The 248,395-nt window shown below is 45.5% G+C and overlaps 2 protein-coding genes, 2 long non-coding RNA genes and 2 pseudogenes across 29 annotated transcripts; 3 read left to right on the top strand and 3 right to left on the bottom strand.

Moving 5' to 3' along the window:
- Positions 1–18,509: 18,509 nt before the first annotated feature.
- Positions 18,510–103,517, bottom strand: Gm14051. 11 transcript variants are annotated; one of them, XR_001783478.2, is made up of 4 exons: positions 103,113–103,517; positions 81,008–81,127; positions 66,812–66,942; positions 66,032–66,146 (listed from the first exon to the last, which is right to left on the bottom strand). It is a non-coding gene; the product is annotated as a predicted gene 14051 (long non-coding RNA). The 11 variants fall into 11 exon arrangements; XR_003953906.1 differs by lacking the exon at positions 103,113–103,517 and adding an exon at positions 94,177–95,183; XR_001783479.1 differs by lacking the exon at positions 103,113–103,517 and adding an exon at positions 86,113–86,191.
- Positions 23,433–23,809, top strand: Gm29720 (annotated as a pseudogene). Its single transcript, XR_004691329.1, has one exon. The product of XR_004691329.1 is annotated as a predicted gene, 29720 (transcript).
- On the top strand, positions 93,442–186,266 carry Slc23a2 (solute carrier family 23 (nucleobase transporters), member 2). 8 transcript variants are annotated; one of them, NM_001355430.1, is made up of 16 exons: positions 93,442–93,520; positions 137,036–137,290; positions 144,522–144,620; positions 147,433–147,549; positions 149,509–149,666; positions 160,261–160,349; positions 161,269–161,333; positions 163,082–163,263; positions 166,725–166,845; positions 167,295–167,451; positions 171,897–172,044; positions 173,293–173,398; positions 176,574–176,703; positions 177,962–178,099; positions 180,467–180,562; positions 181,861–186,266. In NM_001355430.1, the coding sequence occupies exons 2-16, from the start codon at positions 137,183–137,185 to the stop codon at positions 182,091–182,093; spliced, it is 1,947 nt and encodes a 648-aa protein (NP_001342359.1). In that variant the 5' UTR covers positions 93,442–93,520; positions 137,036–137,182; the 3' UTR covers positions 182,094–186,266. The 8 variants fall into 8 exon arrangements, with proteins under 8 accessions (NP_001342359.1, XP_030107743.1, NP_061294.2 ...); NM_018824.2 differs by lacking the exon at positions 93,442–93,520 and adding an exon at positions 93,654–93,750; XM_011239698.3 differs by lacking the exon at positions 93,442–93,520 and adding an exon at positions 120,234–120,525.
- On the bottom strand, positions 137,847–138,936 carry Gm14052 (predicted gene 14052; annotated as a pseudogene).
- Positions 186,267–198,430: 12,164 nt separating the features above from the next.
- On the bottom strand, positions 198,431–208,311 carry Gm31179. 2 transcript variants are annotated; one of them, XR_374996.3, is made up of 3 exons: positions 207,711–208,311; positions 199,461–199,565; positions 198,431–199,088 (listed from the first exon to the last, which is right to left on the bottom strand). It is a non-coding gene; the product is annotated as a predicted gene, 31179 (long non-coding RNA). The 2 variants fall into 2 exon arrangements; XR_374997.3 differs by lacking the exon at positions 207,711–208,311 and adding an exon at positions 203,197–203,255.
- A 34-nt stretch (positions 208,312–208,345) lies between these two features.
- Rassf2 (Ras association (RalGDS/AF-6) domain family member 2) lies at positions 208,346–245,912 on the top strand. Of its 7 annotated transcripts, none has more exons than XM_006499140.4 (12): positions 208,346–208,603; positions 208,886–209,011; positions 226,110–226,200; positions 229,001–229,076; positions 231,245–231,396; positions 233,366–233,454; positions 234,303–234,463; positions 235,779–235,880; positions 237,025–237,076; positions 238,208–238,329; positions 240,420–240,517; positions 242,309–245,912. In XM_006499140.4, exons 3-12 carry the CDS (start codon positions 226,142–226,144, stop codon positions 242,376–242,378), a joined length of 981 nt encoding a protein of 326 aa, XP_006499203.1. In that variant the 5' UTR covers positions 208,346–208,603; positions 208,886–209,011; positions 226,110–226,141; the 3' UTR covers positions 242,379–245,912. The 7 variants fall into 7 exon arrangements, with proteins under 7 accessions (XP_006499203.1, NP_001349795.1, XP_006499202.1 ...); XM_006499139.4 differs by having other exon boundaries at positions 208,512–208,603; positions 208,886–209,070; NM_001362866.1 differs by lacking the exon at positions 208,886–209,011 and having other exon boundaries at positions 208,438–208,603.
- The last annotated feature ends 2,483 nt before the right edge of the window (positions 245,913–248,395 follow it).

Genomic DNA, 248,395 nt, shown 5'->3' with positions numbered 1-248,395 from the left:
CTGAGCAGCTCTAAAACCTTGCTGCTGAGGGTGTGTGGCAGAGGATGGCAGAGGGTCCACAGCTCCCTCTGGGGCTTTGCTTGCAAAGCTAGAGCTAGATTGGTTCAGCCAAAGCAAAGAGCTGGGTGGCAATTATATTACAGAAGGGGTGATGCCACAAAGGAGGGGAAATGCCAATATCACAGAAGGGTGCAAAATGCCGAGGCAACCTCTGTTCCAGGTCACCTCAATGCCATTTATTGATTTACAGACAGCTGGGAACATATAAACACAAGCTCCTGCTGGATGTGGTAGTATGGCACAGACCTTTAATCCCAGCACTCTGGAGGCAGAGGCAGCTGGATCTCAGAGTTTGAGGTCAGCCTGGTCTACAGAGTGAGTCCTAGTAGATCCAAGACACAGACCCTTCTCAGACAGACAAACAAAAACCAAGCCCAGTTGTGTGGTCCTGTGATCCCTTTTTTTTCTGCTTTATTACACATAGCTCTGTGTATCCAAGGAAGTCAGCCACATTTTCTCCAGTGTCCAATTTGGAGGCCTCACTGTGGCTAGCACTCCACATCAGCTATACCCTCAACTGTACCTGCCTCATTTATCACATCATAAGTGGACTCTTCTACCTCAACTCTACCTGCCTTGTTTATCACATCATAGACGGACTCTTCTATCCTGTGCAGGTCCACAGAGCATCCCAAGACTCCTGCCTGGGCTAGAATCCCTCTCTAATAGCCCTTGAGGAATGACCCTAATCACACTAGTAATCTGATCTAGGTGGCTAATTCGGATACACAAAATACCTCTTATCAAGCCAAAATCAGACTTGCATGCATTGACTATAATTGTATTCTTTGGTGCTTTACAAAAAGGTCTAAATCTCCATAGTGATGGGGAACTTTTTTAAGATAAAAAACCTTATGCATACATGTGAGTATATGGCACATAGGCATGGGTGTGCACAGAGCCCAGATGCCCAGGAGCTGGAAGTACCAGCTATTGAGCTTCTCACATGGGTACTGGGAACCAGACTCAAGTGTTCTGAAGAGTGGTACATGCTCTTATCCTCTGAGCTATCTCTCCAGCCCCTGCTAACGATTTCTTTTTCTAAGACCTTGTGCACAGAACTCTCATGAATTCTATATTATTTTAATCTCTGCAAAAGTCCTGTGTTAGGAAAAAAAAATTCCAAAGCTTAAATTAATGCCTTAGGGGTTGAACAAGGAAAGAAATGGGGGCAGGCATGTGTATAGTAGAAGCAGTAGAAACCAAGCCCCCTATCAAATGAGTATTTGCCTAAAAGCAGCCTGTTCTCTTTTCTGTTAGATAAACTAGTTGACACAGTAATTGTCACTTTCCAGGAAAATTACACTATTACACTTTCCAGGAAATCCAAAGCAGAAACTACCTCTGTCGCTTTTGGTGGTGTTCATGTGATGAAGAGTCCAGACCCATTCCCTGGCATTGTGGTCGAAAGTACCACCTGTGGCCAGTTGACCACTTCCATTCTTTCTGGAGGTACAACAAGAAAAGATGGCATGGTCACTGAGGAGCAGAGGTTGCAAACTAATGGTCACTGGTTGCCTTGCATTTAAGAAAAAGACTTAAGTGGTGTTGGTGTTTGACTTTTCTTTAAAAGGAGATTAGCCAGGCAGTGGTGGTGCACCCCTTTAATCCCAGCACTGGGGGTGGGGGGGGGGGCAGAGGCAGGTGGATTTCTGAGTTCAAGGCCAGCTTGAACAGAGTGAGTTCCAGGACAGCCAGGGCTACACAGAGAAACCCTGTCTCGAAAAAGAAAACAAAACAAAAAACAAACAAAAAAAAGATTGCCAGGCCTCTTGAAGCAGGTTGTAAAGGTGGCTTTACCTGAGCAAGGATCCCCAATTCACTGTAGTCCCAGGTCAGCTGGCCATTTATTATTTCTTTATACAGCCTACAAATATCCCTCTAACAACCGTTCATCAAATGGAGAGTATGACATTTTCCTTTCAGTATGAACAGGTGGGCAGTTCTCTGAGTTGAGGCTTCCCTGTGTGGCCTTCCACCGATTGCCATGACAGCCAACTACCCTTCAAACCATCGGATCTATCTGAAGAGTCAGGTCTCTGCTGGGACCGTGTGCTTCATCCCGTGGGTCCAGACCTGGGCTGGGCAGCAAGCCCAGGGGAGCTTCTTGGTGTAATACAAAGGAACCGGAACTAGAAGAGCATAGCGTGGCTTCTGGCCTTACATGTCACTTGCCAATCATCGTTAATTACCCTTTAGCTTTTGACCTGTCATCTTAATCTTATCCTTTCTTGTTCCAAAGGTGTGTGGTTTATGGTTTAATGCCTTGGGAGAAAAGGGCAGATTCTTAATTATGAGGGGTTGGACAAATTACCTGAGTGTCACTTGCTTTAGAAAGTGGGGTAAACTAATTCCTCCATTAAAGGGACATTGGCAGGGTTCATTGAGCCAGTTTGGGGGTGGCGTGGCAGGGCTATTGCACGTACCTAGACCGTCATCATTCAGGAAGTGAAACTGCTGCTGGAAAAGTGAAGGTCGATCCTTTAGGGGTGGGGCCTGGAGTAGGGCCAAGGATGCTGGACAGCTCACCTGCCATCCCTGCCCTCCTGAGGAACGTGTTCTATTACAGAGTCACCCCAGAGACAGGGCCTCTTTCCTAGATGGGACAGGAGGGTGTAAGGTAGTCCTTTGCCTGTATCTGACTGGACTGGGCCTTCATGTGACCCAGACTGAGACAGGACCTTGCAGAGAAAACCGTGGAGATGAGGTGTGCCTCGGCAGCACATCTGACCTCTCCGGAAACTAGTCCTTTATGTTTCCACCCCTCTGCTTTACCCTCTCTTGTCCCTTGCTACTTGAAAGTTGTCTTAGTTTTCTGTGGCTGTGAAGAGATACTGAGACCAAGGCAACTTGTAGAAGAAAAAGTTTATCCGGGGCTTGGAGCTTGCTTAATTTCAGAGGGTTAGAGTTTATGACCATCATGGCGGCAAGCAGGCGTGGCAGGACACTCGAGCAGTAACTGAGAGCTTACATCTAAGCCCCCAGCTCAAGGCAGAGAAAAAGAGAGCTAACTAGGAATGTTATGACCTAGTGATAGACCTCCTAGTCCTTCCTAACCAACTGTATGTAGACTGGTCTCAATAACTAGTCTATATAAGCCTATGGGCCATTCTCATTCAAACCACCAAGGAAGCTGTGTTCTGAATCAACAGCGTGGCAGACTCCCCTTGGGAGCTTGTGAGGACAGCAGCATTGTCACAGGACCCAGAGGTTTTCATTATCCCTAAGCGTTCTGCACCTCATAGTCCATTTCCTGTCCTTGGGGCTAGACCCCCTTCCAGCAATGCTAATGGTGGGGGAGGAGAGAATTCAGGAACTCTACTCCTTGTGAGCTATCATTGCTCTAAAATGAATGGTGGAGCAGAGGTGGGGAAGCTTCACAGACAGAAACAAGGAAGGAAAGGCTCTGGGAAAGCTTTAATGAGCAGTGAGAAACCGAGACAGAGTCCCAGAGTAGGAACTGAGCAGGGTGTGCAATTTCTCATCCAAGGGAGGCAGGAACAGCTCTCGTGAGATAGCAGGAGTTCGTCCTGATTTTTGGAGGCTTTGGCTGTCCTCATCTGTAAGTCTGACAGCCCCATTCTTCCATCCCTTGCAGGAACTTGAGAAAAAGCTGTCTAGAAAATGCTCCAGCCTGAGGTAAATCCTTGGAGAAGGTTCCCTCTGGAGTTAATAGAATCTGCAGCTTGCCCTGAGTCTACCCTCCACCCCCCTCGGGACTACTGTCTCCTAAAGCTGAGAATGGGAGCAGCCAAATCCCCAGCAGCCTAGGAGCGTTCATGGCCTGGCCGAAGTACACAGGTGCTGGGTGTGACCAGAGGACAAGCAGCCAGATGACAAGCCAGGCCACCTGCCCTTGTGTCTGTGACTTTTATTTCTGCAGAGTTGATGGGACCCAGGGTCTCACATAGATTAGACAATTGCTCCACCACAGGCCCCAGCCTTGAGTGTTAGTTTTGTATCCTGAAATTTGACTTTGTTGATTCTAGTAGCTTCGGGGAGTAGCTTTTGTATTGACGTCTATATTGAGGTCATGACATCTGCAAATTGACTGCCTTGCCTCTGTTGTGATGGGCACCTCTTTCCATTCCTTTTTCTTGCCTAACTGCTCTAAGACTCCCTGCTACACGGTATAGAAGTGGGGAAATGAGCACGCTTGTTCTTACGAGGAGAGCCTTCCAACTTTTCCTCATTGAGTGAAATATTAACATTGTGTCATGTGTGAATGAAAGTTTGCGGGAGGAAGCTGACCTTCTGTTGAACCTTCTGCCAGGCTCATTAACTAATTAGAGCCTTAAGCATTGTAGACGAGTCTGGAATGTTGCAGGTTCAGAGTCTAATTACAATTTATCTAAATAAGCATTCCTTGCCCACTTCTGTGTCTGACCTAACATCCTATGGCTAACAGATAAAACCCTTGGGAACCTATTGACAGACTCCCGTTTCCACCAACCAAGAAACGCTAAGCGTGTCATCCGAGGAGAGCGCCTGAGACCTACGGCAAGGCTCCCTGCTTGGCCAAAGCCCAACTTTCCTGTTGCTTCCATCAATGTTTGAATAGTGCCTCGACTGAAGACTCTTATGCTCCTATAAAAACTCCCAAGCCAGGCACACGCCTTTAATTCCAGCACTCAGAGGCAGGTGGATCTCTGTGAGATCGATGTCATCCAGATCTACATAGTTCCTGGACAGCCAGAGATTACACAGAGAAGCCCTGTGGCAGGCAGGGTGGGCGTGGGAAGATGAGGGGGATGAGACCTCCTAAAATCACCTCCACGTTGGAACATGGAATTTGGGGTTATCTAAACCTGTGTTCCTGGGCCATGGTCACTCATTTTTGGCTCGAGAATAAATTCTCTTGAGGCTGGAGAGATGGCTCAGCAGTAAAGAGCACCGGCTGCTCACCTAGACGACCTGGGTGTGATTGGTGACTTGCCACTGTCTAACTCCAGGCTCAAGACATGTGACACCTTCTTCTGCCCTCTGGGCACCAGGTACAGATGTGGTGCACAGACATATAGGCAAAACACCTAGGCATATTAAAAAAAAAATTAAATTTTTAGAAAGTAAAAACTATCTCCTATACCTTTTGAGATAAAAGGATTCTGAGGGGTTTTGGTTGGTTTTTTCTTTTTCTTTCTTTTTTTTTTCTTTTTCATTCTTTTTGTTTTGTTTTGTTTTTGTTTTTTGTTTTTCAAGACGGGGTTTCTCTGTGTAGCCCTGGCTGTCCTGGAACTCACTCTGTAGACCAAGCTGGCCTCAAACTCAGAAATCCGCCTTCTTCTGCCTCCCAAGTGCTGGGATCAAAGGCGTACACCACATTGGTATTTTCCTATGCGTATGTCTGTGTGAGGGTGTCAGATCCCCTGGAACTGGAGTTACAGACAATTGTGAGATGCTGTGTGTGTGCTGGGAATTGAATCCTGGTCCTCTGGGAGAGCAGCCAGTGCACTTAACTGCTGAGTCATCTCTCCAGCCCCTCAAGAATACTTAGTTTTGTTTTGTTTTTGTTTTGTTTTGTTTTGTTTTGTTTTGTTTTGTTTTGTTTTGTTTTGTTGTGGTGGTGGTTTTCATGTAAAAGAGTACATTGTAGTTGTCTTCAGACACTCCAGAAGAGGGCATCGGATCCCATTACAGATGGTTGTGAGCCACTTTGTGGTTACTGGGAATTGAACTCAGGACCTCTGGAAGAGCAGTCGGTGCTTTTAACCACTGAGCCACCTCTCCGGCCCCTGGGACACTGGATTTTACTAGCTGCTTTTCTACAATTCTCTAGTGATAGATACTTTTTGTTCTTTATTTTGTTAATGTGGTCTATTATTGATTGTCCTATGCTGAACTGGGAACATCAGAAAATGGTAAGAACATTCCCTCATTTAATGGGGAATTCACACAGAGAGCCATGGAATAGTTCTGGCCTAAGGCCGGAACTCCCGCTTGTTCTGAACATTGATCCACAAGGCCTCCTGCTGTGTTGTGCTGGTGTTTCTGTATCGCTCTTCCAGCAAGGGGCAAAAAAGTCTTCCCTCTCCCACAGTCTTATCAGATTGGCAGTAAAGAAGTGAACCTCTCACTGTGCAGAGATTGTGATTTTGCAATCTAGACAACCCAAGGAGACAGATTATGGAGTCTATAAAGGCATATCAAGTATTGACAGAGTGGACTTGCATTTGCCTACCCACCCCCAGATCACAAGCTAGGCCCCAGAGGGTACTTTCAGAGCAAATATCTCTTTGTGAAAACAATTCAACTTAAATATTAACCAACAAAGTAGATCAGGAACTTTGAAGTCTACTCTATCATTCAATTAGATCCTTTACATATTTTAACTATAATCAGTCCTGGCATTAATCTAACCTTGGTTTTTTATTTCCAGACTTTGATTTAAAATTACATATGAATTCACCTTGAATCCTATCATTTTCCATGAATGAATATATATTCATATATATAATTATATGAATAATATATAAATTGTAAATAGATACATTTATAATTTGAGCACCTCCTATTGACATAGCACTTTACTTGGGCATCAAAAAGAGGATTCATTTGCAGCTAGGTGTGGCAGTTCACACCTGTCATCCTGACACTTGAGAGGCTGGAGGACCAGGAGAGTAAGGCCAATCACATCTGTATAACAAGTTCAAGGCCATCCTGGACTACATGAAAGCCTGCCTCAAATGGCAACAAAATAACCCCCTTGACAACAAAAAGCTCACGAAGGGACCCTTTCTTACATCTACTTCCGAAGGCTTGCAAACTGAGAAGACCCATAGTCAAGCTTGCTGGGCAAATAAAAACCATATGAGCCATCTGAGTGTCTTGACCGTGCTTTTAGTCCCAGCACTCGGGAGGCAGAGGCAGGCGGCGCTCAGAGTTCTGGGCCAGCCTGGTCTACAAACTGAGTTCCAGGACAGCCAGGGCTATACAGAGAAACCCTGTATCAATAAAACAAGAAGGGGGGTGGGGGGGAGGAAGGGAGAGAGGGGAGGGGAGAGAAGAAGAGAAGGGGGAAGAAGAGGAGGGAGGTGGGGGAGGAAGAACACAAAAGAAGCACGAGTCAGTAACACATATTTCATGTGAAAAGGTGAAAATTAATGCTAATAGATTGAGCTGGAAGTGCTGGGTGCCTCTGAGGGAGGAGGGCTTGTGGGTGATTACTGACTTTCAGGATTCGTCCTGTGAAAATTCAGGAAGAATTACTATTAGTGTGCACAGATGCTGTGTCAGTGTAGGCACGCACCTGCTCCAGCACGTGCATGGAGATCAGAAGACAACTTTGTGAAGATAGTTCTCTCCTTCCACCTGAGCAGAGATCAAGTTCAGGGCACCAGGCTTGCCTGGCATGGGCTGGCGTGACTGGCTCCCTTCTTGTGTAACTTTAAAAAGCATGTATGAAGCTGGGTGTGGTGGTGCACGCCTTTAATTCCAGCACTTGGGAGGCAGAGGCAGGCAGATTTCTGAGTTCGAGGCCAGCCTGGTCTACAGAGTGAGTTCCAGGACAGCCAGGGCTATACAGAGAAACCCTGTCTTGAAAAGAATAAAAAATAAAAATTAAAAAAATAAATAAAAAGCTTGTATGTACCTTGATAACTTGAAGAAAAATAGCATCATACCCTAGCAGGTCACAACTTTACTTTTTTTTTTTTTCCTTTGAGACAGGGTTTCTCTGTGTAACCCTGGCTGTCCTGGAACTCACTCTGTAGAGCAGGCTGGCCTCAAACTCAGAAATCCGCCTGCCTCTGCCTCCCAAGAGCTGGGATTAAAGGTGTGTGCCACCACTGCCCTATGGCTTTGGTTTTCTGAGACAGGGTTTTTCTGTGCTACCACTGCCTGGCCAACAACTTTTTTAAAAAAATACAACTTTTGCTTATCTCAGGGGATTAACAATTCTCTTTTCCTATGTATTTATCACTAACTAAGCTCAAAATAACTCCCACCTGTTTGTGGACCTAGTATTGCTTGCTTGCTTGCTTGCTTGCTTGCTTGCTTGCTTTCTTTCTTTCTTTCTTTCTTTCTTTCTTTCTTTCTTTCTTTCTTTCTTCTTAGTCAAAATCCCACTCTGGCCCAGTCTGGCCTTGCACTTCTAAAACTACCTCAGCCTCTGAGTGCTGGGACGATTGGCATGAGTCACCACGCCCAGCTAACCCATAGAACTCTCCATAAAAGATGAACCACCTTGCCGTTCACCACACGTACACAGCTCACCTCAGTCCCGCCTACTGTAGAGAATCTGGCAGCACCGTTTCCCAGCATCTGGGGAGAATCTGATATAAAGCACGGTCTTTGCTCTCGGGAGCCAATGTTACTGAGGTTGGGAAGGTCAGTTGGTCTGCCCAGTCTGCGAGACACGAGCAGATGACTCTCCTTCTTGGACTGCCCGCCATCTTGCCTGGGTCCTGGTTTGCAGCTGCTACCACATCAAAACAGTGCACTAACCTGTCCTCTGTTTCCTGTGCCACAAATGGGAGGAAAAGTGACTTGAGACTCAAGTGGTGGAGCCCTGACCCTGGACCCACTTCCCTCTCTGGTCTCGTGGTTTGGTCCAGTTCTTAGTCTGCCTTTCTGCCTTCCTGTCTGAGGTCCCAGCACAATCTCCTTGGTCACAGGCTCCCTTCTCACCAGGAGCCTTCAGTTTTGCCCAGTTACCAACAACCACTCACGACGTGCCCGGATGAGCTTGGGGTCATCAGCTTTGTCATTTCATGCTGCTTAGACTGTCTGTCCCAGTGCAGACACCACACCTGCACCTATTAGACCTTTGCCGATAGCTTTATCTGCTGGAATACATGCGTAGGCTCACTTTCTCTTTCCAGACCCTCTCTGTGGAAGATGCTGCTGCTTCTGCTTTCCCACCTCTCTCTCTTCTTCCTCCTTTTCTTCTTTTAAAGAAAAATTATGCAACAAAGAAAAATTGTGTCACAACTAATTGAGTCTGAGTTTTGGATTTATGTTGTTGCTTGTTTAGTTGTTTTGTTTGTTTGTTTGTTTGTTTGTGATTAAGGTCTCTCTATATAGCCTTAACTATCCTGGACATCACTATGAAGACCAGGCTGGCCTCGAACTCAGAAAAACCCACCTGCCTCTACCTCTGCCTCTTGAGTGCTGTGATTAAGGCCATACACTACTACAAAAGGCAAAAGTAACTGAGTTTGAAGGCATATTTTAAAAGAATATCCTTGATTCCTGAGCTCTTTGCCTCCTGGAATGTGCAAAGCTAGGCCTGGCAAGGATTAGGTCTTAAGGCTCAAAGCCTGTGAGTAATGTAGAGTCTCCCCTGAGGGTACCGTGAGGGTAGAGTGTGTGGCTGTCTGCTGTCCAGAAAAGATACAGCTGGGTTATGAGGTATCTCTGGATGGCTCTGGTCATCTGCAGTCAACTGGCTTTCTTGATACTCTTGATGTTTTTCCAACTTTTGACATAACTAACTTACATAGGAAATTGTACTGGCAAAATACTAAAGGTCTCTTTTAAACAGTCTCTCTCTTTTTTTTGACAAAAATGCATGAAGATACTCTTAAAAACTCTTTTCCTTGTGAAATGTATTACACAGAGAAAGGTATACAAAATGTTAAGTACATAGTCTAAACAGGCATCAAGTCTGAAACTCCAGGATATACTGCCCAGATGAAGAACGTACTATAGGGGACTGGGGCAGACAGCAACACCAGCAGGATGGTGGCAGATGATATCACAAGGGAGCCCTGAGCACTACCTGTCTTCATCGTGCCTGAGAGGTTATCACAGGAGAGGCCTTGGTGTCAAGGACAGGTCCTAGCCTCTGCTCTGACAGGGAGCCACTCCTTCTCCTTTAGTTCACACCTAAACCTACCACGTAAGACCAGAATCAACACAGCTTTCCTTCTTAGTTTTGTGACTTGGGAGAGAAATCCCTATCTCAGCTCTTGACTTTAGGTAAAAACAGGCTGCTTGGAGAAGAGGCACTCAGGAGATTCCAGAGCACAAAAGGAAGAAGAGAATTAATGGAGAGTTGCCACCCAAAACATTAAGTTCATACAAAGAAGATAACATTTGTAGGAGAGAAGGCACTGGCAGGGGCAATCTGGAATCCAGGAATACTGCTGTCAGATAAAAACAAAACAAAACAAAACAACCAAAGACATTTCAAAAACAACACATTAAAGTTTAGACACTGGAATTAATGTGTTTGGCAATGCTAGAGGTTAACCCTGGGGCTTTATAAAATAGTATCAATTACTAAAATTCCCTCCAAGGGACTGGAGAATTGGCTCAGTAGTTAAGAATTCTTGCTCTTGCAGAGGACCCAGGCCCTGTTGCCAGCACCCACATGTTAGCTCACAACAGTCCTTTACCCCAACTGCAGGGAACCCGATGTCCTTTACTGACCAGTGTAGGCACCAGGCACACACATGGTGCACAACATACATCTAAGCAAAGCACTCATGAGTGTTTAAGAGTTGACACAGGGAGAAGTGGAAGTCTGAACAGATCAGTCATTGAGGAAAATAAATTCTAGTGGATTGAAAAAGGTGATCAAAAACAAAAAAAAAAAAAAAAAACCAACAAAAAAAGTAGCCGGGTGGTGGTGGTCCACGCCTTTAATCCCAGCATTTGGGAGACAAAGGCAGGCGGATTTCTGAGTTTGAGCCAGCCTGGTCTACAGAGTGAGTTCCAGGACAGCCAGGGCTACACAGAGAAACCCTTTCTATAAACAAACAAACAAGCAAAAGTTTTTCCAAGGAGCTGGAGAAAAGCCTCATCACTTAAGAGCACTGTCTATTCTTCCAGAGGACTGAGGTTCTATACCCAGGACCCTCACAGAGGCTCCACTACCACCTGAAACTCCAGTTTCAGGAAATCCCAATGTCTTTTCTAGTCTCCGTGAGTTCTGCTTGCATGTGGTACTGAAAGAACCTAGTGGGGAAACCCCCACTCAATTCCCGATTCGGCGTGCACCCAAGAATCAAGAACAGTACAGAATGCCTTGATGTAAAAACGTGAGATAGTTTAATGGCCGAGCTCCAGGTAGAAACGTATCTCACGCAGGAGACAGTGGATTCGACCACGAGGTTTGGAAGCTAGGGGTTTTTATAGAAAAGGGGCTGGGGCTGGGGTAGGAATTGGCATGGTTTCACATGATTGGTCCATTTAAACATCAGCAGACTGTACATGCAGATAACATTTAACTTAGGTTAGAAGGGCAGGAGATAGGGAGGCGCTGGGCAGTCATTCTCTTTATCTTTATGGCTAAGCAGCCTCAGGAATGTCTATATAACAACGGGCCTGCCAGGGCATGTCCTGGCCTGATCTGCTATGTTCTCAGCACCAGGTTTCAAAGTTCACAAACAACTCTTTGGGCTATTTGACATAAATTACATGAATCACAGGTCTCAAGTTTTATTTTCTTTCAGTACGCAGGTATACAACCTAGCCAAGCACCCTTACACATAAAAATAATAAAACCTTCACCCCTCAAAAAAATATTACATAGTGGTGCATACCTTTAATCCCAGCACTCAAGAGGTGGAACAATCACTCACTAAGTTCAAGGCCAGCTTGTAACCTATTGAGTTACAGGACAACCAAAGCTGCACAGAGAAACCCTGTCTCTAAAAAACAAGTCTTACTGCAGGGCTGAGGAGAAGGCTCAGTGGGTAACATGCAGTTTAAGCTTGTGGACCTGAGTCTGATCTCCCCAGAATCCAGGTAAAGTCAGGCTGGGTAGCGCACATCTCAAACAAGGTGGAGGGCAAGGGCTTGCGGCTTGCTGAGATTCTCCTATGACCTCCACATCTGACCTTTCACCCTTATATGCGCACACGCATACACTTTTAAAGTCTTCCCTAAGTTTTCAGACCTAGTTGCTAATGTTGTACAAAATGTCCAGTAAACCTTGAGACTGTGGGAAGTCTGAGAGTCTAGACTGTAAGGAACGCTTTGATACATCACCGTTTACTTTACAAACGTAATATAACCCTCAAATAAAATCTTACCCAAACTCATTTTCAAGTGTTGATTTTAAGATTGTAAATAAATTGTGAAAGATAAAGCCTAGCTTTTGATTATAACAAGTAGGCAAAGTCAAGGGTGTTGTGTTCTATATTTCCCTGCCTTAATAAGTTAAGGAGAAAAATCGTACGGCCATTTTGATGGATACCAAAACCTGCAGCAGATGAATACCTGTCTTGATGCAGCAGATTAAGCCGCCTCCCCATCTTGACTTAGTATTGACAAAGTAAACTCTACCCAACTTCCAACAGACAATGGTGCCTAACCTCATTAAATATGAATAACAACAGACATCACGACTAATGAAATGTCAGATGCATTGCCCTTAAAATCAGAAACAAGGTGAGCGTGCCTACAGATGCTTCTCATCCTGGCTAAAGGCCAAAGCGGGTGTGAATCTTACACAACAGATAACTTCCAAAGAAATAAGGCTCCCCACCCCTTCTTTTTTTAATTTAAAAAATTCCACTGGATTTGACTTCCCATCATGAGTCACCGTCCTTCCAGGTGATGGAAATTCACTGATGGGAGTAGTCCCCCTTCTCAGCAGCTCTGGGAACAAGGACCTCACACAGTGTCGGGAGCCCCAGGGAGGAGAAGCCTCCGACACACGAGTGTCCACACTAGTATTTGGTTTGTTTGGCCTGTTTTTTTGTTTTTGTTTTTTTTTTTAAGATATTTTGTTTTATGTAAGTACACTGTCACTGTCTTCAGACACACCAGAAGAGGGCATCAGATCTCTTTACAGATGGTTGTGAGACACCATGTGGTTGCTGGGAATTGAACTCAGGACCTCTAGAAGAGCAGTCAGTGCTCTTAACCACTGAGCCAGGACCTGGTCTGTTGGTTTTAATTTTAAATTTTTATTTGTGTGTGTGTGTGTGTGTGTGTGTGTGTGTGTGTGTGTGTGTGTGTGTGGCCTGTGCACCCGTATGAACACACAGAGTCCAAACTTTGTGTGTGGATTCAGAGGACAATTTGGGGGAGTTGGTCCTTGCCTTCCACCTTGGTGAGGATTTCCCCCTTGTCCTTCTACTGTGGTACGTAGCTCAGGCTAGCCAACCTGAAGCTAGTTCTGGGTGGTTCTTCTGTTTCTGCCTCTCATCTCCCCGCCGGACCGGTAAGATGACAGATGCACACACTATGTCCTGCATACTCAGATCGTCACTTGTAAAATGACAGGCAGATGTGCAAGCTGTGTCCTGCACTCTCTGATCTTGTGTGGGCAGGGCTTTTACCCACTGAGCCATCTCCTTGCCCCTGAGTTTTGGTTGGTTGATTTGTTTGATTTTTGAAGCAGGCTGTATAGCCCAGGTTAACCTTGAACTTTGCCCTGCCTTTCAAGTGCTAGGACCCACACATGTACAAGGCTACTGTTTGCTAAAATGTAACTTGTCTAGAGTGTAAATGGCTTAACCTTAGCTCCCTGTTCTCCCATTGAGAATCTTCGTTAGGTCTGGGTCTCTCAGATGCTTCTGCCCTTCAACTGGACATGGAGGAGCATTTGTGCCTACTTGGTGGGAGTGTCCAAGGATTTCCCAGTTCCTGGTATCCTTCTAGAACTGTGTCAGATCATTCTGCTGACCCGAGAACTGTGCTCTTAGGGCTACCCAAGTGCACCCACAGTTTTTAAATTCTTGATGAATTGATACATTTGTTCCCCCTTGGACACTACTGAGGGAAAAGGCTGTGGATCTCTCGAGATTCCAGTTGCTTGGTCTGTCTGGGTGGGGTCTCTTAGTGTTCTGACAGCTATATCAACCTATCCCTCACTGTCTATTTATGTCAATGTCTGGGCTTCCAGAGATGAGGACAGAGTACAGAAACATTTTTCAGTGTTGAACATTGGCTTCTAACTCATTTTTTTTCTTCTGAATCTAGAGACATTTCATTCATCTTAAGAGGCACTTCTCAAGCCACCTATGGTGGGAAGCCATTCTGTTTTAATTCCATTGGTCCAGATGTCAGTCTGGAAATTGTGCCCTTTGATTAGTTATGGAATCTCTGAAAGCTCATAGGGGCTTCTCCTTATCCATAACAACCCAGCCCAGGGACTTGGGTCAGAATCAAGGAAGCTGGCATATGGTCTCTACTTCATGTGCTGTTCCAAATCGGACAGAGACTTGGCAAGTTGACTTCCTTTTCCTGCATTCTGCTGTATCACCCCTCCCTAAGCCAGCGGGCAGAGAACACCCTCAGCACTACCAGCTAGAAAGAGTGGGTCATGAGGTTCCGAAAATAGTGGAAATGAAAATTGTATCCTCTAACTCGGCAAGTTTCATTCTTGCTACAGAAATGAGAAGTACTAAGGAAAGAAAATGTGAAAACCCAATCACAATTTGTAAGTAAGCCCATTATGACCCTCAAAAGACAAGAGCCAAACATAGTGATCCAACACCTTTAATCCCAGCACTCCGGAGGCAGAGGCAGGCAAATTTCAGTGAGTTTGAGACCAGCCTGGTTTAATGAGTGAGTTCTAGTACAGCTAGAACTACACAGTGAGATCCCATCTGAAAGGAGGAGGAGGAAGAGGAGGAGGAGGGGGAAAAAGAAAGGAAGGACGGAAAGAAGGAAGGAAGGAAGGAAGGAAGGAAGGAAGGAAGGAAGGAAGGAAAGAAGGAAGGAAAGAAGGAAGGAAAGAAGGAAGGAAGAAGAAATCGATCAACACTAATAAAGAGAATTTAGCAAAACAGATGCTCGCTGAGAATATCACAATTGAGGGCGGTGCCACTACATCATGGTAACATGTAACTAATACTTATCTTACTTATTTCTAAGCAGGACAACAAAGTCTCATTCACAAAAAGCTGAAACAAAACACTTGAAGATTAAACTAATGGGAAGTTACTTAAACCCATTTGATGAAAATCATGGAACCTTACTGAGATGCATAAAAATTATTTTGTTAACTTAGACTCAATTTTCTAAAGCATACATTTATCTACAATTGCAATTCTATCCTAATTAGAAACCCACAGGAAGAGTAAGGAGTGGGGGGGGGGTCACATAATTATCTTAAAGACTATCTAAAAATCAAAGCTATGACATAAATCAGAAAGAATCCCAGAGGGACTTGAAGAAATGCTGCCCTATGACAATGCAATATCATTCTAAAATGGCCATTTATACAGAAGTTAGAATGGTGATTTTGTATAGACATCTACATAAAAATCAATAGAAAAGAAACGTGGACAAGAAGCAGTCCAGGACAAAGGTGATGGCTGTCAGGTAAGTGTGTGCTACCCAAGTGTAAGAAGTTTTTATCTCTAGCACCTAGATCAGATTAAATAAATAAAAATCTACCAATAAACAAAAATTCTGGATAGTGGTAGAACATTAAGACCTTCTGAGCATAGGTTCCTACGCGACCACACAAGCCACATATTAACAGCACTGATCCTAGCTATAATTAATGTACTGGTATCCTCCTTTCCCCCTTAAGTACGATTCCCTACTAACCTGCCTGAGATCACACTGCCCTCGGTTAGCTGGGCTAGCGTGTGTGTGTATATGTGTATGTGTGTGTATGTGTGTGTGTGTGTGTGTGTGTGTATGTGTGTGTGTGTGTGTGTGTGTGTATGTGGTCCATTTGTGAAGTAGTCAGTCAGCTTTCATCCTTGGTGCTCCTGATCCCTGAATCTGATTTGTTTTCCTTCTAAATCCTTACTACCAGCTGTCATACTACATACTACACTATATACTACACTATATATGTATATATGTACACACAGACACATATATGTATATACACACACATTTACTGTGTGTCCCCCTTGCTAGCATGCAATGCACAGAACTGCAGACTTATTTAGTTTGTATCACTTCCAATTTCCAAGCCAGCCGCTGTTACCTATGCTTGCTGAGAGAAGCAAATGAATCAGAGAATATACATAATATGCATCTGGTAGGCCCATCCACTCAGCCAGCTCATGCCTGTCCAGTCTTTGCATCACACAACCCCTAGAGCATAAAACAAGCCCACAGCCTCTGCCTCAGAGCACCCCCTGTCCCTGAGGGAACAGATGTTTGGGGTGTGCTTGGGATCACGATGGAGTTCTAAAGTACCACCACACAGAATACCATGAGGTCGTGTGCTGTGGGGAAAGAATTCTTTTTTAAAATCGCCTTTACTAGTTGGGTGTTAGTTGGGTGTTGGTAGCACACACCTTCAATTTCCACACTGGTGAGGCAGAGGCAAGTGATCTCTTCAAGTTCCAGCCTGGCCAACAGGCAGAGTTTCAAGATAGCCAAGACTACATATAAAAGGATTCTGTCTTGAAAAAACAAAAACAAAAATCAGTTGGGTAGCGGTGGTGTACTCTGGAGGCAGAGGCAAGCGGGTCTCTATAAGTTCAAAGCCCAGCTTGGTCTTCAGAGTGAGTTCCAGGGTAGCCAGGAGTACACAGTGAAACCCTGTCTCGAAAAACAAACAAATAAAACAATAAACAACAACAACAAACAGTTTTCCTAGGGCACAATTGCCATAAAATAGACTCAACCCTAACTTCACAGCTAGAGGAATGCAGATATATGTGTATATGTGTATATGTGTATATTAGCATTCTACAGAACTTTAAAATTATGCTTTAAAAGCATACTGTTGCACTTCCTAAATCACTCACATTTATTTATCCATTTATTTATTACCTCTTTATTTACAGTGTGCGTGTGTGCGTGCAGCTGCACACTGTGGCCTGTGTGTGTGGCAAAGACAGCTGGGGGAGTCTGCTCGTCTCCTCCCGTGTGGGATGAGGGGAAGCTAGCACAGACTGTCATGTCTGAGCCATGACGCTGGTCCGACATTAGCACTTCAAGTCGCAGGTCTGTAGTGTTAACAAGCACACTGCTGTGCACTTTGCCTCTAGAACCCTTTCATCCTGCAGAGCAAGCTTGTGCACAGTCAACTCGGTCAACGCCAGTTCCCTTTTCCCCCTCCCTGGGGAGAAGATTCTTTTTGAGTCACCCTTGTAAGTAGAGCGTTCAGGATATTTAAAGAACTCCTGAAAATGATCTCAAAATACAGCTGCTTCCAAAAAGAGCCAGTGAATCATTCCGGGCTCATGAGAGTGCAAAATTTAAAAACACCACTCAAGTTGACAAAAATGGAGAAGGGATATTCAGGAACTGCTGTGTTGAATACTCCTCTGCCCAGGGTTTGAATGGTACGGCCAGGCCTGCATCCCATTCTTTCTGCGTCAGCATGGTCTCCAGTGTTCTCTCCCTTCTCCAGCAGGCTGCAAGCACCAGTGATTATGAGCTGGGTCGTTTTTTTTTCTTTCACAGTCTTTTTCCTGGCCTCCCCAAACTGGCTGACCTAGAAACCCAAGAGAGGGCTCCTCAGGTCTCTAGTGAGTCTGTTTGAGTCTGCTGGCCACAATAGCCAGAGGAATAAACCTGTTTCTCGGGAGTGAACTTCAGTTACAAGGCTACTTGACTTCTTTCTTAGATCATCAAACAGCCCAGGGAGGTGGGAGCCAAATTCTCAAGAGGCTTCAAGCTCATGTTCATGCCCCATTCTTCTCTAAGAGCCCCCATGTAGAAGCATCCCAGGGTCTGTTCTTTTTGGCCACCGTGAATCATGTGGGCTTTCCTGGAAGGATCTCCATGGTCAGAGAGAACTGCTCTAAACGCCATAATTACAAAGTGGAAAGAAGTTGGTTAGTTTTACTCAATGGGGACTAACATGAGAGATAACAGGCCCTCCTGGCAGGTTTTTGATCAGGGATATGAGGTAGCTTAAATTTGTAGCATGGTAGGATATGGAGCCCATGGCTAAGCAAATAGATGTCCCTGCCACCTAACAACCCAGAGTTTGATCCCTGGAACACACAGGGTGGAAGAACAAAACTGACCCCCACAATTTGTCTTCATACCTCCATTTATATACTATATAACACACACACATTAGACACCATCAAACATCTACTAGTAATAAAACATTTATTTCTACAAATTTTTGATACATATAATTTTTAACATTTATTAAACACAAAAGCAAAATTGCATATTAATGGCACTAGTGCTATTCTGTCTGTATAAGGAAGTGTTGGCTGAATGTCCAACACTGCAGACAGAGAGGGGGCTCCAGGGTTTTTCAGAGGTGATTGACATTTCACTTTTACAGTGCTGAGATGCCATTTGCATAACTTAGTAACATAAAATGACCAGAACATGTTTAGGGCCATTTCAGAAACTGTTGGGAATTCTCTCCAAATCACAAGTCAAATTAATTTAATTTTTTTACTCTCTTTTTAAAGATTTATCATCTTAACCATGTGTAGGTGTTTGTGTCTGTGTCTGTGTATGTATGTGTTTGTGTCTATGTGAGGGTGTTAGAAGTAAGTTTGAGGTCACAAAAGAAAGGGCCCACCGTTCCAACTGAAGTGTCTGGACAGGCGAACATTGCTCTTGATCAAGAGGGTGCTCTCAGAAAATCAAACACACGGAGACAGGAAGTGTATCTAGTTTTTATTCTAATTTCAGGTGGTGGCTGTGTCTCTTCCCCATTGGCTGGGGTCTGACCTCACAATCTTATTCAGTTGGTTGGCTAGTCCGAAGAGAATTGGCACACAAGGGAGTTGGATGAAGGGGAAAGGAGGTGCTGCTCCAAGAAGGGGGTCACTGCTCCAAGAAGGGGGACACTGCTCCAGGACATAAATTCCTAGAATAGAGCAAAGGTTTTCCTGGGTCACAGTAAGTAAAACACTTGTGTGAACATCTTATAATGTGTGGGAGATAAAAATATTTTAATTCACTGGGCAGTGGTGGCACACGTCTTTAATCCCAGCACTTGGAAGGCAGAGGCAGGTGGATTTCTGAGTTCGAGGCCAGCCTGGTCTACAGTGTGAGTTCCAGGACAGCCAGGGCTACACAGAGAAACCCTGTCTTGAAAGAAAAAAAAATTTTTTTTAATTCCTTGTCCTTGTTTTATAGTATTTGACAAAAAGACTGGTATTTGATATTTCTTACAGATGTATGTGCCGGTGCCCTTGGAGGTCAGAATCATCAGATTCCCCCGGGTCCCAGGTGAGTGTGAGCTGCCCAGTGCGAGTGCTGGGAACAGATCTAAGGTCTTCTGTAAGAGCAATTCGTACTCTTAGTCACAGAGCCATCTCTCCAGTCTTCTGTATAAACAATTTAAAAACCAGTAATAAAGCCTAAGTCAGCAACTCAAGCCATGGATTTAAAGCCTTTGTTTCCTATGATTAAGTGTTCATGTTTCTCTAAGAGCAGATGACTATGTGTGCTCATTTAGACCTCTGCAGTGCAAAGCATGCAGGGAATCTACCTCATAGTGTTTCAGACCATGTGCGGCTGTGGCTTCAGACCCAAGTCTGCAGTGAAGTTACAAGCACAGCCGGGGTGAGCATCGTCAGCAGTCACTCCATGTGTTAGGTCTTCTATTCTCTGGCCATTGTGCATTCAGAAACCTTTTACCGTTGCTGAATTTCCAGTGAACCTCAACAGTCCGGCTCTATGTAGAAGATCCTAACACAGACAGTAGATGCCCTAGGCAAGTCGCCTTCTGAAGGCCCAAACAGGGGGCTCTCTGGCCTCCAAGGAGGCAATGGGAGACAAATGAATCATCACGCTCCCATTTTTGCTTTCTGACACTTTTCATTTCTGACCGTTTAGTGATTTCTTGTTTTTAATGTCTGGCCTGATTTCTTATAGAAGAGTCAGTGCCTGCCTGTCATTCTGCTGTTAACTTAGAGGCAAGACCTAGTGTCTCCTAAAGGCTTCAGACACTCACGGCCTCCAAAGCGAGTGCTGCTCCAGATCTTAACTTTTGTTTTTGGAGACAGGGCTTCACTATGCAGCCTGTGCTGTCTTTGATTAGACAGTTCTTTTTGCCTCAGCCTCCTGAGAGCTGGGGTTACAGGAGTTTACCACCAGGTCCAAAATGAAAGTTTTTAGACATTTGTGCTAGTTTTCTGTCAGCTCAATACAAGCTAGAGTCCCGTGGGAAGAGAAAGCCTCAATTGAGAGAAGGCCTCCATCACACTGGCCTGTGGGGTCAATCTCCGCCTCCCCCTCCCCCTCTCTACAAGAGTTTTGGGTGGTTTTGTAGTTGTTGTTCTTGTTTTTGGTTAATATTGTCCTAGCTGACTCTGACCTCCTGGGCTCAAGTGTCCTTCCTGCTTAGGGACCCCTCCCCACCTCCACCCCAGTAGCTGGGACTACAGGTTCTCACCCTTACTCCCAGCTATTCAACTTTTATTTATTTATTTTTTAAGATTTATTTACTTATTTTATGTAGGAGTACAATTATAGCTGTCTTCAGACACACCAAAAGAGGGCATCAGATCTCATTATAGATGGCTGTGAGCCACCATGTGGTTGCTGGCAATTGAACTCAGGACCTCTGGAAGAGCAGTCAGTGCTCTTAGCCACTGAACCATCTCCTCAGCCCCCAACTTTTACTTTTTAATTGTGTTTATGGAAAAATACTGTAAAACAGTTTTCAATGTGAAATAAAAGTGAACACACACTCCATTTCTCCTAACTGTGTTTGTGTATCACACTCTAAGCTTTGTCAGGAAGACATTTTTATGTATATGAATGTTTTGCCTATGGATAGATAGACAGATAGGTAGACAGACAGACAGACAGGTGTAGATATAAGTATAGATGTAGCATGGGCGTGGCTGGTGCTCTCGGATGTCAGAAGGGGGCATTGGATCCCCTAGAACTGGAGTTATGGGTGTTTGTGAACTACTACCTGAGTACTGGAAATTGAACCCAGGTCCTTTGCTTGAGTAACAAGTGCTCTTTACTACAGAGTATCAATGGCACACATTCTTGAACATTTTTTGGGGAGTGGGGGTGGTTTTTGAGACAGGGTTTCTCTGTGTAGCCCTGGCTGTCCTGAAACTCACTTTGTAGACCAGGCTGTCCTCGAACTCAGAAATCCACCTGCCTCTGTCTCCCAAGTGCTGTGATTAAAGGTGTGCACCACCACCGCCCGGCTTGAACATTTTTATAATCATACTTGTAGTACACATGTTATTCTTCATGCCAATTTTATAAACGTATTTCCATAAAAAATTTTTTAAAAATATTTCTAAGCTGGATAGTAGTAGCTCAGGCCTTTAGTCCCAGCACTCCGGAGGCACAGCAGGCGAATCTCTGCATTACACAAAGAAACCATGTCTCAAAACAAATAACAAACAAACAAACAAACAAACAAAACGAATGAACAAACAAACGTGTGTATATGCTTCAGGAGTCTATATTTTTTTCTCTACGTGCAGATAGTGATATCTACATGCATTCTGCTATGATGTATCTTTCACTGTACTTAAAAATCCATACTCAAATCTCACCTGTCTCCAGCTCCGTAGAGCCACACCCATTGCTACATCTGTTCTGTTTTGTGCTGTTAGACTGTGTACAGGTCAGTGGTGCACACTTCCTCAACTGAGACAGTCACTCAGGACAAAGGTCAAATGATCCCACTGTCACATTTCCCCATCCTTTCTGAGGCTCCTAGGACATGGTCATCTGAGTTTGTGTGCTTCCTCAGAAACACTCCACTGCTTTTCACCTAGAGATGGGGCCCCAACAGCTTCTCGAAGGCAAAAACAACAAACAGGATTGCCCAGGCATCTTCTGAAAAGGCTCTGATCTTCTGCCACATTTGCTCCAAAGCAACAGCACAAACAGAAACAAAACACAGCACGGAGGGACGGGGCAGGAGTGAGGTGGGAGTGGAACTTGTCAGGTTATTCACTGGGAACGAACAAAAATCTTTTTATGCAAATATCTATTGTCTTCACCCACTCCATAATTAAACCCTGCTTTCCGCTTACATCTCCATGAGCAGGATCACCAGCTGCCGTCTGCCAGCCGTTAGCTAGCACACCTGGAGCAGGAGGTGGGCAGACAGGGGAAGCTGGCATTCCTAGGTGATTAAGACAGATTTCAGTTCCTGGCTTCGGCGCTCTTCTGGTTGCCTATTACTGTATTGCAATACTAACAGTTGCTGAATGCTGGGGTTGTGTGTTACATTTGGTGGAGATGATGGGGCTCAGTTCAGTTCTCTCTTGGATTACTACAGGGTTGGGTTTGGGTGTTGGTTAGGGTAGCAGTTATCTGAAGATGGGCTCTAAAATTCAGGATGGCTCATTATATGACTGGTCGTTGATGCTAAATGCTAAGACCTGGTGCAATCTGAGAGGCCCATGATGGACTTCCAAGGTGACTTGAGAATCCTCAGGAAAGAGCGGTTGGAGACTGAGGAGTATCTCAAAAGCAAATCCTTGAAGATGGCCAGATGAGAACCATGTGGCCTCTTAGGACTGAGTCCTGAGCTACTCTAATATCTCACCACTCCCAATCCAAAGAAAGAATTAGACCTATGTAAGGAAGTAACTGGACCAGAGACCCTTCAGGGGTAATTTATTCTTGTCATTCAATCAATGACAGTTCAGAACCGAGCACTGGACAAGCAGACCTCAAGCTCCTGACTCAGGAGCAAAGCTTCCCTGTGACTAGGATTCCTTGTGGTTTTCAGAGATTAGTGACATGGGGGAACCTTCATGACAGGATTCGTGAGACTGAGACAGGGTGTCTCTAAGGGTGTCAAGGTCACATCTTAGGGGGACCGCAGCACAGTAGCCACACTGCGTACAAGCAGCCAAAGAAGTCCCAGGAAACGACTCAGCTCAAGGCTTCTTAGAAGGAAGATGGCTGATAGGGTGCCTTCAATTTGGGACGGGTGTTAAAAGGACACACGTGCTAAAGTCCTGGGCCTGAGTATTTGAACACAAAACAAGTGGTTATAAGAGGTAGCATAGAACCTGGGCAGTGGTGGTGCACACCTTTGATCCCAGTGCTCGGGAGGCAGAGGCAGGCAGATCTCTGTGAGTCTCTGAGTTTGAGGTCAGTCTGCTCTACAGTGAGAGTACCAGGACATCCAGGGCTACACAGTGAAGCCTTGTCTCGGGGGTGGGGATGGGTGTGGGGAAATGATAGCAGAAGCTTCCTGAGCCAAGATCAGGATCTGTTGAGTGAATGGCACAGACACCCAGGAAACAAGGGGTCCTGCTGTTCTCTACCTCCCCCAATGCTTCTCCTCTGAGTGACAGGAATATCCCCAGGACCTCTGGCTCCACTCTGGGTGGTGTCTTCTCCTTCTAGCTCTCTTTGGTATTGAGAGCAATGTTTTAGAAGATGGGATGTTCCTATTCTTCCAAAAGGACTGCCTTGTGGCCTGCAAGGCAGGAGGCAGAGCCCTCCATCCTGCCCCAGATGGTTGGAGGCTGCTGCCTTACACTTGTTTTGTAGCAACAGAATGATAAAATCTTGACTAGGTAAATAACTCAACCACTAGATGGCCTGAATCAGGCCACCAACATAAAAACTGTTTCTCGGTCTTTCTGGATCTGGCCGAGCAGGAGGCGCCATCATGGGTGTTGACATTTGCCACAACAAGGACCAAAAGGTTCGGCGCAAGGAGCCCAAGAGCCAGGACATCTACCTGCGGCTGCTTGTGAAGCTGTACAGGTTTCTGGCCAGACGGACCAGCTCCACCTTCAATCAGGTTGTGCTGAAGAGGTCGTTCATGAGCCGAACCAACCGGCCACCTCTGTCCCTGTCCCGCATGATCCGAAAGATGAAGCTTCCTGGCCGGGAGAACAAGACTATTGTGGGGGTGGGGACGGTCAGAGATGATGTGCGGATTCTGCAGGTTCCCAAGCTGAAGGCCCTATGTCCGTTCCAAGGGCTGGAAGTTTGAGCGCGCCAGAGGCTGAAGGGCCAGCGGAGACTACAAAAACTAACCCTGGATCTTACTGTTAATAAAAAAAGCTTTGGATGTTGAAAATAAATGAATAAATAAAAACTGTTTCTCAGAATTACATCTGGCCAATAGAAGGTAGGTGGAAGTCACTGGTGGAAATACTGTGTAAAAAGGAAGCATTAGGGGCTGCAGAGATGGATCAGTGAGTGAGGCACTTGCTGCTTAAGCATGAGGACGTAGGTTCGAAACCCAGATCCCACATAAAGTCAGGCACCGTGTGTGTGAGCCTGTAACTGCAGTTCTGGGGAGGACAGAGATAAGAGGATGGTTGGCTTGCTGGCTACAGGTCAGGTTCAGTGAGAGACCCTACCTTAAAGGAATAAGGTTGCCTCCTGGTTAGCGCCAGCTGTCAATCTGACACAGTGCAGACTTATCTGGGGAACTCTTTTTTTTTTTTTTTAAATTAGATGTATGCATTTTCTTTTATGTGTATTTTGGCTGCAAATATGCTGTGCATCCCGTGCATGGTTGGTGTCCGAGGTCAGCACTGGAGCTGAGGATGCTTGTGAAGCCCACGTGCATGCTGGGAATCCAGGTCCTCTGTAAGAACACCAAGTGCTCTTAACCACTAAGCCATCTCCCCAGCCCCTCTGAGGGAATCTTAACCAAAGGACTTCGGGCATGTCTGTGGGCCTTTTTCTTGATTGCTCATTGATGTGGGAGGCAGGCACACCGTGGGCATGTATCATCTCTAGGCAGTGGATACCGGACTGAATAAGAACGCTCGCTGGGCTGAAGCTAGGGATGGAGGCAGTAAGCAGAGCTCCTCCATGGATTTTGGTGAGGATGTTTTATCACAGCAACAAAAAGAGGAAACTAGAATGGGAGTGCTAGGTCAGGTCTCTGGATGCCCTCTTCTGGCCTCTGTATATATGCACATACATGTGCACATACACACACAAAGGGGGTTGGGGAGAGAGAGAGAGGGAGAGAGAAAGATAGAGAAAGAGAGAGGGAAAGAGAAGGATAGAGAGAGAGGGGAAGGGAGAGAGAGAGACGAAGGGAGAGGGAGAGAGAGAGGAAGGAAGAGGGAGAGAGAGAGAGAATATGTTACGATTTTCTACCTGTCTGGAAAACAGATGTGGTTGCTTGGCTTTATAACCATGAAGAAATCTTGACGGTGGATGGAACAAGAAATACACTGGTCTGACACCACTGATACACCTGACATATGCCCACTCCAAAGCCTCAGAATTTTCTCCCACACATCAACATCCCTCAAGCCCGGTTACAGTGGTAGCCTGGACGTACTGGTTGTTTTGGAACCCAAGGACACCTCTCAACCAAGTGCCAGGCATCCGTTACCTTTATCAGACCAGGCTGAATCACCATCCACAGGACCACTCAGAGAGACCCAACAGGACCCAAGCTTGTGTCCCACGGTGGTAACCCACACTTTAAGAGGCCATTCTTCTGCCTCACTGTCCCACTTCTCGGAACTTCCAAACAACCTGTACACAAAATTCAGAGATGGGTGCAGCGTCTGTATCACTTAGAACTCAGGGAGAGCCTTAGATGATTAAACAGGGCCTCATGTGAGTATAGGTGGGCAGTAGGGGACTGTAGAGGTGGAGGCAGGGGACTGGAAACAAAGAAGTTAGCAGGGCCGGGCAGTGGTGGTGCATGACTTTAATCCCAGCACTTGGGAGGCAGAGGCAGGCAGATTTCTGAGTTCGAGGCCAGCCTGGTCTACAGAGTGAGTTCCAGGACAGCCAGGACTACACAGAGAAACCCTGTCTCAAAAAAACAAAAAACAGAAAAGAAAGAAAGAAAGAAAGGAAGGAAGAAAGAAAGGAAGGAAGGAAGGAAGGAAGGAAGGAAGGAAGGAAGGAAGGAAGAAAGAAAGAAAGAAAGAAAGAAAGAAAGAAAGAAAGAAAGAAAGAAAGAAAGAAAGGAAATAAGAAGTTAGCAGGGAGATGAACATACTTTTGTTCACAAGGGGTAAGGAGGGCTGACCCACGAGAGTGGAATTCAAGGTATGAACCTCTTCAGCTATGTGATGCGACAACACACTCCCCTGGGTGTGTTCAAGTTTTGACATTTTCTGTTGGTTTGGTTGGTTTTTTATTTTGATTTGTTTTTATTTTTTGTTGTTTTGTTTTTATTTTTTTTTAAGACAGCCTAGGTTGACCTTGAACTAGCTATGTAGTCTAGGCTATCCTCAAACTCATAGCTCACCACTGTGCCCAGCAACACTTCTATTTTTAAAGAAACGCTCTTTGCTCCTCCCCATTGCCTTTTCCAGAATATTCACAACCTCTAGGAGGAGAAAGAAACAGTTCACCTCCATCAGAAGAGGACAGTGACTTCTAAAGAATGACTCACCCTGCTTGACTGGCTGAGTGGCCTGAGGCCAGAGCCTGCAACTTGGCTGGCCAATCCCAGCCCCATCCAGGAAGCAAGACAGTGTGGCAATGATGTGTCGCCTACTTGGTTTACTGGACTTGGCTGGCCTGACCATGACTAAGCAAGGCTGTGTGAGATTTCCGCAGTGCGTGACAGCGTGGAAATGGGGACCACTCAATGATGATGCCTGAGCAGAGCTCGAGTTCAGGGCTTTGGAGCAGCTCCCTTTGCCTGGCACTTTCTGATCCAGCCTCAGCTGTATCCACCCCTGCTTCTCCAATCTCCTCTGCCTCCACTCCATTATGGCATTGATCATCCCCAGAGGAGCCCTGGTCTCACCCACACTATGGTCTCTGGCAAGGCAAGGGTGTGGTCAGTGCCCCATATAACCAGTGAGTCAGAGTCTGTCTGTGGAGTGGTCACTTCCTGTCCTTGATGTGCCCCAGGGCCAGAGCATGCCCTGGGGCCCTCATTTTGCTTTTTAATAGTCTTTTTTTTTAAAATAAGGATTTATTTATTTTATGCATATAAATATACTATAGCTGTCTTCAGAGGGCATCAGATACCATTACGGATGGTTGTGAGCCATGTGGTTGTTGGGAATTGAATTCAGGATTCTGGAAGAGCAGTCAGTGCTCTTAACCACTGAACCATCTCTCCAGCCCGCCTTTTAATAGTCTTTTTTTTTTTTTTTTTTCGGTTTTTCAAGACAGGGTTTTTCTGTATAGCCCTGGCTGTCCTGGAACTCACTTTGTAGACTAGGCTGGCCTCGAACTCAGAAATCTGCCTGCTTCTGCCTCCCGAGTGCTGGGATTAAAGGCATGCATCACCATGCCCGGCTAATATTCTTTTTTTTTTTTTTAAGATTTATTTATTTTATGTATATGAGTACACTGTAGCTGTACAGATGGTTGTGGTTGTGAGCCTTCATGTGGTTGTTGGTAATTTAGTATCTCTGCTCGCTCTGGTCGGCCCCGCTCACTCTGGCCCAAAGATTTATTTATTATTATAAATAAGTACATTGTTGCTGTCTTCAGACACACCAGAAGAGGGCATCTGATCTTATTACGGATGGTTGTGAGCCACCATGTGGTTGCTGGGATTTGAACTCAGGACCTTCAGAGGAACAGTCAGTGCTCTTACTTACTGAGCCATCTCGCCAGTCCTCCGGCTAATATTCTTATTCTTTGAGATGTTCATACAATGTATTTTGATAATCGTCACCCCCACCTCTCCAAACTCTGCTAAGATCCACCCCACCTCCTTACACCCCTCCAAATTCATGTCCTGTTGGAAAAAAAAAAAAAAAACCCTTAATGTAACCCCTTGTGTTCAACCTGAGCTGAGTGTGGAGACATCCTAGTAGTAGAGTGTGGTTGACCTACTAAGGTCCACACCGACAACGAACACTGACTCTCCCTCCCCTTGAGCCCATCAGCTCCCCACAGTTCCTTATTTGGAAGTGTGGTTCGAGAGCCCCCTCCCTTTCCGTGCTAGAATATTGACTGCCCTGCATGATCTTGTGTGGGTAAGAACAGCTGCTCTGGGTTTGTGAACGCAGAATGCAGCAACTCAGCCACACCCGGAAGACACTGCTCTAGTCCTCTCTGACCTCTGTCTGTCACACGCCTTCTGGCTATTCTTCCAGGATGGTCCCTGAGCCTTTGGGAAGGGGGTGACACAGATGTATCATGGGATCTGAACACTCGACAGACAATCTCTGCACATTGACCGGTTGTGAATTTCTATGTTAATGATGGTCCATTACACAAAGAAACTCCTTTAAATACATTTTTAAATAGATTTGCTTATTTTTTACATATGAGTTTACTATAGCTGCCTTCAGACATACCAGAAGAGGGCATCAGATCCCATTACAGATGGCTGTGAGCCACCATGTAGTTACTGGGAATTGAACTCCGGACCTCTGGAAGAGCAGTCAGTGCTCTTAACCGCTGAGCCATCTCTCCAGCCCACAAAGAAACTTCTTTAGTAAGGTCTGAGGGGCTCTGGTTTTAATCTAATTATTCTTCACTTGATTTTGGTATGAGAAGCTGGTGGGAATGAGCAGTAAGGAGTGGTAAGGGCCTCTGGGGCCCATGCTCAAGCAACCAGTCTGTGCGCTACTGTTTCCCCACTGCTGGCTAGTCTCACAAGAGCCCTGGAACAATTTTTCTGCCCATAAGAAGCTAGGGACATAGTCCCAGTTCTACAAGAGAATATCCTTATTGGAAAGGCAATCAGCTAGAGGAGGTAAACCATGGAAATCCAGGGCACTCCTGTCTTAGGGTTTTACTGCGGTGAACAGACACCACAACAAAGGCAACTCTTATAAGGACAACATTTAATTGGGGCTGGCTTACAGGTTCAGAGGTTCAGTCCATTATCATCAAGATGGGAGCATGACAGTGTCCAGGCAGGCATGGTGCAGGAGGGGCTGAGAGCTCTGAATCGTCATCTGTAGGTAGCTAGGAGAAGACTGTCTTCCAGCCAGCTAGGAGGAGGGTCTCAAAGCCCACCCCAACAGTGACACAAACTACTCCAACAAGGCCACACCTACTCCAACAACCATATTAAAACTGCCACAACTCCTCATTCCCCCATGCCCCTATCCCCCCTCCCACCCACCCTCAAACCACCAGCAGAACCCATGCCCTCCACTCCTGGCCAGTGCTCACCTCTTAGCCAACTCCGTACCCTTTCTCGTGACAGCATCTGTGTGGAGCGTTCTGGTGTGCTAGGGAATCACTGTTAGAGTGAGTTCAAAGCTGCTTGGCTATTGGATGTGTGTGTGTTTTCCTTAGGCCATATTGTCCCCAAGCTGCCGTAGAAGGGGATTCCTTCATCCCAGCAGCTGAAAGACCCTAAAACCACAGGTTCAGACCAGCGAGGGCAGCATTGTTTTAAACACACACAACAAAATCCAGCTTCTTTTTCAGCATCTAACTTCCAAAAATTACAGTTATAAAGTTGTACCCATAATTTTTTTTCTGAAAAAAAAATCTGTTCAAAGTTCTGTATTTTGTTTTCTTTCTTATTACATGTCATTTTCCCTTTTATTCTTTGGTCACAGTTTTCTTTCTTATTTCTGATCTATGTTTATTTTATTCTTTACAGATTTTACTTAACTTTATACAAAACATTATTAAAGTATGATTTACCTTTCTTTTTAATAATATTTTTATTTATTCTTTGAAATTGAACAGATTTATATACAGTGTATTTTGATCATACCCATCCATCACTACCTTGATGCCCCTTCCATGTCTCCCTCCCAACTTCATGTCGTTGTTATTGTTGTTAATAACCCTGAGTACAGCTAGCACTGCTCATACTGTTCAAGGGCGTAGGGCCAGCCAATGGGGCACGGGCAGCCTACCAGTGGCCACATCTACAAAGGAGAGTGACTTGCCCTCTCAGCAGTGACCAACTGCCAACAGCTTGTACACCTTGGAGCCCCTCATCTGTCCATGCTGGGATTTTGCCTGGCTTGATCCTGTGCAGGTCGTATGTAGGTATCCACAGCTGCTGTGAGTTAACACGAACAATAACCAAGCCATGTTTAGAAGTCAGCATTTCACAGCTCTACTCTCCTAGCTCTTACATCTTTTCTGGACCTCTCTTCTATGAGGTTTCCCAAGTTCCAGATGTGGGGATGTTAATACAGATGATTCTGCTACAACTGAACATTCACAGTTACTTACAACCAACTCTTTGCCAAATTACAAGTTTCTGCATCATCCTCTAGCCACTAAAAAAAGGAGTTTCTCTTACCAAAGTTGAAATCCACCTATGGATATTTAGAGAGCAGTTAACTGCTTGTCTCCTTATCAGAGCAACAGTAAGTGTCTCTCACCCATCCACCCAGGGCCTAGGATCTCCTCAGTCATGGATGTTCGGCCACATTTAAAGTACCATGCATGAAATCCCTCCAAAGCACTTGGCTACCCCATAATTGTAATGCCACTATTGCAACCGTGGGCACATCTAGCCAGACACATTGATATTGTAGTGTGTGGGGACAAGCGCTGGACGAGATCGCTGCTGTTTTGTTTTCCCCAGGTAACATGCACAGCCCTTGCTGGCACAAAGTCAGCTAATCAGAGGGAGGGCGTGTCCTGGGCGGTCAAGGTTGAATTTGCTGTGTCATCCAAAGTGGCTTTCTTTTATTTTCGTGTGTGTGTGTGTGTGTGTGTGTGTGTGTGTGTGTGTGTGTGTGTGAGAGAGAGAGAGACAGAGACAGAGACAGAGACAGAGACAGAGAGATAGGGTCTCATATATCTCCAGACTGTCCTCAGATTTACTATGTGGCTAAGGATGACCTTGAACATCTGCTCTTTTAGGTTCAACCCTTCAGTGCTGGCACAGGTATGTGTCACAGTATCCAGCTTTATGAAGAGCTGGAGATTGAGCCCAGGGCATTGTGCAATGCAGGGTGGGCACTGCTACAGCCTGAGCTATACCTCTAGTCCCTGTTCATGGTTTTCACAAACATTTATTTATTTATTTTGTATTTCTGTCAGTGAATTAGTATTTGGTTTGATTTGTTTCATTGACTTCTGCTTTACTTTCAGTAGTTTCTGGCTGTACTTTTGTTGGTTTGTTTTCTTGTAATTCGCTTCCTAGCTTCATGGATAGAGTCCTTTACTCACGAAAGGGCCACAGCTCTTAGTGCCCCCATGGACATGCATTCGCCTGAAATCCACTGTGAGTGCACAGCCCAGGTTTCTGACTCTCCAGTTATGCTTATTCTAGAAGAGCTCATTCTTTGTGCAGTTTCTCTGCAAAGCTGAGAAGGAGCGTCAGTCTCCTCTGGAGGAGCCCCTAATTGTTTATATGGCAAGCCATCAGCCCTGAACTCATAGAAACAGGAGCATCACTGAAGGGGCTCAGTGGGTTGGATTTATATACTCATGCACATACATGTAACCACAATAATGAGAGAAAAAGAGGCCATGAATTTGGGAAAGAGAGAGAAGAGATATGGGAGACATTGGAGGGAGGAAAGGGAAAGAGAACTGTAATCATATTTTAACTTTTAAAAATTGCAACAACAAAAAAATAAATATCAGGTCTCCAAATGTGCTGAGTTGGAAATTTTTGTAGGTTCTAGATGATTCTGTTTTTTTGAAGCAAGTTGAATTATTTATTTAACTGGTATAATGTAGCTATTGATTTAAATGAAATAACAATGAAAGTATGTCTTTTCATATTTAACTTTTCTTAGAAGGTGTACTTTACACATGGGTCCAATCCTAAAATATTATATCTGCTTTTAGATTAGCAAATGTTTGGATACATAAGAGTGATATAGTGTACTTAAATTTTTTTCTCATCCAACTTATTTTTACTTTTTGCAATTTGTTTTGTTTTGTTTTTTGAGGCAGGGTTTCACTGTGTAGCCTTGGCTGTCCTGTAACTCACTCTGTAGACCAGGCTAGCCTTGAACTCACAGAGATCACCTGCTTCTGCCTCCTGAGTACTGTGATTAAAGGTGTGTGCTAACACCACCAGGCAAGAAACTGGTTTCTTTAGTGAATATTCAGAAACTATAGTTTCTCGTATGTTAACTCGGTTACTAAGAAGAGAAACAGCACAGAGTGTTTCTCAAACCAGTCTGGAATAGAATCTTGTAGAACACTAACTAGTACATATTCCAGAACAGACGCTATGCTGCCTGGGACACTATTTGCGAAAGGATATTTTCGTTTTGTTTTGTTTTCTGTCTCAATCAACCTTCATTCTCCGCGGCTGTTAGTCTTTCTCATCTCACCCTTTCAGTGTGTCTGCTCCTGATTCTACAACGCTGGACGTCAAGAACACCTCTGGCATTGATTTTGTCTGCAAATCAAAGCAGCCTGGGTCCTCACGTGATGCACCGATAATCGTTTGTCCTGAACCTCTGAATAGGGAGGGCATCCATTTCATCTCACAGAATGACTCTTAGGTAGGGGCTGCCTAAGTGGCACTTGTTGTACTCTTTTGCAGAGATGAGTCACCTGCGAGCTGATATCCATGTGATTAAAGCGGTTCAGGGTGGGGCCTGAGGTTTGGCCTTGCTCTCAGACTCCCTGGTGATGCTGACACAGTGCGCTTTGGAACTTTCCAGATAGCGAGGTACAAGTGTACTGTGTTGACATGGAATCAGGCCTACCTCCTTGCTGGGGGAAGGAATGCCATGATTAACTCGTGCTGCCTATGAGGAGCAAAATGCTGAGGTGTGAGGAGCGGCTGTCGCTATATTTACCCTAGTAGTGTCTCTCTTTTTTTTAATTAGGTATTTTCCTCATTTACATTTCCAATGCTATCCCAAAAGTCCCCCATACCCTCCCCCCAACTCCCCTACCCACCCACTCCCACTTTTTGGGCCTGGCGTTCCCCTGTACTGGTGCATATAAAGTTTGCAAGTCCAATGGGCCTCTCTTTCCAGTGATGGCCAACTAGGCCATCTTTTGATACATATGCAGCTAGAGTCAAGAGCTCCGGGGTACTGGTTAGTTCATAATGTTGTTCCACCTATAGGGTATGTCTCTCTTTTTTAAAATGACATATTCCACAGAAGATTTTTTTTAAAGTAGGTTATTCATAGCATCAAATGTTATGCAGTCATGGGATTAGTGTTCTTTGTTATGGCTTGAATCTGAAATGTCATTCTTAGACCCGTGTTCTGAATGTTTGTTCCCTGGCTGGTGGAACTGTGGAATGTGGGAATCCATGGAACCTTCAGGAGGCAGGACCTGACTGGCAGGCAGCACTAGTGCACTGGCATTTAAGGTTATGAGCGCCTCTAGATTCACCCTTGCTCTCTGCTCTTTGGTCCACTGTGATGGGACACTCCCACCATAAACATGATCTCTGCCTGCCTTCTCTACCATGTGGAAATGAGAGTGCAGTTAACCCACCAAACTAGACTACTCCACGGGGGAAGGAAAGTTTACTGTGGGAACAAACTGGGCGCTGCCTCTGAGAGTAGAGGACATCAGCTTGGTGGGAAAGCAAACAGACATTACGTGATGGTCAGCAGGGGGTGGGGGTCTTTGAGCTGATCCAGGCTGTTTGGAACTAGATGTCCTTTCATGAAGTAGTTGATTATTGGGACAGATAAGGTAAGCAGTGGTTTTCCTGGTAAACAAAACAAAGCAAAACCCCTTACAAGATTCCCGAGGAATACTGAGTTTGTGTTTCTGTTTACCTAATAACAACTCTGTCTACTTGGTCAGATGATTTTTGTCCTAGCGGCATACTTCTGGCAGCTTAGACTCACTTTCTAAATGTTCTACAGTCTCCCAAAGTTGGGCCACAAGCTGGGGAATAGTGTTCAAAAAGAAATTTGTAAGAAACATCTATCTCGCCGGGTGTGGTGGCACACGCCTTTAATCCCAGCACTTGGGAGGCAGAGGCAGGTAGATTTCTGTGTTCGAGGCCAGCCTGGTCTACAAAGTGAGTTCCAGGACAGCCAGGGCTATACAGAGAAACCCTGTCTCGAAAAAGAGAGAGAGAGAGAGAGAGAGAGAGATATCTATTTCAATTTCAAAGCATAATATTGTGCCCTGACCCTCAAAGCGTTATGGTCATCACATAATGCATATGTGTTTAATCTGATTTAAACTTTTCTAAAGCTTTTACCAGTCCTGACTTTATTCAGTCCTCAGCTGAGAAATAATGAGATGGTTCGGTAGGTAAAAGATGTTCTACCAAGCCTGATGGCCTGACTTTGACCCCAGGGACCTACACGGTAGAAGGAGAGAATAAACTCTTACAAATTGTCATCTGATCTATATACAGACACCATGACATATATACTGCAGCATGCATGAACCCAACCTTTGCTGCATATACACATATATAAAATGCATATTAAAAAGTCTAAAGTTTGGGGCTGGAGAGGTGGTTCAGTGGTTAAGAGTACTGACCGCTCTTCCAAAGGACCTAGGTTCAATTCCCAGCAACCACATGACAGCTCACAACCATCTGTAACTCCAGTTCCAGGGGATCTGACTCCCTTACACAGATGTACACGCAGGCAAAACACCAATATATATAAAATAAAAAGAAATCGATCATTAAACAAAAAAGTCTAAAGTTCAAAGTTTCTTTTGAGAATCAAAAGCAAAAAGCAGGGGCTGGAGAGATGGCTTAGTGGTTAAGAGCACTGACTGCTCTTCTGAAGGTCCTGAGTTCAAATCCCAGCAACCACATGGTGGCTCACAACCATCTGTAATGAGATCTGATGCTCTTTTCTGGAGTGTCTGAAGTAAGCTACAGTGTATTTATGTATAATAAATAAATCTTTAAAAAAAAAGACTGTTCATGTGGTTAAATCATGTTATCTTTTAAAAAAAGCAAAAAGCAAGTAAACAAAAATACCAAAACCAAACAAACAAAATGTCCTTTGAATCTCTGTAAGTTCACAAAGAAAATTATATAGTTCCAACATTCAATAGTAGAGAATGACCATCCCAGTTCCAAAACAGGAACTGGAGAATCATGAGAGACTGGACCACAGTAAGATCAAAGCCTGACAGAGCAAGCATTAAACCCTAGAGTGCCACATTTGGCAGCTGACAGGTGGTGGCGCAATGCAATGTGTGTCACCAGGCTTAGCAACCCCACCCTCCCCACATCCTCACCAACATGAGCTGTACTTTGTTTTATTATCTTGGCCGTTATGACTGGGGTAATAGGAAATCTCAATGTAAGATTGCTGGGGGGGGGGGGTTGTTCTTATTTTGAGACAACGTCCCTCTATATAGTCTTGGCTATCTCAGAACTCACTATGTAGACCAGGCTAGCTTGAAACTCATGAAGATCTGCTAGCCTTTGCCTCCTCAAGTGCTAAGATGAAAGATGTGTGCCACCATGCCAGGCTTCAAAGCGTTTTAATTTGCATATCTCAGATGTTCTTAGCCTGATAAAAGTCCAGTTTGAATTTTTCATAATCCTTTAATTTCTGTAATCTCTTAAAACCAACATAAGGGGTAAACACCAAGTTTTGCCGATAACTCAAGTACTAGCTGGGCCTCCTTGAACTACAACCAGAGAGGCTGCTAAGTTAGATACCTGAACCTAGGAAAATACTTCCAATATGGCCCTTTCCACCTGCATGCCCGGGAGACTCTTTTAAAGGAATGTCTTCTAAGTGAGTGTTTAGTTTTACACACCCTGGGGTGTGGTCGTGTCAAAACCATTTTCTATTGTCTCAGGGCAAAGTTCACAGCTTTTTAGCAGCACTAATTTCTGTCACACTGTAACAGCTGTGTCTACACTGGTTGTCTATGACTTTAAACTCACCTTCCATGGCCAAACTGCACAGTCTTCAAATCTTTTTTTTTTTTGATTTATGTATTTATTTCATATATATATATATATGAGTACACTGTAGCTGTCTTCACACACACCAGAAGAAGGCATCAGATCCTATTACAGATGGTTGTGAGCCACTATGTGGTTGCTGGGAATTGAATTCAGGACCTCTGGAAGAGCAGTCAGGGCTCTTAACATCCCCTTTTCAAATCTTTTTGTTCTACTTTCTGCTCCGAGTTCTCACTGTAACTCTGGCTAAAAGCAGCCAACAAAAACTATTCAATAGTCTGACTGCTATGCTGCCTTGAAATTACTCTGCCAAAGTAATTAATGAAGCCTCATTTCAAAATGTTCAGAGACAAATTATCTCCTAGAATATTATACAAGTGGCCTCTACTTGAAGTTCCAAAAGTCTTTCTCCTCATATGAAACTTCATGACCTCGGTCTCTTGTCTATGTTTTATTATTATTCCATGTGTGTGCCTGATGGTGCTACAGAACACATAGTGTGGAACCCAGAGGACAACTTGACAGAGCCTGTTCTCTTCATCTACCTTTATGTGGGTTCTGAGGATTAAACCTGGGCCTTTAGGCTTGCATCATGGCACATGCCTTAATCCACCAAACCTTGTCTTTGACCCAAAGCTTTTCTTTCTTTTTCTTTTTTTTCTTTTTTGAAACAGGGTTTCTCTGTATAGCCCTGGCTGTCCTGGAGCTCACTTTGTACACCAGGCTGGCCTCGAACTCAGAAATCCGCCTGCCTCTGCCTCTGCCTCTCGAGTGCTTTTCATTTTTTGCTTTTCTTTTTTTTTTTTTTTTTTTTAAGATTTATTTATTTATTATATGTAAAGTACACTGTAGCTGTCTTCAGACACTCCAGAAGAGGGTGTCAGATCTCGTTACAGATGGTTGTGAGCCACCATGTGGTTGCTGGGATTTGAACTCTGGACCTTCGGAAGAGCAGTCGGGTACTCTTACCAACTGAGCCATCTCACCAGCCCATTTTTTGCTTTTCTTAAAAATATATTTATTCTTAATTTTGTGTATGTTTATCTGCTTGCATTAGTTAATGTGGACCACATGCATGTAGGTGCCCATGGTAACCAGAAGGGGGTTTTGTATCCCTTAGAACTAGTTATAAGCAGTTGTGGAATACCTAGTGTGGGTACTAGAAACTGAAACCAGGTCCTTTGGAGAAACTACTCTTAAAGCCAATCCATCTCTCTGGCCCTTCAATTCTTTGTATGATATGATATAATATGATATGAATGATATGATATGATATAATTTTATTAGAGAGTATATGTTTGTATGTATACACATGTGCACATGCACACCTCATAGCATACATGTGAAGGTCAAAGAACAACATTTGGGAGTCAGTTGCTGTCCACATTTCTAGTGATGTTCTGAATTTTTAGCTCCCACTGAGTTGCCCATTGATGTGTAGTTACAGCATTCGGAGGCACTTCTTGCCCACACCTGCAAACTCTTCCACATTCCTCCTGAAAAAAACATTGCAAAGGCTTAAAAGCCACCTAGCCAGGTTTTCTCACAGCAACAGCTCACTCTTCATGCCAGTTTTCTATAACAGTTCATTTGCATTCCTTTCATCAAAATACTTGAGAGAAATAACTTTGTCATCTAAGTACTAGGGAGGCTGAGGCAGGAGAATTTTGAGTTAAAGGGCCATTTCGGTCTACATAGCAAGATCTAGCTGACCTAGTACAGATCAAGCATATGATCCAGAAAGATCAGTCTCAAAACATATTTCGGTAAGATTGGAGTTTCTGAGGATGAGGTCAGTAGTGCAGTGTATGTTTAGAACATAAAAAGGCCTGGCTCCAACCTCCATCCTTTAACATATCAAAATGGACCTGGCTACCTGGTTCTCCCAGCATTCCTCAGTCCCAGCATACCTGTTACTTGGTATGGCTGGCATACCTGCCCTCTACTCCTAAACTCTCCAGCCCAGGCATTGGGTTACCCATTCCCCACAGGCTCTTCTTTTCAGCCATTTTGGTTACCTACCCCTTTTATGCCTTTGCCCTCTGGGCTGCTGCACCTGGTTCCCCTCTCTCCTATCTCCTTTCCCTCCTACTCTCCCGTACGGTCCAGCTCAGCCTGGTCATGTCCAGTTTGGACTTCCCAGACTTCTCTACCTCTGACTCTGCTCTCCCTTTTATCTACAATGAGTTTTCTCCTCCACCACACCTAGTTGTCATATCTTTTTTTTTTTTTTAACTGAGAAGGACTTCATTCCTCTCCATTTCCTTTTCCATTTCCTGAAGATCCTCTTGCCCAGCTTGTCTTGCCCTGGGGTAGATCTGGAGGAAAAGTCAGAATGGGTCATTAGCAACTCAAAAGAGAAATTAAAAGAAAGAGGGAGTCAGGACTGATAGAGATACACAGGAAGTAGAGGGTGGGACATTGAGTTGGAAGGAGGGGTTTTGTTCTGTTTTGATTTGATTTTTGAGAAGTTGTGAGAGAAGAGGATTGCTTCTGGGATGTCAGCTGAGGAGGAAGGTCAACTGGGTACTTTCTCTGCCTGTCTGAGCTAGCAGATTTTCACCCAAGCATCTGGCTCTCTAGTCTTCATTGGTAAAATCGAACGATTGAGATTTTGTTTAAAAAAACAAACAAACAGACAAATAAAGTGTCTCTGAGTATAAGCTCTAGGGAGCAGGGGAAGTCCTAGGTGCATTGTGTTGCTGACATGAACACAGCCATGTCAGGAACTCCATGTCCCAGGTCCACGGGAATGGCAAAGCCTTCTGGTCTATATGTGTTAACTGTTGGTCCATGCAGATGGTAACTGTGTGTGTAGAAAATGTGGACCTCAGCTTCTTCCTCCCAGATGTTTACAGCCTAAGAAGGGTGCCTACAGAGTCCTCCTACTAAGCTAACCCACCTCCTTCTACTAAACATAATAGCTGCTTAGTTTGCAGGCTGCATAGTAGGAGGTGCCCTCCACCAGAGCAGGTACAGCCCCCACCCCCACCCCAACCCCAGCTTTTCTGTATGCACACCAGTCTTTCCTTCATTCCCAAGTCCCTCCAGCCAGGTTTCCTGGTCCAATCACTGAGCATGACAGTAAGCCATTCCATGTTTGATTTGATTTATTCTATCCCAGAAATCCCTAAGACATGGTGAGATAATCTAGTATATTAATACTTCCTCCAAGCTTTGAGTCTTTTATAGGTTGATAAATATTATTTTTATTCCTTCATTCCAAATCACTGATAAATATATTAACTAATATATTTATCTAATTAAATTATATCTAACTAAATATATTAACTAAGCACAGGCTCTCATGGAACACTTTTAAAGATTATGTAAGCTACACTTGAGAGTGTGTGCCTGTGATCCCAGCTGAGACAAGAGAATTATTGTGAGTTCAAGGCTAGCCTGTACTACAAAGCAATTACTAGGACAGCTAAAACTGCAGTGTGATACTGTCTCAAAAACACAAACATAATTAATAAGAGCACATTAACAACACACACATTATATTAAGTATGTGCATGAAGATGTCTCAAAATCAGACATTTATTATTGTACAAAGATGTTGGGATTTGTCATGGATGCTGGAGATAGTGTGTAAGGCTCTGGGGCTTTTAGCCTAGGAATGCATTGAATTGTTTTGAGTAGACTATTTTATTTTGTGTTATTGTAGTGCTGGAGATTGGATCCAGGGCACTGCGTATACTAGACAGGTGCTCTACCATTGAATTGTTCTCCCAAGTATGAAATGGTTTTAAATAAGTTATATTATTGATTAAGTCACAATGGATGGATGCTGATGGATCTGAAATTTCTTCTTCTTTTTGGTATGAATTAAGGATTTCCAAAATTGAAGGTCTTAAAGGAAATCTTTCAAGGCATCATTGAGCAGATGCACATAATCCTAACACTGGAGAAGCTGGGGCAGGAGTTTGAGGAATGGTGAAACCCTGGTTCAAAAGAAAAGGCACATGCCCAAACATACACACAAACACACATATACATGCATATATACACATGTACACAAACACATACATGTATACATATACAAACACATGAACATACACATACATACATATACACATACACAGAAATGCACATACATACACATGCATACGTACACACACATATATACACAGCACACAAATACATGTACACACACACACACACACACACACACACACACACACACAGCATAACATAAGACCTCCTAATCTGATTATTTTGGGTTAGGCCATTTACTATACTAAAATAGTATACTTTCTCTTTCCCTGTCCCCCTCCCCTCCCCCTCTCCCTCTCCCCCTCCCCCCCTTCTCCCCCTCTCTCTAAGTTTATAGAAACAGGAATCTCTTTGTATTGTCAAAGCTGGTCTCAAAACACCCAAACTCAAATAATCCTTTGCCTCAGACTCTTTTAAATGTTTGTTTGGAGGCATACATCCCCATGCTTGGCTCCTTTTGTCTCCATCATGATGTAGTTCTATAGAAAGCTACACATTATATACAAGTACACATCTGTTGCCACAGCTTAGATGCAGAGACAGAGACAGAGGCAGAGACAAAGAGGATTGCTAGGAGATCAAGACCAGCTTGGGAAGCATAGGGAAACTCCCATCTCAATAAATAAATTAATGAAAGAGAGAGAGAGAGAGGAAGGAAAAAACAGGGGTGGCCCATTGTGGCCCTGTCACAGTATTCACAGCCTGTGTAGCCAGCCTCTGTTTGAAGCAAGGCTGCTCTGTGTGATCTGTGATCAATAGCAATGCTTTATCTTCCGCAGCCAGGTCATAAAGACATTTATGCTCCTCTCTGGCTCTCTTGAAGTCCTCACTCTAGACAAAGCCAGCCTCTATGCTATGTGGCCACTCAAGCAGTCTCTGAAGATCAGAAGCCCAGATGGGGAGGAACCAACCTGACAGTTATGGAGTGAAGCCTTGGCGGAACCTCTAGAAAGCTAGATAACCGGAGCCCTGGGTGACATCTAACTATGACATCAAACAAAATCCTGACTCATAAACTTTCAGCCAAACTACTTCCAGGATGCCAGACTATGGAAGATGATAAGTGTTTATGATCATTCTGAGCAACTTATTACGTGACAAGAGCGGCTAACGCGTAAGTGCTTGAGCCTGTGGCATTAGTCAGCATGGTCAGAAGTAAAGCTTTGATCAGGTTTATTGAAGTAGATGAGAAGGTTGGTTGGAACAAGCCTTGCTTAGATGCACGTAAACGAAATTGCTCTCAACACTTTGTCTGGCCAAGAGACTTCCCTAAACCATGTGAAATCGCAGTGCTTTCCCACACGAAGGAGAATGGGTTCTTTTTGTCTCTAAGCCTGTGTAGTTCAGTTCATCAGATTATTAGTGAGAACTATAATATATTAGACCCATGTGGAGTTGTGAGGTTTAAGGGAGGACACACTTGCTTTTCTTTTAATAGCCCATGCTTTAGCAAAGAAGGCATCTCACATGCAACAAAGGACAGGGTAGTAAAGCAGGCCCGCTTGCTGTGTTGTGATAGCTGTAGGAGCGAGGAGGCAGATGGTGAGGATAGAATGCACAGCCTAGGATTTGGGAACATAGATTTTTCCAGTGGAGTGGGAATGCAGGTATTAAAAAGGATAAGAGCGAGGATAACCAGTTCTGGGTCTGATCAGGGTAGAGACTGGGAACGTGGGGTGAGCCATCCTGGGCAGGCCTTGGGAGGACATGTTTAAGCATTGAAGTGTCTCCTTGCAGGCTGGATAGCAAAATGATGGAAGGTGGCACTGGGAGCAGATGCGTAAGTGTCATGGTTTGGATATGTGTCCTCTGATTCACATGCTGGCAGCTCTGTCCATGGTATGGCAACATGAGAAGATGGCAGAAATGCTGAGAGGTGAAGCCCAAAGGACCTGACAACAAAAGAAGTGGAGCCTTCTGGAAAGTGATCAGATCATAGGAACAGTGCCTTCAGAAGGGGTCGGTGTTCATCTTCTGGGACCAAGATTGATTCACCTCACTTAAGTGAGTCTCAAGACTTCACCTAAGTGAGTTGTTATAAAAAGAGGAAGCATTAAGCCGGGCACAGGTGTATTCCCAGCACTTGAGAGGGGAGGCAGAAGAATCAGGGTCCCTACACTGTCATGTGGTCTCTCCAGCTCTTAGCTCCTATGCAACTGTAATGCCTTTGCTACCATAAGGCCCTCACCTGAGCCCACAGGTGGTAACCAATCTTGAACTTCCAGCCTGGAAGAACTGGAAACTCAATAAGACTCTTTTCTTTATCAAGTACCAAACTGTCTTAGTTTTCCTTCTTTTTTTGCCCTGATTAAATACACTAACAAAGTAACCTAAGGAAGAATGGTTTATTTTGGTTCATAGTTAGGAATACAGCCCATCAGGACAGGGGATCCACAGCAGAGCAGGAGCTTGAGGCAGTGGGTTAATATCACACCCAGTCAAGAAGCAGAATGATTAACGCTCATGTTTGGCTCACTCTTTTTATTTAGTCTAGGATCCAAGCCCACGGAATGGTCTCACCATGTTTAGGATGTGTCTTCCCGCCTCAATCAACTTAATCTACACAGTCCCTCATCAGCATCCTCTTGTCTTCTCGGTGATTCTAGGTCAGTGGTCCTCAACCTGTGAATCATGCATGACTCCTTTGTGGGGTTGAACAACTCTTTTACTAGGGTCACCCAAGACCATCCTGCTTATCAGATATTTACATTATAAGTCATATTATTACATAGCAAAATTACAGTTATGAAGTAGCAATGTAAATAATTTTATGATTGGGGGTCACCACAACATGAAGAACCGTATTAAAGGGTTGTAGCATTAGGAAGACTGAGAACCACTCTTCTAGGTCCTGTCCGGTTGACAGTATTAACCATCACATAAGTCTTTTGTTACAGAAATAGAAAATAGAGTAATATAGTAAGTGGGTTTTTTGTTTTGTTTTGTTTTGGCTTTGTTTTTTTTCAAGACAGGATTTCTCTGCGTAGCCCTGGCTGTCCTGGAACTCACTTTGTAGACCAGGCTGGCCTCGAACTTAGAAATCCACCTGCCTCTGCCTCCCAAGTGCTGGGATTAAAGGCATGCGCCACCATGCCTGGCTTAGTAAATGTTTTAAGCCAGAACAAAATATATTCTTGACAACACTACAAAAAGGCACTCTTGAGAAACTGAGGCAAAAGAAAGAGTTCTGTGATGAACTTTTGCCTAGGAGAAAGTTGTTGATGCCCTGAGACCCGGGATGTAGGAACAGATGAAGGGACAGATTCAAGGACCATTTACAGATTCAAGGACCATTTCAAAGACGGAGTGTAACGTGCACTAGCTTGGTAAATTGCCATGTGCTATTTGAGAGCACTGAAAAGATCACTCTGGAAGCAAGGCTGTGCTGTGTCTCATTTCAGACCCAAGCAAATTTGTCTCAAAGTGTGCCCCATGATCTTTCAGCTGCAGGTAGGGTAACCTTGCCAACTGTGACAAAGGGAAAGGAACAGCAAGACAGCCTAAGAGTAAAAACATCAAGTCCTTGAGAATAGCTAGAGAGCAAGCCATTTCCAGCAGACAGTACTGTTGTTTACCCTGTGGTCTGAAAGCCTGCTGTGTGAATGGGAATCTCAGCCTGGGGGAGAGAGTTTGATAGGGAATTGCAGCTGACTGTGTCAGTTTTCCTGGTAGGTTTTAACTAGATGTTGTGAGCACCCAATTTGATGATGTCATCTCTATCTCTTGCTATTTATTCTTTTACTCATAAGCCTCAGCTGAGAGGATACAAGGCTTCTGAGACAAGGTTCTACCAGGACTCTCTTGATCAGGAACTCTAGCTGATAGCCCAGGCAGGGCTTCCACAGGTTAATTCTGCTGGATAAATATCGGGAACACCTGATTTGGTGATGTTTGGCTATTTATCTATCTACCTATCATCTATAACATGCTATTTATTCTTTTACTTTAGCTTGCTATATGCATAATAAACTGACTCATTCAAAACCAAATGGATGGCTACCATAGTCATTCTCTGCAGCATACAGAACATAAGAGGAAAAAATGTGATCATAGTATAACTTTTCACTCTCCATCTCTAGATTCAGGGTTGAAAATAGAATAATCTCATTCATAATAGCTCCCAGAAAAGTACTAGGAATAATTCTAACCAAAACAAGGAGGCCTCTCTGATGGCCGATTATATCTGGAATGAACTACAACCCAGAAATGGAGGGTATACCTGGGAAAGATTTTCTCCTTGGTTTAAAGTGGGTGGATCCACTTCTAATACAAACCATGGAGGTAGGACAGCACACCGTTGACCCAGATCTTGAGGCAAGGAGACATATGCCTTTGATCCTGTTCTGGATCTTGAGGTGGGAAGGCATGCTTTTAATCTGGGCCACATCTTTTGCTGGAAGCCTGTATAAGAACATGGAAGAAGGAAGCTGGTCTTTTCCAGCTTGGCCTCCCCTTGCTAGCCCATCCATTCCTTCACTGACATTGGAGCCTATGTCTTCATAAGACTGAGACACCCAGATGAGAGAGCTACCCTTGTGGGACCGAGCTACTACTAGATTCTTGAACTTTCTGTTCACAGATAGTCATTGTTGTGTTAGCTGGACTGCAGTCCGTAAGTCATTACACTAACTTAGATCTGTGAAATTTGACATTGGAATTTTGATGGTTGTTTCATAAAATCTGTATATTAATTTTGAATACACACACACACACACACAGAGAGAGAGAGAGAGAGAGAGAGAGAGAGAGAGAGAGAGAGAGAGAGAGAGATACAGAGATGCATTCCATTAGTTCTGTGACTCTGGCAAACCCTGACTAACACAAGTGAAAACTTGAAAACACTAAAAAAAGGAAGTCATAAGGACACTACATGATAGAAAGACCTTCAATGTTCCTGATTTTGCAGAATTAACATTTGGAAATGGCCATATTACCAGAGTTAATTCCAATGTCATTTTCCATAGATTAAAAAAAATACAGTAGTTCATATGGAACCATAAAAGACCACGAATAGCCAAAGCAATCTTTGTGGGGTTTTTTGTTTTTTGTTTTTTTGTTTTTTTTTTTTTTTCCAGACAGGATTTCTCTGTGTAGCCCTGGCTGTCCTGGAATTCACTCTGTAGACCAGGCTGGCCTCAAACTCAGAAATCCACCTGCCTCTGCCTCCCGAGTGCTGGGACTAAAGTGTGCACCACCACTGCCCGGCTTCTTTTTTTTCTATTTCTATGAGGACTACTGTGAATATTTTGATTGGGATTGCACTGAATATGTAAATTGCCTTTGAAATGGTGGACATTTTTTTGCAATATTAATTCTACTGATCCATGAATGTGGGATGTCTTTTCATTTTCTAGTGTCCTTCTCCATTTCTCTCTTCAGATATTTGAATTTTTCATTGTAGGTGTCTTTCACCTTCTTGCATAGGTCTTATCTCAAGTTATTTCATTTTCTTTGGTGCTATTATAATTGGGAGTGTGACAATCATCTCTTTCTCAGTGTTTGTTGTTCATCTATAGAAAGGCTACTGATCTGAGCGTTGATATTATGCCCTGCCATTTTGCTAAATTTGCTGATAGGTTCTAGGAGTTTCCTGGTGGAGCTTTTGGGATCTCTGACGTGTACTGTCAAATCGTCTGCAAACACATCTTCTTTTCCCATTCGGATGGATGCCCTCACTTCCCTTCTCCTGCCATATTGCTCTAGCTAGGGCTTCCCGGGCTTCCTGAAAGGCATGGGGACAGCGGGCAGCCCCGTCTCATTCCTGATGTCAGTGGTTGCCTCAAGTTTTTCTCCATTTAGGATGATGCTGACTAGATCCTTTGCCCTGTTTCCGTGTGTTCCCTCCAGTTCTACTGCCTCCAGGACTTTCATCATGAAAGCATGTTGGAATTTCTCAGAGGCTTTTTCTAAATCTACTGAGATGATCATGAGAATTTGTCTTAAGGTCCATTAATATGATGTATTATGTTTATTAACTTATATATGTTAAATTAACCCTGCATTTCCCAGATAAAGCCAATTTGATAATGGTGAATGATCTTGTAATGTGTCTGTATTCAGTATGCTAGTATATTATTAAGGCTCTTTGCATCTTTCTTCATCAGGGATATTGATCTATAGTTTAGGGTTTTTTGATGTGTATTTACTTGGTTTCAGTGTTTGCAAGGAATGTGTGAAATCAATTAATAATCCTACCCAGCTGCAACACTTATAAACTACAACAAGGACCAGCATGGCAAGATATTTGTAAGGGGGCAGTAAGTGACACTCCTGTGATGGGGGTAACAAAAATCTATCTAATTAGACTTGAGCACAGCCAACAGGAGGGAAGTCATGAAACCTAGTACTAAAAACAGCCACACTTCCTGGAGCTAGTGATGTCATGGATCTTATAGATAATCTCTTACCACCACGTTGCCACACCAGCATAACTCCTTGCTATATCCTAAACCTTATTCTAACACCACAGATAAATAGCTACCACCTCTCATAAAAGATATCTTGTCAAGATGGCCTAGTCGGCCATCACTGGAAAGAGAGGCCCATTGGACACGCAAACTTTATATGCCCCAGTACAGGGGAACGCCAGGGCCAAAAAGTGGGAATGGGTGGGTAGGGGAGTGGGGGGGAGGGTATGGGGGACTTTTGGGATAGCATTGGAAATGTAATTGAGGAAAATGTGTAATAAAAAAATATTAAAAAAAAAGAAATCTTGTCTAAAAAAATAAAAGAAAGAAAGAAAAAGAAATTTGACAAGTGGTGGAGAGAATGTGGGGGAAAAGGAACCCTTATTAGTTGCTGGTTGGTATACAGCAAATATTATTCATAAATATCCATATATTAAATAGATATTTAATATATCTATTACAGAACTCTATTTAGAGGATCCTATATATATGTATGTGTGTGTGTGTGTGTGTGTATATATACACACATATGTGTGTTGTATATACTCATAAATAAAGATAAATAACATATTTTTTTAATTTTTAAAGGGAGCTGGAGAGATGGCTAGGCTGTTATGAGTATTTGTTCTTGCTGAAGCTTCAGCTTTGATTTCCAGCCCCGATTTTGTGGTGCACAGCTGTCCATAACTCCAATTCCAGAGGAGCCAACATTTCCAAGGGCACCAGGCACACACATGATACACAGGTATTCATGTAACATAAAACACTTATACACATAAAATAAATAAGCTAGCCAAAAACCAAAAAACAAAAAAAATCTTTAAATGATGTTTGCATCCTAAGCAAGTTGTTCAGTCTGAGTATGAAATCTCTTTGAATTCCAGGCAGGCCTTGAACTCATGATCCTTCTGTCTTAACTTTCCAAGTACTGGGATTACAGGCCTATACCACCAGGCCAGGCAATGACACCTAGGCTGAGGTAGGATGTAGGTGTGCACAATTTCATTTATGGAGCTAGTACCTCAATAATGGAGAGAAGAAGGGAAGAGAGGGAAACAGGAGGTGGCAGAGGAAGAGGCTGAACAAAGATATGCTTTTCATCTAAGAGCTGTTCTTAGTCCAATCCCACAGTGAGCTCCAGAGCTTGGAGAATATCTAAGGGACTGGCTCGTCTGGAGACAAGATCATTGTACCAGGCAGCATTGTTTGAGAGCCACTAGAGGGTGGATAACCTCCCAAGCAAGATAACCCTGGCTGGCCAAGAACATTGAGGATAAGGACAGCAGAGTCACCAACGGTCAATTGTTCTAGCAGCTGAAGGAGGAATGTACTGTGGATTGGGTTTTTATCCCTTGAAAATTCCCTGGGAGCCCTAACCAAACCCAATATTACTGTATTGGGACTTCAAGGACAGTACATTAAAATGAATTTCTTAAGATGCCTCCTTACAGCAGTCTGACTGGAGCTCTTATAACAAAAGCGTATCCAGAACACACACAAAGACATCAGAGACTCAGGCACACAGAGACATCAAGAATGCAGGCACACAAAGACATCACAGACTCAGGCACACAGAGAAAGACCATGTGAGGACATTGCAAGACGATGACCATCCACAAACTGAAGAGAGCCACCACACAAGGTACCAATCCTGCTGACACTGGAACCTTTAGACTTCTAGAATGCTGAGGAAAGTTTATTACTGTTCATGAAGCCATGTGGTCCATGAGCATAGCAGGTCATATCAGTGTCCCTTCATCACAATGGAGGCTCTTCAAACCGTTTTCTTTTTCCCCTCCACACTTCCAGACTAGCTCATTTAAGTCTGCCATTCTCTCTTTGCTGCCAACTATAAGAACTAGCTAATTTTCTTGATGGAATACCAGCTGCCTTCCACGGATCGAAGCCAACTGGCTTTCCCAACTTCTCTTCACAGCTTTGACATCTTGATGGAAACAGTGCAATTGCTTAGAGATTTATAATCCTTTAGCAATAAACTGCAGGTAATTGCATGTGTTGCTATAGTTCAGCCCTTAGTGTTAGCATCTATATCCAGGTCTAATGACCTGGGTGATTTGTGCAGTCTTGCCCAAGTCTATAAAGAGCTTAAGAATTGTTTCCATGAGAGGCAGGTCATTTGGGAAGGAAAGGAGGGAGAAGTGACTAGACTTTCTGAGATGAAATTTTAACTTACATTACCATCATTAAGGTTAATATTTATTGGTGGCCAATTTTCCTTCCAACACTAGACTTATCTTGAAGCGGTAACTCTGTTGATCCAGTTTCCATGTCAACATGGGAATTCTGTAATCTTCCAATTTACTGGAACAATGACTCTCCAAGCAGTGGACACCAAGTCTGTTAAATCTGCTGTTCAGAGATTTGTAGGGATAGTGATGGAATGTGGCTTGTTTTCTGAATCAGGATGAGTGTACTGGTTTTTTAGAGGGGCCATAACAAGCACATAGTGTCTAAAACAATAGCAACTTATCCCACCCCCCACTGCTGGGGGGCTAGAAATCTGAGCCCAAGGGATCCACAAGGCTCCTTTCTCCTGAGACCTCTTTCTCTCTCTCTCTCTCTCTCTCTCTCTCTCTCTCTCTCTCTCTCTCTCTCTCTCTCCTCTCTTTCTGTGTGTGTGTGTGTTCATTGGATCTCCACTGTATGCATCTCCTCAAATGTCCTTGTTAGGAGCTCAGCAATCCTATTGTATTAGGCTCCTTCCTTCCTGCTTGCCTCTTTAAAGTCTTGGCCTCCAAGTACTGTCACTTTTTAAGTCACTAGAAGTTAGGACTTCTCAAAACAAAAGAATAGACTTGAATCCATTTTGGAGAGTGACACTTATTAAGTTTGCTTTGGATGCAGCCACAAGAAGATCAGAGAGGTAAGAGCATAGAGGTCGTTAGAGGACAGAGGTGCACAGGTGTGCCAGGCCTTTCCCTTGCTGACAGCATTGTAGTGTTGTTGGAGATCACATTAAACAGCGTGCTGTGTTCTCTTATCCAAGGATGAATCTGCCCAGTGAGAGAGAAGCTGCTGCCTTTGGGCGATTTTTGAGACGCTTTACCTTCTCATAGGTGCCATCCCCCCTCCTTTGCAATGTCTTTCTTTTTCCTTCCCTTTGTTTGAATGGCGGATGCAGTGGCTGGAGCTAGTGATGCTTTATTTTGAGTGAGAGAAAAGGCAAAGGGAGTCAGAATTTTAGAATACCTCCAGGGTAGGTGCCTTTCCTTTAAATGGATCTTTACAAGGGCAGCCCTAGCTGGAGATGGTTTTGCCCTGGAGACCCCTGGCTGTTGCCCAGTGATGATCTTCAGCGATGCTGGTCTCTTTAACAACTGCAGCTACTTTCTCAACACCAGGCAGAATGTTCTCTTGTCCTGAAATTTTTCCCTCTGCCAAATGAAACCTTATATTTAACTTCAACTTTGAGCTGCAGTCAAGTTCTCAGGACATGTGCAGAATGAAGCCGGATTCCTGGCCAACATGGCACATAAAGGGCCCCAGGCTAGTTCCTGATAAAAGTCCCTGCTCCCTACTGAAATCTCATAATCTGAGCTTCCACTGTCCGAACTCCTATGAGAATGGCCCACTAGGCTCTGCTTTCATTATTTGTTTTTTTTTTCTAGCCCCAAGTGCTAAATTTTTCTACATTATGCATTATACCTGCCAGATAGTTCCCCAGGCCTAAGAACTCATAGACTATCGCTGCAATAAGAAAAGGAATTAAGGGCCTAAAGAGATGATGAATCAGCAGTACCCGCTGCTCTTGCAGAGGACTTAGATTGATTCCCAGCACCTACATAGTGACTAACAAAGTCTGTAACTCCAGTTCCAGGGACTCCAATATCCTCTCTGGCCCATGGGGGCATCAAGCATTCACACGCTGCACATATTTACCATGCAGACAAAATACCCACACACAGTTAAAAAAAAATTTTTTTTTAAAGAGCCCAATGTGGTGGTGCATGCTTTTAATCTCAGCACTCAGGAGGTAGAGGCAGGTGGATCTCTATGAGTTGGAGGCCAGCCTGGTCTACATAGTGAGCTGTAGGCTAGACAAAACTAAATGGTAAGACCCTGTTTCCAAAATAAATCAAACAAAACAAAACAGCAAACAAACAAATAAATAAGAAAAAAGGGTCTGGCAAGATGGCTGTGTGGGTAAAAGTGGCTACCTCCAAGCCTGATGACCTGAGTTTGCTCCCAAGCACGCAAGTTGTGAGAGGAGAGAACTGTCCCCAGTAAATTATCCTTTGACCTACAAGCACACACTGTAGCTCATTGTGCCTCCCACCCACAAAATAAATATGCAATAAATTAAAAAGAATGAAAGAGACAGGAGAGATGGTTCCCTGGTTAAGAGCTCAGATTGTTCTTGAAGGGAGCTTGTTTGGTTCCCAGTGCCCACATCGGATGCCTTACATCTTCAAGTCCAGCTCAAAGGCATCTGACACTCTCCTCTGGCCTCTTCAAGCATCTACATTAAGTGCATAAATTCCTGTGCAGATACACACAAATACAAGTAATTAAAAAGTAAAATAAGTTGGATGATGGGGCCCATGCCTTTAAGCCTAGCACTTAGAAGGCAGAGACAGGCAGATCTTTGTGAGTTCAAGGCACACTTGGTCTACAGAGTGAGTTTCAGGACAGCCAGGGCTACACAGTGAAACCTTGTATTGAAAACAAAACAAAATAGTAAATCTTGAAAGAAATAAGGGAAGGAAGGAAGAAAGAGAGAGAGAGAGAGAGAGAGAGAGAGAGTAAGCAATATCTAGGGAGAGTGAGCTGTGGTGTCCCTCCTCACAGATCACAGTTTTAGTGTGGCTGTAGGGTCTGCTTAGCCTAGAGTCTGGTAAAAGATCTACAGACAAAAATGGGTAGACCCTAAGAGATACCAGCATTATCTTGCTTGGTATCTCCTTCTGGGGAGAGCACTGCCAGTTCCAGCCAATTGCAGGATTCCCTCAGGGAAGGGTAGAGAGCATAACACTGAAGGGCAGGGTTGGGATACACCCCCCACCCCACCCCCAACCATCCCATGGGTTAAGAATAAAGAGATTTCCTCAAGCAAAATAAACGCACCAGAATCTGAGAGTTTGGTGTCCTTAGGCTCCTCGGGGTCCTCCGACACATTTCCAGTTACAAGATCCCCCTCTTTTCTAATCAGTGCACTCACTTCAATTGATGACACTGTGGAGGTTTGAAAGAACAAAAACCAAACAATCATCTCAATAGCAATAGACGCAGAAAGGCACTTTGACAAAAGTCAAAGTCTTTCCTGATAAACACCCAAAGAGGCTAAGGATGGAGGAAATGGAATCCAGCATAGTCAGAGCTACATACCACAGACTGTTTAGCCAGCCTCACACTAACAGGAAAAACTCTAAGCATTCTCCCTAAAGTAAAGAACATAGCAGGGTGTCCACTCTCCCTGCTCCAACTAAACATAGTGCTTAAAGTCTTAGCTAGAGCAATAAGTCAAGAGAAGGAAATGAAAGTGATAGGAATAGGAAAAGTCAAAATATCCTGATGTACAGATCACATGATTCTATACATAAAAGACTCCAAGAGAATTACCAGAGCTGATGAACTTGGAGTGTTCATAAATAACTCCTAATGGGCTGGAGCACCGACTGCTCTTCTGGAGGTCCTGAGTTCAAATCCCAGCACCCACTTGGTGGATCACAACCATCCGTAATGAGATCTGACACCTTCTTCTGGTGTGTCTGAAGACAGCTACAGTGTACTTACATATAATAATAAATAAATGTTTAATAAATAAATAAATAAATAGCTCCTAAAAGTCAGTTGTCTTTCCATATGCCAATCACAAACATACTGAGAAAAACTTAGGGAGACAATCCCATTCTCAAGACCTCAATAAAATACCTTAGAGGAAGGCTAACCAAAGAAGTGAAAGACTTCTACAATAAAAACTTTAAAACATTGAAGGAAGAAATTGAATAGATGCTAAAAGATGAGAAGAGCTCCATGCTTGTGCATCAGAAGAGGCAAGGTTGTGAAAGTCACCGTCCTTCTGCTGGGGATCTACAGATTCCATGTATTCCCAACCCAAAGTCCAGGCCACTCTTCACAGAACTAGAAAGAACAATCGTGAAAGTCCTATGGTCGTGAAAAAGACCCCGGGAAGCCAACTTATTCCTGTGTAAAAAGACCAATGCCGGAGGCATTCCCATTGCTGTTTTGTTGTTTTGGCTCTAGAGTATAACGTCAATTCAGGCTTGGTAATACCAAACAGCGATGGGGATAGCACAGAAACAGATGCATAGATCAATGGAATAGAATTAAGAACCCAGCTGTAAGTCCACACCATCCAGCTACTTGATTTTAACAGAAATGCCAGGTGATGATGATGATGGTGATGGTGATGGTGATGGTGATGATGATGATGGTGGTGGTGATGGTGATGATGACGAAGACAACGACAACAACAGCATAAGATAAAAGACAGCTGCTTCAACAAATGGTGCCAGGAAAGCCAGATATGGGCATGTGGAGGAATGCAACTAGATAATTACCTCTCAAGCTGCACAAAAATCATCTCCAAATAGATCTCAGACAACATAAAAACCTAAAACTCTGAAAATGCTAGCAGACAAGTTAGAGAATGCATTGCAAGAAATAGACATAGGGAAGGACTTTGTAACTAGGACTCTGGTTGCTCAGGAATAGAGAGAAAACACAATGAAATAAAAGGACAAAACATCCAGAAGCATTCGACTTCAAAAAATGGGAGGTGCTCATGGCTGGGTGTGGTGGCTTTAATCCCGAAACTCAGTATGCAGAGAAAAGTAGATCTCTAGAAAGTTGAGGCTAGTCTGGTCTACACAGCAAGTTCCAGGCTGGCCAGTGAGATCTTATTGTTTTGTTGTTGTTTAAAAAGAAAGAAAGGAAGAGAGAGAGAGAGAGAGAGAGAGAGAGGGAGGGAGAGGGAGAGGGAAGGAGGGAGGGAGGGAGGGAGGGGGAGAGAGAGAGAGAGAGAGAGAGAGAGAGAGAGAGAGAGAGAGAGAGAAAGGAAGAAAGAAAGAAAGAAAGAAAGAAAAGAAGGAAAGGAAGAAAGAGAAAGAAAAGGAAAGGGGAAAAAAAAGCTAGGCTTTGAATTGAACACAGAGCCCACAAAACAAGGACTGCAAATGATGAACAGATATTTTTAAAGTGCTCCACATTGTTAGCCAATAGGGAAATTCAAATTAAAACTCTTTTGAGATTCCTTCTCATTCTATCAGAACGGCTGCCAAGAAAATGGAGGCAAGGCATGTATAATCCTAACACCTGGGAGGCAGAGGCTAGCCTGGTCTCCATAGAGTTTCAGGACATCCTTGGCTACATAGAGAGATTTTCATCTGAATAAATAGCACCCAATGATTCTATGGGTGTGGTTTGAGGAAAAACCCTGTTCACTGCCAATCTACCCCTGGACATGTACATAAAGGTTAGTTTTTGCTAACTGGGCACAAACCCAGATATGTCTGGGAAGAAAGATGGAGTCTCAGTTGAGAAATCAACACAGATTGACTGTGGGCATATCTGTGGAACATTTTCTTGATTGCAACTGATGTGAGTCCAGGCAGCTGTGGGCTCCATCATCCTTAGGTTGGTGCTGTGAATAAGACAGTGGAGTATGGCAGAGGGAAGCAAGCCAGTGTGCAGTGTTTCTCCATGGTTTCAGCTTCTGCCTTGGGCTGCTGCTGCTCTGACTTCTCTCAAGGGCGAACTGCAATTTGTAAGCTAAAATAAACCCTTGTCTACCCAGGCTGGTTTGGGTTAGGGTTTTATCATAGCAACAGAGAACCAGACTAGATCAGACTCCATGACCCACAACGGAGATACCTGCACATCCCCATTCATTGCTGTTCCATGTACAGGAGCTGGGAACTGGGATGTGGGACAGGGAATCCAGAGGCTCCTGAAACAATACAAGCTACCACCAATGTTCATGGTTGTCCACTAGAACTAGACGATAAGGAAAATTGCTGAAGACACCACTGGCTTTAGCTGCAAGACACAGAGAAACGAAGCTGGAACTGAGCTGGAAGGTTCCTCCCGGTGGGCTAGTATTCTTTGTTTTTGTTTTTGTTTTTTAAAGATTTATTTTTTTACATATTTTACATATAATATATGTAAGTACACTGTAGCTGTCTTCAGACACACCAGAATAGGGCATCAGATTTCATTATGGATGGATGGTTGTGAGCCACCATGTGGTTTCTGGGATTTGAACTCAGGACCTTTGGAAAAGCAGTCAGTGCTCTTGACCACTGAGCCATCTCTCCAGCCCCCATGGGCTAGTATTCTTAATGCCAGAAAGTGCTGGGAGATAAAAGGCATTGGTGGTCCTCTTTAGTGCTAAATCCTGCATGCTTTTATACTGACCCAGGAAGCAAGACGTGTGCACTGTACAATAATAATAGGACTACTTAGGAGGTTAGGGTTTTTAAAATTTTAATTCTTTGTGTGTATGGATACTTTACATGCTTGTACCTGTGCCACACATCTGCCTGTTAAGACAAGAAGAAGGCGTTAGATCACCGGAAACTACAGTTATGAATAATCGTGAGCTGCCTTCTAGGTGCTGAGAACCGAAGTGGGTCCTCTGCAAGAGCAACAAGTGCTCTTAGCCACCGAGCCATGTCTCTGGACCTGCATTTCCATTGCCAACCTCATACAGCCTAAAGATTGAGAAGGGGGTATTTCGATAAGGAATATATAAGTCAGGTTGGCTTGTGGGTGTGTCTGACAGGGGTTGTTGTTGTTAACTGAGATGGAAAAACCCACCCTCAGCAGGTGACAACCATGTCACGAGCTGGCTCCTCCTGAACTGGTGAAGAAATCTGAGAAGCCACAAAGGGAGCAAGCAGTCCCGTGATTCATTGGGTGTGACAAGCTGCTTTAGCCCTGACCTCCCCTCCATGATAGACTATAACCTGGAATTATAAACAAAATAAACTCCTTCCTCCCTTCAGTTATCAGGATATCTTACTATAGCAACAGAAATGAAAATGTAAGAGAGGGTAATCATCTACTTTCTGGCTGGATTTGGGGCCAGCTTGAAGGGAGGGCTATCTTGTTTGTAAGCCTAGTCGTAAGCCTGTGGCTGGGGAGGTCAGAGGCCTTAAAGGAGATCTGCTACTGCTATTTGCTAGATGGGCATATGAAATGTTAAGTCTTTAAACCTCTTTGAGCTCCCAGCAGGTTGTCCCATGCTTCATGCTGCCTGCCCCAGATGCTCTGGAACTCAGACAGAAACACACACACACACACAGAGCCTTTATATTTAAATATGCCTTAGCTAGCTCAATGGCTGGGCCACTCCTGAACTTCCACGCAGCTAACACACTCTCCCCTCCCACATCTCTGAATTAATACTTAGTAAAATCTATACGTAATCTCTGCCACTCTAGACCCAAACAGGGGAGTGGTCCCTGGGGCCGCTTTTCCCGGCTTCTTACATGGTTGCTTCCACAGCTCTCACGTTTGCATCCTCTTCCTTCCTTCTGCCCTGCCCATTCTTCTCCTCCCTCTCCTGAGGTTCCTATCTGAGAATCCTCAAAGGCCCGCCTCTGTCCCCCTGCCCAGCCAGTGACCACTGGCTCTTTGTTAACCAGTCAAAACCAGGCAGGGACCCACAGTGGATGTGAATTCCCATGTAAGCATAAATCAAATCCCCAATGGGCTTATAGCAAAGATGCACTCTAAATAGTTAATTTTAGAGCTGGTGAGATGGCTCAGTGGCAAAGGTGCTTGGTGCAGAAGCCCATTGACCTGAGTTGCATCCCTGGAAGCCATGAGAAGATGGAAGGGCAGAATTGACTCTGTAGAGTTGTCCTTTGACATCTACATGCACACTGTGGATTGGGCACTGTGAGAAAGAAGTTGGGGACTACAAAGAATGAGACCACCGTTCTAACTGAAGTGTCTGGACGTGCGGACCTTACTTTGAATCAAGAGGGCTTGCTTGAAGAGTGAACACATGGCGACAAGAAGTGCATCTGGCATTTATTCTAACTCAGGTGGTGGCTGTGTCTCTTCCCCATTGACTGGGGTCTGCCCTTACAATCTTAGTCATTGGCCAGTCAGAAAAGAATTGGTGGTTGGGGAATGGAGGAAGGGAAAAGGATGGCTGCTACTCTAGGACGTTAAATTCCTGGAACAGAACAGTGGGCCTTTGTGTAAACCACAGTTTTACTGGCTGAGGGGGATGAAATCATTTGCATAAACGTTTTACAAGGTGGGTGAGATAAAAAGATTTTAATTTATTGTCCTAAACTCAATTTTTATAGTATCTGACCAAAAAAAAAAAGACTCATATTTGATATTTTTATAACCATTCACATGGACACCACACTCACACTTGCCTGACTGCGCACACACACTAAAAATAAAATTCAACTTAAATATTTTATGATTACGTTTTAAAAACTTTATGTGTATGGGGGTTTTGCTTGCATGTGTGTCTGTGTTCCATGCGTGTGTCTGGCACCCGTAGAGGCTAGAAAAGGGCATCTGATTCCCTAGACCCGGAATTTTAAGCAGTTATGAAATACCATGTGGGTGCTGAGATCTAAATGTGAGTCCTCTGAAAAAGCAGTCATCTCTCCAGCCCCTAAATATTTAACGTCCATAGACCAGTGCAGTGCTCAGCCTCTGTCAGAAAAGCTTCTTTTTTACAATGAACAATAGTTGGTAGAAAGACTGGTCAAAGTGCTGAGAAATAAGCAGCTGTTGAGTGTTTGTCTCTAAAGATAACTTCTGTACCACCCTCTCCAAGGAGGGAACATAGGTAAGGGGGCAGAAAGAGCCATAGAACCAGGAGGGCTATGAAACTTTTGCCTGTGATGTGACCGCTGTAATCGTGAACATATAACAGCTATGGCTATATGTACAAGACATGCATGGCATCCCATCACTGATGGGGGAAGGGCTCATGAGGTCTCACTCTTCCCTGTGGTTGTTAGAAGAGGGGAAGTCATCTTCCCCAGTGCCACAGTCACTGCTAAATGGCTCTTGTAAATAACCCCCTATCCAAGATCATGCAAGCAATCCTAATTAAAACAGTGAGTTGCAAAAGTAAAATAAGAGGAAGACTAGCTGGGGAGAAGAAAGGGAAAGTAGGAATAGGAGGGAGATGGGAGGACTCATGGGGTGGGTGGGTAGCATCATATGTTATATACATATATGGAATCGCCAGCATTTTTAAAAAGTCAGAAAGGGTCTCATTGTAGAGACTAGGGTGGCTTTGAGCTCGATGATCAACCTGCCTCTGATTCCTGAGTACTGGGATTAAAGGCCTGTGCCAGCATGCCTGGCTCTCACTTTTTAATATATATCTTATTTATTAAAAAAAAAACTTTAATTAGGCATGCCTGGCTCTCACTTTTTAATATATATCTTATTTATTTTAAAAAAAAAACTTTAATTAGGCATGGTGGCATAAGCCTTTAATCCCAGTACTAGAGAGACAGAGACAGTTGGATCTCTGTAAAGTCAAGGCCAGCCTGGTATACATATACATAGAAAATTCTAGGCCAGCTAGGACTAGTAAGACTCTGTCTCAAAAACAGCAAAACAAAACAAAACAAAATAAAACAAGATGTTGTCTTATCAGGACAGCCATTACTCACTCTCTCTCTATGATGCAGCCTAGCTCAAGGACAGCAAGGAGGACCAGCTGCTCAGCTTCTGGGACTCTATACTCTGGGACCATAGAGTATGCCTTTAAGAACAAAATGATCTATGCTATACCAGCTCCAAGGATTCTATCAGCAAGAAGCAAGGATCAAGGATGAATTATGAGCAAACTTCTAGGAAGAGGCCAAGGACCACTGCACAATGGCAGAAAAATTAGGTGATGTACTGTCATCTCCCTGAAGGGCAAGCCTTTGTGAGCCACTTCCTGCTCTTGCCTGAATCATTTAGTACTCCAGTCTTCCTTTTTGGTGTTGCAAGTTGCCCACTTCCTCCACACTAGATAGGCTGATGGAATCTTAGCAGGGGACAGACAATCCCTTTACCTTAGTTGCAAGACATCACTCCCACATCACAAACTACTCCCCTCCCACCATCTCTGAAGGTTCTGGCCCTCCCAAACTGCTTTTGATCTTTCTGTTGTTCTTAGGTTGAAGCAGAACCAACTCCCTTCAGCCACCCAGTTTGTGGGAGGGGTTTAACACCACTCCTACTCCACATCAGCCGTTCTCCATCCTGTGCTGTCAACATCTAATTGCAAAAGTAACTATGAGCTTTTCTGTTTTATGTGTAAATGGAATGTTGTGGAAATGACCCTCTTGGAGCCAGCTAGTTCTGCTTCCTCTTTCCTTGGTCTTAGCTACTCACAGAGACAGGACCAGTAAGGGACCTATGATAAAAAAGAAAAAATATATAATAAAAATAAAATAAAAAGGCTAACAAACACATAGGGAAGACAAATGGGTCAGATAAAGAATCAACTTATAACTAGTAGGATACGATAGATTTTCGGTAGATAGATGGTAGACAGATTTTTGATTGGCTGATTGACTGATCAGTTGGTTGATTTTGTTGGGGTGGGGAACACAGCAGCATCCTGGGTAAGTTTATGTGTACCATGTGCATGAAGGTATCTGAGGAGGTCAGAAGAGCATGAGATCCTCTGGGACTGGAGGGAACCAACTGATATGGGCACCATGAAGTGAATCCAATTTTCTGGAAGAGTAGCAAGCACTCTTAACTGTTAAGCCATCTCTCAAGCCCTAGTTTCTATATTTTAAAGAATTCTTGCTGGGCAGTGATGATGTATACCTTTAATTACAGTACTTGGGAGGCAGAGACAGGAGGATCTCTGTGAGCTTGAGGCCAGGCTAGTATACAAAGGGAGTTCCAGGACAGACACACTGTCTGGAAAACCAAACAAACAGACAAAACAAACAAACAAACAAACGAATTCTCCTTTCCCATTGTTCATCTCAGACCCAGCTGACCTGTGGGCTTTCAGACCATCGCCAACCTTGAGCGCATCTTTCTTAAGGTGAAGCCAGATGGCGGGCAGCGCAGTCTGAGGGGCCAGATTATCAAGTGCTTTGAGCAGAAGGGATTTTGCCTAGTGGCCATGAAGTTCCTTCATACTTCCGAAAAATACCTGAAGCAGCATTGCACTGACGTGAAAGACTGCGCACCCTCCCCGTCTGGTGAAGTACATGAACTGTGGCAGCCATGGATGGGAGGGGCTCAGTATGGTGAAGACAGGTGAGTCTTGCTGCATGATGCTGGAAGCAACCAATCCAGCTGATTCTAGGCCAGGCACCACGCCCACTAAAGTAGCACCTCTCAGTGAGTATACTTAGATCCTGATCTTGTTAGAAGGCAGATGTTGGCTTGAGACCAGGGTGGGACGGGAGGTTCTGCAGTCTTATTAAACAAGAGGAGTGGGGCTGTAGCTTCCAGTGGCCCGTTCCTAGAAGCAGTGATCTAGAAAACTCTGTCCAGGCCCCCAAAAGTAGAAGAAGTGTGCCCTGCTCACTGAGTGTGAGACACAGATATGGAGTTACACAGGCCAGCGCCTGTGGTTTTCCTGCCTATTTTAGGACTTGTTAGAAGCCTGACCTGGCCTAAAAACCTTCTTTCATCTCTCCCCAGCTGCTGCTAGTGGAGATTTTTAAAAATCTCCCCTTTTTAAACCTCCCCCCTGACTACCTTTTTATCACCCAGGTTGACTTTCAGTTTTTATCTTTTCAGCCTTTGTAAAGTTCACTCTTCTGCCTCCCATGCTCGTCTTAAAAATTCTTCGCCTGCTTTGGAAATGTTTAAGCTCTAGTTTTACCCTGCCTTTTCCCTCTCCTGCCTTCTCTGCCTCCCGTGTGCATGACCGTTGTTTGCCCTCTTAATTTTACAGACCCAGAACTGTTTCCAATCTGTTTCCATAATCTCCCCCCATTCCTCCCCCTCATCTATTTTTGTGTTATTTTCTTTCCAAATCTTTATAATCCTGGATGGCCTGGAACTCACTATGCAGATTAGGCTAACCAGCCCCCACCTGCCTCTGCCTCCCAAGTGCTGGGATTATACCACCCAACAAGGCCTATTTCCCAACACTCTTGATATGACCCTCATTAGTTTAATTCACTGACTAAGTGACTCCCAAAGTCACAGTGTGACTGAGGTAGTTGAATAGGTATGGCCCCCATAGACTCATGTGTTTGAATGCTTGGCCACAGGAAAAGGCACTATTAGGAGCCATGGCCTTGGTGGAGGAAGTGTGTCACTGTGGAGGTAGGTTTTGGGGTCACATGTGCTCAGACTATACCCAATGTAGACACAGTCTCTTCTGCTGCCTGAGGGTCAAGATGTACAACTCTCAGCTGTAAAACTTAAGCATGGGCTCTTCTCCCATCCCTGTGCTCCCAGAAATTAGACTCAGACTCAAAATATATTTACAAATACCTTGGCCATATAGCTAGGCTCTTCTCTGACTGGAACCATAATTTAACCTATGTTTTGTTTTAACCTATATATTATTTTAACCTGTATTTTGCCACGTGGTTGGTTACCTCTGTTCAAGTACCATGAATCCGTCTCCTCACATCATTCCAGGCAGATCTCCTGCCTATCACTTAATCCTAGAATGTTTTTAGCCTCCCTGTTGTTCCACCTTCTATTTCCTGCCTAAGCTATAGGCTGTAGACTTTTAATTGACAGGTGATGCATCTATACAATACACAAGAGATTCTCTCTACACTCAACTCCTTCTCCGGCACCATGACTGCCTGTACATGGCCATGTTTTCCTCCATGATGATAATGGACTAAACCTCTGAACCTGTAATCCAGCCCTAATGTTACATGTTTTCCTTTATAAGAGTTGTTATGGTCACAGTATTTCTTCACAGTAATAAAAACCTTAACTAGAACAGCAGCCTCCTACAAGCCTGTCTTGTCCTCAGAGAAGATACAGGAATGAGCAATGAACACATGAAACATGAAGCAATGCTGTCTCAGTTGGGCCTTACTGCTGTGAAACAGACCAAGCAACACTTGTAAGGACAACATTTGATTGGGGCTGGCTTTCAGGTTCAGAGGTTCAGTCCATTATCATCAAGGCAGACTCGTGGCAGCATCCAGGCAGGCATGGCGCTGGAAGAGCTGAAAGTTCTACATCTTCATCTGAAGGCAGCTAGGACAAGTGTATTAAAGCCACGCCCACAGTGACTTGCTTCCTCCAACAAGGCTACACCTGCTAATTGTGCCACTCCCTGGGCCAAGCATATTCAAACTACCACAAATGCTAACGCCACTCATCACGCAGGGAGTACGCGTTAACGCCACCAACCACGTCCTATGCCTGTTAGGATGACAGAAAGAAGAAAAGGAAAACACACAAGCAAGTGCCAGTGTGACTGGGGAAGCTGATGTCTGATGTCTGGTGGTGGCAAGACATGGTGTAGCCGGTGTGGAAAGTGTGGAAGCACCTCAAAAACTTCAGAGCATATTTCTCTGACTGAGCAAGGCAGGTATCTTCATTCAGAACTCTATGGTGCAAGCTGAGCACACACAGGGGCATTTCCATCCATCTCTTTCACTGTTTACACATGGGCTTCATGACTTTGAGCTAAGAGTACCCAAACAGCTGTCTGCTGTCTTCATTTTAAATTGTGACCGTGCGGCTTGAGAGATGGCTCAGCATTTAAGACTACTGTCTCCTCTTCCAGAGGACTTGTGTTCAAGTCCCAGGACTCACATGGTGGTTTCCAACTTCTAGTAACTTCAGTGCCAAGGGATTCCTTCGGCCCTCCCTGAGCATGGTATACACAAATATACCTGCAGACAAAACACTCATGTACATAAAAAGAAATAAAATCTCCTTTAAAAAGAATGAGTACAGATGCAATCCAAAGTTTATGTATTGAAATGTTGAAGGAGTTATTCAAAGAAACTCTTAAATTCAAAGAGAAAATTAAAAGTTTCTGTAAATTAATACAGAAGAATAGGGAAACATTACTCAATAGCCCATACTCCAATAGCTGATTAATAAGTGGGGGAAGAACTATTGAAATAATTAATCAAAAATCAACTTTGAAGTTAACTTTGAAGGCGTGGAGGCACTGGCCTTTAATCCTAGCAGAGCAGGCAGATCTAGGTCAACCTGGCTTACGTAGGAAATTCCAAGCCAGCCAGGGCTGTGTAATGAAACTCTGTCTCAAAAGAAAAATGGAGTAAGCTATATATTCTCTCTAGGATAGATTTCTAGAACTGTAAAATGTTTAAACATGGCTAAGTACACACTACATAAATTACCACCTTATCTGCTCTAAAATGTAGCTTGTTGCTATTAAGTCCTTCTGTGCTGTTACTCTTCTGTCTCTCCAACCCTGTGCACTTGCAAAGCTGGACCTGCACCAGCTGCTGGATGCTCTCCATCTACAGCTGCCTTGGCCCTTGGAAACCTCACTCATTGTGAATATGAACGTAACACTCTGTCTTAGTTAGAGTTTCTATTGCTATGATGAAACAGCATGACCAAAACACAAGCTGGAGAGGCAAGGGTTTATTTGGCTTATGCTTCCACGTCATGGTCCATCACTGAAGGAAGCCAGAACGTGAACTCGAGCAGGGCTGGAACCTGGAGGTAAGAACTGAAGCAGAGGACACGGAGGGTGTTGTTTACTGCCTTGCTCCCCATGGCTCAATCACTCTGGTTTCTTAAGGAAGTCAGGATCACCAGCCCAGGGGTGCACTGCCCACAGTGAGTTAGGAAAATGTCCCATAGGCTTTTGTACAATTCATCTTATGGAGGCATTTCTCAAATGAGACTCTCTCCTCTTTGATAACTATATCTTGTGGCAAGTTGAGATAAAACTAGCCAGTACACTGTCTTAAATACATCAAACAAGTGTATTCATCTCTGTCTTAGGGGTGTATCACTGTGAAGAGACATCATGACCAAGGCAACTCTTAGAAAGGAAAACATTTAATTGGGGCTGGCTTACAGTTCAGAGGTTTAGTCCATTATCATCCAGGGAGGAAAACATGGCAGACATGATGCTGGAGAAGGAACTGAGCGGTCTACATCTTGATCTGGAGGTAAGAGAAGGAGACAGCCACACTGGGCTCAACTTGAGCATTTGAGCAAAATCCACCTCCACTCATTTTTTGTTTGCTTGATTATGGTTTTGGTTTGTCAAGACAGGGACTCTCTGTGTAGCATTGGCTGTCCTGGAACTTGCCCTGTACACCAGGGTGGCCTTGAACTCAGAGATCAGCCTGCCTCTGCCTCCCAAGTGCTGGAACTAAAAGTGTGCGCTTCCATGCTGGGCTGCAACAAGCACTCTTTAAGGTTTGAATGGCCATTCCAAAGCATGGAGCTTAGCTTGGGGTTTTATACTTTTACTATCAATTATTGCTTTTATACACGTTTTATTTACTTCAGTAATTAGATGACATCTGTGTTTACTTTAATAACTGAATTATTTTGTTATTTATCTTAGTAATAATTTACTTCTTGCTATTTCAACACTTAGAAAGTTGAATTCACTTATCAATTAAAAACAAGGAAAAAAGGGCTGGAGAGATGGCTCAGCGGTTAAGAGCCCTGACTGCTCTTCCGAAGGTCCTGATTTCAAATCCCAGCAACCACATGGTGGCTCACAACCATATGTAACAAGATCTGACATCCTCTTCTGGTGTGTCTGAAGACAGCTACAGTGTACTTAGATATAATAATAAATAAATCTTAAAAAAAAAAACAAGGAAAAAGCAATGACACAGCTGCTCTGTGACCTGTTCTAGTTTGCTCTCTGTTACTGTAGTACAACACGGGCCAAAAGCAACTAGGGGAACAAAGGGTTTTTTTTTTCTTAGAGATCACAGTCCATCATCAAGGGAAGCAAGTCAGAGGCTCAAGTCAGGACCCTGGAGGCAGGAGGTGAAGGACAGATATGACAGTTACTGGTTTCCTCCCAGGTTCATGTCTTCCTAACTTTCTTATATAGCCCAGACCCACCTGCTTAGGGATGGCACTGCCCACAGTGAGCTGGGCTCTCCTATGTCAAACAGCAATTAAGAAAATGTCCCACAGCATTTCTCAGGTCAATCTAATGGAGGCAATTTCTCACCGGAGGTCTCTCTTCCCAGGTCCATCAAGTTGACAGTGTAGATTCGCCATCACATAACCTCTTCTATGTCTTATATGTTCCTTTGCCTGCACTGTTTCCCCTTGTCTTCCAATATGACTCCCTCTTGGTCTCCTTTCTAAATTGTAGACTACATTTGTAGTCTTTATTAGTCATGGTTCTCTAGAGGAACAGAATGATAGAATGAATGTATATAGTTAAAGGGATACTGTTTGAGCAGTCCTACAATGCCCAGATGGAGTAGGAGAGGCTGAGATCTAGTAGTTGCTCAGTCCACAAGGCTGGCTGTCTCAGCAGCCCCAATCTGGCGCTGAAGGCCTAGAGCTTTCCTGGAGACCTACTTGTCTTCAGTGTGTGCTGGAAATCCAAAAAAACTAGTCCTAATAGCAGTGAACTAGTAGCGCAGCAACAGGATAGATGACCTTGCCAACAAGAGTGAAGGCAAGCAGGCAAAGAGCACAGTTTCCTCCTTCCGTGTTGTTTTATCTGGGCTGCCACCAGAAGGTACCTCCCACATTTACAGTGAGCCTTCTTACTTCAAATAATCTGAAGTTCCCATTGGTTTGTCTTTCAGTTAGTTCAAGATCCAGTCAAGTTGACAAGCAAAGATTAGATATCACACTTTACACTTATGCCTGTTTATGTATGTACAAAGATACATTGCAGCCTATATATGTAGATGATAGATAGATAGATAGATAGATAGATAGATAGATAGATAGATAGACAGACAGACAGACAGATAGATAGATACAGACAGACAGATGTACATATATATGCCAAAGGGAAAATATTCAACTTATTTCTTTCTGTTTGGTTACCTCACTTAATATTATAATTCCCAAGACCACATTTTCATGATTACATTTTGTATACATGCCATATTTTGGTTATCTATTCATGTGTTGATGGACATCTAGGGTGGTTCTATTTCCTTGCCATTGTAAATAAAACAGGAACAAACATGCTTGTACACATATTTTTGTGGCAGAATATTCTTTCGGTGTGTGTCCAAGAGTAGTATAGCTAGATCATATTGTAGTTCTACTGTTAATTTTCGAGCAGTCTCTAAACAGATTTCTATAATGGATATATTAATTTGCACTCCAACCAGCAACTAATAAGGGTTCCTTCCTGCCCCCCACCATCCTCTCCAACATTTGTCAAATTTCTTTTTCTTTTTTCTTTTCTCTCCTCTCCTCTTCTCTCCTCTCCTCTCCTCTCCTCTCCTCTCCTCTCCTCTCCTCTCCTCTCCTCTCCTCTCCTCTCCTCTCCTCTCCTCTCCTCTCCTCTCCTCTTCTCTCCTCTCCTCTCCTCTCCTCTCCTCTTCTCTTCTCTTCCTCTATTTCTTTCTTTCTCTCTCTCTCTCTTTATGAGACAAGATTTCTTTTATGAGGGGTGGTAGCTATTTATCTGTGGATTTAGGATATGATTTAGAATGTAGCAAGGACTTTCACTGGTGTGGCAAAGTAGTGGTAGTACGTTATCTTCTAAGATCCACGACATCACTAGCTCCAGGAAGTGTGGCTAGGTTTCTAGTGCGAGGTTTCATGACTTCTCTCCTGTTGACTGTGCTTAAGTCTAATTAGATAGATTTTTGTTACCAACAACATGTGAGTGTCACTTACGGCCCCCTCCCAAATACCTTGCCATGCTGGTCCTTGTAGTTTATAAGTGTTGCAGCTGGGTAGGATTGTTAATTGATTCCATGCCTTGGCAGCTTGCAAACACCACAATCAGGTAAATGTACAACAAAAAAACCCCTAAACTATAGACCAATATTCCTGATGAACTTAGATGCAAAAATCCTTAATAATATACCAGCATACTGAATATAGACAGATACATTACACAATTTTTAAGTTGGCTTTACTGGGAAATGCAGGGTTAGTTCAATACACATAAGTCAATAAGCGTAATAAATAACATTAACATAACTGAAGACAAAAATCACATGACCATCTCAATAGATTTAGAAAAGGCCTCTGGGAAAAAAAAATCCAACATGCTTTCATGATAAAAGTCCTGGAGGCAGTAGGACTGGAGGGAACACATGGAAACACGGCAAAGGTCATATGTGATAGATCCAATCAACATCATCCTAAATGGAGAAAAACGTGAAGCATCCACTGAAATCAGGAATGAGACAGGGTTGCTCACCATCCCCACTCCTTTCAGTATAGCCCAGGAGGCACTAGCTAGAGCTATATGGCAGGAGAAGGGAAGTGAAGTGATGTGAATGGGAAAAGAAGTCTTCACAGAGGATCTGATAGTACACCTCAGAGATCCCAAAAACTCCACCAGGAAACTTCTAGAACCCATCAACAATTTCAGCAATGTGATAGGGTATTAAATCAATGCTCAAATCAATAGCCTTTCTATAGACGAACAACAAACACTGAGAGAGAGAGATGATGGCCAACTCCCAGTTACAGCATCAGAGAAAATAGGGGAGCTTGGAATAAACCCAAGAAGAAGGCCTGTGCACTCACTGTTAATGGTACTGTTTTCAGAACTGTCGAATAACGGCTTATCACTGGATGGTTCCCGTGACAACTGATAGGGTTCATAGGGTTATAATCGGTAAGGAGAAAGGGATCAGGAAGCCAGGTTATCTTTATTGCATAAGCAGTTTTGCTTGAGATTCCCAGGGCAATGTCTGGGGAAAGGAACAAAGTCCTAACAAACCAAGGTCAAGTTCAGTCGCCTTAACCTGGGTCATTGCTATTCTGATATAAAATATCTATACAGAAAAAGAAGATTAACCTCGAATGGGCGAACGTCAGTACAAACGTTCCTTTTGCTGCACTTCTTCCTCCTCAGCTGGCAGAGGCTCCGACCAGACTCCAGGATGATGGATGGCACTGTTCCTGTTCATGCCTCCATAATTTCCTTGTCTATTAAAAACATTTTATTTTAGATATAACTTATTATTTTATGTGTGTAAATAAGTTATGTATCCACATATGTACATGCCACCACATATATGCCTAGTGCCCAGGGAGGCCAGAAGAGATGGGATCCCCTGGACCTGGAGTTACAGATGGTCATAACCCTCCTTATATGGGTGACGGCGATTGAACTCAAGTCCTCTGGAAGAGCAATAAATACTCTTAAGCGCAAAATCAGCTCTCTGGCCCACCTCATCCTCCAGGTTTCTTGCCTGGTACTTCTTGGGTTCTCTTGAAACAATTTTTTTATGCTGTAGCTTAGCATGGCAGTGAACTCATTATGTAGTTCAGACTGGCCTTTAACTTGTGGCAATGGGACCTCATGTGCTTCATGATACAGCAAGAAATGTTCTTTGTTTAGACAGAATCTCACTGTGTATGTCTGGCTGGCCCAGAACTCACTATAAAAGTCAGGCTGGCCTTGAATTTGCAGAGATCCACCTGCCTCTGCTTCCTGAGTGCTGGGATTACATGTGTGCCCCACCACATCTAGAGGAATATTTTTAATGTGTAACTGAGTAAAAATTGGTCTGTAAATTTTGTGGTTGTTGTTTGTTTTGTTTCTCAAGACAGGGTTTATCTGTTTAGTAGCCTGGGCTGTCCTGAACTCACTTTGGCCTCAAACTCACAGAGATCAGCCCGTCTCTGTCTCTGAACTGCTGGGATTAAATACGTGTGCCACCATGCCCAGCTCCTCAAAGGTTTCTTTCTTTTTTTTTTTTTTTTTTTTTTTTTTTTTGGTTTTTCGAGACAGGGTTTCTCTGTATAGTCCTGGCTGTCCTGGAACTCACTCTGTAGACCAGGCTGGCCTCGAACTCAGAGATCCGCCTGCCTCTGCCTCCCGAGTGCTGGGATTAAAGGCGTGCGCCACCACCGCCCGGCTCTCAAAGGTTTCTTATGTGAGAAAAAGAACTTGCCAGGGTGGGGTGGTGGGGTAGTAGGGTTGTGGGGTGGCAGTGGTGGTGCATGCCTTTAATCCTAGCACTTGGGAAGCAGGGGCAGCTTGGTCCACACAGTGAGTTCAAGGACAGCCAGGGCTTTCTGGAGAAGCCCTGTCTCAAAAGAAAAAACAAAAACAAAACAAAACAAACAAAAAATAGACTATTAATCAATAAGAACTTAGTGATTGATGGGCAAAAGATACTATCTCACTGTGAATTTGTTTTGGCTTTTGAGACAAGGTCTCACTATGTAATCCAAGTTAAGCCTTACATTTAAGTTTCTTCTCTCTCAACATCCCAGGTACTAGGATCACAGGCATCTTCCACATGTATAAAATATTTTACATGGGGCCAGGTGTGTTAGCACATGACTTTTTTTTTTTTTTTTTTTTTTTGGTTTTTCGAAACAGGGTTTCTCTGTATAGCCCTGGCTGTCCTGGAGCTCACTTTGTACACCAGGCTGGCCTCGAACTCAGAAATCTGCCTGCCTCTGCCTCCCGAGTGCTGGGATTAAAGGCGTGCGCCACCACGCCCAGCAGCACATGACTTTCATCCCAGAACTCCTGAGATGGAGGCAGGTGGGTCTCTGTGAGTTTGAGGCCAGCCTGTTCTACAGAGTGACTTCCAGGACAGCCAGGATTTACAGATAGACTCTGTCTTAGAAAACCAAAAAATTTCCTGATCTGTAACTTTCCACTTTCCTTGGCTGTGCAAGAGTTTTCAGTCAATGTACGTGAATAGACAATGACGAATCTTTTTTTGGTTTTGTTATTTTTGGTCTTTTGAGACAGAGTTGCTCCATTATGCAGGCCAGACTGGTCTCAGACTCTCGTAGCTCTCCCTGCCTCTGGCTTCCAGTGCTGCCACTACAGATATGAGGTACTACACCCAACGACAATGATTACGATTCCCCCCCCCCCCCCCAGTTAAAACGTGTAAAGATATTTCAATATTTTCATCTAGATTTTTGTTGGTGGTGGTTTTATTTTGAGGCATGGTCTCACCCTGCATCCCTGGCTGGCCTCAAACCCACAGAGATTCCCCCTGCCTCTGCTTCCTGGCACTTTTTGATGCATTTTCGCTTCCTGGAAAGCTTAGCATCCCATCCTATTTACCATGAGTCCACTCCTCATACATGTGTGCCTCCACCCAGAGATCGTGCATTTGAGGAAGGCAGAGCATTGCTACGGAACAGTAAAATAAAATAAGGTGGAAGCAGGGGAGGTTTTTAAAGCCAAAGTAAGGAACAAATGTTTGGGTTTTGACTCAGCACCTCAATCATGCCTAGGCAAGCACTCTACTGCTAACTGTATTCCCTGTGCTGAATTCTTGAGAAAGAGGCTCACTCTACCCCTGCTGTCTTGTACTCTCAAGGGGGAAGGAAGTTAGGTCACTGAAACGTGTTCTTGAAAAATATTAAACCCTCGGCTCTTTCTCTTTTATTTTCTGCTTCCATGTCATGCGCAGCTCTGCCCCAGCATCTTCCTCCCATCCGCGCCCACACTCTGTGTCATCCTGCCTTGTCATAGGTCCAGAAAAAGCAGAACCAAGTGAGTGACCGTGGACTGAGACCTTGGAAACTGTGAACCCAGACTGCAGTTTCTGTTTCTCTTCCCGTTTTAAATGGTGGTGATTAAACCTAGAGGGACTCAGGCATGCCAGTCTACTGTTCTACCCCAAGGCATGACCCCCTCCTATCTCTTCACTTTCTTAGCTCTCTCTCCAGGGAGACCTTCTGTCATAATGCCACAAGGCATAAAAATGTATATGCGTAGGCCCATGTGAAGAACCAAAGCCAGGCAAGAGCCACAGGAGCAGGAATGCAAGTGGGCCCCCCTCCTGGCACACGATGGCTGCCTTCTCAATAACTTGCCTTCAGCTTCCTGGGAGCCTTGGCAACCCTGCCACCCTGTGATCCTCACTTTCAGAAAGTGCAGTAAATGTTTGTTTGCAGTTGCTTACATTGGGATTACTTCTTACCCAGCATTAGCTAACTGATAGGCCTCGCAGTTCTGACCTTTCTGTGGCAACCACAAGGCCTGCAAACTGTGGCAAGCTTGTCTGTTGCTTCTTCTCCAGATCTTCACTTGTCTTCCTTTTCACCAACTACTCTTTATCAGGAATAAAAGTACTGCAAGAAGGTAACCCCGTCTCTTCAAGAAAGAGGCTGACATTTCTTCAGTGAGAATGAGTGGGGAGAGACGCTGTGCAAACCCGACAATCTAGTGCCTAGTTCTCACAGTGGAAGGAGAGCACCGAATCCCGAGAGGTGACCTCTGATCTCCATGTGTGCACATGGCAAGCACTTATCTGCATCCCATACACAATAATAAATTAATTTTAAAGAGCCCATTTGAGAATAATGAAACGCAAGTAAAGGCCATTCTATTACTGGCATGTGAGGTGTGGCAAATGCTCTCTGGCCCCAGTCACCTCAGACCTTTCTGGTGCCAAGCATCTATTAAAATGTTAGCATTGGCCAGGTATGGTGGCGCACACCTTTAGTCCTAGCACTTGGGAGGCAGAGGCAGGAGGACTTTGTGAGTTCTAGGCCAGCCTAGTATACATAATGAGCTTCAGGATAGCCAAGACTACTTAGAAAGATCCTGTCTCAAAAAAAAAAAAAAAAATTGCTGGCATCATCTTCTATGGGCTGTGGTTTTCCCTATGCCTTTCAAACAACCTATAGATTTGCCCAGGGACAAAGGCTGAATGTGTTGAGGAGTTGATAGCCCCAAGCTCCATTCTAAGCCACCCATGTCTCTTGGGAGCTAGAATTGTCTAACCCTCACCTCCCACTCTTGTCAGATAGGATAAATGGCAGGTATGTACTTTGCAGTTTCTCAGAAATCCCTGTGGGGGCTGAAACCCACTCCTCTGGGCAGCATCTCTTTCCTGTCTTACCTCCTCATCCCCCAAGATGGGTGCTTCACCTGGCAAACATACCACCCATTTTACCTGTTAGTGCTTGAGCCTCGTCTTAGGGTCGGCTTCTAGGGGACCACACAGAGACTAGATGCACCCACAAAAGCCTGATAGGATACTTTTTGATTGTCTCCTTTGAATCTACTGAGATGATCAGTTCTTGCCTCTTTAGTCTGAAGCAGTGAAAGTCACATTGGCGATTCAAGACAGGAAAACAGCATTCTTGTCATCCTGGAATCAACAGGGTGGCCCTTCTGTCTGTCATGCCTCAAGGGAGTCTGCCCCACTGCCACAAATTGTGTATTCCTGTTTCCCACACTGGGAGAAAATCACAGGGTCAGCACATCTGGACTACAATGGCTCACGGTATCCCGACCACGACATTCATGCCCCTCCCCTCAAGAAACATAGTTAATGCTGATCCATAATTGTCAAATTGTGGAAAATTATGATCGAAGCAGAGCCACCACCACTTTCTTTCCACTGCCCTTTCTAGTTTGACGACAGATCTGCTGGGAATGACTAGGTCCTGTTTCTTAGCTGTGGCACCGCAGAAGGTTCTTGTTCCTCTGTGGTTATGAAAAATTGCTCGTGCACACTTGGTTTGGTGAAGTGTTTAGTGGCTAGAATTTTTAATTTAGATTCAGTGTCAGTATTAAACAAGTATTTTTGTTTGCTTGTTTCCTCTTGAACAACTTTTAGTAGTTGGTATTTTTCAGTAAAGTTTTCTTTTTTTTTTATTAGGTATTTTCTTCGTTTACATTTTCAATGCTATCCCAAAGGTCCCCCATACCCATCCCCCCAATCCCCTACCCACCCACTCCCCCTTTTTGGCCCTGGCGTTCCCCTGTACTGGGGCATATAAAGTTTGCAAGTCCAATGGGCCTCTCTTTGCAGTGATGGCCGACTAGGCCATCTTTTGATACATATGCAGCTAGAGACAAGAGCTCTGGGGTACTGGTTAGTTCATATTGTTGTTCCACCTATAGGGTTGCAGTTCCCATTAGCTCCTTGGGTAATTTCTCTAGCTCCTCCATTGGGGGCCGTGTGACCCATCCAATAGCTGACTGTGATCATCCACTTCTGTGTTTGCTAGGCCCCGGCATAGTCTCACAAGAGAGAGCTATATCTGGGTCCTTTCAGCAAAATCTTGCTAATGTATGCAATGGTGTCAGCATTTGGAAGCTGATTATGGGATGGATCCCCGCATATGGCAATCCCTAGATGGTCCATCCTTTCGTCACAGCTCCAAATTTTGTCTCTGTAACTCCTTCCATGGGTGTTTTGTTCCCATTTCTAAGAAAGGGTAAAGTGTCCACACTTTGGTCTTCGTTCTTCTTGAATTTCATGCGTTTGGCAAGTTGTATCTTACATCTTGGGTATCCTAAGTTTCTGGGCTAATATCCACTTATCAGTGAGTACATATTGTGCGAGTTCCTTTGTGATTGGGTTACCTCACTCAGGATGATACCCTCCAGGTCCATCCATTTGCCTAGGAATTTCATAAATTCATTTTTTTTAATAGCTGAGTAGTATTCCATTGTGTAAATGTACCACATTTTCTGTATCCATTCCTCTGTTGAGGGGCATCTGGGTTCTTTCCAGCTTCTGGCTATTATAAACAAGGCTGCTATGAACATAGTGGAGCATGTGTTCTTCTTACCGGTTGGGACATCTTCTGGATATATGCCCAGGAGAGGTATTGCGGGATCCTCTGGTAGTACTATGTCCAATTTTCTGAGGAACTGCCAGACTGATTTCCAGAGTGCATGTACAAGCCTGCAATCCCACCAACAATGGAGGAGTGTTCCTCTTTCTCCACATCCTCGCCAGCATCTGCTGTCACCTGAGTTTTTGATCTTAGCCATTCTGACTGGAGTGAAGTGGAATCTCAGGGTTGTTTTGATTTGCATTTCCCTGATGATTAAGGATGTTGATCAGTAAAGTTTTCAAATGGTTAGTCTGATGTACATAGTCAGCCAGGGAACAGAGAAAATTGATGAACTACAGCCTCAAAAAAAGACACAGGGAAGAGGTCATTTGTTTTTCAAATACCCTATTCCATCCCTCAAACCCTAAGACTCTAACTAAAGGCTTAGTGGTACGCACTTGCCCAGCATGTGAGGCCAAGCTGGATCCCTTGTACCACTCAGTGAAGCAGGAACAACTTTTATCAAATAACAGGCACATCCTGAGTGAACAAGAGCCCAGAAAAGCTAGGAAAAACAAAGGTGGTTCCAGTTGAAGGTGAGCCCAGCACAGAGAAGACATCTGCTTCCTGAGTCAGGCAAGGTTACGAGGCAGGAGGCTGACCTAACAGTGATAGAGACCTTGAGACCAACATTCAAGGATCACCAAGCCACCTGGTCGTCAGCTCTTGGCTAAATGCTTCATCTTCAGGAATTGCCCTGGAAAAAGTTGGACAATCAAAGCTGACTTCCAGTGGTGATCCCCAACATGGGTAAGAGAGAGGGAAAGATGCAAAATGGCTTTTCTTTTTAAGTTTAATTAATTTATTTGAAACAGTCATACCATGTAGCTGACCTAGAACTCACTATGTTGACTAGGCTGGCCTTGAACTAACAGAGATCTGTCTGCCTCTGCCTCCAAACTAGCAGCCCCCTTGGTGTTCTCAATCTCTCTCTCTCTCTCTCTCTCTCTCTCTCTCTCTCTCTCTCTCTCTCTCTCTCTCTCTCTCTTTCTTTTCCTGAGACAGGGTTTCTCTGTGTAGGTCTGGCTGGCCTGGAATTTGCGCTGTACACCAGGCTGGCCCCAAACTCATCTGCCTCTTCCTCGTGAGTGCTGGGATTAAATGTGTGCACCACCACCACCAGCACCACCACCACCACCACCACCACCCAGCTCCTTGCTTTTCTTAAAAAAATAATAATAATTTTAGAATTATATTTACCTATCATGTGTGTGTGTGTGTGTGTGTGTGTCTGTGTCTGTGGGTGTATGTCTGTGTGTGTGTGTATGTCTGTGTGTCTGTGTGTCTGTCTGTCTGTGTGTCTGTGTGTCAGTGTGTCTGTGTGTGTATATCTGTGTGTCTGTGTGTCTGTCTGTCTGTGTGTCAGTGTGTCTGTGTATGTATATCTGTGTGTCTGTGTGTCTGTCTGTCTGTGTGCCTGTCTGTCTGTCTGTCTGTCTGTGTGTCAGTGTGTCTGTGTGTGTTGGGGGATGTGCTTGTACAACAGCTTTAATGAAGTCACAGAACAAATTTCAGGAGTTGGTTCTTCTCTGACACTAGGAGCTACTGCAAGCGTGTGGAGGTCAGAGGACAACTTGTGGGAGTGGGTCTCTCCTAATGTATTGCTCATAGGGTTCTCTGGCTGGGCAGGAAGAGCCTTTACCCTCTGCGCCATCTCCCCTGCCCAAGTTTGCTGTTCTTACACCCTCTATAAACCATTTTCAAAGACAGTTTGAGTAGTCTCTTCAGCACAAACATACTAACGTTCGAATAATACAAAGAACCTTAGCATGCCCATAACACAGCACATACAGCCAATGGGTTGTGTTGGTAAAGTGATGACCTTGTAAGCATGAGGATCAGAGTCCAGTCCCCCCAGAATCCATATAAAAATCTGCATGTGGTGGCATTTGCCTGTGATCCCCATCCTGCAGGGGCAGAGAACGGATCTTTGAAGCTCACTGATCAGCCAGCCTAATTAGCCCCATGTCCTAGACACACGCACGCATACTGCACTTTGAAGTCAGAAGATGTTAGGATGAGGATGCTGGGCTGGATGAGGGGAGCAGAGACTGAATATGCCCTTGGATTAGAGATGCAGAGGGTCCAATGTGGTGGTGTATGGCTTTCCTCTTAACACTTGGGGAACAGAAGCTAGTGGATCAATCACTGTGAGTTCAAGAGTAACCCTGTCTCCTGTTCTACATAGCAAATTCTAGGCCAGGCAAGTCTGTGTAGTGAGAAATTGTTTTTAAAAGAAAAAAAAAAAAATCAAGAGGTTTGGGACATCCAGGGGTTTGCAGAAGTTTGACCTTGAAACAGTGACTCCCAGACTCTTGGACTGTGGGAAAGAGTCCTTGATTCTTAGCTAAAGTAGTTTTGAATTCCTGTGGGTTAGCCTCAGGGATGTGGTCATCAAAGAGGATGGGAATGGCAAAGTTTTATTTTCAAGGTCTCTTCTTCAACTTGGCTTAGCATTTGCGCTATATCTGATTCATATACTGTGCACAGGGATGGGAGTCATGATACTCAGGAGGAAGCCCCCACCCCCACCCCCACTCCCACCCCTACCCCTGGCAATCTTGCTAAACCTAGTGCCACCCGCCTGGTGGTCCCAGTACTCAGAGCACTTGGGAAGGAGGCCAGCCTGGGTTACATCCCTTTCAAAGTGATATAAAACAAAGCAAAAGCAAGAAGTAGTGAAAAGTAGCTGCCCTGGTCACTCACCAATAACAGTGGTGTTTTAGACTGTGGAACACAGCCCTGAGCAGAATGGACTGGGGAGCGGGGAGGCTGGTACTCCATCCCAGACTGTGCTCCTCAGAGAACCAACATCACCTGAAGCTTGGAGGACGGAAGCATCCCAAACTAGCCTCAGTTCAACTGACTCAGAACCTAACTTAGCAATGTTTCAAGCCTATACCAGATGGCCCAAGCCAAGGCTTTCAAATCCAGTCACCAGCTGAACCAGAAAGGTACAGAAATGCGCAAGGAGCCTGTGTATAGAGCCTGGGAAATGACAACAGGATGTTCCTCAGCCTCCTGGGCACAGGACACTTCATCTCAGTCACAGGCCATGCCAGCCAGGCCTTTAGATTCTTTTCAAAAGGAGTAGGAAGTACAGATTGCTGTGTGGAATCTTCAGACTTCTAAATGCTGGCCACCAATGCTAAAACTTAGGTTTAACTTTGAGAAATTATGTACAGAGGAACACAAAGGCCTAAACATAAGACACTTACAGGTCAGTGAAAGGATTCAGTGGGCAAAGACACCTGCCACCAAGACAGACCTCATTTGAGCTTGGTCCCTGGGGTCCACATGGCAGAAGCCATAGAACTGAGCCCTTCAAGTTGTCCTGCGATGTCTGCACATGCAATGTGACATGAGTGCACCCATCTCCCTCCACAAATATAAATGAATAAATAAATAAAATGAAATTTTAAAAAAATTAAAGATACAAGGAAACAGAGGAAAATCTTCATGGTACTGGATGTGACAACCAAGAAGAGTAGTAATTCATACTCAAAATCCCAGTAGTCAGGAGGCTGAGCAAGTAGGATTGCTGCATCTATAAAGCCATCCTGGACTACAGAGGAAGTTCTGTGCTAGCCTAGGCTACAGTATGAGACCTTGCCAAAAAAAAAAAAAAAAGACAAGTTGGATTTCGTCAAAACTTCAAATTTTATGTCTCAAAGGAGGGTGAAAAACCAGCTCCCAGGATGGGACATAATACTTGCAAAGTGTGTGGGGTTTTTTGTTTTTTTGGGGGTAGGGGGACAGGGTTTATTTGTGTAGTCCTGGTTGTCCTAGAACTCACTCTGTAGACCAGGCTGGCCTCGAACTCAGAAATTCGCCTGCCTCTGCATCCCAAGTGCTGGGATTAAAGGCGTGCGCCACCACCGCCCAGCTGCAAAGTGTGTGTTTGATAAGGGCTAAGACTGAATATTAAAAGAATGTGCCAAACCCACAATAATAATATTCAATGCATGGCATCTTCTTTGTGATTCTGGTCAAGAGTGGGTGAGCTAGGCCAGGTGTGGTAGTGCACACACCTCAATCCCAGCCTTCCGGGGCCAGTCAGACAGATCTCTGTGAGTTCAGGGCTAGCCTCATCTATATAGTGAGACCTTGTCTCAGGAAACAAAACAAAACAAATGAGTTACCTAAATCCAACCGTGAGAAGACACCAACAAACACAGAGGGACTGAGGGATGCTCTGCCAAACCTGAGACCTGGACTCGTCCAAGACACAGGCATCTCCAAAGGCAAAGAAAGGGCAGAAACAGCTTCAGATGAAAAGATTGAGAGGCCCGACGCGGTCAAGGACCACATCGGCCCTGAGTAGATTCGGGATCGAGAGGAAAAGTCTGTTATTATTCGTTAGTTCTTCTTGCTGCAGGGGGAGGGAACGTGAGTGATACAGACCCAAGAAGACAGGGCCCACCTCTAAATTTTCCTTCTGAAGGTACTGTGGTCCGATCCCAGAAGACACCCCAAGGGCCACCAAACACCGCAAATCAAGTGAACTGTAAGGGGGGGGGACAGATCCTCAACTGCCCGGGCTCTTGGCTGGCACCTGGCAGCAGGCCTCAACCAGAGGGTCCTGGAAATGTGTGAGGAGCGGGTGTGGCGGCAGTCCCAAGAAGGCGCCAGGGACTGCAGCTAAGTCATATGACTTGCACCTGACTTCCTCACCTGAATATAAGCCACAACCATCGTGAGAGCTGCGCAGGTGTACCAGGATACTGGCGAATCCATTTTGGTGGAGATATGCCCCTGCTGTCCTGATTAGCTGAAGCTGCGTACCTGGTGAGGTGACGTGGCCTGCTGTGAGTGGATGGGGGCTGAGAGTATATAAGAGTGAGAGGCCCGGGTTAGAGAGAGGATTATTATTCGAGAGAGGATTATTATTGGGAGATATAGATGAAGAGAGAGGAAGACTGAAGTTTGCTGAATAAACTGTTGTTAGAAGGACTGGTGGTCGTGTCGTTCTTGCTAGTCGAGAGCGGAAGTGACAGAAATGGAGTAATCCTTCCTTATAGATGAATTCTGGAGCTAGAGAGAGAGACAGAGAGACAGAGAGACAGACAGAGAGACAGTATGTTTGTGGTATGTGTGTGTGTGTGTGTGTGTATGTGTGTGTGTGTGTGGTGTGGTATGTGTGTGTGGGTGAGTGTGGTATGGGTGTGTGTATGTGGTGTGTGTGTGTATGTGTGTGTATTTATGTGGGGTGTGTGTATGTGGGGTGTGTGGGTGTGTGGGGCATGTGTATGTGTGTGTGTGTACTAGATTCTAGGAAGTGGGTGGGGTGCAGATTTGGGGATAGCTATGAGAGGGGGTGACCAGGAGACTCTGCTGATGGAGACCCTTCATCTCTCTTGAGCACACCGGGCTGCACTGGAACCTAGAGCCTTGGAGCTGATGAGTATAGGCTCGCCTCCTGACAAACTACCTCCCCGCTGGACTCTCTCTGCCCACCTCTTCTAGGGTGTTTTCTGTACCTTCCCCGCTGCATTTAGAGGCCCAGTTTGAATTTGACATTATATTACTTCAACTTGAGCTTGATCACTCAGACTCCAACACCACCTTAAGAGTCTGTTTCCCTCCAAATCCTTGTATTTCTGAAGGTGCAAATAAAGACAGGGCTGGGCATGGTGAAACATAGCCTGTTTGCATTGGCCAGGGAGGGAAAGAAGCCATCTTGGCAAATTGAAGGTGTGTTTGTTATATGGGATGAGGAAAAACAGAATCTGGGAAGAAGAAAGCAAGGTGACCCTGTTGTTCATCTAAGGTGAGCTGTGACCCCTTTGCTGGTTGAACAGCTCTCTTACAGAGGTTGCTTAAGACCACTGGGAAACACAGATTCACATTTTGATTCATAACTAGCAAAATTAGAGTTATGAAGTAGCGATGAAAATAATTCAATGGTTGGGGCTCACCAAATACGAGGAACTGTATTAAAGGGCCGAAGCACTGGAAAGGTTGAGAACTTAAAGCAATCTGTCAACAGCATATCACTGAGCAGTGTGAGTTTAGCTGAGTTCATTCAGAGTATGACGCTGTAGTGTGTGAGAATGTCTTTCTTCTTGGGAGATTCATAGCAAAGTGTTTAGAGGTGAAGTGTCATAATATGTATGATAATTCCCAAATGGCTCAGGAAAAAAGGAAGAGATTCAAGAGCCTTGGTGAAGGGTTTAAATAAAGATATAGTCTGTCTTCCTTGTGAAACTGATGTAGAGCACACACCCCTACACTATAACAATGAACAGGACCAAATGGGGTCTCTCTGCCTCGGGGACATTATCCTAAATGGAACAAGCCAGTCACAGGAGAGCAAACTCTAGCAGTTCCAACAAGGACTGGAAAGAGAATACTCAGATGGCTGGGCTGGGGCAGGATAGCCCATTAGTGGGAAGTTACCATTTTGCAAAATGAAGGTTTTAGCCATCTGCTACCTAACAGTGTGAACACTACTGTACACTCAAAAATCATACCACAGAAGAAGGGAAAAGAGGAGAAAGAGGTGGGGAGGAAGAGAAAAGGATGTACGGAGGGGAGCTCAGGTCGGGATGTTTTCCAGATTAATCACACTTAGCCTCTGTCACATTAGGGCGCGTGAGGGGAAAGCTGCCTAGGCAGTCAGACTTGGAATCCAGTGCTGTGCTTGTTTCCTCCGCTAAGCAGGTGGCCTTCCTTGGCTTTCCCCTGCCCCAAGGGCTTCAGCTTTCAATCATATACTCGCATGAGCACTCAGTGGAGAGCAATGCAATTCAGCTTTCAGCCTCTGCTGTAGAGGAGGGTGCGCTGGAAAGCCAGTTCAGTATGGACTGCGAGTTTCCAGCGCACTCTCCCACACAGGTTGCCACCGCAAGGGTAAATCCTGAATAGTCCTACCCACATCCTCTCTGCTGCTTTGTTCCATGGAACCCTCCTGACCTTGATGAACTGGAACCCTTGAAACTGGGAACAGAAATAAAGAGGCACGATCATGTGCAAGTCCAATCCAATCTCACATACACACTTACTCTCATGCTTTCTCTATATACCCACATTCACATACCAGCACAACTGTATATACACTCACACTCTCGCCCACACGCATACATTCTCTTTCACACACACACTCATGTATGACATATTTTCATACGCACACACACACACAAGAATGTGTCTTTTTAGAGGCTATTTAGAGGCTGGTGGTATAGTTCAGTGGTAGAGAACTCAAATCTTCTCTAGCAACCTTCTATGAGTGCTGGGCTCAGGTGCGCCTGGCATTAGTCTTGTGTGTGTGTGTGTGTGTGTGTGTGTGTGAGAGAGAGAGAGAGAGAGAGAGAGAGAGAGAGATCTGCCTGCCTCTACCTCTACTCTTCCAGAGGGCTGGAATTAAAGATAGGCACCATCATTTCATAATTAGCTTTTTCTCTTTCTCTCTCTCTTCTTTCTTTCCTTTTCTTTCCTTTTCTTTTCTTTTCTTTTCTTTTCTTTTCTCTTCTCTCTCTCTCTCTCTCTCTCTTTCTTTCTTTCTTTCTTTCTTTCTTTCTTTCTTTCTCTCTTTACCTAGCTGTTGTGAATAGCACCATTTTTAATTTTCTTTATCATCTAGTAAAATGCCTGCACACTGTTGCAGCTTGTAAATATGCCAACATTTACTTAACCAGGCCTTTTAAAGTTTTTATTTATTTATTGGCAGGATGGTGGGGAAAGGTGGGGGGGTGCGTTGAGACAGGGTTTTACAATCTAGCTTTGCTTAGCCTGAAGCTCCCCACACCCCACCTCCTACCCATGGAGACTGGGTTTCTCTGTGTGGCCCTGGCTGTCCTAGAACTTGCTCTTGAGACTAGGGTGACCTCAAACTCAGAGATCTGACTGCCTCTGCCTCCCCAGTGCCTTAAATAAAGGTATGTGCCACCAGGTCCAACTTTGGTTCCTATATTTTACAATCAGTCTTTGACATGACAAAAAATAAGAATTAACAAACCTGTAGGTTCTTAATGATCTATGTAATTTAAAAATCTGCATTTAAAATTTTCTATTGTGGATTTGTTTGCTCAGCTGCTAGGCTGAATGTTTGCTTAAACTTTCTGCTTTAATAAATGAAGTAGACCCTGGTATGGTGGCACACACCTTTAATCCCAGGACTAGAGGGGAAGAGGCTGGTGGGTTTCTATGAGTCTGAGGTCAGTCTGGTCTAGGTAACGAGTTCTAGAATATCCTGGGCTACATAATAAGAACTTGTCTCAAAATATATTAAAAGATGAGTAGAGAGCGAGCTCATGGTGTCATGCGGTGACAGAGCACTTGCCTTACACTCCCAGGACCTTGGGCTCAGTCCCTAGTTAAGGATCGGTGGCAGATTGGGAAGAAAGGTGGCAGTTAGCAGCTAGGGGACAATGCTTTGAAATGTCAGACAACCCTGTCTGAGACGCCACAGGCTGGAAAACCATCAGTGAGGTACCTTAGCAGGTGGAGCAGGAACACTTGGAAAGGAATCAATCCCGTTTCGACAGCAGGCTCTCCAGCAGCTGGCAGCATTGTCTGGCTTGGAGTTCCACTCTCCATATGCTGAATTCAGATTCTGGAATAAGCCCATTATTAAAAGAAAATCAGGCTCCAGGCAAATGAAGATATTTACAGAGCCCATCTGGCCCAACAGTCCCAGACTAAATTCCTAAGCAGACTTCCCCCCCACTCAAGAGGAGCCACATCTTATATAGTTAAGAGTATTTTATTGAAATCTCATCATGGCCTGGCATAATGGTGCAGTTCTATAATCCTAGTACTTGGGAGGCAGAGACAGGAGAGCCAGCATGGTCTACATGACCATTTTGGGGTCCCAGACCAGTTATGGTTACAGAGTCTCAAAACCAACTCTCCTCAAATAAAACAAAACCAAAAGAATCTATCATAAGGCCAGCTGTGTTGATTCATGGCTTAAATCCCAGCACCAGAAGGCTGAGTGAGGGGACCAAGATTTCAAGACTGAGCCACGCATGGTGGCATACACCTTTAATCCCAGACCCCAGGAGCCAGAGGCAAGCTGATCTGATGAGTTCCAGGCTGGCCAGGTCTGTATAGTAAGTTCCAGAAATCCTGTTTCAATAATCCATAAATAAGTAGATAAATAAGAAGGCTGGCCAGGCATGCAGGTGTACTCCTTTAACCCCAGCACTCAGGAGACAGAGATCAATGAGGTCTACATAGCAAGGTCAAGGTAATCCTGGCTTTCAAAGCAAGACTCTATCTTAAAAAAAAAAAACTCAAACAACACATACAAACCATCACAGGGCTGTGGATGTAGCTCACCAGTAGAGGACTTGCCTTGAACAACCAAAACAGAGCAAAGGCAACAGAAGCTAACCCATCATGTATAAGAACATAGGGGTGTCAGGCTCAGCAAATAAAGTACGGGAAACTCAATTAAGTTTTAATTTGGGCTGGGTGGTGGTGGTACCTGTCTTTAATCCCAGTACTCAGGAGGCAGAAGCAGGCAGATCTCTGTGAGTTCAAGGACAACCTGGTCTGTAGAGCAAGTTCGTTCCATGACAGCCAGGGCTACACAGAGAAACCCTATCTCTAAAAACCAATAGCTAGAGGGCTGAAGAGGTGGCTCAGCGGTTAAGAGCACTGACTGCTTTTCCAGAGGTCCTGAGTTCAATTCCCAGCACATGGTAGCTCACAACCATCTGTAGTGGGATCTGATGCCCCCTTCTGGTGTGTCTGAAGACAACAGTGTACTCACATACATAAACAAAATAAATAAGTCTTTAAAAAAAAAGAAGAAACAGGGAAATGGTGACATATTCCTTTAAAAAATGGATAGATAGATAGATAGATAGATAGCAGATATTTAAAAAAATAAAATGTCAGTTTTAATTTGGGATAAGCTATATGTATAGGCACAGGAGCCCTAGCCAGGAATGTGTTTTCTTTCAATCTTCTTGCTTTTTTAATAACATTCATTTGGTTGTTCTTGGGCCACATGAAAACAAGACACAATCCCTTTACAAAGGACTTGTACAAGAAAATCTGTTGCATGCAATACTCTTGAACTAGGAGCAACTGAATATCAATTGACAGCAGAATAACAAATAAATGGTGGCCTTTGTGTAATAGGACATTGTGCAGCTGTGCTGTGCAAGTCAAGGAGCCCAGACCACTTATAACCAGATCAACTCCATCTTGGGTTCAGGCTCCATCTTAGAGAACATGACCTAAGGTTAAACTCAAGTTAACCAACAAGCCTGCACCCAGCCCTAGGTTCCAGGTCACTCCCTAACAACCACCAATAAGGAGGAGAGTAAAAGTTACAGTTACATCTAAAGATATTTACTTATAATAGTTTATGGTTTGGCTCCCATAAACTATTGGATGTGTGCTAAGCCGGAACCCCCCTTGTTTTTTGGTTTGCCTATATAAATACTTGCTTGAAACTGGTCTCCAGGCTTCATCGTCCTGTCCCGCTGTATCAGTGATGGTGGTGTGGCCCAAGCTCAAGCTTGAATAAAGACCCCAGTGCAGTTGCATTGGAATCGGCTCCTTCGTGGTCTTTTGGAGTTTGAGAAATGGGCACAACAGTAACAATGGGGATAAAAATCAAACAAAATGCTGTGGAAACCATCAGAGCACAGCCACATGACTCTGTCTAGATCAAGTATAATAAACGGACAGCTGTAACAGTGACAGGCCAGTGATTCCCTGGGAGAAGTGGCTGGAGAGTATCTGAGAGAATGCTGGGGACTCTGAGTATTGCATAACCTCATCTGGGTGGCATTTCAGAGATATGTATTATGGAACACTTCAGACAACCCATTACTCAGTGAACTTTACATATGTTATACCCAGGCTTAAATTTTTTTAAGATTAAAAAAAATAAAAAAGCCTTTTTATTATCCAGCCTGTAGTGGTGCGCGCCATGAATCTCAGCACTTAGGAGGCAGAGGCGGGTGGATCTCTGAGTTTGAGGCCAGCCTGGTTTACAAAGCGAGTTCCAAGATAGCCAGGACTACACAGAGAAAATCTGACTCAGAAAACCAAAACAAACAAATAAATAAATAACCCCCAAACCCAACAAGCCAAAGATAAACAAACAACAACAACAAAACCAAACCCAACAACAAAACCCCAAAACAAAAAACTAAAACCCTTTTTATATATGTATATGTGTTTATTTCTGAGTGTATACCAAATGAGTTTAGGTTCTCATAGAAGCCACGAGAGGGTATCAAATCCCCTGCAGTTATAGGTGGTTGTGAAGTGCCCTGTGTGGGTGCTGGGCATTGAACTTGGCTCTATATCTCCAGCTTCTATATCTAAGTTTTAAAAAGGAGAGAAGATTATTTCAGACCATGCTAGGTATTGAATTCATGCCAGGGAATGAATCTATTTTTGCATTTGATTACTCTTTACTACCTCTGGGCTGATCACTAACTTTTACGGTGTGTATTTGTGACAGTGCCTTTGTCAATCGCGGTAACAATGATCTGCTGCATTCCTTGTCTTCCCAGGGCCTTGCCTGTTTTCCCTCGATATCCTTTTCCTAGATAACCCCATTGAATCCTTAGGTGAAATCACACCTCACTCATGGCTCCTGTGTGTATGAGCCAGCCCAGTCTCTTCCCCACCCACCATGTCCACACAAACAAGTCTCCCTGCCCAAACCCACTGGTTGACCTGGTGGTTCTTTAAGAATTTCACAGATGGAAGCCTCCTAGATTGTCCCCCATCCCACCCTCTCCTATCTGCCTTATCCATGCTCCAAGCCCCAAAGCTATCCATGCTCCCTCCCTTCTCTTCAGTAGTCTAGGAACTTCAGAGTAGTTTGCATCTGTCCCCTTTCTGCACAGTCACTGCTCTTGGTCCAGGCCCAGTACCATATGCCACAGCAGACAGAGCAATTCTTAAAATGTAATATGGCCATGTCAATTTCTTTTCTTTTTTTTTTTAGATGTATTTACTTTTATGTGTATGAGTGTTTTGCCTACATGTATGTATGTGCACTAGGTATGTGCCTGGCGTTCTCAGAGGCCAGAAGAAGATGTCAAATCCCTTGGAACTGGAGTTACTGAGAATCAAACCCTGGTCCTTTGGAAGGACAGGCAGTGCTCTTAACCTAACTGCTGAGCCATTTCTCCAGCCCCATGTTTGTTTCTCACATCATATTTCTTATAACCAGAAACCAGCCAAACAGCATGCCTAGTCCTTTATTCTCAGTGATGGTTCAATGGGGCAGGTGAATATCAAGTGTCATGAAACCAGTGCCTTCCAGGCAGCGTATAGCCAAGGAAGAATGGGGTCTCGCAATTTCAGTGGTAGACGGCTTAAAATGAAGGTCTCAGGTCCCACTACTATAAAAAAGAATACATCTTTTTATCCCACATACAAATTCCTACTTCCTAAGGTACACATTCTGATAGCTTCCCCTCCTTCAGTCTGACCATGTGTCCTAGGCCTCATTCTTAGAGGTGGACTATACTGCTTTACACAGATATGGTTAAGTGGAATTTTTCTCAAAGTTTGGATGTCACGTTTAGTAATTTTTGCAGAATATGTACAGAAGAGTGCACGTAACTCTGTGGCATAATGAAATCTCTCAGCGTCTAACACTCAGGTCATCACACCCAGCTCCTCAGAAGACTCCTGCCTCTGCTTAGTCACTGTCAACCACAGAATGACAACATCTGGGACTCTATACTGCTGAGACCCTTCCCAAGGCTAAGTGTGTTAAAGGGCTTCTAAGTTCAAATAAGTCCCTTTATCAAATAAAGCTAACTTTTTCAACCCACATCTGGTTATCAGGTTTTGATGTAATGATTCCTTGTATGCATTCAATGTACATTACTGTACTATATTATTACTGTATTACATTAGAAATTACTATATGTTGTACACATTCCTCCAATATCTCCTACTGTTTCTCCCCCCTCCTATCGCCTCAGGCTAGTCCCCTTTGACAGTTTTATAAAAAATTTCCTTTACCCCAGCAATGGAGACATTCTACGTTTTCCATCTAGCCTGCCTCCTTCTAGGCTTTTATGTGGTTAATTTTACATATCAACTTGACTGGGACAAGAGATGGGCAGATAGCATTAAAACCTTATTTCTGGGTGTGGCCAAGTCTGTGAAGTTGTTTGCAGAAGAGATTAGCGTTTGAATTGGTAGACTCAGGAAAGAAACCTTAACTCTGTCAAGTGGCCAGACCTCGTCAAATCTGAGGGACATACAGCTAGGATGAGAAGTCAGGAAAGCAGAGCTCATTGCTCTGCCTGGAGCTGGGAGGTCAGTAGCTGCTGCTCTTGCCCAGACATCGGTGTTCCTGGCCCACAGGCTCAGGCTGAGTCACACCACCAGCTTTTCTGATCCTGCAGCGTGCATGCCAGCACATCCTGGGACATTCTGATGTCATAATTGAGTGAGTGAATTCACTTAACAAATTCCCTCTTAGATGTCTGTATCTCTCTGTGTCCTAATGATTCTATTTCAGGAGATTGTGTCTACCTGGCTTCCCAGTTCTCTAGGAGCCGAGGAGGCTGACCCCTGTTCTCCTTCCCCTTCAAAGCTTACCTTCATGGTTTGGTCAATTACCAGCTGGTGCATGGGAGTTCTGACTGTGTTTGAAGAATGGGCATACAGAACTGCATAAACCAAGATATCTGCCCCGGGGGACTGACATCTTCTGGGAGGGAAACAAAGAAAACCATATATCACTCAGTAGGATTTCATTCTAGATGCTAAGAAGTGTAGAGAGAGTTTACTTACATCAACCCAGGGATTCGGAAAGTATCCAAGAGAAGGCTAAAGTGAGATGTAATGAAAGAGAATGTTCCAGAGGAGTGAGGCCATCAAGATGGCTTAGGGCAAAAATGTCCTCTGACCTATAAAAGTAAGCCCATCATGTGTAGCTCCCACACAGAAATTTTTAAAAATTAAAGAGGGGAGTTCAAGTGGGTCAGACAGCAAACCCAATAACAAAACCCCACACTCTATCTATCTATCTATCGATCGATCTATCTATCCATCTATCATCCTTCTGTCTGTCTGTCTGTCTGTGTGAAACAAAGTCTATGTAGCCCTGTTTGTCCCAGAACTCACTATGTGGACCAGGCTGGTCTCAAACTCATAGAGATCTACCTTCCTCTGCCTCCTGAGTGCTGGAATTAAAATAGTGTACCGCCATTGCTTGGTTAAAAAGGGTTTTGAAGCCAGGACTCAGACGTACTTTCTTTGCTCCCAACACTGGTGTTAGATGAGGACCAGACGAATATGAGACTGGGGAAGAACTCTGTAGAAACACTGTAAAGTAGGCAAAGCCACAGGAAACGCAGCTGCAAAGCCAAATGAGGACGAGCTTCCTGACAGGACGTAGCATCCGCTGTGCCAAATGCCTCCAGAAAGTTCCAGCAAAGATCCCCGGATTGTGTAATTTGGAGAATGTGGCTAATTTGCTAAGGCAGTTTCAAAGGAGAACCAGAGACAGGAGCCAGATTGCCAGTGGGTAATGAGAGGAGGGAAGTGTGCAAGATGGTGCTTTCTAGAAGCTGGGGTGAATAAGGCATTGGAGAACCCAAGTTTTATAAAGAAAGGTGGTCAGTCCTGCCATGCAGAGGGTGCCAGAAGGACAGTGGTCTCGGAGAGCCTTCCGTGGCCTGCTGGCTAAAGGGATCTTCAGGAGAAAGTGGGTTTGTGGGTAAGAGTGTATTCAGGTGATGGAGCGTATCTCTTATGATCGGTCTATCTATCATCAGAAGGCAAGAAGCACTGTTTCTTGCCAGGGGTAGGAGTAGGGAAAAATATGCTTAGGTAAGGAGCTGGAAGTCATTTGCAGATGAAAAGGGTCTTTTGTGAAGAACCAACAAAGGAGCAGGGATTGGGGAACCTGAGAACCTTTTGTGCTACAGCTCAGGTCTTTGTGGCTGACTGAGTCACTTTGGGCATCACTAGGAGAAAGAGAAGGTATGGAAGAGATTAAAGGGCAGTGGACTATGCTTTGAGCTCTCTGACACATAAATCCTGTTCCCATTAGTGTGTGCTAGTGTGTGGAAAGATTCTGAGAACTTATGTTCTCAGTTAGACTTTGATAGACATTGCCAAATCATAGTCTAATAGCTGAGTTCATTTCCCCTTTCTTCTACCACTAATGATGCAATTAATCTCTGCCCATCTGGTAGGTGAAAATATTAATGACTAAATTTTCGTTCCTTCTTCTGGGAGAGAGCCACCAGTCCTCAGAGATCAGTAGCTAAGCCCTGTCCTTCCAGGTCAGCTTTTCTCTACCTGTCCCCAGGCTGGATCCTTATCTGGATAGATAATTTCCTAGCTATACGCTCATGCTTCTGATCGATATTCTCATCTTCTTTCTATCTGCGTACTTGGCTTTTTCATGCAGATTTCTCATTCACACTTCTAGTTATTACAGGTCTCCCGAGGTCACTGACTTTCGGCTTTTGGGGCACACAACTGCATCCTCCTGGTGATAACCTGGTGGTGCGATGTTCTTTATTTCATGGTCCAACAATACAGTGTAATGGTTCTTGCTCTTAAAACAGAATGAAGAAAATGAAGTTGTATCGGCACATACTTGTCACTCCAGCACTGAGGAGACTGAGGCAGGAGGATTACTCTCAACTTTTAAATAAAACTCGGATATATGCTAAAACAGAGATGATTCAAAAAGAGAATTGTACTAGGTGGAAAATGTTAGAAAAGAAAGACAAGCCAGGCATGGTGGCGCATGCCTTTAATCCCAGCAGGCAGAGGCAGGAGGATTTCTGAGTTTGAGGCCAGCCTGGTCTACAGAGTGAGTTCCAGGACAGCCAGGGCTATACAGAGAAACCCTGTCTTGAAAACAAAACAAAACAAAACAAAAACAAAAACAAAAACAAAAAAAGAAAGGAAGAAAGAAAGAAAGAAAGAAAGAAAGAAAGAAAGAAAAGAAAGGAAAAGAAAAAGAAAGACGAGAATTGTTTGATTCCATGTATGAGATGCCTAGAGTAGGTGAATACATGAAGAGAGTGGAACCGTGGTAACCAGGAACTGGGGAGAGAGGCTCTTGGCATTCACAGTGTATCGAGTTTCAATTTGCAGATGAAAATTCTGGAGATGGATGGAGTGAAGGCTACAAAGAATGAGGGAACCTGACAATAGCGAGTATTGTCAGGAAGGACTAAAGGGCAGGGCATAGCTGTGTATCCTTTAACCTCAGCGCTCAGCAGAACAGGTGGATCACTGACTTCAAAGCCAGCCTATTATAGCAAGTTCCAGGCCAGTCCAGGCTATACAGTGAGACCGTGTCTCAAACAAACGGCATCGTCCCTATGCCCTCCCGCAACAAAACCCCACAAAACAAATCCTATACGATGAGTCTATCTGTTCCGTGTTCACAGTAGACATATCTAAAGAGAGAGTGTAGATCTTGTGGTTATCAGGCGCTGAAGGGAGAGGAGGGAAATGAGATTACAGACCTGAGAATGCTCTAAAATGAAGCGGTAGTAATGGTTGTACCAATGAACTGTATTTTTAGATAGAGACTATTATGTCATGTGAATTATACATCAACTTACAAAAAGAACGCATGGGGGTAGGCAGGGAGAGAGCTTCGTGACACACAGTTCCATTTCTACTTTTCAATCCGGAGGCACAGAGGTTGCTATGTATGTAACTTAGGCTGGCTTAACACTCCATCCTGCCTCAGAAAATTTGAGATTGCAGGCTTGCTTTCAGCTTATTACTTTTGTTTGTTTATTAATTGAAATACTGCTGCAATGAAGAACACTGCAATAGAAAGAAAGAAAGGAAGAAAGAAAGAGAGAGAGAGAAAGAAAGGAAGGAGGGAAGGAGAAAAGAAAGAAAGAAAGAAAGAAAGAAAGAAAGAAAGGAAGGAAGGAAGGAAGAAAGAGGAAAGAAAGAGGAAGAGAGAGAAAGAAAGGAAAGTCTCTAGGTGTGGCAGTCCTCTTCATTTAAAAGGCAGAGGCTGTTATGTTAGGTCTTTGGGGATTGGAGGCTAGCCTAGTCTACATAGCTAGTTTCAACCAAGTCAGAGGTAAGTAGTGAGACCTTGTCTGAAAAAAAAAAAAAAAGGTACAAAAAGCAGCAGTGATTTCAGGCAGGTCCCAGAGCTGCCCTGGGCTGGAGAGTGACAGGGTGTTAGGTGAAGTCAAGTGAGTGCTAAATTCTCAGTCTCTTGCAAGCACTTGCCCAGTATTAGGTGAAGGTTTTCCCTATCGCTCAATCTGATCTCTCCAAAATTAAAATGTCTTCCCTGAGTTTTCCTGAAGAGACAACTCCAAGTCAGAGTTAATGGCCAAGAAATGGGGTGCAGACTGTTTGCTTTTGTATGAGCTAAGAATGTATGTTTATAGTTGAATCCTAAGTAAAATCTTAGCAAAATACTGTACTGGGGAGGTCGGGCACTATTTCAGTGATAGAGCACTTGCCTACGTGGGTTCCACACCTTGCCTCCCCAAAGGAAAAGAATATACTTAATTATACAATTACTTTTATTGTATTTTGAGTTTCATTTAAAAAAACAAAAAAACAAAAAAAAACCAAAACCAATCCAAAAACTACAGGGATTTGTTTTTGACTCTTGATGCACAAAATACAAAACATTTAATTCTTTGGCCTTTTTCAGACACTGTTTTATGTAAACGCCAGAGAAAATGTTAGAATACTCTTGAACTTCTAGGTGTGTATAAGGATTAGCTGCCAGCTACAGTCACTCCTATGTATGAGGGGAATTTCAATCAAATTAACCAGTCATAAAACATTCTTGGTGGATTCTGTAAATTTGAGTTTAGAGAAGTTAATGAGGGCTGGGGGGAGCAGAACAGCGCTTATAGCTCTTGTAATAAGAAAGGAAAATCATGGGCCAGGCAGTGGTGGCGCACACCTTTAATCCCAGCACTTGGGAGGCAGAGGCAGGCGGATTTCTGAGTTCAAGGCCAGCCTGGTCTACACAGTGAGTTCCAGGACAGCCAGGGCTACATAGAGAAACCCTGTCTTGAAAAACCAAAAAATAAATAAATTAAAAAAAAAAATAGAAAGAAAATCACAGAGAAAGGAAGTGAGAAGAAAATGCCCATGTCATTTTTGAATTGATGACGATAAAATGCTTATTTGTAAGAGTGACCCTCATACATAGGAGTGACTGTAGCTGGCAGCTAATCCATCCTTATACACACTTAGAAATTCAAGAGTATTTCTAACATTTTCTCTGGCGTTTACATAAAACAAACTGTGTCTGAAAAAGGCCAAAGAATTAAATGTCACCCGTGTGTCACTGCACTGAGTGAATCTTTTGTATGCATGACCGCACTCAGTCCTCATTAGAGCCTTGAAAAGTTGAAGTCAGGGAAACCCTTGATGTCACCTCCTGTTCACCAGTGGTAAAATGTAGTACTTTGTCCAGAAAGAAAGGGAGGGCGTGAGATTAAAAAGTCAAGGGTCTTGAATGTTATGCTTTGGAAGAGACTAGATTCTGTTTATCTTTGCTGGGTCATTATTTAGACAAAGGGGCCCCAAAGGATTCTCAGAAGGGATGTCAAATGGTCAGTTGTGTTTTGAGATGATAACAAAGATGGTTTTGGGAGGCAGCTCTTAAGAGGTTGGAGAGTTAAAAACAAGAGACGGTATCTGCAGGTACAGAACACTTCCCCTGTTCAAGCTGACTGCAGGTGACTGAGTGGACACAGCGTCAAAGACAACTTCAGGGTTTGGGGTAGCAAAAACAGAGAACTCAGATAAAGAACACTCTGTGAAGGAAAGATGAGACTAGGGATGACTGCAGTGCAGGGGAGTGGCTGGTTTCAGGACCCCTGGCCCCAGGGCACAGAAAGCTTCAGCTAGGCTAGTCTGGTAATCTTTATATACACTGTTTGCCTGTAACCTACAGAAACCTCTCTAGACTATTGTACTTCCGAAGGCAATGCAAATACCATGTAAATAATTGTGTTCTGTGAAGGACAGAGAGACACAGGGAAGGCTCTGCATACATTCAGTACAAAAGTGCCCTAAATAATTATCTTGGCACTATCAAATCAGGAATCTCGCCAATGCTTGGAAAGTTTTGATCGACAGTTTTTGACTCGGTACATGTACACTCTGGGGGGGGGGCACACACAAATGGGGCATTTATAGTTTCTGGAAACATTTGGGAAGTGTGTCTAGAAGTTCAGAAATGACTGGTCTGGAAAGAGAGGTAATGGGGGAAGAGGGTGGTGAGAAGCAGAGAGCATGGGGAGCCTGAGGAGAAAAGGGCATCAAGGGGACCAACGTCTTTAGAAGCCCACACCTGAGAAATCCTTCCATCACCAACCTGGGTGGAAAAGAGTGGGACAGTCAGGAAGGCTGAGTGGCTTTATCACATAAAAACATCTCCAGGAGGGGGTTAGTCAATGGAATGTTACTAAGCCAAGGAAGGAAAAAAAAAAAAAAAAGATCTGTAAACAGGCAAAAGGATTTGGCACTTAGAAGGTCACAGATGACGTCTGAGAAAGCGGGAGACTGATGGTGCTTTATAGTGCTTGTTGAGTGCGGAGGGTGGGGGAGGAAGAGATGCAGGAAACCAGGGAGGGAGGGGGGAAACCCGGAGTGAGGTAGTGCTTTAGGATTGGAGGTAAAACTATAAAGGGGGAGTTAGGGAGTGGGAGACAATATATATGGGGGGAAATGAAGAAAAGAGATGAACTGAAAAGATCAGGGGTTCTTGATCTTGGAACAGGCCTTCTATTCCAAAAGGTTCCATATTGTGGAGCAGAACACACACATTATGTTTTTAAGGGTGGCTGGAAACTCTGGCATAGAAAGAGTTGTGTGCTTCTCTGGTGCTGGTTACAGAATCATCTCTTTTCTTCATCTTCAGTGAAGATGAAATACTAACCTATGGTCTTCCAGGGTATGCTGGATTTTACAATTCAACTTACTGTTTTTTAGGGTTTTTTTTTTTTTTTTTTTTTTTTTTGAGACAGGAGTCTAAGTAGCCCAGGCTGACTTCAAATTCATCGTCTTCCTGCCTCTGCCTGCAAAATGCCGGGATTACAGGTGTGCACCACTAAGCCTCACTGGTTTTATTTTAGTGTGAGACTTAGAGAATTATATATTGATTCTCTCAGCTCGTCCGCACTAGCCTACTTTATAAAATGCCCGTCTTTGCTGGTTACGGCATGCCTCTATTGATCAGTGTGCTACCAGTCCTCAAGACTGCCAAACATAAACAATTCAGGAATAAAATCTGCTTTTTGTTTTTAAAGATGAGGTCAGCTGTGGTCGACCATTCTTTATGGCTCTCCGGAGTTGCTTGGGGATGAAAGGAATTACTGGGTTAGAAAAACAACCAAGACAGTGGTTTCAAGATGGAAGACAGAAGAGAGAGCTAATTATTAGGGTTTTGTTTGTTTTGGTGGAGGTAAGAACGTGGTTTAGTTACAAGTTAGTATCTTAGACCACCGCCTGCAGCATCACCTAGAAACTTCCTGGAAATGCAAATTTCGAAGCCACACTTCAGTTTCAGCACCGCTGGGGGTGGTACCCAGTTTTAATGATGCCCCCCTGGGCAAGACTGCCCGGCCTAAGTGCTATGTGTTTATTGACACGCGGCCTTTTGACTCACAGCCTAAGTGCCCATCCAGCAGGCATTCCTTGGGGGGTACACTTGAGAAATACAGAATAGCAGGTTGCCCCCAAACCCGCTCTATCAGAACACACGCCCCAGAGAAATCAAGCCTGGTGTGTCTTCTCCCGCGTCAGCATAAGCAAGGAGGCTCTCTTTCCCCAGCGAGTTCGGAAGCCTGACGGCCCAATTGGATACGCCGCGAAATTGCTTTAAAGCGGGTTACCCACTGAGCCGGGTACACTGCACCCCTCTCGCTGTCACCCCACAGCTACTGCAGGGCTTGGGGTCCTGCAGGGTAGAAAGGAGGCTCTGAAGGGGAGAGCCTGCGAGCGTCGAGCATCCTAGGCGGCCCCCCCGGAGCAGGTGTGTGGGGAAGGGTCTGCGGCTCGGCGCCCCGGGGCGCGCGGGCGGAGCCGGGGGTCGGGCGGGGAGGGGCCGGCGCGCGGGGCGGGCGGCTGCGCGGCTCCCGCCCCCGGCCCGCCCCTCCGCGGCGCCATTTTGCAGGCGGCTGCCGCGGGGACCCAAGGCGGCGGCAGGCACTGCGGCGCGAGCGGTGCGATCGGCGGGACGCGAGCCCAGCGAGCTGCAGGCAGGTGAGAGCCGGGCCGCCGCGCCCCACGCCCCACGCCGGGTCCGCGGCAGCACCTGCCGGCAGCCCCGGTTGCTCGCCGAGCCCACGAGGCCGGCCCGCGCGGCCCCCGCGCGCTGTCACCCACCCGCGGCGCGGCCTGCGCCCCCACGCCGGCTCGCGCGGCCCGGCGGCCCCGGCTGCAGTGTCAGGCCGTGCGTCCCCGGCGCTCACTGCCGCCCCGCCGGGTGCCCCCGGGACAGCCACCGTGGGCTCGCCGTGCTGCGTGGCTTGCTGCGCGCCCCTCCCCAGGTGGTGCGCCCCGCATCCCCGCGCCCGGGGATTCAGGGTCAGCCCGAGGGGCGGGGGATGGCGGTGCTGTTTCCAGTCTGGCTTCCTTCCCTCTTTGCGGAAGGCGACACGGAGTAATTTTAGATGCCGCTGCACCAACCTTGCGACCTTTCACGCTGGCCTGCCCCGCAGGGGTCCGGGGTCGCCTTGTTGCCTGCGCTCTTGACCGAGAAATTGACATTGGAGTGTGATAACTTGAAGGTGAAGAATTGTCTTCATCGTTTGGCCGGAGATGTCCCATTAGATGTGTAGCCTATGGGAACTCGGCCTTCATTCCGGATGAGGGGCTTTAAGCGGGTCTGATGGGAAACTCCTGATTTTCAGCGCAAGGGGTGAGGGCAAGTGCACAGGGAAGAAAGTTAGCTTTTTGAAGGCTACTTGGGGTTGGGGCATTTGTAGTAGCTGTTAGTCTGCTTTTTGCGGTGCTGGGAGACCGGATGATGGCGAAGATGCTATCCCTTCTGACGCTTGGGTCCTCTGAACTAAGGCGGCCAGGGATGTGAGGATCTGGTATCTGAGTCCTGAGACAGCCTGGTTTGAGCTGTCATTAACTGGCCATGTGACTTCCCTTAGGCAGTTTTCTCCTTTCTGAAGGCTAGGCTAGGTGGCTGAAATTTTTCTGTTTTTTGTTTGAGTGCTATTGGGCTGAGGCCTCACCTGCTCCGTTTCTCTCATCTGCCCTTTCATCTTGTGTGACTTTGCTGGCCTGCTCCTTTAAGGTGTTTGACTCTGGTGAAGTTTGTGAGAGGCCTTCTTCACCTCTTAGAAGTTCAGGATTCTCTGCTGGGTTATAGTTGACCTTATCAGGGTCACTTTAGAACTACTCTCTATGCTTAGCTCATCCAAAAGTTAATAGCTTTGGGCAGTTGAGGCTGTCCACCGTGTTAGCACTCATGACACACCTGGTAGTTAGTTAAAAGGAGGCCCTGAGCATCCTCAGGCAGACATCAGCGAGGCATGAGGTATCTGTTCTCTAGACAATGTCTTTTGCTCAACTGTTAACTGATTCTTTCTTTTTATACCAGAGTATTTCCATCACCCCGACTCCCACCACTGTTTTATTCTTGTGGGAAGTAATTTCTGTAAGAAAGTAGGTGTTTGCCCGGCGGTGGTGGCACGAATCCTTAATCCCAGCACTCAGGAGTCACAGGCAGGATTTCTGAGTTCAAGGCCAGCCTGCTCTACAGAGTGAGTTTCGGGGCAGCCAGGGCTACACAGAGAAGCCTTGTCTTGACCACCACCACCTTAAAAAAAAAAAAAAAAAAAGGGAGGAAAGAAAGTGGGTGTTTGAGTGGCATTTTTTTTTTTTTTTCTTTTTGTCCTGGCTGACCTGAAACTTGCTCCAGGCCAGCCTCAAAGTCAGGGAGAGCTTCTAAGGTCCAGTTTAAAGTTCCACCCCTTGCCCCTTACTCCAGATACTTGCCTGGTACTTAGTTTTCTGAGTATGGCACATTATGCTGAGATTAAAACCTCTACTAAAAAGCAATTAGGCTGGGTGTGGTGATGTAAATGTATAATCTTAGCAACTCAGCCCAGCTGGTGGAGATGGGAAGAAGACAGGCCAGCCTGGGATAAAGGGCAAGGCCTAGCCTTGTAAAACTACACAGAATATTGATTTATTTTGAGACAAGGTCTTTATATGCAGCCGCGGCTGGCTGGAATTCATAGATCTACCACATCCCAGTAGTGAGACTAAAGGTGTGTGCGTACCACCATGTCCAACAAGAAAGTTAAAAACAAACTAGAGGGCTGGAGAGATGGCTCAGCAGTTAAGAGCACTGGCTGCTCTCCCTCCCCCCCTTGTTTTCTTAAATTACAGGATCTGGATTTAATTCCCAGCACCTACACGATGTCTCACAATCATCGTTAACTCCAGGGACTCCAGTGCCCTCTTCTGGCCTCTGTGGTATGAACACTGCACACACCTGAGACAGCACGCTCCGGGGACACCACCCACACACGTTTTTTTCTTTTTTTAAAAAGTACTTGAATCAATATGACTGTCCAGGTGTGAGCTGAGCCAGGACGACACCAGTGAACATGCTAAAGAGGATGGGAAAAGGTCCACGAGGCTTCAGCCCCACACCGAGAGCTGTAGGCAACCGCAGAAAGCCGGGAGTGGCAGAGGTGGTCCTCCCAGGGACAGTACCAGTCGGCTGTTCAGTGCCAAACGGTCAGCCCTGACAACACACATACAAGTAACTGAACAGTTATATGTAGGTATATGTATGTGTGCGCACACACACACACACACACACACATATATGTATATATATATGTACATATATGCATACTATAATAATTAGTGAGAAAAGAGGCCCTGAATTTAAAGGAGATTGGGGAGAGGTACATGGGAGGGTTTGAAAGTAGGAAAGGGAAAGGAGAAATGTAATGGTCTCAAAAAGAAAAAAAATTAGTGTTGTATATGGTTTAGATAGTTGTGGGGTTTTTGTTTGTTTGTTTGTTTGTTTTCAGATTTATTTAATGCGCCGCATGCTTTTGATCCCAGAACTTGGGAGGCAGAGGCAGGCAAATTTCTGAGTTTGAGGCCAGCCTGGTCTACACAGTGAGTTCAGGACAGCCAGAGCTACACAGAGAAACCCTGCCTCGAAAAAAAACCAAAAAAAACCAAACAAACAAGATTTATGTAATGTATATGAGTACACTGTAGCTGTTTTCAGACACACCAGAAGAGGGCATCGGATCCCATTACAGATGGTTGTGAGCCACCGTGTGGTTGCTGGGAATTGAACTCAGGAACTCTGGAAGAGCACCAGTGCACTTTAACCACTGAGCCATCTCTCCAGTCCCCTTGGTTTAAGAAGTTTTGAATGCCATACTGCCTCCCTCGTTTGTATAGCAGTCTAGTGGGTCTATATTTTGGAATAGGCTTTTTGTCTCATTGGTAAGCTTGTGTGCCCCCCCCCCCAATTCTTCTGTTAATTAGGTGGCAGCTGCTACTGAACAAACCATTCTTGAATTAAAACCACGGCATCTGTACTCAAAAGGTGTAAGGTTTAGTTAGTTCCTTGGTTATGGGAAGTACTGAGTCAGCTGTCATCAACTCCACCGTGTTTCTAAAGAAACCTGGGCGCCATCAGGGGTTCTGGATTTGATCCCACTGATAGTTTAAGGAGTTTTGTCATTTTGGTTAAGAAAATTAACTCTTCACCAGTAATTTGTCTTTTTATGGCATTTTGAACCGATAAGTGTAAGCTTAGAAAACCCTATTTACTCTCATACTTTAAAAAAAAATTTTTATTTTTTTCAAGATAGGGTTTCTCTGTAGCCCATGCTGTCCTGGAACTCACTCTGTAGAACAGGCTGACCTTGAATACAGAACTCTGCTTGCCTTTGCCTTCAGTGGTAGGATTAAAGGCACATGCCACTGTGGCCGCCACTGCCTAGTTTACCCTCATGTTTCTTAAGTCTTCCCCAGAGTTCTTTGGTCTCTCATTCATTCACTCTCTTACCCCACCACTCCTCCAGTTCTCTGGTGAGGTGTGTGTGTGTGTGTGTGTGTGTGTGTGTGTGTGTGTGTGGTCTGGAGTTCTTTTACATCTGTCCTTCTTGACCAGGTTAAGCCTGTGAAGCCGGTAGGTTTAAAGGAGCCCTTTGTGTGCGCTCTCCATATCCTTGCCATTCTCCTCCTGGCTTGGCTGCTTCTATCGTGTCCCAGGTTCTAGGTTGTTGGCGACTTCATAATTAAGGGCTGCTTTCAGCTTGAAACTTTCATGGGCCTTTTACTCTTTATCCTGACACTGAATCTTGCTAGGTTGCCCAGGCTGGCCTCAAAGGACTTCGAGGATTTTCCCTTCACCTGATCCCAGTCTCAGGCATTCATCTACGTCTCATCCATTGCTGGACTGCCTGCTTTTTTCAGGGCGGTAATCTGTGTGGTCAGATGCTGCAGGGAGGAACCCTGGAGAGTTTGATGGTACTTGGTTTTTTGAATGTGGCACTCTCTAGTGGAGGAGTCAGAAAACAGGACTTGGAAAACATCTTAGGAGGCCTGAGGGAGGCTGGCAGCGTGGGGACGGGAGCAGAAAGGACGAGGGGCCCGAGCTAGTCTGCTCACACTGCTGGCACGGTGCGTCCATCCGCTTGGGAGGGGTTAAAACAGTCATTTATTTCTCACAGTTCTGGAGACTGGGAAGTCGGAGGTCAAGGTTCTGGGTAACCTAGTTCTGATGAGAGCTTCTGTCTGGCTCATAGACAGCCACTTTCTCATCAAGTGGTACTCACATGACCGTTTCCTAGTGTCTTTTCTCTCCCTCCCGCTCCAGAGCTAAGAATTGAACCTAGGATCTTGTGCGCACTGTACCACTAAATTCCGTGCCAGTGCTATTCTTATAATCTTACTAGATTGAGTCCCCCTTATAGTAAGACCTTATTTAACCTTAATTATCAACTAAAAGTGTTCTCTGAATCTGAGCACATTGTAGGGGTTAGGAGCTCGGTACATGATTTCTTTAGTTGGAAGAGCAAAACAGTTCACTCCATAGAGCAGAGTATGGATAGGGCTATCTTTAATTTTCATGCTGGGAATTGAACCCAGGGCTTTGGCATGTTAAGCAGGGGTTCTGCAGAACTTCACCCCTGGCCCTGATTTCAGTCCTAACAAGGACATTTGTCTAGCCATTGCTGTTTGAGAATTGGTGTGGATAGGGTAGGGCTGAGGTGGTGGGCAGGTCAAACCATGGTGATTTACTGTGGGGAGACAGTAAGAATTGACTGGATTCCAAGGCACGGCTAGACAGGAGGACGGTAGGAGAAAGAAGAGGAGGAAGAGTATGTCATGGAGGAAGACAGACAGACAGACAGACAGACAGACAACAGAGGCTCCTGCCTGACACCTGGAACAAAAGTGGCTGAGGGGCAGCTTCCCGGTGTGTGACGTCGTGCCCAAACATGTCATACTCCAGTCAGGAAATGAGGCAAATGGGATCTCTTCCTGTCTCCAGATGTAAACTTTGTATCTTCTCAGTGCCCTTAACTTAACACCCCCATCCCCCACCCCCCACCCCAGTGTAGGCAGTCTCTAGCACTCCTGGGAAGTTTACTCCATGAAGAAGAGTAATCTTTCTAGTGCCCTGTCAGAGAAGGCTCACTTATAGGTTCCTCACAGAGCACCTGATGACTAGACTTCTGTCTCTCTTTCTCCAGGGCATCTCATTAAGTACCTGGTGAAGGGTACACCTCCACTGTGTGTGTGCGTGCATGCATGTCTGTCTGTGTCTGTTTGTACACATGTATGAACAAGAGGACAACCTTTATTTATTTTATTTATCATTATTTTTTGAGATTGTATTTTTATTTTGTGTGGATAGGTGTTTTGCCTACATGTAGATCTATACATGCAGTATTCTTAGAGGCCAGAAGAGGGCATCAGGTCTCTCTGGGATTGGGGTTGCAGGTGATTGAGAGTGGCCATGGGGGTGAGGGTATTAAACCTGGGACCCCTGGAAGAACAGCCAGTTCTCTTAACCACCCAGCCATCTTCCCCATCCAGAAGGTGTGTTTTGGTGGCTGAAGGCGGGACAGGAGAGTAGTAAAAGTCTGTGTTTCTTTCCTGGGGTTGGGAGTGGTAGGTTCTGTTTTCATCCAAGGTGCTGCCAACCACCCCTGCTCTTAGAGACAGCTCTGCCCTTGACTCAGTGTTTGGAGCCATGAGTGCTGACATTGAACCCTAGTCTTCAAGAAGAGAGTCCATGCTCATAACTACATTGTCATCTCTTCAGCCGCTATTTATTTTGTATTGAGACAAGGTCTTAGAGCTTGGAACTGGCCTGGTAGGCTGGGTTGACTGGCCATCCAGTCCCAGGAATCCACCTGTTTGCACTCTACCAATTGCTGTCTCCCTAGACTAGCCATTTTTTCTTAAATATGTGTGGGAAGCTTACAGAGTCGAGTCCTTCCAGTTTTGTCATTGGAAGTGAGTGAAGCTAAATAAGAGTTATGTCTGTAGGAACCGATCTCAGCAGTAAAGGAGACCCTGCAAGGATGAGGCCTCTAGCCCAGGAAGGGACCACTGGGATGATTTGTGTGCTGATGGGTATGGGTCAGTAGTGCTGAGTCTGTTTGATCCATACCTCTAGGGTAACTATTGGGTTTGATTTCTCAGATGGCCCCAAAACTCTGCGGACTTAATGATATAGAACTCCACTTCCAGATCTTATTCCTGGTGGTATGAAGAGGGCAGAGAAGCCAGCTGGCTGTGTGCTGGGTGCTCTACCTGGTACTGTGTGTGTCACTACTGTAGTTTGGTCACAGCCCTGTGGGGTTTGCAGTTCCCATTTCACAGTGGGGAATTGGAGGTTTGGAGGTTTCAGCTGCATGTTCATGGTCGCAGTGCCATTGAGTAGCGGAGTCAGGATTTGATTCCAGGCTGGTCAGTCACAAACTCAACAATTAGACTGGAGCCCTGCTGTGCCCTTTGGTCTTGCATGCTTGTCAAGGACTTGAGCTTTGGAGGTGGGGTTTGACTGGGAGGGTGGGACCAGCAGTGATGGAGGGATGAGGTGAGCAGAGGGAAGGAAAGGTGAGGAGACTGTGGGAGGAAGCAAGCACACACTCAGTGCAGCCAAGAGCAGCTAGAGGTGGGGTAGAAGAAGTCAAAAGGGCCCTTGACACCGTCCTGGTGGAAGGCCACCAGAAGATGCCTGGAATGGGTGGCTTCTTTAGATGTTCATTCTGAAAGCTCCAGGGTGAGTGACTGGGAGGAGGCTGTGGTAGCTTCTTCTCCTGCTCTTCAGGTCTGAGTTCTACGGTTGCCTGATCTGTGCCCTGGCTTGGACTCCTTTTGCTAATGTAGTAGTTACCCAGGACACTTCCCTCTGGTTTGTTGTTTTTAAAGCTGGCTTCTCTTTGCTCAAATAAATATATGACTTATGACAATTAAAATTGACTAGGCATCTCCTTCCTCCCCTCCCCTCTCCCCTCCCCTCCCCCCCTCCCTCCCCTCCCTCCCTCTCTCTTCTCCCTCCCTCCCTCCCTCCCTCCCTCCCTCCCTCCCTCCCTCCCTCCCTCCCTCTCTCTCTTTCTTTCTTTGAGACTGGGTCTCTCTGTGTAGCCTTGGCTATCTTGGAACTCACTCTCTGACCAGGCCGGCCTTGAACTCAAGATCCACCTGCCTCTGCCTCTCGAGTGCTGGGATTAAGGTGTGTGCACACTCCTGGCTTTCATGCATTTCTTTTTATCTAGAGCTACTCAGCTTTTATGAGATGGCCTCACAGCATGTCTCACAAATGTGCCCAAGTCTCTGAGGCCATGGCATTTCCTTCAAGCCATGTTCCATCTAAACACCGATGTGAACTGTTTTCTATCCCATCCCTAGTCTCTGCACCCAGGGTCAGTCGCCCTTGGTCCTCCCCATCTGCACCCAGTGTTGCATCTGCACTTTTGTCCTTAGGTTGAGGATTCTTTAACTTTGATTTAAAATCTTTTCCATAGTTTCTCTACACCCAGGATCTCATAAATATTAACTCATATTTTCTCTTGTTTTTAAAAATTTTGTAGTTAGTACTTGTATTGGAGTACAGTGTGAGGTAAGGACTGTCTCCTCCAGTTTATTTCCATCACCGTTCATGAATTCACCTTATTAACATACCCACTATTGTAAGTGTTTGGACCTACCGTGAGGTATACTGTTTGATCGTCTTTCTTCTCCTTTATTTATGCAGTCAGTCATTTAACATTTATTTATTATTGTATGTGTGCAGTCAAAGGACCACTCTGAATTGATTCTTTCCACCATTGGGCCCTAGGGATCAAATTCAGGTTGTCAGACTTCGTGGCAAGTGCCTTCATCAGTTAAGCTGTCTCTGTTTTGAGAAAAGATCTTATGTTGCCCAGGTTACCCTATGTTGCTGGGGATGACCTTTGACATCTGCGTCTCCTGCCTCTTCTAAGTGCTAAGATTGCAACCATGGGCACCATACACAGGGTTCTTTTTTTGTTTGTTTGTTTGTTTGTTTGTTTTCCAAGACATGGTTTCTTTGTGTAGCCCTGGCTGTCTTGGAACTCACTTTGTAGACCAGGCTGGCCTTGAGCTCAGAAATCCGCCTGCCTCTGCTTCCCAAGAGTTGGGATTAAAGGCATGTGTCACCACTGCCTAGCTATACACAGGGTTCTTAAATTTTACTTTAAAATATTTTAAATTTAATCTTATGTGTATGGGTAATTTTCCTATATGTACATGTACCATATGCATGCAGTACCTGTGGAGGCCAGAAGAGGGTGTCAGATCCCCTGGAACTGGAGTTAGTGTTGTGCTCCCATGTGAGTGCTAGGAATTATCCTTTTGAAGACAAAGAAGCTAGTGCTCTTAACCGTAACCACTGAGATGTCTGTCTAGTCCCATCTTTAAAAGATATTTTGCTGAGAAGAATGGCCCATGCCTGTAATCCCAGTACTTGGGAGGCTGAGCCTTAGGTCAGTCTAGGATCTGTGGTTCAAAGCCAACTTGAATGACACAGACCTTACCCCAAAACAAAGCAAAGCAGAGTGAGTGCCTTGGATGCTCTGCTGTGGCTGTACCTGGACCTCTGCCAACCCTGGGCAGAGTGGAGGGCTTTAAAAGTCTTACAAGAACAGGGTGTGCGGATCAGTTCTCTCTTGCCGCATGGTCCTGGGACTGAGCGCAGGTTGTGGAGTTCACCTGCACGTGACTTAACCCCTGAGTGTCTGTAGGAAACACGTAGGACTGGCCCTGGTCACTGGGTAGCTCTCCTGTAAGTCCCCCTTCCCGGCTGGTTTGAGGATGACCTTACATTTCTTGCCAGGAGGAATTGGATGTGTTATATTTCCCTTTCAGGTCCTTTCCAGAGCTTTCTAGCTCTTAGCCAGACCATTATATTGTGTAGCTGCTCGCCCTTTTCTGTCAGACTCTTCGAAAACAGTCTCTTCCTCAGAGAAGTGTTGTGGATTTTGTTTTTCCCCATTAAAAAAAAAAAGTCATTGCCCGGTGGAGATAGACTGAGTAGGTCCACAGCACCAGGTTCCCCTCTTTCCCCTCTCCCCAGCTCGCCCACTCACCTTGCAGCTGAGCTCTGTCATGTCGGAAGCCCCTTAGTTCCTGGGATGCCCATGTGGCCTTGCGTTCTCCTGCTTTCCAGACACTGGTGGGTACACATGTGCTCCCTTCCCGCTCCCTCCGTTTGGGGTCCACTGTAGACACTTGCAGGGCTGAGTGGATTATGAGTGGAAAGTTCATCTAAGCCCTTTGCTTTTGCCTGGGAGGTGGACCGACTGGGCAGGAGTCTGGAACAGTACTTCTCGTGACTGTCAAACACAAGTTGAGTTCCTTGTTCAGTGATAACTTGGTGCAGCCTTCAACTCTATAGAATTTCTTTTCACTTTTGAAATTGTACACTTTTATTTCTTTTGGTGTCCGTCAACTTCTAAAATACGTTTTCTAGATTTCATTTTGACTGTCCCACTTTCCAGCAAGATGTCTCTGCCACTGCAGTCTTATGTGAGCTCGGGTGGAAAGACTTTCTCTCTGCCCAGCTGAAGTTGTTAAGATTTATTTCTGGGGTCTCTATTATATTCCAGTAATCTATATGTATGTCCTTATGCCAGCATTGGGTGTGTCCTTATGCCACCCTGCCTAAATCACCATAGCTTCCTGTTCCGTTTTGAAGCTGGAAAAAACCAAGCCTCTGGTTTTGTTCTTTTGCTATTCTTGGACCTGTGTATTTTCTGGGAATTTCAGGATCAGTCTGTCAGCTTTTGCTACAAGGCAGATGGGATTTTGATAGCGATTGCCTGGAATCGGTAGATCAGATTTTGTTAATGTAACGACATAAAAAGTTATGTGGCTGGGTGGTGGTGGTGGCTGTCTTTAATCCTAATACTTGGGAGGCAGAGGCAAAGTCAGGTGGATCTCTGTGACTTGGAGGCCAGCCTGGTCCACAGAGTGAGTTCCAGGACAGCCAGGGCTATTACAGAGAAACCCCGTCTCAAAAAACCAAAATAAATAAATAAAAATAAAAAAATTGCTGACCCCAGGCCATTGATTTACCCGGCCCCATCACCCTTTTGGGGGCATTTATTGTTTATTTGAAAAAAAAAATGCTTGGAATCAGTGCTCCTCTGGGGACGTGGAGAAGCCGAGGATGCCTGGCCTCGGCCCAGAATTTGAGGTGCAGCTTCAGCTTTCCGTCAAGTGTTGGAGCTTTAAAGCTTATTTTCAGGCAACCTTACTGTGCAGCCAGGGTTGAGATCCAGTGCTTTAAAGCTCAGGCGTGTGTCACTTTCAAAGCCCCGGCACAGTTAGTTGATAATGGGATTGAAGGGAAACACACACGTTACTTACTGACTGTAGAGCCTCTGTCTCTCTGCATGGATATTGTGTCTGCTTTGCCATGTCTTAATTTAGTGCCCCCCCCCCCCAATTGCAGACTTTGTTCTGATAAATTAAGTGGTTTTGCAAATTGACCTTTCCTGGCTGTGTATAGTTTGTCCTCATTGGTCTGTGTAGAGAGCAGAGATAGAGGGATCCCTGGAGGGTGTCATTTCTCAGAAATCTGACTTTGTAATCAGAAATGAATTGGAAAAAAAAAATACTGGCGATTCATAGCTGTTTTAGGAATGTCATAGAGGACAGTGAAGCTGCTGGTCACAATCCCGGGAAGGCTCTCGGGAAGTGAGAAGCCATCCTTCTGCTCCCCAACAATGAAATGGGGGGCTTGTGGTGAAGTAGCCATTGCTTTCTGAATACTCGGGGTTGCTTGTTTTATGTGAACGTGAAATGTCTGTGTCTGTGTATACATCCACATATTATGTACAGCTGTCAACCCAGAGGTCATTGGGCTTTTAAAACTTCTTTAGACCAGTGAGATTGCACAGTGGGTAAAGATGCTTGTCACCAACAGACAGCCTGGCTTTCATGCCCATGGCCCACAGGTTGGAAGGAGACCTTACTGTGACAAATTAGTTCCTTATTTCCATGTGCATGCCAAAGTGTGGGCCCTCCTGTAAAGAAATGAAGGGCAGTAAAGACCAAAACATCGCTAAGTACTTCTTTAAAACCTGGCTTCTAACAACTTGATTGTCTGGAATGCATCACTTTTTGCATGATAAATCCGTCTGTTGAGTCTTTAGCTTCTGACTTCCTCTACCCCCCACCCCCACCCCCATTTCTCTTGCTGTGTGAATAGAGACAGTGGAGATTAGCCTTGTTTGTAAATCTAGGTGCATTTTCCTGGTTATTTAAATTTTTGAAAGGAGCATCATTTGCAATATGATGGAATTTTATTTTCATTTGCATGTGTATTTTTGTGTGCCCTTAGTCTCTGAATGTTCTTGTGTGAGTGTGTGTGTGTGTGTGTGTGTGTGTGTGTGTGTGTGTGTTCGATGTCTTTCTCAATTGCTCTCCACTTTATTTACTGAAGCAGGGTCTCTTGCCAGAACCTAGAGTATCAGGAAGTCTTGCTATCAGCTTGCCATGGATCCTGTATTGGGCTTGCATGTGGCCCACATGCCTGCCAGACTTTCATGTGTGCACTGGGAACTGAACACAGGTCCTGCACAAGAGCAGTAAGTGCTCCACAGAGCCATCTCCTCCAGTTTCTGATGCACTTTAATGATTTTGTTTTGAATTTATATTTTGTCAGGCTTATTTATTTCCAAGTTTTCTTAGTCGGTTTTTCCTGGTGGTTTATAATAGTTCTTCTTTGTTTTTTGTTTTGTTTTGTTTTTCTTTTTGAGACAGGGTTTCTCTGTGTGGCCTTGGCTGTCCTGGAACTGACTCTGTAGACCAGGCTGGCCTCGAACTCAGAAATCCACCTGCCTCTGCCTCCCAAGTGCTGGGATTAAAGGTGAGTGCCACCACTGCCCGGCTATAATAGTTCTTCTTATATCAAGGATATTAGTGTTTTAACAAAATATTCTAGCTTCTACATCTTTGTAATCTTATGATGCATTTGAGAAATGAATTTTATTGAAGATCATTCTTCTTGGGTTTAGTTTTCCGATTTGAACTGTCTTTTCTTTTTTCTTCTTTCCTCCCTTTTCCCCATCTGGAGACAAGGTTTCTCTGTGTAGCCCTGGCTGTCTTAGAACTCTCTGTAGATCAGGCTGGCCTCGAACTCAGACATCTGCCTGCCCGTGTCTCCCGAGTGCTGAGATTAAAGGCATGTGCCACCACTACTTGGTAGAAATGTTGTTTTTCAAATAGTAAAGTTTAGCGTGGCGTGGCAGCATTGGGGAGACAAGAGGCAGGTGGATCTTTAACATTGAAGGCAGCCAGGGCTCCATGGAGAGAACCTGTTTAAACAAAGAAACAATTCCTCCTCTCAAAGAAAGTTTTTTGTTTGCTTTTTATTAAAGGATGAAGAAAAATCTTTCAGACCGTGATTTTAAGTATATCTTAAGTCTAAGATATTAAATATCTACTAAAATATGCACAGAAAAACCAGCTACCACCTGAATTTAGACTTTTAAAGATATTTATTTTAGATTTATTTTATGTGTATGAACTTTTTGCCTGCATATATTTATGCGTGTGCACCACAAGCATGTCTGGTGCCTGGGGAGGTCAGAAGAGGGCATGATATTCCCTGGAAGTGGAGTATGGTTGTGAGCTGTCTTGCAGGTGGCCATGATTCCAGCACCCCCAGATTTTTTCAGTGCTATTTTTGCAGTAAAAGTAAGGTGGGCTAGAGGCTGTGCTGTAGGGAGGGGTAGTAGGTGTGATTCCCAGACTTTCTGTTCAGGTTCTAAGTTTGGGTACATGGGTATCGGGAGCACCTATGCCCTAAGGCTTAGCGGCATGTAACGTCTGTCTGGGGTTGGGGTTGGAGTGCTCTTTTTGATCCTTCTGCTCCAGTAGAATGACAAGATACAATTCAAAACTGTCCTCATTATGCTTAGATGGAAGCCCCAGACGACTCTAATGCTGGATTTTGGGCTTTATTTGAACTGAGGCTCCTTTTGCCGTCTGAAATCATGTCTTTAATCGGATTAGGGCTTACTGGTCCTTCTGACTCTGAGGTCCTGTTTGTGGCTTTCAGGTATCCAGCAGGATACAGTGTCCTGTTGAGGGCCTGTGAGTGCACCTTGGCACTTCTCACAACTGAGAAAGGAGACAGACAGGTCTGTTTCTGCTTCCTGAGCAGCTGGTGAGCTGCTGCCAGCAGGGTATGAGTCCAACCCCTCTGTGTCCTCCCCTGCCCCTTGGAGTGGGTGGGGCTGCGGCCTTTCTAAGAGTTCCCTGATTGGTTGCCCTCTCACTTGCGGAGGTCTGGGCAGAACCCGTTTCAGCGCTTCGGTTTTGGGCCGCGTTCTGAGTCACTGCAATGTGCTTATCACCTAATTGTGATCACGCCAAGGCATTTTGGGAAAGGCTTTAGGAAGTTTTGGTTCATGCAGGTACAATGGCCTTTTCAGAGTGATTGAAGGTTGACTGTTCACGTGGAAGGGAAAGCAGGATTGCTGTGGGTTTTTTGTTTTTTTTGTTTTGGTTAAAGGTGTGTTTGACATTGGTAATTGCCATTGGACTTTTAAACTTTACCATTTTGCCAAGATATAATATAATTGTATTTTTATTATGTCGATCGTCATAATTAGGATGGTGAAGCCCTAATATTTTCTATCTCCGTTTTTCCAGAGATGAGAACATATTGTCCTGTTTGTAATATGAAATTAAACATGATGTCCTGGCTAGTATTATGTCAGCTTGACAGACGCTAGAGTCATCTGTAAGGCATTTTCTTTAATAGTGATTGATGAGGTCCAGCCCATGGTGTGTGGTGGGTTGGTGGTCCTGGATTCTATAAGAGAGCAGGCTGAGCAAAAACAATGGAAACAAGCCAGTAAGCAGCACCCTTCCATGGCATCAGCATCAGCTCCTGCCTCCAGGTTCCTCCCCTGTTTGAGTTCACCTCCTGGCTTCCTTCAGTGATGAACATGAAAGTGTAAGCCAAATAAGCTCTTTTCAACTTGCTTTTTGGTTATGGTGTTTCATCATAGCAATAGTAACCCTAACTAAGACATAGGCCAGTGAAGAAAAATATCTTTAAAAAATTTTTTGAAGATATTTACAACTAGGTTATTGGATACAGTTATACTTAATAATTTGATTTGCATATTTATTTATAAAATGTAGCCTAGGCATACAGAAAGCACATGTACATACATCTTTTAAAAATATATGTGTTACAAGTATTTTCCACATATTGAGAGTTTGTATCAGTAGTGGTGTGGGCCTTGAGTGATGGTAGCTCAGTGGTTAAGAACACTGGATGCTCTCAGGGAACCCAAGCTTAAACTAAATCTCGCCACCCACGTGGCAAGCAGTAACCACATAACAACCTTTAACACCAGCTCCCAGGGCTACAGTGCCATCTTCCCATCCACAGGCATCAGGCAGCGTGCGTGCAGACATGCAGGCGCTCATACACATTAAAAAAAAAAATCCTAAACCAGAAAATAAAGATCAAGCTAGAAGTTTTAGTCTGGGATGTGGGTGGGGCTTCTAGGTCCTGCCCCTGGTTGAAGAGCTCTTGACAGTTGCTGGAGGGGTAGTCAGAGTTGGGGATGTGAGCTGGGAGGGAGAGTGCGCGTGAGCTCGCTGAGGAGCTGGACATAGACGGTGCCTATGTGTGGATGGATAAGATCAAAATACATTGTATGCAGGTTTCAAAGAGGAAATAAAAAAGGAATTCTCATCACCTGACATCCTTGAGAGTCTCATAGTTTATACTGTGTGTGTGTAAGATTAATTTATTTTCACTTTGTGTGTAAGAATGAGTTGGGGGCTGGCGAGATGGCTCAGTGGGTAAGAACACTGACTGCTCTTCCAAAGGTCCTGAGTTCAAATCCCAGCAACCACATGGTGGCTCACAACCATCCGTAATGAGATCTGATGCCCTCTTCTGGTGTGTCTGAAAACAGCTACAGTGTACTTACATATAATAAATAAATAAATCTTAAAAAAAAAAAAAAAAAAAGAATGAGTTGGATCCCCTGGGACTGGATGTGCTTATAAGGTGCCATGAGCTGAACCAGGACCCCCTGCAAGAGCAGCCAGTGCTTTTAACTACTAAGCTGACTCTTTTGCCTCTCACCCACAACTAGGCTTTTAATGAACTAATTAAAAGTTTTGGAGGGCAGGGCTTTATGTCGTTTAGGTGGGCCTCAAACTTACGACTCTTTGGCCTCAGTGTCGAGTGCTGGAGCATGTGTAGGTGTGTGTTTCTATACTCGGCTGGCTCCAGATGGGCAGACGTGGACATGAGTGTGCTCTGCTGGTTGGTTCCCTATTGCTAACAGATGGGTTGACTCATCCCCAAGCCAACAGACGGGCACCATGTTGGCTCTGTGGTATTTATGGTAAAAAATAATTGTTGTCATAACTTATTTAGACAATCCTTAAATATTGGTCATTGTTCTACGATGAAAGTGAATATAGTTATACCCATTTAGTTATTTTTCCAAATAGTTTTGTCAGGTATGTATTTTTAAGAGGTTTAAAGATCCCCCAGCGCTGGGGTCACAGGCAGTTTTGAGTCATCTGACACGAATGCTAGAAATCAAACTCAGGTTCAGCAAAAGCAGTCATGCTCTTAACCCCCGCCATCTCTCCAGCCATTGATACGTGTTTGTTTGTTTGTTTGTTTGTTTGTTTTTTTCTTTTTTTTTTTTTTTTTCCAAGACAGGGTTTCTCTGTGTGGCCCTGGCTGTCCTGGAACTCACTCTGTAGACCAGGCTGGTCTCGAACTCAGAAATCCACCTGCCTCTGCCTCCCAAGTGCTGAGATTAAAGGCGTGTGCCACCACTGCCCAATACGTGTTTTTTATTCAAGATAATTATATACTGTGCATGGAGGCATACCCCTTTAATCCCAGCAGTCGGGAGGCAGAGACAGGGGGATCTCTATGAGTTGCAGGCCAGCCTGGACTATATTAGTGAGCTGTGATATTAAAGGTATGGACTGCCATGCCTGGCTGGTTGCTTTTTTTTTTTTTTTTTTTTTTTTTAAGATAGCTATTTACGATTTATTTTCGACTAGAAATATTGAGCTGAAAGTGATGACTACTTTTCTGGTTTGCAGAGTGGAGGGACTTCCTAGGCATGCAGGTCGTATGTAGGACTGAAAGGTACTAGATCTGACTTCGGATACACCTTTAACTGCCCTTGAGGAGTTAGAGCAGCACCACAACGGCTCAGGCAGGGGAAGCACCCACAGTTCTTTAAGAACTAGATATGTGGGCCCAAGGAGCCACGCTGATGCCGGTGCTCAAAGCTTGCTTTTAGACAGAGAAAGGGCAGGTGAGTCACCTAACTGGGGGACCCTCTCTGGTCTCTCAGGCTGGGGCAGTTCTTTGCATCTGTCTTTTTCTCCATTCACTCAGTTACTTGTTCAGTGTTCAAAGCAAAGGAACACCTACAACAAAAAAAGCATTTTCCTCGCTCACTTCCATCCCAGGTGTAAGGTGTAGCTCTCTCAGCCCTTAGAAGCAGGAGCAGCAGCCACTGTGCTGACCTTGCCTGCTCAGCCTGAAGCTGCACTCAGGACCTTTCCGTCCCTGTTATTTAGATCATGACGCGGATTCGTGGATTCTCTCGGCTGATTACTGTTTCTCCTGTTAAACTGACGCCACAGCCTGGCAGCTGAGAGGGCTGACGTGGGGCTAATACCCTTCCTGACTCTTTTTTGCTGCTGAGCAATAAATGTCTCTCAGGGAGACGATGATGAGATCAGTAATTGACGTTAAGCCTGGGAAATAGCATGCTGATAATTCTCAATTATTTCTGCTCCACACTTTTTGGTAATTTTATGTGTTTTCTGTGTGAAATCAAAGATTGGCAACTGCAGAGGTTGAAATCCCTTATCTAGAATGTCCAGGACCATAAGTATTTGACTTTTTTTTTTTAAGTTGAGTTTGTACGGTGAGATTTTTAGGGATAGGACCCAACTCTAAACATGAAAATTTTTTTTATGTTTTCTATATTTCTAATACATACAGCTTGAAGGTAACTTTATACAATACTTGAAAATAGTTGTATACATTAAGCAAAGTCTTGTGGTATGGAATTCTGTGCACTTTGTTATCAGATTGGGATTTTTGGTTAGAGATGCAATAGTCTTGTTATAACTGTGCTACTAAACAACAGGGATGCATGCTCCTTTGGGTAGGAGGAGTGGGATGACACTCCGAGGCCGCCGCCGCCCCCCCCCACCCCCCATGTAAGGCCTGTGACCTGTGAATGGAGGGTGAGTTTTCTTGTCCCAGACTGTGGGGTGGGAGGGAGGGACTCTAAGTGGAAGGATGCTCTCTCACTGTCAGGCCCGGTTTGTTCCTTAGACCCCTTTTAGTGGCTAGGAAGCCACATCTGTCAGATCAGCGTTAAAACACTTCCCCCAAATAAGTCTTTCACGTGTCTGGGACTTTGTTTGCACTTTATATAATTTTGAGGCTAAAACGAGATCTTAACTGTGAATTTTGAAATTTGCCCTTGGGGAATACTTATTTTATTTTTAAACGAATTCTTTTAGCTTTTTCTTTTTCCCTTTCTTTCTCTCTCTCTTCTCTTCTCTTCTCTTCTCTTCTCTTCTCTTCTCTTCTCTTCTCTTCTCTTTTCTTTCTTTCTTTCTTTCTTTCTTTCTTTCTTTTTTATAAGATCTCATTGTAGCCCTGGCTGACCCTGAACTTGTGATCCTCCAGCCTCCACCTCCCAAGTATGGGATTTATAGCTCTATATCAAAAGAAGCATATACATGTTAGAAATGTATTCAGAATTTTCAGAATTGTGTTTATTAGGAAGGTCTCAGAATCTTATGCTCCTCTTCCCCCTGCAAAGCAGCCTGAGGGACGCTCTCATCGGCATATATAAATACATGTATAGATAAATACATGTATAGATAGTTACTGTTGCTCAATAAGGGATATTGTGCAGCCTGCAGTTTTCAAAGCACTGTACCCTTACTTTTAGGTGTAAGCAATCCATTTTAAAGGACTACTTTTTCATGTTGTACCTATTATACTTGTTAGTTTTACTTTAAATTATTTTGCTTTCTATTTATGCGTATGTGCCTGTGTGAATTATTCAGTGTGGTGCTGTGGAGGCCAGAAGATGGTAACTTACAAGCCTTGGCTTTTGCCTCACTGGGAGTCTGGCAACAAGCACTCAACCACAGAGGCTCCATCCCCTGTGCCCTCCTTATACCTCTTGTGGTGGTTTGAGTGTGCTTGGCCCAGGGAGGGGCACTATTTGGAGGTGTGGCCTTGTTGGAGGAATTGTGTTTCTGTGGGTGGCTTTGAGAGACCTTCCTCCTAGCTGCCTGGAAGTCAGAATGCTAGCAGCCTTCAGATGAACATATAGAACTCTCAGCTCCTCCTGCACCATGCCTGCCTGGATGCTGCCATGTTCCTGCCTTGATGATAATGAACTGAACCTCTGAACCCCAATGGAATGCTGTCCTTATAAGATTTGCCTTGGTCATAGTGTCTGTTCACAGCAGTAAAGCCCTAACTAAGATACCTCTTGACTCATTTATAGTGGTGATTGCTACAGTGTGCCTCTTTTCTGGTAGTTATGAAGATTTTATTTTGGTAAGTTACATTTTTCTGACTTTGCATTGTTTTAGAAAGAAAAATACATTTCTTTATCATATTCTAATCACTTAAAAATTTTCCTTCCTTCCATCCAACCACACATCCATACATATTTCTGAATACAAACAGAACAAAACAAAAACAACAACCCAGGTTCATGCTGGCTTATTGAGGGTCAGACTGGAATCCCTCTGCTCATTTGCCTCTAGCCCACTGGAGAACGCTGGACTAGCTCGCCCAAGAGCAGTTGGTGAGAGTGGAAACTAATGAGCCTGAGAGTTCCCATCAGTCTGGATGGCCAGGCTCATGGCTAGGGCTGTGCTGGCTCTACCCGGGATAGCCACTAAGTCTGGCTCCAGGTTTTCGTTGTAAATGTATGTACAGGTACATGTCACTTTTCTGTTGCCGTGATAAGATACTATGGCCAAAGCAACTTCTAGAAGGAAGAGGGATTGTCCATAGTCCCGGCAGAGGCGTGGCAGCAGGTGGTCAGAGCAAGAAGCTGAGAGATCATATGTCCAGCTACTTCACAGGAAGCAGAGAGCAAACTGGAGGAGGGCTGGGGCCGTGAATTCTCTAAGCCTGTCCCCAGTGATACGTCCTAAAAGTTTATAACCTCCCTCAACCGTGCTGCCAGCCAAAGAGCAAGTGCTGAGGCACATATGCGTGTGGGTGACAGTCCTCACTGAAGCCACCCGATTCTAGAGGAAGCCGGAGAGATGTCCATCCTTTAGCTTTAGAAGCAGGGCATGACCATCCTAGTGTGTAACAAAATCCTAATTTTGGTGGTATTCGAGCAACATGGAGCACTGGTAAATTAAATGCAGGGGCTTTGCTGTCCTGATGGGCACAAACTCCTACTTTCTCACTCTGTGTCCCGAGGCCTGTCAGGAAAGAAGCCCTTTACTCTAGGATGTGGACCAGTCGGTCCATGAGTTGTGCATGGGCACACAGACTTCAGAGTACCGAGCCCTGTGTGAACGGCGCCCTTTCCTGTGTACAGATACTTGGGCTGAAGTTTAGTTGGTAAACTGTGATAGTAACTAACAACCACAACTAAGCATAAAGCGGAAGAGTTGTGATATACTCTAATAAACTCACCAACACTGCTTTAGAAATGACTCCGTGTGCTTGGGTTTCTAATCAAAGCCCTGTGCTAAGGACATGATGTTTAAATCCATGAAAAAAAAAAAAAAAAGCCCAGCCGGGCGTGGTGACGCACCCCTTTAACCCCAGCACTTGGGAGGCAGAGGCAGGCGGATTTCTGAGTTCGAGGCCAGCTTGGTCTATAGAGTGAGTTCCAGGACAGCCAGGGCTATAATGAGAAACCCTGTCTCGAAAAAAACAAAACAAAACAGAACAAAAAAGAAAAAAAAAGTCCAACTGAGAGCAAAGTTGATTTTGCAGGTAGTCTTCTAAAGTAATATTTTTGAAACTATTTTGTGTACCCGGTGGTGTTGGTGGTCAGGGGCAGGGGCATCTGAATTTGAAGCTAGCTTGGTCTACAGAGTGAGTTCCAGGACAGCCAGGGCTACACAGAGAAATCCTGTCCTGAAAAAAATCAAAAGAAAAAAGACAAGACTGTATTTTGTGCGACAAGAGGAGAGTTTTGTTTTGTTGGCACTGAGGTTTGAACATGCTAGGTAAATATTCTAACCACTGAGTGGCAGCCCTAGCTCTTAATTTTTATTTTATTTTATTTTATTTTAGACAAGAAATTACGTTGTTACCAAGACTTACCTACTAACTTTGAACTTCCATATCCCAGGCTGACCTCAGGCTCACTCTGTAGCCTAGGCAGACTTTGAACTTGTGAGCTTCCTGCTTGAGCTTCAGTCTTGTAGGTAGTTGTCACAGACGTGAACCTCCACAGGAGTGAACGTGTCGTATGTGACCAAGCTTGGTTTGGGCTGGAGCCTTGAAGACGTTCTGTAATAGAGAAGCCACGGGAAGAGCTTTAGGACTGGGCATGGGTGGGTGAGAAGTGGACTCCATCCCTGCAGAGCACCTCCGGCTAGGTCTAAGGTTGCTTTAGATTTTAATCCACCACTAGCTTTTCTCCAGCTAGGATTTGGTTCTGCTTCCTAGAACTTGCCCTTCAGCTTCCATCCTAGAGCTCAACTGCAGTAACAGTGCCTGGACCGGTCCAGAGCGCCATGGGTGTTCCTAAAACACAAGCAGCGGAGCTGTGTGCTTCTTCATAGAGCTCTGCCGGGAGCCCCTTATTCCTGGAGCCCCGTACTGACCTCGTCCATTGTACACTTTAGGAAGAGCCTGGGAGTGATGGACGAACTGTTAGGTGAATGCTGATGATAGGATAATGGACTCCTCTAGGCCAAAATCAGTGTCCGCACAGGACACCCCAAGACCAAGTTCTCAGCACAAAGGAGATTTATCTACCCCAGAACAAAGGGCAGGGAATGTGAGACAAAGGCAGGAGACGAGGGAGGAGTGAAGGGAACAAGGGAGAGTGAGAAGGGATATTTGCCCCACAGAAGGCTCTACAAAGGACTGCCTCTGGATAGAGAGTGGACAGATGTGGCCCATAGGCAAATGGTGGTTAGGGGAAACCCATGTTAGGGTGAGTTGGCTCGTTTGATTGGCATGTTAAGTAGGTGAGCCAGAGGGGGCCTTTTGGTTGCTGGACTTTGGTACTTTGATAGCTGGACCTTGGTGGTCAGCCTCAGGAGGAGGAAGTGGCCAAGGGAATAGACTTTGGTGGCTAGCATTAGGAATGTAAAGTTTAGCAAGAAAGAGGGACTAGGGGAAGGGGAAGGTCAGCCAGAGCCATGTTTGCCATGCTGGGGCCTGCTAGAGCCTGTCAGTAAGTAGATTAGAAAATAAACGTGTACGATCTTGACCCTCAGATTAATTACAAGGTAGGAGGTAAATATTTGTTTTGCTTTTTTTGCTTTTGGCTTTGCTTGTTATTAGCAAAGCTTTGTTGAGTGTGTTGCTGTTGGCTGTCCCGGGGTCACCATGGCAGTGGCCTGCTCTCTCACCCTTCCTAGCACTCTGCAGTGTGGTTGCCGGCCTTGAACCCTTGCAGAGCACTAAGAAGCTTTACTCCCTCTTTGTTTCTACTGTTCTTACCCCAAAGCTTGATGGACAGGCAGTGCAATGTTTTTGTGTTTTGTTTGTTTCACTACAAGAGATTAAACTCATGCATGGCCTTTGGCATGCTTAACCTCCAAGCTGTGCCCACAGCGTACCCCTCCCCGCCCCACCCCCCTTTTTTAACTTTTAAAAAGATGGGGCAAGGTCTCTCTCACCAAGCTATTTGGCTGGCCTTAACTTCTGTAGCCCAGATAGTCCTGTCCTGTCTCATTCTCCAGGGAATCTGGGCTCACAAACGTGGGCCGCCAGCCTCAGCCCTAGTCTTAGTTAAGTTTTTCTTTTTCTTTTTCTTTTTCTCTTTCTTTTTCTTTTTTCTTTTGTTTGATTTCTTTTGTTTTTTGAGACAGGGTTTCTCTGTGTCCTCTTGGCTGTCCTAGAACTCACTCTGTAGACCAGGCTGGCCTCGAACTCAGAAATCTGCCTGCCTCTGCCTCCCAAGTGCTGGGGTTAAAGGCGTGCGCCACCACTGCCCGGCCAAGTTAGTTTTGACATTCTAAATGATACTGCTGCAGCATCTCTTATGGGGGACAATGGCCTAGTGGTAAGGTTGTTAGACAGTACCTAAAGTGTTGATAGATATTGGCAAATTGTCCTATAGAAAAGTTACAAGAAAGGACATTCCTAGTCCTACATTCTCTTTTATCAAAACCAAATGAATTGAGTATGCTATGAAATACTATGTCATGATATTTTTATTTAGTTTTAATTTATATATTGTGAAATCCTCTAAGTGTATAGTTACAAGACCTGTTATAAATGCATAGAAGTGTGGCAAATACTCTCAATCCCAGGCACAAGCAGGTGAAGGACAGGTTTGAGGCTGACGTGGATGTAGTGACTTCTAGGCTACTCAGAGTTACATGGTGAGACCCTGTCTTAAAAAAACAAAAACTAACATACCTAATCAATCAATAAATACAAAGTAAGTGCTTTTAAAAATATGTACATACTCCATATATATACAATTCATCTCCCATTCACCATGTGGGTTCTCAAGATCAAACTCGTGTAGTCAGATTCAGTGGCAAGTACCTCTTCCCACTAAGCTATTCCTCCAGTCCAATCATTTATTTGAAAAGAAATTACTTTATTTTCATTTATAGTAAAAGACATCTGTGTTTACTATTAAAAATAAGCCTAGGGCTGGAGAGATGGCTCAGCAGCTAAGAGCACTGGCTGCTCTTCCAGAGGACCTACAGTTGATTCCTAGCACCCACCTGACAGCTTACAATTTACTATAACTCTAGTTCCAGGGGATCCAGCCTCCTGTCCTCTGCAGCACAAGGCATGCATATGGTGAAGGCATGCACATGGTGCATGAATACAGACAAAACAATCATATTTATATAATGAAATAATAAAAATTTAAAAAGACAGCGCATTATAAAAATTAGGAAGACATATCCTTGAGCCTGCCACTATGGACATTTTTGTGTGTTTCTTTCTCTGTCCGTTTGCTCTCCCGTGTAATGTTTTCTCTGCTTAAGCCATTGTCATTAAATAAATGCAGATTATATTCCTACACCTTATGTGCATTGATGCTGGAGGCATCAGGTCCATCATTGTCTTTAATGGGCATTTGCCAAGTGTATCACCAGCTCAGCTTGTCTATCATCCCTGGGATTTGCTTCATTAAATACACTTCCTTATTTCTTTTTCCTTTTTAAGATTGATTTATTTTTTATGTTACGTACATGAATGTTATGCCTATGCATATGACAGTGTCCCATGTATGCAGTGGAGGCCAGAAGAGGAACTGCAGTCGCTGATTGTGTGCTGCCTGCCATGTGGGAGCTGGGAACTGAGCTTTACTGGGAGAGCAACAAGTGCTGTTAAATACTGGGACATTTCTTTGGCACATCTTCCTTATTTCCTTCTTTTTCACTTGGTTGGTTGGTTGGTTGGTTGCTTGCTTGCTGAGACAGCGTCTCACTATGTAGCCCTGGCTGGACTGGAACTCATAGAGAGCCACTTGCTTCTGCCCTTGGGTTTATCACCACCACTCCTTACTTAATTCTGTTCCTAATCTTGTTTTTTCTTCCTTGCCTAATGTTTTTTGTCTAGCTACTTCCCAGTTGTCAAGAGTGCTTTATATTTGCTCTTAATAGCCATGGTTTTTATAGATTGAATCATTAAGGGATCAAAATATTTAGAATAGGGATGGAAAGATGGCTCAGCAGGTAAGAGTTCAAACTGGTCTCGCAAATTTTCCAGGTTCAGTTCTTGATATGCATATGATGGCTCACAACTGCCTGTAACTCCAGTTCAAGGGGATTTAATTTATCCCTTTTCTGACCTCTGCTGGCATGTGGTGTACATAAATACACTCAAGCATATACATGCACATAATATCAAATATTTTAAAGTTTTAGGGCTTCTGAGATAGAGGTGTTTGTGACTGTATGTTACATGCCAATACAGTGTTATTCATACAAGGACTTACCTCTGCCTTGTGTTTTGGTTTGGAGGATTTTCTAGAAGCAATCCACGTTTGTCTTAGTTAGGGTTTTGTTGCTGTGAAGAGATGTCTTGACCAAGGCAACTCTTATAAAGGAAAACATTTAATTGGGGCTTACAACTTCAGAGGTTCAGTCCATTGTCATCATGGTAGGAAGAATGACAGCACCCAGGCAGACATGGTGCTGAAGGAGTGGAGTGTTTTACATCTTGATCTGAAGGCTGCCAGGAGGGGACTGTCTTCTGCAGGCTAGCTATGAGGAGGTTCTCTTCCACACTGGGCAGAGCTTGAGCATAGAGACCTGAAAGTCTACCTACACTGTGACACACTTCCCCCAGTGAGGTCACACCTATTCCAACCATGTCATGCTTCCTAATAGAGCCACTTCCCATGGGCCAATGTTCAAACCACCGCAACATCTGATACCAAGAGTCAACCATATATAAATTTATTTTTTGTTTCTTCTTCTTCTTCTTCTCTTCTTCTTCTTCTTCTTCTTCTTCTTCTTCTTCTTCTTCTCCTTCTCCTTCTCCTTCTCCTTCTCCTTCTCCTTCTCCTTCTCCTTCTCCTTCTCCTTCTCCTTCTCCTTCTCCTTCTCCTTCTCCTTCTCCTTCTCCTTCTCCTTCTCCTTCTCCTTCTCCTTCTCCTTCTCCTTCCTTCTTTCTTTCTTTCTTTCTTTCTTTCTTTCTTCTTTCTTCTTCTTCCTCTTCCTCCTCCTCTTCCTTTTCCTCTTCCTCTTCCTCCTTCTTCTGAGATAGGGTCTCACTATGTTGGTCTAAAACTCACTCTGTAGACCAGACTGGCTATGAACTCAGATCTGCCTGCCTCTGTCTCCCAAGTGCTGTGATTAAAGGCGTGAACCACCACACCTGGCCTCATAGCCTCTTGATCTTCCTTCTTGAGATGATTGTGCAGTGAACTCTGAAACTTAGGGTTCCCAAAGCTGTGTTCCATTTACATTCTTGAGATGGCTCTGTGAAGGACAGTTTTCCTTCACTTTCCTGTGTGTGCTATGACTATTTTCCATGCTTGGACACTCGACTCTACATACCTCTCCCTACCCACTAGATTTTCATGAGCACTTCCTTCTTGATTCTGGTCCACCTGTGGGACTGGCTCCAAGTCCCACTGGGGCTCATACTCATATAGTGTAGATTGTATGCTCTGTTTCTCTCATTCACTCCAGACTGTCCAGTTAGATGGGTCCATTCCCACCTTGATGCATAGACCACAGTCACAGTCAGAAAGCTGTATGATTCATCTCATTCCATTTGCTTTAAGACTGTCAGTACTATAGCCAGAGATGCCAAGTCTGTCCTAAACTAAGAGCAGACTTTTCATCTTCATGACTGAGAGCAAGCAGGTGACAGACAGCACAGTACTTGGCTTCCTAGCTGAGGGCACCTGCTGTGTTTGGAGCCAGGAGCATGATGCTTAAGGAGCAGTATAGAAACACCTAGGACTACACACATGTAGAAGGATGTGGGGATCTGCCCCGTTAACAGTTTTGAGCAGTGAGGAGGAGCTCTTGTTCTATTGTCATCTGTTCCCAAGAGACCTTACTGTGTTTGGAATTTTGCTTTGAGTTTGCAGTCTGTGTGGTGTTGACGTCACCTTCTTACTTTCTGACTATCAAACATGTTACATAAAAACTGTTTATGGTGTGATTCTTAGCAACAAGACAATTAAATATTTACCAAAGAAATTAAGTAGTTTCAGGAACCCTTGTAAACTCATGGTGACTTGCATAAGAAGGACAGAAAAAAGATGGCTGGTTGTGTAATAGTGGTCATGAAAGAGATTACAGGTAGGTCAGGACTCTTGTCTTTTCAACTAGAGAGAAATAGTTTTAAATCAGCAAGTTGGTGTTGGATCAGATATCCTACACATCAGGTGTTTACTTTGCAATTCATAACAGAAAACAGTAAAATTACAGTTATGAAGTAGCAACAAAATAATTTCATGGTTGGGGCTTCACCACCACAGGAGGAACTGTTTTAAAGGGTTGCAACATTAGAAAGGTTGAGAACCACTGAGTTCGAGGCTTTGTATGTGAAACTCAGTTTCTCAGATGATAATATGCTGTGGTGGTCTGAGTGAGAATGGCCCCATAGGCTCGCACGCTTTGAATGCTCGATCCCCATTGCCGGCAGTTTGGAAGGATCGGGAGGTGTGTCACACTGCTGAGCTTGAGAGTTCAAAAGACTTTGTGTCATTCTCAGCTCTTTCTGCCTCCTACTTGCCATTTGAAATTTAAGCACTTGCTGTTCTGCTGCTGCTCTACCATCATGGACTCCGACTCTCTGGAACTGTAAGCCCAGTTAAATGCTTTCTTTTATGAGGTGCCTTGGTCATGATGCCCTGTCAAGGCAAAAGAAAAGTAATTGAGATATACCCTTTTTGTTATGACTTATTTTTATTTTATTATACGTATGGTCTGTGTGTCTGTTTGTTTAGCTTAAATGTATGTATATGCAACACATGCACGCCTGGCGCCTGCAAAGGCCAGAAGGCATCAGATCCCCAGGCACTGAAATTGTGGGTGGTTATGAACTGTCATGTGGGTACTGGGAATTCAGGTCCTCTGTAAGAGCAACAAATGCTCTTAACTGCTGAGTTATTCTTTCTTTTCCCTTTCCCTTTCCCTTTCCCTTTCCCTTTCCCTTTCCCTTTCCCTTTCCCTTTCCCTTTCCCTTTCCCTTTCCCTTTCCCTTTCCCTTTCCCTTTCCCTTTCCCTCTCCCTCTCCCTCTCCCTCTCCCTCTCCCTCTCCCTCTCCCTCTCTCTCTCTCTCTCTCTTTCTTTCTTTCTTTCTTTCTTTCTTTCTTCTTTCATCTTATCTTGTGATCTTGTGGTGTTTGTTTGTTTGTTTGTTTTGTAAAGACAGGGTTCCTTTATGGCTATTCTGGAACAAGCTCTATAGAACAGGTTGACCTTGAATTCACAGAGATTCACCTGTCTCTGCCACCCAAAGTGCTGGGATTAAAGGTTTGTGCCACCACACATCCCTACTCTTTCTTTAAAAATACTTTAATTATGTGTGTGTGTTGTGGGGAGGGTATGTATATGCACTTGAGTCTAGGGAGTGTGGAGCTCAGAGGTTATGGATCTCTAGAGTAATCAGTCCTATAGAAGATCAGGACATACTCTTATCTTAGCCACTAAGCCATACCTAGACCTAGAGGCTCACAGTCTTCAACATGCAGTGTGGTCGTGAGACATGCTTATGTCTCTGAAACAGCATTTTCTTCTCTAATTTTCTAGTGTGTACTAATTGAGATAAATTACACAATTATACTAGAAGTCACATACTTTTCTGGTAGTGATGTTAAATAAAATAAAAAGTAAAATTAATTGTAGTCATTAATCTGTGTGAGAAGTCTACCATTAGATAATACATTTTTGGCTTCTAAGCTTTGGAATTTAGGGTTCGCATAATGTAAGCCAGACTTTCAGGAGCTGTGGAGTAAAATCCATTTGTACGGTGTATCGTAGTTTCCTAGTGCCCAGAGAGTGCTGTGGACCTTTTCAGCTAAAGTGTTACTGCCCCGCTTGTCTTCCTCCCTAGGATTTAAATGTTCTGTGTGTGATTTGCCTGCATGTGTATGTAAGGGTACCAAGTATGTGCCTGGTGCTCATGATGGTCAGAGTAGGAGCAGGTCCCTTGGAACTGGTGTTGGGATGGTTGTGAGCTACCCTGTGGGTTCTGGGAGCTGATGCTGGGCTGCCTGCAAGAGCAGCAAATGCTCTTTAGCCTTCTTACCACATTGAAGATGTATATAATGTATGTGTATATTGAAGATGTAATGTATGTGTATATTGAAGATGTATATAATGTATGTGTGTATTACATTGTATATAATGTATGTGTATATTACATGCTTCCATGGTTTGCACAGGTCTTTATTTTTAGGCATTAGTGTTTTCCCATTTGTCTTTAGAATTTTAGTGAGCATTCTTAATGAAAAATTTGAGTATATTCTATTTTAAACTAAGATACATTCTTTAAAATGTACTTTTAGTGCTTTTGGTTGATGATATTGGATGACTAGAGACACCGTCCCAGTTGGCACTCTCACTAGCAGTATTGTACGTATGCTTTCCAGCTAGAGCTTTGAAAATTATTTTGTCATTTTATTATTTGTTGGTTGGATTATAGATGCCACACCTACTTTTACATATTTTATATTTTTATAAGGATGCTCATGCATAACTGTACTCCTGTCCGCAGTGCATTGAGACTCCTCAGCACAGAAGGAGAGGTGGGGAGAGTCTAGGCCAAATGAGCCTTCTCTGAGGCTGATGAGTCTTGAAGATACCAAGAAAGGAAAGGGACAAGAACACAGCTAATGTGAAAGTCAGAGAGTGTCCCTGAGGGCTAGCTCATCACAGCGCAGCAGGGCTCAGTTGGGAAATGCTGTGGCCCTGGAGAATTCTTGGTCATACTCTAGATTTCGTGTGTGTCTGTGTGTGTGTGTGTGTGTGTGTCCAGAAACCCACTTTTTACTCACAAGCTCCTTCAGTGGGCCAGTCCTATTATTATTCATTTATTAATTTGGCTTATGTGCAGGTGCCGGCCCGTGGAGGGGTCAGGCCCTCCTGGAGCTGGAGTTACATGGACTCAGAAGTAGGCGTGAGTCTCATGATGTGGATGCTGGGAGCCAAAGTCTACGAAGAGCAGCATGTGCTCTGAGTGGCCAAGCGGTCTCTCCAGCCCCAACTTACTTATTTTGTGAGTTTTTTGGTCTGTTGAATTCAGCTGGAGATAAATTGTGTAAAAAGGTGACATTTTTAATCACACATTTACAATGTGTTAATTAAATCTCATTTTAATTTTTTAAAAAATATTTTAAATTATTAAGTTTCCTTCCCCTACAGCTTGTATAACATTCCATTAGTCTGCTACCTCAACCCTGGCCTTCATGTTCTAGGTCATTAAGTCGTCAGGTATACCACCCTCCCCCAACTTCCTGCCCTCCCACCTGGTGTAGGCTGAAGGTCGATGTCTGTAGACATCACAGCGAGATTATGTGAGATTATGCAGTAGTCACCTCAATGAACAACGCTATATACCCACAGCTGTGACCCCCTCTTCCCTTACAGGTTTTGAATACAGGTTAATTTGAAGTATCCTGTTTGATTACTAGAAATGAAGTAGGTGCCTACAGGAGGGGGCATCGCGCAGAGCAAGCAGGTTTTTTCCCACTGGATTACCTTACTTCAGTCGCCTGCTGCTGCGCATGCTTTAGAGAGGGCCTCTGGCTCTCAAGCATGTGAATGTTGGTTCCCACTCTCCTTCCCGCCCTGTCCCAACTGGGATACTCGGATAGGGTCTGAGCGGGAGGAGGCCGTTCGTGTGGGTGAAGTAACTTCCACCTTACTGTTTCAGTTTTCCAAGTGCTCGCAGGCACACATTCAGTCATACATACCTTGAGATTATAGATCAGTGGGCAGCGTTAAATGATGCCAAGGCAAACAGTGCCCCATTCTTCTCCCGTAGATCCTGGCCTTTCAGTGTGAACCTTCACCTGCCTTCAGCTTCTCCCCACTGCACTCCCAGGTTTGGGTTACTTTGCCCAGATTCTGTTTCTACATTTATTTTAAGTGTGCAACTTGATTGTCTTTGAAATATGATCATTATAGTTTTCGTGCATATAAAATGTTTAATGAGCTGGGGGACAGCTCAGTAATACTTGTCTGGTGTGCTTGAATCCCAGGCACTTAGGGAGCAGGGGACTATGAGGTTTCTTCCTTCCTTCTTTTATTTTCTGCTGTGCTGGGATTAAACCCGTGGCCTGCAGATGGCTTTGTATAAAATATCTCTGCACGTGTGTGGGTGGGGAGTAGTTTGGGGTTTAATATGTCCTAATAATGAAACAGAAACTTCTTTTTCACAGTCTGCCACCACACCCTTCTTCTTCTTTTAAACACACTGTTTAGAACTAGATGGTCCCTGCAGTCACAGGAAGAAGGAGAGGCTTTCTTTTCTCCCTCAGCCAGCCCATCGCCCAGGACGGGCTGTGTCTAGCTCTGTGATGCGCTGGGGAACGCTGGCTGGGCTGCACAGCCAGGTGCTGGTTGAGTTATTAATTGAATGAGAGGTAAGGAGTCACCTGTTAATAAGACAGAAGTTGCTGTGTGAGTCAGCATCAGAAGTAAGTTGAAAATATTTTAATACTCTTCTGTATGTTGAAAATGTCCAGAATACATTTTCTTTAACCCTGTCCCAACGCTGGGGTCCCGTCCCAGGCCTTGCAAGGCCAGGCTAGCACTCTCCCACTGACTGAACTGTGTGGCTCCAGATCAGACAATTTTGTTTTTGTTTTTGTTTTTTTTGTTTTTTTTTTAAACCTTTACCAGTGCCAACTAATTATTACAACACTAGAGGGCGCTGTTAATTAATGGGTTCTCTGCTTTTGGTGCTCATAGTGGCTCCCCTCATTCATTAGAGTCAGCAGAGGTTTTGTTCGTCCGATAATCCTAAATTTCTCATGTTCTCAGGTTAACAAGAGCACAGGCCGGAAATGTCAGTTGTAACATTTGTTTGCAAAGTCACAATCAAGCCACACAGATCTATTAATTTTTAAATTTAAATGTTTAATAGACGTACAGAATAACCCCTTCCTTTAGCAAATTCCCTTCTCACTTACTTTTGCTTGGGTCAGCGTAGGCCAGATGCTCCTCTGTGTCTCCCAGCCCAGCCCAGCCCAGCCCGGTTTGTTCCACTCAGCCTAGTTCCCCTTCCGTGTTCAAGCCACAGCTGCTCTTCTACCTTTCCATCTCTCTCATGGGCCACCTTTTAGTTTCCTGGTCTGAACACACACTTATAAAATTACTTATGTTTAAAATTAGAAGCAATGTGCGCAGGAGAGATAGCCTTATTTGTCTTACCTCACTTGATATGTTTTCTAAATTCTTAGAGAAAAAGCAACAAAAAAGATATTACATTAATAAAATGAGATGTTTTCAAGTGCGTACTCATTTTTTTTTAAACTGCATGTGTGTTTGTGTGCATATATGTGTGTGCATGGGCATGTAGAGGCCAGAGGACAACCTTGGGTGCCATCCAGCAATGTCATTTCCTTTGAGATAGGGGTCTCTCACTGGCCTGTAGCTCACCAGTCAGGCTAAACCAGCTGACCAGCAAGTCCTAGGGACCATCCTCACTCCCTCCCCAGTGCTGGGTCACAACCATGTGCCACCATGCCTGGCTTCTTATCTTTGAAAGGGGTTCTGAGGGTCTAACTTGGGCTTCAGGTTCACAGTTAGCCCTTTATTTAAAAAGCCATTTTTCTAGTCTCTCCCATGATGGTCCTAGCCCCTTCTTTCAACAGGATTTCTCTGTATAGTCTTGGCTGTCCTGGAGCTAGCTCTGTAGATCCACCTGCCCTTCCCAGAGCGCTGAATTTAAAGCCATATGCCACCATGCCCAGCTGGTAATTTCTGATGAATTAAATCTTTTCATTGCATTTGTCCAAGTTTACTCTTTTAATTGTTTTGACTTATTTTTTTGTCTTGAATTTAACCCTACACAGTTGGTAAGAACAGAGCTGCTCACTTGCCTCTTACTACACTGAGAGAGACATAAGTAGAGCTTAAATACAGGCAAACATGAACAGCACAGGAGTCCCACTGTAGAGATTAACAGGAGTGCTCTGCCTGCACGCACAGCTCTTCCCTCGACACAGGTGCAGTGTGGGTCTAGCCGGTGGGAAATCCTGTGAGGCAGGTTTGTGTTAGGCTGTGGGAGTATCATAGTTTATTTGTACCATTTTTGTTTCTTCAAGGTCTATTTAATTTTATGCTTAGATGTGTTTTGTCTGTCTGTCTCTCTCTGTGTCCATCTGTGTGTGTGTGTGTGTGTGTGTGTGTGTGTGTGTGTGTGTATCCCTGTCCTATGAAGTCATCATAGAGGCCAGAGGAGGGCATTGGATCCTTCAGGTCTGAAGTTCTAGTGATTGTGAGCCACCCTGTGGTGCTTGGAGCTAAATTCTGGTACTTTGCAAGAACAGTTGGTGCTGTTAACCAGGGAGCCGGCTCCACAGCCCTTTCTCATTTCTGCTTCTGAGTTCCTCTACATCCTTGCAGCGCCTCTTCTCTGGAATCCCCAGAGCATTCTGACTAATGCTTGGCTCCCTGGGTCCACTGACGCTTCAGTGGGTGGCATGCGGGGATCAGTGTCCTGGCCCTCTGGGGTCCCATTCTTCTCCAGGCTTCTCCTGCTCCAGGAGTCTTCTCCTCTGGCCCCATGGCCTCTTTTCCCTCCACACAACAGCAATTTCATCAAGAAATTGGACAGTGGCCCTCTCTGTTCTCCTGGTTCTTCTCTCTCTGGCCGAGGGTCCCCTCTTCTCAGGTGTGCAGCTCTGCTGGCAGAGCCTCTTCTGCCTCTCACCTGAGCCTGTCTGTGTTCCCTCTGGTCTGGGCAGTCTACTCTAAGAGATGGGGACAGATGAGGGAACGTCCCAGGAGGGGAGGTGCTCCCTGCCTCACTTCAGTGCCTGCTGGCCCTGTGATGGAATCAAGACTAGGAAGGGTAGTCTGTCTGTCTGTCTGTCTGTGCAGTCTTTTCCTCCTCTGGGACTGTAGATAGGTCCTGTCTTCCACACCCCAGGGACTTGGGTTGTGTGGTTTGTTGTGAGAGCTTATTTTTGTTGACTTTGCTTACTTTGTAATGATGGGGTCCTGCCGTGGCATCACTGCAATTCTTTAAGTTTTGCAATCTGATGTCTTTGGGCTCTGATAGGGGGAAAGAAAAACTGTCAGTGAGTAGAAGTAATCTCCCTTTCCACTGAGCTGGCAGCAGCAAGGGCAGACTTGCTCATCTGAACTGTCTGAAAAGATAGGTTTTAATTTCTCTTCTTTGTCTGGGTTTGAGAAATACAACCGCAGCAGCTGCTGGGATTCTATGACAGACCCAGCCTGCTCTGAAGAAGCCTGCTGCAAGACTGGTTTCAAGACGATAATGGAGGCCTGCAGTAACTGCTTGTCACCAGGCGGTGGCTGTTGTGTAATACAAATAGCATTTGATGAGGTGCGGTTAGTTATACAATTTTGGCCAGCTCGTGTGGGATATAAGAGCTGAAATTACTTCAGCACCTGAAAGCAGCTCCTGCTGCACCTCAGGACAGTCACAGACTGCACAGGCGTGGTGGGTCGCACACTGACTGGAGGACGGTTTTGTGGATAGACTGAGATTCCGTTGAAGGTATGACCATTGCTTGGTATAAGAGCTCTGCTTTGGGGGATGAGTTCTGAGGCTTATTGGACTGTGTCTGAATATGTCTGTGCCTGTTTCTTATGTGCATTTGTGACCGTGTGGATACCTATGTGGCCATATGTCTGTTTCTCTCTCTCTCTTTCTCTCTCTCTCTCTCTCTCTCTCTCTCTCTGTCTTTCTCTCTCTCTCTCTGTATGTGTGTGTGAGAGAGAGAGAGAGAGAGAGAGAGAGATGCATATACACGTGTTTTTATGAGGGAGACAGAGACAAGACTGTAGTGTAGGTGGGTGAATAGTTTATAGTTCAGGTTCATCCAGATGTGTTACTAGAAATGTCTAGACTTCCTCAGTGCTGTCAGGGACTATTTAAAACTTGGTGACTGAACACTAGCATTTTTGCAACTGTCAGAAGGCAGTGCCCCTGGTCATACACGTGAGAGCCAGTGCAGAGCATGACAGGCTGTCTGTAGCAATGAAGCGTCACCTGACTTCCTGGTCTTAAGTCCTGTTGGGACTAGCAGGGCTCTGTGTGTTCTGTCTGTTTCCTTCTTACAGCCTTTTAGAACTTTGGAGAAAAGCAAGAATAAAAACAAAAGGAAATGTAAATAACAAATTTCATAAAGAGCTGGGGCCTCTTTTATAATGGAGTACATTAATTTTTTAAAAATCCTTACAAATTATAGGTTTTTAGATTTTAAGAAGATTTGGTTTGAGAGTTTAAAGAAAATTATGATTACTGTGGTGTCTGACTCTAAGTGATTCCAGTTTCTGTGTTAGGCTGGTATTATTATTATTATTATTATTATTAACATAGGGTTTTGTAATGTTACCATGGCTTGCCTTGAGTTTTCAGTCTTGAAAGCTTGCTGGGCTGGGCAGTGGTGGCACACGCCTTTAATCCCAGCACTTGGGAGGCAGAGACAGGTGGATTTTTTAGTTCGAGGCCAGCCTGGTCTACAGAGTGAGTTCCAGGACAGCGAGGGCTACACAGAGAAACCCTATCTTGAGGGGGAAAAAAAAAGGAAAAAGAAAGCTTGCTTGGGCTTAGAATTGTGTGCCACTGGAAAAAAAATACCTTGAAAAGGATTTCTTAGGGATCCCTGTGGTGGAGGGAGGGTGACAAGGGCAACAAAAGTAATTGCAGTGTAGTTTAGGCAAACCATAGCATCAATCCCTTAGGAAAATACCTTATCTAGGAAAAATCTGCAGATGAAGTGCAGTCTAGGTGGGTGGGCAGGAAAAGATAGAGGTTTACAGATGGAGGGGGAATCAAGAGAACTGAGCAGGCAAAAATCTAGCAAAAGTAGGTAGACGTGTGAATAAACTAGGGTGTAAGTAAGTGGAGAGGGGCTCTCTGGGATTATGAGAAGGAGGTTTGACTTTGACGTTTGTTACAAGGAAAAGATAGGAACATCCCAATGAGGACTGGTGTGGTCCAAAGAGGAGCTCAGAGGGATGGGTCAGAAATGCTTCTCCAATAGGCATGGCTTCTCTCGGTGGGGGAGTAGAGGTGGAGAGCCGCCCAGAGCTCACTGGTGTGCTCCTCCTTAGAGGGAGGGTTCATGGTGCTGCAAAGAGAGGCTGGAGCAAGGGACCAGTACATTAGAGCATTAGAGACCTGGAAAAAGAGAAAGCTGTTTGTAGCTCTTGACAATAAATCAGGAACTTAGGTCTTTCGTTGGCTTGTTCCAAAATAGCTACCAGTCTTCAGAGCTTTGCCCTTTTTTCATTTTCATTTTTAAAATGATTTCACTTTTATTTTAAAATTGTCTGTGCATGGATGCAATGCCTGTGGAGACCAGAACAGGTCATCCTGGAACTAGAGTTACAGGTAGTTGAGTTACCCCACACGGGTGCTGGGAATTCAGCTCAGGTCTTCTGCTTGCTAATTTTATGTCAATTCAATGCATGCTAGAGTCACCAGAAAGGAGAAGTCTCAACTGAGAAAATGCCTCCATATGGACTCTTGGCAAGCTTGTAGGGCATTTGTTAAATTACTGAATGATAGGGGAGGGTTTGGTCCATTGGGGCCGGGCAACCCTTGAACAGGTAGGTGGACCTGGCTTCTATCAAGAAGCAAGCGGAGCAAGTCAGTGAGCAGCATCAGCATCACTCATGGCCTCCGTCAGCTCCTGCCTCCAGGTTCCTGCCCTGTTTGGATTCAGTCCTGACCTCCTTCAGTGATGAACATGATATGGAAGCGCGTGCCAGTGACCCCGTCCCCGCTTTGGTCGTGGTGATTCATCATCACAGCAATAGTGACCCTACCTAGGCCAGGGCCTCTAGAGGAGGAGAAAGAGCAGAGGCTTGTTCTGCAGGAAGCCTGCTGTGCTCTCGGAATCCTTGCCTAGCCCACTTTTGCTCTTCGGCACGAACATACCAACCTCTTAGCCTCAGTTGCTCTACTTTGGAATAGAGACAACAACCCCTACCAGAGTTTTTAAAAGAGTTAAAGGAAATCATATTTGCATTTAGAATGTACATTCATTTTTACCTTATTGCTTAGTTAGGGTTTTATTGCTGTGCACAGATACCATGACCAAGGCAACTCTTATAAGGACAACATTCAATTAGGGCTGGCTCACAGGTTCAGAGGTTCAGTCCATCATCACCAAGGTGGAAGCATGGCAGTGTCCAGACAGGCATGGTACGGGAGGAGCTGAGAGTTTTACATCTTCATCTGAAGGCTGCTACTAGAAGACTGATTTCCAAGCAGCTAGGATGAGGGTCTTAAAGCCTACACCCACAGTGACAAAACTATTCCAACAAGGCCACACCTCCAAATAGTGCCACTCCCTGAGCCAAGCATATTCAAACCATGACACTTACTGATAAAATTTCATGTGAACCTTGCTTTTCAGAAGGATTGGGACAAGCTCAGTTGGTGAAGTGTTTGCTACACAAGTATGAGGACCCGAGTCTGATACCCATGTGAAAAGCGGACCATGCTATATTTATAACACGCATATTTGTATTTATACACTGCTGGTAAGGTGGAGACAGGTGGGTCCTGGGCTCACCAACTACTCAGGAGCTCCAGACCTAAGAGAGACTTTGTTTGGAAAAACAAGGAGGGCATTTCCTGAGAAATGACACCAAGATTGTCCTTGGCCTTCCACATACACCTGTATGCACACATCCCCCATGAACACACTCCGTGTACACCCGTGCACAGTTAGCTTTCCATGGGTTTCTGTAATGACTGGTGATAACCATATTGTTATTTGTTTGTTTTCGGGTGCTAGAGAGGAAGCTCAGGGCTTGTGCATGCAGAGACTGCCAGCTTCGGTGCGGAGGTGCTCTCGGAGGTGCTCCGAGCCCTACATTTAGGTCTTAATTCTAGCTCTGCCTCTCCTCCCCTTTGATGTTCCAGCCACGAGATTTCCCGGAATAAACCGGGAGAACAACTGCTAAGTGTTGTTTTTCTCTGTGACTAGCATGCCCTTTAGAAAAAGTTGTTTCCCTAAAAACTGTGAATGCCTTTTATATCCTTGTCCCTGTGTCCCTCATCTGCCTGCTGAGGAAGCTGAACTGATGCCAAGTGCTGTGGAAATGCAGAAAAGGAAGAGGCAATTCAGGAGTGCTTCCGAGGCGGCGGCCGCCTGAGTTCAAATCTGGAAACTAGAGATAGCCTGGAAATCAGACCGAGCATGGCCAGTGTAGATGGCAGCTGGAGCTGAGGAGGCAAATCCAGGATGAGGAGGCGAGAGATGGTTTTACCAGTTTTATTTAAGTAGTGTTTGGGGAAGCAGTTTCTGCTGGAAGACTCCAGGCGGACTTAGCATAAATCTGCTGTGTAAAGTTCACAGGATACTGGCCTTGCAAGCATGAAGGTCTAAGTCTGAACCCAGCCAGGGAAAGAGATGCGTAAAATCGTCACATTTGTGACCCCGGCATCCCTGGGGCTCAGCAGGAGGTCAGTGTAGCTTGAGTTGGCTTGTTCCAGGCTCAGTGAGAGACTCAAAAGACCAGGTAGATTGTAATTGAGGAAGGCACTCATTGTCAACCTCTGGCCTGTGATCCATGTTACACATACATGTGTGTGTGCACACATGGGGAGGGGGGAGGGAGACGGAGAGAGAGGAGCTTGCTAGTAGACTTTGTATGCACAAGCAAACTGTGCTGACACTTGGATGGTTCTTCCTCTTCCCCCAGCTGAGTGTAAGTGAATGTGTTGACCTCCCGTGGGCTGACTGTCACCTCGTGGCATCTCTAGGCATTGGGGCAATGGCTTCTTGAACAATTGTTCCTGCCGGGGCTCTGCAGACAGAACCTGGTTTCAGAAGTGGAATTTGCCATGAAACCTGGATTCCCCCATCAGAAACCAGGCTTCATCTGATCCTCTTGAAATGCTCTTTTCTTTTTCTTAAAATTTTTGGGACTGGAGAGATGGCTTAGCAGTTAAGTGTGCTGGCTGCTCTTCCAGAGGTTCCAATGCCCTCTTCCTGCCTCCATGGGCACCAGGCCATATGTGGTGTACAGACAAACATTCAGTTCCAATAACTGTAAAAGTAAACTGATCTTTTCCTAAAGAGAACAAATCCTTAAGCTAAGACAGTGACAGAGCGCTTGCTTACCAGCCTTTGGTGTATGAAGGTGACCCTTTTCATCAAAGCAGGGGCGAGCCATTTGTATAGGAGCCAGGCAGATTTAGTTTTGTGGGAGACTGCACTGCTCTTAGTGGGCACTTCCCATGCCTCTTGTAACTAGTGTTGTCATCTTGCTGTGTGCATTCATGGTTTCCCTGAGTGTTTAAGTTACAGTCCATCCAGGCTCAGGACTCCTGCTTTTGCGTCACTATAGAGCTTTTATATAAGTGGTTTTCAGACTTGATTTAATTGACCCACAGTGCAAAGATAGCATTTTACCTTGAAGCTTGCTATAGAATACCCAAAGCTTAGTAATTTAAAACGAAAGAGATTTATCTCATAATTTTGGAGACCAAAAGTCTAAACAGAATGCTGCTAATGTGCAAAAGGCCAGATCCAGTGCTCCAGCAAGGCCAGGGGCTTGGCTGACTGTAATTACCTCATGCCAGGTGACGTCATGTCCAGGGTCAGGAGAGATCACACAATAGGACTGGAAGCTAAAAGTATGCTGCAGGATTTGACTGCTTTGTTTATAGCATCTTTTGTAACTGGGTTTCCAGAACTGCCCGAGTCCTAGTGTCTTCCTGTTGGCTCCTGTGACATCAGCACACTGAGGATCAAATCCCCAGCACAGGCGAACATCTAAGCACCACGCTAAGTTGCTCTTATCTTGGGAGTTGTGCTCAGAAATTGCTGCTGTGTCTGTTTTTGTATGTAGCCCTGGCTAGTTTGGACCTTTCTATTTAGTCCAGGCTGGCTTTAACTCCACCCCTGGGTTTTAGGCTTTGCCACTATACCTGACCTAGACTGAAACCTTACCTGTGGGACAACAATTCTTCCTGCCCTGGCAAGCTGCTGGCAGCCTATTTATTTCTGAGTTTGCTTACCCTAGACAGCTGATATCAAAAGAGAAACAGGCGAGTGAGTTGCACTTGTATGGTGGGCTTTTCTCACTTAGTCTGAGTAAGTGTATTACTGTTTTGTTTTGTTTTTAATTTTCTTTTTTGTGTGAACAATTTCCCACATGAATAAAGGTTTCTGTGCAGTTTAAATTTTTTCTTCATTTATCTTATATGTATGAGTGTTTTTGCCTGAATTTATGTCTGTGTACCTTGTGCATTGCTGGTGTCTGCAAAAGACAGAGCTGAATCCCTTGGGACTAGAGGTAAGATAAGAAAGGCTGTGAAGCTGCCATGCGGGTACTAGGATGAACCGAGTTCCTCTGTAAAGAGCTGCCAGTGCTCTTAGCTGCCGAGCCATCTCTCCAGCCTCTGTGCAGTCTTTAAATTCAGCTCTATGGCATTGTTTTTAATGAGTGGATCGTAATTTTACCGTGCCACTAAGTGTTTGTCTTAGTCATTACCTTAGAATATACTGCTGGAAGTAGTGTACTTTCAAGACATAGCATATGCAAGGCCCTGAATTCAGTCCCAGGACTCTAGTATGAGCCTTATGGTACACAAAACCAAATCACCTTCTCATCAACTCATTTTTCACCAGAAATCTATGAGTATCTGTTCTTCCCCGTGCTTTCTTCCATTGAGAGTGTAAGAACAGATGACACTGGCAAGGTGGCTCATCATTGCATTTGACTTTAAGTAGGACTCAGACGTCTATTGTGCAGTTTGTACTCAGGGGACTGGAGACGGAAGCACTGTCCTGCTCATCGTACACAGGGGGTTATGGTTTCTTCTTATTTGTAAGATTGACTTAGGGAGTAAAAATATTTATGTGCCATTTTATATCTATTGCATTTTGTCCCTTAATTTTGATTTGTCTCTATACCTAAATCTAAAGAACTTTACATTATGAAATCTATCAGTCTTAATTTAATCTTTAATGATAAGCCAAGAAAAGAGTTCCCTAGTAACTCTTATGTAATTAATTATGTAATTATGTAGTAGACTTTTAAAATCTTAGCTCTTTCACTGATTTTTGTGAATAGTGAATTGTCTGTCATGACCTGGATTACATCCATACCTACCTATACCTTGATGTGCCACTGCGTGACTGTTCTTGCTCATTATTCCAAGACGTTTTCGGGGTATTGAGATTACATGTTTATCAGTTCTGCTTATTGAAAAATGAATCTCCTTGCAGTAGCCCCAGTAGGCCTCTGTTCCAGCGGTCACTCAAATCAAATAAGATTATAATCACAGACCAGAAATAATTGTTATTTATGTAATAAGAGTTACACAGTGTGCCTGGCATAAAGACCACTTAACAAATAGAAAATGGATATCATTACTGTCATTGTCGTCATTACCCTTCAACCACCTTTCCCTCTATCAAGTGGTCAGTGCCCAGACAGCAAGAAGCCTGGCGCATTCTCTGTCCGTTTGTAAGGAATAGTAGCAGCCTCGACACCCTTCATTAGGGAACTTATCTAGTGCTAGAGTTCTGGAAGACTTTCTTTTTTTATGTTAACACAACACACACACAATTTAAGACTGTTATTACTTGTGTATATGTGGGAGTCTGTGCAAGTGTATGTACCACTTGTGTGTAAAAGCCCTCAGAGTAGGAGAGGTGTTGGGTGTCCTAGAATTGGAGTTGCAGACAGTTCTGAGCCAGCATGTAAGTGTTGGGGACTGAACAACAGGTTCTCGGCAAGAGCCGCAAGTGCTCTTAACTGCTGAGCTATCTTTCTAGTACCCACAATTTTTAAAATATAGTTTTCTAATGGTAATAATATTATATGTATATATAATAATATATTATTATTATTTTCTTTTTTGAGATACAGTCTGTCTACATAACCCTGACTGTTTCAGGACTAACTATACAGACTAGGCGAATCTCTAAGTCACAGAGATCTGCATGCCTCTGCCTCCCTCATGCTGGGATTAAAGTGTTCACTGCCATACCATTCGTTCATTCGTTCATTCATTCATTCATTCATTCATTCATTCATTCATTCATGTGTGTGCCTGAGTGTGGATTCATTACCTTGAATGCAATGCTTACAGAAGTCAGAGAAGGAGTTGGAGTCTATAACTGGAGTCACAAGTAATTGGGAGCTGGGAATAAGAATAGTTTGTACTCTTAACCTAACCTGTCAGCCATCCCTCTGGTCATGTGTTATCAGAAATTTAAACAAGTCCCTAAACTTCCCTCTGCCCTTGTCCCTTCCCCCTTTTTTGTCCTTTCACCTTTGCATTTCCCCCAGACCTTGGCATTTCCCATGCAAAACAACTCCCTGTGTGGTTGAGGTCATTGATCTTGTTAGTACACTGTATCTGACCCCGTGGCTGTCCCTGTGAGCCATGCATACATACCACATTCATTTGTTGTCCCTGTAACCCGAAGCCTTCCACAGAGCGTGGTCTGCGAGGACGGCCAGCACTGCCCCAGCACTGCCGCTGCCTCCTGAATAATCAGCTCTCCCCAACTTGCGGCCAAATACAAACATTGCCATTGGAGCTCAAAAGTGGCCTTGTGGAGAACTATTTTAAGTTAAGTAGATGTGGATACGATAAGAATGTAAGTGAGCATTTTTCACTCCGGGAAGGTTTGATGGGTGTCTTGGAGTCTCTCTGTTCAAGAATGCAGTTTGGAGTCTGGGAGATGGCTCAGTGGTTAATAATGCTACCTTCTCTCCCAGCACCTACATGGAGGCTAACAAGCATTTGTAACTGCAGTCCCAGGGCATCTGGTGCTCCCGGCACCAGGCATGCTCACAACACAGGCTTACAGGAAGGTAGAACACCTATAGACATAAAATTTAGAACTTAGTGGATTAAAAAAATAAGACTGTAGTGTGGCACGCAGGCTGCTGTGTCTTGTTTTCCCTTTCTGTTCTCGTGACTGTGATCAGCTGTCACGTGCCTTTGCTTAACCACCCCAAATGGAGAAGTCTTTAAAAAGAAAGTTTCCTACTTGATTCTTACACACCCTTTAGTTTAGTTAGACTTTCCTTCTTGGAGGGGAGATGGATCCCACATTGCTTGCTGTAATAGGAAGCACCTTGAGTGTGCTCTGCACCGCCCCCCCGCCCCCCCCCGCCCACTCATGTCAGTCTTGCTTCATATAGAGCCAGGCACACTGGGGCTTGTTGTGTTGTATGTGTGCCAGCCCTTGCTTGTATGCTTTGTGCGTTCTCATCTTTGAAGACAGGTTTTTCACATGTTTGTTAATCCCCGGTGGATTAGCTGTATTGTCCAGGTTATGTTTCGTGGTTTGAAATTGTTTTAATTTTTTTCTCCTTTGAAGTGTTATCTACCTAATTGTTGCAAGATCTTTCTGCTTTTGAATTTTTCTTTTCTTTTTTTTTTTAAGTTTGGGATATTGGGTGTTTCTTTGTTGAATATTTCCATCTCTTAGATTCTTCAGCCTTGTCATATCCATCTCGGATTTAGTAGTGGTGATCTCTCTCTCTTCCCACGCCTTGTGTACCTTCTCTTTAGGTATTTAGAGGGAGGCCCTGGGTTTTCTTCTGAAGTGTATTTATGTTACCTAGTTAAGCATGACTGCTCTGACTCCCATTTTGTGGTTCTTACGAACTGAGAACGCATGCTCTTGTTTTGCTTGAAGTCTACATAGCCATGTGGTTATTTTTATCTTTTATTAGATGTTGAACGCCTTCTGCCTTCCATAGCATAGGTAGAGGATTTAGAATTATTTAAGTCACCTTTTATTTGTGATAAATTGGCTATATCTGCATTGTCTTAAATTTTAATTAAAATTCATTTCTGCATTGGCACAAGCCACTTTTTAAGTGCCAGATGCCTACAAATATCAGCTGGACAGGGCAGGTAGAGAACGCTTCCATTGATGGAAATGATCTATCCGGAAGCTCAGGGTTAATGCACATTATAGGAATGCCTTAGCTGTTTTTTTTTTCTTCTTCCTAGAATTCTAATATTTTGACATACCATTTTCCTTCTTTCTCCAGGGGAGTGGTAACTGACTATAGTAAAGGGGGTGGGTTCCTGAAAAGCACTGGTGTCTTGTCAGCTGTTTGGGTGCAACGTGTACCTGCCTAAGTCTCATGACTGTTGCACTGTCTTTTGCAGGTGATAGGAGATGACAGGAACCTCCATCTAAGACTCCAGTGTCCCTGGTGCTGACGAGCTGCCTCTGGTCTTAAACTCCTGGCTTGACTAAGCCCTCCCTGTAACCACTCCAGGCCAACCGCTGTGTAGGTTGCTCAGCCTTCCTTGATGATGGGTATCGGCAAGAACACGGCATCCAAGTCAGTGGAGGCTGGGGGCTCCACGGAAGGCAAATATGAAGAGGAGGCGAAGCACTCGAATTTCTTTACTCTCCCGGTAAGAGTGTTTCCTGCCTGCAGTTCTTCTCTGGAGTATACGTAGGACACACTTTAACACTTGTGTTTTCAGTGAACATTGTGGCATTGAAAAATCAACCGTCTCTCATGATGTTATATTGGCTGTACTCTTAGCCAGCCTCAGGGGACCTGCTTGAGTTAACCCAGGAAGGAAGTACACACTGCTATTAATGTTTTTTTTTTTTAATTCCTTAATTTTTTATTCCTGGTACCACTACCACAATTTACAGGGCAATATACCTGATGTAATGAAAAGAAAAAGACAAAGCTACAACAGATAAAAGACCTCAGGAATGTACATCTACTTGACACTACATTGCATTAATCAATAGCTGCACTTTTTGCAAACTGTGGCTATGACAGTCCTGAACAAGAAGGGTTTCCTGTTTAAGCTGCAGTAATTTTTCTGACTATGGATCATCGTTCCTTCTGTGGCAGATTTTTACAGTTCCTCTAATGCATTTGGGGCGACTGTCTCAAAGTAACCTGCAGGTTTCCTGACAACTCCTCGCTCTCTCTCCTGCTAAGAACTGTAGCCGTTTCTGTTTTATTTTAAAACCTTCTGCTACCATATCCACCACTTCTACCTCCAGATCCATAGCAACTACCATAGGGACTGCCTGAGCTTCTTCCACCAAAACTGCCCCCCTTCATGAGTCCATAATTTGATTGTTGCTGTCCACTATAATTTCCAAAGTCATTATAGTTCCCACCTCCAGCATAGTCACCTCCACCAAAATTTCCTCCTTCATTGTAACCATCGTATCCTCCTCCTCCACCACCATATCCACCACCCTAGTTTCCATATCCTGGTCACCACCTCCATAACCTCCTCTACTGCTGTAACCAGGACCACCACCATAGCTGCCACCATCACCTCCAAATCCTTTATGTCCACCATCACCACCTCCATAACTACCTCTGCTGCCACCACCTCTACCACCATAGCCACCTCTTCCTCCAAAGTTTCCTCCACGACCCATAAAGCTGCCAGCTCCACCTCCACGGCCTCTCTGAGATCCAGCAGACTGCAGCTCGTGTTTAGAAAGGGCCTTTTCCACTTCACAGTTATGCCCATCAATCGTGTGGTATTTCTGAACAACAATTTTATCAACTTTGTCATGATCATCACAAGTTACAAAAGCAAATCTTCTCTTTTTCCCACTCTGCCTGTCTTCCTTAACCTCTATGGTTTCAATCTTGCCATACTTTTCAAAGTAGTCTCTCAGGTTATATTCTTCCGTATCCTCTTTAATACCACCAACAAAAGTTTTCTTCACTGTTAAATGGGCGCCAGGCTTTACAGAGTCCTCTCTAGAAACAGCTCTCGTTGGTTCCACCACACGCCCATCAACCTTGTGTGGCCGAGCACACATTGCAGCATCCACCTCTTCAACACGAGAGTAGGTCACAAAACCAAAGCCTCAGGAACGTTTTGTGTGGGGATCTCTCATTACCACACAGTCTGTAAGTGTGCCCCATTTCTCAAAATGTTCTCTTAAGCTATCATCTGTGGTTTCAAAGCTCAGACCACCAATAAGCAGCTTCCTCAGCTGCTCTGGTTCCTTTGGATCATGGCCCTCCATTTTGAGACCGGACTCGCCTCTTCCAACTCGAGTTCAATATCAATTAATGTTTTTAAAACCATTCCAGTGCTTACTGTGTTCTGGAGAGAGTCTTCATTTTCTCTCCAAAACTGTGCTGTTAGGAGATGTAGTTCAGATCTAACATACATTAGCTACCTGAAACTGGTTGATGGTTCTTTGAGAATTTTATACAAATGTAATTTGAACATACTCATCCCCCCTGCTCCCACCCCCTGCAAAGTCCTCTTACCCCTGGCTACCCAACTCTGAGATTTCTCTTTTGTTTTCTTTTCCCACTGAATCAAGTTTGTGTTGCCCAGCTTGTCTTGGGAGTTGACTGCCCTGCTGTGTGGTTGACCACCCGTGACTCACATCATAAGGAAACTGACTCTCCATCAACAGCCAGTAGCTCCTCAGGACTGGGGAGCTCTGGCCCTGGGGATTCCTGTCTTAAAGCCTCTGTTCTTCTTACAGACCTCTGCAACACCTAACGGCCACATTCCATCAGAGTGCGCTGCAGGAGCTGCTGCTCAGCAAGAGTGCACAGGCTCTTGCTCCTCTCCGCGGGGTCTCCTCTGGGTATTCCTGTTGGGTTGTATCTCACCTGTTCCTTTAATGCTACTTGCGACGTGGCTGTTCCTGGCCCTGTAGGCTGCGTCCAGCTTTACATAGAGAGGGATGGATGGCAATAAGGATGACTAATGTGTCTGGCACTTACCAAGCCCTTGGGTCATGAATTTCAACATCTTCTCTACAAAGAGAGGCTTACAAGCACTGGCTTAGAGCTAGCTGCATGCTGTGGCCTCGGTGTGGTCTGGTTCCTCTAAAACTTATTTTGAAATGTAATCCCCATTAGGAAATATGAAGAGATGGTACCAAGTAGGACTTTGAAGAGAAGACTAGAGTTCTGCTCTTTTGAATAGATAATCTGTTTGTGAATGCAATTAATAGATTAATGAGCGGATTGGCTGTGAAAGCCAGCTTAGCTAGGTCTCTCCCCAGGTGCTGTTCTCCACAGCTCCCAGACTCTTCAGGCAAAACACTAGACACAGCCCCTTGAAGCTGGGTCAGAAGCACAGCCATTTTCCTTCTTTTCTTTAACCTGTATTTTGTATTGATGGATGCTTTGCCTGAATATATGACTGTGAATCACATACAGACAGTGCCTAGATCCCCTGGTACAAGACTGTGTGAGTGCTAGGGACTGAACTTAAAATGTTTTGTGTCTCTCATCTCAGTGATGTGGAACCGGTATGCCCAGAAGCCCAACCCTACCCCTGCAAGACCGTCTTCATCCGGCAGCACCTCACTGCCCACATCAGCTCAACATCAGCTCTGCTCAGAGCCACTTCCTCAACCACCCTACAAGCCACGTTATTAGTGCAGATCAAAATCAAATCTTAGAAAGCTTAAAAAGCATTTCAGTGTCTGTGCTTGGCCCCCCTCCTGGCTCCCCAAGGCCTCTTGAGTTAAGCTGGAATTTCCTAGCCTGACACCAGTGCTCACCCTCGATGGGCATCCTGTAGAGCATCAGGATTGAGTCTTATTTGCCCGGGACATAGCTAGGGTCATTGAAATAAGCATCTGAGCTTTTGTGTAGCCCAAGGAGCATCTGTTGTGTGAATATGAATAGACAGAGTCAGAAGGACAGTTGGAATTGTGGACTCTTGCCAAAATCTGTATTTGGAACCCTTTTAAAATTTAGAGTTTAGTGAGATTGGCTACAGTGGTGCTACTTTGTTGTAGTCCAGGATTCAGAAGGCCAAAGCTAGAGAGGCTCTGGAGTGTAAGGCTAGCTTGAGCTACATTTTGAACCTATCTCAAAAAATTTGTCTTTGAGGTACAGTGTATATAATATAAAATTTGAAATAGAGTTGTCAGAGACATTATATATATATATATATATATATATACATACATACACACACACACACACACACACACACATACACATACACACATACATACACTGTTATGTAACTACTATCTCCTCCTAGTTCCAAAACACCCGTGTTCCCCAAAAGGTACATTTACCCACAAAGCAGAGCAGCCTTAGTTCATGAGTTACTCCACTCCAGTTGCTTTGTGTTATGTTAGGAAATTCATCCTGCCCGTGTGTTCTCCCTAGCTTCCTGGGCCGCTGAGTGATGCAGGGTGGAATGCTGTAGCTTCAAGTGCAAACTTGAATTGGGCTGGGAAAGTGGGGGGTCTTGCTGCAGCTAGCACAGGCAACCAGTGTCACATACCCAGTGTTTATGTAAGAAGCTGTAGTGTGATTAGAATTCTGTGTGTTTTTCTGTTTATTTTGGTCTGGTTTTTGAGATAGGGTCTTGTTCTGGTCCAGGTTGGCTCTAGACCCATAATCCTCCTGCCTCAGCCTCTGAGAGCTAGGATGATAGGTATGCACCATTCTACTTGGACAGGAATAGTTTTAAAAGCAGACCTTTGCTAAGTAATATAAGAAAATTCATCCCCTTTAGAGCATGTTAAATTAGAGCCCTATTTAGATCTCTAGCATGCTTTTAAACTTAGACTTGGGTCTACGTGCTTTCAAATGATAAATTTAATTTTTTGCTGCTACAAAAGTCAGTGGATTGGAAATCTCTCCAGAATTCCTCAGGCCAAGGAACTTTATACCTGCTGTTGCTTAGTTAGCTATTTAGTCTTTTTAATGATTCCCTCTTGGAGAAAGAACTTGTGTTCGTTATAGGAAACTACCAAATGTGTAAAAGGAAAAGGAAGGTAAAATGACCTTTTGACTAACAACCACGGTCACTATATGGGAGTAAGCTGTCGTTGTCCTTTGATTAACAGCCATTGTTACTATATAGGAGTAAGCTGTCGTTGTCCTTTGAGTAACAGCCATGGTCACTATATAGGAGTAAGTTGTCATTGTTCTTTGAGTAACAGCCACAGTTACTATATAGGAGTAAGCTGTCGTTGTCCTTTGATTAACAACCACGGTTACTATATGGGAGTAAGCTGTTGTCCTTTGATTAACAGCCACGGTTGCTATATGGGAGTAAGCTGTCATTGTTCTTTGCTTTAAAGGCAATGTGAAGACGGTGCACATGCTGAGTCAGCAGGTCTGAATGTTCAGGGAGTGTTAAGAGTGGAGATTAAAAGTTGTGCTGTTGCTGTCCTTGACCCAAAGTTTATTGTTTCTGGATCTTTTGCCAACCATATGGCTAGCTGGGGAGCTCTTGGCTTTGTGTGCTAATACTACTATTATGCTTTACATAGTATTACTTGGACTTTTTCCTTTGCCAACATGTGAACTTCAGAGTTTCTTTTCTCTCCTCTCTCCTCCCTCTGCCTCTCATTCTCCTTTTTCTTTAGATAGCCTCCTGCTATGTAGCCCAGACTAGTCTTGAACTCAGCAGTATGCTTGTTTTTCTTTGTGTATTTGATGAGAACTTTATACAAGTATACAATGTATTTTGATCATATTCAGCTTCCTGACCACCTCTTAGTTCTCCCAGACCTTCCCCTCTTCCTTCTAATTTTATCCCATGCTCTTCTTCCTGTTGAACAGAGTTCAGTTAGTGCTGCTGTAAATATGTGCATGGGTGTAGAGCCGTGCTTCTCAACCTTCTTAACACCTGACCCTTCAACATGGTTCCCCACGGTGTGGTGACCCCAACTATAACGTGATTTTGTTGCTACTTCATAACTGTAGTTTTGCTACTGTTATGAATCGTAGTATAAATAAATATCTGATACGCAGTATGTCTTACATGCAATCACTGTGAAAGGGTCATTCTGCTCCCAAAGAGGTCTCAACACCCAGGTGGAGAACCATTGGTGGAGAGCCATCAACTGGTTCCTAGGCAACCACAAGGGCCAGACCACTAGAGAAAATTGACTTCCCTTTCTCAACAGCCATCAGCTGCTCGTGTTTCTCAGCTAGGAGTAGGACTCCGAAGCCCTGTTCTATTCACGCTGGATCCTGTGTGGGTCTCTCCCTCTCCCCCTGTTGATTTGGGGTGCTCTTTATAAATAGTTGATTCAGCCCCCCTTTCTCTGTATTCCACATACAGTTTCTCTTAGACTGCCATCAGTGTTTCTGTTTTACAGTGCTGAAATTTAAACTGTGTTTTTCTCTTTGCTAATCTACATTTGGTTGTGGTGGTTGTGGTGTTTGAGATAGGGTCTCATTTTGTAGATCTCCTGGAACTGGAGTTATCTATATAAGATGGTTGTGAGATCCCATGTGGATGCTGGGAATTGAACCTTGGTCCTCTGCAGCCACTGTTTTTAATCACTGAGCTATCTCTCTAATTCCTATATATGGAATTTTTATTACAATGATATACTTCTAACCAGTACAATCTGTACTAATTGATTTATGACCTCTCTCTCTCTCTCTCTCTCTCTCTCTCTCTCTCTCTCTCTCTCTCTCTCTCTCTCCCTGAGTAGGATCTCACTCTGTAGCTCTGGTTGCCTCTATTCTGTGTTTCTAAAAACTATTTGGAGGCAGTACAGTGGCAGCATCCTTAGTGCCAGCCTTGGGAGGTTGAAGCAGGAGTATCCCGAGCTTCAGGATAGCCTGGGCTATAGAGCAAGACCTTGTCCCCCAAATAAACAAACAAAATGTAATTCTGTTGTTGCCACTTATAGCTAAGCTATAGGTGGTTTTCCTTGATGTTAACCTATCAGTAAGAATCACTCTCCTGGGACTAGAAAGATGGCTTAGCAGTTAAGAACAGTTGTCAGAGGCCCGGGTTCAGTTCCCAGCAGTACCCAAGCTGGGTTAGGGAGCTCATAACTGCCTGCAACTTGAGAGTCCGAGGATCTGATGCCCTCTTCTGGTCTCCCCTGGCACCTACAAACTTAAATACACATAAATGTCCATTTTTCTTCTAGTATCTGAATATAACTAGTTTATGACTAGTTATTGTTACACCTAGGAAGTGCTTGTTTTCTTGGGGGTAAAGCCTCTTTTACTTTCAGTATTGCGTCTTTAGAAGAGATCCCTAGGAACGGAACCATTTGATTAAGGAATGAAAATACTTGTTTCTAGCCAGATAAGTCATGTTGTTCCTCACCAAAGGATGCACAGCATAAGGCTAGAGCTCCTTTGAATAGATTCCAAGATGGGGGGCGGGGTGAGGTGATGTTTCTCCTGCTTCCCAGTGTCCTAAGCAGCTGCGCATAGCAGGCTGCTTAGTTATAGTCTTCTGACGGCCACACTTCCTCTTTCTAGAGCAGACAGGCAGTTTCCTCGGTTCCTGAGGAAGTGATCTTACCCAAAGCCGTGTGGACACTACCACTCAGCAGCAGCAGCTCACCTACATTGCAACACTGGCTTATCGGTCACTTCCCTCGCCCTGGAGAGTGTTGAGGATTCTATGGCTAGAGGTTTCTTTGGAATGTTCCATTTCTGACTTCCCTGGGGGGCTCTGGCTTACCCAGCTCCACCCTACGGGAAGCTCCACACTCCTCCATTTAAAGTAGCCTATACATATCTATTTCATTTAAGAAAACAAAGTTTGCCGCTGCGATATGTAATGCGCAGTTTAGGGCTCTCTTAAGAATTATGGGAAGCCATTTAGAAAAACCATATTTCCCTACAGCAGAATGGCAAGTGCTGAAAGCCCCTCTCACTGTAGCCTTTCTCTTCAGGTGGTGATCAATGGTGGGGCCACATCCAGCGGAGAGCAGGACAACGAGGACACGGAGCTCATGGCAATCTACACCACAGAGAACGGCATTGCAGAGAAGGTACCCATGCTACCCCTTCCTACTGCCCGGCCCTGTTTCTGCAGGGGTTTGGGGGTGTCTGTATGTTTGTTTTGTAATGGAAGAGTCATAATTACTAGGTTTTAATTGTCTTAGTAGCAATTAAGGTTAAAAGCTCTTAAGAGTCATTATCTAGGTATTTGTAAAAGCCTTGGCCAGAATGTTCGAGAACAGTGGTTAAGAGCTTGAGGACCAAAAGTCAAGTCTGATTACAGAGGTGACTCAGACTCTAAGGAATTACCATGACTCTCTGGGTATCAGCTTTTCACCTATTAAATAGGAATAAAAATATAAGGTAAGTGTACCTAAGGTGGATATCTGAAATCAAAACTGCCAGCTACCAGTGTGGCATTCCAAAGCATGATGCAGGCATGCATACATTCATGTATGTATGTGATTATAGAGATAGATTTGCATTTACATATGTACACATACATACATGTATACATGTGTGTGGTTATTCATTGTTTTTTAAATAAAATTTGAATGACCATGTTTGTGTACTTTTTTTATTTTGTATGACTATAATGAAATGAAGTAAAGAGAGTTCTATTCTGGCTTAAAAGGTCTGGAAGGAGAAGATAGGCAACCCTAGTTGGCATCGCCCCAGAGAGTCTCATGGCACATAAGAACCAATGCTCATATCCTGACCCAGCAAACAGAAAGGGGGCAGGGGCAAGCAGGGGCCCACAATGCATTTCAAGAGTTCAACTCTTTGTGTCTGTGCCTTTGTTTGTATGCCTGCCTGTCTGTCTGTTTTGGCTAAAGTGGACTTTGTTTACAGTCCTCTACCCCAGCTTCCAGTGTTATCTAAAGTCTATGTTTTAAAGGTCCATGGTATCTTAGGCTGTTGTCACCCTTGATGAAGCCTTAAACACATGGGCCTTCAGGGGCATTCATTAGGCAAACTAGCATATACTAAGGAAGGGCTTTATTTTGCCCTTGGTTTTATTCCTTTGTGTAAGATATAGGACAGTGTGGAATTTACCTTGTGTGGTGAGCCCAGTATGTCCTTAGTCCTGTCTGTGTAGAAGTGTTTCAGGAATTGCAGTTGGGCTCAGGTGTTTCTTAATGATTTGTAGAATCCATTCAGTTCTCATCCTCGCAGTTGTGTATAGAGATAAGCTGCAGATTAAAGTCCTGGTTGGAAAACTACAACAGCAGAGTTAGAGAGACACCAGGCCTCTCGGCACCTTTCCCCCAGTGAAGGCAGGCGGGCAGTGTTGTAATTCTCCCACAACAATCCATAATAGTTCTTATGAAATATTGCCAACTAGGGAAGCTCACCTGAGCTTTGGCATGGAAAGTTTTATCAGGAATCAACCTCTTAGGTATGGCTGGCCACCATGTAGCTGAATTTAGAGTCTAGTTTCTCAGTAAACAAGCTGGTAACAGGTGACCCAAGGGCCCTGCCATAGATGGGACTGTTGTGTAAACCGTTACCTTACCCCAAGGCTTCAGAGGAAAAAAGAAAGAAAGAAAGAATATTGTTTTTAAAATCCAAGAACAAAAGCAAACACCTGGGAGCTGGTGTCAGGTGAGGCCAGACCTTCCTCTGAGTTTGAGTAGCTCAGCCTGCTGAGCCAGTCCTGTCCTAGTCTCTCAGATGCACGTGCAGTTTCTCTGTCATGTCCACTACTACAGTCTCTGAAAGACACAGTTCCATTCTAGCACATTCCGCACTGTAGGCCTGTGAGCGTCTGCTGCTGGACCAGAGGCCAATGTTTGTTCTATAACATTTGTGTCAAGTGTCAACTTCATTAGGCTGTACTTTTTAACCGTAGACAGTGAGGCAGAATTCCAGTGTTTATGGAAAGGGACTTAACCCTCAAATTTGCCCCCTTTCAAGGAACACTAGGTGGCAGGGCATGGAGTTAGCAGCTCCCTGTGGGCTAGCTCCATCGGACATGGGCTATGGGCTCACAGTATTAGCTCTAGCCATTTTTTGTGGAACATTTTCATTTTGTTACCTATTATTTTGTTTGCTAGGTTAGAGAATATTTTAAAAGTACATATTGTGTTAGTTACGGTTTAATGAATGTGGTGAAATACTGTGACAAAGGTTTGTTTGGAGCTATGGTTCCATGACTATCACTGCAGGGAGCATGGCAGCAGGCAGGCAGCTAAGCGCTCAAATCAAAACCACGACAGGAAGCAGAGAAGCCTGCACCCAATGACGTACTTCCTCCAGCAAAGCCATGCCTCCTAATCCTCCCCAAACAGCCCAAACTGGGGACCAGTTGAGATTATGTCTGAGATTATGGGAGACATCTCATTCCAACCACCAGAGATATGCACCTCAGATTCTAAGAAATGCAATTAATTATTTACAGAGTCTTAGAAACTAGAGCAATTTTAAGACTCCATGGAAAGAAAGACAGGGTTTCTTCAAGCCATCTGTTTAGCTGATGTCAAGACTGAGTACTTGCTAGGCTGAGTTAGTTATCTTGGTGGTCTTGACTTTTAGATGCATGCAATACTTAACATTTTAAAAATCTTTATTGCCACATAAAGTATTAGAAATGGTTTTTTTTTTTTTTTTAATAAATAAAGCCAAAACCAAGATTTCAAGATTTGGGCAGAGACTCTGGTCAGGGTTGGTGCTCTTGGGAATGAGGCAATGTCATGGGAGTCAGAGCCCTCGTTCTGAGAATTATCTCTCTGAGGTACTCAAAGGACAGAATGGCTACACCAGCAGAAGGTGGTTCTGGGCAGTAGAGGGTTGTGCTAAGTCAAACGGAGCTAACATCTTTCCGGGCAGTGACTAGCCCCTCTTTTCTCCCCTCAATTCCAGAGCTCTCTTGCAGAGACCCTGGACAGCACTGGGAGCCTGGATCCCCAGAGGTCGGATATGATCTACACTATAGAAGATGTTCCTCCCTGGTACTTGTGCATATTCCTGGGATTGCAGGTGAGATGATTCTTCTAGGGTGTGTGACCTCTGGCCTAGAGCTTATACTGTTTACCGGCTAAATGTTTAAGATAGTCAATGTTTAATTTTTATTTTATTATTTTTAGTCTGTGTATTATGTGTAGGCACGTGACTACAGGTGGCTGTGGAGGCCATAGGTGTTGGAGTCTCAGTGCCTGATGGGGGTTCTGGGAACTGAACTCCAGTGTCCTGCAAGAACAGTACATGTGATTATTAAACTGCTGAGCCATCCCTGTAGTCTCCAAGTTTTATTTTAACTAAGATTTATTGTAAATGTATTTTACAAGAATTGTGTATAAGAATTTTCAACATTAATTTCCGAACAGCAGGGAAAAAAAAGACCTGGGAAGTAAATGCTCAGGGAGTGAAAAATGATACAGGGGGGGTGGGGTGGGGGTGAGGTGGGGGGTGGGGGCTGCAGGGGAAGCGGAGCGGGGGAGGGGAGGCAGCAGAAACAGAAAGGGGTCAGTAGCCTTGGCCTCCTACCCGGCCTTAGCTATCCACAATCCTGGCAAGTATCATGACCAGGAAAAGAAGGAAGGCTCAATTGTCTTTTAAAGGAAGGGAACTTTGCTGCCTCCCAGCCTTAGTCTGTCTTCCATAGCTTCGAACAGGTGGGGGATGATGACAATAGACAGGTCTATTGTGACTTTAGTGCTTGCCCTGCTCACTGGATTAAAGTGGCTTTTGAGAAATGTGGGGGTGCTCTCTCCTTCCTGGCCTCCTACCTGGCTTCTGACTCCTGCGTTGGGTTTGGACCCTGTTTTGAGGTCTGACTTTCCACACTTCCTTGCTCAGTGTGTGATCAGTTCCCTTCAGGGTTCTCAGGTGGGAGAAAGTCAGTTTTGTTGCTCAGACCCCGTGCCTACTGGGAGCTGGACTGTGCCTGGTCCCACTTCTGGCAGCCGGAGGGCTGAACGGGCTTGGTGAGTAACCCTGGACCTGATATGAGAGGCGCACCTTTCAGGCATTTCTAGGATAGTCACATGGGAGTGACAACTCTTTTACCTCCTGTTCCTAACTATACACAGTACCTTGTGCACTGCATTGAGGAGTTTTCGACAGAACACGCCTGCACATTTGAGCTACAGTCAGTGTGCTTCTCTGACTTGGGCAGAAATGGGAAGCTTTGGGGGAAAAAAAGAGGGAGTTCACAGAACAGAAATAAAGAACTAGAAAATTAGGGGGAGGAAGGGAAATGAGTTGTGAGTGCTGGAGCTATCTTCAGAGGCCATGGGAGGGAGGACAGGGTACTTAGAGGGAGAGTGAATCTCTGCCCAAGAGTGCTAGACCACAGAGCAAGGTACAAAATGCCCTCTGCTCTGAAGTCTCTACGGTATATTCCCCAGACCTGAGAGGGCTAAAAGCAAACGAAAGAGCCCCACAGGCTAATATCTTAGGAATGCAGATGTGAGCATCCCAGCTGGGTTTGGTGCATTCCTGTTACTCCTGGATAACAGGAAGACCGAAGCAGGAAGATTATGCGTTTGATTTGAGATCAGCTCGAGCCATATAGTGAGTTTGACACACTGGATTCCAGAGTGAGACCCTGACTCCATAAAACAGGAGTAAAACAAGACCTTGTCGGATCACGTCCTCAAGCGTGCCTAGCGAGGGTCTCCTTCACGGCAAGAGTTGTTCAGCACAATGTACTTAACATGCTGGACAAGTGTTAGTGGGCACAAAAAGTAAGTGTGCCTAGTAAGAAATATCTAAACTTCTGTGAGACCTTCCTCTGTGCTGATGTGAACTCATGTCAGTGATGTCATAGGACATGGGTAATAGGGAAAGGAAAGTTACAAAATGGCGGGACAACTCGCGTAACTAGAGCGTCTTCATGTGGTCTGTATGTCCTACAGACAGCAGGACACCAGTGTTAAGGGCAAATTAAGCAAAGGCAGGGCAGGTTTACCTTTCCCCTTGTCTCTCCTCGAGCAGCACTACCTGACGTGTTTCAGTGGCACGATCGCGGTGCCCTTTTTGCTGGCTGATGCCATGTGCGTGGGGGATGACCAGTGGGCCACCAGCCAGCTCATCGGGACCATTTTCTTCTGCGTGGGAATCACTACATTGCTGCAGACAACATTTGGATGCAGGTGAGACAGATGTACTATGGGATTTTTACACCCCAGCAAGGCACTGAGAAAGATGGGCACTTTGCTCAGGGCTACTGGACAGATCAGTTGGTGGTACAGCATATCCCAGTGGCCATTGGTCTCAGCACACCTTTACAAGGTGTCCCTGGCCCCATATTTCCTCTCTTCATGAAGGGAACAATTGTGCAAGTTGGAAAAAGTCTTTTCATTTCTGTGGCTGGCTGGCAAGGCACTCTGGTCTCTAGCACGCCGTCCAGTCCTCTGCTGTAGTTCTGACCCAGTCTCTTTGACCCAGTTTCTATCTGGTCTCTTGCACTGTCTCTGCTCTCTGTGCACTCCCCAGCTCCTGCCATCTTTCTATCACTCCCCTCCTTGGGCTACCCAGGCTGCGTTCTTCCTAGTGTACAGCTTGTGCACTCTTTGCATTTCCCAGGTTTCTACCTCAGCCTCTGAGCCCCGCCCTACTTCATGTCCCAGTGGCCTGCCCACATAGCACCCCTGCACATCCTCTGCCCCACTTGTTCCCCTCCAGAGATTCCTGAAATACTCTGTTCTCCCCTGAATTTCCACATGTGTTTTATGTTCTTTGGACTCGCTCTTCTAATGTGGCCTGCTCCTCTGTCTTTGCCCCACGTTCTCATGGTGCTCTTTTTGGTGCTAGCTCTTTGGCTCATTTACCTTTGCATCCATAGCCCCGTAACAGTGTGGAGCTGAGCTAGGAAGTACAAGTAGCAAGCATTCCTAGCTTCTGTAAGCCGGCCTTTTCTTCTTTTCCACAGTCAGTCCTGTTCTCAGCACAGCTTCCTACTTGCCCAGGCTCTGCTGGTTATCCTCAGAGCAAAGTCTGTGGATCTCTCTCTCTCTCTCTCCATTGGAGACAGTGCAAGTGGGAATTGCTTTTCCCTGCTAGGATGAGGCAGCTAGAGGGACACTGAGTAGCAGGCAGCTGTGACCTGGAGTCCAATGTGCCAGAATCCTCAGAACTCTGAAGGGCTACCCTGCCAGGGGCAGTGAGCAGCTGGGGTGTCTGGCTGCAGTAGAGGTGGAGTGGGAAGGTGAAGGCAGTTCCTTTGCAGGTCTGCTGGTGGAGAGAAGCTGTTTGCACTGGAGACCATGGGGCTGGCAAGCTGTTCCTATTAGACACTGACCGAAGGGTCAGAGATGTTCTCATCTGGGGTTCAGAGGAGAGTAGAGGTGTCATTGATATGCTAGGGAGGGAGATGAACCCAGGCTTTCATAAAACGTCCAAGCCAGGCAGGAGTGACACTGGTATTTGGTGTTGATTATCCAAGACTTTGGGTCACAGATCTGGTGGAACATCTTTTGTTGGCTTTACATAGTACACAGGACATTGCACTTTGAGGGAGGTAATATTTTTCCTAACCAGCTGATGTGACCTATGGTTGTTAAAGTTGGCTAACATGGAGGTGGTGGAAGCTCTTCCTTATGGCTGCATCTGCCTGCGTACGCTGCATTCCTATGCCATGCCAAAGGCCTGGCCGGGTGACTGCTGAACCTGTTGGGCAGACTTACATAAGATGACGTAGCAAGTGGACCTCAGGGACTTCAGGCAATGCTCTTGGTCTTGAGGGTATCAGGCTTTAGCCATGGAGAACAGTGAGGTCAGCACAGTTCACCTCTCCTGTCCCCTAGAGAACAGCCAGTCAAGAAAGACCTAGAGCGGGTGCTGCCACCTGCCCACGTGGGAACTGGAAATCAGGAGCTACTTGTTGGCGTGGGGTGTCTGTGCAGTTGCTCACGAGGCTTACATGTCCGGTGGAGTGACGAGCAGCCTGTCCCTCTTCACCATGTGTGGCTACATGCTCGGTTCTCTATCAGTAGGCCAGCATCCCAACTAAGAACCAGGCAGTGAGTGCATACTGTCTGGGAGAATGGGTACCATGCTATCAAGCTGGACCTGGGATGTGGGATTCTGTGGCTGTTGAGGCATGGGTGGTATCCAGTCATGACCTATGAAGGAGGGAAAGTTCTACAGCCCCACAGATACCTATTGACCCATCTGTAGAAAGTGCAAGTGACTCCAGGTGGCAGGCAGACAGGACCATGCATGTATGGTGATGACCATACCCCAGAACATTATATAGGGTCATAAGAGAGGCAGGGATAGCATGTCTAGGACTTGAGGAGGTGGCAGTAGTAGAGATAGGTCCCAGAGACTTGTGGTCTTGGCCCTAAAGGATGAGAGTTATCTTTCACCTTGGCAGAGGTGGAAGCAAACGCAGTTTAAGTTATGATCCAGCACAGGATTCCTGTCACCAGGTACAAGCCAGGACTTGGCTGAGCACTAAGACCCCGTAGTGGTAGGACTGTGCCTTGAAGGCCTTAGCCATATGACCACAGAAGAGTGGTGGGACATACCTTCTCAGCCTCAGGACATAGGCAGCTATCATCTCCTTGGGAGGATGAGGGAGACTGCCTTCAGTGTCCCTGGGTGACAGTTACTGTCTGTATCTTAATCATCTTTTGTAACTTCGCAGATAATTGGGCAGTTGTGGAGTGTAACTGCTAGATCGTGGTGTGGACCATCACCGGTGCTGAGAATTAGCATCTCAGTTGGCGTTTTAAATTTCTCTGTTTAAAACAAGCAGTTCACACCAAGGAGATGCAAGAGTGGATAGATGGGGAGGGGTGTGGTGGTGTGGGGATGGAGCCCAGAGCTGGGCTGATCCCACCGCTCAGCTAAAGGATTGTATGTAGATGGTTTGTGTTTTGGCTTACTAGTCATTTTTTCAGCCTTCCCCTCATGGAAGTTTTTTCAAGTTAAACTTTTGTGATTTCTTGGATTTCCCAACTCTGGTGGTTATCTGTGTTGTGTTATAAGTTCTGTATTATGTGTTTTTCTGGCATCTGTTGGCACCTGATGCTTCCATCACATTGGGCAGCTAAGGTGATTGAGCCCTGCCTCTTCTGAGGAAGCTAGGAGTGGCCTGTGCGTAGATCCTCCCCGCTTCATTATTGCAGCCTTGAAACTATTGTTCCATAAAAATAGATTCAGGAAAGATGTTGGATTTGAAGGCTGAGCCCTGCGTGTACCTCCCTGGCAGACCTAAGGCTAAGCCCAGAGTGCTCCTCTCTGGCAAACCTAAGGCTGAGCCCACAGTGCTCCTCTCTGGCAGACCCTTCCTTCCCTGCTTTGCTGCCTGAGAGTGTCTTCCTTGTCTCTGGGGACCACCATCGTTTCCATAGGGGGTTGTGAGGCTCACTCCCTAGAGCATGTGTATGTTGGGTGGGCTGATTTCCAGGACACCTCTTCCCGGGCATCCCCTCTGCCTTCCCGCATTGCCTCTCCCTGTACTTCATCTTCATTGCTCAGCTCCTTTGATAGAGACTCAACAGTTCTACATTTGGTTACTTGCTTGGTTACATTTGGTTAGTTTTAGCTACCCCTTGAGCTTGTTCTAAGAGCTCGTTCTAAACCCTTTTAAAAGCTCCCTTTTCCTCTCATCCGGGTAGGGTTATTCAGATTCTCCTTAACCCACAGCCGCCAGCTTGCAGTAGGCATGGCTAGAGGCCCCCACCTCTGTGGAGTCACCTTGGAGGAAGGTTCTCTGAAACCCTGTGCTTCTCTGCCTCACTGATTTTTCTCACAGATGTGGCTAGAAGAGAACCCCACTGTCTTTAGAGGACCCCTCAAGCCTGCTCCAGGAGCCTCACTACTCGGTCATCCCCAATAATGTAAGAGTGCAGGTAGGGGCTACCAAAGGGGCCTCTCGTGGTCAGGCACAAACCTGCTTAAGCAGATAGCAGATTCCTTTGCTGAGCCACTGACACTAGTTCAGTATCTGGTTTCTGATTAGCCACTGCCCATAAGAGAAAGTCTCCTGCTTTCTACCTTATTAGCTTCTTGTAGCCATAGGGTGTGTGTGGCAATGTGTAGTATGTATGTAGTGGGCTGGTGGGGAGTGGGGTCTTGCACAAGTGGTATACTCCCTGAGGGCAGCACACTTTCCAGGTCTTACATCTGGGGATGTTGAGCCCTCACTATCAGAGTGCAGAGAGGTTATTTAGGGAGGTTGGAAATTTCCCCACATTTCATCATCCCTGAGGAGGAGTCCTTGTGTTTGTGAACCAGTTGGAAGTGAAGTTGCAGATAGCATGCTATTCCACTCTAAATGGGATGATAGTCTCTGAGTAACCACAATGCCATTTATCAACTTGAGAAAATAATTATACCATCATATCATCTAATATGCAGTCTACATTTAATTTCCCCAGTTGTCCCTAAAAGATGTGTTATAGCTGTTCCCCAAGCCTCTCCAAGCCATGGTCCAATTAAGCTTGTACAGTGTTTTGCTTGCTATGTCTCTCAACGTTTTAAAGTCCAGGCTAGGTGTCATGGACTCAGACCCCAGTTTGTCTGGTTGTGTCCTTATGGTGCTGTCTGACTGGGTGCATAGTCTCTCACTTGCTGTGAGCTGGAAGATGGGCCAGAGGCATGGATGATTCAGGGTGAATGTTTCATCCAAACTGCCAAGTCGGTGACATCATGACCTTTAGATTACGCCATGCCAAGCAGCACATAATAGCTGGTTGTAGCATTTCCCACAAATAAAAAGTTTACTGCCTACGTTACTAAGAAAGCATCTTAAGTAGTGTGGTGAAGTGGAAGGCCACTGCAAACCCGGAAGGAAATGACCTTGAAAGACATCATTTCTAGTCAGCTTCACTGGGTGACTAGACTCACCATAGACGTGGTGGCTTGGATTCCTTTGTACCACTTACCAGCCATGAGAATTCAGCCACACTGCCTAGCTCCTCAAAGACCATTCCCCCGGATGAAAAATAATATGTAGCATGTTAATGAGTGTTGTGCACGGTAGTGCCTGCCCTGCTGGTGCCGTGAGCTGTCATTATTACCTGGGCTCTGGAAGGGAGGTAGAAGTTTGGTGGAGCAGCGTGTCCCTGATGACTATTACAGGATTGGGTGTGCCCCCTGCTCACACAGGCAGCGTCCTGACTTGGATGGATTAGAAAACAGCAGCGGTCATTCGACCCAGCTCCTCCTGAGGCCTGAGCCCGTCCAGCCTCCATTGCATGTTTGCTGGGGCAGGGATGCTGTCCATGTTTCCACAGATTACTCTTTATCGTTGTTGTTTTAATCTTCAAGGTGTCAGGGATTAAAAGACTGCCTGACTCTTTGCTATTTTTGGATTTAACAAATTTTGTTCCCTCTACACTGTTTTTTGGTGTGTGTGTGTGGGGGGGGGGGGTTTCTTAAAACAGGGTTTCTCTGTGTAGCCCTGGCTGTCCTGAAACTAGCTCTTATAGACTAGGCTGGCGTTAAACTCACAGAGACCCATATGTCTCTGTCTTCTGAGTGCTGGGATCAAAGGCAGGCCACATCACCATCTGTCTTCTCTACACCTCTTTTTATTTGACCATGAGATATGCTAGCCTGGCACATTCCCCATACCACAGGTTGCCCATTCTCTTCCTTGATGCTTCTCCTCTCTAGGCTGGTGGCTAACAAGGGTGAAAGGAGTCAGGTTCTCACCAGATGTTAGGGGAAGGAAGCGCCTTCCACTTCACACAGCTTTGAGACTGTTACCCAGTAGCAGTGCTTTACCAAGCATACCCATAAACTCCCTCAAAGTATTGATAAAAAGTCCTGTGCTAGGTGTGGTGTACATAACTTTAAGGCAGATAGGTCTCTGTGAGTTTGAAGCCAGCCCGGTTTACATGGTGATTTGCAGGCCAGACAAGGCTACATAGTGAGACCCTGTCTTAAAAATGGATTAAATAAGTAAATACCCATTATCTAATGAGTAATTATATTAACACCTAATTGTATTAACATGCAATAAAATGCACCTTTTCTAAAGTGTGTAGTCAGGTGAGTTTTCCTGTGTACACAGTCACATAACCAGTATTGCAGTCAACAGATAGAGAGCCGTGCCACGTGATGCAGCCTTATATTTGGCTTCATTTTATGCTAACAATGTTTGCAAAGGAGATTATCCAAAGGAAAATGTCATCTGATATGGTAAAAAAATGTCCGAGAGGTGCTGGTTGTCCTGGGAGTATTTCCTTCTTGATCTCCCCGCCCCGAGCCCCCCCCCCCCCACCAATCTCAATTCTGGCTACTACACATAGGGTCTAGAAACAGTGAGCCCACTCAGTGTGCAGATCTCTGGTCCTCACTACCAGTCTTTAGGCCAATGGACTAGTTAGTGTTCTCTGAGCAAGTGGCTGACTTAGAGTAGGGCCTGGGAGGACAAGTTGAACCTGGAATATCTCATACTGGAAAGCTATGTTCAGAGAACAATAGGACACGTGGAGCTCCCTTCCGAAGGGACAGGAGCCAACAGGCTCTTCTGGGCAGGTTTGGACAATTCAGTTATTAAGAACATGCATAGTAGTAAGTTATAAAACTTAAATTCATGTGCCTGCAGTGATGTTCAGGAAAGGAAGGTGGAGATACAGTGGAGAAACAGGGAAACTCTTCTTTACAGCAAATGTTGATTATAAACATAGATAAAACCCTAGGAGGACAGTTTGGGCCACATAGCAAGAGTGTGGTTCAAAATATTATTGATTGATTAATTACCAGAGGATCGTAATATCTAAACCTCATTCTAGAATTTAAAGTTAGTGGTAATCACTTCAGATTATTTGCTGTTAGTGAGAAAACATGTCACCTGATGAGGAGAGTCACCCACCTTAAAGAAGCACCTTCACCTAGTGGGACATCCTGATGGGTGGGTTCCAGCGTGACAAGTAGGTATTGAGAGGTCTCCTTGTCAGGATGCTGAGCTTGTGGTACACAGGCTTCGATTGTCCTGGGTGTGGGAACTGTAGATACTTGAGAAACAATTAGAGAAATATAGTTATGCTTGGATATTAGGTTATGTTACTGTTTTATTGTTGGCTTTCTTGGGAGATATAGACAGTTCTAATTGCTGCTCAGGTGTTTGAGTCAAGTAGTCTCGGTCTGTAATCTGATTCCCAACAGCTGAGTGATGAGTGAGCAAACAGCACCAAAGCGCTGCTGATTTACAGAGGTTCTCTTTGGCGCACTGCTTTGCTTTCCACCAAAGGCGTCCAGTCCATATTCCTGGTGGTTGACTCACGTGATGAAGCTTGGTCCCTTCAAGCCCAGTCTGTTTGAGTCCCGTAAGGATTTCTGTTTTCCATTCTTCTGCCATCCAAGCCAGTGTTCATTTGTGATTGGTAACTTTTGCACCAGGTTTGGTCATCATCTGTGCTGAGGAACACAGACTACACTTCAGTGAGGAATTCTGTCAGAGCAAATACACCGTGCACCTCCATGGTGCTTCCGTGGGACACAGGGCCTTTGACTGTCAGAGACCGGTCTCCTTCCATAGGGATAGCAGCGCTCCTGAGATCTGTCGTGCGCACTTCCTTTCTGCTCTCTTCTCAACCTGAACAATGCCTCACGCAGGCGGCACTGTAAATCCACATGTGAGGAAAGCCTAACTTCTTAACTTTAACAAAATTACTTTCCAAGCATGCTTGTAAATAGCTCCTTAAGCTCTTTACTGCTGGTCCTGGGAATAAGATTGCAAGTGAAAGGGCTGTGTCTTTCTGTTAGGCAGTTGTAGCTTCAGGACAGGACGAGCAGACCAGTATGGAGGGGAACCATTAGAGGCTAAAAGAATAGCAGGTCCTGGTCCTTGCCGGCTTGTCACCAGAGTCAACACCAAAGGACTTGGAGGTTGGTCAGGTAAGGACCACACCTAGAGCTATGGCACAGCCTGTTCAAGTCTGAGAATAGCTTCCAGGTGACAGTCACCAGTCCCCATTTCCCTCAAAGTGATCCTTTCAGAGCTTAATCCCCTGAGCATTTTCCTTTTTGCCTACAGGTACCACTGGTCCCTTTTCACCTTCACTCTGTCCCTCTCTTGGACATCCCCTGAGGTTTTGTGTCTGTGTCCTATGGACCCCATTTTGCACCTCTTCTCTTTGCCTGGGTTCTTCATAGCCTCTCGGCATGTGGCTCAGTGCTTCTCAATCTTTTAAGAGAACCATATTTGATAGGTGGCAGAGCCTCACACACCTCCCGTTATCTCCTAGGTGACTGATGTTGTCTCCTTCCCACAGCAGCAGCTCCTCAGGACCCAGGAAGCTTTCTCTCTGCCTTTGGTAGTGCTTGTGTCAGGCCGGGCTGCCACGTTATCAGATGACAGGATTGTCGTTATCCTTTCATCTAGAGCAGTGCTTCTCCACCTTCCTAACAACCCTTTCATACAGGTCCTCGTGTCGTGGTGACCCCCAACCATAACATTATTTCATTGCTACTTCGTAACTATAACCTTGCTACTGTTATGAATTGTAATGTAAATATGTGATATTTCCAATGGCCTTAGGTGACCCCTGTGAAAAGATTACTCATACCCCCTCCCAAAAGGGGTTGAGGCCAACAGGCTTGAAAAGTCCTGATTTAGCACAAGGGGATTGGCCCTAAGGGGGTCTGAGGTTCAGCTGCACCTTGGATCAGAAATGCAGATTTGGGACTGGAAAAGATGGCTCAGCAGTTCAGAGTGCATGCTGCTCTTACATAGGACCCAGGTTCAGCTTCTGCCCCCACCACCACCACCACCACTTGCAACTCCACCTCCAGGGGATCCTGTGCCCTCTTCTGGCATGCATACACACAGACACATAAACAAACATAAAATACTTTTCAAAGCTGCTGAATTGGTATCACCGCCCCAGAATCAGAAGTTGTGCTGTAGACACAGACAAGCAGCTCATTGATGGACTTCTGGTGCAGTCTCTCTGGGAAATACCCCACCTTCTGACCTAGCGAGATTCCTGTCAGTTGTTCATGTGCTCCTGTAGCGTTTATCCCAGGAATTTGAGTCATGTTTCTGATTTGAAATGAGGCCAGCTGAGCATCAGACTGCCCATCTTAGGAGACTTCATTGTCACCTGCTCAGGACCCCAGAGCAGCATTGTCCCAGTCAGCACTGCAGCCTAGCTCTTACATAAAATGCTCACCTTAGGTGCCAAGATTAGGTTCGGATTAGGGTTTAATAGAGTGGAGCTCAGCATCAGCCTTGACTTCTGTCACTTGCCAGGAGGAGCCAATGGGAAGTGCAGTGGGTGTGGTGCACACCTCTAACCCCAGCAGCACTCAGGAGACAGAGGCAGCAGATCTCAGAGTTTGAGGCCGTGCTTTATGTATTTGAGTTCCAGGCCATCCAGGGCTACGTTGGAATGACAACCCCCCAAAGAATATAAATGTGAATACATATATGTGTGTATACATATATGTATTCAATTCAATGTTTATGTTATGTTACCCTATGATGCCTTACTTAAAGTCTGAACCTGTGGTAAAATGGTGTTATTTGGACTGTTCAAGATGACGTCCATTCTTAATGGCACAGTGATATCTCTTTATCCTTATGATATATTCCTAAAATTTTGTGTGAGGAATTTCCATAAGTCAGTGGCTATTTTCCCTTTGATGTACATTTCCACTAAAGAGGATCAATACATTTAGTGGCGCTATACTCCAGACCCCTCGAGCACGGTAATTATAACCACATGGCAGTGGAGGGTGTGCCCTGGTTGTACTTAAGAGGCCCATCTCCATCTTGTAGTCCGCATCCTACCTGCTCTTACTGAGGTCACTGTGGCTAATATGGCCAAGAGGGTGTTTTTGACAAAGGAGCGTGTCAGAAAGGAGCACACCAGGTTCTGGGATTGCTCCGCTGCCAGCTGTTCTTTGGCCAGGACAACTTCTATTTCTGTGCACTCTTTGTCTCTGGCACAGAACTTATCAGGAGGCTGCTGGGTCCGAGTCAGACTACTGACAAGGCTGTCTGGGCAGCTAAGGATGTGTGCTTAGCCTCCTGGTCCTGCAGACAGCAGGAGCATGATCTATACTTTACCTTCAAATACTGTGGAAAGTAGTGATTAAGTTCTTACGCTAACTGCTAACTTAGTCCACACAGTTGGCTTCCAGTAAAAAGTCATTGTGATTTGATTAGTTGCATTCAGTTTGAGAATGTGGGCAGGAGATTTTATGGGGAGTTTACCAGGTTTCTGAACCCTTTAAAATGTATTAGAATATTTTAAATATTTTATATGATTAATGAGAACATTTATTATAGATACTCTCATATTGTAACTTACAACTTTTTGGATACATATAGATCATTAATATGATTTTAATATTTATCTTATAACTAGGACAGACATTAACTCTCAAAATGAAGCAATGGAATAATAAATGAGAATTTGAAACGGAGGAGGAAGAAGAGGAGGAGGAGGGGGGAACTACACTGGTGTTTATTAGGGATCCCATGAGCTCAGGAAAGCAGGAAGCCCAAACCCCCACTGAGCCACCTCCAGGGGTAGAGGAAACAGTAGCAGGAACATTGGGGTGTGAGCACTGAGGCCAGAGCAGCAGGAGCAGGGGGGATGGGAGAAACTAGTGGCTCCAGCTATGTGCTGTCAGAGGTCTTCACAGAGTTTCTTTACAGGTGTGGCTGTGTGACTCATGTGCTGCGTGTCTATGGAAAAGACTGTTAAGCTGTCAAATAGTGAACTACCTCGGTAGTTCCCGATGCCGTGATCATGGTTTTGGTCTCGTTTCTTTTAGGTTACCCCTGTTTCAGGCCAGTGCTTTTGCATTTTTGGCCCCTGCTCGAGCCATCCTGTCTTTAGATAAATGGAAATGTAACACCACAGGTAATTGCAGTTATTTCCACATATGTCATTGGGGTCCTTTAAAGCAGGTGGAAAGGGGGCCTGGACACCTGCCAATAACAGCATTCCTTCCTGTATTGAGCATAGAATATACCATCCCGTAAGCAGCTTAGAATGCTCCAGTCTGTGGACCGTGCCTGTTTCTGTCTTTACATCTCCTCTTCATCCCTAACCTTAGGGCAAGCTAGGGCCAGAAATGACCTTGTTTGCCAATGAAGCTGATAAAATGGGTATAGGATGAAAATATTTGTGCTGTTTTCCTGCCTCTCTCTTTCAGTGGATTTTATACCTACCATAGTCACTCTCTCGCTGCATCAGCATCCTTCTCTGAAACATCTTTGCTTTTTAAGGATCTGGCTACTGTGGTTTTCTGCAAGTGACTTTCATTCCCCTTCGTGGTGATTGCAAAGAGCCTTACGGAGCCTGATAAACTCAAGGAGACGAGAAAATCAGACTTGTACTCTCAGAGCAGTTTATATTTTGAGATTCTAGGAGCCAAGCTTTCCTGGTCTTGCCTTCCCTGCTCCTAGGGGTTACTTTGTGACCATGGATTTTGTTTAGGAACTGGAAAAGGTCCCGCTTTATCTAGATTTTTCAAACCTCAGCCCGGCATTTGCTTTTGGGCATTTCAGGTAGCTGTTTGCAAAGAGTGGTTTCTGTGAAGCCGGCACTGGATGGTAGCCCCACTTCAGTCAGCCTTTGACACACCGAGGAGCTCTGTCAACCAGTACATTTGGTTACTTAGTACTGGGAGTCCATCTCCAATAAGGCCTATTGTCGCAGGTTGAGTCTTAGGAATTAATACTTAATGAAATGAAGAAATAATTAATGGTTAATAAATATGTGCTATGAAACATTAGTGTCACTCCAAAGGAAACTCTCTTTCCTTTTTGTTTTCAAGAGATTACAGTTGCCAATGGAACGGCAGAGCTGTTGGAACACATCTGGCATCCCCGAATCCAAGAGGTAAATCCACTCATGTCTTTCTACCCCTCATGCTGTTGTGCCCAACAAGCTGCAGTTGCTTTTATTAAGTGCCTTTTGTTTTCAGCTACTGGAATGCCTGTTTCTACTGTCTGTTGAGCTTCATGTCCCCAGTCAGTCCCCAGGCCTGCCTGCTTATGTCGTCCAGTGTGATGGCTGAGGCTTGTTGGCTCTCGAGAGCAGGTCTGGCTGTTTTTTGTCTGTGTGTTGTTAGCTGTCTTGTTGCTGTGTTGGAATGCTAAAGACAGCTTGAATGGGGAAAGTTCACTGTCCCAGGCTTTGTCTGTTGTGGTGGGGAGGTCATGTTTCAGCTCATGGCAGCCAGGAAGAGAGTGAGGAACACAAGAAGGGCTCAGGGCGAGATAGAGTTCCCAGACACACATCTCAGTGTCACTTCCTTCAGCTAGGTCCCATGTCTTAATAATGTCTCATGTTATGAGCTGTCCATTAACTGTTGTCTCTGGAAGCAGCATGATGGACACCCCCAAAGGTGAGCTCTACTAATACAGGCATCTCAGAACAAGCAAGTTGTTAGTCATGCCTCAGCTTATTGAAAGAACTAAAGATAATTTGGGGGGCCGAAGTGCACTTAAGCAGAGCTGACTAAAGTTCTCCCCAGGTACAGAAAACTAGCTGATGAGTGCGTATATATTCATAGTGTCACCATGAAATCTTTAGATTTAGTACAAATGTCACTTTATTTGACAAGGACATTCTTTTAGAATTTTTGTCAGTAACTCTGTCTTTTGGATGTCTTTCAGGGGCTTGGTCTTTTAAAGATGTCTATACTGAAATATCTCACAGGGCTGGATTGATAGTATGCTCATTTGAGAGCTCATAGATCTGTCCATCTCACCGTGCAGTGGAGAAAGCAGCAGACTTGTCGTTAGTCCCCATTTCTGCAGTTAACCTTATAGCAGCAATATCATGTTAGTGTGCTGGTCCTCAGTTACCTCAGCAGCGGTGTCATGTTAGTGTGCTGGTCCTCAGTTATCTCAGCAGTGATGTTATGCTAGTGTGCTGGTCCTCAGTTACCTCAGCAGTGATGTCATGTTAGTGTGCTGGTCCTCAGTTATCTCAGCAGTGATGTCATGCTAGTGTGCTGGTCCTCAGTTACCTCAGCAGCAATGTCATGTTAGTGTGCTGTTCCTCAGTTACCTCAGCAGTGATGTCATGTTAGTGTGCTGTTCCTCAGTTACCTCAGCAGTGATGTCATGTTAGTGTGCTGTTCCTCAGTTACCTCAGCAGTGATGTCATGTTAGTGTGCTGGTCCTCAGTTACCTCAGCAGTGATGTCATGTTAGTTCTGGTCCTCAGTTACCTCAGCAGTGATGTCATGTTAGTGTGCTGTTCCTCAGTTACCTCAGCAGTGATATCATGTTAGTGTGCTGGTCCTCAGTTACCTCAGCAGTGATGTCATGTTAGTGTGCTGGTCCTCAGTTACCTCAGCAGTGATGTCATGTTAGTGTGCTGTTCCTCAGTTACCTCAGCAGTGATGTCATGTTAGTGTGCTGTTCCTCAGTTACCTCAGCAGTGATATCATGTTAGTGTGCTGGTCTTCATTTACCTCCACGGAAACCTTGCTTGCAGGGCCCTGGGAAGTATCCCAGCTGTCATGCTGCTATGTGATAGGACTTGTTGCCTTGAAGAAATGTCAGTTGTGATTGCAGTTCTGAGTGTTTGATCTGAGTGTTTGATATCACTCTCAAACTTTACCCTTTTCTGTTTCAGATCCAGGGGGCTATCATCATGTCCTCACTGATAGAAGTGGTCATTGGCCTCCTTGGCCTGCCTGGGGCTCTGCTGAGGTATATTGGACCCTTGACCATCACACCCACCGTGGCCCTCATTGGCCTCTCTGGTTTCCAGGCAGCAGGAGAGAGAGCCGGAAAGCACTGGGGCATTGCCATGCTGTAAGTGTTCTAAGAGAACTCCAGGGGTGGGGGACAATTTTTACCACTATGTGGGACAGCCTTGTGGAGTACTTGAAACAGTCACACTAACTTGAGAATGAAGAAATCTATTAAGACAATGTTCTGACGATTTAAGTTTAATTCATTTCAGGCCAGGGCTAGTTAAGTGATTGTTTTAGATCGGAGTTTGAGACATGGTAAAGCTCATGTGGTTCCAAAGGCAGACAGCAGTGATGTGTGCAGATGGGAGAGTTGTCAGATTTGTTCATGGTATGGTCCTTGCTCCTGCCCTCTGAGGTCATAAGAAGCCTCATGCCAGTTTGCTGTGCTGGTACACCACATTGTTTAGATGAGGCTGGCAGCAGAGAGATGTTGTGGAAGGACTTCTGTGCTCTCCTCTGCTCTCAACAGAGTGCACTGTGATGGCGAGTCCGCAGCCTCACACAGGGTCTGCTTGGGCAGTGTTGGTCCTTCTGTGTAGAACCAAATGCATTGGAGATGTTGATCAGTAGTGTACATTAATAAAGACATGTAGGACTTAACAATCTTCTAAGAGAGAATTCACATTCTTTTTTACATGTGTAGAGTAGATGTAAGGATTATATCATAGGTGAATGCATCTGAGGATCTGTCAAAATTTTACCAACTAATAAAAAATTTAAAACAAACAATTTCCATTTTTTGTTTTGTTTTGGGAAATATTTCATATTTAATAACAGAGCATTTATTAATTTCTTTTACTGTGCCTTTGTGTTTTGTTTAATGGTCACATAGAAGGTAGAGACTAGTGTTCTGTGTGCTTAACAAGTGAAGAGACAGAAGCACAGTGAGGCAGTGTGACTTGCCAGAGTCACACTACGAGTCAGACAGAAGTCAAGATTCTTTGAGTCCATGTAGCCTGACTGAGAGAGACTTGGCTCCTGCTCACTCCTGCCTCTGCAGTGTGCAGGTACGGAAAAATACCCATGCATAATTCTTTTCCCTTTCTCACTTAAATGAAGGTCGGTCAAAACCCTCTCCATACAACATGTGTATATATGTACTGTTAGGGGATTTAACTCAGTTAGTACTAGAAAGCTAACGTTGTGTTTATAAAACATTAAAAATTAAGACCAATAATAAAAAGATTAGGGGAAAAACTCAATAGTTTTAAAACACATAAAAATTTATATAAATAACTCCTAGTCATCAAAGAAATTGGAGCAATTGCTAATGATTTAGCAGATGACAGTAGCAATGTTAATAACTATGTAGTGCTTAGAGTGTCCTGGAGAAAGTGCATGTAAACTTTCCTCTCCAGTAAATCATGTGTCCAAAGTGGGGGAAATTAATATAAAAGCAGAGAAAAGGAATAGAAGTAATACCCAAAAGCCATCTGTCTGAACTAAGAACCTTTCAGACCTGCCTGGCAAAGCTGAGTGGAACAGAGTGTGTGCGTACATATGCAGTGAGGGCTGACCCTGTAGACCAGAGCGATCTAGACCAAAAACAGTGAAATTCTTCCAGAGAAATATAAAAGGCAAAAATGGACTCCTCATACCATCCCCTGGGAATCCCTTTAGGAGCCCCATACCAGTGTCCACTATGGGAGAAATACATGGACTTATAGCCACCCCGTAAACTCTGCAGCTAACTCTCCCATTGCTGCTCCACAGGGTGTCTGTTTTTAGAGGGAACACACCCCAGGTCCCTCTCCTGCCTTTCTCCACACTTGCAGTTTGTTATACTCTCCCCTGCCCACTGCCACATGCCGCCCAGGACAGATTCTGCATCTGTGCTCCTCCCCGGGGCTTTGCTCTTCTTTGGTCCCCAGTTCTCCTTGTCCTGCCTCTTTCTGACCATTTCTATTCTATGCAGGGCTTAGCCATCAGTATCTCCCGGGACCGTCCCTCTGTCCCTCTTTTGAAATCCCGGTGTAGACTCAAGCTAGACTTTTATCAGATCTTCTCTCTTTCTCTCTGTGAGTCTCTTAAATGTATTTGAAAAGAGAACACTACAGTGCAGGTGGCTGTTGTTTGAAACAAAGACAGGTAGGGTTGGGGCTCTTTGGGACATTGTAGATAGTGTTCATCTTGAATAAATAAGCAGTTTCAAATACTATGTTGGTTTTGGTGGTAGAATTTCTGTTTTGTTTTTTGTTTTTGTAAATTTCTCTGCCCTAGAGGAACTGAAGTGACTTGGGCCCCATGAGTGTTCTTAACCTTGACCTAAGCTCTCAGACTTCAATGGGTTACCACTTCATCCAGTCACCGATGCGGGCAGCCTGTGCTCAGCCAGGCTTTGCACTACACCTCATTAGACACTCAACAAAGAAGTCAGTGTTCATAGCTGGTAATCCTATCTCAGCAATTGGGATTATTAAGCTGAGCTCTGAGGACACTCTCTTCTTGTCACCTTTACCTTAGGTGGCAAGTGAAAAATGTCGCTCCAGAAAGGGTTAGACAGAGTGCTAGGTGATCACGCACATCCATCCTCCTATCTATCCCTTTGCTGTTTCTATGATAATGATCAATCGACCCACCTGGGAGGATGAGAAATGGCCTCCCATTTGCCAGCCACTTGGGCCTTCAGGTCGGTCCAGGTGTCCTGCTCCTGGAAGTTCAGGAAGATCAGGAAGTTTTGTAGTCAACCCAGGCAGTCTGCCTCTACAACAAGTGCAGAAGAAGAAATAATTCATCCCCAGGCTACAGACCTTACAGTCAAGTAGATCTGACCGAATGGCTGGCTTAGTGCCTGTGGAATGAGCATGCTCACTGCAAGCTCCTCTCAGGAAGCTGTGCACTTTCCTTTCTTTTTTAATTTAATTTTTTTACTTTTTTTAAGACAGGGTTTCTCTGTCATCCCTGACTGTCCTAGAACTCAATCTATAGACCAGGTTGGCTTCAGACCTGAGATTAAGGACATGCACCACTACTACTACCACCACCACCAGCAGCAGCCTGTGTACTTTTCTTGAATATTGAAGTTTCACCTTTTTTTTTCCAAAATGAGTTCAATATGAATAAATCAAAAAATAAGGGAAAGTGGGAAAAATAGTCACCAGTCATTTTAAAATGTGACACTGTTCCCTGGTGGCATTTGGTGTGGGGGGGCCACATGTGCACTCTTCCACTGGAGTATGTGTACATGCGTGCATACTTCTCTCCTCTTGGCATGCACAACAGCCTCTTAGCTGCTTCAAGCTGATTGCCAGTTGTAAGTATACGCTCTGGTATTGTATCTGGTATCATTTCCTTCCGTGGAGTGAGCTTTCCCCTTCTCTGGGGTTTCTTACTTTAGTCAGTATCAAGAAATTCTAGGCCAGCTGTTTGTGACGGTTTTCTCCAGGTGGGAAAGTGACATTTCCAAACTGTAGTGAGAAGGACTAGCGTTGCATGCCGGTGAAGAACTGAATACATGAAATCAATGGAAACTTTAGCTACAACAGCTTTTAATTTTATGAATTTTCTTTCTCTTCTCAGGACGATTTTCCTAGTGTTACTCTTCTCACAGTATGCCAGAAATGTTAAATTTCCTCTCCCAATTTACAAATCCAAGAAAGGATGGACGGCATACAAGTTCCAGCTTTTCAAAATGTTTCCTGTGAGTAGCCAATCATGTCTCCCTCACCACAACATGCCTTTGTTTACACGTAAGACGTTAGGTAAAGGAAGCCTATAGGGAGACCCTCCTACATTTGTAGTGATGATACTGAAGGGCCTACTACCCCAGTCAGCACAGCCTTGAGGGCTAGATACCATCCGAGTAAGGGTCTGGTTCCAAGATGAGATCACATTATTTTGCAGTGCCACAGAAGCACTCTTGTCCATGGCTCTGGGCTGTGACCCACGTGGTCTCCGCAGGCCTGTTACCCATTCTTCTCTTACTGGCCAGACCTTGGAAGGGTCCAATGAGTTTACCTGCATAAAGCTCTCAGTACAGTTCCACTGAAGCAGCTCTCCACGGTAGTGACGACGGCGGGCTTGGGGTGCTGGCTCCACAGGAGGAAGGGATATTTTACCCAACGAAGATTTTGCCCTTGACCACTCCAGATAATCCTGGCTATCCTCGTGTCCTGGCTGCTGTGCTTCATCTTCACGGTGACTGATGTCTTCCCTTCCAACAGCACCGACTATGGCTACTATGCACGCACAGATGCCAGGAAGGGTGTACTTCTGGTAGCCCCATGGTTTAAGGTTCCATACCCATGTAAGTATCAGGAGGGCCCAACTGAGGGGGGTGGGAAGCAGGCAAAGAATTCTACATAGTGAAAAGCCTTTTGGAATGCTCTTTACATAGACATTTTTTCTAATCATTTATGTCTTATGTGTATGCATGTGTGTATGCGTGTGTGTGTGTGTGTGTGTGTGTGTGTGTGTGTGTGTGTGTGCAGGCACAGGTATGTATATAGGTCAGAAGACAGTCTCAAATGTGGCTCCCACTTTTCCCTTGTTGAGAATAGGGCCTTTTTGTTGTTGGCCACCATGCACACCAGGCTGGCTGTGCTGTGAGCTGCAGGGTCCTCCCTTTTCCACCTCCTCTCTGGAGAAGCACTGGAATGACAACAGATATGCAGTACTGTGTGGGTTCTGGGGATTTAAGCCTGTGTCCTCATGCTTTGCATAGCAAGCATATGGCAAGCTCATTACCCACTGAGCCTTCTCCCTAACCCTAAAGCTAGAAGATCATAACGGCCACTGTGGTCATTAGAGAATTAGTGGAGGGAAGTTGTACCCGAGGTCAATCATCCACACACAGTCACTGACCAGTTCCCCTCTCAGGTTAACTACTTGGCCTTCGGAGCCCTGTTAGGCTCTGAAATGCTAACAAATGTGAGCTGTCATGGCAAGGGTTTGAGGGCCACTGCTGAGAAAGACAAGCACAAAGCCCTTTGGTTCCAGAGGTGGGAAAATGAGAAGACCTGGAGATTAGCTCGCAGGCCGCTCCTGCCTGGCAGTTTATGTAACCGTTTTACTTTGGTCACAGATGTAGAGGTAAACTGATACTTAATGGCAGCCGGAAGCTGGAACTTAGGCCTCAGTATTGGGTAACTCAGTGGCAGAGCACGAATCTCCCCAGATCTCCTGAGTGACATGCAGCGTTCTCCAGCTCCAGCTCTGAACTGTACTCACTGAGCAGTACAGTGGCTGTAATGCTGGGCCCACATTTTGGGGTTTTCTTAGAGAATGAGCTTAGCCAGGTTGAGCCAGTTATCCCATTGAGCCATTTTATTTTCCTATTTTACAATGAGAAACTTAAAAAAGAAAGAAGAGCCAAGAATATTAAGGTTGGGTCAAGATGACTCCTCCAGGCATGCCGAATGGTGGTAATATTGGCAGCTCTCTTTGTTCCTGATACTTTACAAAAGCTTTAAACAGGCTTAGCCTTCTAAAATAACATTCTCATCACGTGGTGTCTCGGGGTGTATTTATATATACTATTCTGTTTCCAGAAAAATGTGCTTGCTTCATAAACATACCTATAATCCAAGAGAAAATGAGACTAAAGGTTACTTGGTAAGGCACCATGGGAGGACAGAGTGGAGAAAGAGCTTCCTGAGAGGGACTTTCCAGGGTCCTCATGGGGCCTGTACATGCGATGGTGCCACCGAATAGCCAGGTGTGGCATCACCATGAGGGCAGATGAGACTTCAGCTGCCTGCCAAGATCTAGCTGTCTTCTACTCAGTTGCTCTGAGTAAAAAGCCACCCTCAGCCCTCTGCACTTCCAGCAGTTTGGATCAGAGAAAGTTTTCAAATACCAAGCAATGCTCTCAGCCTAGGTTAATGCTGATATACAAACTTCTGGTCCGAGATATTAGAAGTGCCAAGGTTGAGAATCTGTTGTACCACCATGAACAAGTTGTACTTAAGCCAGGCACATGTCCCTGTAGATTACCAGCTCTGGGAGGCTGAGGCAAAAGGATTATGATTTTGAGGTCACAGACAAACTCAAAACTAGTAGTAAACAAAGATCTAGTTAGAAGGATCTTTAGTAACTCTATCTATCTTTTATTGCCAATATGAATAGACTCCTGATAAACTCACTTGCCCCACTTCTTGGAACTATTAGGAATGATAACCCAGATGCCACACAGTGCAGAACTATGAAACATGATTCTGCAGCAGGAGTCAACCCTGTAGCTCTGTAGCCCTGGGCACTCTGAGATGACCAGGCACAGTTAAGACGGGAAAGATGACATTCAGAGTAAGATGCACAGACCAGGGCTGGAGCCTGGTAAGCTGCAAGGCAGAAGAAAAAACGAGATGTGAGTGCACACATGCAGAACGAAAACAGGCAGTCGGGCTGGAGAGATGGCTCAGTGGTTATGAGTTCTCCCAGAGGCCTTGGCTTCTACTCCCAGCAGCCCCTCGATGGCTTACTCTCCACCTCTGACTCCAGCTCCAGCGGGGATCTGATGCCCACTTAGGGGCACTGCACGTACAAGGTGCACCACCATCCACGTGAGAACACTCAAAACATAAAGTAAAAGTAAGTCTGGAGAAACTTAAAAATATTTCAAATTTAAATGTTGATATAAAAGATTTTTAGAAATCAGACTTAAAGACCTCAAATAAAAGGAATTTAAAGTATACTTCATGAAAAATGAGGCAGGTTGAGTATCCTCTTTTTCCAAACTGATTGGGACTCTGGATGCCTTAGAATTAGATAGTTTTGGATTGGGACTCTATATACTGTATCCCCAGAATACTGAGAGTAGGCCTAAACATGAAGGTCATATACATTTCACCCAATGACACTCAACCTGAAGGTTATTATACACAGGCTTTTTAGTACAGCTGCGTTTATTTTATTTTTAATGTATATGGAGGCTTTGCCTGCAAGTGTATCTGTACATTATTTTCCTTCCTGGTGCCCATGGAGGCCAAAGTGGGTATTGTATCTTCTGGAGCTGGAGTTATAAACAGTTATGAGCTGCCATCTGGATGATTGGAATCAAACCCAGGTTCTCTTAAGACCCAGTGCTCTTAACCTGTGAGCCGGCCCCCAGGTGCCTGCATTTTAACCTGTGAGCCGGCCCCCAGGTGCCTGCATTTTAACCTGTGAGCCCCCAGGTGCCTGCATTTTAACCTGTGAGCCCCCAGGTGCCTGCATTTTAACCTGTGAGCCCCCCAGGTGCCTGCATTTTAACCTGTGAGCCGGCCCCCAGGTGCCTGCATTTTAACCTGTGAGCCGGCCCCCAGGTGCCTGCATTTTAACCTGTGAGCCGGCCCCCAGGTGCATTTTGACTGTAATCTAGCACAGAACAGAGTTGGAATTTTCCACTTGTGATGTCATGTTAGTTCTTTTGTTAAAAAAAAGAAAAAAAAAAAAAAAAAAAAGCCGGGCGTGGTGGCGCACGCCTTTAATCCCAGCACCTGGGAGGCAGAGGCAGGCGGATTTCTGAGTTCAAGGCCAGCCTGGTTCCAGGACACCCAGGGCTACACAGAGAAACCCTATCTCGAAAAACCAAAACCAAAACAAAACAAAAAAAAAAAACCACCAGATTTTGGAACATTTTGTATTTTTTAGTTAGGAATATGTTCAACTGAAAGTGGTAGAATCTAATAGGAATCTTTCCTCAAAATCAGGATACTAAAGGGAAACCAATGTTAATATTGTAACAGCCAAAGCTTATTTCAAAACTCCAAATGTAACTTGACAAATAAGGCCCCTGAACCAACTCTGAGAGAAAGTGCAGACCGGCAGTGAGGCTCCTCGGACTGTTCCCACTGAGTAGGAGGACAGCCCCGGCCCAGCAGGAGCACTCCTGCCTCAGGCTCCAGCCCTGGTCTGTGCATCTTACTCTGAATGTCATCTTTCCCGTCTTAACTGTTCCTGGTCATCTCAGAGTGCCCAGGGCTACAGGGTTGACTCCTGCCCCAGAATCATGTTTCATAGTTCCGCACTGTGTGGCATCTGGGTTATCATTCCTAATAGTTCCAAGAAGTGGGGCAAGTGGGTTTATCAGGAGTCTATTCATATTGGCAATAAAAGATAGATAGAGTTACTAAAGAAAAATGAGTTAACTTTTCCTAATATTATTTGTAGTATACTCTGACAACAAACAAGCTTGCCAGTAACAAGGAGGTAGGGCTGTGGCACACTTGATTGTCAGATTAGAGTACCTGGTGCCAGTACCTTTTACCCTGATTCCTACCACTGAACTATAAACCCCTGGGACAAATTTCTATTCCAAGTCAGGAATGTAATCCCAGCCCTGTAATCCCCACACTCTGGAACCTGAGGCAGGGGGATTGCCTACACACACACACACACACACACACACACACAAGCACGCACGCACACACGCACCAGAATATCCAGGAACCCTTATTTCAAAAAACAAAAGCAAAACAAATTTCTGTTCCACCATAGCAGGCAGTGTTATTAGAACTGCGAGGGGGAGAACTCCCCACCTCTTCCAGCCAAGTGATGGCTTTCTTAAGACGAGGGGTCAACTCTCATCCAAGGCCCTAACTCAGTAACCTTCCCACACATCTAGTGTCTCAATGATTTAAGATTTAAAAGTAGCAAGTTTCCAAGAGCTTCAAAATCCTGCAGAGCTGTTGCAGAGTTCTCTGAGATCCTTCTAACCTTTGCCTGCCTCTGAGGTAAGTGGGCATGTCTCTCATGGCTGTCTTCCCTCCTCAGTTCAGTGGGGGATGCCCACCGTCTCTGCAGCTGGCGTCATTGGCATGCTCAGTGCCGTCGTAGCCAGTATCATTGAGTCCATCGGTGACTACTACGCCTGTGCCAGGCTCTCCTGTGCCCCGCCGCCGCCTATCCATGCAATAAACAGGTATGGCCCAAGAAAGACCTGCTCATCTAGCCTTGGGGAAGAAGCCAAGAGCTCTGGATAATGACAGACAAACCAGGATGGCCATTTGTCTTTGGCCAAGTCACTGCTTCAGCACCCTTCTTGTCTCACGGTGGCACAGAGCAGCATCCTACCTCCCTTCCTCCCAGTCTCTCCAGCTGAAAGGAGAGGTGGATATGTTCCTTATGAGTTTGAAGCCACTTACACATGAAACTCAGCAAAACAGGCATACATGTTGCCATTCTTTGCTTGGCTTTGAAAGTAGACACATTGTCTACTTTGATTTCTGTTGTCTTATTTTCCCAAATGCTCACCTCACCCTGCCCTGTCCCAAGAACTCAAATTTTAGGTTGTTTGTAGTAGAACAACATCTTCCTGGTTATATGGAGTCTACAGAGTTTTTTTCTGAGTTGAGGAAATTGTGTTTTTCTCCCATTCAGTCCTGGCCGCCAGAGTCAGGCCGATGGCAGGGCGTTTGTCTTGCATCAGACAGTAACTGCTGTAGGTGTGTCAGTGGATATATTTCAGTTGCCCTTCAGGATGATCTGTTCACAGTCATGATTCACAGAAACAGACAACAGGGAGAGGTGAAAACTCTGAAGATCAAGAGTCTGATGAGCTGTGGGGTTTGCACTTTTTTAGCTTCTGTAAGTGATTGGGGAACTGACCGTAAGGAAGGTACAGAGAAAGGAGCACAAGGCACCCCTCCCTGTCGTTGCCCCTCCAACACAAGTCAGCATGACTTGTACCCAGTGTGGGCAGGGGCTCTGTAAGGCTTTTCACAGTTCTCTCAAATAAAACTGCTACATGTGAGGAGACTGCTCATTTAAAAGTTTCAAAACAAAAAATTTTTTTCAGTAGTTACAAAGCAGTTTTTCCTAATGAAACTATCTTAATAGCAAAGAATCAAACTGATGTGTCTTACTTCAAAGCACAGCCGATGCTTCTTTTAGATTCAGTAGTTCTTTGGTTTCATTTGAAATTATTTTAAAGTATTTGTGTCTAATGGGCAGTGTGGAGCTAGCCTTCTTAGAGTTGCTGGGCATATGGGGAGTTGTCCTCAGCCCATCAGGGAAGGGACCTGAGATCCTGCAACTGCCACTGGTTAGCACCCCGCCCCTCCCAAGGGGGCATAATTCTTGTACGTTTCAAACATTAAGAGCTGGTTGCAGTGTTTCCCCAGGAATGACGGTTTCTCTTTCTCCCCCCCCTTTTTTTTTATACTTTTAGGGGTATTTTCGTGGAGGGTCTTTCCTGTGTTCTTGATGGCATATTTGGTACCGGGAATGGCTCTACCTCCTCCAGTCCCAATATTGGAGTTTTGGGAATTACAAAGGTATAAATGTTTTCCTAATTAAATGGCTGAGCATCTGTCTATTTCAATGACAGGTCTGACCTGACCCTTCCCTTGTGATTATCTTCCTTCCCCATCTCCTTTTCCCCTTGGATGAGTTTGGAGTGTCAGCTAGGAGACCTCTCCTCTCTGGGCCATCGGAGTAGCAGGCATCTGGGTATAGCTGTGGTGTCCTGCAGTCTCAGACATTGATTAAACTTGTGCCTGCGTCAGGCCTCTGTTTTAGGCGCTTGGGTGGGTGGTGCATGATGAAAAAGAAAGTTGGAGTTTACATCTGAATGAGGGAAGACCCCAGAATTCAACAGAGCATGTTGGATGAGAGATGCCTGTTACTACAGAAAACCATCTGTCACATTAAATAACGTCTCTGACTTCTGGGACAGAATCCCTTTTCAACGAAATCTGTGGAGTCACAGTGAAGCAGATCCTGGGCCTGACTCCTAAACTCATCTGACCCTACAAGCCCTCTACCAGACCCTAGTTACTGACATTAAACCTACAGCTGCCCCGCCCCCAAGCCTTACTTCTATACCTGTCAGCTTTATTATGCACAATTAAACTTCATGTCCAGCCAAATAGTGCTGCTTGCCAGGATGTTGTGGAGTACTGGTTGGCCCAGCAGCCATTGGATGTTGTGTAACTAAAGACTGTTAAGATTGGCTCCCCTTTCTTTATGGGTTGCATGAGTCATAAGTCTCCTTACCGGGGCAGCCAATCCGGAAGCCTTCCAGACCTGTTTGACCTCTAGCTCCCTGCAGGATTCTATAACCAGATAAAAAGAAACCCAGTACTGTTTGGTTCATCTTGATTACAAATCCGGGTGAGAGGGAGCAGCATCCAGATGCAGGAAGCACACCTGACTTGTTTGTTGATCTTCCCATAAGAGGCAGGGCTGACGTAAGCTCAACTTCACGTGTACCGATGGCACCATCTGCTGCCCATTGCTCCCAGCACATGGCTCGGAGGGAGGGAGACTTTATAGGTACTTCCTTCAGTGCCATTGCTGGAGTCCCAAGTGCTGCCTACGAAAGGCAGCAGATGTGGAGCCTGGGGAGCTGAAGGTACGGTCGAATGGGCACCGTGTGGATTAACCAGCCACCCCTGAGCCTCTCTTCTCCCATAAGCCTATGGGCAGATAAGTAGTTATAAATAGGCAGGTTGTAAAATTGCTGAGAGGGCCTTTTGTTTAACAAGCACCATCCTTCTGTATCCTTATAGAGGCCACAGAACAGCTAAGGTCACTGAAAGGAAACAAATACCCTTGACAACATGACCGTGGTGGCTCAGGGGGTGACTGATCCTTGAATGGTACAGCCTTACTGAAGTGGCACCCAACAGCACTGACTTTGTCATGCAGTGCAATTCCCAGGAGGCCAGAAGGCAGCCCCAGCGCCCCTGGGTGCAGAGCCCTAGGCAGCTGTGAGTCATCAAGCATGGGTGCTGGAAGAACAGGATGAGCTCTTAACCACTGAGCTAGCTCTTCAGCCCCATCATTTATATTGCTCGAATCCCTTATTTCTCCAGGCAGAAGCTGTATCCATTCAAGACACTCACAGTCAAGTCCCTAGTCTACATCTGCCTTAGAGCAGGGAGGTGGGGCTTGGAGCAGAAATATCTATGTGACCCTAGCCCTGTGGCTAGCTAGGAAGGCTCCCTGCTTGGGGTAAGCGGGTATGAGCTCTGCACTATATTAGACCTCTCATCCTGCTAAATGGCATGGGACAAACAACCTTTATGAGTAAGGCACAGCTTCTACGGCCTACAGTTCCAGGTCTAGATCCACACTGTCTAATATGATGGCCAGTAGCTTCATGTAGCGGTGTTCACTTAAATAAGTTAGTGTTACAGTTTCCCTTACCCAGTCACAATGACTGGCTCAGTCATATACTAGTAGACAACAGCACATTCAGAAAACATGTCCACTGTAGCAATCTTCTGGACAGACAGGGCTGAGCCAGTGAACCAGACATGGTTTGAAAGGAGGCTAGTCTGTCCTCCACCGATCTGCCTGCATTTTATGGCAGCTCTGCTGTTCCAGCTTTTATCCAGTTACTTCGTTCCTTGACTCGGAAATAACCTTCTCATCAGAGATGAGCTACCTTCCTAAGTGTGGGCCATGTGCCCCACAGAGAGGACAACAGAACACAAGCAGGATGTTGTTTCATCCTTTTTCTCATCACGGTCACAGCAGGTCACCTCTTTGGTCTCCGTGCCTTGGTCTGTAAAAGTAGCTAGCAAGATGTTAGAATACATCACTTGATACCAGTTTAGCATGGCTTTCTGGCGTGTTCCAAGTACTAGCTGTAGTACAGATACTTTCAAAGGCGCAGTGGGTAAGCAGACCAGCAGCCAGGCTCCAGCGTTTGCATTCTTAGGTCTCCCTTCACTATACCACCTTTTGTGGTCAGACAGCATAAGAGGAGGTGCTTCCACTAATGGAAGAGTGCTATATACGTGACTCAGGAAGGTAGAGTCACAAGTACTTCTGGTGAACTGTTTTGGGTGAAAAGTCATATGAAAAAAGTGGGAGAGAAGCAGGAACAGTGTGTATAACTGTTGCATCCATGATCCATGACTCCAGCCCATAAGGTCATTTCTCTCTCTCTCTCTCTCTCTCTCTCTCTCTCTCTCTCTTTCCTTCTTTCTTTCTTTCTTTCTTAAGAGTTATTTATTGATTTTATGTATATGACTACACTGCAGCAGTCTTCAGACACCCCAGAAGAGGGCATCAGATCTCATTGTGGGTGGTTGTGAGCCACCATGTGGTTGCTGGGATTTGAACTCAGGACCTCTGGAAGAGCAGTCAGTGCTCTTAACCACTGAGCCATCTCTCCAGCCCCCAGGAGCTCATTTCAACCAGGGGCCCTGAAAGCCCACACTCGGCAAAAGCACTATATCCAAGGAAAAGATAAAATCTTAAATCTCTAACTCCTGATTCCTGGGGTCACCTGTTCACAGCTGAAACAGTGAACTGAGGTGGAGGAGCACCAAGTGGCAGAGACAGAGGGCATCTTGGGTTGTCTCTATAGTCCATGTTAACAGAAAGTTAAAAGTAACCTAGATCCTGTCCTAGACACTGCTATATTTGCGCTGGGCCCTGGGAGACTGGGTTGAAGAATGGCGGGTAAACCTGTGTCTGCACCTGGTGTGTCCACAGGTCGGCAGCCGCCGGGTGATCCAGTACGGTGCAGCTCTCATGCTGGGCTTGGGCATGGTTGGCAAGTTCAGCGCCCTCTTCGCCTCCCTCCCAGACCCTGTGCTCGGAGCCCTCTTCTGCACACTCTTTGGTAAGAGCCCACTTCCTTGGTAGCAGTTTACCATCACGTGCTGTCTTCAGGTTGGCAGACACTTTAAAAATCAAATGTTTACTGTTGCTCTTTGCACACAGACTTTTCTACACAGGCTTCAGTCTTCAGACCCAGTAGAAGTTTCGTGCAATAGAAACTCAGCACTCAAAATCTGGACCATAAAAACACATGCAAAACATACTTGTCTGAGAACACTTATCTTTGAACCAAGCACTGAGCTACACAAATGCAGAATGAAAGCAGTGTTCTAGCTTCACCAAACACACTCAGCATAAAAGGTGTAAAAGAAGCCGGGCGTGGTGGTACACGCCTTTAATCCCAGCACTCAGGAGACAGTGGCAGGCCAGCCTGGTCTACAGAGTGAGTTCCAGGACAGCCAGGGCTATACAGGGAAACCCTGTCTCTAATAAATAAATAAATAAATAAATAAATAAATAAATAAATAAATAAATAAATGGTGTGAAAGTCACCTCCTACACAGTAGCTAATTCTTAATGGAAATCTAACAATAAATCTAATGGTTTCCACTTTAAATTGTAAAAGATGGTGCTTCAGAAACATAAAGATTTGCATCAGTGCCCAAGCTAAAGGTATGTTAAAAATAGAAGCAATCACTAAGAAAATGATATGAAAATTAAGATAAAATCTAATCTTTTTAATTTAGAATTTCTATTTGACTTAACTCAGATATATTGCCCCAATAAATGAACCCTTTCAACTGGCATTTTCATAGTGGGACTTTGGATTTGATCTGCACCTTTCAGATACAGTCATTGTGGACATGCACCAGAGTTCTAGTGTGGATTTAATCAGAATGCTTAGAGAAAGCAAGAGATGGCTCAGCACTTAGAGCACTCGTTGCTCTGAGGGAACCTGGGTTCAATTCCCAGCCCCCACATGGTGACTTACAAGTCCAGTTACAGAGCACCTGACACTTCTGGCCTCTGGGCACCAGGCGCACACTTGGTACACAGACATAAACTAAGCTGAACCATTGCCTGTCTACTTGATTCAAAGAAAATATAGTGTGATGCTTGTGTGTGATGTAATAATTCGGGTCAGAGATGGGTGGTGGTATTTCACCGACCCTCTCTTTCTGCCACTGCACTGGTCTGCAGGCTGATTTCTGAGGGCCAGAGAAAGGACACGTGGGAGTCTGTTCTCGGCCTCCGGGGTAGCCTGTGGGCGTGCCGCAGCCGAGCTCAGTGCGACTGTGTTCTGACGCTTCTCCCTCCAGGAATGATCACGGCGGTCGGCCTCTCGAACCTGCAGTTCATTGACTTGAATTCTTCCCGGAACCTGTTTGTGCTTGGATTCTCCATCTTCTTTGGCCTTGTTCTTCCAAGTTACCTCCGACAAAACCCTCTGGTTACAGGTAGGCGAGAGAGCTCTTGAATCTTGGGTAGGGCAGTTGGGATTTCAACCATAGAGTCACAAATAGCTCTTGTAATGGGAAGGGACCTTGGAACCTCTGCTGTGTATTGCCGAATGTTTTTTCTCTGCCTTCCTTCTGAATCTTACTCTGATTATTTCTCTGGAAGCCACCAGGACATCCCATATTAGCATGTGCCTCCATACTTGCTTGGAGGTGCCTTCGGATTGGTGGACAGTTGATATGGATGGCTAAGGTCTCACTGCTTTGTTTTGTTTTTGTTTGTTCAGTTGGTTGGTTTTTCAAGACGTGGCTTCTCTCTAGCTCTGGCTTTCCAGAGAACACTATCTGTAGACCAGACGGGCCTCAATGTATAGAGATCCGCCTGCCTTTGCCTCCCAAGTGCTGGGATTAAAGGCACCCGCCACCACGCCTGGCTTTTCTTTCTTTTTTTCACTTTTTCTGTTTTATTTTACATGTGTGAATGTTTTCCCTGCATTTGTGTACATGCTCATCAGCTGCGTGTAGTGCCAGAAGAGGGCATCAGCTCTCCCTGGAACCAGAGAAACAGAAGGATGAGAGGCACCATGTAGGTGTTAGAAACCAAACCTGCCTCTGCCAGAACAGTAGGCACACTTACCCGATGAATCGTCATCTCACTGGCCCTCGGGGGATCATTGTTTAAATGGGTGCCTCTCCTTTGTCTCTGTAAAACTTTTGATTTCTCAGACTCATACTGTATTAAATTGTATAATTCCTTAAAACTCAACTTCACAGGCTCTGATATAAATTTTTCTGTTTTCAATTCAAGAATACCAAATTAGGGCCTAGAAAGATGGCTCAGCCGTTATGAGCTCCTTTTTAAAAAAATTTTAATATTTAATTTATGAGCATGAGTGTTTTGCCTGCATGTATTTATATCTACCACATGTGTGCCTTGTACCTGAGAAGGTCACATGAGGGCTTTGGATCCCCTGGGACTAGAGTTAAAGACAGTTGTGAGCTATGTGTGTTCTTGGAATTGAACCTGGGTCTTCTACAAGATGATCAGGTGTTTCTAACCAGCAACTCAACTCTGCATCCAGCCCTGTGAGCCCTTAATAGTCTTGTAGAGGCCCTGGGTCCAGTTTTCAGCATCCACATGGAAGCTCACAACTGCCTGAACTGGAAGTCTAAAGCTGTCTTCTGACCTCTGCAAGCACTGCATGCAGATAGTGCCCAGACCCATGCAAGCAGACACACATCCACACAAGAAACAAGTCTCTAAATAAAGAGTGCCTATTCAGGTTCTACTCTTTACAACCCTGCTGTCATGCAGCATGGACAAAGGGGGAACCTTTTTAAGAAGTATCTGTTGCTACTGATATATGTTACAATTGAGTAATTCAGGACCATTTGTTCAAATATTTTACCTACATAGGCTTTCATATGTAGTCCAGATTGTCACTGAACACACTTAATAGGCAAGGCTGACCTTGAACCTTTAATCGTTTCCTCCTCCCAAGTGCTGTGGCCACAGGCATGTACTACCTACCATACCTGGCTCAAAATGACTAGGCAGGTAATCTACATTTGAGGCCAACCTGCTTACAGAGTGAGTTTAAGGATAGTCAGGGCTAAATAGAAAGACCCTATCTCAAAAAACAAACAACAGCAATAAAAATAGACACCCATTTTTAAAGTGGCATGAACAGCAAGGCCTGGTGGCTCTTTTGTAATCCCAGCACCCAGGAGGCTAACACAGCAAGATTGCCATGAGTTTGATAGCAGCCCCAGCAATGTCATGAGTTCCTGGCCAGCCTGAGCTATGTATAGACTGCCAAACCTCCTCATAAATATTGTTATCCTTTTATTATTCACCTTGTAATTTTTGCGGCATTATAATAGTCGTTTATTAAAGAGACTTAATTTTATTTTATAAATATGTGTGGTTTTCCCTGTGTGTATGTCTATACATTATGTGTGCGGTACCCATGGAGGTTAGGAGACATTGGATCCCTGGGAACTGAAGCTGCACTGGGTTGTGAGCCACCACGTGGTGCTGGGAAGAACAGCCAGTGCCTTTAACTGGGGAGCCATCTACTAAGCCCCACAACAGCCATTTTTAGTACTGAATCTTTTGTAAGTCCATAGACCACACCTCGGTACCTCCACAGTCTGTTACAGTGTAAAAGTCACTTTATGTGGTTCATCTGCTGGGCACCATTGTTAATACCATGGGCTTCTTGCCACAAGTTGCAGTAGCTCTAAATGTTACTGGCAAGAGTATGTACACGTGTAGAACTGAGAGTTTCAGGTGTCAAATCCTCTGTTGACTTTTAGAGCTGTCCAGTCCGCTGCCTCCTCCTCATAACTCTGTTCTATGTCCAGGAATAACAGGAATCGACCAAATCCTGAATGTCCTTCTCACCACCGCTATGTTTGTAGGAGGCTGTGTGGCTTTCATTTTGGACAACACCATCCCAGGTATGTGCTGTCTGTTAGGCTTGTTAGATGCACAAGCAGTTCTAAGAGGAAGAACAAGGCCTCAGTGTAGCCCAGGTCTTGAGCTTTGTCACCTGCCTTTGCCATAGAGAAACAAGAACCGCAAATACTGCTCAGTGACCCTTGCCAGTGAGTACCAGCTGGCAGGAGGATCCTCCAGCCCAGGAGGCCAACCTGGGTAATATAGTGAGACCCAGTCTTGGGAGTGGGAATAGGAATAAATTAGTTCAAAGCTGTCACTGCTAAATGCTGTTTTCTGAGGTGGTTGAGATGGCACTCCATCCAAATGACTGTCACAAGACAGCACATCATGTGAGCCTGCTGCTGTGCATTTGCATAGTCCTGAGCTGCTGTAAATCTCTTAGAGATGGCTGCTGTGCTAATGTTAGATGCTGCCTTTAAGGACAGATGACACAGTCCATCTGTCTGTCTCCCATTAATTCCTCCACAGTCTTGTGCATGAGACATTTTAGTGTTGGATTGATTTTTTGTTTGTTTGTTTTATTTGTTTTGTTTTGTTTTTAAAGAATTATTTATTTATTTTATGTATGGGGGTACACTGTAGCTGTTTTCAGACACACCAGAAGAGGGCATTGAATCCCATTACAGATGGTTGTGAGCCACCATGTGGTTGCTGGGAATTGAGTTCAGGACCTCTGGAAGAGCAGTCAGTGCTCTTAACCACTGAGCCATCTCTTCAGTGGGTTGTTTTAAGGGGCAGTCTTAAAACCTTCAAATCCAAGAACAAACCAGTAAGTACACCTCCCATCCCCCATATCAAACTGGAACAAAACAGCAAAGTTTAGATAAGTCCAGTGGCTCTTTGAAGACAATGTGTGTTTTACATTGTCATTTTAGAGAGCCAGTTCTTTTACTACATTTCATGATAGATTGTGAAGAAGACATGGTGAGGTGACTAGCCAGCCAGTTAGGAGACTGGATCAGCGGTAACCAGGAAAGTAGTTACTTGCCTAGGTCAGACTAAAGCAGTGAAAACTGAGTCCTGTAAAAGGACAGATATGAAGTCACGAAGTCACTTGACTGTAGAGAATGGGGGATAAAGAGGAATAGCCACCCCAAATTTTACATTTTAGCACTTGAAGAGCTAAGTATTTTATTTTCAGCTCCTCAGGTTTCCTGTTGTTGTCATTGGGCAGGTTTGGTTTCTAGAAAGGAGGGGTGTCTGTGCGCGCTCATGCACATGTCTGTCTGTCTATCTAACAAGCCTCATTGCTAAGATAATTAAGTATTTGTTTTGTGTTTCTGTGTGTGCGGAGCAGGTACCCCAGAGGAAAGAGGAATCAAGAAATGGAAGAAGGGTGTGAGCAAAGGAAGCAAGTCTCTGGACGGCATGGAGTCCTACAATCTGCCATTTGGCATGAACATTATTAAAAAGTACCGATGCTTCAGCTACCTGCCCATCAGCCCCACCTTTGCAGGCTACACTTGGAAAGGCTTTGGGAAGAGTGAGAACAGCCGGAGTTCAGACAAAGATTCCCAGGCCACAGTATAGCCTTTGCTGTGCCCTGTGGCCTGGCCACAGTGAGGCATGTATCTGTAGTTCCTTGCTGAATAACAAGAAGATATATGTTTGTATATCTACATGGCATCCTGCACCTCAGAGCTAAGACAGGTTGCACGTCACTCTTCTGTTGTGGGTGGTGATTGTGTCCAATATGGTGTCTCGCTTGTGTCCTTATTGGTCCCTTACCCTTTCTGTGTCCATTGCTGGCCATGGTCACTGAACTTGAAATCACAGCCCTGCCATTGGAGTGGGCGTTTGGAATCCCTAGTGCTCCTGCTTTCAGTCCCCTCTGCCTTCCAGTGATCTCTTTCCTACAAGCTGCTTCGAGGTCCAGGGGCCTCTGCTTCTTAAACACTATGTCCCAGTCTTCTCATGTGACCTCAGCCTGAACCCTGTGGAGACCTCCTCTGGCCAGGGGGCCACTGGTGTCCTCACTGTGTTGGGATTCTGTTATCCCTGATACCCCAGGAGCCTATTGACCTGACTGAGAATAGTGACATGTCTGTCTTGTGACCAGATATGAGTGTGCATAAGGTCCTGTCTAGCCGAGACTGACTGGGGGGGACTGTATAGGAGACTGACGGGGAGCAGAAAGGTCCTGACTCCCTCCCTCCCTGTCACCCTGGACCCGTCCAGGCCAGCGCACCTTCTTTCTTACTAGTCTGTTTTACTGGCTGAGACACCCTATTTGGCATTTTCACTGCTGGCTGGTGTGATGGGTGTAGAGTGCCCACAGATGAGTCTATGGATGTCTTGGCTCTGCTGTCCTGTACTTGCGTGTGTTTTATTCCTATTTAATGTTATTGACTATAGCGGATCTTTGAAATCAGTGTTTTCCGTGTGAATTTCCAACCTTGCACCCCGTTCCTTGTCCTTACTCTTGACTCCATCCAGAAAAGAACCAGCATCTGCAAACGCCATGGGTGCCGTCAGCGAGCGAAGCCTCTCGTGTCGGCTGATAAAAGCCAGTGGCAGCTGTCGTGGCTGTGCTTTGTACTGCTCTCTACCATGAAAGTGTAAATACTGTAATGTCTAATCTATTTATCACAACTGACTACTGGACCAGGGCCCAGAAATGTGGGTCAAGTTACATGTGAATTTGTTTGGTGAAGAAGGGAAGCTGGGATGGTAACAGAGCGTCACCACATAGGATGTGCCATTATCTAGCTAAAGTCATTCCTTCCTTCCTTCTGTTTCAAGTCATTGCTGCCAGATCTGGCTTAATAAGACTTGGTGTGGCTTATCAGGTCACATGTCCACCACATCTTGATTCTTGCAGGAGGGAAGATTTGATCCCTTAGAGAAATAGCCTGTGGGACTTGTTAAAGAAGATAGATAGTAAGAAAAGCAGCCATTGCGTGCCCTCTGTGAAGAGTTCTAACTTGGAGAACAAATCTCTCAGACAAATGACTTGTACTAAATTTGGCTTTGGTTTCCAAGCCAAGGGAAAAGCTGAAGACATGAGTAATGATCTTGCTTCATGAGATTGTACCTCTTAAGTGGCTGCGGACCTGGCTAAACTGTGGGTGGCAGTGGGCATCCCCATCACCCTTAGCAAGGTGTGGTTCTCAGTGCCTGTCATTGATGTGTGTTCCCGTGCCCAGGCTGTCTCAGTGTCATCATGTTGCCAGGTCTTTGTGTTTCTGCAGCCCACATGATCCTTGAGAGTTTTGGGTTTCGGTAACACCTCAGGGCCACTGCATTGTTTTGCCAAAATCTTACTCCAGATTAAGTACAGAACTTGGTTTCTAACCGTATTTAGTTTTATATGTGTATTCAGACAGTTAGAGTTTTGGAAGCACACTGGTGAGTAGCTTTTTGCCCCTCCTTCCTTAGCAAGCCCGTTTGATTGACAGCTCTCCTGCTCTGAGTTCACTCTGTGCCTCCATTTGCATTTTGCTTAGTTGATCCGGTTTCTCTGTTCTGACAAGGTGGAAAACTGGTAAGCATCTCAGATCTGCAGTATTGTGGTGGTGCTCCACTGAGCAGGAGTCCACTCAGAAGCATGAGAACGGCCTGTAATCCAGGCCGTGTCCTGCCACTATGCCTGTATTGCTGAGTGCCACCCAAGTCCTCTATTTGGCTGTAGTCTGCTCTGGGGCTTTCACTGTCAGTCTGGGGCATGGGCTGAGCAAGTATTTGTGTGGTCAAGGAAGTGCTATGCCAACATCTCCCATTGGAAACAGGGTTTCTCCTCCTTGCTTCATCAGAGCCAACCTTTGATATTCTTGGAGGGGACAGGAGGTGGGAACACAGAGGGAGTAGCCTGCGAATGTGCCTCCAGTCAGTGGGATACTTTCTGCACCACTCTGAGTGATTGTTACCTTGTAACCACTAGTAAGCTTTGTTCATGCAGCTCATAGTCCTCCCAAACATATGGGGAATGTGTGTTTATGTACCAGATGGGGAGTGTTGAGGGGATATGGTGGCTCTGTGATCTGTTTGTCCATTTGTGTCCAGTGTTGACCTGCGTTACTGGAACTTGGAGCTACCCTGTTTGGTTACCAGTGGACTGTTAGAAAGTATTTCAGATACGAGCATCTTACAGGGCATTCCATCCCTAGTTCTCACAGTGAACACCTGCCTCCTCTCTCTCCTGAGAGCAAGCATTTGTGTCAGCCACAGGAAGCAGAAGTATTAAGGGAGGAAGTGCTGGTAGCTGCCCTGTGGGGAGACTCCCTAGGAAAGTAACGGGCACCAGGCTTCGTGACTTTCATTCTCATTTATAAGTTAGACATTCATTCACTAGAACATTTATGCTCAGAATCTTCCTTAAGAGGGTGTCCAGTATTAACTTTGATTGGGATTAATCCAGGCAAAAGAAGAGACTTTATCAGAGAGTGGAGTGAAGCATTGTGGGTACTACCCGTGTCCCATGTTCACAGTAACAAATTCACATGCAGGATTTACTTTATACTGTAGAATACTGACTTTCATGATGACAACTTGATTTATGCATGAATATCAACAGTATTTCCATATAGTAAAATAACATTTCTGCCCAGGATAATAGTCACAGTTTTCCAGGGAGGGAATGATATAATTTTCATGACAATGTCATGTGCTGATAGAATTTCTCCATTGATGAACCTCTAGTATGTGTGTATACTTTATTTACCCATGTGTATATTTTATGATCATGATCTAAGCTGTTAATTCTTTCATTCATGTCCCTGCTGAGACACTGATATTAGCAACTTAGAGTTGGTGAGTTTAATCTTCAGTCATACCAGCTCCAAGAGATGAGGCCTCAGTCCAGAACCCATCTTCATACAAAAGCTTCAGTAGCCTGTAGGCGGCTGTACTTGGAACAGACATTTGGCTGCCAGTAGCAGGCCTGGCATGGCGTGACGGGAGGGGCCTAATTACCTAGCTGTTGCTGGACACCAGCTGTGCATACCTGAGCATGCCCAGTGCATGTTGGGTCCATGCACAACTCCTGGACCCGAGCTTTCACCAAGCTCTGGCCTCCAGGGAGCTGTGTCTTTCTCTGTCCCATTAAGATTTGGGCACAGATAAGACATCTTCCACTTTCCATCCTTCCTACAGTTAGAGCCCCAGTAGTGCGAGAAGGCCCCATATATGGCAGCATTCAGCTCTCACCCAACACTTGTGCTGGGCTTCCCTTCAGCAGCCTCCCAGACCTCCCCATTCTTCCAGGATGCTGTCTGCCAGGTCACCACTCTGATACCCAGCGTTCTCTGGTTGCTCTCTGTTTCCAGTGATTAAACACCCATAACCAACGTTGCTGTCTGCTGCCACTGACAGTCCAGTGAATCCTTTTCTGTCTGTTCCTAACAACTTTTATTTGACACATTAAAAAATTTCTGACTGTCCTTAAGACAGTAGAGATGTCTCTCTTTTATTTGAGTTTGTGACTGACTTTGCCTATATATCTTTCTGGGGTTTTGTTTGTGTTTAATTTTTATTTTGCATACTGAGGGTATTTGGGGTGGGGTTGTTTTTTGAGATGTGTAATTCTTTTATGGAGTTTTTAAAAAGAATTTTCATATTGTTTTTTCTAACATGGCTTCATTAAACGTTTAAGTATTTTAAAACTATGTAATATTTGGACCAGATGTTGTGAATAACAGTAGAGAAAGCTATTTTATTCTGTATTTTTAAAACTGTTCCGTACAAATAAAAGCTCTCCTGGATGTAGTTCTGTTGTCATTTGCCTCTTTCTTGGGCTGGAATTCAATTAAAAGTCACAAGTAGTAAGGTTCTTAAGAAACAGAGCCCCCGACACACATACAGCAGAGGACTGCTGGGTCTGGCCGCAGTAGGAGAAGACTCGAGCCTAACCCTCAAGAGACTTGAGACCCCAGGGAGTGGGGAGGGCTGGTGGGATGGGGATAGGGCATCCTCTCAGAAACAGGCAACAACTGGATAGGAAAAAAATAAAAGTAATTTTTTTTAAAAAGCCAATGAGATTGGGGGAAAAAGCATATATTAATTTATTACATATACAACAGTTAATATACATATAAACTATATATGTGTGTGAATTTATTAAATCAGCTTACGTTAGTTGCTCTGTCCTTGAGGCTGGATGGCACAGTAGTTAAGAGTCACAGCTCACTGGAGAGGAAAACAACCCAGTAGTCTCTGACCACAAGGTGTGGCACCTCAGCGGTTCTAATCTGGTGCCATAAACCTGAACGCTCCCTGGAAGGATGCTGGTTCTTAGCCTGTGGTAGAAGCTTGGCGACTCTAGATCTGATATCAGTGAGGAGTCAGCAGCAGCAGCAGCAGCAGCAGCACGGGAGTCAAGAGGACACCAGGCCAAGCAAGAAAGGCAGGCCAGCAACCTTTCTCTTTTTGTCTTAAATGCCTCCTTTTTCAAGAAGCTGGGCCTGTCCAGAGGTTCCATTAATGCAATGAGGATGGTCCTTCAGGCGAGACTCCCTTCTCAGGTGAATCTAATCTGTGGTAAATAGACGTTGAAACCATAATACCACCATCCAATGGAGGCAAACTGACTAGTAAGGAGCTAAGTTTAACCCCTCATAGGAATTCTTGTCAGCACATAAGAACTGAAAGCTAGGGTGGAGTCTTGAAGGGAACAGAGGAGCTGGCCTCCCCTAGATTTAGGGACAGGTTAGGGTAAGAGGCAGGAAAGGCCAGGGACTGCTGATTTGCAGCCAGGCCCCATTCGGTAGGTGCTGTGCTGGGGAGGAGGCCAAGGGCAGATCTTGAAGTGCTAGACATATTTTTCAAATTGGAGCAAACTTAGAATGACCCAGTCTCCATCCTGGATCCTTCCCTGACAGTCCAGGACATAGTGACACTAGCTGCTTTGTGGGCCATGCAGTGTACTGCTGTCATTCTCTGTCCAGGGAGTGATAGCTGAGGTTGTCCTCTGCCTCTGAGCACACGCAGAGTCAAAGAACAATCTAGATGCTTCCAGAGAGAATTAGCAGATATGAACCCTAAAGATCTTCTCCTTGGTGAAGTCTCTCTCCCTCCCCCTCTATCCCATCTCACTCCCCTCTCCCTATCCCTTCCTTTTTTTCATCTCTCCCTCAGCTTAGAGATGTGGTCTCTTTGTCCCACAGAGTGATATCAGACTTATAATCCTTCTGGCTTCATTTTCCAAGTGTGAAGATGACTGGTGTACCATTATGTGGGACAAGAAGGCCCAACATTGGATAAGTACTTCCCCAGGAAGAGAAGCAACCTCGGAAGTGCTGTGTGTGATAACTGAAGGGTGGGTCAATAAGTAGCTTGCTGAGTCTCAATAAAAAGCAATAGCCAAAGGAGGAAAAAAAATATCCACAATGATACCAAATTAAGGCCATACATGCCAGAATGGTAGTGGGGGGGGGGGGGGGGCGGAAAGACCTAAGACACGAGAGAAAGAAACAGGCCCAAACAGACCAGTAGTTACAAATAACCAAACTGCCAGTCAAATGATCATCTGACCATGTAAAAATCCTAAGACATGCTCCTAAGCATTGATGTTTAGAAACATGTTCTGTAATTGTTAGAAGCAGCAGTCGTTCCTTCTAAAATTGATAGTGTCTTAGCAATCCATATAAAGAAAAAATATCTGCTCCTTTTTGTTGAATCTATAAACAACTGGGCTTGTATATGTTTAATTTTGTTGTTTTATTTATAAAAATCAGGCAGCTGTAGGTTGGGTTGGAGAGGGGCTGACATGGCTTAAATGGCATCTTCTATCCTAGACACACTGAGGAGCATTGCTTACAGCCTGGTTGTGGTTTACATCGGATATACAAAATTACAAGTAAGAAACTGAGGTGAAAATCACCCTGGGCCATTACTAATCGCCTACCAAATCATGGAAGCCGCCCCGGAAGGGAGAGATCCCGGGGCCAGACCTTTCTTCTCCACAGCCAAAGCATTTCTCAGAAGTTTCTTTCTGACTTCATTCATTGAGGGAAGTTCGAGTTTGTTTAGCAGTAGGATTTGTAGTCCCTTTGGTTGATAATTTTCTCCCAGGCTCATCCTATGAGCTTTTCCTTTAGACACTGGACTCAGCCTGTTATCTAATGTCCCTATCTTTGCCTCCATCCCATTCGCAGACCCTTGTTTATTCAGCTGTGACTGATTACAGACCCCTTCGTATTTGTGTAAACAGGCTCTTAAAAGTAGTGGAGTTACTTCAGAATCTTAGGGAGGGAGGTTATATGTTACTTTTAAAACCTTGTATTTCCAAACTACTTTCTACTTACAAGTTGTATACTTCTGTTGAAAGAAAAAAAGAAGAGAAAGAGAGAGTGAGAAAAGAGAAAAGAAGAGAGAAAAGAAGGAGGGGGCAGGGAGAAGGGAGAGAGGAAGGAAAAGAAAAAAAGAAAAGAAAAAAACCTCAACCTTATTTTTCCTTTCTGAGGAAGGGTGTCTGAGCAACCTGTCCCCCGTCCTGAGTGTGGACTTTCATCTGTAATGAGACTTTGTCCTAGGTCCTAACTCTAGCTCTGAACTTTTGGTCCTGAGGCAGTAAGAGCCTGGAAACTCTGAGCAGGGCTGAGAAGCCCAGCCTTCACCAGCATCGCCCCACATTTGCTTCATGGCACTTACAGTTTAATTACATGCTCAGGTAAGACTTGATCGGTGCCTACCTTTCCTACTGAACTTACAAACTCCAGCCCTGGAAAGGTGCCCTGCATACAGGTAGCAATGAAAAATGTTTGTAGAAGCAGGGGCTGCCCTGGCCTATAGTCCTAAGTATGCCAGAGGCTGAAGCAGGAGGATAGAGAACTCAAGGCCTGCCTGGGCTATAGATTGAGGTCAAGGCTTGCCTGGGCGGCTTGGTGAAACCCTGTCTAAGAGTGAATAGTAACAATTCAGAGGAGTGCCGAGAGGTGATTATTAACGTTCTTCCCTAGCATGTGCCAGGCCCTGCCTTCCCAGGACTGCCGAAAATGTTTGTGGAGATTCTAACAGTACTTTTTGGCTTCTTTATTAGGTTCTTTTTTATCTGTCACCCTTCTCCACCCCAATCCCTTTGAACCCTCCAACCCTAGGTAGGTGAGGAAGAAGGTTAGAGGAAAAAGGAGGCATCCATCTCATGAGACTGCTTCCTGCTGATTTAGGGGTGTTCAGTTCCTTGGAGCAAGTCATCAGGATATCTCCAGCCAGCATACCAGCAAAAGCAGCAAACACAAGCAGCAACCAGCAATCTAGAAACCACCCAAAGCAACAACAACAGGGGCGGCAGCAGCTACAGCAGCCTCTCGGGCCTTTGGTGTTTTTATACTCTCGCAAGAGTCCCCAGAATTCCAAATGTAAGCTATCTTCAGCTGGCAGACTCATGCCCCTGCCGGAGGGCAAGGTCAGCCATAGTCAGCTGCTGTGGACAGTCTGAAGCAGCTCCATATCCCACACCTGGGATTAAAACAAAGACATAGACATGTAACATAACTAACTGGGTTTCTCAAGAAACCAAAATTCTCACTACAGGAAATGCAAGGACAAAAAGATGGATCAAGGCGAGCAGAATGGCTGAGTGGATAAAGGTGCTTTCTGTCCTCAGAACCTACATGGTGGAAGGAGGAACCAACGTTTGCAGTTGTTCTCTGACCTCCACATGCATGACTGCCAACCACCCCCAAAAAGTAAGCAAACAAATGGCATGGGCGGGACAAGAGCTATTTAACAGCTGCCCTGGATGGTGCTGATGGTTGATTCTGGGGGGTGGGGGTGGGGCCACATCTATATTAAGCATCCTACAAGGCTAATTGACTGTACTTAGAGAGCTAGAATGTTGCAGATCCAGATTCGGTTTTACTTGGCCTAACTTAAGCTCTAAATAGCCAGTCACTGTGAGTGTGACGTAACATCCTTGTGTGTGACGTAACGTCCTTATAACTATTACGTCATCCCCTTTGGTATATACTGACTTGTAGCTGTCACTAACCCCAAGGCTAAGAATGTCATCAGGTAATATCTGAGGCCTATGGCCAGGCTTGGCTCTAACGCTCCTGTCTAACTTTGCTTCTGCTGCTGTGATAAACACCAGGACAGAAAACAGCCCGCGGACTACAGTGTTTATTTTACCATTCAGGTTATAACCCATTGTCAAGCCTTTAACCATTGAGCCAGCTCTCAAGTCTCCTCCACTCATATTCTCCACCCGTATTTTTAGTGCTATTTTTTATTTTGTGAGACATCTTTTGAATATTGTATATATCAATATTCTGTACAATATATATCAATATCTGTACTGTAATCCCTCCAGTTATGAATCTATTACAATTATTTGCCAAGAAATCAATGAAGTAAATGAATTTCTGGAAAATATTTGCAAGATAGAAAGTTAAGTACTCTCAACCCATGGAATTTCTTTAAGTGCGTATGTAGCTAACTATGCTGCTGTGTCCATAGTCAGGCTCCTGGCTTAGTAAAGACCATATCTCCACCTCCAGGTTATCAAATGAAAATCGCAGAGCACCCCAAATCACTTCCCCTTGGAGTAATTTAATGAAGAACGAGCCCAGATTTGAATTCTCTCTACTCTCTCTATATCTTCTGCCATTTCCTGTCTGTGTGCTGTGTGAGTTTGAATCTGTGCCTGCCTGAATGCTGTCTTGTGAATCGGTCCCTGTGCCTGTGTCTCTCTGTTCTATGTCTGTGTCCCTAACAAAGGGCTTTTGCTCAGTAATTTTGGAACACAGAAAAGTATCACATGAGGAAGGAACAAGGGATTAAGTCATTGACTCCAACTGACCCAGCTAACAAACAAATGCTTACAGTCAAGCAATATCCATGGAGTGTCTTCAACACGTACACCTTAGAAAGTTAATAAGTTGCTTTCAACCTATTTGCTGTTTCCAGTATTTGTTACCATAACACACACACACACACACACACACACACACACACACGCCACACCACACTATTCTGGGTCAAGGGCATATAAAGTATATAACTTAAGATTCCAGCTATGCATTTACTTAAGTTATAAAAGTTAATCACATGGGAAATCCAAGGCTAGGAAAGTCAACTGTTACATTGGGGTTTTTTTTGTTGTTGTTGTTTTTTGTACCCCCACCCCCACCCCCTGGTTTTTCGAGACAGGGTTTCTCTATGTAGCCCTAGTTGTCCTGGAACTCACTCTGTAGACCAGGCTGGCCTCAAACTCAGAAATCCGCCTGCCTCTGCCTCCCAAGTGCTGGGATTAAAGGCATGTGCCACCACCGCCCGGCTACATTGTTCTTTTAAAGGCAGGTTAAACTAACAGGTTGAGTTCACAGGAGGATAGCAATCTTAAATCTTAAGTGGCCTGAAGGTGTATTATTGACTCTGGCTATGAGGTCCAGCAAAAGTCCAAGGCTCTTAGAATGTAAGAGACATTTGTGTGTTGCACAAATATTGCACCACCACATTGGTACTCTAGAATTGCATTCTTGATTTTAAACAATGCAATACATGTGAAAATATTTTAGTTCTGTTTTATGTGTATAAGTATTTTGTTCATTTATATGTGTGCACCATGTGGGTGCCTGGGGCCTAGAGACGGAGTCAGTTTCCCTGGAACTAGAGTTATAGGTGCTTATGAATTGCCATGTGCTAGGAACTGAATCTGGGCCTTCTACAAGAGCATCCATTGCTCCTAACCACTGAAACATCTCTCAGCCCCTGTATTCATCACTTTAATTGAGGGAGGTTATTGATAGTTGATCAGATGTTCTTTCAGCACTAAACATTTTTAATGTATGGTTTTGAGTTTTTATTATAATGAATTTAGTATTCTGTGATAGTTTCTGCTTTCAAACTACATTTTTTTTTGTTTGTTTGTTTGTTTGTTTGTTGTTTTTTCAAGACAGAGTTTCTTGGGCTGGCAAGATGGCTCAGCAGGTAAGAACACTGACTGCTCTTCCACAGGTCCTGAGTTCAAATTTCAGCAACCACACCTTGGCTCACAACCACCCGTAATGAGATCTGACACCCTCTTCTGGTGCGTCAGAAGTCAGCTACAGTGTACTTATGTATAATAATAAATGAATCTTTGGGCCAGAGCAAGAAGGGACTGAGTGACCAGGGCCAACCAGAGTGAGTGGGGTTGACTGGAGCAAGCAGAGGTCCTAAAAATTCAGTCCCCAACAGCCACATGAAGGCTCACAACTATCTGTACAGCTACAGTGAACTCACATACATAAAATAAATAAATCTTAAAAAGAAAAAAAAAAGACAAGAGTTTTTCTATGTAGTCCTGGCTGTCCTAGAACTTGCTCTGTAGACTAGGTTGACCTCACATTCATAGAGACCTGCCTGCCTTTGCCTAGGACTAAAGGCTCCAACCAGATTAAAATCACTAAAATACAGTGAACACTGTCAGTGTCCTGGACTTAACACATGGCTGTGTCTATTTGCTAACACTCAGTAAGGAATTTCACAACTGTATTCCTAAATGTAGCTATTTATAATCTGGTTTTGTTTTCTATATTCAGTGTGAGCATTCTAATTAGTTCAGCTTCATAAATCAATTAGGAAGTTTTTTGGTCACTTATGATCTAAAATCAGTATCAACTACCATGGTTTCTCTCTCACTCACTCTCTCTCTCTCTTTCTCTCTTTCTTTCAGATTTATTTCTTTATCTTATATATATGAGTACACTGTAGCTGTCTTCAGATACACCAGCAAAAGGCATTGGATCCCATTACAGATGATTGTGAGCCACCAGGTGGTTGCTGGGAATTGAACTCAGGACCTCTAGAAGAACAGTCAGTGCTCTTAACCACTGAGCCATCTCTCCAGCCCGAATCATAGTTTCTTAAGAGAAGACTCCCCAGGTCCCAGAGGCCAGAGCTGGATTGCAAACTGGCTTGATCTTATGCAGGTTTTGTGCAGTCAGCTAGAGCTGCTCTTTAGTTCCCGAGTACAGTGTGGCCTTGCCATGTTCAGAAGACACTAATCAGCTACAGCCCTTCCAGACCTCTCTGGCTCTTACAATCTTCCCATCACCCTTCTTCAATGTTCTCTGAGCCATGAGGCGCTGCCTTGTGGCCGAACACTCCATGACTGCTTGTTGTCTACACTTTGACCACTGTGCACAGCACAGAAACATTTCCCGGATGAGGACAGAGAGCTGCATTGATCCGTGGGTACATGGATACGTATGTAGAATCAGTCGGATGCTAGGGCGTGTAGCAAACAATAGTGAGAGGCTCACCATGGGTGCCTATGTGCTCCCCAGGCACGGGCTCTTGGCCACATTTGCAGTACCAGGCTTGAATTTGCTCCTGTGAAGCTGGCCTGCAATCCAGAAAGTGGGTGGTCACTCCCCATAACATTCAAAGCACTCTAGAATTTAAGTGTGGAGATCGGAGCATGAAAAAAAGAAGGCAATGAATACACTTGTCATGTAAAAGAGTGAGTGAAAGGAAAGAAGCAAATGCCCTATGCTGCCCTTCCCCAGAAGCGCTGGGAGGTTTATCTAAGAGCCTTTGTCTTGGGAAAAACAACCAGAATCAAAGACTGTGCCTCAACTCTGGCATCCTACTCTGTGGGAGCTCCTACTGCATCTCCCAGTCTAAGCTACGCATTTCCCAGATTTCCCTTCCCTACACGGACTCAGGTCCAGGTTAGCCATGAGAGAAATGGGAGTGTGCTCTAGAAAGAAGCTTCAGATGGCAGCAGCTGCAGTTATGTTTGGAAGATGGGCAGCTGAATGGCATCACTGGTGTGTGACCAGACTGCAGCTCACCCTTCTTTCCCCGATCTGGGCTCTGCCATCTCCCACCAGCCACTCCCTGGCATGTGAAAAGAAGACACGGGTGCCAGTGTTTCCTGATGTGACTCTTTGGGTTCGGGCTTGTCCTTACTTTCCTTGCTTTGGGTCCACCTTTCCTAACTGTGTAACTCTAGCTGCCCTGGGCTTTCTACTTCACACAGAGAAAATAGCCTTCCTTTCATAGAGTTCTTCCTCAATTCCCTGCCGGTCTTAAAGACGTTACCAAGGGGTTGGGGCTATGGCTTAGTCGATAAAGTGTGTGCTACACAAGTATAAGGACCCGAGTTCAGATCGCCAGTTACCCATATGGACAGCTGGGCAGGGCAGCACACACCTGTAATCCCAGGGCTGGACCTGACTGATGGTCAACCAGCCGGGCCAGCTGAATCAGTGAGCTGCAGGTTCGGAGAGAGACCCTACGTCAAAATAATAATTAGAGAGTCAATGAGAAGCACACCCATGTGTGCACAAATGCATGTGTGCCCACACAGGTGTCTGTTAACCCAGAGAGAACTTGTACATGCACAAAGGGTGTGACCACACCTACTGCTACCTCAAGACTATGTAGTCTATGCTCATAGTAAATTCAAAGGGCATCCCATTCGTTAGGAAGGCAATCCCAACCTCTTCACCATGGCCCATGATACAAAGGTGACCTGACTTCCTCCCACCCCTCTGTCCTTCTCCTCTGAGCTGACCTTCTCCCTGTGTTTCTGGGTGCAACCTTATCATTCCTTTAGAACATAGCACACAGACCGGACATACATTCTCTGTGGAGACTCACTTAGCTGCTTCAGAAGCCGGCTTCCCTGGAAACTAGGATCTGGAGAGGAATTGGTTAAGCTTGTTAGAAGGGCTGGACAGTTCAGGCCTGTTCTCAATCAGGGCACAGTGGGAAAGCTTGGGAAAGTCTCCATAGCGAAGTGATTAGGTTGAACGTGGGAGAGAAAGAACATGCTGATAGTTCATCTCCACGTGTACCGAGGAGGGTGGAGGGCCGGGACAGGGAGGAAAGCAGTCAAGGTCTCACAGTGCTGAAACCCTGAGAGCTGGCTTTGCGACTGCAGAGACCGGGCCAGCTCTGGCAGAGGCTCAGCGTCTCAGGGTCGGCTGGAAAGAGCCCATGGACTCTCTCCTGCTGGTTGTGCAGTCCTGCCCGCCCCTGTTTGGCGTCTTCCTGAGGTTTCTTGGCCCAGGAAGCATGCCTTGGAAGCAACTCCCAGCAGCTGGCTCCTCTCTATAACCCCACGTGAGAGGGAGGTGGTGTATGTTCCCTGGCCAGCCCTCAGTCTGAACTCCTTCACACACAGGGAAAGATACTTGGTGTTGCTGAAACGCCATGGGACACAGGCAGCTCATTTCATCTTTGGGTTCTGACTCTTGGCCGTATAAGTGGAACATAAAACACCTCTCATTTCCACACTGCTCCAGGCACACAGCACCACACGCTGCTTTCCCACTGAGCTGGGGCTTCATGCCTTTTGAACTTGCTACTCTTTGCCTCAGTCCAGAATGTTTCTCCCCATCTTAGGAGCTCCTGCCACCTCTTAAGCCTGGAACCAGATGTGAGCAGTTCCATAAGGTTGCCCCTTATACAGCTTATTGTTCTTTCTTTCTGGACACTTCCACGTAGTGCCTGGCACTGAAAATGGTGGAGATGGGCGCCATCTTCAACCTGAGGAATACTTGTTCATCTTACAGTAGTTCAACAAATGCTGGAGGCTCGTTCTGAGTTTTTTGTTTCTTGTTTGTTTATAAGAGTGTTCCATGTAGTTAGGCTGGCTTTAAACTTACTACAGAGCTGAGGCTGGTCTTGAACGCCTGGTCTTCCTTCCCAGCTCTGGTTCTGAGTTCATCACGATGCCCAGGTGAAAGCTGATACACCTGCTGTCCACAGATTCAAATCAGGAAAGCGTCAACACACTTACATTGAATTTCCATGTTAAATATTCTGGTGTGCTACAAACAACACTTAAAAATCATAATTTATTCTCTTCTTTGAAACTCTGTGCAGCTGGTAACAAAAACCGTGATGATAGAATTCAGGCAAACCTGGCTGTTTAGGTTAGTTCTGCAATGCCTCTGTTGGCCACACCCTAATGGTGGTGATGGGACTATGTCATATCTTAGCCATCGGGATGAGAAGGGGCTTCTGGTCTGAGTGGATGGCATGCTTGCTGTAGGTTCAGCCTCCTTCCCCCACAGTCCCTACCAAGATATCCCACTTTCCACGCGATCCCCAGAATGGCCCAGGTATCGTCTATGTTCCTCTCACCCTGACTGTAGGGCACACATGGGGTCCCCAGGTTTCCCGCGTTTAGGCTTTTCTCAGGGGTAAGTATGCCTATTCCTTTAGTGCTTCCTGAAGCTTTAGAAGCTACCTGGTTCTACCATGGCTGAGGATGCTCCATCATGCAGCTCAGACATGCATCAAGACAGCTCCATGCTGCAAGGTCTCTTACTACTGATGAGACCCCTCACTGGTCTAAATTCGAGGATCTTATTGTCGAAAGGCTCCCTTCTGAGATGACCTTAGACGGAAGGTCTCTGGCCACGTTCTCAGGATTCCCGAATCCCACAGCTGTGTTTCACTCCTCCATCTGTGATGACCAAACAAGCTGACTTCCTCTTTTTTCTCCATCACTTACTTGTGTTTGGCTGCTGCTATTATTCATTTGATTGTTTTATTTCTCTGTGAGGACAGCGTGAGAGCTACACACGAGACGAATCTCCGTCCAAGGCAGTTTAGCACACCATAGTTAGTGTTTGTTTTTCATCCAACACAGCTCTACTGAAGCCCTGAGACAATGCTGCTGTCCCTGCTGAAGCTCTCTAGCAGTCTCTCCCATTACTTCAAACCAACTGCCAGCTCTCGGAGCTGGGCCATTTATTCTGCATGGACCTTTCACTCCCTGCTTATGCCAAGTTCATCGTTGGCATTTTAGTTTGTCGGTACAATGGTTTGTAAAATCCATGTTTTATTCTTTGAACCACAAATCTAATAGTTGCCTTAACAGGGGTACAGCAGTGCTCACTGTGGGCTCTGGCCCGCTTCTTCATCTCTTTAGCCAGCTTCACTTTTGAGTATTGTTGCCTTGCTCCAAGGCATTATGGGAACCCTGGAGGAACAAGAGCATCTCACTGTTCTCTGAGTGCTGCTGGGCTAAAGTATTTAACAAGGCTCAATTTTTAAAACTGGGCATTTTAGTCAGGCAGTGGTGGTGCACGTCTTTAATCCCAGCACTTGGTAGGCAGAGACAGGCAGATTTCTGAGTTCGAGGCCAGCCTGATCTATAGAGTGAGTTCCAGGACAGCCAAGGCTATACAGAGAAACCCTGTCTCGAAAAACCAAAAAACCAAAAACAAAAACAAAAAAACAAAAAACCCAAAAACAAACAAACAAACAAAACCTGGGCATTTTGACCTCTATTCTGGGTGGCCAAAGAATTGTTGTTCTTAAAGTATAGTAACGAGAACAGACCGAATGCTTTGGTTCCATTTGCTGTTTCAACAGCTCAGTCAGTGTTTGTTGACTGGGGCTTCTAGGTGTCAGGCATTATTGAAGCATTGGGGACCTGGGGGAAATTCAAAAGGACAAAGATCATTGTCCTCATTTGCTAAGGTTTGGATCATCAGTGTATCCCAAGGGCCAGTGTGTTACAGACACCCCTGAGGCATTGGGAGAAACTTATAGAGGTGAGGCTAATGTGTGTGGGGGAGGGGGTATATGCATTCGTGTGGGGGGGGGGTCGTGGTAAGTGGGATGTGGTAGTTTGAGCTTTCCTACAGCAAACACAGACTGCAGAGCACTGACTGCCATGAACTACCCTGACCCCCATTCCCATGGCTTTGCTCTCTGTCTATGTGTTTCTTCAGATCAGCGCTCACCTCTCTGCTGCCTCCTTGTATTATTTGGAGCCTGAAAGAGTTCTCCCTTAGCCAAGATGCATGCGCGTGCCACCTGCTGATCCTCCAGCACGTTATCTCAGTACAGGGATATTCAGTCACTGTTTCATTATATTGTAACGCCTTAGTGATTTGTCTCTCGAGGGCTGAGAACAAAATCTGACACAGCAGGTGTCCATTGCACGTTTGTTGAGTGAACTGACAAGTGACAGAGACATTCAAATCATAGTTGAACTTCAAAAGGGTGCGAGTGAGGAGAAGATACTGAGCAGGAACTTCTGCTAACCTCATAAGTTGGCTGGGGTAGTAGCTGGGCATTGTGTTTCCGCCCAGGTTCCAAGGCCTGCTGGGAGACTAAGCATGAGATAAACTTGACTCCACCCAACTCGGGGACGTAAGCCAGCCTCAGCCTCAGATCAGGTTCCTCACCTGGTTTCAGGTGTCAGTGGAAGCGAGCTAGCAGTCTAGGTAAAGATCAGCGGGCATCATCTCTCAGCTGAGCCTGGCTGCTCAGAAGGAAGGAAGCAGAAGTGCCTAGGGACCAAGGGACCGTACTTCTGTCTCTGATCTTGAATGAGTCACTTGCTGGCTTGGTGCAGGAGTAGAGCCACCTCCTGAGACTGTGTGAGGCCTGCATGAGCTGCTGTTTGTAACACGTGGGGGTTCCGAATGGCAATCACGCGTGTGTGGTACAACCCATGTGTTGCCCCCACAGACACCACTCTTGGGCATTCAACACTCTGTCAAATACATTTCTTCCTTTCGTTTGCTGTGTGCTGAGTACTTACAGGCAGGCAGGTGGAGGAGGACAAGGACCGCAGCTAGGCTGGTTCTCAGCACGGCAAGATGCTCCCTGCAGATGTGTCTGGAAACCCTTCTGCGAGGCCACCGAGAAAGCAGGGCGAGAGGTGGTGATATTGCAAAGGAAAGGTGACACTTGTGCCAGCTTTAAAGCTTAGGGAGCCCCCATTGTGTATAACTGTAAGAGGTGGAGAGGTGGTTCAGTGGTTAAGATCATGGCCTTTCTTTCAAAGGCTCAGGTTCAATTCCTAGCACCCATAGGGCAGCTCATAACTACCTGTAACTTCAGTCCTCTTTTGGGTTCTGTGGGCACTAGGCATGCATGTGGCACACAGACATATGTGCAGGCAAAATACTCATACATAAAATTAAAACTAAATAATAAAATTTAGAAGAAATATATGTATAAACTCCTCCCTGGGATTGTATGTTTAATGTAGGTACTTACGGAGGTTGCACCCTGGGCAAAGCCTTTCCAACAATACCATGGAAGAAACAAATCAGCAGAGAGGTTGGTAAGGGCATCATGTAGCAAGGCAGGACCTGGGGAAACCTGTGGAGTATGAGAATGCATGAATCCAGGGATCCACCATCCAGGATCTCTCAAGGATGCTCAGGACTATGGGCCAGTAGAAGAGGTTTGCAGCCTGGCCTCAAACCTGAGCAGAAGGGTAACAGGTGATAGGTCAGCAAGCCATATGAACACTCAGACACCCTTAAGTCAGACATGGTGGTACGTGCCTATAATCCCAGCACTCAGGAGGATCAGGAATTTGAGACCAACCTCAGCTACATAGCAACTTTAAGGTCAGCCTACACTATATGGGACCCTGTTTCAAAACACCAAACCAGCAAACAAACAAACTCCCCAGAGAGTCAAAATCATTTTCCCTTCTGCTTATCCCTCATCCTCATGGGAACACTGGCCCATCTCCCGTCCAGGGTTCTTCCTCCCTGCTGGCCAGTACTGATGGCATCTAGACTCTCGGGGAGCTGACCATGGATACAGGATCTTTCATCCTACATGGGTACTGGGGCACAGGTTACTATTAGGCATAAACTGGAGAGCAGATGGAGAGGAAGCAGTGTAAGAAGGAGAGAGAGAGGAGAGAGAGAGAGAGAGAGAGAGAGAGAGAGAGAGAGAGAGAGAGAGAGAGAGAAAGAGAGAGAGAGGCAAGGTCCTGTAAGACAGAGTCCACTGGGGCCTGTTGCTCTTCCTTCTCTGGCTCATTTACAAGCAAATATCGAGGTGACTTGATTTCTGTAAGTCTGGGTTCTGAGCCCATTAATACATTGTTGTACAAGATGCTCCTTGGTATTTCTCTAAGTCTGGGTTCTGAGCCCATTAATACATTGTTGTACAAGATGCTCCTTGGTACTGCTCTTGGCTTTGTGATGCTTGCTTCTCCTGCCTTTTTTTTTAAAAGACATTTTCTTCATTTATAATTCAAATGTTATCCCCTTTCCTAGCTTCCTCTCAGAAAATCCCCTATCCTCTCCCCCCTCCCCCTACTCCCCAACCCACCCACTCCTGCTTCCTGGCCCAGGCATTCCTCTATACTGGGGCATAGAATCTTTGAAAGACCAAGGGCCTCTTCTAACACTGATGGCCAACTGGGCCATCCTCTGCTACATATACAGCTAGAGCCACAAGTACTACCATGTGTTTTCTTTGATTGGTGGTTTAGTCCCAGGGAGCTCTGGGGTTACTGGTTAGTTCATATTGTTGTCCCTCTTAAGGGGCTGCAAACCCCTTCAGCTCCTTGGGTACTTTCTCTAGCTCCTTCATTGGGGACCCTGTGCTCAGTCCAATGGATGACTGTGAGCAACCACTTCTGTCTTTGCCAGGCACTGGCAAAGCCTCACAAGAGACAGCTATTATCAGGCTCCTGTCAGCAAAATCTTGTTGCCAGCTGCAATAGTGTCTAGGTTTGGTGGTTGTTTATGGGATGGATCCCCAGGTGGGGCAGTTTTTGGATGGTCCTTCCTTCAGTCTCTGCTCCAAACTTTGTCTCTGTAACTCCTTCCATGGGTATTTTGTTCCCCCTTCTAAGAAGGATCAAAGTATCCACACTTTGGTCTTCCTTCTTCTTGAGTTTCATGTGTTTTGCAAATTGTATCTTGAGTATTCTGAGTTTCTTGGCTAATATCCACTTATCAGTGAGTGTGTGTTCCTTTGTGATTGGATTACCTCACTCAGGATGATATCTTCCAAATCCATCCATTTGCCTAAGAATTTCATAAATTCATTGTTTTTAATAGCTGAGTAGTACTCCATTGTGTAAATGTACCACATTTTCTGTATCCATTCCTCTGTTGAGGGACATCTGGGTTCTTTCCAGCTTCTGGCTATTATAAATAAGGCTCCTATGAACATAGTGGAGCATGTGTCCTTATTACAAGTTGGAACATCTTCTGGGTATATGCCCAGGAGTGGTATTCCTGGATCTTCCCATAGTACTATGTCCAATTTTTTGAGGAACCACCAAGTGGTATTCCTGGATCTTCCCATAGTACTATGTCCAATTTTTTGAGGAACCGCCAGACTGATTTCCAGAGTGCTTCTCCTGTCTTTTACCTGCCTAATGTAGTGGTCTGCACGCTGCAGATGCCTTATACATAAACTTTGAACAATTGCGAGTGCTTATTCTGTTTGTAAGGACTCCCACCAAAGAACACTGTTCCAAGTGGGAGAGAGGCTTCGACGGGATGGAGCCTTGGGTCAAGGAAGTTAGAAGTGATTCCTAGAAAAATTCTATGGCCTACTTCCTGTACTTGAAAACAGTTCAGGTACTATGTATATAATACGTTTAGCAGGCTATCTTCTAAGTTTAATCTTGAGGCTTTTCCTCAAATTTGTGTGTGTGTGTGTGTATGTGTGTGTGTGTGTGTGTGTGTGTGTGAGAGAGAGAGAGAGAGAGAGAGAGAGAGAGAGAGAGAGAGAGAGAGAGAGAAACAATTCCAGGCAATCTACCAATCTACCCAGGACCCTTTGCCTTCTTCTTCGATTCTTACCAGACGCTTGGTAAGATAGGCCCACTCCATGGGGCTGTGTAAGAGTTCCGAGCTGCTCTGCATTTCCATCGTCAAGGCTGACTCCAGATACTGAGCCATATAAATATTTTAGACTGGACAGACCTGTCAGCTGTGGATGACGTGGGCTCCTGGTTAAGATAGCCCTTCTTCATGAAAGGCACACTGGGTGAGTTCCCTGACAAAATCTTCACTTCTCGGATTTCTCCACCTCTTTCCAGCTTGGGAGAACAAATGGGGTCAGATTAACAGCTGTGAATCTAAATTCTGCCAGCTCCTTCAGACTTGAGCCGTGTGAAAATACCACTATGCTGTGTGGGTGGGATTTTGGTGGGGGTGGTGTGCCTAAGGAAGGCAGGGTGAAAGAGTCCCAAAGGTCCCTTGGACAAGTTCCTAAACAAATCCATAGGGTCTGTCTGAACTTAGGACCTCATTTTTCCACAGCCAGCACTTTACAGGGGGACCATCTCTCTAGCCCCCGAGTCAGCATCTTACCCTAGTTCCTGTTTGCTATAACAGAGTACCTGAGACTGGATACTTTGTGAAGAAGAAAAAAAGGTTTCTTTGTCTCATGGTTTGAAGTTGGGGGGGCTACATCTAGTCAATCAAAAGTGGAAAGATGGCCAGGCAGTGGTGGCCCATGCCTTTAATCCCAGCATTTGGGAGGCAAAAGCAGGCGGATTTCTGAGTTTGAGGCCAGCCTGGTCTACAGAGTGAGTTCTAGGACAGCCAGGGCTACACAGAGAAACTCTGTCTCTAACCCCCCCACACCCCTCCCCCAAAAGGTAGAAAGATAAGCAGATCATTCAAAAGAAACAACTGGAAGCACCTCTGTATCAGTTACTCATCTCTGTGACCAAATACCTTGTACTAGAAGCTTAAGGGAGGAGCGAGCTGCACCAAGAAAACATGGCGGCAGTGACAGAGGAAATTCTGCAGCTCTTGCAAGACAGGAAGCAGACAGAAAAGCAGACACGGTCCTCCTAAACTTCAAAAGCACTCCTTCACTGGCCTACTTCCTGCAAAGAGCCTCTACCTTAGAACTTCCTCAAAATAGTACCCCTAGCTGGAGGCCAAAGGCTCAAAATATAAGCCCGTGGGCGGCGTTTTAAACTAAATCTCCATCCGGGCCCCCGAGAAAAAGAGCTCACCCATGAAAGACAAGAGTCCATCGGGGAGCAACTCCCGGAAGTGCTGCAGCCAGTTTCAGAGGGCAGAACAAGGCTGCCTAGGGGTGGGGGGAGTCGCTGTGGCCACTGCACAGTCCACCTTCTTTTTCCTGGGAATACCAAGCCGGATGGCAGCCTGTGGTCCCTTTAGTGTTACTCAGCAGGAAAGTCTACAAAGCAAGGCTCTGTGGGCCATTCAACTCCTGTCAACTAAGGCTTTGTTTCTGGGCCCAACTTGTTTTGTTCTTAGTGTGAGAGTAAGCTCCCAGAGGGGCCCTTTTTCATCTCTCAAACAGATTTCCAGCCAGCTTTCCTTGCCAGAGTTCCAGGCACATCCAGATGTGATTGGGTCCTCAGGGTAGAACTTGTTTTGACTTCCTTATTTCTCGGTATCTTCTTGTAGATTTTACTTCCAGGCTAGAATGGGGTAGGTGGTAAATGCAGTTTGGTGCAATCATTTAAACAGTTGGTCTCTGTAGGCTAAAATTCTCTTAAGAGTTCTCCTTTCCTTTCCAGTTGGCTGTCTTCAAGGTGGGTCCTGGGGAAAGTATGTCTTTTCTTTTGTGGTAGCATATGACAGCATGTTAGCTGGTAGATAACAGCACCAGACTCTCCCTATCCCCACCAGCCCCCCAGAGGCCCTGCTTTGACAGATATCTTGAAAGCAGAGTGCCAAGGAACGGTAGACCCAACCTTGAGGGGCTAGTTGACATTTGCTTGCTTATGTCTGTAGTTATGGGACTCAAGGTCTGGGTGCCCCACACCCTTTCAGGACTCAGCACCACTGACCTTGGCTTTGGATCACTGAGAGATCATCTGCCTTCCTGGTAGCCCTGACCAGACTCTAGAGCTCTGGTGAGGTCTTACAGCAGATGACCTGTGTGTGCTGAGTCACATCTTCTCGGACCACCAGTCACAATGGTGTGGCAGGGAACATGGCCACACTGGGGACCTCTGCTCAGGTGAAGTGACATCTCTGCCTATGCTTTGAGACATAGTTCCAGAAGGAGTCAGAGGAAGCAAAGTCAGTGAGGTTTTAAGAGACAGGAGAGAATGTACTTGGGATTCAGGCAGGTGTGCCTTTAGAGCAGTGTGTCCTTAGGTGCCCCACAGTGACAGCACACGTGCTTCTGTGACTTATGTTACATAGCTCCAAGTTATAATAAATATGATTTATAATAAAGTTTAAAGATGAAGAAAAGCTTAAAAGTTTTTTTTTAAGTGAGAAAGTTTACTTCTTTTCTTTTTTTAAAGATTTATTTATCAGTATATGTAAGTACACTGTAGCTGTCTTCAGAAGCACCAGAAAAGGGCATCAGATCTCATTACGGATGCTTGTAAGCCACCATGTGGTTGCTGGGATTTGAACTCAGGATCTTTGGAAAAGCAATCAGTTCTCTTAACCACTGAGCCATCTCTCCAGCCCCTACTTATTTTCTTTAAGAATCTCCTCTGAATGAACTGTTGGTTGTCTTGTGAGGCGTGTTGTCCAGACTTAGGGATGCCCTCAGTTGAAATGTCTTTGGGAAGTCAAACGCCGGCTGGAGAGGCAGTTGTAATATACTAGCCGAGGTTCTGACTCACACCCAGATTCCATGGGAAGAGGCATCGTCCCCTCTTGTGTCCCCTTAATTTCCCCCTGTCTCTTCTGTCCCTGTGTCACAGGAACAGCAGCCACAGCTCTTTTTTTCCTCTCAGATGTTTCCCTGAGGCCAACAAAGGCCACACCCTTCAGAAGGGCTGAGCAATAGGCTGGAAGCAATACTCAAATGGTCAGGTTTCCATAAGCTGTGCAGTTCCCCAGCCTCAGAGGAGACAGCTTTGAGGTGCACTTATTTAGTTCCTCAGAGGGGACCCTGAGGACCACAGCCCTAGATGCTCATAGCAGTAGTTTATCTATTAACATACCAGGCAACTTTCTTCTCTACACTCTTAATGTCCTTCCTTCCTTCATTCTTGCTTTCTGGGTCCTAAGCAGATGGCCTGCATCCAAGTCTAGCCTGTGCCTCACAATTTAGCTTTTCTTAAACTTCTGCATGCCTTGTAGTACCCCAGAATATATGGTGACCCTAGTAAGCTAAACACAGACCTTCCCTCTGTATAATCATGGGGGGGGGGCATATCCTCCTACTTCCCAGCACAGACCTCTCCAGATGCAAGAGTGAGAGCTAAAGGAAGTGGGAAAATCACTTTCTGTGGGTGTTCTACATTTCTGCCTGTGTTTTGCTAATGAGAATTAGAGGGCTTCTTCAACTCAATCTGGAAGCCATTAGTCGGGGTCATCCTCCTGTGGAGGCTGTTGGTCATGTGTAGTTATTGAATTGGTTAACTCCAGTTCTTTTTGCTGTTTTTTTTCTTTCCTCCTTCCTTCCTTTCCTTTCTTTTCTTTTTTCTTTTTCTTTTTTCTTTTGACTGAGTCTCACTACATATCCTTGGCTGGCTTGGAACTCACTCTGTAGAATAGACTAGCCTTGAACACTTAGATCTGCCTGCCTCTGCCTTTTGAATGCTGGAGGAGTGCATTAAAGGAGTACATTACCATACCTGGCTGGTATGGTAATACCATACTTGGGCTCTTTAGGAACAGAATTTTAAGTTTATTTACTCAAAACTCAAATTAAAATTAGATATTGCTTCCCAATGCAATTACTAAGTAAGTCTGAAGCCTGTTTGATCCACTTAGATATGTGAGTCTACTTGTCCAAATAGAACTTTTGAAAATGTAACTATAGATTGAGATTTTTTTCTTCTTTTATCTCTTGAGATTATATAATTATATCATTTCCTCCTTCCCTATCCTCCATGTTAACCCTCCCATATAATTTCTTACTCTCTTTCAAACTCATGGCCTCTTTTAAAAATAAATTGCTATTACATGTATATACGTATACATACATATATTCCTAAATACATGAATCACATTGAGAAATTTTTGATAAAAATTTAACATCTGAATTATGATGTGCTGAAGTTTAAACATGTACCCATTTCATCCTTTGTGCAAAAATATACTAAATATATAGTATCAAATATAAAATACTTCATGAGTAATTTCTTTATATTATTGTGTATTTAAGATTTATTTATGTGTTTTTAAGACAGGGTCTCACTATGTAACCCTGGATGGCCTGGAACTCACAGATATCCTGCTTATGCCTTGCAACTGCTGGGATTAAAGGCAAGTGCCACCATGCCCAGCAAACTACTTTTATATTGATAACATGTTAAAATTTTGTTTTTATCACACCAGGCTAAACAGAAATATTATAAAACTTAATTTTACCTGATTTATTTTCCTCTTTCTCCTCCACCACCACCTCTAAGACAAGAGTTTCCCTATACCCTAGGCTGGCCTTGAACCCACAGTCCTCTTGCCTCTGTCTTCCAAATGCTGGGATTATAGGTGTGTGCTATCATGCCTGGCTTTCTCCAACTACTATTAACGTGGCTACTAGAAAATTTAAATGCATAACATAGCTCTTGTGAGGAACCCAGGGCCCCACCCTTTTCTTCTGAGTTACTGCCCCAGTATTTGGTATCATTTTTTTATTGGGCAGTTTCTTTTAGACGGAGCTCCTTCGCTGCTCTCGTAAGACAGTAGACCTTCCTGTGCAGTCTGCATGTGGAAGTCTGCAGTGTTGAAAGGTAAAATTCAAAGTGTGTTTCTCCTGGGCAGTGGTGGCACACACCTTTGATTCCAGCACTTGAGAGGCAGAGGCAGGCAGATTTCTGAGTTCAAGGCCAGCCTGGTCTACAGAGTGAGTTCTAGGACAGCTAGGACTATACAGTATTCGAAAGAAAAAAAAAAAAAGAAAAGAAAAGAAAAAAGAAAAGAAAAGAAAAAAAGAAAATTCAATGTGTGTTTCCTATTGAGAAACAGCATCTCCAGCCCAGATGCATCATCTTTGTCTTCTCTGAAAAGATGAAGGACCACTCTCCTCTCCCACAGCCTCGATATGAGGAAACAGACCATTAGAACGGTGTTTTCCAGTGACTCAGATTACCACTCACTGTATTCACGGAGGTGCTTTTTAAAGGTCTCACTATGTGCACGGAATAGTCTCAAATTCACACTCTTCTTGTCTCAGCCTCCTGAGCAATTATGTGTGCACGTCATCAGGCCTTGCCCGGTTTGGATTTAACAGGGTCAAGGACCAGTATTTCGGGCATTAGGAGTGTACCCTCATTGGCAGGAAGCCAGATGATTGGTTATAAGATGACCATTTGACTCAACGCGAGCCAGGGGAGCCAGGGAGCGGCTCTCCTGAGAGGCTGGGCTAGAACTGAAGAATTCTAGCAGCATCTCACAGACTTCTTCAATAGCAAAACCAGAGCCCTGCTGTTAGGAGTCATGGCTGCCCTTTGTCCTGTTTCTGAGGTCACGGAAGGCCAGGTTAGAAGAGAAGAAAGATTCCCTTGGAGAAGGTTTCCTGGAGAGTTCCTCAGCTCACCCTGCAAATCTAGCTTGAGAAAGGCTGCGAAGGAAAGCAGCTTACCTGAAACACAGTAATGGCTCCAGTGAAAGAAATTAATGGACCCGGTTTGTGTTTATAGCTCAAGGGGAAAGAACTAGATGCATTTATCTCCCTAACACCCCCCTCCCCTTTCACAGTAGAAAAAGCCGATCAGTAGCCTTCTTGTTCAGTGTTGTGGGACATTTCCAGCACCACCCCGCAGCTGCGCTTTGGCCTCCGCACATTTGAGGCTGGCTGGTCTGGGAACGGATAGCCGTTTATAACATTGTTTCTATGGGAGACACATTCCAAGATCCAAACAATGAGTTTAAAAGAGAATATCTGGCTTCCAGGCAGATGGGATGCACTTTGGAGGCTTGGCTGCCCTTTCTTTAACCGTTAGATTCCCTTCCCCTTTGGTTTGGGGACCAACTGCAAGGTCGGGCATATGTAAACGAAGAATTATGGTTAGAGGGTATAGAATCCGTAGCTGGGTGCTCCCTCCTATACACTAGAGTTCCTCGGAGGTCTAAGGATGGAGAGGAGGAGGAGGTGAGGAATGGACAAAGAAACTTGACTTCCTTCACATTGCCGTCACGTCTGCCGGCCTGCCGAGTCGAAGGGGCCCACTTAGCCCTTTGGCAACTCAAACCCTTTTGGGAACAAACCCGGGTGTTAGAAAGAACCACCACCCAACTCCACCAACTGCACATCCTCTGCTAGGAAATCTGCATTCTCTAGGCGGGCTGCTCCCTGGGAGTGACTGTCACAGAGCCAGGCGAACTGAAGAGCTTGGGCTAAATCTCGGCGTGGCTTGGAGAGGGCAGGCGCGATGGGGTGAGAGGCAGCACCTTATTCCCTCCACCCACGCTCTCCGCCTCCTCCTCCTCATGCACTCTGGCCTGCTGAGAAGAAACGCTGGCAGCCCGCGCGAGGTGGGGTGGGGGTACGCGGGGAGGGGGGGGGTAGAGATGAAGGGAGGAGGCGACGCGAAGCCACAGCATTGTCTGTCTTGAAGGGAGGGGAGAAGCTCCGCCCCCTAGAGGGGAGGGAGGGGGAGAAGGGAAAGAAAGGCAAGAGAAGAGGGGTGGGGAGAGAACTGCAGGGTGGCGGGTGGGTTGGTCAAGGATCGGCAGATAAAGGCAGAGCTCGGGGAGGCGGGGCGGAGGGGCCAGGTGGGCGGGGCGCCCGCCCTCAACCGCACTGTCGCCGCCCAGGCCGGCCCAAGCGAGCGGGTCCCGCGGATCACTGGCCAAGCACGCTGGAGCACCCCCACCCCCGCAGCGGCGCCCCCACTTTCCAACCCCTGCGGCGAGAGCGGATGCAGATGGTCCGGGAGACAGGCAAGACACAGGGCGCGGGGCTCGAAGAGCCGGGTACTGGCACAGGATGCGGGCGCAAGGTGCTGGTGGTCCTCTTTCCCTCTACCCAGCTCAAAGTTTTCCCTCAGTGGCCCGTGGCCAGCCTGGTCCGGTCCCTGACTCTTCCCTGTCCCCTTTTGCCACCCAAGCCACAAGGTGGGCTTAGATATGCGGGCTGCCCCAGAAGCAGCGCAGGCGGGCGCCCCAGCCCACTCCTTTTCCCCGGGTAGAAAGTTGTGGCCTGGAGCTCATGCTGCGGCTCTGACCCCTTAAGATCTTTTCTGAGGTCGACACTAAGTGCAGTGGCAGGAAATTGCCCCCATCCCCAGAGCAGGGTGTCCCCGAACTCCCTGGAGAGGTGAAGCGAGATAGCAGGTGCAGGCCTGTAGAGCTTAGGGGAGGGTCGGACTGTTGTGCGCACTCTGGCTCCCCGGGCGGGGACCACATCTCCAACCCGCGGCGAACCCAGTTCCCTTTGGGTTTCAGAGTTTAAGAGCGCGCGGTGCTCGGCGCACTTCCCCCTCCCGGGTTTCTTGTCCCTTCCGGAGCTTGTGCCTGAGGTCGCTGGAGACCGAGCTAGGCAGGTGCTTTCAAAAGACGGCCTGGCCACTCGTGTATTAGAGCGCTTACTCTGCACCCAGCTTTATCTCCGAGTGCGCCCTGGGAGGCAGCAGAATGGTGGAGTCCCGACAGGGGCAGATTTGGAACAGCCACTGGACAGATAGCCACTGTGCTTCAGTGGCAAGCTCAGCACGAGGCTTCTCAATGCTGCGCGCGCTTTAGTCCCAAGAGTCTGGAAAACCAGGGCATTAGAAACGATTCTTCCTGAGAGCAGAGGCCAGGGGTTACGGTAAGCAAGTGGAGGATTCCTGTAAGAGGAAGCGGTGGACAAATGACAATTTGTCAGAGCCGGCTCTGTCCCTGCGGTAAATGGCCCTGGGACAGTGGGAAGAAAAAAATTAGGGTCACGGTTCTCAAAAGATAGCCGGCAGATTCAGCCAGGGGATATCTTTGAAGAGCACGTAAATGAGGAACCTGAGGTTGATTTGCCATACTTTCAATCCACGTTTATTAAGTGGAAGCTTTTCCTACAGGTGGTCTGGGGGTTAAAGAAACCTCTGTGGCTAAGCTATACTGGATTTGAGAAGAGTGCCCCCCTTCCTCCCCTTGTTCTCATTCTCCCTTTCTGTCCTAGGGGACTAACTGTGGTATTTTCCTGAGCGATGCTCATTTGAGCTGTTGCTTATGGGCTGTTCCTCCTCCGGACTAAAGCCTGATTCCTAGGACCTGCTGCAGTCCAGCGGGATTCAGGAAGGTAGAGAGGAGCATCAAATGATGGCGGAGTGAGAGATGACCTTTGTTTGCAAAGAAGCATGTTTCTTGCCTTAGTACCAAAGGGGGCTATGAATAAATAGTCTGCCTGGCCACTTGGCACACTCCACTCTTGGAGGTGTGGACTGGTAGTATTTGGGGCGGGGTGGGGTGGGGGTGGGAGATCATGGGAAGCCACACCCATTTTTTCTTTAACAAATAGAAGAGCAGAAGAGTACTGCAGAAACACAACAAAACATGGGATTCGTGCACAAATGATGAGGGTAGACTTGAGAAACCTAGCTAAAAGGAGACCAGGGTATCCAAGATCCCCACACCAGCATCCATGGGAAGGGCCATGTTGGTCAGCGCATGCTCTGTTCTTGCACCCTTGGTTTCTGCAACCTTCCATCCCGCCCCCCACCCCTTCCTCGAGGGCAATGTCTCCAGGCTCTGACTTCCACAGCATACCTCTCTCCAGCTCACTGTGTCTTGTCTTTGGAGGTGCCTGCTTTCTCTCTATTTTGTGGTCTTTTAGGGGGAGGGCAATAAGTGCCATCCCTTGTTTTCAGTTTACTTCCTCTCTCAGGTGTTAGGGTCCGCTTGTTAGGGTCTCAGAGGCTGACTGGTTTCCCTTTGACTTCTTTCCTGGTACCTCGCAGCAAGGCTTCTTGTCTGGCCCTGTGTGCGCGCCTCTTAGGGATGGCTAAGGATCCCAGCTAGAGGTATGGGCAGGGCTGTACTTTTGACACTTCTGCTTCTCTTTTGGGCTGGACTCTGGGGCTTGCCAGAAAGGAGACCCGCTGTCCAATCACAAGAGAGCCTGAGCTGATTGTCCTCTTTGGGATTCTTAGAGAGGAAGTGTCTTCACAGCTTGGGAGGAGATGGAGGCAGATAGTGAGGAGTGTAGCTGCCAGAGTCCCAAGGAAAGGCTGAGTGGGAATGGGGGAGGGGAGCCCTAAGAACAGCCTTAGGGCCTGCCCAAGCCTCCTTTCCTCTCCTCCAGTGAAAAACTGCTCAAGTCTGTGTGCTTGGAATAAAAACATGTCCCGTCTCTGATCTCAAGTCTTAGACGCTGAGAGCTGCCCTAGCTGTGCTTATAATGCCAGGGCGACAGTCCTTCATATCGCTCTCCACTATTCCTGACCCCTCACAGAGCGATCCATTTATTTACCCCAGTGACGCATTGCCACATATAAACACCTCTCTGATTCCTAAAGGATTTTTTTTTTCTTTTGAGACAGGGTTTCTCTGTGTAGTCTTGGCTGTCCTGGAACTCACTCTGTAGGTCAGGTTAGCCTCGAACTTCTGCCTTTGCCTGCTAGGATTAAAGGCACGTGCCACCACTGCCCCGCTAACTCCTAGAAGAATTTTTTAAAGTCCTTGAGGAGGGGTAAGTTCCCCACTTAAGCCTGCCAGTTTGCTTCTGCGTTTCCACAGAGGATATGGCTGTGGGGTAGTAGACAGAGCAGTAGGTACAGTAAAGGTGGGCATGCTTAGATTCCATTGAGTGGGTCACTGCTGATCCTCCCTGGATGAAGACGCCAAGTCTATAAGCACAACTTGATGCAGTTGTTTGGGCTAATAATTTGGGGCACCTGTAGACTCCTGCTCAAGGCAACTGTGGCCAAACTAGAGAGTGAACGGCATTTGGCTGACTCTAATGATTTCCAAGTGCCCCCTCATTCCCAACTCTTTCTAACAGCTGACAGAAAGATCCCCTGTGCTTTCTTTGGCTATGTCAACCCAAAGTGATTGGCAAAGTAGGCATATTCCATCACGATGTGGTCTTACCAATGGTTGGCACTCAGTTGTGTTTGTTTGGTTAACTCTTCCTTTCTATTGGTATAATGGGTTTGGAGTCTGTCTTCTTTTTTCCCTGTGGGATATAGGTCATGTAGTAGAGTGGTCAGTGCCCTCCTTATGTATTGTAGGCTTCTACCAGCTAGTGATGGAAGAAGGAAGTTATATAAATACACCCCAGTTCCCTCACTCCGAAGGGATTATTTTGGGACATGTTCTGTGCTGTCTCTAGAGTTCCTTCTTGGGACAGTTTTCCCAACTTCTCACAGGAATGACTCTCTCTTTTAAAGATTTATTGTCTGAAGATAGGTAAATGCCTACATGTATGGTATGTGTAACCTGTGAGTGCTTGGTACCTGCAGAGCTCAGAGAAGGCCATCGGATGCCCTGGAACCGGAGTTACAGATGGTTGTGAACCTTTGTGTAGGTGGTAGGAACCAAACCTGGTCTCCAGAGCAGCCAGTGCTCTTAATCGATGAGACATCACTCTGTTTTCTTGTTTTACATCCCCATTCCCTTTCCACTTGAACTTGGCTCCTTGTCTCTGTGTTCAGGAAGACATTTTCTAGTTCTTTGGTTAACGCGAGGAAGGGTGTGGTAGATCTGAGAGTGTGTATTATAGTGGAACATGGAGAACTGGATTTGGAAACAGAGACTGTTAGGTGAGAAAATGGAGGTCAGCAGCTCAGGAGTGTGTAGCTAGGTTGTGACCAGTGATACCCTGTGCATCATGACAGCTGGCTCTCAGAAGGTGGAATGGGGAAGCCTTAGCTTGGGGTGTTCGCCTGTTTCTGTTGTATAAATATTCCTCTTGTTGCTGTTTTTTTTTTTTTTTTTTCTAGCTATCAGATGGTGTCACTGAACACTGAGTTGGCAGGACATCAGTTGTGTGAACCCTCTGGCCACAGCTGAGCTGGGATATGACCCCAGTGATCTCGATTTCAACTTTATGCCCCAGCAAAGGAGGATAAGGACTGCACTAGGCATCCACATTTTGGCTCTGACTTGGTTGACTCACCATTTGAGACAGTCCTGGGGCTCTAGGGTGGTTATTGAGACATTTATGCCAAACCTTTCTGAGCCTTATTTCCCCATTTCAAAGGCAAGGGGTTGGTGGTTTCATCTTTAGCCCTTGGTTTCTTTAGGAAGGGTCTATTGGAATTTTAAGGAAATATTTAAATGTCTACTCAAGACTGAAATCTTGAACAACAAAAAGCCTTTCAAAAGCATGCATCCCTGGGCACCCTCAAAGTGGTGCTAGGGTCTCCTGCTGGATAAGAAGTTCAGTGAACATTAAACCAGGATAACCTTGCCTGCCTTGTTAGGTCCCAGTTGGCCGGATTTTCATGGCCCGAGAGGATGTGACCTCAGGGAAGCCCTGGGAATGGAGGTTAGGGTGGCTCCTGTGGGAAAGACAGTTTCACTTTCTGAGCACTATGTGATTTGTTAGGATCCCGAGTGGAGTCTGAGAAAGATCCGTGTAGAGAGCAGAGTGTTGGTAAGTCAACTTAGCCCCCTTAGAGTAGCTCATTCTCTCTGCTCTCTGGACAGCCTTCCTGAGGGAGCCCCTGACTCAGCACTCCGCTAAGGATATAATTGGACAGGTGTTTGGGGATGTCCCTTGAGTCATTGTTTACGATGCGTACAATCTCCAGTTAGTTAATTATGGTATGGAATATCACATGGCTTCGAAAGTAAAGATTACAGATGCGTGTCTGTAAACATGGATGGATACTGTGTACTTGGAAGAAGGAAGTTACCAGGCAGGGTACTACTTTTGTGAACCATGCCAAGCATTTTGCTATATGTCTGCAAGGATGGATGCCAAGAGCTGATGGCCTGTATCTCTAGGTGGCAGAATTTGGGGAGATTTTGATTCTCATCTCTTTTTTTCCTCTACATTTAATAACTTTACATTTTTAATGCCCCATTGAAAACCATAAAAACTATTTCTTTGATCATTTTAAAGTGTACAGTTCAGTGTGAGCAAACTTACTTGCAATCTTGTAGGATCATCACCGCTATGTATTTCCAGAATATATGTTACTCTGAACAGATACTATGTACCCCTTAACAGTCCTTCCCACTCTCTCCTCTCCCCAGCCCCTGGCTACTGCTGTTCTATATACCGTCTTTATGAATTTGCCTATTCTAGAAAGCCCCTAGATAAGTGAGATCATTCTATATTTGTCATTCTATGACTATATTTTTTGCTTATTTGTATTTAAAAAAACAAACACATAAAATGTGTATGCTATTTGTACATTAAAAAAGGAAAAGCTTGGGCGAGAAGTGTGGTATTTGGTGTTTGTGGTTTATTTCATGCCAGGCCACAGGGTCCTGACCGTTCTCCCAGCCCTAGGACAGGTGCAGAGTTTCAACCTCCATAGCAGGATGGAGATAGATGGTTGGGGTGGCGGTGTACGGCCCTGCTGGCTAGGAGCTGATTGTAGCTGGGTTTGATGGCTTCTGGCTGCTGAGCCTCAGCCCCTTGCTGCTCAACCATTTCACCCAAGGACTCTCTGTGTGGGTGGTGAGTTTGGGAAGGTGGGTTAGTAGCTGTCTTGTGGTGAGTGAGATTCAGTTATGGGTTGTTAGATTAACTTCTTTAAATATGGAGTCTCAACTTTTCTATTTTAAGAATTTTGTGTGTGTGTGTCCCAGAACCCTGTGGCTGACCAGGACTTGCTGAGTGCCCCTCATGGTGACCATGGCTATGTTTATTGACACTTTGTTCACAAGATGGCCTGGGGCAAATGGGGGCTTTGTTTGGTAGGGTCCATGAAGCTTCAGGCATTCTGAGAAGTTAAATAATAGCGGATAATAGGTACCCTCTTTATGAAGTTGTGTGTCTGGTCTTCTTGACCATGGGGACATTCAAGGTGAGACTCACTCTGCTGTGCACATGGAGGGACAGCTGGGGGCAGGTCCAGGAAAAAAGTGTGTTCTTTGAATTGAAACTGAGGTGAAGGTGATCCATTAGCTGGGTCCTGTGCTCACGACTGGGAAGCCAGGTCTTGTGGATCTTTTCAGGTATTCCAGGGTCACTGAACAGGTCAGGGTGCTTTTATGGGGTGCCATGTTCTAGGATGAAAGCTTTAAGACCTTTGCTGAGAGAAGTCCTGCTGGGCCCATGAGTGTTCAGTGCCCTGATCAGAGGTAGATCTAGGAAGCCTTTGGGTGGCTCTGTACCTGGTTCTGCCTTTTCATTTGCCCAGTGGGAAGCTGCCCTTCAAATCCCAGGCACTTAAGAAACACGAAGCAGATTCTATACAAACAGGCTTGGAGGACCTTGAAGGGACTCAGTTTTTCATGGCACTGATTTTCCTTGTAGGGCTGGTCAGCTAGGGCAAGCTGAGCAGGTGTGCCTGTGATGCTGTGGAGAACTTCCCTTGAAATGCCATGGAAACCCCCCAGATGTGCAGTCTCTTCTGGTGCTGGGAGACCGGCTGGATGATACTGAATTTTCCTCCTTTGATGGTTGGGTATTATGTCAAGAGAGGTGGAAAAGACACCCTGGTATGGCTGATTGCCTGGAGACCCTTGCCTCTAGCCCAAAGACCCTGTGAGTTCTCCCTGTGGGAGAACGGGAGTCAGACATGCTGGCTTTTGATTTCCAACCATGATCTCAGGTCAAAAGTCGAGGAAACCCCAAGATTCCAGAGTACAAAGTTCAGATTCTCCGCTTATAGCACCAAAAAAGGAAGGCTTGTGGGGGCTCCCTTCAGGAAGAGGATGTGAAGTCAGACCTGAGTCTCGGTGTGGCCGGTGACTTGGAAACCATTCTGTAAACAGGACGCGTGGCCCTCACAGAAACCTGTCATGGGAGGAAACCAGAGAGAGCCCTTCCTTACCTGCTGTTGGCGAGTCTGCTGAGCTGGAAGACCAGCCTGTAGACAGGCAGGGAGGACTCAACGTATGTAGGAGCAAATACTGAGTCAGAAGGAGGTTCAGCTGTCTTTCCAGGGAACACTTCTATACTACCCTATTAAAATAGCCCTTGCTTCTGAGAAATGCAGGTTTGGAGTGCATTCCCTTTTTTACCCATTCTGGGTCTGTACTGTCTCCCCAGGACCCCCTCACCACTTTGAGACAAACCGATCTGGCGAAATTTCTATCACAGTTGGATTTTAGTTCACAGAAGGGCTGAGATACGTACACCATGGCGGGGGCCCCTTTGCATGGCAACAGAGGCTGCTTCACAGAGCTGTGACTGAGGTCTTCCTCTCAGGGTCTGTATATAATGGGAGGATGAGAGCCAGCAGCCTAAGACTCTGATTGAGCCAGTCTGAATTCTGTTATCTACCTTGTCTTATAGTGAGCAGTGTGATTCTCCTTGTTCCAGACTGGTCTTGCCCCATGTACTAGGAAGGGGACTGCTGAGCAGAGAGGCTAAGATACATGAAGCCTGGATGGCTTTACTCACCCATGGCTCAAGCATTGGATGGTATCCTCTTTGTTCAATCACATTTCAACGCAGCTGTTGATGCTTCAAGCATGCCTGTGTAGGGAGCTCTTCATGCTCAAAAGGATAGGATTTAGAGAATCACCAGGGCCTTGCACCAACAGAGGGCATGGAAGCTTCTAGACCTCACACTGTGCAGCTCCTGTAACCTCTGTGATATGCTTTATAGTAAACCCGAGAGTGTAAGTACTTCCCTGAGCTGCCCAGCAAAAAAAGCTCAAGTGGTGGAGAGGTTGTAGGATCTTGATTGGCAGCTAGCCAGTTGATCAGAAGCACAGGTTACGAGCTGGGTCTTGTGACTGGCATATGAAGAGAGGGATGGTCTAGGGGTTTGAGTGTCCAATCCATGGAATCTGATGCTTCCTCTAGAGAGCAAGTGTCAGAACTTAACCGGATTAGAGGACACCGGATATCCACTGCAGAACTGATTGGTACTTACTAGGGGGCAGAAATTCCAGTGTTACAAGGCTTCTGTGTTGAATGTAATATGTCAAGAAAAAAAAAAACATTGGCATGTTCTCCTGACACACATTATCCTTGACCATCCCCCTCCATATACATATAGCCATACACACACGCCATACACAGCTCCTCCCACCCTCTTTCTACATCTCAAAACATTCTACACGCTTTCCCACAGCCATGCCTATCTTTAGACACACCCTCTCATACACACCAATACCTGCACTCACGTGTAACTTTTGCAGAAAGAGTTTTTGCTTCCTTCTGTGCCATTTTTAGTACAGACCTTGGCTGTTGTTTTCTCACAAGAGATAAAGGGCCTTTGAGCTTCCTTTTATAAACATCCATTGAAAAGGCCCAAAGCCTTTGGGATGCCTGAGGGATGTCCCTCTATAAACAAGTGGCTCTTCTGGTCAGGCTGACTGTTTTGGTGTCTTGGGCGGGCCTGGCCCCAGCCACTCACTTAGCCAACCCCCGCTGGTGCTGGTGCTGGTGTGGAGCAGGAAGCAGGTGTTTGGGGCAGTTGCCTCAGAGCTGCTTCCTGAGTTCTTCTGCTGTAGCTGTGTTGGGGAATTCAGACCTGAAAGTGCAGGACCGGAGTCAGAGGCCCAGGTGGGTGGAAGGAGCTGGTCTTTGCAGACCCAACTGCTGGGGGAATCCCAGCCCAGCCCTTTGCTGTAGCTCAGTTCTGCATCTGCCCAATGGCCCGTGGGAGTGAGGTGGCTGGGATAGGGCCTGTGCCTTTGTCAGTAATGGAGGCTTTTATCTGAGAGTCGGAATAGGGTAGGGGCTGATTATGAGGCCTGTGATGGAGAAAATAGTTTATTCTCTTGACAGGTTGCTATGATTGAAGATTGGTGGCTGTGACTGCCAGCCTTAGCCTGGACAGGACCCTCCCTGTTCTGCTCTGGGGCTGACTCTTACGGGTCGGCCTTTTTTTACAGCCTTTTTGATGGACCACTTCCTTCCACCCTCCCGTATCCTAAGACTCCCAGCCTCTGTTGACTGGTGCCTAATCCATTTGCTGAGCCCATCCCAGCCAGGAACACTGGGCTCCGTGTGGGACCTGGGGCAGTCACCTGACCTTGTGGATTTCATTTCTTCTCTGATGCTTCTTCTATGGTGTGTGGGGTCAAAGCATTTCCCTCATAGTCAGAATCGCACGCTTTCTCTCCACCTCGTGCCTTCACACACCCCAGTGTTGTCCTCAGTGACTAACTTTCCTACTTTTCTACTTTTATTCTATCTCTTCTAACATTCACAATGCTTCAAATGCCCTCCTCTTTAGGACCTGATTTTGGCTGGCATGATGTGTATGGACTTACACATGGCCAGGATGTACCTCCTGATATACTCCCACCCCAAGGTCTGATCAGTATCCCCCAAGTCTCAAAAGTGCTTTCTCCTTTTTAAAAATTTATTTATTTACTTACTTACTTTTTCTCTTCTCATCAGGGTTTCTCTGTGTAGCCCTGGCTGTCCTGGAACTCACTTTTTAGACCAGGCTGTCCTGGAACTCATAGAGATCCACCTGCCTCTGCCTCCCAAGTGTTGGGATTAAAGGCGTTGCTACCACTGCCCGGCTTCAAGGTACTCTCTCCTAATAAAGCAGATTTTAAAATGTTTAGAGAATAAAGAGAGTAAAGCTTTGTGAGGGATACTTTTATTGATGCTCAGCCCCAGGCTTCCTTGTAGTCCTGGGTGCTGCCCGGGATCTCCGGTATCAGGCAAAGGATGGAGATCATCTGAGGAAAGGGAGAGTTAGCAGGTCACCAAGGACACAGCGTGGCCAGGAAGTGGTCCCTCTATTGATCAAGGCATTTAGATAAAGTCGAAGCATTGAAAACCCGAATTCACTCATGCAACGTTGTGAGCCACTGTGTTGGCTCTTTTCATCAGTAGATCTCCACAGGGCAGGCCCACAGCTCAAATCTCCTTCCTTGTGTGGTGCAATGGGGGCTGGAGCTTCCTGCTTGCCATCAGCCCTTCTTCCTGCCATTCTGAGGGGACTGAAGCACATATATGTATGGCCTGGTACTGTCTCCTCTCCATCACAGCTCCTCCACAAAGGCGATTCTCTAGGGGGACCAGACTAATTAGTCTTTCATTCACTCTAAAATATGAAGCAAGTGCTCTGGGCTGGGGGTGAGGGGTACAGAGAAGAAATAGAGACTAGCCCCAAAGGGGAAGCTGGGGCCTCTGGCAAGCATTTCCTTTGCAGACTTCCTGCTTCTGGTTTGCAAAACAGGGGTTTTGTACCAGCTCTCTGCCGGCACATCATGATCCCTAGAGATGTGTTGTCGTCTCTGTCCTCTTTGGAAGCGTAAGTCAGAGGAAGGGATGCTAAAGACCAACTCAGTTCTCTTTTAGATAATCCTGCCTGCTTTGTAACACATTTGGTGTTGTCCTGGGTCTACACAGATCCTTGTCAGGTTTTACAGTGGCTCTTGTCCTGGATCTACACTGGCCTGACAGGGAGAGGCTCCCAAGGGTGCGGCTAACCATTGGTTTTCACGGTGGCCTGGGTATCATAGAGTTTTTGAAACGATCCCTTCACTGTCCTATTTACTGACCCATGGGCGCTGAATGCTACCCTACTCTGCCCCTTCATGGTTGCTGAGGTGGGGGCGATCAGGTCCTACCACACTCAGGAAGACAGGTTAGGAAAGAAAAACAGCAACAGCTATTGAAGGGGACTCTCCACCTGCCTCTCCGTGGGCTGTCCAGCCAGGATCCTGCCTTCTCTCCTGTACCTACTTCTCTCCCTTGGGCCTGTCCAGTAGGCAACAGGAAAGACAGTCTCAGGGCTAGGACAGAACCAGCACTAGCTTCTGGGTTCCCTCACCACAGGGAGTAAGGGTGCCAGCATTGGAAGGAAGCAAAGGCCTAGCATGAGAGGTATTCTGCTGTTTGGAGGGAGCTGTGGGCTCTCTCCCCTCCAGGAGTTTCTCGAGGCCTGGCCTTTGTTCTCATGGGAAACTGAGGAGAGCAACCCTTGTCAGGTTTGAACAGCTCTCCCCTGATTCTGTGGCGCCAGGTATAAGAGGCCAGGAACGCCTTGAACCAGACTGGTGGGAAGGAAGAGGGAGGCTTCTTGGCGAGTTGGTGACCATGCCTTCATTGGCAGGTCTGTCTCCATCCTTTCACCCAGATGCTCAAAACACGAGGCCTGCCTTAGGTGGGCAGCTGTTTTACCATGATCAAGCCAGCAGTCTTTAATTCCAGACACAGAGTTGGTGTTGTAACCAGAGTTTTGGGACAAAGACCTGACTCTGCAGCCATAATGAGTCAGCCACTATCTACTATGCCTCCTCACGAGACCAGTAGTGGCAAATATTTGCATAATCAAGCAATCTGCTGTCGGGTTGACCTCTGTCTCGGTTCTGGTCATGACTTGAGGGGATCAGACCTGTTGCTTTAAGATGCTTCTCCCACTGCTGGCTTCCAGGGTAACCCATTCTGAGAGGCTTTTGCTGTTCTTAGAATCCACATTGACTGTAAGTTTAGAACAGAGACTTATCCCTGTGCCTTCAGCCTTGAAGAAGGGTGAGCAAGGTAGACCACCAACTCCTTGACTGCAGGTCTGTGCAGAGTCTAGAGTGAATTTGACTCAAAGTTAAACACACAGAAGGCAGAAATGCCAGCTTTTACACAGTATTTTGTAACTTAATGGTCTCAAGCTGTTTCTCAGTGCCTGTTCGGGTGTGGTGGATATTGCTGGTACCCACCTAGACTCACTTTACTCTTGCATGCTGTAAGTATTGCCCACACATGAATCTTAGCTGCTGTCCTTATCCTGAGAATGGCTCTTGCAAGGAATGCCTGTGAGGTTACGCTTCCTCCCAGTGAAAGGGGGCGGGGCCTTTCGGCTAGTGATGGTACTGATTGGGAGCAGGCAACAGCTGCTCCAGAGGAATTAGCACCACTATCTAGCTCCCTCCCCTGCCAGCCTGTTACATCTTTCTCCAAAAGACATTATGGAGAACCCGCCGGTGCAGGAGTTGTTCTCTCTGCTCGGGCTCTGCTCCTACAAATTGCCTCCCCCTGAGACCAGGTTCTCCTTCTTGTCAGTGTGATAAACCAAAGGGAGTTAGTTGCAGTCCTGTGCCTAGATGCTCACTGGTGTAGCCTCTGGTTTATTTTTCCTGTCTTTTCTACAAAGACATGGCAACTGCCAGGTTGGTCCCAAGGCATTGTGGGGCATGATGCTTGTAAATGATCCGCCGAAGGCATTTGGAGTAACATCGACCTACAAATCCTAGATAATAACAGGGAAGCCAGGACGGTTACAGCCAGCAGCGGCAGAAGCTGTGGGTCGCCTTGGAGGAAGTCTTCCATTGAACCACATTCCAACGACACAAATCATCTTCCTTCGACCCTCCTTCTGTGAGGAACTTAATTTTAAATTCTATCTCACTGTTAGGATGCCTCTTGAGCTTGCCTTGCAATGGGTTCAAGCTTCATTTGTCTAGCTGGTTGGGATAGTTAGGGATCTGTAGAGATGGTTGGAAAGTCTGTGAAGAGGTGTCCTGGAAACCTGGGGAGGAGAGGATGGGTAGGTCCTACAGCCACCAACCTGGCCTGTCAGTACAGCAACATGGTGGGAGTATTCTTCTTACACGGTAGAAATATTCTTCTTACATTCTTCTCCAGAGGTGTAAAAATAAGGAGAAAAGGTGAGGAGGAGGAGGCAGGTCAGAGAAAACAGGGTAGCATAGTCAACAGGGCAGACTTTCATGAGGATAGAGGAGCAGCCCATTTCTGGCTGTACGCTTGGTAGGATTGCCCAGGAACTGGAAAGAGTGTGAGGCCCTGGAGAATCCCTACAACTGGGGCTGCCAGATGACTTGGTTTCCAGTCTGACAAGTAAAGATGGTTGGAAGAAAGGTGGAAAATTTCTCAAAGATTTACTAGTGACTTGAACTTCCTTGTTGAGAAAATTCTTTATATGTTAAGGACATTAGCCCTTTGTCATTGTGTTGTAAATATTTGCATTTTGACTTTCTAGGGACAATTTTTTTTTTCTAAACAAAAGTTGAAAACATTAATAGGGTTTGGTGGTGGTGGTGGTGGTTGTGTTTTGTTTTGTCATTTGGTTTAACACACACACACAGACATATACAGACACCATAAATTCTTTTGTAATTTTATTTTTTAATATTTAAATTTCAATGCATGTATGATCTTTGGGTGATTTAAAAGATGACATAAAAGGTGATTTGTTTCCCATCTCCTCATCTTCCCTTTCCAAAAGCAGTCAGCCCTCTAGTGATTTTTTTTTTGGCTAATATGTCTTTTCTCTGCTATTTAGTGATGCTGCTCACATTCTGTGTTTCCGGATATATTTGGGTCTAATTCTGGATTCTATTGTTTCATTGATCTGCCTATTTAAGCACTAGTATCAAGTAGATGTTAATAACTACATGGAAAGCTCCTAGTCTCTAATTGGTATTCCCAGTAGGTTTAAGAGGATGTGGTATCAAAAGAGAACTGTCTAAAGAGCTGGGTAGATTGCTTTCAGATGAAAAACAAAATTACTAAATTATAGGCTATGATAGAGGCAGTGAACAAAGGGAGCTTTATAGAAAATACACTAAGTTTATTTGAGACTTGCTAAATAACTCTGAAGAAAATAGGGGATGGAGATTGTGAATGAAAATAATATGAGGCTTGGAAGATGCATGGATGCATGGATGAATGGATGGATGGATGGGAAATGGATGGATGGATGGATGGATGGATGGAAGGGAGATGGATGGATGGGTGGATGGGTAGGAGATGGATGGATGAATGGATGGGTGGATAGGTGGATGGGTGGATGGATGGATAGACAGGAGATGGATGGATGGATGGGAGATGGGTGGGAGATAGATGGATGGGTGGATGGGAGATGGATGGATGGGTAGATGGGAGATGGATGGATGGATGAAAAATGGATAGGAGATGGATGGATGGATGGCTGGCTGGATGAATGGATGAGTGGATGGGTGGATGATGGAGGAAGATGGATGGAAGATGAAAGGATGAATGGGAGATAGAGAGATAGGTGAGAAGACAATGGAAGGAAGAGTAGAAGGATAATGGGTGGTTGGGGAATGCATGTATGGGAAGATGGATGAATAGCAAGAGGGAAATATGGATGGATGGTACTAGATAGAGGGCATAAGAGTGTTCAGAAGAACCAATAATGGAAGAGAGAGACTAAGAAAGAAAGAAAAAGATGAAGAAAGAAAGAAAGAAAGAAAGAAAGAAAGAAAGAAAGAAAGAAAAGAAAGAAGGAAAGAAAGAAAGGAGGGAAGGAAGGAAGGAAGGAAGGAAGGAAGGAAGGAAGGAAGAAAGGAAGGAAGGAAGGAAGGAAGGAAGAAAGAAAGAAAGAAAGAAAGAAAGAAAGAAAGAAAGAAAGAAAGAAAGAAAGAATATAATTTCCCTTGTGTTTGAGGTGAAAAAAGAGCCAGTGGCCAGGCTCAGTCTTTACCACTAATCTGATTTTCATCGGAGCCCAGCTATTGAACAACTCTAATTAAGGTCCCCTATGACCTTCATGTAGTTCCAGTTGGCTCCAGGCATCGTGCATTCCCTGGGCCTTACCACCAGCTTCTGCCTCCACTATCACCTCTGTCTTGGGTGCCTTGTTATAAAAGCTTTTAAGAACACTTCGTCTCTTGTTTCCTTTCTCTTCTAGAGAGACTCCTTCCCCTCTGCCCACTCTCTTGGCTGGGCTACCTGGAAGTTTGCCCTAACCCTCTCCATTCTCATTGTGACACTATCTGTTCTGACCCGGAGGCTCACACTCCCCTCTTGTACAAAGGGTGTGCTTCTGCCTAGACACATCTACCCTGCACGTTGTCACCACTATCTTACATTGACACCTTACTTAGGGGGTCACTAAGTCCAGATCATCCCCAGGACCCAACCTAAACTCAGATGCAGTGTCCTTCCTGTGGACCCGTGGGCCACCATGGCCCAGCCCTCCCATGATAGGACTATCTATCCCATGATAGAACTCCTCCTGTCCACTCCTACGAAACCTGCACACTGAGGGCAGGAAACAGTTGGCTTTGCACAGCTAGACACATGGTGAACACTTACAGACTATGAAAACCTGCAAGTACATAGAAAGAGGCCTTCTAGGGTATTTGCTAGACACAAGCACAAGTAACTGCTACTTAGAAAGGAGGGGAAAAAAAGCTTTAAACCAGACCACCTGTCCTATTTTTTTTCTTCTTTTTGTACAGCACACATTTACTCTGGTTTTATAGTCAGATTATGCTAGGTTCTTGGGAAAACACAAATATTTAGAACCTAGAGCTTCTTAGGGTCCTATTATTGGATACATAGATGTTGTATGAGTCTCATCCTGGCCGAGGAAAACTTTTATTCACTTCCCAAGGTTGTGAGAATAAACCACCAAAACTCAGAGCCTTGAAACCACATAGATTTATTGTCTGACATTTCTGCCAGTCAGAGATCTGGCTCTGTTCTCATAGGGAACTCAAGGTATGATCAGGACAGGTCTCTTCTGTCCCCACAAACACAGTGGATTCCATTAAATGATATACTTGCTGAAGTATGTCACAAAAGGTATCTGGGGCTGGAGGTGCCTCAGAAGGAGCAGGGGCTGGTAACTGTCAGGAAGGCTGAATAGATGCCTGGCAGATTAAGCATGGTAAAGTGTCGAGGATGGCCTCGCTACCAGCTGAGCCCTATTTGCTGTCACTTTTGTGTTTTATGCCACTTGCACATTTTATAACTCTGTTTTTAATGTCTTTCCTGTTTTTGACATTTATCTATTTTTATTTGATGTGTAGCTGTGCTTTGCCTGCCTGTGTGTTTGTGCACTGTGTACATTAACCACAGAGGCCAGAGAGGGGATTGGATTCCCCCTGGGACTGGAGTTACATCCAGGTGTGAGCAGCTGTGTGGGTGCTGGGAATCCAATTTGGGTCTTCTGGAAGAGAGTCCATGCTCTTAACTACAGAGACATCTCTCTAGCCCTGAGAATTCACTTAATAACATATTGGGAGGTTGAGGATAGGCTACTGAGGTCACTGCTAGAGAAAACCTTTTATCTTTGTCCGAGTCTATGTAAGGGCCAGGGCTCCAAACCAGAAGCAGATTTGGCCCAGTGAGGCACTAAGTAATATCTGGAGACATGATTTTTCTTTTGTGGACATAATCTCACTATAGACTAAGCTTGTCTGGAACTGGCCATGTAGCCTGGGCTGGCCTCAAACTCATGATCCTCCTGCTTCTGTCTCCCAAGTGCTGGGACATATGCTATCATGCTCAGTGTTAGACACCTTTGCGACTGTCACGACGTGGGCAGGGCTATTGGTTTTGAGCAGGAAGAGAGGCCAGGGAGGCTGGCAAGCATCTTCCAATGCAGAGGGCAGACCCACAACTGAGCCCAGCCCAACTGTACATGTCAGTAGGCGAAGTGGAAAAGCCCTGGCATAGTAGGTAGAAGATTTGAATATATGCTTTCCTATACTTGGCTGTGTAGACATATGCATACATTACTATAACATAAAACTAAACAAAAGGAGACTTCTAGTTTCCTAACCCATTACTTGTTTTCCCCAAGCAATGAATTTCCTTTACACACTGCACTCCAATGTCCCGCACAGAGCTAGGCTGCACTGCTGGGCATGACTTTCTTTGGACATTTCAGGTGCTTTCCTGTCCTTGGTCAATTTCAATAGATGTTGGTTGGGAAGTTTCTGACAGATGAGACTTTCCCCTGTGTGGCAAATGTCCTTTTAGAGAGGAGACTCATTGGCCATGCTTGGAACCGGCTTGGTTTTCTGTATTTTCCTTGGCTGGGGCGGAGTCATGCTCTTTCCTGTGGGTATTTTTTTTTTTCTAGAGGCTGAGACCAGCAGGAGCAGTATGGCCCTCATCAGCTTACTCTGGGCAGCTCTGGCTGTGGATCTGGGGGAAGGAGAGCCAGGCTGGCTGCTTTTGTCTCCTCCTGTCTTCTGCTGGATCTACCAAGATCACAACCAAGCTCTAAACTCTGCCTTCTCCTTTCAATTACAGGCCTCTCTTTCTGATGAAAAGAGGAGGGAAGGATGGACTACACTCACCAACCTGCCCTAATCCCATGCGGACAAGACAAGTATATGCCCAAGTAAGATGTGTTATAGCATCAGCCAGTGGTCCACACCAGGCTGGGACTCTGCTGGTGGTAGATGGAAGCCAACGGGGGAGGGGTTTCATCTCTGTGAGCAGCTAAGCAGCTACAGGTGGTCTAGTGAGAGCCATGGCATGATAAATAGCAGCCATAGATAAAAACGTGCTCCAGTGAGCCTCACCTGACCAGTAAAGCGGGTAACAGGACACAGCGCCTTTGGGAACTCAAACATGACTTCTAGAAAAAGGAGTTGGCTGGTGGCTGCTTGCTATGTTCTGAATGTTTGTGCCTCCAAATTCCCTCTGAAGTCTGAAGCCTAAGGTGATGGATTGAAATGTGAGGGTATTGGCTGATCCCTCTGCCATGTGGGGAAGCAGGGAGGAGACAGCGAGGAACCAACCCTCACTAAACACCGAATCAGCTGCAGCCTTAGCTGAGAGGTGAAATCCTGTTGTTTTGAGGCTCCCAGTCTCAAGTATTTTGTCATAGTTACCATAAATGGACACAAACACGGCTCACTGCCCCTACTGTGGTGTTGCTAGGGAAAGACCAGGCTGAAATAGTGCACCCTAGATTGCCATGGCTCTGAGTAAAATAGGCACAGGTACCCTCTAGATAGAAGAGGCAGGATCAGTGGGGTATGGTAACACACACCTATAATCCCAGTAACTTGGGAGGCTGAGGCAGGAGGATTGCCGATTCAAAGCTAGCCTGGGCTGTGGTGAGTTCAAAGCCAGTCAGAGTAATTTAGTAAAACTCTACCTCAAAATTTAAAAAAAGAAGGAGCTGGGCATGTAGCTCAGAGATAGAGTATTGCCTACCACCCCCTAGTTCATTCTATACCATGAGAGAGGAACACGGAGAAGGAGGGGACTGAGCCATGTCTTCCTCTTTGCTAAAGTCTCTGCAGCAGGCTTCATTGATTTGGCGACAGAGGTTGAGGGGACATTAATTCTGATCCCCCTGAGATCAAATCTAGGGCCTCATGGAAAGATAAGCACTCCACACTAAGCTGTGCCTCCAGCCTGTCCTACTGCAAGTCTGACCAAATGGTTTTTACCCTTTTGATGTCCCCCACTTTTAAAAATGATTTAGCTTATTGGAGACTAAATTGTTTTAGGCACTACACACCCTTGGTCACTTAGAGATGCCTGTTGTATGAGATCCAGAACATTCTTACACCTTCACCGAAGGGTTTCCCTGGAGACTTCTAGTGAGCGGGACTTTTGAATAGCACAGTTTTGTTGGAGTTCTGTGGAGTCTCGAACTCAGCCCAGCTTGTGCCGAAGGATTCCTTCATCAAGGTTTAACTTGTCTGAGTTTTGAGGACGTTGCAGTGGGTTTGACCTCTCTCGGAAGCCAAAAAAAAAAAAAAAATCTCTGCATTGTCCAGCTGGGCTTAGAAGGGCTGAGTTCTGTCCCCTCTTCTCTGGAAAGCAGGCAGACACACAAGATAAGCAGCTTCTCAAGCACACCTGGTGTCCCTCAGGGAACAATAAACAGCAGGCACTTCTGTCAAGAGTAGTAGATGGCCAAAGTTCTGAAGGCTCCTCCTGCCTCTCTCACTGTTGTTCAAGAAGTTTGGCAACCTCCACTTAAAGTAAGACACATGAGATTCATTAGTGTGGTATGTGATACATTCATACACACACACACACACACACACACATCCATTGCTGCGTCGCTACATAACTTCCTTTATTCATCTAGTCTGTTGGGTGAGAGTTTGCTACACACAACAGGAGTTTGCCAATAAAGTCTAATAAAGACCCCCCCACACACACACACAAATCTCATGGCCTGCTGGGGAGTGGGGGACAATTCAAGAGAGGGGTGAAGAATGAAACTCCATGTACTTCATCCTCCACCAATAGAATCTACCCTATATTTATCACAGATTCTAGTCCTGAGCTGTTTGTCAGCCCATGGACAGAACCATCTTTGTGGGTACCGAGTCAAGCCCTCCAAGGACTGACCTGGTGTTTAACTTTCCTCACACATTTAAACATAGTAGATCTGTGGCCTGGGACCTTTACAATAAGAATGAATCCTACTGGCTGATAACCAGAGCTTAGGGCTAGAATCTGTGATAAACATAAGGACAGATTCTATTGGAGGATGCAAAGGACATGGAGCCTCTTTTGTAGCAGGGTGTGTTCTATTCACTGCAGGATCAGGGCCCAACGATGCTCAGGGTATTGGGGGTTTCAGGTGGAGGCTGGCTCCTAATAGAAGAGCAAAGAGTCACCAGGTTGACTGACCACCTTTGATTCTGACGTTCCAGGTGACTAGGTCACCCATTTCCTTCCACTGAAGGCCACAGAGAGGCAGGAGAGCCCCTGCCAGGCCTTTTGTCTCTAGGCTGCCATGATATTCCCAGGCTACTACCTAATGTTTGTCTTGACCTTGATTTTTTTGTTGTTGTTGTTTTTTTGTTTTTTGATACAGAGTTTTTCTGTATAGCGCTGGCTGCCCTGGAACTCACTCTGTAGACCAGGCTGGCCTCGAACTCAGAAATCCGCCTGCCTCTGCCTCCCAAGTGCTGGGATTAAAGGCGTGCGCCCAGCTACTACTGCCCAGCTGACCTTGATACTGTAGAAAGGTGTTGATAAGGTGATTGGTTCAGAACTCTGCATGCATGTGTGCCTGGGTATCTACATGTGGGTATTCATGTGTGCACACACATGTGAATTAAATATACACACTCAAAGGACCACTGAGGCCAGGTATAGGGTAAACAAGAGAGGGAATGATTGCTCTGTGGTGGCTTCAGCTGGCAATGTATTTCTCTTCCAAGGAGTGAACTTCTCCTACATCTGAAGACCTACAACTTGTACTATGAAGGTCAAAACCTGCAACTCCGACACCGAGAGGTAAGGCATTCCCAAAGGAGGTATGGAGGCCTCCCTGGAAGGGCCCAGACTCTTAATCATCCCTCCTGCAATGGGAGATGACCCTAGTATTAGGACGGTGATAGATGATGTCCTTCAGGTTCTTTGGAAGGTTTCTCTGTTCCAGTTTTGATCCAGAAAGGATGGGTGTTCTGTTCTAGAGATATCGCTATAGCAGATATTGCCCAGGCTCCATCTCAAAGCCAAGTTCACTCATCCTATATCTGTTTCTGTAAACTATGAAGAAGCTTATTAGAATGACTTAGGCTCAAGTGTTCTTGGTTAGCTAGAATACATTTCCAGGGGATCAGTCCCTTGTGGTTTAGTTCATAGAAAGAGAGATCAGGTAGTGAATTTTAGTTTATAGAAAGAGAGGTAGGCCTTTGGGGAATAGAATATAAGGTGCAGTGACCTTCCTCCATCTCAGTCCTATTGTGGGTTAAATTCCATCCTGCAATTGGACAATATCAAGGAGCAACGCCAGCCCTGGCCATCTGGAAACCATAGAAACAGCCCTGCCTGCATAAAGCCTTTCTCCTTAAGACCACCGAAATGCTTTAACGTCGTTGTATTCCTCTCCCATCTTGTTTTGTATTACCCTCTTCACAGAGTGGATCCTTTGGCCCAGGCCAGTTGTTGACCATTAAACAGGCATCCTGAAGATCTTCATGATCCTTCTCTGACACCCGTGAAAGCTTGGGTTCAGAAGGGAGAGGAGCCTGGTCCTTAACTGGTGGCTGGGCTGTGAGCAAGAACCAGGACCTGGCATAGCTGTCCTGCTTCTGTCTTTGGCTTACTTTGTGCAGCTATGAACACACAGCCTGACAGACAACTTAAAAGGAGAGAGGATTTGTTTGAGCTCACAGTGTCAGAGGGCTTGGCCTGTGGACACTTGGCTTTTTGTGCCCAGGCAGAAGATGCTGGTGGTGGGAGTTCTTTACCTCATGGTAGGTAGGAAGTAGAGACACACAGGAAGGTACTAGAGACCGGGTGGCCCACTTCTTCCAGCTAGGCCCTCCTTCCTAAGGTTTCCACAAGCAGGGGAGCAAACCTTTAGCATGTAGCCTGCGGGAACATCTTGTAAACAAACTAGAACAATCCTGTCGTCAACTCTCTGAGACCTCACAGTCAAAATAGGATTGGAGGGGCTGCATCTGGGAGGGTTTTATGTTGAACTTCTTGTTAGTCAGCAACCTCTGAGTATAACTTTGGAATTCCTGAAGGATTTATTCGCCTCTTGGGAGGTGTAGTGGTGTGTTAGATTATGAAAAACACTGGGGGAGTTAGTTCTTCTTTAAAAAATAATTAGATGAGGACTGTGGCTTGCAGCTAGCAGACACTTGACACCTTTTAAGGCAACACTTCTGCTCTAGGAACGTGCTCTGTAAGTAAACTTGGGGGAAGCTTTGAATCTCTGTTACCCAAAGTCAGGTCAGATTGCTAAACGCAAGGGGAAACAGCCAGTTCTAGGGTTTTGTCCTTGCTTCTAATTAGGCCAGTCTCTGTTATTTTAAGAGAGGTTCTGACCCTCTCTCTGTTTCTCTCTCCTTCCTTCCATCTTAATTGTTTTCCTCTCTCCTTCCTTTCTTTCCTTCCTTTCCTTCCTCCCTCCCTCCCTCACCTCTCTCCCTCTATCCTTTCCTTTCCTTTCCTTTCCTTTCCTTTCCTTTCCTTTCCTTTCCTTTCCTTTCCTTTCCTTTCCTTTCCTTTCCTTTCCTTTCCTTTCCTTCCTTCCTTCCTTCCTTCCTTCCTTCCTTGTTGATTTTGGTCATGTGCTCATTCTGAAGCTCATCCTGGCCTGGAACTGTTGGCAATCCTCCTGCCTCCACTTCCTGAGTCCTGACACTATAGATAGGAGCTATCACACCTCTTATTGTACTCTGATTTCCTTAAAGTCATTAAGATGAAGGCAATAAAAACGGTTTGATGAATTGCCCACGTGTGTCTCAGTTTTAAAGAAACAGGGTCTTGCTGGGGATCTCCCACATGCTGCTGAGAACCTTGTGCTGTTGACCTTTGAGGTCATCTGTGAGGAGCTGGAACTTCCCAGCAGAGCGTGCCTCAGAGCTAGGATTTGCTCACTGCTCCCTCCCTCCCTCGCATCCTATGGATCCACTCTGGGCTCAGCACCCTCGGTTGTTTCATGGCAGGAGGAAGACGAGTTCATTGTGGAGGGGTTACTGAACATCTCCTGGGGGCTGCGCAGGCCCATTCGGCTGCAGATGCAGGATGACCACGAACGCATCCGTCCTCCTCCATCCTCCTCCTCCTGGCACTCCGGCTGTAACCTGGGCGCACAGGGGTGAGTGAAGGGAGATGAATTTGAGGGTATCTGGGGGCTGCTGGTCCAGTTCCCAGCACCCCAACTGCTATCTGCCACAGGTTTGGGATGGGGACAAAGGGACCTCTCACCTGCCTGACTCCACAGGCACAGAGTGAAGAGGGGTGGTTCTGAGTCAGCAATGGGGAGTACAGGGTAATGGGCAGCAGAGGGCCCTCCCTCCAGGAGCCCTAGCCAAGCCTGAGGCTTCCGACAGGGTGCCAACACACACATCCTCCCAACTTGAATGGTCCTGCTCCAGGGACATCTAGGATTTGAACTCACTGATCAAAGCTCTCTCCCTCTTGGTGGAACCTAGTAGAAGAGAAAGGAATGTTCTGTCTGAGCCAGCCGAGTGAGGTCAGCCAGCGAGCTTCTGTACACCTGGAACAGGTCATGGCAGGAGGCAGGAGTCTAGGAGGTCCTCTATTGAACCTCATTGCAAGGTCAGCGAACAGCAGCATGTCTGCTCTCCCACCTTCTGTGACTGAATGAGAAGCTGGATGCTGGCACGGGGCCGATCTTCTTGTTCTCTCTGGGACTTCAGTCTTGAGATCAAGTGACTAACTAGCCTTGTTCCCCTCGAAACTTGCTGAGGTGGGCGGCATTCGGGCCAGAGCCTGGGTGGAGTGTGCTGGCCACTCAGCCAAAACCACAATGACGTGCTTTCAAGTTTAAAGGGGAACTGAGCCCTCCTTCCCTGCTGGCTGCCTGGAATGTTGTTACATTCCACGGCCAAGTGGATCAGTGTCCTAAGTTGAGAAATATCCACAGAAGAGCCAAATCCTGGAACCAACCTTGGGACTAAGGAGGGAAGTTGTTGCCCTGCCCACTGGGCACGGGGAAGCCTGGTCAGGGCTCTTGGGCTTGCTCTCAGCACATTCACAGTTCCGGTGGGCCAGATCCTGTCCGTGCCCAGCTTTGACCTCTAGATTGTTACATTCTGTTCTCCAAGTGAGATGATTTTAAAGATCCCATTTTCCTGTGATGCCTAGGGGTCCTTCCGTCTGCACTCCAGGTTTTTCTGCGTTCTCCAGTGACAACCTGGTCCCTGAAGCCTGTAAATATTTTAAGGGCTTTCAGAAGCATGTCCCAAATGCCAGCCAAACTTAAATGTTGCCCGCAGGAGTGTGTTTGAGATGCTCAGACCAGTTTCCGCGTTGGACAGTGGCGATGGGGTGCCACCTGGACCCAGTGCCTGCATTTCTCGGAAGGGCACAGACTGAGGCTTAGACAGTTATGAGGGAAAATTCTTCCAGTTTGTCAATTTTACTTTTCTTTCCTTAAAGCCATTATTCTAAGAATGTATGCCTTAGGGAGCCCCTCCCCTCTTCTCATTCTGGTCCTTCCTGAGAAACTCGACTCTCCCTTCAGACTGAATCCCCTGTTGATCTTGGATGTGTTTTTCTGAGCTGACTCCATGGCTCTTTGGGGCTTTCAGAAAATATTCCCAGTTACCACAGCAAACCCAGGTCGCGTAGTTCAGGTGAGCTTTTGTGGTCCCTTCTCCTGATGGCAACCCTGAGAGCATCATCACTCCTGAGCCGAAGAAGCCAGGGCCAGTTTCTGAGATGTTCCTCCAACAGAAAGAAACCCAGCTTGGAATCGTGTCCCTAGAAAATGGGCCCTAGGCCACCACATGTGCTTTGAGACTCAGTGCATGGACTTGGCTCTGGGTTCTTCCTTCTGGATCTAATGAACTGGGTTCTTGCAGAGGAAGGAACAGAACATGTTTCTCCTGAGCTTCCTGCCCCCCTCAGCACTTAGAATGGGATCTGGGCCAGCCTCCTGGATGCTCGGCACATCTTGCCTGCCTCTTGCTTGCCTGTCAAATACTTGAGTTTCCCTACATGGCATGTATAAAAGTTCCCATTGCAGGAAGGGGGCCGTGAAATTGGGACCTGTCCTCTCAAGGTCTAAACAAGCCTGCTGTTTGTTTGCACCCCCTCAGCACCACACTGAAGCCCCTCACCATGCCCACTGTTCAGATCTCAGAAGTGGATATGCCAGTTGAAGGCCTCGAGACACACAGCCCAACAGGTGAGCAATAGAAAGAGCCTCCTGCTAGAGGCCCACGGGGTGACAGCTGTGTTTGAACCTGTGACTTCTTGTCTACATCTGTAAAATCCACACGCATCAATAGCTTTTTAAAAAGTTAAAAGGAAAGACTTTAAATTCTCCCACCTCCTCTCCCTTCAGTTTCCTTCCTTCAAAGCAACCTGCAAAATGTCCTTTGAGATGAAACAAGCAAATCCATGCAAATCCAAATGACGCCAAGGAGAAGGCCTGCTGCCACCACCCGGAGTGGGTGCGGCTCCTTCTGGGCCTCTCCCCAGACAAGTGGCAGCTTTTGCAGTAGCTCTAGTCCCCCAGTCCCCTCACCAGTGGCAGCCACCACTTGACTTCCTGTCTCTGTGACTTTGCTGTGAGCACCTCTTGGGAGTTGACTCACAAAGTACTTATTTTATGACTAGTTTCAACTCAGGGTAAGGCCTCAAGGTTGGTCATGAGGCAGCTTGTTTGCAGCGTCCTGCAAGCCCCGTAGGTCATGCTGAGCCTAAGCCAGGCACTTTTCTCCGCCCTGTTATGTGCGTTAACTTACTTACAGCCTCGCTCTGATCCCACAAGGCAGAGGCTTTTGTAACCCCTCCAGAAAACAGAGGCAAGAGAAGCCAGGGGTTAGAGCTGGAATCTGAACTTGGGAGCCAGCTGTGAGGCCCGTGTTTGGAACCTGTGCACTGTTACTCTCAGTAAATCACACATTGTGTCTCCCCCAGCAGAAAATTATTTTTATAAAATATGTTACTGGGGAGACAGTAAGTGCCAAAGAGTTGGCCTCAAAGATAACTGGGCTCAGGTAAACAGCCCATGTTCCTCTTTCCTCCAAGATTCCAGAGGCCTGAAGCCTGTGCAGGAGGACACCCCACAGTTGATGCGCACACGCAGCGATGTTGGGGTGCGTCGCCGTGGCAACGTGAGGACATCCAGTGACCAGCGACGGATCAGACGCCATCGCTTCTCCATCAATGGCCATTTCTATAACCACAAGGTAGAGGGCTCGTGGAGGACAAACCTTGGGGACATCACCACTTCCTGGGGTTTGCAGCTTCAGTGCCACGTGGTCCCTGGGGATGCATCTGGGAAGGCAGGCATTTTCAGTTCAGTTTGAGGGTTGTAAGTGTCATGGAGGCTTCAGTGGTTTCTTGAGAGATATGGAACTTTGGGTGAGGAATGGCTGCACGAAGTGTTGGAGCTTTCAGTGCCTATATAAAGCAGATTTAGCCTTCCAAGTTCCACGAGCTCCCTCCCACCCCCGCCTTGGCACATCATCTGTGTAGTCAATTCCTGGTCCCACCCCTGGCCTCCCCCAGCACCCAGCACCTTTTGCTTCCCCCCCTGGAGTGAGAAGATCCTCACTTCATAATAAGAGCCCTGGGCTCAGTAGTAAAATCGATATATTTTATGAATTTGCAAAGTCAATAGCATCCTCAAGAAAAGGCAAGAAGGCTGGCATGCCATTTGGTACAAACAGCATTTTTTATATTCCTAATCTCATTTAACTGACCCTTAAATTCCTAGTTGGCTGAGTTCTTTAGGGAGGTACAATCAGTCTCCCTTGGGTCTAGCATTGCTCACTCCCCAGATTTCCTATCCAATAGGCCCAAGATGCAAACTTTTCTGATTTCTGTCCTGGGCTTGAATTTCCCTCCTTTTCTGATCCCTGGGCTCAGTCATGTAGCAGAGTGGCTGCAGATGGACAAACTGAGAGTGTTCAGTCGAGGGAGCACTGGCATGGGGCTGGACTCTCCCGCTTCTCCATGTTCTCTGACAAACTGCAAATGCACCCGCTGAAAGTGGACCATAATGGTTTATTCCTTTTTCAGCTGCTGTCTGACCCCTGAGCTAATGACTGTTTTTGAGCAAGGCTACTGGTCTCAACTCAGCACACTGCCACCTTGGGGATCCCAAACTAGCTAACTCCTCCTTTCTTTCTGTTGCTTAAATCTCACCAGAAGCAAGTACATGGTGGGAGGGTGACCAGAGACTACCTAATGCACAAGGGTATGGTGGGATGCTGGTCTCTCAAGGGAAGCGTGTTTGTGAATGTTTTGCTTGTCTAATCTCATCGTCTTTCTAATCCTGATCTTTTGGAGCTCAGACCCAAACTTCTCAGGGGAGCAGAGGGTGAGCTGGCTAAACCCTAAGGACCACTTCATCTACATTGAAGGCTGATGCTGGCCAGACTGCCAGGGGCTCTCTTTGAGCACGTTTTGAGTACTGTTGCTGTTCCCCTTACTCCCTTGGGTTTTGATACTCAGTCCTTGTCCCTACTCCCCTCTTAACCCAGACCCCTCTGTTGACAGACATCAGTGTTCACACCAGCCTATGGCTCTGTCACCAACGTCCGCATCAACAGCACCATGACCACTCCGCAGGTCCTGAAGTTGCTGCTCAACAAGTTTAAGGCAAGTTCTCTCCATGGGCAGTGAGCCTCGGTGCTCTCAGGCTGACCTCTTCTGGTATGTCTGAAGAGCACGACAGTGTGCTCTCACATACAGTAAATAAATAAATATTTTTAAGAACCCACCAAACATTATTTATTCACATTTTTATTTTAAAGTGAGACCTCACTATGTTGCCTAGATTGGTGTCAAACTCCTGGGCTCAAATGCCTTCAGCCTCCTGACTGATTGGAACTATAGTATTATTTTCTCCCCCAAATGGTTTTATTTTTATCTATATGTTTAGGTTTTTTGTTTTTTTGTGGTACTAGAACTCAAACCCAAGTCCTCACACCGAGCAACAACGCCCTCAGTTCTTGTATTCCTGTGTTCATAATTTTTTTTATTTACTATTTGTATATGTGTATGTTCATGTGTACGTGCCACGGGGCATATGCAGAAGGCAGGGGAACTTTGTAGAGTTGATTCCCTCCCTCTACCTTTGTCTGGGTTCCAGAGATCAAGCGATCAGGCTCAGGTCGGCAGGCTCACACCCTTGCCCCGTTAGCTGTCTCACTGGCTTGAGCATTCTTATTTTTTATGGAAGCCAGTGCAACCTAGGGCGCTAGGCTCTAAGTTTGAGTCCTCACACTAGATGGTTGAGGGGGACAAGTTGCCTTCACCACTCTGGGCTCCAGCTTTCTTATGTGTGGAAGGAGGGCGGTGCCCATGTGCTATGGGATAAATAAACAGACGTTAAGTATGTGGGCTCTACGTTCCGGAATGTGTTAACTACTCCAGTCCAAAAGCGTGAAATCTGAATTGCACCAACCTCAGGAACTTGAGCAATGGTGTGATCCAGCCACCATCTCAGGTCTCAGGTTTGTATAGAAGAGAAGATTAGCTGGAAAAGCTTTTGCCAAAATTCCCAAACCTGAAAAACTCTGAAACCTGAAATATGCCTTCTCCCGAACATTGCAGATGGAGGATGCTTGGCTGCTGTTATCTGGCGTGATTGATAGCTCCCCTGCCTGCTGCCTGACCTTCTCGGTCGTAACTAAATGGCCCTTCACTTTGCAGAAGCCTAGAGTCTGGCTTTGCACTGTGGAGGCAGAGGGATGGCTCCAGCCTGGGGTGTTTTACTGAGTTTCTTTTGCTCCTGATTCAGATTGAGAACTCGGCAGAGGAGTTTGCGCTGTACGTGGTCCACACCAGCGGTGGTAAGTCTGAAGAGCACACGGTACACTTTCAAGTCCTTCAATTAACTCAAAATAGCAAGTTTTAAAAACAACACCAACAAACAACACCAACAACACCCTCTATTTTGTTGTTGAGATTTCCTAAAATTCCAAATGTTATTTGTCCCCAAGCTTGGTGGGCTTTCATGACAAGTTCCCCAGGGGAATGCCATGTGGGCAACAACACTAAGTCCCCAAACTTAACTACCTATTAGAAACTATTGTGGATGCCAAGAAGTGCATGCTGACAGGAGCCTGATATGGCTGTGTCCTGAGAGGCCCTGCCAGAGCCTTACAAATACAGAGGTGGATGCTTATAGCCAACCATTAGACTGAGCGTGAGGTCTCCAAAAGAGGAGTTAGAGAAGGGACCAAAGGAGTTGAAAGGAGATTGCAATCCCACAGGAAGAACAATGTCAACCAACAAGACCCCACCCCCACCCCCGAGAACTCCCAGGGACTAAGCCATCAACAAAGTAGTACACATGGCTTCAGCTGCATATGTAGCAGAGGATGGCCTTGTCATGCATCAGTGGGAGGAGAGATCCTTGGCCCTGTGAAGGCTCGATAGATGCCCCAGTGTAGGGGAACTGAGGGCGGAGAGGTGGGAGTGGGTGGGTGGAGGAACACCCTCACAGAAGCAAGGGGAGGGTGGATGGGATAGGGGGTTTGGAGGGAGAATGGGAGTACTGGGAAATGGGGATAACATTTGAAATGTAAATAAAGAAAATATCCAATAAAAAAGTTAAAAATTAAATAAAAAAGAAAGAGAGAGAGAGAGGAAGGAAGGAAGGAAGGAAGGAAGGAAGGAAGGAAGGAAGGAAGGAGTGAACTGAACTTCCTCTAGAGGTAGATGCCATATTTTTCCCAAGAGGCATCTTCTAGAAGGTCTGAGCTGTGTTAGTATGTGTGTGTGTGGGGGCGGGAGGTACTCGTGTGTGTGTGTGTGTGGGGGTACTTTTAACAACAGATGTTGAATAGTTTATTCTAACACAGTCTAACTGTGCAGCTGCGTCTCCTGAGGTACCTGGCCCATTTTGACCCCTGAATTGGCCATCACTCCTGGGGAGAAAGGTTTATGGCTGAGCTCAGGCTGCCCTGGTTGTGTTTCAGAAAAGCAGAGGCTGAAGAGCTCCGACTACCCTCTGATCGCCCGCATCCTCCAGGGCCCTTGTGAACAGATCTCCAAAGTTTTCCTGATGGAGAAGGACCAGGTGGAGGAGGTCACCTATGACGTGAGCCCCTTTGCTTGGTGGTCTTTCCTCAGCAGTTGGGGTGGGAAGCGACAGTGCGGGAGGAGACCTACTAGGTTATAGAACGACTTGACCAGAGCTTTGTCCCCTATGACCACCATTCTTCAATACCAGGTTCTTTTGATACCCGTTGAGGGTGGGCCTGGTGGGGATTGTTAGAAGAATAACTTTCTTGAGCCTCCGGAGAATGCTGGGTCTCTGAGGACTTCGGATGCATGCTCTCCACACCAAGAACTCAACAGCGAGTTTCTTTTCTCGGGTGTTAGTTCATACAGTAACATGCATCCCCAAATCCAAATAACTTCTAACAGTCATGGTTTTTCTCATGATTCTGTTATCTGGTAGCAGCAGCCCCATGTCAAACTCTGAACGAATTTGTATCATATTCAGATCCAGGCTGGAGAGCAGTGGCTTCCTGGGCAGGTGGTTGGAGCATAGAAAAAACTAGTATAGGCGCTGGGAGATGGCTCAGTGTGTAAAGAGTTACACCTGTGTGAGGACCTGAGTTCAAATCCCTGGGACCTATATAGTATATATGAGATATAGTAGCGTGCATCTGTAATTTCAGAGCTCTAGTGTGATGGGAGGTAGAGGCAGGAGACTCCTAGGGAGTCTCCTCTCTTGGGCCACCTAGCCTGTCACATGCAGTGGCAAACAGCAAAGAGACTGTCTCAAACAAGATGAAAGATAAGGTTTTCTTCTGACCTGCACACCAAGGTCCATGCAAGTACTTGAGTGCCTGTGTTAACACACATGTACACATTCACATGTAAATGTACACACATTATTACATGCACACACATGATTAATCTGTAAACAGTTTTTAAAAGAAGAAACCAGTCCTAACCATGGAAATGCATTTGAAACCTCCACTCAGATTTAGAGTGTGAAGTCTGCAGAAGTTCCACTGGCCTCGCAAGCCACCTAGTGACACTCAGCACTGGTAGGGTAGAAAACCCACCCTTAACAAGTGGAGAGAGTAAGTCTAGGATCTGATTGGGGAGGGATAGAGAAAGAGTTTCTTCAACTCGCCAGAGACAGTCACTTCACTGAAGCAAGTGCCAATTTGAATGCCCAAAGACTGGGGACTTGAAGCTGGGCTATGATGACTCACATTCCCTCTGGGTAGAACAAAGCAAATTATTAAAGTCTTTTTCTTCTTCTTCTTCTTCTTCTTCTTCTTCTTCTTCTTCTTCTTCTTCTTCTTCTTCTTCTTCTTCTTCTTCTTCTTCTTCTTCTCCTCCTCCTTCTTCTCCTTCTTCTTCTTCTTCTTCTTCTTCTTCTTCTTCTTCTTCTTCTTCTTCTTCTTCTTCTTCTTCTTCTTCTTCTTCTTCTTCTTCTTCTTCTTCTTCTTCTTCTTCTTCTTCTTCTTCTTCTTCTTCTTCTCCTCCTCCTTCTTCTCCTTCTTCTTCTTCTTCTTCTTCTTCTTCTTCTTCTTCTTCTTCTTCTTCTTCTTCTTCTTCTTCTTCTTCTTCTTCTTCTTCTTCTTCTTCTTCTTCTTCTTCTTGTTTTTCTTTTTCCTTTTCCTTTTCTTTGTCTTTGTCTTTTTCCTTTTGGTCTTTGTTTTGTTGCAGCTCTGGGGATGGAACTTAGAGCCCACCTCCATCCTCCCAACCCCAGGAGGGAACCTAGAGCCTCCCCCCACCAGCCCCGGGCGGGGGGGGGGGACCTAGAGCCCACCAGCTACACTCCCAGCCCCAGGGGGAAACCTAGAGCCCACCAGCTACACTCCCAGCCCCAGGGGGAAACCTAGAGCCCACCAGCTACACTCCCAGCCCCAGGAGCTCTTCCTCGGTTCTGAATCCCTGTGTGAAAGGAAACTTCTTCTCTGTTTGAAGTCACTAGAGCTGAGGATCACCACAGTGAAAGGGAAATTGCGAACTAAGAAGGTGGAGTCCTGCAAATGCCAACCTCCTCATGCAGATGTGACCAGCCTGGGACAGACAGAGGCCTGGCCCTTGTCTAAGGAAATCCTGGGTTAATGGGAAAATAGATTTCTGATGGCTTTGTGGACTTGAGGAGAGCTATAGCAAAGACATTTTGTAACAAGGGGATTTGCTCTCCCTCCCCAGGTGGCCCAGTATATAAAGTTCGAGATGCCAGTCCTTAAAAGCTTCATTCAGAAACTCCAGGAGGAGGAAGACCGGGAGGTGGAGAAGCTGATGCGCAAGTGAGTGAGCATGGTGTCTGGGTGCAGGCTGATTTCAGGGACCCAGCGAGAAGTGAGCGAGCACCACTATTGAGCTGGCTGGTGGGGACTGGTGTCCGGGTGGAGCGGGGCTGGGGGTGTGTCCACTGACAGACCCAGATCTCAGACAGGGCATGAACACCGGTTTTCTTTTCTCCTGCTTCTTGTGTTAGCTGCTTATTTGGATATGAGATATCAAAATATCTTTTATGAAAGAACTCCGGGAAAGAATGTGTTGGCTTAAGACCTCTTTGGAATCTGGATTTAGAGACAGGGAGTTCACTTTCTCCTACATACGAATCTATTGTCTGTTCTGTAACCAAACACTTGGGGCTGGGTAATTGAAAAAGAAAAGAGGTTTATTTAGCACATAATGAAACTCGTGCTCACAGTTCAAGAGCACGCACAGCCCACGTCTGCTTGGCTCTGGTGAGGGCCTTAAGGCAGATGGCAAGACTGTGATAACCACTTATGAAGCAGGAAGCTCTCCAAGAGAGGGACTTGGACTGAGCTTTTGAGAACAACTTGTTATTTTAAGAACTAACTGGAGTCTTGTGAGCCTATATTAATTTAACTATTACCAGGCACCCCCACATGGACACCAGGCTCCACACACACACACACACACACGAACCTTTGGAAGAATGCACACATTGTTCACAGGATGGCATGGTGCCATTTCAGCCATGTGACAATCAATGTGACGAGGTCCCCAGCAGGAAGCTGCCTTTCCCTCAGACGACGTTCAGAGTCTGATGTTATTTGAAGACAAAGTCTGGAGGTCATTTGAGGGTTAACACAGGTCCTAGGACACCTGACAAAGGAGTTCAGGCAAAGAATGCTCAGACACGGAGGTTCTGGGAATCATAGGGAGGTGTTCTGCATCGTGGTGACTGCCTGAGCTGTCTACTCTAAAAAAAATTTCCCATCCTCCCTTCCTTTAGATGTGTCTCTTCTGGAAATTTCCTTTGAGTTCAAGAATTTAGCAAAACTTCTTTCTGGGGAGGGATTGATATTTCATTTCCATTACAGAATAGGCCTTCTTTTGTGGAGATAATGGGAAGCTGTTAATCTGGTGCTGGAGACTAAATCCAGATCTGTACTTGCTCCCATCAGTATTTAGTACGGCAGTAGCTATCATTGAACACAGCGTTTGCTGTGTAGTGAACTCCAAGCATGGGGAGTCTGCCACCTGGGCCTGTACCATGATGCCCACTCCAGCATCTGCAGTGCCACAGCTCACAAACTCTGGGCAGAAAATGAATTCACCCATTAGATAGGAAGCTGTGTGTTCTGTGGTTGTTAGAGCCTCTTCTGCAAAAGCAGGCACTGGTGTAGGCAGACCCATAAGAGGATGCCATTTTAATAGGCTCCCCCAAAAGATGAAATACTGGTAATTGTGTGTTCCAGCCTTGATGAAGGTCCATGAGATTCCCTGCATGTGGAGTACTGTGCACAGTACCTCCATAGAGTACTGTGCTCAGTATCTCCAGCATAGTAAGCACTCACTGAACCTGGCTCTGCTGTTGCTGGTGACCTCATGTGTCTAGTCCCTGTTTGCCACGCTTTGTAACCAGTGTATAAGAATCTCATTTGGAATTGACCTCTTTAGTTCCTGCCGTCCTAGCATGGAAGGATGTGTGAAGTGGGTGGGAGTGGCTAAGGATGACAGCTAAGGGGGAGGATGGTTGGTCCCAGTGATGCGTGGGTGGCAGCAGAGGCACAGGAGTTATTTTGCAGACTGCCATCTACTTCAGGATGCTTTGTCCCCAGGTACACTGTGCTCCGGCTAATGATTCGGCAAAGGCTCGAGGAGATAGCAGAGACCCCCGAGACTATCTGAGCCACAGGAATGAAGACAGTCCAGACACTCCAGGGGCCGAGGCTGACCTGAGAAGACCCACTGGAAGCTAGGCATCCTACAGAAACGTTTTCACACGATCCTTGCAGCCTTCCAAAAGCCAGCACTGCTCCCTACAGTAGGACACAGAAGCAGCAGACAGCTCCCCACCTTTGGACCCCTGATCTTCTTTGTCTCATTCTCAAGGACTTTTGTCCTAAGGAGGACCCACAATGTGTATGCTTGCATACCTGAGTGTGTGTATGTGTATGTGCACGCATACGCAAGTGTGCATATGTGTACTTACCATGTCCACGTGCCTCTCTGATGTTCTTACATTTGGTTAAATTCCCAGCAGCCAGCAGGTGTCACAAGGCAGGAGGGCGCACGTGCTGCTCCTGTGTGGGAAGAACAGGGAAGTGACTGAGGCTTTTGGCTTCCTCCAGTGCCAACGGCAGCCGCACGGATCTGCCACGCTTGACAGGGAAGAGGAGGCAGCAGGCTCACCGTTTGGAATGTCTGAAGGTTTACAGCAGAGATTCTTCTCATTTGCCAAGGGGTGGCCCCATGCCCTTGGGGCAAGTCCAACGAAATGGAAAAAGCAAGATCACCTCAGGGCGGATGCAATGAATCTATGAGTTTTTGCACTGGAAAGGTTATCAATGTAGAAAGCACAATTAATGTCCCCGTCCTGGATGGAAACCTAGAAAGAATGGATTCTGCCTTCGTTCTTGGCTTTGTGGAGGCTTCTGGGTGTTTCTGCTCTCCAGCTGCCACTTCAATTCACCCTGACCTGCTCATGTGCCTGGGCCAGGTGTGTGCTGGGATAAACGGCACTCGAAAGTTTTTAAGCCACCAGCTGAGATGAGAGGTACCTTTAAGCCTAGCCCACCATCACATCGGTGAGAGTATCTCCCACGTGGAGGTGGAGCAGTGTGTTTGAAGTCGCATGTCTTTCTTTCTGGTCTCTGCACACTTGCAAGCTCCTTCACCTGATACACGGAGATGGATTCCAAGAATGGAGACCTGTCCTGTTGCTCAGTCAACACAGGGAGTCAGGAAGCTCTTTGGGGTGTTCCATGAGGGTGGGCAGAGAGGACGGTGCTTGCTTAGCCTTTGAGAAGCCATGCTCCCGATTTTCAGAACCAGCCTCATTGGCAGAAAGGGCAGGGATGATCCTGTAACCCCTCCATTCGGGATGCTGTCATGTAGCTGGTCACCTGTGTGGCTTGTACCATTTGAGTTTGGACGGATGGATGGGCTTGCTGCTGGTCTATGAAACTCAGCCAAGCAAGGGGAGCAGCCCATAACTCAAGCATCTCTGAGTTTTGCTACAACAGGGTGTTCTTGTCTACCTGCTCTCAAGAAAGCTCTAGAAGCACAGCAGCGGAGAGACTGAGGGGCCCCGACCAGTGCGCCTTGTAAGGAAGGTGGACCTCTGCAGCAGATCTGTTCTAGTGTAGGAATGTTACTGTCCTTTGCCCTTCTCAGAGGCTCACAGCTGTGATATCATTGTGGGCTTTCAAACAGATGGCTCATGGCCAGCCATTTTGCTGGGTATCACTTAGCAACCTTGCTCTTCTTCTAGGACAGCACAATCCATCCCATGAGCAGTGGGATGGAAACCTGTGGGTCTGAGTCTTTATCTTAGACTCAAAAGACAGCAAAGCACAGAACTGAGCACAGATACTGAGTGTATCTTTATGAGTACACACTTCAGTAAACTCTGAGCTCAGTGGGCAGCTGGGGTGGGGGTTCCTTTATGACAGACAAAGAACAGCTTTGTGAATGCAAATACTTGAGAAAATTTGGTTTGGATAACTTCTCTTCCCGTTATCTTTATCTTGAATGTTCAGAGCCTATGTTGGTCCACAATTCTCCCTTGGGAGCCTGGGGGCTTTCCATGGAGCACACGAACTGGGAAGTTATTTCTGATTTATGAAAGCTCATTGTGTAAGTGTCAATATGTGACTGTTGCTGGGCATCGGGTTGCCAGGCTTTCCAAGATGGTGGTGCCAAGATAGACAGCTTTTAAAGACTGGGGTTCAGAAAGGGAGTTGGGGTACATGTTCACTAATCCATCTTGGCACATTCCCTAGAGATCATGCCTTATGTCCAAAGAACTGGGCAGGAGTTTTAGGAAATTGGCTGGGAATGAGACTCAGTGGTGGAACATTTTCTTAGTGTGTGTGAAAAGCCGACTTCAATCTCTAGAAACACACACACACACACACACACACACACACACACACACACACACACACACACACACATGCACGCATGCACGCACGCACGCAGCAGTGGTGTAGCTCAGTGATAGAGGGATTGCTTAGAGTGTCAGAGGCTGGTTCCCGACGCCTGCACCAAGCACCACACTACCCCCTGCACTTTGGAAGCCTTTGACATAGCCGCAGCAGAACAGACCTCTACAGTGACGACTGGATTTTCTCACTGGTCTCACTTCACAGCTTTGAACTCCAAGACTGATTAGTGTGGGCTTATGTAATTGGGTGCAATGGACCTGAAATCCTGAGAAATAAAAGACTAACGCATAAGGCGGCGGTGGGGGTGCTAATCCAGCATGTGAAAAGTGGTTCGGCTGCCTCTGGACTCTTCCCCTCCCCCACCCCCACCCCCACAAAGGCTTATTTTACAAGGTGATCAAGTGCCGAGAACACCAGCCTCCGCCTGAGCGAGGTGGTGAGGCCAAGCACAGGTTGACTTTCTCGGTGACCATGTTAGCGGGGAGCTGATGCCTCACAGTGGGTGGGGGTGTTAGTTGGAAAGGGGCCCAAAGCACAAACACCCGTCATGCCTGTGCTACTGGTGAAGGGCACACAGCTAACACCATGGACAAACGCAGCTTTGTAACGTGGAAAGTTTGGGGTTAGGGATACATTTCCAAGAAAGAAATATGTCCAGTGACCAAAGGAGTTTTAATGTCCCACAGGAGTCAGCTTTGCCCTGGTGAGGGAGGAGGTAGGAGGCTGCCCTAGCTCACCCCCACAGCACTGCCTATCTTAAAGCATATCACCTAGGTTGTTTTCTGGAAAGCCTGGCTTCCGCCGGATGAGAGAGCATCTATGAACCTGATGTGACATCCCTTCCTTCAGACATAATTGACAGTGGTTGCCATTCCTTGGGGTACACCTTCCTCCCTTCCTCCTGCTCCCATTAAACTGAGCACAGAGGTGCTTGAACTGTGAACTTTGGAGAAGCCTCAGTCTCCAGGTTGCTGGATTCTGGGGTTGCTGGGTTCTGGGGTTACTACTAGTGTTTCTTCGGGTTTTTTCTTAGTTGAGTGGAGTCTTTTTTTTTTTTTTTTTCTTCATCATAACTTGCCTGTTAGGAATGGTACATGACTTGGCTTAACTGTTGGTTATGAACTGAAAATCGGATGTGCTTAGGAATCTTAACATGATTGGATGGGACCTTGATGGGGAGCCATGGTTTTGTAGCCTTTTATTTTTTAATTATTATTTTTTTTGTAATGTATCCATCTTAGACCTTATTTAAATAAAGCACTTTTGGAAGCGAGCCCCTGTGGATCTGCTTTGAGCCTTTGGAGGGGAGCTCTGCTTCTGCCATCAGTTGGAAGGTGAAGGCTGAGAAACCTCAAGCCTGTTTCCTTCCCCCAGGGTTTAGGGTTTGAATGTGCCCAGAGTTAGCTGTAATGTTTTTTTTAGTCTATTTAGTGTTACATAACAAAGTAGCAGAGAACAGGAAATGTACAAAGAGTTGAAGGCTTATATCTAGCTCAAGCACTGGAGACTGTAAAGTCTACCAGCATGGAGTTAGTGACTGGTGGGGCCTTTGGGGAGCCCCATAGTAAAAAGCACAGTGGAGAGAGCTTGGTTTTACATATTTGTTCTGTCTCCTTGGCGGCAGGGATGAACTTGGCCCTGTGCATGCCAAGTGCACACACTGCCCCTGAGCTTGAGAGCTTGTGTTGACAATTAAGCTGCTCCTACAGTATCCCATGATCCCACGAGCGGGTTATTATACTCACCACGGCAGACTTCTAATGGCCCAGTTCCCTCCAGGCCCTTCTGCCACTGGGGACCAAGGTTCTAACATGTGAATTTGGGGGACACATTCAAACCACTAACTGTTTCTGATGGTAGAAGGAGCTGGGACCTGGCAGAGTGGCACTAGATGTCACCTGAGGTCCACTCTGGTTCATTCAGATGCTGGATGAATCCATTCTGTTAAGTCCATGAATTTATTTCTATGCTTAATTTTCTCAACTGTAAACTAGGATGTGGGAACCTGGCCCTACTTCATTGGTGGCACTCACTTAGTGGTCTCCCAGAGCTTGGCTTTCAATCTAACATCTGAATTCCACTCTGCTGAAGGTGTGAGTGCAGCGTGGCTGGCGGCAACTGTCAACTTGGTTAGGCTGTGGTCCAAGACGTTTGGAAAAATGCTAGATGTTGTTTTGAGGTGTTTGTTTGTTTTAGATGAAATTAATACTTAAATCAGTAGACTTTGAGTAGATTGCCCTTCACAGTGAGGGTGGGCCTCATCAGTGTGTGTGTGTGCATGTGTGCGTGTGTAAATATTAGTCAGACCTCTCTATCTACAGATTCCACATCACTGGATTCAACCAACTGTGGGAAATTTGATCCCACAAATTTCCCAAAGGCAATCTTGAATTTGCCACATGCTCTACAGAGGCTGCACAAATGTAGTGGCTGTAGATGTGGCCTGTCACCACCCTGCTTCCCAGTTTCTCTGTCTGCTCCAGCACTCATTTCAACATTGTTTGACTTGTGTCTTACTCACCTAATATCTTGTGAATTCTCTCTCTCTCTCTCTCTCTCTCTCTCTCTCTCACACACACACACACACACACACACACACACACGCACGCACGCACGCACGCGCGCACACACACACATACACACACACACACACACACGCACGCACACAATTTGGAGATCCCTGACTAACGCAAAGGAGAAGAATGGTTGGTTTATAAAGCTTGAACATGCAATCAACAGTTATCTTCCTGGAAACCTGGCCACAAAGGATAAATAATTACCATAATTTATTTCCTAGAACAAAAAAACAACCAAGACAAGATTTTTAATGATGTTTCCCCAAAATGCAGCAGACTTTTATACTGTATGTCACAGGGGTGTGTGACATAGACAAGAGACAAATGGTTTCTTTGGGGTCCAGGCAGGCAGTAGGTCTCAGAAAGTCAGAATGTGTAGATTATCCAACAAATATTAGCAAGCTGAAAGGGAACTGGCAGCTCATGCTGTACTTTGTGGGAATGGGTTTGATTTAGTGCTGTCTGATTTTCCTGCTACAGTTCTCACTAGGTGGAGTACAAGACTCTATCTGCAAGTCTGTGATGCTCCTGAGGAGTCACTGCGGTGATCCATGAGGATAAGCAACGCTACTCAAAAAATGAACTTGAGTAAAATCGCCACTGCTATCTCCCTGTAAAGTGATCCAAAACCAAAACATGTAACCCGGCCCCAAACTGTCATCACTTATGATTCAATACCACATGTAAGTTACATGTATAAACACTCACTCTCCATCAGCTACACATTACTAATACATACTTTATAAATGGGTAAGTCAACTCTATAAGTTTTAAAACTGAAAGCACACTGGTAGGAACTTTATAGGGAATTAGCAGTCATGACTAGTATCCCAGTCATGGGTGAGTGAACATGACTTCTATCAATTATATCTCAATAAAACTGATTTTATATCCAGCATGAAATGGTTGCCACAGTAAGATGAATTAACACACCCATCCTGTGCAGTTAGCATGCCGACTGTCTCAGGGCTGGGTTGAAGGCCACTTCAGCTCTACCTTCCTAAAAAATTTCAAGTAAACAATACAATACTGACAGCCACACCTACCACACTGAGTTCTAGAATTGATGCATTTGTTAACATATCAATTAACTTTATGTGTATGGGCATTTTATCTGCATTTATATATGTACATCATGTGCATACCTGGTACCTTCAGAGGCCAGTAAAGGGTACTGGAT

Source organism: Mus musculus, chromosome 2 (assembly GCF_000001635.26).
Source record: "Mus musculus strain C57BL/6J chromosome 2, GRCm38.p6 C57BL/6J".
In the NCBI taxonomy this organism is placed as follows: Eukaryota; Metazoa; Chordata; class Mammalia; order Rodentia; family Muridae; genus Mus; species Mus musculus.
Note: the sequence above shows the minus strand (reverse complement) of the source record. Positions and strands in the feature narration are given on the sequence as shown.

Bases quoted from the DNA above. Each gene is read 5' to 3' on its own strand.
- Slc23a2 (NM_001355430.1), top strand. From the start codon at position 137,183: ATGATGGGTATCGGCAAGAACACGGCATCCAAGTCAGTGGAGGCTGGG. The intron at 163,264-166,724 runs GTAAGTGTTCTA...TTCTCTTCTCAG, and splicing joins CACTGGGGCATTGCCATGCT to GACGATTTTCCTAGTGTTAC. The intron at 176,704-177,961 runs GTAAGAGCCCAC...TTCTCCCTCCAG, and splicing joins CCTCTTCTGCACACTCTTTG to GAATGATCACGGCGGTCGGC.
- Rassf2 (XM_006499140.4), top strand. From the start codon at position 226,142: ATGGACTACACTCACCAACCTGCCCTAATCCCATGCGGACAAGACAAG. The intron at 229,077-231,244 runs GTAAGGCATTCC...GTTTCATGGCAG, and splicing joins TGCAACTCCGACACCGAGAG to GAGGAAGACGAGTTCATTGT. The intron at 235,881-237,024 runs GCAAGTTCTCTC...CTCCTGATTCAG, and splicing joins TGCTGCTCAACAAGTTTAAG to ATTGAGAACTCGGCAGAGGA.